The following is a 240,377-nucleotide window of genomic DNA, read 5'->3' on the forward strand; positions in this document are numbered from 1 at the left end:
GAGGTCAACCATAATAGAGCACCACTCCTAGAAGCACATTCAATCCTCGACGAGGGAAGCTCGGTCTTTTCCTTTGGCTTCCGAACTTGGGTAGGAAAAATCGAGCACGAGCTCAGCTATGCCGCGAAGTAGGACCCAACAGCAGCTCAAAACTCTGTCAATGCACATTCAAGATAAGCCAGCTGGCCACCACACCCAGATATCACCTTGGACCCTCCCGAGCATAACGCCTCGAATCTCAAAACCACACGCGTCACGCGTACCACAAATCAAAGCATAAAAAGAAATGCTTTACCGTAGAAAGCCAAGCGAGTTCCAGATGCCTTGAGAACCAACATCTGCTAAAACAAAACCATGCGTCAACTCGGCCATCCATCAGGTCCTAATGACAATCCAACTCTCCAAAACTAGTGTATGCAGCAAATTACCCGAACTTCCCTTTTCTAACTTGAACTGTTAACCTAGATCTCACCCTTATATATGATCACTCAATCACTCAAACTCACCCAACCAACTCTCTCTGATTTGCAATGAATAGAAATCATAATATAATCAAGAAACCAATCAAGAACCACACACAACACACAAGATTTATCCTAGTTCGGTCTGAATGAAAAACCTACATCCAGCTTGGCTTTCGCCCCTACTTTCTTCACTATCTTGAATATCAATGCAAGATTACAAGTGCACCTAAACTCAACTCTCACCTAGCTCATAAACCTGAAAGCTATATAGAGTTGTTACAAGAAAGATATTCACTCTTCCTCACGGTACAATCTCACCCCAAGACAGCTTGCTAACCCACAAAAGAAAGCATACCTACAAGCCTTCCTCTCGGCCTCTACTTATAAGCAATAGAGGTGGGAGACTTACCCGACCGACTACCCAAACCAGCAGTTACAACAAACTCTGTCAGCCCTAGAAAAAATAATAAAACTCTTTCTAGAAACATAACAGCAGAAATATAACATAAAATTTCCCTCACATTACAAGCCCTAATCTAGAACAAATGCTTTAACAAATTCTCCACCCATTTGACTTGATTAGGCTTCTCCTAATTCCTGCAATCTTCAGTTTTCTGCTTGCCCCAGCTGAAGAATCTTCAAACAATGATGAAGCTTGGCTACTGGAACTGGTTTTGTGAACATATTTGCTGCATTATTTTCACCTGCCACTTTGGATAAGAAAACAGATTTATTTTCAATCATTTCTCTTATAAAATGAAATCTTACATCTATGTGTTTTGTCCTTTCATGGTGTGCCTGATTTTTAGATAAATGTATGGCACTTTGACTATCACATAACAAGGTTGCTTTAACATCTAAACCTTGGAGTTCACTAACTAAACCCTTAAGCCATATAGCCTCTTTAAAAGGTTCTGAAAGAGCTATATATTCTGTCTCGGTTGTAGACAATGCTACTACATGTTGGAGACTTGATTTCTAACTAATTGTAGAGTTCCATAATCTAAATACCCAACCAGATGTGGACCTCCTCTTATCTATATCAACAGCATAATCTGCATCTGAATAACCTAGAATATTAGGTTGAACTCCTATTTTATTACCACCATATGTAAGGACATGACTCAGGGTTCCAGCTAGATATTTAAGCATTCATTTCACTGCATTCCAGTGAACTTTCCCTGGATTGGCCATAAAACGGCTCACAACACTCATAGGATGAGCTAAATCTAGCTAAGTGCATACCATACTATACATTAAGCTTCCTACCGCACTAGAGTATGGGATATGACTCATTTCCTTTCTATCTTCCTCACTTTTAGGGGACTAGACTGAAGACAACTTAAAATGAGGTGCAAAAGGCACACCAACTGCCTTTGCATTTAACATTTTAAACTTGGATAAAACCTTGGCTAAATAGGACTTTTGGGATAGGTATATCTTCCTATGTTGAGTGTCTTGAGAAATTTCTATTCCTAGAATTTTCCTAGCTTCACCTAGCTCTTTCATTTCAAATTCAGCTTTTAACCTTTGTTTTAAAAGCTGGATTTCTTGATGGGATTGACTTGCAATGAGCATGTCATCCACATATAGGAGTAAATACACTGAAATGTTAGGGATAACATGCTTATAGTACACACAACTATCATAGGAACTTCTCAAATACCCTTGGCTAATCATAACCGTGTCAAATTTACGGTACCATTGCCTTGGAGACTGCTTAAGTCCATATAAGGACTTCTTAAGCAAACATACCTTCTCCACCTCTCCTTTAGATTCAAAACCCTTAGGTTGATCTATTAGAATCTTCTCTTCTAAGTCCCCATGGAGGAAAGCAGTGGTAACATCCATCAACTCTAATTTTAAATTTAAGTGGGTTGTTACGGCTAAGAGAACTCTTATAGATGTATGTCTCACAACAGGGGAGAATACTTCATTAAAATCAATGCCTTGAACTTGGGTAAACCCCCTAGCAACCAGCCTAGCCTTATACCTAGGCTTAGGGTTAACTCCTACCCCTTCCTTGATTTTAAACAGCCACTTGCACCCTACTATGCACTGCCCCTTTGGTTTTTCAACCAATTCCCAAGTCTGATTCTTATTTAAAGAATCTATTTCTGACTTCATGGCTTCTTGCCATTTTCCAGCATCCTTAGAAGACATTGCCTCTTCATAAGTAAGAGGTTCTTCCCCTCCTATTTCGGTTGCACTAGTAAATGCATAAGCTACCAGATTAAAATAACCGAATCTCTTGGGAGGTTTTCGGACCCTAGGTTGCCTATCCCTAGCAACACTATATCTGTCTGAATTAGGTTTATCACCTAAGCTAGAATCTACATCATTGTCTTCCTCATCTTCTTCATGATGGGAAGGTTCTTGGGCTTGATCAATAGACTGATCATTTTCAAGGTTACTTTTTTGAAACTCATATGCAGTTTCAGATTATTCTGGGGTATCTGCTGGGTCAAATCCTAAGATTTCAACTTGGACAGCTTCTTTACCCTCTCCTAGACTATGCTGGGTTTGAAGGTTGCCAACCTTAATGGTAAATGACTCATCAAATGTCACATCTCTTGTGACTATAGTCCTAGGACCATCTGATTCTAGATTCCAAAGCTTATAACCCTTACACCTGAGGGATAGCCTATAAATAGGCATTTTTTTGCTCTAGGCTCTACTTTCCCTCGTTTCACATGGGCGTATGCTAAACATCCAAATATTTTAAGGTGTGATAGGCTCAGTTTGTGTCCTGTCCACCTTTCATATGGAGTTTGGAAGTTAATGGCTGTAGAGGGTGATCTATTAATGATATGGGCTGCTGTAGACACAGTCTCACCCCAAAATGATTTTGGCAAATTTGCATGAAAGAGCATGCATCTTATTCTCTCTACCAAGGTGTGGTTCATTCTCTCAGCCAACCCGTTTTGCTTAGGGTTTCTGGGGGCTGTTAAATGTCTAACTATGCCTCCCTCCTTACACATTTGATCGAAATCCCTATTGCAAAACTCTAGCCCATTATTATCAATCCTAATAACCTTTACTTTTCTGCCTACTTGATTTTCTACCATTTTCCTCCAAGTCTTAAAGGATTCAAAGGTATTATCCTTAGACTTTAGAACATATACCCAAAGCATTCTTGAGAAATCATTTATTATGGATAAGAAGTATTGGGAGCCCCCATATAGATCAAAATGAATGTAATCTAGGGGAGCCTTTGATGTGTGGATGGCTGTTTTGTTAAATTTAATCTTGGTTGCCTTCCCATAAATGCAGGATTCACATTTACCGAGGTCTAGGGACTGACCTATCTCCAATATCCCTTGTTTAGCAAGTTCCTTGAGCCCTTGCTCACTAATATGTGACATCCTTAGATGCCACAACTTTGCTTTATCATGGGAATTAAAACTTACACTGGCAGCTTCACCACTTAGAGTGGTTGCTTGTAGCAAATAAATTCCATTTCTTAAAGCAGCCTTCATGCATATTAGGGAGCCTTTGTGTATTTTAATTACTCCACCCTCACCTTTATATTTATATCCACATCTGTCCAATTCCCCAAGAGAAACCAAGTTTCTCTTAAGTTCTGGGACATATCTCATTGTAGTGAGGGTCTTAAATGTACCATCATGCATCTTTAATTTCACATCTCCTACCCCTTGGACCTTACATTCAAAATCATTCCCTAACAGAACCTTTCCCCCATTAATTTCTTTGAAATTTTGGATCCATTGCTTCGTAGGAGTCAAGTGGAAAGAGCAGCCCGAGTCCAAGACCCAATCTTAGCTATCATAATTGTCACTCACAGTTAGTGCATCAGCACTATCATAACCGGTATCACATACATTTACCTCACCATCGGATTTTTCCTTCTCGGCATAGTCCTTCTTCCTCTTAGGACAATGCCTCTTGATGTGACCCTCTTGTTGATAATAATAGCACTTAATCGGCCCTTTTCCATTCTTAGATTTAGATCTTGATTTACCTTTGTTCTTAGAGTCTTTCTTAGGATTTCTAGACCTTGCAATTAATGCATCTACTGAAGATGATTTACTATCCATCTTTATCCTCAAATCATTAAAATTTAAAGCCCATATAACATCTTCTAAAGATAGTTTATCCCTACCATGCTAGAGAATATCTACAAAATTCTCGTAGAACTTTAGTAAAGAATATAGGAGAACTAAGGCTTTGTCTTCTTCTTCATGCTTAACATCTATGTTCTCTAGGTCTAAACATAGCTTGTTAAAATCATCTAAATGATCCTGAAGTTTCTGGTTTTCATGAATCTTAAAATTAAAAAACCTGGCTTTGAGAAATAACCGGCTGGAGAGGGTCTTCTTGAGGTATAGATCCTCCAATTTCTTCCAAAATTCTACCACAGACTTCAACCTTGATACTTCCCTGAGCACTTCATCTCCAAGACTCAGTATAAGAAGGCTGTAGGCCTTCTTCTTGATCTGCACCCGCGCCTCACTCTGTTCAGCGATTAGGGCTTGAAGTTCTTTCCCGGTTGATTCTCCCTGTTCTAGTTCTTCTTGTTCCAGCGCCTCTTCCAGACCGAGACTGCAGAGTAATGCTTCCATCTTGATCCTCCATAGGCTGAAATCATTGCTCCCATCAAACTTGTTGATATCTGACCGCAAAGCAATCGGCGTCATTCTTGATTTTCCTAAGATCGCCTTCTTCGACTTGAGTTTCTTGAGGCGTTGATCAAATCCAAAGGTGACCAGCTCTGATACCAAGTTGTTAACCTAGATCTCACCCTTATTTATGATCACTCAATCACTCAAACTCACCCAATCAACTCTCTCTGATTTGCAATGAATAGAAATCAGAATATAATCAAGAACCACACACAACACAAAAGATTTATCCTGGTTCGGTCTCAATGAAAGACCTACATCCAGCTTGGCTTTCGCCCCTACTTTCTTCACTATCTTGAATATCAATGCAAGATTACAAATGCAACCAAACTCAACTCTCACCTAGCTCATAAACCTGAAAGCTATATAGAGTTGTTACAAGAAAGATATTCACTCTTCCTCGCTGCACAATCTCACCCCAAGACAGCTTGCTAACCCACAAAAGAAAGCATACATACAAGCCTTCCTCTTGGCCTCTACTTATAAGCAATAGAGGCGGGAGACATACCTGACCGACTGCCCAAACCGACAGTTACAACTAACTCGGTCAGCCCTAGAAAAAATAATACAACTCTTTCTACAAACATAAGAGCAGAAATATAACATAAAATTTTCCTCACATTAGAAGCCCTAATCTAGAACCAATGCTTTAACATGAACGTTCGCTTCTCGAGCATCCGACCTGGGGGGCTGTGGATCGTCCGGGCCCAATCTGACCCTTCCCTCTCGGCCCAATCTGGCCCATCCCTCATGGCCCAATCTCGACCCATCCCTTGTGGCCCAATCTCAACCCATCCCTCACGGCCCAATCTCGGTTACATCCTGGCCCTACACCAGCCTGCAAAAACATAATTATAGCCTCTATTGGTATCCATGCGCCCACTTAAATCCCATCCTCATTAATGGTGGATCTCATCCACATTAATGAGGGTCCCGTCGACATCGTGTTGCCACATGGGAACCCCTATTGGCGTCGGATACTCAGTCCCATCACCTGCAAACGCATGACGCATGCATGGAAGAGGATATCTTCTCCTCCTATATCAACTAGCTCTTTTTAGAGCCAAAGTATGTTCTTACCTCTAACCTACTAATACACTGTCATTTCTTTACTCTCTCACTCACTCGAATGTTGGAGTGCTTGCAAGTGTCAGCCACCCCCGAACGGACCTGTCGTCAGAGCCCACGCCCTGCCTTTGCTATCCCGTCTCTAATCGTTCCCTTTGGTCAAGAAGGAACATGCACCAACACTAACAATCTCCCAATTGAATTAATGCTGATTTAACAGTCCACAAGTCTTCATTACATCGTCGCCTGGTATCCAATATCCATCTTCCAAAGAAGGCAATCAAGATGACATTGTGATAGAACTTTAATTAGTTGGTATTAGATAACTTATTTTAGTAACGATCAAGATAACACTGTGATAGTGCTTTAATCAGTGGCGATCAAGATGACACTATGATAGTTCTTCTTCTTCTTCTTCTTTTTGCTCTAATCTCTACAATTATTATAACTTATTTTAGTGATTAAAAATAACGATTATTTGTGTATTCACTACAAAAAAAAAATCATATTTAGCAATTAATTTTAGAGAATGCATAGACAAAATTTGAGACAATTTTTTTCTACCTTCCTGCTAAATTATAAATATTTAATTCATCTCTAATTTCATTTTTATGGCTAAAAATAATTAAACACGCCAAATTTTCCTCATTAAGGGCAAAAAGTTCTATCCATATTAAAAAATACAAAATTCACCTCTAATTTGGTTGCTAAATTTTTTTGAAAAGTATAAGTTTTTATTATTTTAATATTATTTTTTCAATAAAACGCACTTTTATCCACCATTACCTAAAATATTGGTTGCATTCTCTTTATTGTTTTTAACTCGTTTTGAGTTTTCAATTTTTTCAAAACACTGAAAACACATTATGTTTTCTGTTTTCAAAAATGAATTTTCAAAAATAAAAAAAATTATAAAAAAACCCAAAAAAATATTTTGTTGTTTTGGGTGTTTTCAACCCAAACTAACTGAAAACACCCAAAATGTTGAAAACATGGAAAACACCAGCACCCCTTCCTCACCCCACCCCAATCTTGCACAGGCCCATATCTCTCCTCTGTAACATCCCCGAAATTTGGAGTTAAATAATAATTATTAATACAGGTGTTAAGGTCATTATTGAATATTTCACGATTTAAGAGAAAGTATTTATTTATATTATTTTGAGAAAATAGGAAATTAAGGCAAGCAATTATTTTATTTGAGGTTATTTATGGAAATAAGAAAAGATTAAAATAAATTGATTTGGGTGAATTTCTAAAAAAAAATTGGGTGTAAGTGGAATAAGGAATAAAAGAAGTGTGGGGGCATGAGTGGTGATTTGGGAAATTTTGGGGGCTATAGATTATTTTTAAGAAGGGTCGTGAAGTCCCTTTAAATTTAATGAAATGCATTATATGTATGAAGGAAGCAACCAGCCCAGTTGATCGCATGCGCGTGTGCAAGGAAGGCGGATGTGGGTTCGAGCCTAAAAGAGAGCATGTGCGCGCGAGGGAAAGAATTGATGATTTTATCAGCAAGGCTAGCCCTAAACGACGTTGTTTCGGGCTGGGGCAGTGGCAGCCATGCGCAAATGCAAGCGCGCCACATGGCACGGTCTCAGTCGTCCATTTTTCTTGCCCGAGAAGCTTCCATTTTGCTTTATTTTTAAGGTTGATTTCGACCATTCTAAGCAAAAAATGAAGAAGAAATATGAGGAAGGAGCAGGGGTGGCGAGCAGTTGAAGCAAGAAGGAAAAAAGGGAAAATGGAAGAAAAATTAGGAGATTTTGGGATTATTCGATCCTATAGATAGGTGAGTGGGTAAAATTACTAGAGATATTGTATGTTTAAGTTATACATTTTTCACGACTGGATTTGATTATTTTAGACCATAATCTCATTAATTTTTGTAAACCATATTACTTCGCAGTGGGAGTGCGAAAAGGTCAAGAATCGGCCAAATGAAGGTGAGCTCCTAACCCTCTGCTCATGTTCTTAATTTTCTGTGAAAGTCTATGATTTCTCGTATTTTATTTCCTCCCTCACCACGACTCGACTCCACTCATTAAGAATGATAATCCGCATGGCAACCATTTCATAACTTATATGTTAATAATGGGTCTATGGGTGATTAAATAAGTTAAGTAAATGATATTTTGGTGTCGTTCATTTCGTTCGTCACGAGACTTCGTATTGCTCCGCTTTCCTTGGGAATGATGTCGAACCCGATGGGTTAGGTTCTTAGAAAAGTTGGTATGATTTATGGGGTTATGTTAAAAGGTTTAATAGGAAAAGTGAATGGTTCATTAACATGATAAGAGATGAGAAGAAGAATGGTATATTGATGATTGTGTCGCAAGTGCATGATGAGTTATGAGGGGAGTTTATGAAATGCTGAGTTTAATAATCATTATGTGTGTCTTTAAGGGTATGAGAAACAAAGCCACTGACTGTCGACCATGGGTCGTGGCAGTTGATGGTTTGATGTATGGGCGCCAGTCATCGACTGTTGCGATAAGTGCTAGACGAGCTAGAAGAGCTGATATCGCCTTGATTTTGTGCATATCATGATGCATATGCTGCAAGGGGGTTGGGTTGCATTTATTTGGGGGACATGCTTTGCGTGTGAAGGGATGTGTAAGCATTTGCATGACCCAGTTGCTCTAAGAGCCAACTTGGGTACTCTAAGTGAGCCAATGCATTTAGAGCATATCACTGAAGGATCATGAACGAGGATACAAAAGCATGCAACGGAAGAGTTTTAATCAAAACCGTTCCTCATATTGATTAGAATCTAGAAGACTTACTTTTTTGGCGGATTACCGGACGAAAATGGGCAATAGGAGCAGGATGAGCGGGAGCTTCTTCGCGTGGTGGAGACGACGGCTGTCCTGCTATCCTACGGCTCCTTCGCATCAGAACTTTGAGGCTCTCTTTCGATCTTCCGAAGTATGACTCAAACTCGCGGCCTCTCTTTCGGTGAAGAAGAGCAAAAACGACCTTTGATGAAAAAACAACCAAAGAGAGATATATAAAGGGAGAACCCTAGGGTTAAAACCCTAGTGGGTCAAACCCTAATGGGCCAAGTCCATTTAATTAATTTTCTAATTGGGTTAGCCCAATTTAATTAATTAAACTAATGACCTATTATTTTATTCTAGCCCAATTAATTATGAACCATCCTGAATAAAATAATTCTCTCTCAATGTAATTCACCCAACAAGCCAAATGTATTAAAAAATACATGACTTACATCGAGCTACCCCGGGGACCAAAAGACAAATTATTCACGGCTACTAAAATGACCAAAATATCCCTGCTACCTAGTAGCTATATTTTGTCATTCTAAGTGTTCCAACTATCACCATATGGTAACACTGACCCCACGAATAATTTTGCATATGCCATGTCTTTGACCTACAGTGTAATGACGAAAATACCCCTCTGTGTAACACCCATCATTTAGAAAGGAATAATGTACTAACACATCTCTAAATGATTTCTACCATCCTTAGATCACTAGTCCAATAATCCGTGACTACTCGAATGTACTTGATTATCACTGGGAGCTACCCAGAAGCACACACTCTTAAGTCACGTTCCCAGGGCCCTGGATTATTTGATTATTCTTGGACAATCACAAGGGGGTGAATCACAGAAACTATCTTGTATTAGTCTGTCTTAGCTAATTAGAAACCATACTCCCAACTCAAAAGGATATTGATCTTTGATAGACCTCACCTACAATGAATCTAAGAATATAGCTCTAGGTTCACTAGACCACCAACTAATACTCAAGTATTAGAGGTACTCGTCCACGTAGTAGCAGTGATAGACTAGCTCCATGATAATTAGTACTTTGTCATTAGCTTCTATCACAGGTCCACTCTACGCATTCCAAATGCGCTTGTACAATTAGAGTAAACGGACTGTTTACTGGTTAAGGCAAGCCATCCTCCATTAGGATCTATTGCACAATGATCTTATCATGATAGAATGCCCAGTTCTATCAAAAGATCAAGAGTAATATTTTTCTTGCTTATTAAGTACCCATGATTCATGCCTAACTGTGAAGAACGACCCATCACATGAATCACTTACTTAATAGCATGGACACTTTTCCAACAATTAAATGCAAATAATATATGTGCCATGAACTGAATAAAAGAAACATCATTGCCATAAATTAAACAAAACATGTCTTTAGGGCATACATTTCCAACAATCACATGTGTGAATTCCTATGTGGGTGTAGTATGGTCGGATGCTTGGTTTATGGGGGTCTTGTCATCACGCTTATGCTGCAAAAGTCATTGCATTTCCTATTTGTCGCATTGTATGGTGAGAACGTGCGGTTTTAAGTGATGAATATGGATGATGGGTGGCGCCCACCACGGAGCGTAAGCTGTGGAAATGGCCTATGGGTTGGTGTGGCCCACCACGAAACGTATATCATGGAAGTAGCCCACAACCGCAGCAGGTTATGATGTTATGTCATGATGAGAAAGAGGAAAAGTGCATGATATGACGTTACGTTATGATGAGTGACAGGAAAAGGCATGGTATGATAGGAAAAGCCAATGGATGAATAACAGGGTAATAACATGTTATGATTGATGTTATGGCAGCCTATAGTGGGCTACTAACAGGTTTGTATGTTGGACTTCGGCGCCAGTGTATGTTTGATGTAGGCCCCAATGACCGTTTATGTGAATTTTACTATATGCATCAAGAAATAAGGCAGGTATTGAACATGGTATGATATGACGTTGCATGACATGAATTACATGGGGTGTTATGGGCAGAGTTTTGTCCTCAACCTACAGCCTCTCTTTCTAGAGTTTGTTGAGTCTTGCGACTCACTTTACTTTCCATCATTCCGGGTAAGAGAATCGTCTGAGACATCAGGTACGTTCAACGGGGTTGGGATCAGATTATCAAGCCATGATAACAAGTGCAGAGCTCTCCTGAGTCTAGGTCTTGGGTGTCATATGTTGGGCCAGTGTAATGCTTTTATGTTCATGAGTTGAGTGTATATTATTTAAGTCCAGGTTGGCTCATGTTATGAATGATTATGTAAAGACAGTTATGGAATGTTATGTAATGTAAAAAGTTATGGTTTCTAAAAGGGTTGTGGTGTGTGGGTTCTAATTTATGTTATTGTTCGATATCATTCAAATAATGACCTTCTCACGAATCCTCTATGCACGGTAGGGGCTCAAGGAGGCGAGTTGTTACATCCTCTCTCTCATATCTTCTCTCATTTCTCCTCTCTTCTTTTCTAGCCATCGACTACCACCGCCACCGCCACCGCCACCGCCACCGCCATCGCCGTAGTCAACTGTGCCCCCCACCGCCGTCAACCACGACCGCCCCCCTGCTAGTTGCTAGTTTTGTTTACTCTATCCTCTCTTGTCTTTTCTCTTGCTAGTTTTTGGGTATGTTGCTTTATAGGCCATTAGGTGTCGGGTGGTTGCCTCTGATGGCAAGAAAACAACAATCACGGTGGCCAATGGCGACTAACAATGCGTACATAGATGGGTGGGTCAAACGTTTAAGCTTAGAATTAAGAAGATTTGGTTTTTGAATTTTACTAGTTTTGGGGTATGTTGGTCGATGAGCTCTTAAGTGTTGAGTGGTTACCTCTGATCGCCGGAAACCATCAACCACGGTGGTCGGTGGCAACTAGCAGTGTCGTTTTGAGTTTGTGGCCAAAAATTAAATATTAGATCTATGCAAATCTAACCATTAAATCTGGCTCATTTTTATGTATATTAACCCCCTTGACTTGAAGATTCTAATGGTAGGCTCTTATTGTGCGAGTTGAAGAAGATGCAAGGCTCCAGAGAAGAATAAAAGAAAGAAAAGGAAAAAAAAAAAAAAAAAGATAAGAGAAAAAAAATTAAAAATTTTATTATTAAATTTTAAAAATAAAATTATATATTTATTTAAAATTTAAAAAATGTAGTATATCTATATTGTAATTAAAAATATAAGATAACATATATTATAATTAAAAATATAAGATAACATATATTATATTATTAAGTGTATAATTTAATATAAGTTATTGTTAAGATGTATGTTAGTAATTTATTAATCAAATTTATTATTTTATTTTAATAGTAAAATTTCATTAAAAAGAGTTACTTTTATTATTTAATAATTAAATTCATTGAATAAAATATCATAATAACAAAAAAGAAATCATTTTTCAAAATTTCAAAACAAACACGTTTTCTAATTTTCTATTTTAAAAAATAATTTTTCAAAATAACAAAAAGAATGCATTTTCAAAAATCTCAAAACAGACACTCAAAACACAAAACTCAAAAATGAATTCAAAAGTTAAAACTCAAAATTGAAATACAAAGAGAACACTACCTAAAATTTTATTTTTCAACAAGAATCAACGGTTGAAATAATAGATAAAAAGATTTCATAATTGAGAATGGATCACCCCATTTCTAATAACACGCTATATTGTAGACACTAAATGCACGGCATATACCTTTGGATTTGAGGCTTTGAACTTTGAAGGTGAAATGGTGAACAAATGAAGTCACAACAGAGTAGTAGAGTAGAGCACACAGATAGTAATCGGAAGCAGCTTCGGCACCGATCAAGCATGTCACACGCAGCAGGTGGGAACATGAATGTCGATCACTTATTCTTAGCTGTTTAGAGTTTGCATAGAATGACCAAAATGGGAAAACAAGCATATATACATATACATATATATATATATACATGTTGGTTAGAGACGAAACCTGGAAACCAAGCATGAGAGTGAACTTGGTAAACTCGATACGATTTTACCGAGTTCATAAGTTTGACTAATGATCTTAGGCTGATTCTATCAAAACTCGATCATACAAGTAAGTTGACTCGTTTTATGCTTCATGACTCGTAAACACGTAAAATCATGAGTCAACTCGCGATTTTAACAACAATGACTACAGCAAGTTGTCCATCGCCAAGCATTTTGCACTCAGAGTTTCAACTATGGGACAAGTTGAACAAGAACAATAGCTCTCTTGTGTTGCGCTCTACCACCTCATGTCCTCTCCCGACACTGTGTAAATAGTATCAAAAGACTAAACACGTAGTCTTCAATGGCCAAAAACAACCAGAAGAGAGAGATTCTGAGTACTTTGTGCAAGTAGTTAGGTGGTCGGAGCATGGAGGGCTCATAGAAAGGGATTTCAAGGAGAAGTTTCTCACTTGGTTCAGCATGAAAGCCAAACCAAGAGAGAGAAAGGTGGTTAGTGTGTTTGTTGATACTCTGAGCGAAAACCCTCCAAGCTTAGCAGCCTAACTCATTGTTACATTAGCATGAGATTTACACTGAAACGAAAGCTTGTTTATATGGCTCAATATCGCGTTAAACTGTTGCATTTGATGTGAGTAGGGACGTAACTTTCTCCGTCTTTGTTCAAAATATTTTTTTATAAAGATGGATATAGAGACGGACGAAACCCATCTCTAATTAGAATTCGGTGTCTAAGACAAATTTATGGGGTGTTTGGCTTAATGGTTTGATCGCTTATAGCTGCTCCTTCAACTTAAACTCTATATAACTTATTTAGTTACATGTTTGTTAAAAATTAAAGACTTTAAACGCTGTCGAGCTTAAATGCTACTTTGACAACGTTTTAGAAAAACTTCTCCCCAACTTTTCTCAAAATGTTTTTACAAGATTATTTCATTAACCAATATTTTACCATTTTGCCCCTCAAACAACTATCATACTTCCAACCTTATCCCTTTCTTTCATCCCTATGTTTTCTCTCTGTCGTCGCCTCCATCTCCTCCATGGCACCTGCCACTTCTAGCTCCATCCCCATCGTCATCGCTTCCATCACCACCTCCTCCATCTCTGTCCGTCGTAGTCGTCTCCATCTCCGTCTATTGTCATCGCCTATATCTCCTCCGTCCATTGCCTCATCCATCTCTCTCTATATATATAATTTTTTTTATTGATGTCTATTATATTAATATATTTAATATTTTTATGAATTAAATATTGATTTAAGCATAAAACATTATATTAATTTTTTTATCTCTTAAGATATGGCCACTAAAAGAGGGGGTAAATTAAGTGTTTAATTTTTATTTTTTTTGTCAATTTACTTAATTAAAATTCTTAATTAAATTTTTGTAACTATGTATATTTGAATTTGAGATTAATAAATTGCAACCCACATAATATAGAAAAAATAAATAAATGAGGCACAAGACAATTTATAGTGGTTCGATATGTCCACACACACCTGTGTTGAGTCAAGTTATTCCAATCAACCTATTGTATATTTTGATATTTAACAAAACATAATTTTAGTAAAACTATTTTTTGGTATATTTAAATCCTCTAATGAATTTTTTATGTCTTATGGTGGATAACATATTTTAAGTATTATAATATTTTGTATATTAAAATAAACCAAGAAATGTTATTTGTTCTAAATAGAAAATTGGTGCATTATAAGGAAACATATAAGAAAATATTTTATTTTTTTTTTAAAAAACTATCTTCTAATATTTTGATAGTTAATATTCATTGTTGTTAAAATAATTTTTAATAAATTTTTTAAAAAATATAAGGTATGTATTTTGATGGTGGCAAAATCGTTAAATCCTGAATTTGTACTAAATCCAAAATTATATTTTCTTATTGATTTTGATTTTGATCTTTTAGATATTTTTATTGAATCCAAATATGGGTTCTTTCTTATTTACATTTATATTAAAGTAAATGAAAGGTAAAATATAAATTAAAGAAAATGTGGACATTTACTTGTAATGAATACATACCATATATTTTATCATCAAACAAATCTTTATTTTTCTAAAAAGCTGAACTGAAAGTTGACTCCTGGTGAAGGACAGTCGATTGTGTTATGCAGAGTCGAGGTAGCTGAGAGCAAGTTTTGGTCAGTGGACTGGGAGGCGACTATAGGCCAATGAGAGTCGACTATCGTCTTTGAAAGTCGACTATGGGTGTCGCGGAGTCGACTGTCGGTTAGAATAGTCGACTGCCAAACTCCAACGGTCGAATTTTTCTAATCATTATAGGTCGTTTTGGAGCTCCATTATAAATATCAAGAAGGGATTTTTGGAGAAGGCTAATGCTTTATCAAGTTCTATCACTCTAAAGCACACCCAAGCTCTCAAGCACTCAAGAAAAGCAATCCAAGACCTAAAGCTTTAAAGATTACATTATTTGGAGCCCAAGGCAAAGGAGAAGAAGTTTTTCTTCTTATTGGTAACTCTTATATTATTTATATTTGCCTTGTAATATCATTGTGTTTAAATCCATATTGGTGTAAGGTTGTTTTGGACATAAGATTGTTTATTTGTATTAATTATGGATTGTGAGTGACTTCCTAGAGCCCAAGTAATCTAGGTGTTTTATATTGTAATAGTTTTCGGGGTGATCTAAGGGAAAAACCTCGGTGTTTGTGTAAAAGTTTCCTAGGTAAACTTGTTGAAAAACCTAGATGTAGTTTTAGTGGAACCTCATGTGTCAGGTTGACCATGAGAGAGTAGAGTAGGTGTTGGAGACACCGAACCACTATATATTCTTGTGTTATTATTATTTGCATGTTCATATTGCTATCACACCAAACAACGTATATATATTTATATCAAGTATTTTCTTTGTATAAGAAAAGCTCAAGAGTTTTTAAAAGGGAAGAATTCGGTAAAAAAGTTTTTATCACTCAATTCACCCCCCTCTTGAGTGGTCATTGTGTGTCAAGAGACCAACTGTTGGTATCAAAGCGGGTCCCAAAATATTTGTGTTTCAAATCTCAAATCTTAGGAAAAAATCATAAAATGGCCTCATATGTATCTCATGGTATAGGTGAGGGAACTTCTCCCTCCCGTCCCCTATTCTTTGATGGAACCAATTATAATTATTGAAAAATAAGGATGAAATCCTACATCTTTTCAATTAGCTATATCTTGTGAAAAATGAGGATGGAATCCTAAATCCTAGGATGGTTTTACATTATCTAAGGAAGAAGAAAAAGATTGGAGTGAAGAGGATATAAATAATTTTGAAATGAACCATAGGGTCAAATATATCTTGTTTTATTCTATATTGCCTAGTGAGTATGAACAAATCTCTTCGTGCTCCACATCTCATGAAATATGGAAAAAATTAAAAGTTATGTATGAAATGACCAATCAAGTTAAGGATACTAGGATAAATCTTTTGATGTCCCAATATGAAGGGTTTAAATTGTTAGCCAATGAGACCATTAGTGATATGAATGCTAGGTTTCAAAAATTGGTTAACTCTCTAAAGATGCTTGGCAAGGTTATCCCCGAAAATGGTTTTGTAGTAAGTGTAGCTAGTCAATTTATGAACAATCTCACTGAAGAGCATATGAACTGATTGTATCACATTTTGAGATACCTAAAGAAAACTCCTGGAGAAGGTCTATACTTTAAAAAGGCTAAGAAGAGGAATATTGAGGTATTTACTGATGCAGATTAGGTTGGTTCTATTACTGATCACGTGTTAATTTCTAGATATTGTACTTATGTATCGAAAAACTTGGTAATTTGGTGCAGCAAGAAGTAAATAGTTGTGGCTCATAGTAGTGCAAAAGTAGAATTTAGAGCAATGTCTCATAGAATTTGCGAAGGAATGTGGTTAAAACGATTGTTCCTTGAACTTAAAGTTGCATCAAGTGATCAAATTAATATATTGTGTGATAATCAAGCTGCTATAAGCATAGCTAAAAATCTAGTTCATCATGATCGAACTAAGCATGTGGAGATAGATGACACTTTATAAAAGAAAAAGTTGAAGATGGACTATCAATATTTCCTATATACCTATTGCTCTTCATATTGCAAACATTCTAACCAAAGCTCTACTTAAGATCAAGTTTGAGGATATGACATCCAAGCTAAGTTTACTTAACATTTACAACCTAGCTTGAGAAGGAATGCAAAAAATATGTAATTATTCAGTTTTGAATATTCCATTTTGAGTATATAATTTGTTACAACTTTATTTTTAGGATATTTATTTTCTTTGTTCAGCAGTTTCTAAGTTATAATTGACTCTTATAGAATAATTATATTTGTACCATATATATAGCTCTATAAATTTCAAATGAAGTAATGTTGATTTTCTGTCAAATTCTACACACCCTAATAAGGTAAAAAGGTCGTTAGTCCTTATCATAAATACATGTTGATACCCAGATCATGAGAAATCGCAGGTTTCCAGTCACGCAAGATATAGAGATCAACGAATGAATGGTATCAGAGTAATGGCTGAGAAGAAATTTAAAGAACATTTCTACCCCGCATCTAACTAAAGATGGATTAACTGGATAATTATCTACAGACGAATCTAATATTCAAGGAAGCATTGCATGATGGTATTAACAGAATCAATGCATAACCAAGGGAAATGAATAATCTACTGGAAACAAAACTCATATACACTACATTTAAACAGGAAAAAAAAAAAAAACAATCTCAACTCCACAACATCACAATTCCTAAAACATAAAAAAGAACACCACTCATTGATCTTCAAGCAGAAAGACTCTTATGGATTTCTCAATTCTCCTTGGTGAATAGAGTTATATTAGAATATATTTGCATAGCCATATCTTGTATGCCACACCTCTTAAGGGAAACTCTTTCTGTCTATATATAGTTTTTTAATCCCCAATTGATATTCTAGGCATTATGCTAGTAGATTGTCCAACAACAAGGGGAAGGTGTGAATACAATCTTTCCCCCAACCTTAGCAAAGCAAGAAGACTTGCGTTCTAGGGATGCCTTTTAATTAAAAAGTAAGGATAACACTGCATACAAAAAAACCTATAAGAAAGTGGGGAGCCTCGTGTACTACAAAGTACAAACAACCTTTATATTATGTTGTGTCATTTGTATTAGATTAGATTAGATGTAATCAATATCAATGTATTACTGCATGTATTTTTCTGTTGATAGGTTAGAATTAATCTCACTTCTAGAAGGTATGTTTCTAGAAGGGGCAGCTGACCAATTTAATTAGTTTCGGTCAATTGGACAATTAGTTAAGTCTTGTAACCCATGCCCTTATATCTTATAAATAGGGATCATGGGATAGAGATAAGTAAGAGCTTAGTGCGCCTACTTCCGGGAAGGTTAGTTTTCGATTTTTGTCTTGTATTTGGGATTGAGTGTGAGAGGTAGAGAGTGGCTGGGGATAGCTTGTATTCTCTAGGATCCTGTTAGCTTTCAGTGCATATGGGCGAGGTGGGATTCCATTTCTCATTGTAATCATCCTATGGATGTTTCAAGATAGTGGATTTATAGGTGCTAAGCAGTCTGGATGTAGGTCTTATTTCCAAGACCGAACTAGGATAAATCGGTGTGTTTTCTTGCTATGTTTGTTATCTGTGTATGTGTTTCAAATATCGGTGTGTTCTTGAATACAGTAGTGAGCTATTTGAGTTGAGAAAATCAAAATGAGTGCTACAAAATACTCTAACAACGTGGTATCAGAGCCAAGAAGTCTACTTCGGCGATCAAGATTTTCAACTAACTCAAGGAATTTGACTCAATCACCAGAAAGTATCATGGCGCCAACAGCCTCAAGATTTGACATCAATAAATTCGATGGATCAAATGATTTTGGCTTATGGAGGATAAAGATGGAAACTCTTCTCTGCAGTCAAGGACTTGAGGAAGCTCTGGAACAAGAAGTCAAGACAACAGATGAATCTACCGAGAAAAAAGCACCGATGATGATTGAAGAAAAACAAAAGGCCCAAAAAGAAATCAATAAAAAGGCTTACAGTATTCTAATCTTAAGCCTTGGAGATAAGGTACTTCGAGAGGTCTCGAAGGGGAAGACAGCGGCAGAAATTTGGAAGAAACTTGAAGATCTCTACATCCAAAGGACATTGTTTAGTCGTCTCTTCTTAAAGGTCAGGTTTTTTAATTTCAAAATGCAAGAATCCCAAAAATTGCATGATCATATAAATGATTTTAATAAGCTATGCCTAGATTTAGAAAACATAGGAGTGAAATATGAAGATGAGGATAAAGCCTTAGTCTTGTTATACTCTCTGCCTAAGTAGTATGAAAATTTTGTAGACATCCTTCAACGTGGCAGAGATAAGCTCACATTAGAAGATGTCATAGGTGCTTTAAATTCAAAAGAACTTAGGTTCAAAATGAATGATAAAACCTCTCCTAGGGACGCCTTATCAGTTAGGTCAAGAAGCACCAAGAAAGAACAGAAAAATAGGGGTAAATCAAGGTTAAGTCTAGAAATAGGAAAGGCTCGATAAAATGTTACTATTGCCAACAAGAAGGCCATATTAAACGGCTATGTCCAGAGAGAAAGAAGGACTTAGCGGATAAAGAAAATTCAAGAGGATGAGCAATCTATTGTGACTCTGGTTATGATAGTTCGAAAGCCCTAATTGTAAGTGAATGCTCAGACAGCCTAGAGTGGGTCCTTGACTCAGGCTGCTCATTTCACATGACCCCAAGAAAACAGTGGTTGCAAAACTTTAGGGAAATTAATGGTGGAAAGGTCCTGCTCGATAATAACCATGAATGTAAGGTTCAAGGGGTAGGAGATATTAGATTAAGGCTTCATGATGGCTCCTTAAGAACCATCATATTAGTAAGGTATGTCCCTGAATTAAAGAGAAACCTAATTTCTCTTGGTGAATTGGATAGGAATGGTCATAAGTTTAAAGGGAATGGTGGAACTGTCCAGATCTCAAAGGGGTCCTTAATCTGTATGAGGGTTGTTTTAAAGAATGGAATCTACCTATTGCAGACCACTACTTTATATGGTGAAGCTGCAGCTGCTAGCATTAATTCTAGATCCAAAGCAAGTCTATGGCATTTAAGAATGTCACATATAAGTGAGCAAGGCCTCGAGGAACTTGCAAATCAGGGTATACTGGATTTAGGGCAGTCTCTAGAATTAAATAAATGTGAATCTTGCATTTTAGGTAAGGCAGCCAAAGTAAAATTTAGCAAAACAGCAATCCATTCATCTAAAGTACCCCTAGATTACATACATTCAGATTTATGGGGTCCAACCCAAACAGAAACCCATGGAGGTTCCCGATACTTCCTATCAATCATAGATGATTTCTCAAGAATGTTGTGGGTATATGTTCTAAAATCAAAAGATAACACTTTTAAAACATTTAAAACATGGAAGAGTATGGTAGAGAACCAAAATGGCAGGTTGGTTAAGGTAATAAGAACTGATAATGGGTTGGAATTTTGTAATAGAGAGTTTGACCAAATGTGTAAAGATGGTGGCATTATTAGACACCTTACAGCTCCCAGGAATCCCAAACAAAATGGGGTTGCCAAGAGGATGAATAGGACCCTCTTGGAAAGGGTAAGATGCATGTTGTTTCATGCTCAATTATCCAAGACTTTTTAGGGGGAAGCAGTTGTTGTTGCAACCCATGTCCTCAACAAAACTCCCTCAAAAGCTATCAGCCTCCAAACCCCTTATGAAAAATGAACCGGACATAAACCAAGCTTAGCCCATCTTAGAGTATTCGGTTGCCTAGCTTATGCTCATGTAAAGCAAGGTAAACTAGAACCTAGGACTAAGAAATGCCTTTTTATCGGTTACCCATCAGGTGTTAAAGGTTACGAGCTATGGAACTTAGAATCAGATGGACCAAGGATCATAGTTACTAGAGATGTAACATTTGATGAAGATTCTACCATAAAATTAAGAAGTAATGAACCTCAACCTAACCAGGAAGAACCTAAAGAATCAGTTCAGGTGGAGATTCCTAATATAACCCCAAATCTGACTCAAGATGTCTTAGATTTTGAGCATCCTGATCCTGAACCTTTACGTAACCATGACCAAGACCAAAGATCTTCCCAAGTGGAACAGGAAGAAGGTGACAGTGACGCAGACTCAAGGCTGAAGAAACCCCCTAATCCTGATGATATAATGTGGCAAGAGATAGGCAGCCTAGATCCCAAGGCCTCCCAAAGGTATGGTTTCTCAGACCTGATAGCTTATACTTTTAATAGTGCAGTAGAATTCATAGGAGAGGAGCCCCTTACCTATGAAGAGGCAATAGCCTCAAAGGATGTAAATAAGTGGCGGGAAGCCAATCTAAAATTGCATCCCTTAAGAAGAATCACACCTGGAAATTGGTTGAAAAACCAAGAGGACAACATGTGGTAGGATGCAAATGGCTATATAAAATTAAAGAGAGAACAGGAAAGAATGCTAAGCCTAGGTTTAAGGCTAGGTTGGTGGTGCTCAATTAGACTTATATCTTGAGCAAATGGATGTTACAACCGCTTTCCTCCATGGAGACTTAGAGGAGAGGATTTTGATGGAACAACCGAAGGCTTTGAAGCTAAAGGAGAGGTGGAGAAGGTATGCTTACTTAGAAAGTCCTTGTATGGACTTAAGCAGTCCCCAAGGCAATGGTACCGAAAATTTGATTTGGTTATGTTAGGCCAAGGGTATTTTAGAAGCTCATATGATTGTTGTATCTATTTTAAACATATCCCTTCTAATATTTTCATATATTTACTACTCTATGTAGATGATATGCTTATAGCAAGTCATTTTTCTCAAGAAATCCAGCTCCTCAAAGAAAATTAGAGGGCTAAATTCGAAATGAAGGAGCTAGGGGAAGCTAGAAAAATTCTAGGAATGGAAATCTTAAGAGATTAGCATCGTAGTAAGATATATCTTTCTCAGAAATCCTACTTAGCAAAACTGCTAGTTAGATTCGGAATAACTGAGGCAAAGGCAGTCAACCTGCCATTCGCTACCCATTTCAAGTTATCTTATGACCAATCCCCAAAAGATGAAGAAGAGAAGAGGGAAATGGATCATATCCCTTATTCGAGTGCAGTAGGTAGCATCATGTATAGCATGGTGTGTACTCAACCCGACTTGGCACATGGGATGAGTGTCATCAATCGATTTATGGAAAATCCAGGGAAACTACACTAGATGGTAGTGAAATGGATGTTCAGATACATTAAAGGGCCTATAAACAATGCTTTAACCTATGGTGGAGCTAAATTAGGAGAGGAAGCTAGCATCCTAGGATACTCGGATGCCGACTATGCTGCTGACATAGACAAAAGGAGATTCACAACTGGCTATGTCTTTAGGCTGTGGAACTCTACAATTAGTTGGAAGTCAGGCTTGCAAAATGTGGTAGCATTGTCCACTACTGAGGCAGAATACATAGTTGTTTCTGATGCAATTAAGGAAGCTATATGGCTTAAGGGTCTAGTTAGTGAGCTCTTAGGGGTAAAAGTCAAGGCAACTTTGATGTGTGATAGCCAAAATGCCATTCATTTGTCCAAAAACCAAGCTCATCGTGAAATGACTAAGCATATAAATGTAAGACATCATTTTATAAGAAAAATTGTTGAAGATAAAACTATTTTACTAACCAAGATTGCAGGGGAAGATAATGCAGCGGATATGTTTACAAAACTAATGCCATCATCAAAGCTAAAGCACTGCATGAGGATTCTGCAGATTGATCTAGGAGGAAATTGAAGAATGTAGGGCCAAGATGAAGCTTAATCAAAATATAAATGGGTGGAGAATTTGTTGTGTCATTTGTATTAGATTAGATTAGATGTAATCAATATCAATGTATTGCTGCATGTATTTTTCTGTTGATGGGTTAGAATTAATCTCATTTCTAGAAGGTATGTTTCTAGAAGGGGCAACTGGCCAATTTAACTAGTTTCGGTCAGTTGGGCGGTCAGTTAAGTCTTGTAACCCACACCCCTATATCTTATAAATAGGGATCGTGGGATAGAGATAAGTAAGAGCTTAGTGCGCCTATTTCCGGGCAGGTTAGTTTCCAGTTTCTATCTTATATTCAGGATTGAGTGTGAGTGGTAGAGAGTGGCTGGGGATAGCTTGTATTCTCTAGGATCTTGTTAGCTTTCAGTGCATATGGGCGAGGTGGGATTCCAATTCTCATTGTAATCATCCTATGGATGTTTCAAGATAGTGGATTTATAGGTGCTAAGCAGTCTGCATTTATGTTTTATTTCCAAGACCAAACCAAGACAAATTGGTGTGTTTTCTTGTTGTGTTTGTTATCTATGTATGTGTTTCAAATATCGGTGTATTCTTGAATACGATAGTGAGCTATTTGAGTTGAGAGAATCAAAGGGAGTGCTACGAAATACTCTAACATATTATTTTATATTATTATGGTAATATCCTTTTTAATATTGTATGTATACAGTAATGCATATCTAATCAATATCATATTATGCATATAATAACTTAGATAGTACATATGAGTGTGTCTGAGGGTGTTTGTTCAATAAGAATTATGATTATGGGGATAATATGGTATATTTTTATCTCCTTCACAAAGTCTTTATATGTGAAATAATATTCCAAACCTCTAGTGGAATATATGCATCTCATGTGTGTGGGATATGAGGGTAGGTTGAGAAATGGTATCTAGTCTCCTAAAGTCTAATCAATGGTTCAAAACAGTCACTTTGGGGTAAATTATCCTCATCTCCTATTACCGCAAGAAACAAACCCTCAAAATTCTATCACAGGCACCAAAACAGAATTCCATGAACAACAATCAAGCTATGAATACTGTAGATTGTTTCAGATATTTCAAAGTGGCTGATAATACAAGGAACATGACACGTATTTTTTGGAACCTGTGTAGCTATGCCTTAATACTGCCTGTAAAGAATATGATTCTGTAAGTATTAAGTACAAAATCCCAGTTATTTCAGAAATCATGTATGGTAAAATGAACTTATGACCTTCTAATCACAAAAAAGCAACTTTACCTCTGCTATCAAAGACCCTCATGAAAGAGTGATAAGTAATAATTAAAGAAAAAAGTTGAAGAACCTCCACAAGTCAGACATAGGGAAGCAAGTTTTAGGTTAATAATTCAAAGAACCTTCAAAAACATAAAACAGTATTAAGGTGTGCTTGGGATCTTCCAATTCATTGATAGAGAGTGACTTCATACCTTGTTCGCTCAGTTGTTCATCTACCACCTTCCCAATCTGGTCCACAAAGTTGCAGTCAAATATCAAGTACTTGGAAAAAAGGAGGGGAAGGGAGTAATGCAAATACCTATAAACTTACCTTGTTGAAATGTTCATATTGACGGTTACCTAGACCGAAGATACCATAAGTGAGATGTTGAAGCCAGGCTTCCCTTTCATTTCCCTGAAGCCATGTCCAATACCATTCATGAAACTTCTCAGAGAAATGTCCTACCAAACTTAAATATACTGTAAAAGAACTTCCCACACCTCAGTCAACCATTTGTAAAATCTTGCAGCATTGTCAGTTGGCTCTCCATCTCCATAACTACAATGACCAGCTCAAATGTAGATTAAATAGGTGCCTTGGATCCAAATAAGTTTAGAAACATTAAGAAATGATGAGCAGATGACAGAAGAAAGTGTATAAATTTATCTTACGTTGCCAACATGAAAAATGTCAAAAGTTTCTTTCTTCAGTTTCTGCTAATACTGATCATCCATAGCAGCATAATCATCCTAAGTCAAATCATAGGAAAGTGATGATGAATAGTTAATTCTAGAAAAAGTAACTTCCCATAAAAAATTGCATTTACCATACCAAGTCCACAACTCTCACAAGTCCACAACTCTCACATTTGCCTTCTCATATATAGCTTTGATCTCTTCTGCTAAAGACCGTAAAAAGAAATTGTCAAGGGAGAACAATTGTCAAAAATTAATGCATCCAATATTAACTGTTGGACAAACAAAAGAAAAAGAAAAGGAAAAGAAAAACCTATTATAAAATTTTCTTTTTGTGTTATTAATTAAAATTACCCAGAAAACTCAAATTGAGGGTTTAAATTGTTTCACAACACAAGGGGGCAAACCATAATTTTATGATAAGACATGAGTCATCAGCAATCTGCCTCACCACTCTTTCTTTTGTGTTTCAATTTGGTTTTATGAGTGCCTCCATAAGTGAATGTGAAGCACATGAAGAAAGATGGACGTGTGTAGGTAAAGCATTCCAGCTACAAAGATACCCATGTACCATCCACTATAAAGTACAGAAAACAGAACCATGGCTTGACTTAAATCTTAACAAATGAAAATTCTAACATTCAAGAAGCTTTCCAATCATCCCACTTCTGGGACTTGAGCCAAAGTTTTGTATTGTAGTTCAAATATACACACGTAAAGAAACAATAAAAATGAAAATCTTAGCTGATTTGACTAATTTATTTCAACCACGTGGCAGGCTGGGATTTCCTATACAGTTTGACATCATTGCATCCAACAGAAAACTTTCTTTGTGTGTCCATTTACCTAGACGGTGTTCTTTCTTTTTGGTGGAAGATCAGCAAGGGTTTTTTTCCCTTTTGACTCTAGCCAAGATTCTGATTGACAATCAGCAAAAAAAAAATATGAAATAACATAAAGGGTTCTGTTAAAACTGGGAGAGGATTGTTATGTTGCTTCCATCCTTATTTGAAATACTTATCCCATATGTGGCAATGGGTCGCCCATTTACCATTTACAAACCCATTTAGTAAATATTCAAAATATTTGCTATGTCTATATCCTTCAAATATGAAATTTTCAGACTTATTTCAATTTTAAGTGGATAATTAGGACTTATTTTAGTAAATGTTCAAATAAATTTTATCTACATGACTTAAAATATAAATTTTTTATAATCATTTTAACTTTAAATGGGACTTCAAGTTGTCACTGAAATAGATCCTACCTTCTAGTTGTTGCTAATTCGTCAAATCAGTCTTATACATGAACTCCAAACATTCAATGCCACAAAGAAAACAGATAATTTCATAGAAAGAAAATTCGACCATAACAGTAAGTATATATTCCATTACTGCCAGACAGTAACAGATTTGAAACTATAATCATTTGCCCTAAATGTAGCCTCCACAGAACTAATCCTCCATCCACCCTCCCTCTCTTCCTCCTGCTTCCTGCTCTCTTTAAATATGCATGCCATCTGTAATATTTCCATACACGACGTTGAAAATTTGAGACGCGGAAAGCAAGATAATTAAGACTCCAAGAATACCGTCAGATGGCTGTTTGTAGCTTTAAGGGGTGATGGCATCAGTAAGTTGCATGAGCTTCCTTCTCACAGCTCCAAGACATGATAGAAACCGGCAGCCAGTTTTTGCTCAAATTACGTGAAGCAGGGTGTCAACTTTCCCAAAACCTCATAAACTTGGTTTATCATTAGTCGCTTCATTCTCAGAAGCTTCCCTAAATGCAGCTGCCAGGTATTCTGCAAGGCTTGGCTGAGAACTGGACTCATTTGAGGTTTCTGTAATTCTAGCTTTTTTTCCACACTCAGATTTTGAAAGCGATGATTTTGAAGAATACTTGGCAAATAAACTCTTGGCAGGATCTTTTTTCCAAATAACAGGTTCCAAAAGCTTCCATGGATCTTCAACCATTGATCTGTGATAATAAAAATCTGGTCTAAGCTCCGCTGAGACACTGTCATGAGAGCCGAAACCTCTCCTGCCACCCCGTCCTAAACCAGGGCGCAAGTTATTGCCTGACCCACGGCCAGAACCTCCTCCCAAATTAGAAGTAGAGCTGCCTCCATGCCCTGAGATGGAGCTGGGACTGTTGCTGAACCGCTGAGATCTGCCCCAACCTGTATTTAATCTGGGGCTACCTCCAAAATGAGGACTGGAGAAATTACCTCCTGGTGAATTAGATGGAAGGTTATAGCTTCCTGCACCAACAGGACTGTTCCAACCACGAGGAGTTCCTTGATGCGAGCCAAAACAGTTGACTGTCCCTATTGGGCTTCCACTTGGAACCGACCTCTGATAAGGATCCCATACTTGGTGCATTGTTTGATCCGGGGAATGATTACTTTGGAACTGATGAGCTGGAGAGGGGTTCCTTGGGCCCGGGCTGTAATATGGGGCTCGTGCTTGGTACTGTCTTTGATCAGGGGAATAATTTGGTTGGAACTGATGAGCTGGGGATGAAGTTGCCCTTGGTCCTGTTAAATAAATAGATAAATCAAGATTCAGAATAGAGAGCAAAAGAAAAGGCAAGAACTGGGCGATTGCGATCTTAATACATGGAAGAGAGAGGTTTTTAGACCCTAATTAGGACCACACATTATCCAGGCATGAATGATGTGCTAATGTAGCTCAAGACATGAGCGAGACACAAATCAATTATTATTACATAAACATGTAGACTCAAACAACAAACGATTTCAGTAAGTTAACAGCTTAAAAGGTTCAATATACTATAAGAAAAGGGCATTATTACTTGCAGGTGTGAAATAGTCCTGTGAATTCTCATCGTTGAGCATGCTCCTCCTCTTGTTAGTAGAGAAGGCAGACATAGGATCTGTATAATAGTCAAACCTCGGAGGTTGGTTTGTATTTGCATGCAGAGGTAGAGTTGTGGAGGTTTCGATTAATGGATTTGAGAGCTGCTGAGGCTCCCCAAAGTTCCCAACTTCATTGTTAACTCCACCCTGCAATGCTTCCATGCGCATTGCTTTCAACCTCTCCCTTCTTTTCTCTGATTCTTCCATTTATTCTGATATTCAAAACAACACTCAAAATCAAATTTAATTTGCAGGAAAACTAAAAGTAAAAGAAAGAAAAGAAAAAGATGCACTGACAAACAAAGAATTTTTTTGCAATCTTGACTATGCTTCAAATTTTGATATAGGATGGCCCCGGGTTTGAATAAAACAAGGGTTCTTGCAACAATAATAATCAAACCTTGCTCTCATATTACAACAACAATAAATAGAATGTTGCTCTTGGGTTACAGCAAAGCAGAGAGCAAGCAAGTCAACGCAACTTCTCACACTTGCATAACAACACAGCTTGTTGCTAAGCTGAACAACAACAGACATCAAGAAGCCCTTGAAAAATAAATAAGAGCTTGGAAATCTGAAACACTTATATTCTGCACGCACTACCAAAAGAAATCTAAAACCAAAAATCAACAAAAAAGAAAATCTATAACGAAAAATCAACCAAGACAGGGTTGTACTGAATAGGAGAGAACAAAAACCTTCTAGGGCCCGCAGTTGTGACAAAACTGATAGCAAGTTTTTTACCTCAAGCTCCAATCATACAACAGAAAAAGAAATATAGCAAGAGAGCAGGGGACAAAAATGTGCAAGAATCCAATAATGGAAACACCATTAAACACAAGCAATAATCGCAAATACGAGATTAGAGGACAAACAAAAAGCCCTAATGAGTTTTTAAATTTGAGCCTTAGATGATTTTTGGCCAGCTTTGATTCATATAAGTGTCACGACCCCAAGGATAAAGTAGTCATAATATTATATGTAATTCTTTTGGTTGTATTCTTCTACTGTAGCTATTAGCACCTTTAGCTGTAAAACCTATAAATAGGCTAGACTAGGTAGAGAATGGAATATAGATGAATGATAATTGAAATCTTGTCTCTCTCTCATTTCTCTCCGATTCTCTCTCTTGGTTCTGTTCTGACTGCATTTCTCCCCCTATTCTTGCTTTTATTTCCCTCCCCTTCAGTCTCTTTCTCCCTCCATTTCTGTTCTATATCCGTCGGTTCCTTCCAGATTTCCCGTTCAAACCCTAGCTAAACCTTAGGATCTTGACAATAAGCAAGAATCCCTAAATCAACATTGCGCCCTAAAGCACCGAAAAAGCCTATTGACACAGGTGAGAGAATTCAATTGACTTGAGAATACCTCTAGTGAAATGTGGGTGGGCTTCTATTCTTAGGACACAGGCTATTGGTTAGGGCTAACTAAAATTTTCGCCTATCCTTCACTTAATCAAAAGTGCTTACAACAAAAGCTTTTCTTCCAAATTCAAAGTTTGAACTGAAATGCCCAAAACAAAACCCAGGTTTGATTCATTTCAGCAACCTAAACAAACGAAATCAATCCCATGGCTTAAACCTGCCAAATACAAACAAACGAAATGAAGCAAAACCCAAACCAAAGAAACAATAGTAATCTCAACTACTTGAAACTAATAATTATATTCAATATTATTCATCAAAGTCATGTCATGTACCTACTATTACGGGGGGTAATACTTTGTATTGGTAGTTATGGTTCTGACTGATTGTACCTACAGGGGCAGATCCAGGAATTTAGGTTTTTTTTTTGGGGGGGGGGGGGGGGCAGAAGTTTTAAAAAGTTAATGTAATAAAATACTTATGTAATCAAAAAGTCGGTACAAGAAATTTTCATTAAACTTGAGCTTGACGATTGATTTTGCACATTATGAGTTGAAGTACTTTCACTAGTATAATGATCTCTCTTTCTGAAAAAAGATAACAATGTTTTTCCTTTCTTCGCAAAAGGTTGTTATTCCATTCTAAATTCTAAGATATATAAACAAAAAATAACACAATTCAATAATCGAACAATTAAAATATTTAACTCAAGATTTGAGGCAAATGCAAGGCCAGTACAACAACTGTATTTCTAGAGTTCAAACAAGAGAAGGCAAAAGTATGGTCGATTCAAATATTCAATCACAGATTCACAATAACAAATTTCAGGCTTCCAGCCACAACAATTCCTAAGTTCCTAACTGAATGCAATAGTCAAATAGCCAAGCAGACACAAAATTAGCAGGAAAATCACTTACTTAAAACTTGCTCAAAAAAGACAGCAACTTTAAGAACAAATCAAGCATAAACAAGTAAAAAAAATATGGCCGAAAAATAGAAAAACTACCTAGATTTAGCTGTCAATCGAGAGAATCAAAGAACTGAAAGAAGAAAAACCATACCAGTTATACGGATCGAGCTCGAATGAAGCAGATCTGGAAGTTTTTTTTGGGCGGGGGGGGTGTAAAACGAAAACCTGAGACAGAGGCAGCGAGCAAGGGCGAGGCCGACTGGCCGAGCCGCCGAGCGAGCGTGGGGGAGAAGGCGAGAGCCGAGAGGCGGAGAGGGCCGGCGAGAGCGAGAGCAAGAGAAACGGCAGCGAGGGCCCGAGGGCAAGCGAGGGCGAGAGAGAGCAAGAGAGGCAGAGAGCGAGGGCGAGCGAGAGCAAGAGACAGCCAGCGAGGGCGAGCGAGAGCAAGAGAGAGTCGCTGGGCGAGCGAGAGCAAGAGAGAGTTAGAGAGCGAGGGCGAGCGCGAGCGGACGAGGCACAGCGAGGCTGAGAGAGAGCGAGGTCGAGAGAGGAAGGAGAAGAGAATGGGTTTGCAGGCAAGTGGGCTGGGGTGGGGTGGGCTGAACTGGATTTGGGCTCGTCTTTTATCTTATAAATTTAATTTTTGCTGATCCGCCCCCGCCGAGATATTAACGCGGGCAACTCTCACCCAATCAGCATAAGATATTGTTATTTGATTGTAACTTTTGTCATTTATGGATTGGGTTAGGAAAACGGAACCCGAAAAATATGTAACGGGTAAAAGGATTTCCACCCATCAAAGGCACCAAACTCACGCATCTAATATTGGGCAACGGGGGAAGGGAAACCCACCTCACAAGTGAAAACAACAAACCAACACCACTAATCAATATGGCTAAATCCACCAAACTATTATAGAAGACAGAGAGAGAGAAATTTATAGTTAGAAAAAGTAAATGGACTTCACACATAGATTAAAGACTTTAAGAGTGTAACTTACAAAAGAAGTGCTATGTCTAGCGATCCCATTCAGATAATTATAAGAAGTGCTATGATCGCGATACAAAATTTATAAGGAGATGTTCCATAGACCTAACTGTATTTTCATAATGACAAATTTTGAATTTAAGCCACAAGTTACCTTTCAAAATATATGAAGTTCAAAAATTAACTTTGGTCCAAGAAGAATGCAGCATGATCTAGAAAAACTCATATACTAAATAGATAATAATGTTGCATGAATGACTGGCAAAAGAAAATAAGAACACAAGTTCTTTTGAGCAGTTCAATATTATGCTTGTTTTTTGCTTGAAGTCCATCGTGATCATGATCCCTCTTTTTGATTTTGTGGATAAAAATCCAAAACACAAAAGATAAAAAACGATCATATGTTTGGATCTTCAATTGTGGATTGACACTAATGCCCAGATTTTGTTCCATGAAAATGACATCAGCAAACAAAAGATGACGTAGTTTCATATTAGAAATAAGGAAATAATATTAGCAAATAAAAAGAAAGAAATACGGAAACAGTTCACTAGACTGTTTACTTGGAATAACAGTGTGTGTCTGGAAAGTAGACAGTAAATTGAAAAACAACTACTTGGCCACATAAACTCTACCAGGAAGTGGATTCTTCTACAGTACTGGTTTAGCAAAAATTACAACTTTACCTAAAAGATACAGATAGACAGCCCATAATTATTTAAGTTGTGCGCGCGCGCGAGAGAGAGAGAGAGATTCACACCTGCTCTTCAACAATGGCATGCAGCGCGCGATGGACATCTCTGGCCATACCCTTCGCATCACCACAAACATAAAGATATCCACCTGGGAGACAATACTCCATACTTGGGCTGCCTGCACATCATCAACAAAATTGATGAACATAATCTTGTACTTTTCATCTAATGAGCTTAAATCAAGGTTGAGTTTCATTTCTCACTTTTTCCTTCATCTTATGTTGAACATACACCTTTTCTGGCCCCTATCTTGAGAAAGCAACAAGCAGCTCAGATATTACCCCTTGATCCACAAAATTATTGAGCTCATCCTGATAAATGAAGTCCTACGAACAAATTGAATTAGAATAACAAGCATAAGGCCCCAGGTTTGCTCTCAAGACCACATATCACACATTATCTTACCATTCTGCGATTTCTACATCTGAAGAACAGTAGAGCAGTACCGAGCTGCACGCCCTCCTCCTTCAGGGTCACCCTTTCCTGGAAAACTCATCTTTAAGTTGAGAGCTTCTTCTATGAATAAAAGAAACCCAAAAAAGAATAGTCAATCCAAACATGTAGAAATCCTCTGAAAGGTGCCAGGCCAGTATCAGGTCCCACCATGACAATTGGAATTAAAGGGTTTGCTGGTAACTTAAAATTAGATGTCCTGATAAAAATTGGAGCTGAGCTACAGTCACGGCTTTTCTCTGCATTCTGATTTAGTTTAATACAGCCAGATTATCTTAGATAGTCATAAATTCAAACCAGTTGAGAGACTGAAAAGAAAGGACATTGCAAGAACAAAGCATGATCGAAGCATAATATAACCAATTGTGCACAAAAACTAAGACGGCTTGCTTCATACCTTCATCCAGGTTGAACACACCCCTTTATGAATCCTGCCTGTGGGACTTTGACCATTAACTAATGCACAGGTCACATGAGCTCTATTGGGAGCGAATATGCCATGAACCCAGGAATTTAAGTGGTCCAAGATCTATATGCTAGGAAAAACTATGTCAACAATCACAGGTGGAACAAAAAATATACCTAGGGGATGATGAGATAGAGTAGTAACGTGGCTGCAAGCGAGGGGCTACCGCAGCAAAAAATACACCAATGGGAACTTTTGCTCAAGGAAACTCAGCCAAGACCTCAAGAAGACTTCTTTGACTTGCAACAACCCACTGTGAGTAATCATCCTGCAGAACAAGAAAGAATCCTAAATATAAACGGAAATATGAAAGAGCGAAGGATAAAATGTTGAACTTTGACCCCAGAACCAGATCAGTTAGCAATTAGTCAAAAATAAACACGCATGACATTTTCTTTTTGAATACAAATTAAATTCTAAAGAAAATAGTAAAGACAAGAAAAAAATATAATGTAGGTGAAGAGAAACCTCCCTACTTTCCCCTCTGACGATGACAAGGATTTAAGCCTTTCCACTTCGCTAGGTTCAACCGCATGAGCAGCCAAAGCAATTAAAGCAGCCTGAAAATGCAAAAGAACATAAGACATCATTATTGAGTCACAGGTCTTAGAAAGGAAGGGGGAAAATGTCAAAATCTGGAAAATTGAGAATAAACTACCTTCCGAGTCCGAGGAGGATTCAGTAAGCCTGCATAATGTGCTAGTGCAGTGCGAAGGCTGCAAGGGCCAGGGAAAGGGGGTGGTAATGAGCCTCCAAGAGATGTACCATCATCTTTGTCAGTGTGATTAGAGAATAGCAAATCTAGAGGTTGGCCCAACAACTTTGCTGCTTCTTCAACAGTTTCATCACTATTCTCAGCATAAACATCCACATAATCTCCAGTTTCATATCTGTAAAAGAGCGGTCAAAAGAGAAAACAATTACTGTATTCATTTACTTATTCCCAATGATTCAAATGTGAGGGACTAAGTAACAAGATTGCCTTCTATCTAGTTGGTGCTAACAACACTTGCTATGTGATCAGCCACAGAGCTATTGATATACAAGTCAAAATAGTGTTAATACCTAACCAAAAAAATAGTGTGAATATTTTTTTCACATCCTTTTCTAAAAGAAAAAAGAAAGAAAGAAAGAAAGAAAGAAGTTGCACAATGCAGTACTACAAGATTTTAGCAGAGCGATACAGGATTTGCTGACAGAAAAATATGCAAGAAAACAGCGCATATTCTCCCGGTTTACATATAGCCAAAACTATATTAGGGGGGTAAAGCATGGCAGAGCCTCACAGTCAGTTAATACTTGACATGCACACCTTTAATAAGGAAATTTGTCTACTAGAGGAACATAGATAGGAAAGTGATGGTAAGCTGGACAGCCTATACCAAGACCTGGTTCTAACAGGACAGAGCACAAACAGTATTTTTCTAACTTTCCTGCGTGAAGTAAATTGGAAGATCACTGACACAACACTCGCTCTTCCTTTTCTTTTGTGTAAACAGCACTGAAATTTGAAAGATCAACTGGGGCCAAACCATGCATGCATACTACAATAGAAAGATTGAAAAGAAAATGCTTTTGACAGCCTATTGTTGGATGGCTTTGAGGCTCACCCCATTCAGAAGAATAATTAATTTTTCAGTCCATCAGAAGCAACCAAACTAATAAAGCGGCAACAAGCACCTTATTACATATTTTCCAGCTGATGAAAACCTTCACAAGTATCTCAGCTGCTGGTATATATAAATATAAACACAAACATGTAAAAAGGAGTTATGACTGTAAAATGTCAGTCCCAATATGTTATTTTATTTAGAGAAGAGTCTGAGTCAAAGATCAAGCATCTAAAATATTTGAACACGAGCCTTTAAAGCATTGTATTCAAGGATAGGTGATAAATAACGGGGATAATCAAATGAGGAAGTCCAAGTACAAAGAAATCAACACTGAAAGGTCTGTAAAAACTAATGCTTAGAAATGTGGAAGCCTTGACAAAATAGTAAAGACCGGAGAAAATATAAGGTTTGGATAAGTGGTTATAGTTAGCAGATACAACTGGATCAGCAATAAGTCCCAATAAAAAACGGTATCCCGTATCCATCAGGCTCCCTACATTGGAGGGTTGGTGGAGGGTTGTTTTTGTATGCATGCTACGCTTACCTTGCAAAGAAGCTGTTTCCAAAACTCAAACCCATGACCTGCTAATCATAAAGGAACAACCTTACAATTACTACCAACACTCGCCCTCACAAGGATTAGAACCCAAGGTTGTTTGAAAATATTTTTCTAGCATAATGACATTTCTTGACCGCATGCCAAAATAGTGAATGAAGTGAAAGAATAATGGATGCAGTCAAACAGGTCTGTTCAAACCACTCAAGATCTGAAGGTTGAAAATTAGGTTCTAACTCAATTAAATTACAAATTAAAATCTGGATTGAGCTTCCTTGTTTGCTTGAGATTTGGTTACTTTTCAATATCTATTCATTTACAGTGCTACATCTATAAATACAAAGCTACAGGTATTGTGCTAAAATTCCTCTATAACTATAAGCCATGTAGGTTCCTCTATTGCTCTTCATACGTGCGTGCATGGTTGTTCAAACTCTTTGGTGGGTGCAAAAGGAAAAGATCAAAAAACCATCCTTAGTCTTTGGTAAGCTATATCATGCAAGAATACAAAACAATTCAGTAACCAATCAAAGAAGATTATGGGGCTTGGCTTTAGATTCCAAGGGAGTCTCCCAGTTTTCATCATGGGCTTTGAATTTTCACGTAAATCTCCATGCCTCATTTTATTTTGTCTTCTCCTTATCACAATATCTCTAGAGTCGATAATTTTATATGAGAAACTACTGAATCCAGTGTCTTTTTGCAATTTCTCCAGTTTTCTGTTCAAGTCCATCCTGTAGAGGCACTCAAATTGTGTAAGTGATTGATCATAGCATACACTGAATTTTCCGTATCTATCTAACATCACTATGAGAATTAATTCCTCTTAACTCACAGACAGAGAAGGATGGATCAAACTGAGCTTTTAGCAAGTTATAATTCAATTTTAAATTTTAGGGTAGAGGAGTATTGAGATGAATAAAATCGATACCTTGATTCAAAGATAGGAACTCTACTTATACAAGTTTCTATGCTATATATTCCTACTATTTAAGAGATAATATACAACAGATTTTAGGATATACATGAGTAAAGATAACAACTATCACTACTCCTATCTACTCCTATTATTTATCCTGATTTTAGGGAACTTATCTTCATTGTCTGTGATGTTTATCATCATCCGATCGAACTGCATGTCTTCTTATCAGCAACAACTTCTTCTCTCTTGTGAACTCCTTAGTAACTAAGACTCTCCAACACCCCCCTCGCTTTAAGGTAAGGAATAGATATCTCTCATTCCTATCTTGTTAATGAGAGTCTCAAAACCTGGTCTAGACATGGATTTAGTGAGTATATCTGCTACTTGATCTGCTGTAGGATGTATATCCGCCTTATATCTCCCTTTTCAATTTCTCATTGGATGAAACTTCGATCAATCCGGACACATTTCATTCTATCATGTTGCACTGGGTTGCTGACAATACTTATGCCTGACTTGCTATCACTGTATAGCCTTATTGGTTTGGTTAGAGGCATTTGTAAATCCTCCATTAGTCTTACCACCCAAAATAGTTCACAATGCATTCTTGATATCGAATTGAAACAACTCCCAATCTAAATTCACAGCAATAGATAAAAGCACCCTAATGGAGTTTAGTTTTGCCACTAGAGCAAAAGTCTCCTTATAATCTATCCCATGGATTTGAGTGTACCCTTGGGCAACCAACCTTGCTTTAGAACGATCTATACTCCCATCCGATTTATATTTGATGGTAAAAACCCATTTGCAACCTATAATCTTCTTGGTTTTTGGTAGATCAACTAATTCCCATGTTTGATTGCTCTCCAATGCCTTCATCTCCTCCATCACAGCCTTTTTCTAATTTGGATCTCCTAAAGCTTCCTGTATATTGTTGGGAATAGACACTCCATCCATGCATGGTTGTAGTGAATGCCTTAAACTGAGGAGATAACTTGGAATAGGTTAGGTAATTTGATATTGGATATTTAACACAAGATCTTACCCCTTTCCGAATGGCAATTGGCATATTCAAATCACTGTTTGCTATATTATTATCCTCACTTGTTAGACCGGTCTTTGGTTCTAACAATTGGCTGATTTAAGGATCCAGTTGCTTTGGTCTCCTTGAGTACACCTTAACTGGTTTTTCAAGACTCAAGTCTTCCTTTGTATCAATCTCCCTTAGTTCGGCTAATGGGTGAATTGGTTTAGGGCTTGAAGAAGATAATAATTCAAGGTTGCTTGGGTTAGAGGTGGCTGGCTGAGAACAATCAGCTGCATCTATTTGAATAGGGTCTTCATTTGGAATAGAGGAAGAGATAGGTAATGTGACAGGCATTGAAACAATGGGATCACGATGGTTTTCCCCTATTTTTGACAGGTTACTTGAGTGGTAGAATTTAGTTTCATCAAATGTTACATCACAAGAAACAAATAATTTTTGTGATGTAGGACAATAACATTTGTATCCCTTTTGTGTGAGTGAGTAACCAATGAATATGCATTTGAATGCCCTAGGTTCTAGTTTATGGCGATTGGGGTTGTTTTGATAGATGTATACCACACATCCAAATACCATTGGAGGAAGAGTGTTGAGAATCCTAACATGAGGGTGTCACGAGACCAGGAACCGACTGTTTGTTGCTGTTAAATTTTATGCTAGAATCGGATATTACCTATATGTATTTCCTTAGTATTTTTTATTCTCTTGCATGCATTTATTTTCCAGCTAGGTAGTTTGTTATGGCAGAATCTGCCAGGTGTCCAAATGCTAGAGTAGGACGAAATAGTTGGTTAAAGGTGGGTGCGATCTGCTGTGGCAGCACCCACATGCCAAGCTATATAAGCTTATTCTCTCTTCTGTAAAAGGATTCAAGAATTCAATCAAAGATTTTGTTATTATGTCTCTTATTTCTCTTTCTCCCTTTATTTCTCTTCTATACTTCCCTCTCCTTTCTTCTTCCCTATTATTCTACCTCGATTCACGCTGAATCAGGGAAGTGCTGAGTGTCACAGCACCATCGTGACATTTGGTATCAGAGCACGATTCCAGCAAAGAGGCACAACGGGTGCAAGAGATGGCCGAAGGAACACGCATAAAGAACATGGAGTCACAGCTTCAGCAACTCAGCTCGGTAGTGGGAGAATTTCAGGATCGGGTGGACCGATTAGAAGTCAGCAACTAAAAAAACCATGATACGATCATGATAGTTGATCGCAAGATGGAAGGAGGACTTAACCGAATAAGAGAAGATATCAACCAGATGAGGGAGGAGATGGCTAATCAATTACAACAGTTTATGTTGATGTTCACCCGTCAAAATCAAGTAAGGTTGTCTCCCGATTTTCCTCATAGAGATAGGAATGATCCCATTTTACAGAATGAGAGGGTGAATCAAGAAAATAGAGCCCATGAGATTGTTGTCGAGCAAGGTGATGACACTGAGACATTGTTACGTAGGGGACGGGAGGACTAGACTATTCCTCCACAACAGGGGTTCCCCATGCCCCATATGGAAATACCGGTGTTTGAAAGGACTAATCCTAGGTGGTGGGTTAGAAAGTGTGAGAGGTTGTTCGAATGGTACAATGTACCAATGGAAAGAAAGGTTGCTTTAACGGCAGCCTACTTTGATGATAAGGTGGACGCATGGTTTCAAGGTTGGACTCGAGTGCAAAAGAATTATACCTGGAGAGAGTTCTCTAAAAGTTGTGAGAGGTTCTGGGAGAGGAGCATGTCGGACACCATTGAGGGGTTTAATAAACTGAAACATGTGGGTGATGTGGGGACCTACCTAAGAAGGTTTGAGGAGCTAAGATCCTTGATGAGTAGCCATGATCCTCACCTAACGAAGGCATATTTTGTCTCTAGCTTCCTCAGTGGCCTGGGCGAAGACTTAAGGCCTATGGTGAAGATGATCAGGCCAAGAAAGGTGGAGCAAGTAGCTGAAAGCACCAAGTTACAAGAGTTGGTGGTGAAGGCCCTGTTAAAGAAGTAGAGGGTGCAACAACAAAGGACTATCCACTCGGGGAATTGGCAATAAGGAGGAAGCAACAAAGGGTTCAACAAGGAGATGGTGAGAGGTAATGTAGGGGGAAGAAATTTTATTAATTCCAACTTTGGTGGGAGACCTAATGATCTTAAGAGGCAACTAGGAGCATGTTACAGATATGGGGATAGGTACTTTCCGAGATACGAATGCAAGCGCCAACTACGGCTATTAGAAGGTAGAGGAGAAGAAGAAGCAGAAGATGAAGGAGGAGAGGAGGTGGACGAAACCGATGAAGATGGAGTAGAGGACAATAGAGAGATATCCTTCCATGCACTCAAGGGAGTCACTAATAACAAGATATTTAAGGTTGAGGGGAAGGTGAAGGAAGGTAGTTTGTCCATCCTAATTGACAGTGGAAGCACACACAGCTCCCTTGATGATAGCACTGCCAAAAAGCTCAAGTGTCAACTCACAGGTACACTACCTTTGAGTGTGACGGTTGCGAATGGGAATAGAGTAGTGAGTAACTTGGCCTGCTTGGGGTTTATATGGGAAATGCAAGAAGAGAAATTTGAGGCAGATCTCAGGTTGCTACAACTAGGAGGTTGTGATGTAGTCTTGGGGGTGGATTGAATGAAAGGGGTGAGTCCCACATGCTTTGATTTCAACAGGATGGAAGTGTCATTTGGAAAAAGAGGGAAAAATGATGACTCTCACTAGTGGGAAGGAGGTTGTTGCCTACAAAATGATCACCGAGAAGAGGCTTAGGAGGGTCCTATAGAGCAAATGGAGTAAACTTTCGCAGTTGTTCTCAATCATAGAAGTGCAAGAGCGACAAGAAGGGGAAGATTATGGAGAGTTGCAACTCTTGGCTAGTCTCCAATCATGGAATCCTTATCAGGTAAGCACTCTGCCCCTTATTGATGAATTATTGATGGAATTTAGGGATTTATTCGAAGAACCAAACACCCTACCTCCTAATCGCACCCTAGACTATGCAATTAACCTCAAATCCAATGCCGAACCAATCAACATGAGACCCTACTATTATGCACCTGCCCAAAAGACTGAAATTGAAAAAATAGTGAGAGAAATGTTGAACCAGTCCTTCATAAGACCTAGCCAAAGTCCATTTGCCTCACCAATCCTCTTGGTAAAGAAAAAAGATGGTCCTTGGTGTTTTTATGTGGACTACCATCAACTAAACACCCTGACCATCAAGGATAAATTTCCCATACCCCTTGTAGAAGACCTAATGGACGAATTACACCAAGCTGAATTCTTTTCAAAGCTTGATCTAAGGTCGAGCTACCATCAAATCAGTGGAAATCCTAGTTATTTAGCTATTTAGTGTTTTAGGTTCGATCATTTGCTTCCGTTGGTAAGGATTTCCAAAACACCCATAAGTGATATTAGCATGTATTTAGCAATGTTATGTACATGAAAATTGAGGTGTTATAACCACATGGTAAGTATATGAGTGTTTAGGCCTTGGGTTGAGCTAATCTTAAATGGGCCCCAAGGATTGTGTTGGTCTTGGGTAGAGTTAAAAGTAGAATGGACCCCAAGTACCATGAGGAGTTTTGTAGAGTATTTAGGCCTTGGGTGGAGCTAAGTTTAAATGAGCCTCAAGGACCGTATGGTTTGTGTGCACCTATGTATGTGTTAATATTTGTTGATGTTCAAAAATGTTATTGTACGCACATAATTGCATGTATGTGCTGCAATATGAAAGGGTAAGGCATGATATAGTTTATGAAACATTATATGTGGTTACTCCCTACTTTTTTCTTATTATTCATGTCTTGGTTCATAATTTTTGTCAATTGCTTTATGATATACTTGGTGAGCCTTGTGGCTCACCCCCTTACTTTTGGATCATTCTAGATAAAGGCAAGGTCGTAGTTGAGGGCGAAGCAAATGGTGCCTAAGTCAGTGGTCTAGTATGTGTACAGAGACATCCCAACCAAAAGATCCTTGGGATTCATTTTGAGGGCATAAGAAAAAAAGATTTATTTTGTGATTAGAATTTTTTGTTGCCCTTTCATTTTGAAATATATGGGCGATTAAGCTCTTAAGAGATTATTAAATGCAAGATGATGTATTTATTTTTTTGGCTCCTGTTGTTAGTGAGCAAGATTCGAATTATAATCGTTTTGAGTCATATCTGTATCAATTTTGTGGGGACTTTCTTTTAGATTCCTATGTTAACGGGACATCCGGGAATGGGCCCTTACAGAGGTAGAGTACCTATGTATAGGACAACCACCCCAATCTACATCAGAATATCTAACAACGTGTTGGTGTCATTTGTACTCAACCAACAAGCCTCTACTAGGAACACTCTTAATGTACCTCAAGATATGCACTAAAGCAAGCTAGTGGCTATCACGTGAGGTGTCCAAGAATTAACTCATCACACTAATAGGAAAAGAGATGTCAAGTCATTTAATTGTGAGGTAATTATGTTATAATTGTATAGCAATGGCACCACAAGCCAAGAAGGGGGAGAATTGGGTTATTTAAAAGTTTGATTGAACTTGAAATCTTTTTTGGTGAAAAATGAGATTCTAACGCAAGTAAGGAATTTCTTTGTGCAATAAATAAAACAAGAACAAAAGCAAGAGAGAGGCATAAACAATTTATCGTGGTTCGGTTTAAACCAAGCCTAATCCACTCCCTTAGCTCCTCATTAAGGATTTTTCAACCAATCCACTATAATCCTCATATCTCTCCAGATAGGCCCTTTAGTAACAAGTTAAAGTAACAAGTTAGGAATTTACAATCTCTTACTTAAACAAACAAACCTTCTAGCAACAAACTATAAATCACAATCCTCTTACAGAGAATGTAGGCCTTCTAGTAAACTAACTAAACAATACAACTTCCTACAATCAATGTAGGTCATCCAGCTATACAAGGTAGGTAAATACAAGAGATTATACAGAAAAATATAAATTCTAAGAGATAAATCTCTTGCATACAAAATCTCTCAAAATAATTAAAAGACTTGATAACAATTTAATGCAATATTAATGTAAAGCCTTTGTGAGAGAGAAATAAATAGAACAATTAAGTATAAATATTTAAGGCAATGAAATATAAATATACAAATTTGTGACCTTTAATGGAAAAAATTTATAATAGACTTGAAATGTCTTTCTCCTCTTGTCTTGTGACTCTTTGATGGATTGACGATGAAGTTTCAAGAGCTTTGGAATATTTGAAAATTAGTTTGAGAGTGTCTGAGTGCTTGTGGTGCTTTGGATGTGAAATTCAATAATCTCTAAAATGAGTTTGGAGCTATTTATAAACATTCAAAAAACACTATCTATTCACAACGATCGGATTTACTATTCACATTGGTCGAATATACTGTTTACGGGTATTGTAGCATTAATTTTTTTTAATAAATCTTTATGTATTTTAAAATTACTTGAAAAATAATTTTAGTGAAAATAATATTTTTGGAAATACATACAAAAATATTTTATAAATTAATCTTAAAATAATTCGGTATTACAATTTGTATATTTTTTCAAAATATTATTTTAATTTTTAAAAATTAATTACTAATTAAATGGAGGGAGTTAGCTCAACATTTTGGAATTATATTTTCTTAATAAAATTAATTTTCATTTTGGTACTTAATAAAATATATAAAAGTAATTTGAAACATAACTATTAATAAAATAATTTCATCATCAAAATACAATTGTTTTTCATCATCAAAACCATATCAAAGTCACCCAAATATCTCTCCATTTTTTTCATAAATCAAAAAAGATAAATTTGAATGAATTACCACAAAGCAATGTGGGAAATTTGGCAAAACAACAATTTTGGGTAAAATAATTTTAATACTCCCCCTTAATAAAATATTTATGGTCTTCTTTCAAAAATACTAATAGCATATATAATAAATTATTTTGTCAAAAAAGATATTTATGTACCATTGAACTTAGACGCCCTAACTCTCAAATATGCAGCCTTGCTCTTAAACATACAATCTTGCTTTCATATGTAGAGTCTTACTACATGAAATCTCTTATTACATTAAAGATGTAAACAAAATAAAATATGAAAGAAATTTATCGAGCATAATTATATTTATCATAACACCCCACTTTCTTAGAGTGTGTTATATTTTATGAAATTTGGGACTTATTTTTTTAAAAAAAATCATTTTCACACGTGCTAAATTTAATTATTCCCGAAATTCCCTTAGACCTATCTAATGCAAGACCTAGCAATTCATACTCTAGGTTTAAGCAGAATCATATAAAGTGGAAGCTGAAATCGAACCTAATCATAATGTCTCATACATTGATAACTGAACATAGTTCCTAATACCGAATTCTCAGTACAATACATAAGCTTTTAAAACATACATTCTGGCTATATATACATAATACTTGAAATATTCATGCTACAACAAAACATGGTACAACTTGATCATTCCTCGACAACTCGTGCCATTACACATCTTCGATTTTCGTACCATCACTGCAAGTCCCAACTAGAACGTTTGAATATTCTAGGGGCAGAAACCCAAATTAGATGATGAACCATCTAAGTAAGGGTACAAAATATTTTATCATGTGTGTATGTAATGTCTTACTCATCGTAGGGGTCAACTGCACCCTTCATGCTATCTATCATTTTTACGGCCACCTCTTTCGAAGTCGGGGTGTATGGGGGCACCCTTGGTAAAGCAACGGTGCCAGTTCGTACTCCCTACGGCCACAATGCGCGTGATTAATGATATCAACGTGTATATATGCATTTCATAACATGTCATGTATGCAGTCTACGTGATGGATACATGTCAGAGCATGTCAATATGATGAAAGCATTCTCGAAGATCGGGGTTTAAACATAAACATTTATAACCTTACCAAACTTGTAACAGTACACTTACTTTTCACAAATTAAGCTGCCTCGATAAGTGTGTCGACCTCGAAAGACATGCCAGACGAGCTATTTCCAAATCCTCGAGCCTCAAGGGTTCCTAAAAACATTAAATTTATTCCCGAATATCAATTTCCTATTTTCCTCATAATTCTCATAATTTTTCATAATTTCTTCTTATTTTCTAAGTCTTATATCCTCAAAATTCACAATAAATATCTAAATCCTCATTTAACCCAATCTTTCTTCACTAATATTCCTAAAATAGCATTTCTAGACTTATGAAATTTCCTTATAATTTTTCAAATTAAATTCATATTTTTTCTCTATTTTCCATAATAACAAAATCACAAAATAAATAATTATTTTAACATTTTCCAGGAAATTTTTCTCAAACTAAAACATAAATTAAATTCTAGATTTTTTGGAATTTTTTTAGATTTTTTTTTCAAAATTCTTCCTATTTATTTATTTATTTTTTCTTTTCTTTTCTTTCTACCTGGCGCGCTCGTGCAGCCCACGCGCTGCCTCTCCACGCACTGGCGTTTGCCGCCACCCGCTCGACCCAGCTAGGTCGTCTTCTCCGGCTACTGCTTTGCTGCCAGCGACCCTCTCGCTCTTCCAAGCTTCGAAACAGCTTTCCCTCCCCCCTAAATCCAACATCCAGATCTCGAATATAGCTTTAGAATTTAGAAAAAAATAACAAAAAAATACCTCATTTTGGTGATTGAAGGTCAGCTCCGGCAAACACGTAACTTTCTGGCGAGCTTCGATTCTCTGCTTCCTTTACTCCGTTGGCCACCAAACTCTCCAGATTTCTTGCCCGCGACTCAAGGATCAAAACCCCACTCACCAATCTCTCAAAACGTTGCTCTAACCCCCAATTTTCGAAGTAAAAGTTTGGATGAAATGTGCTTCTTGAACTCGGCTATTTATAGCCCAAATAGGCCATGACTTATCCCATCAAGGGCACCCATGCGTCCTAAGGGCCATTCCGATGGCCATTGCGGCATTAATGCCCTCTTCTCCCTCTGATTTCTTGTTGCAGGTACGGCCAGAGCATGGCCATTGCGCCTACTCTGATTTGATTTTTTTAATATATATACGAATTTATATACTATTTTTTGCAAGAAAATTCTAATTTTTAATACATAATCTTTATCTCATTTCTGGTATTTTTTATAATAACTATGTTTAAACTATATATTTTATACAATATAAATAAATTTATACATACCTAACTCTATTAAATCTACTGATAAACACTAAAATTCTAATAATTTTATCATGGCTCGAAATACCAAATTTACGCTTATTATTCATGATGTCCCAAGGTATTACATTTATCATCCATATATATGAGAACGTATTTAGATATTTTGGAATAAGCAAATAAGGCAACATAGTCAAAACTGTTGTCTTTTTGTTTTCTTGGATTTTGAAAAAATATAATAAAAAATTCCTCAAACAAACATATTATTGCAATTAGTCACATTCAAGCATACAAATGTCAAGGTATAATCATTCTTAGTTCACTTCTAAAATATTCAAATTTATCCTTATCCAAGGGTTTTGTGAATATGTCAGGTATTTGATGATTTTTGTCTACAAATTCCAATTTTGTTTCATTTTTGTACATGATCCCTAATGAAATGGTGTTTAACCTCAATGTGTTTTGTACGTGCATGTAATACTGGATTTTTGGTTAAAACTATTGCACTTATGTTATCACATTTTATTCGAATATTTTAAAGTTTTATGCCATAGTCTTCTAACTGATGTTTCATCCTTAGGATTTGAGCACAACTTCCAGCTGCTACATATTTAGCCTCAATGGAAGATACTGCAACGGTATTTTGCTTTCTACTAAACCATGACACTAAAGAATTTCCTAAAAATTGACACGAGCTAGCCACTTGTGCATTTTCTATCTATCTTGCATTCATCACAGTTAGCATCAGTATAAGCTTCAAGATTAAATTTATTTGATTTATGATAGAATAATTCTAAGTTTAACGATCATTTTAGATATCTAAAAATTCTTTCAATGGCCTTTAGATGAGATTCTTTAGGATTGGATTGAAATATAGCACATATGCAAACATTGAACATAATATATGACATACTAGTTGTCAAATATAATAATGATCTAATTATACTTCTATATAACTTATTATTCACTGCTTGGCCTATCTCATCCTTGTCTAAGTATGATGAACTACTCATAGAAGTGGCTAATGGTTTGGTTTCTTGAATATTGAATTTCTTAAGAAATTCTTTTATATATTTTTGCTGAGATATATAAATTCCTTCATCTTCTTACCTAATTTGTAATCCTAGAAAATATTTCAATTCTCCCATCATACTCATTTCAAACTCTCCTTGCATGAGATTTGCAAATTCATCACAATAGGGATTTACTTATAGATCCAAAAATAATATTATCCACATAAATTTGAACTAATACAATGTTTTTGTCATAATACTTAATAAACAATGTTGTATCTATTTGACCTCTTTTAAATCATTTTTCTAGAAGAAATTTACTAAGTCTTTCATATTATGCCCTAGGGCTTGTTGTTATATTTTTCTGTGAAACATCAAATGTGGCCCATAGGATTGGGGGGCCATTTGGCAACCGTGGGCTGCCCTTTTGGGTGCCCACTGGAGGGCCAACTTGCAGCCACATTTGGGCCAGCCCAAGCCCTATGGCTTTTGGCTTTTGTCGCATAGCCTGCAACCGTCCCTTTTGCACGATCTTATCTAGGCCGTTGTTGCTTCTTTATTGTGTGCAATCCTAGCCATTCAGTCACATTATTTATTGTGTCTCAAGATTGATGATTCAGTATGCGGAAGATGAAAGAAAAGAGGGGTGCTGAGAGAGTTGTCATTTTAAGGTTTTTTCTTCTCTCTCTCTCTCTCTCTCTGTGTGTGTGTGTGTGTGTAAATGCTGTACAGTCCATCTTCCCTTTTGTGTTCTTTGGTTTTTGTTTTTTGATCGAAGGTAAGCTCTTAATTTGTTAGTGATTCTGAGCCTTATTGTATAGAAAACCAGGGTTGTTTTGGTTTCGATTTCATTGTAATCAAATTGAATATATTTAGTGGAGTGAGATTTTCTCACCAGAGCTCAACTGGACGTAACCCCTATTTGGGGTGAACCACTATAAATCTTTTGCCTCCTATTTCGTTTATAATTTCATCAGTGCTGATTTTGACTGTTTGTGTGTATGTGTGGAGATTTGCTATCTCTGTTTGATTGTAACAGTGGTATCAGAGCCTCTGGTTTACGTATCAAAAGTTTGGGTCAAAATCGTGTTCAATTCTTTTTCCTTCGAAATCTAGGGTTTCATTTCTTTTCTCTATGTCGGTGTTGTTTTAAAAATCCTAAGGTTTTTTTAAGAGACCCTGTCAGCGGGAGTTTGCTGTACAAGTCTCAGTCAGTAATCTAGGGTTTATTTTTGGGCATTTTTCGTGCATCATGAAAATGACAACAACCCGATTTGAAATCGGTACATTTGATGGAAAAGGGGATTTCGGAAGTTGGAAAAAGAAGATGAGGGTATTTCTCTCTCATCACAAAGTGCTTATAGCACTCGAGCCAGATGACCGAAAATGGTCACCTGAGCAACTGGCTCGAATTGATGAAATCAGAGAAGAGACGTTTAATCTGATATTTCTTCATCTCGATGATTCTGTAATCCGTAAGGTTGACGGTATATCTCTACCCCTTGATCTTTGGAATAGATTAGAATCTCTATATTCTGTTATGTCTGCTCCAAATTTGGTTTATTTAAAAGGCATGTTGTTTAACTTTAAGATGAATACCTCTAAATCTATGGATGAAAACATAGATGTATTTACTAAACTCACTTTGTTACTAAGAGATACTGATCAGGCTTTAGGTGATACTAGTGAAGTCATGATTTTGTTAAACTCTCTACCTGATGATTATGATGTAGTGAAGCATGCTTTACGTTATACTGGTATAGTCCCTAGTATGGAACTTGTTATTTCTGGTATAAAGGCTACAGAACTAGAACTTAGCACATCTAAGAAAATGGGCAAAAATTTGTTTATAAAAGGAAATGCTGATAAAAGAAATTACACTGTGAATACTGAACAACTTAATGGGTCAGGGCAGAAGGGAAAACAAAAACAAAAATGGAAGTGTTACCACTGTGGGAAAGAGAGACATATAAAGAAATACTATTATGATTTTTTGAAAAAACAAAAGCAAGGGGGCAATGTAACAGTAGCAGCTAGTAGTTCTAATTGTCTAGCTGAGGTGCTTAATGTATTTGTTAATTCTGTTAAAAATGAATGGATTATGGACTCTGGCTGTTCTTTTCATATGTGCCCTAATATTAACTGGTTTCATAATTTTAATAACAGAGAAAGTGGAATAGTATATATGAGAAACAACCATTCATGTAGTGTTCAGGGTCAAGGTGACATAACTCTTAAGTTGCATGACAACAAAGTAAGAACACTCACTGATGTACGATATGTACCAGGCCTTAAAAGAAATTTAATTTCTCTCGGTACTCTTGATAAGTTAGGATTCTCATACATAGCTGAAAATGGTTCTATGAATGTTTTTAAAGGAGAAGAGTTAATCATAGTCGGTTTAAAGAGAAATGGCTTATATGTTTTAAATGGTTGCTTTCATTCCTCTGTTATATCAAACTCTGAATGCTATGTTAACACTGATAAGACAGAATTATGGCACTTGAGGCTTGGTCATATGAGCCTGAAAGGTTTACAGGCACTGTCAAACCAAGGATACCTTGGTCCAGTGTCTGCTGAGACCCTCAGTTTTTGTGAACCATGTGTGCTAGGCAAGTAACACAAGATGAGTTTCCATAAGGGAACTCACCTGGCGAAGGCATGCCTTGAGTACTTACATGCTGATCTCTGGGGACCTTCCCAGGTTCCCACCTATGGCGGCAACAGGTATTTTCTCTCTATCATTGATGATTTTACTAGGAAGGTGTGGGTTTTTCTGTTAAAAACTAAAGATCAAACTTTAGAGAAGTTCAAAACATGGAAGATCTTAATAGAAAACCAAGCTGATAGGAAAATCAAAACTCTTAGAACAAATAATGGGTTAGAATTCTGTAATAAAGAGTTTACTGAATATTGTAACTCCCAAGGAATAAATAGGCATAAGACTATTAGGAACACACCCCAACAAAATGGGGTGGCTGAAAGGATGAACCGAACCCTCCTTGAAAAAGTGAGGTGCCTTTTGTTCACATCTGGTTTGCCTAAATCCTTTTGGGGAGAGGCCTTAGCAACAGCTTCACATCTAGTAAATAGAAGTCCTTCAACTGCCCTTAATTTTAAATGCCTTGAAGAAAAGTGCACTGGAAGGAAATTAAACTTCAACTACTTAAGAACTTTTGGCTGTGAAGCCTATGCTCATCAGTCAGAAGGTAAACTGGAACCTAGATCCACTAAGTGTGTTTTTGTTGGGTTTCAAGTAGGAACTAAGGGATATAGGCTATGGGAAAGACAATCTAAGGGTGTAAAAATTATCATCAGCCGAGATGTTATATTTAATGAATCGGTCTTCCCTTGCAAATTATCTAAAACTGATGAATCCAATCAACATAGTGACACAGATAATTCTATCAGCTTAGGAGGAACCCAAATAGAGTTGGAGCACCAAGTTATACATGATAACCCTCCTAATGCTCCAGTTATACCAAAACCTCAACATGAAGGTCATCCTTCACCTATATCAAACTTAGACCAGACCTCTGATCATGAATCTGATCATGAGGAACAAAATGGTGAAACTGAGATTGAGGTGGAGCATCATGACTCACCTCAACAAGATCTTGGTAACTATCAACTTACCCGAGATAGAAGCAGGAGGTCTATAAGACCACCTACTAGGTATGCTTTCTCAGATCTAGTGTTTTGTGCCCTAGTGGCAGGTATTGAAATGAGGAGCAGTAAGCCTTCCTCATATGAGGAGGCTGTCAGCTCAAAGGAAAGTAAAAAATGGCAGCAAGCCATGGACGAAGAAATGGCCTCTCTGATGGCCAACAGAACTTGGGTTCTTGTCCCTCATCCAGAAAATCAGAAACTAATCCAATGTAAGTGGCTGTTCAAATTGAAGGAAGGTATGTCTTCTAATGACCCTATTAGATATAAAGCAAGACTAGTAGCTAAGGGGTTTACACAAAGGGAAGGGATAGATTATACTAAAACTTTCTCTCCTATGGTTAAATTTAAGACAATCCACATGATGCTTGCAATTGTAGTTCAATTTGATTTAGAACTTGAACAATTAGATGTTAAAACTACATTTTTACATGGAGACCTTGATGAACACATTTACATGGTTCAGCCTAATGGTTATGTTGTGTCTGAAAAATCTGATCATGTCTGTTTGTTGAAAAAATCTTTGTATGGCTTAAAACAGGCCCCAAGACAATGGTACAAAAAATTTGATAATTTTGTTCTAGGGGCTGGTTTTGTTAGAAGTCAATATGACAATTGCTTTTATTTTATGCTCACTGATATCCCTGTTTATCTACTGCTGTATGTAGATGATATCCTACTTATTAGCAAGTCTAAGTCAAAGATTAAGGAGTTAAAATCTATGTTAAATACAGCCTTTGATATGAAAGACTTAGGTCGTGCTAAGAAAATATTAGGAATGAAAATTGAGAGAAATAGAAGCAACAATAGCCTTAAAATACATCATCATGATTATTTGGTAAAAGCTGTTCATAAATTTGGAATGCAAAACTGTAAAACTGTTATAGTTCCATTGGCTGGACACTTTATTCTATCTAAATTACAGTGTCCCACATCCAATTCTGAAATAATAGAAATGGAAAATGTCCCTTATGCAAATGTAATTGGAACAATTATGTATTCAATGATAAGTACTAGGCCAAACCTTGCATATTCAATTTCATTACTTAGTCGATATATGTCTAACCTTGGGAAATTCATTGGGATGCCTTAAAACATTTGCTTAGGTACATAAATGGTACTGTATGCATTGGTTTAAATTTTAAAAAAATATTTGATACACTTGATCTTATTGGGTATGTTGACTCTGACTTTGCAGGGGATAGAAACTCCAGAAAATCCACCACTGCCTACTATTTTACCTTGGGTGAAAACTGCATCAGCTGGAAGTCTCAGTTACAGCCACTTGTAGCTCTGTCCTCTACTGAGGCAAAGTATGTGACTGTAACAGATGCCTTCGAGGAAGCCATATGGCTCCAAGGTATTCTCAAGGAAATCCACTTGCTTCAAAGCAAAGTGATGGTTTTCTCAGATAGCCAAAGTGCCATCCACCTGTCCAAAAATACAGTGTATCATGATCGGACCAAACATGTGGATGTAAAGTATCATTATGTAAGGGAAATGATAGCCAACGGAACTGTGGGCATCTAGAAAGTTTCTTCAGCCAACAATCCCGCTGACATGGGCACCAAGGTATTGACTGCAACTAAATTCAAGCATTGCTTGAAATTATTGCATATTGATGATGGCTAAATTATTTTAGACATCTAGAGCAGTAAAGGTGAGAATTGTAGCATGCTGCACTTATATTTTTTTTTCTGATTACTTAGTTATTTGATGTTTCAAGATGGAGTTTGTAATATTTTTCTGTGAAACATCAAATGTGGCCCATAGGATTGGGGGGCCATTTGGCAATAGTGGGCTGCCTTTTTGGGCGCCCACTGGAGGGCCAACTTGCAGCCACCTTTGGGCCAGCCCAAGCCCTATGGCTTTTGGCTTTTGGCTTTTGTCGCATAGCCTGCAACCATCCCTTTTGCACGATCTTATCCAGGTCGTTGCTGCTTCTTTATTGTGTGCAATCCCAGCCATTCAGTCGCATTATTTATCGTGCCTCGAGATTGATGATTTGGTGTGCGAAAGATGAAAGAAAAAAGGAGTGCCAAGAGAGTTGTCATTTTAGGGTTTTTTCTTTTCTCTCTCTCTCTCTGTAAATGCTGTACAATTCATCTTCCCTTTTGTGTTCTCTGGTTTTTGTTTTTTATTGAAGGTAAGCTCTTAATCTATTAGTGATTCTGAGCCTTATTGTATAAAAAACCAGGGTTGTTTTGGTTTCGATTTCATTGTAATTAGATTGAATATATTTAGTGGAGTGAGCTCTTCTCACCAGAGCTCAAGTGGACGTAGCCCTTGTTTGGGGTGAACCACTATAAATCTTTTGCCTCCTATTTCGTTTATAATTTCATCAGTGCTGATTTTGACTGTTTGTGTGTATGTGTGGAGATTTGCTATCTCTGTTTGATTGTAACACTTGTTTTAGACCATATAATGCCTTGATAAGTTTGAATACATGATCCCCATATTGAGGATTCTCAAAACCGAGAGGTTGTTCTACATACACTTCCTCATTTATATAACTATTTAAAAATGCACTCTTAACATCCATTTGATATAGCCTAAAATTTTTGTCATATGCAAATGCCAACAACATTCTTATGGCTTATAGTCTTGCTACAAGGGCATAGGTTTCATCATAATCTATTCCTTCTTCTTGACTATATCCTTGAGCCACTAATCTAACTTTGTTTCTAATAATAATTCCACTTTCATCCATTTTGTTCCTAAACATTCGTTTGGTTTCTATGGTTGGGTGATCTTTAGATCTCGGAACCAATTGTCACACTTCGTTTCTTTTAAATTGATTTAATTCCTCTTGCATAAAAATGATCCAATTTTTATCATTCAAGACTTCCTCAATATTTTTAGACTCTACTTGAGATATAAAGACAACATATTAACATTCATTTCTAATGGATGCTCTAGTCTTAATTACTTTAGAAGGATCTCCTATAATTTCATTATCTTTTACATATTTTCTTTCTCCTGGGAATGATGGTTCTTTTTCTTCATCAGATACATTTTCTACATTTGGAATGTTATCATTTAATGAATGTGTTTTATGATTTAATGATAATTTTTCAAAGTTTTGACTTCATCCATTTTCACAATCTTCTTGAATTTTGGAAATGCTATTATTTGTATCATCAACTATTACTTGAATAAACTTTTCTACGGCTGGAGTCCTTTTATTAAACACTCTATATGTTTTACTTTGGGCAGAATAACTTAAGAAAATTCCTTTTACACTCTTAGAATCAAATTTACCTTGTCTTTATGGTTCAAAATGAAACATCTACTACCAAAGATGAGAAAATATGAAATATTTGGTCTTCTTCCTTTATATAATTCATAGGGGATTTTCTTTAGAATGTGTCTTATAGAAACTCTATTTAAGATATAACATGTTTTGTTTATGGCATCTGCCCAAAGGTTATTAAAAAGATTTTTATCACATAACATGGTCCTAACCATCTCTTGTAATGAGTTATTCTTCCTCTCAACTACCCCATTTTGTTGAGGTGTTCTAGCATAAGAAAAATTATGTTCAATGCCATTATCTTCACAAAAGAGTTTGAATTGTTCATTTTCAAATTCTCCCCCATTATCACTTCTAATTTTTTAAATACATATACCTTTATCTTTTTGTACTCTTTTACAAAATATTTCAAATTGTCTAAACGTTTCACTCTTAAAAGCAAGAAATACTACCCAAGTAAATCTAGAATAGTCATCTACAATGACGAGAATACAATGTTTTCCTCCTAGACTTTGGGTTCTCATAAGTCCAAAAAGATATATAAAAAAAAATGATAAATTATATGAAACCCCCTACACTTAGGGTCATGTGCAACTTACCCCTCTATGCTTTCAATTACATAAAAAAAAAACCCTTGCACTTTCAAAATATTGCAATCAGCCATAATTTGTTGTTATTTTACATAATTTTATGCAATCTATTGGTTGATTAATGCAAAATTTTATATTTTTTTGATATATTAAAATTATATATGTAGAATTATGTATTTTGTATGTAGATTATTGCATAAAATTATGTAAAATAACAATAAATTATGGCTGATTGCAATATTTTAAAAGTGCAAGGGGATTTTTTGATGCAATCGAAAGCATAGGGGGGTAAATTGCACATAACCCTAAGTGCATGGGAGTTTCATATAATTTACCCAAAAAAAAAAAGTAAGGTTAGAGGCCTAGAGGTTGAAACTTCATATGTAGATTTAAAAGATATATTCATTTATTTGCCTTTCATACATACCTCACAAATGTGATCTTTTTCATATTTTAGTTTAGACAATCATTTAACAAGATCATGCTTGGATAGTTTGTTAACAACATTAATTCATGCTTACATGGCTAAGTCTATTATGCCATAACCATGTATTTTGAGAAATGGTTGATGTTAGAACGGGAGATGCTATGGCACACACCAAGAGGGGGGGTGAATTGGATATTTAAAAAAATCTTAATAAAACTTGAAAAACTTTTTAACCCAATTGAGGTTTTAGTGATTTAAAATATAGAACATATGAAATGACAAATGTAAAGCAAGAAGAATAAAAGACACAAAGGATTTATAGTGGTTCGGCTTAAACCAAGCCTAATCCACTACCTTAGCTCCCACTAAGGATTTTAAACCAATTCACTAAAACCTCCTACTTACACAAGTAGGCCCTCTAGTTACACAAGCTAGGAAATACAACCTCCCAATTTAATGGGCCCTCTAGCTACACAAGCTAGGAAAATAGAAACGATACAAATGAAAGAGATAAGCTAAGAGTTAACACTCTTAGTTACAAGTTCTCTCACAATGAAAAACAAGGCTTAACAATAAATTTACAATGATAGAACAGCCAAGCCTTGGAGAGAAAAATAAAACAATGAAAGCCCAAACACTGTAAGCTCGAATAAAATTATTTGCAATTGCTAGATCATCTCGTTTCAGTCCATTAGCCTCTCCTTGATCATCCATGAGTTGTATATATAAGCATCCATAAAGATTGAAGAAGAAACTAGCCGTTTTTGTGACCGTTGGAGTTGAAAAACTAGCCGTTATAAAATCTGTGAAACATAATAATCGACAGAAGAAAAGATTAGTCAACTATTTTTACAAGTAAAACTAAGAATAGTCGACAGACATATACTGATAGTCGACTATTTTTAATACAAAAATCTAATAGTCGACAGACATACTTGAATAGTCGACAGTTGCTGAAATGTGAAGAAATTTTTGAATTTCATGAACAAAAATAGTCGACAGATCAGAATGCATAGTCGACTATTTTTACTCGATAGTCGACAGTTGCTTAAATAGTCGACAGATGCTTAAATAGTCGACAGAACATTAAAAATAGTCGACTATTTTGAAGCATAGTCAACAGAATGATCCTGATAGTCGACTATTCTATAGAAAAACTTGAATTATCAATACATCCTTAATTGATTCTGTTAGAAACTCATTTTGATTATCTTTAAAGCAAGTTGAGATTATCAAAAGTATGATTTTGAAACAAATCACACTCAACCATACTCAATATTTCTTCTATAGGTTTTCATACCTTGCTTCAAAACTCATATATTAAAAATTCATTTTCTCATTCACAAAATCCATATAGATTGATTTTCATATATTGATTTTCATATAGTCATTATCAAAACCATTTTAATACTCAAGAGTAAAATATCAATATACTAGGCATTTTTCTATACTAGATAAAGATAAGTCTAAGTAAATGATATACACATTTTCTATTCTATTTCCAATTATCTTTATTTAATTTGTTTTGAGACAAGATACTTCACATGATTTAGAATTAAGGCATACTCTATGTCCCTTGTCACATAATTGACTTATGCTAATCAAATTATGTTTAACACCTTCTACTAAGACAACATTCTCTAACACAAAATTTGGGAAATAAATTGAGCCAATGCCAAGAATCTTACCTTTTGAGTTGTCACCATAGACAACATTGCCTCCTTGCTTGTAGGTGATGTTGTTGAAGATTCGCTCATCCCTGATCATGTGTTTGGAGCATCTAAGAAACCACTTGCTTCTCACAACATTGGCGACAAGAGCAACCTATCATAAAAGCAATCAAGTTGTTTTCTTTGGTACCCAATGCAACGACCCGTCAGTGGGTCCAGGTGATATATTTTAGAATGGATCATTTATTTTGTTAGAGTAATAATTTTTGAAAAATTACTTGTGGTATTTTAGGTGATTGACAAGGAAGTGGAGAAAGTCAAAGGGTTGACTTAAAGGGTAGTGGGACCCTCAATGGCTTAAGGTATGTGTGGAAATGTTGCATGGTGTTTAATTAATGCTTAAGCTATCATAAAAAGTTTTCAATTAAGTGTTTTGACACTAAGGGCATTTAAGTAATTGTGTGGAAATGTGTGTGTGTGTTTGTATATATATATATATATACATATATACACGAGAAAGGCTTAAATTGCATGAGAATAAGAGACTAGAAGGCAAAGGAAAGAAGATGAGGAGGAGTGGTCATCAGGAGAGAGAGAGCAAGAATGTAGGGTTTCCTTCTCTTCTTTCTTTCATGCTTGCTTATGATCCAAGAGGGGTGTGAAGCTAAAGATTTCTTCATCTTCTTCTTCCCTTTCATCTCTTTTTTCTAGTTACTCTTGTTGAGTGTAAGAAGTAAGGAGATCTTGGGAGCTTATCATCTCAAGTAAGCCATCAAGCAAAGGTTATAAGGCAAGTTCTGCTCCTCTATTACTCCCCCCTAAATTTCTGGACTTTGGAGTATTGGAAGTGTGAGTCTAAAAACCAAGTTTTCCAAATGATTGTTCTTGTTTGATGCTTATGTATAAATGATTGTAAATCTCCCTAGTCTTTCTCTTGATCATGTTGGTCTCTTTTGAGTTTCAAAATAGGGTTATAAGTAGTAGATTGTGCAAGTAATTTGGTGAGCCTTGCATGTTTCAGGTCCCCTATTTTGAGCCAAAGCCTTTTGTTGGTGGAGAGATGGCTTAGCATCTGTCGATCAATGGCCCCAAAGGGGCAGCTGCTTGTTAACTGACCCAAAGTGTAACGCCATGCTTTTCCTGAGCGTTAAATGATGTGCTAATATTTTTTACATATTTTCTATACCATTCTTACTTGATTTTATGCTTAATTCTTATGTTTATATATGTTTTCTATATTAATTTTAGGTAATTTATCATGTTGACAGAATTTGAAGGAAAAGTGAGAAAAAAGAGAAAGTTATGAATTTTCGCTACTCAAGGGTCCAATTAAAAATAAAAACTATATCAATTAGAATGTTAAAAAATTCTAAACAAAATATATATGATAGCTCTATATGTCTACTTTTTTATGCTTCAAATGGTGCGTAAATCCGAATTTTATACATAAAATTATGGTTGTTGGAGTGACAAAAGGTCAAAGTTGTAAAAAATTCAGCATTACCTATAAATTTTTCATTCCATTTTCTACAACTTGGGCTGATTTGTAGATGAATTAAGAGGTCTTTTAAGGGTTATTTGGGCTGCCTATTTCATGAAGAATTAGGCCCAATTGGATCTAAGAAGGCTAGCCCAAAAGTCTAATCAAATTAAGTCCATGTCTTACAAAAATTCCTAAATTGTAATTCTTGATATTTTGAGGGATTATTTTGTATTGAATATGGGACCTAAACTTTTGAGTGCACATGGGTAGCATGAAACATGGAGAGAAAAACATGGAGGAGGAAATTATGGAGGTAGGGTATCCCATGTTTTAAGGAGAAAATTAAGGAAAATAAGAAATGAATGAGTATAAATAGAGAAGAAAGGTTGAAAAATTGGAAGAGTTGGATATGAGAGAGTTTGAAGGATTGGAGAATTGGAGCACTCTTGGTGGAAGATTTCTTTAAGAATTGGTGACAACATTTTTGGATAAGGAAATTCTACACATCAAAAGAGTTTTATTCTTTTCTTTCATTTCCTTTAAAGTTTATATTTTTTATGGAATGAACTTATAAATGGATTTGAAAGGTTAGATCATTTGAACCTTAGGCTTATTTGAATGTGAGAGGGAAATGGTATATTCACTAAAAACCTATTGTAAGAGATAAATAAGTTTTAGGAGAAACCTTACCGTGTGGTTGGGTTTCACTAGAAACCCAATAGTTGTGATAGATGGGCTTCTGTTGAAACCCTAGTATGGATGAAATTTCTAGAGAAAAAATGTGAGAGACCTAAACATTTTTAAAGAATGAGAGTGGTGGTTTTATTGGTTAAAAACTAGTAGAGCCAGAGCAGAAAAAGAGAGTATGAATGAATTAAAAGAGAGCATAGATGAAATTGAGGATAATTTGGGTTAATTTTGATGTTTTGTTACCAGTAAAAGAAGTTAGGGTATGTTTGATTGCAAGGGTGAAATTTGAGTAGAAAGAAAATGAATTCTAAGGAATTAAATTATCTAGAATTAAATTCTAGGAAAAATATAAATTGAAGGCATTTAATTAGCTTAATTTTCTACTTAGAAATTATCTAAAAATAAATCAAATATACTATACAAAATATTCAAAAAACCAAATATATATATACAAATATTCAAAACCAAATATACTATACAAAATATTCAAAAAATCAAATATATATACACAAATATATACACACACACCTATACATACACACATCCAACTTTGTGTGTGTGTGTGTATATACACAAATATACATACATACATAAGAGGAGAGCCGTGAAGAAGGAAGAAGCGATGATGGGAGTGTCGTCTTTAACCGAGCAAGTTCCAGCGGAGTAGCGCGAGGCCGAGAGTTTGGCGGTGTCGATCATAACACTTCTGATGCTTCAGAATGCTTTCACCGTTCTCGCCCTTTCTCTCTCAGTTCGTCACTGCTATCACTGGTCGTGGCTGCCATGCCCGACCACCGATCGTGCTTCCTCTCTTCCTCGTGATTGCCGGCCACGCTTCCCCTTCTCATCAAGATCGCCAGCCACGTTTCCCCTCTTCCTCTCTTTTGTGCTTCTGCTCCTCTGCTGTTACTTCTTCTTCTTCTCCAAATGCTTGAGATTTTTTTTTCAACCTCCTCTGCCTAAGAATTGATTTTCCAACAAAAGTTAAAATTGGACGTCACGTGAACAAAAGTAAAAATTTGAATTACCTAGAAAATATGCCCAATCGTCCTTAGTGTAATTTTTAAAATCACGCGTTGGAGTGGCCAAATTGGGCTACCCTCAATTTGATATGTGAAATTAAACCTAAAAATATCGTTAAATATAAATCGTGCCGTGAGCGTGTCACGGGTTGTGTTATCGTACCCGAGAGGGAGAGAGGGGTAACCTCCGGCGAATCCATGGCCTTCGAGGACGACGATCTCATCTTCCTTCGACGACGACGACGACGAACCCTTCCCCTTATCGTCCATCATCTCCAGCTGCTTTGGTACAAACCCTTGTTGACACTTGATCGTCCGACTCCAGTACTCGGACAACGAGGTCCCTCCGACTCTGAGGATCCCCCAATTCCGGTGACTCTCCTATCGCTCCTTGCTTGCGTTTATGATTTACTTAATGTGGACGAGAAAGTCCAATTGTTTCTAGAATCTGATGCCACCATGGTTCAGATTCGTTCAATAATTCAGTAAAATGGAAATGCAGTAGAAAGATTTCACCTTCAGTTGAAATCTTATGCTGGCCACAGAGCAGAAGAGATGTATGCATACAGGTCGTTGCTTCTTGGCCATGTTCGTAGACGGAATGAACTTAATATGGACGATCTGCACGTCCAAGCCGTTTATGATTTATTTAATATGGACTGTCCTCAATGGAGATTCTTGGGTTCCAAAATTACAACTCAGATGTCTTCCTTACAGCACTGGAACCATACAACCTATGGCTAATCCTTCACGAGGACTCTCTTTACAAAGGACTAAAGTGTTGGCTTCTGCGGCATTACGTGGAATACTTCCATAGACTCGGTGGTTTGCCAAAGAGGAAAGGTCTTCACAAAAGGCAAGTTTTGATTCAGATCAAGCAAAAGGCCTTGGCTAACGTCAAGGGAAGGAATTTGCTTGGCAATTTCTGCTCTTTTTCTCAATTTCCTTCGGGCATTTCTGGATGGACAAATTAAGCAGTCCCTGATGAGGAGAAGGTTCTGGATATAGATGCCCAGGAAATTAAATTGTCCGTGCTGTTGGTTTGGAACGTGTGTTTTCTCCTGTTTGCCAACCTGATGAGGATTTAATGGAACCAAAGTCAACAGACGACTGTCATAAATCATCTTTGTCTATGCTAGTTTGTTAAAGTTAATGATAAGGCTAGATCACTCAAGTCCTTGATGTGAAGTGGGGGATCCCCAGCTCGCCATGTGAAGGTTCTAGATGATAATTCTCATAAATCATCTACACGTCCCTCCACTACTCCCCAACTCCGGCAGCTTCCCTCCCTATTTTTCCATTCGTTGTTGACCTGACTGAAGAACACCAAGGAAATGTGGAAAAATTGACTGCTGAAAGGATTATTAACCCACTGTTACAAGCATTGCAAGGGACAGAATATAGCCAGACGAGAATAGCATTGCTTGCTCAGCTTGGGTCAGCTTACTTCTTGATTGCTTGCTAAATTGGGAGGCCTGGCTCTTTCTTATTCATCACTATCAAGCATTGATTGTTAGCTTTTCTCTGTCATTCGGTTTTTGTCTTTATAGTCCGAATATAGTTTTATGCCAGGACAACTGTAGTTTGTCTATATGAAAAATAAAGTGACAGCTTCACCTATGAATGAAAAAGAAAGAATAGATTGATAGTTTAATTGGTGTGTGAATGTTCCACATTTCTGTTTTGCCTTATTCTGCATCTTCTTGCCATTTCTAATGGATGTCCTATACACTGGGGAAAAAAAAAAAGAATCTGTGTGTTGGCGGCAGGGTTTCTAGGATGAGGACTGTTACTCTGGGATAGGATACCGGATCAACATAACAGGATATAGATAACTAAACAGTCATATATATTGCAAACGTAACTAACTACTCATGAACTAGTCCAATTTTTGCAAAACCTTGAACGCATGAAGAAAATCTTTTATTTGTAAATGAAATTAATCCAAGTTTCAAATATGTCGCTTCAGAGCTAGTTGGAGAATTGCCACTATATATGTTAGTGTTTTGTGCCTTTTTATCCCAAATCCCTCTTCTTTTTGTTTCCTATTTTGTTAAAATTTGCTTTCTTATCTTTTTTTTTTCCAATGAATTTGTACTTTCCTAATTAGTTTATCATTTCACAGTATCTATTTGTTCAACCTCCAGGCAAAATTAGGTCTTATAATTTATGAATAAACAAAGTACTTAAATGATGTAGTTGCGTGTGCAATTGCATGCCACTCCTTTTTAGTAGTTTTTTAAAATATTTCTTCTTCTAAATCTTTATTGTACCGTTTTTTTTAATTTTTCCTTCCAAGATAATTCAGGTTATTGTAATTTAATTTGACCACAATTGGCTTTTGAGTCCAATGTCAATACAGCTATTTATCAGTACAGTCTAATTTATTAGCACAGGCCATTGGTGTGGTGTGGGGTTCATCATATGTTTTCTTTTTGTTTCCTTGTTTACCATTTTTAACAGTGTGATGAACATATTGTCATTTGGGTTGTTAGTTTACAAATGCATACCCTAAACCTATATTTTCATGGATAAGTAGGGACCTCGTGTGCTGGGAACATCTTTTTTTATTTGGGTGGGGGAGGTGGAGTAGGAAGGTAGCCACCTTCCTTCCCACTTGACTCCAACCATAAAGCGGCCAAGATGGTAAAAACTCTTAAAAGGAATTACCTGATATGGGCAATTTTTGCAAATATTCAGGAAGCAAATACATGGACTAGAGTGTAGTTACCTGTTGTGATTATAATGCATTCAATTTAAAGGGGCAATAAACATCAAATTCACACCCAAGCTGAATTAACTTGCATGCATTGTACATACACGTGAGTCTTTTCTCTAATGCTAACCTCCGACAGTAGAGAGTGATCACCGCAGTAGGCTTATCTAAGATCCAACCTTTGGGATAATTGAGTAAACTATCTGCTATTTGTCTTGAACAGACATCATGCTTGAAAGTCTAATCCTTCACCATTGCACCAATTAATGGGTCCTTCATATTTGGTTTATATTTATATTTATGGTTTAGAGTTTTTGTATTTAAGTCTATGATTTAGATGTTAAATAAGAAAAAGAAAATCATGTAGAGATGTAGATTTGAGAGCACTGTACTTATTCATAGTACTTAAGTGGTAGAGTCTTTCACACAAACTGAACAATTGAAGTTCGAATTTCTTGTCTACTTTCCTACATAATCCTAGGTTGACTATGGAAATGTATCTTATTATCATTTATATTACTTGATATTGGCTTGTGTTAATGTCGGGTGTTGCAAGATGAAAGTGGATTCCATTAAAGTCGAACAAGCATTGTTTCACCTTGTGACCTTCTTATCTTTGCACAAGCATCTGTAAAATCTAGATGTTGGGAGTCATTCTCATAGGCCATGTCACAGTCACTACTAACATAATGCTATAACATTAGGAGTAATTTCCCATTCTTGCCTGCTTGCCTCAAACATATCAATCCTTCATTGGTCACATTGAGAATTGCTGTTTGCATTGTCAAGGACCTGATATGGGGTTCAAGATTTTGTAGTTAAATACATACTTGAACCCTGTTATATAGATGTAAAAGACTAACTACAAGATGTTCTTTGATTGTTGTGAAATTGTTACCTACTATATATTTCATCATGAGTAATATAGTACTGTATTTTTTACTTCACCTTTTTAATGTCCTTGAGTGAACATTCTTGATGTATTTGCTATCAATTTGTTTCTGTTGAATAATTTCTATTAAGAGGTAATGTGTTTATTGTCTTCAATTTTCTCTTGACAACAAGTTAATGTTGTTCTTAATGCATTTTCTAGTGATGTATTTTGTGAAGGGTAATTCTTTTAAGAGGTAATGCCTTATATATATGCAGCATATGAATTATGACTTTGCTGTTGTTGTAGGTCCTTTCTTGTCAAGTGGATCACGTTATGGGATAGCATTGCACATATAAAACTAAACACAAAAAGTATTGTATTGTATTGGTACATATTTTACCGAAACTGATATATGAGTTACCATATCGAAGTGTTATATATGGCTTGGCGGTGCAAGGTGGCTACTGTCAGTCTTGAATCAACTTTTATCACTATTGGAAACCCCAACAGTAACATTGCACGGAATTGGAAGATTTTACCATTGACCTTTATCCAATGTTGTATTATCCAATCCTTCTCACTAAGATTTTGCTAGGATTTGTGAATTTGTCATGAGATATGTGCCTGCGTTACTGTATTGATTGGAAATATAGAGCAGTTTCCCTTACCTTGAGTTAGTGAAAGTTTTTGGTGTGAAGTTAGTGTATTGAGAAGCAAGAAACTAAATGGGGAAATAAATAAAACTTGACATAAATGGACGTTGGACAAGCATTTTTAATAATGATATTAGACTTCAATATTGGTAGGTGAGCAAAGATGTCAATGTATACCAGCAATTAGTTGAAATTATAGCAAATTCCAAGGTTGTATTTATGTTCATATTTAGATTTTTTGTAGTTTTCATAGACTGTGATTAATGGGTCCTAGTGATTCAAACAGATGTGTACTAGGAATTGCAAGGTGGAGAAGCAGTCATTTTGCCACAGTTGACCCATATTATTTACACTCAGACGACACACTTAGGGTATCAGGACAGTAAGATTTGAGTTAATTATGGTACCTCTAGGATAGAAGGGTTTTAGCTAGAAAGACAATTTAATGCATCTTTTTTTAGCAAAATTAACATAGAAAATGAAATTTTCTGATTTTGTTTTGGATCTATGGTTTATTACAGAGGAAAGGTTAGAATCAATAAAAAATTTGAAAGAAATGTAAAAACATTCTTGTGTTTTACGACTTAGTTATTTCTGAACTTGCTAGTCTGCAGCAAAACTTTATGTATTAAACAGGATTGAGTTTACTTATAACACCTAAGATAGAGAAGACAATTATTGATTATTTAGCTGGTGGGCCTACAAATTTGGTTTCATGTATGTAAAACACTTCTCTCAGCAAATAGGATATTTAGTTTCATGCATTTCAAATAGTATATTATTCTGATGGTTTTCATTTTTGAATTTATTTAATGGCATTTACTATTAGATTGGTTGGTTCTTTTCTTCTTCTTCTTTTTTTTTCAATTTAATACATTTACCATCAGCAGCGTAGCCTCTGGCTTTATAAAAATCGGGGCCCATGGTGCTGCAAACCAATAGAGCTATCAACAGAAAAATCAACAAAAGTCAGGCTTCTGAGTAAAAGGTTTAGTTGTTGGTTTATGTGGCATGTTGAGTCCTGATGTTCTAGAGGCATGATTTCTGGACTACTGGGGGCTGGGGTCTGCAATAGGTCAATTTTGAAGTAATCTCCGTAGTAGCTGATGGGTAGAGGGAGTCTATTTTGGCCTATTTGTCGTCTCATGTGCAGGGGTTGTCTTTGGCAGCTGTATTTTCTCCTTTGCTCTGGATGGTTTATTCTCTCTGTCCTATCGTCGGTATCAGATTTAGCTTGTGTTTATGGATCTCTATTCGTAAGGCCTTCTTGCTGAAGTCCCTTGTTATTTCTACTGTATCGTAGAGTGTGTTCTCTGTGCCTTGGCATTGGGTTTCATTTCTGCTGGTTGGATGCTTAATCAGTGTTTTCTGGCTTTTGCTTTTCTTTGATGGCATTCCCTTTTCTAATGCTTGGTTGTGGTTTCTTCATAGGTTACCATCTTAATCAGGAACGAACACATGCCGGTTTCTAATCGCTTTGTTTGAGTGGAGTGTATATTAGTATCCAAGTTGGTCTTCTTTTTGCTGCTTGTTAACAGGTTGGCTTGATTTAAGTGGGAATCTATTTGCCTGGGTTTGGTATATTTAAGTCAATGTCGTTTTTGTTGGGAGCTGTAATCTTGCTGAATGTTCAATTCCAAGCAGCTGGGTTTTTATTATTGTGGTTTGAATTTTTTGGGATCATTATTTGGATTTTTCTTGCTTGATTTGCTTTGGTGGATCAAGAATTCTACTGGGTGGTTTTATAAAATTGACGTTAGGAGGTTTCATCTTTTCTTGGAGCTGTTTCCCTTTAGTATCGGAAGTTCCTTGTGTTGGCTGATTTGTGAGTGGGCTTACTCAAGAACTCCCTAGAGTATGTGGAATGCAAGACCTAAGCTAAGAATAATTTAGAACATACAATACTCAAGAATAATCTAGAATAATTAGAAGACTCCAGAGTAGTCCAGGGAACCTAGAATACCCTTGATACTTCCAGAACCTAGAACGCCCTAAATCATTTCAGAACAACTTATAGAAGCCTTCAGATTTCCAAGTTACACCTTGAATACTCTCAAATGATGCTAGGGAAGCCTAGAATATTCTAAGTAAGCTCCCCATCTAGGCTCCTGCACGGCATCCATAATTGGTGGGGTGTGACACATTGCTTATCCTAGCCATATCAATGTACGATTGGCATGATGTGGGTGGCCTTCTTTTCTGCACTTGGTTCTTTACATAAAAACCTGATTGATCTTTGTCCAATTGTTTTGCAGGGATTATTTTGAATTCTCTCATTATCAGATCATTCACACTCTTGTATTGTTGAGACCTCAAGATTCAACTGGGCAGGTTGCTTGAATGTGCATTTTAGAAAGTACAGATGCTTGTGTGATTCGGAGAATACTTGCAGGACCACTAGTTGCTGGTGGTCCTTTACAGGTGACCTCCTTTCTTTATAGGGTGGGAAAGGATGGCCCTTGCAACCACCGTTTCATCTCACTTTTCCTTATTTTCTTACTTTTTCATATCTGATTTTCCTTATAGCCACGTGAGGGAAGGGGAAGGGAAAGAAATTGTTGGCTATTTACAAAATGAACCTGTCTTCTTGTCCTCAATTCATAAATTAGTAAAGTATCTATACTGGGATTTGCCATTTGGCAGACAAATTGTGATTTGATATTTTGCTGACCGTTTTATTTATATTAGGGTAATATTAGAACTAATATTGTCTTTTGAGTGAAGATGTAAGTTTATACTCAGGAACTAGTTGGAATTATAGCAAATTCCAAGTTTACGTTTAGATTTTTTTGTAGTTTTTGTGCAAACTTTATGATTAGATGAGTCCTACTGACACAAACAGATGTTTACTAGGGATTGTAAGGTGGAGAAGTTATGATCATTCATATTTACACTGATGAATGATGACACAAAGAGGATATCTAGACAGTAAAGTTTGAGTTAATATGATTTTTAAGGAGGTGAGGGTTTTAGGTAGGAAGACAATTTAATGCACCTTTTCTACCAAAATTAACACAAAGTATTTACTATGTTATGAATAGCCATATTTAAACTTGCCAGTCTGCAGCAAAACATGACATGGTGTGTAGAGGCACTTACTAATAGATGTTTTTTCTTATCTGGTGGGGATAGAATGGAATAATGTGCTGCTACAAAAGAGCAAAGTTTCCTTCTAACAATTGAGAGAGAGGAGGCAATTTTTTTGATTATTTAGCCTTTTTTTTAGCTTGTGGGCCTACAAGTTTAGTTTCATGCATTTAAAACAGTGCCCTTCTATATATAAATACGATATTATAACAATATGCCAATAAATGATTAGGCAGCAACGTGTTTCCTTCTGAAGTCAGTTCTTTTGAATTGTTTCTATTTCTTCCTACTTAACATTTATAACTAAACCAAATTTCTCTGATGTTTTGACTATATTAATTAGGATATTACGAGGACGATTGTCCCCTTTACCATGCCAGGGCTTCAAGCTGTTTGCAACATTCCTGCTACAGGTTTAATTTCAAGTGCTACACTTAGCCTGATTCTTCTAGGGGTGCATTGACCTATGAGGTGTGGCTCCTTATGTATCCTAAAATTTTCATTTCTTATGTTACTTGATTTAACTTCAGTGATTGTTGCTTTTGAATGTTGAGCAAGATACTTTGAGACCTGTGCTAGAAACTTTACTCCTGTTCTTTCATGGTAGTTTGAGATATGTTTACTTACCATTGATGAAATTTATGTGTAGTTAGCTAAATATCAATTCTTTGGCTAACAAACGTGAGATGCAACAATGTTATGAGTGGTATTTGTGCAGTTTCTTTCCTTAATATCTGAGAGCCAGCAAGCCTTATGTAGCAAAATTTTCACCATCCAAGTTTTGAAGCAGAATGTACATTGTGTGTGAGCTTTTGGTTTTTGTCAAATCAGGTTACATCCTTTCAGCTCACAAGGACACTGAAATAGGTGTGTGACTGCTGGGGTGAGATTCTTAAGACCTTTATTTGTAGCTCACAAGGACACTGAAATTGCTGGATGTCCAATTTTCCTTAACTTTTATACTTGGAGATTAATTTAAAAAGCCTAGACAAGAAGCAGGCTGCCTGACATGATTGCTTTATAGGGTGCCATATAACATTGATAGCGATCAGGAAACCAAGATGTATTTTCCTTCATTGGCAGGTGCGCCTGAAATAATGTTCTATGTGTGCCTATTTAGTTTGAAATTTGACGCAGGCAAGGTACAACTTTGAGTGTGAAAGTCATGCAACTGGTCCTTTCACTCATAATTTACATCTACCTAGTCCATTTGTGATTGAAAATCTGTAAGATGGCATTTGGTTTCATCATAATCAAATCGAATGGCATAAAACTTGGAAGAAACTAGTTGAGTTGGAATCAAACTGGCTGGGATTTTCGTTCATTTGTGTGATTGCATTAGATAGAAACTTGTTGGAAATAGATTAATCTTACCTAATAGAAAAAGATTCATTCAATGTGGAGAAGAATTAAGTCCAAATAATTGTTTTCTTGTAAGAGAAAATAGTTTATTACTATTATTTATTGCTTTTAATATATTTTCTTTATGTTTTTTATTTGTTAGTTGTTAATATTCTTTTATATCACAATAGTTGTCATTATAAGTAGGGATATCAAAATAGGTAAACAGGTTGGGTCACTATCAGGTTGCAATCAGTGTTATTAAAGGTACGTCTAGAAACAAACCAGGCGGGCGAAATCTGCCCAGGCACACCTAGGCCCTCAGCCGTAGCCTTGGGCTCATAGATGTTAAAGATGCGCCTCATGAAATTAGTTGTCAAGCAGCCCACTACCCACTGAAACCAGCTGCCATTCTTGGTTTCAGCTTCCCCTCTTCTCAGTTCTAGCATGTATACATTACAACATATTTACATTTTTTTAGTTTAAGTAATTGTCCACATTTTCTTTAATTTATATTTTACCTTTCATTTACTTTAATACATAAATGTAAATAAGAAAGTACTCCCTATTTGGATTTAATAAAAATATCTAAAAAATTAAAATCTATAACAATAAGAAAATAGAATTTTGATTTAGTACAAACTCGGGATTTCACAATTTTATTATTCTAAAATATATACCTACTATTTTTTGAAATAAAAATCATTTTAACAACAATGAATATTAGTTATCAAAATATTAGGATATAATTTTTAAAAATGAAAACATTTTCTTATATGTTTTCTTATAATGCACTAACCTTCCAGACTTAGAAAAATAGTATTTTTCAAAATAAAAATATTTTCTTGATTGTGGACTTGTAGTGTTTATGTATTTGTTTAGAACTTTGCATGATATCATTAGTACTTGTTTGAGTTTGAGTATTATTTCTTTGTTTTTCTTAAGATGGTCTTTAGAGTGGTATTGTTGTTGACATGTTGTGAATCTTGTAGGAATTAAAAATTTAAAATGTTATCCAACACTATTGATCATAATTTTGATAATAGCTCTGCTGGTAGAAGAAAAAATCCAGTATGAAAATATCATAGTTAGCATATGTTGAATTTTTTACTTTTTTTTTATAACATATTTGTTAAAATATTATTAGAAGTTAAAAACTATTTTATGTATTTTTCTTCAACTAGGACATATATATATATATTTTTTTTTATTAACTTGCGCCTAGTTCCACTAGGCTCGCGCCTCGCCTTACACCTAACCTTGAGCCTTTAATAACACTGGTTGCAATATGTTAAGACTCAATCCTAAATTAATCTGATAGCTTATTAGATCAAGAAACATTAGCCTTAATCTGGATATATTAACTAAATAGATAAACAAGTTAACTTATTAAAGACTTATTCAAGTTAATATATATCGATCAGGTTGACTCATTAACTTGTTTAGAGTTGAGGTTAAGATGATGGAGATGGTTGGCTAGAGAAAATGAAAGAATCGAAAAGTTATTAGAAGCTTCTAACCTTACGGTTTCAATTTTTTATCTCAAAAATACTCTTAAGAGTTGAATTAGGACTTTAGAATGTTAAATGCTTGAGGGGTATTTTGGAAAATAGATATTTAAATTAATGGGTTATATCAAGTCAACTTTTTTTTGGTTTCATCTTGATCCACTTAAATCTACTTTGTTATCAAATCAATTTTAAGTTTTTTTCGATTTGTTCTGTTATCAAATTGAATCCAATAAACTCTTATCAAGTTAACCCAATAATGACTCAAACTTATTAAGGGTCGACCCAAATTCATTAATTTCATGTTGAGTTCAGGTTGGATCGTTAGTTGAGGTGATCTATTGACAACTTTAATTACAACTACGTTCAATGTTTATGAATACATAAAGTATACTTGTATGTTAATATTATGTATTAAGTAGGGAATAATGTCTCAGTACTTTTTCTACTCGACATATATGTTTCTTTACTTTTTATTTGTTATTATTCTCATGAAAATTGATTGGATTTCTATTTATAGTTAGACTATATTAAATGTTATATAAACCAATAACTATCACATCCATGAAGTTATCTTGGTAATGGAGCTACATCTCGCATTTGTGCTTGAAGTAAGATCTACTTTGTTCTGATAGAGTTATTTTAGACTTGCATTCCACCAATTTTATTTTTCTAGTAATTTATTACATTCTACTAATGTTAACTAGACTGGTAAAGACCAAATACGGTTTTGCCCAATATAGTATCCCATTTGAATCAAATGTGGCCCAAGTTTGATATATTTTAGTTGTTTAATTTATAGGGTTTAGTTTGGAGTCCCCTACATGCAAAACCCAAATCAAAGAAACAAAAGTAATTTCGATTACCTAAATTAAATATCAATATTCAATATTATTCATAAAAATCTTATCTTCAATGCATTATTAAAGGATTATTTATAGATAATTAATAGATAAAAACTAATTCTAACTATGTTTCTTTGATCCAATCTAATTAAAATTATATAGATAAAACCAATTCAATTAAGATTTTAGAAAATAAAAAAATTAAAAGAAACTAGAAACAAATTAAAATAAAGAAGTTAAAAAAATATATTAATTTCTATTTTTATGCCTAAAATATTGTTTCTCAAATATTTATTTCTATGATTTTTATCACTCTTCCTTTCTTTACTTAATTAAATAAGTTAAAATGTAGTTTTCCCCCTCAAGTGATGCTTCCTTCATTTCTTTAGTTTACTATTCACCCCATCCTATATTTGATTTATTCCAAAGTGGTTTGTACCATTTAGTTTCAGTCAGACTAGTTGGAACATCTTGAATTTTTGTTGAAACTAGAATGAAATTCCTTAAAATTTGTATTGGCAAACTTTTGACGATCTTAGAGGTTTTCGACCAAAACTAGTCGAAAGGATGATTTCGACTAAAATTGAAATTTCGACCAAAATAGTGAGATGAGTCGGGATTTGGGATGGGGGAGAGAGGTCGACACTATGTACAGTGCAAAAGTAATCAGAAAACAAAAACCATCTCTTCCAGTCTTCCTTTTCTTCTTCCTTTATCCTCTCGCTTACGACAACGACTTACGAGCATGGCAGTTGTGGTCATTTCGACAACGGCTCACGGCCACGGTGATTGACACAGCACAACAATTCCTTTTTCCCCTTCTTTTCATGTTCTCCTTCTCCTTTCATCTTCTTTTTCCAAGGGTCATCTGTCCTTGCATCTTTTTTTTTTTTTCCCAAAGGCTATCTTTTCCTCTTTTTTTTTGATAGTGTCACTATGTCGATCGATCAGTCTCAGCCTTCCTTTCTCTTCTCTCATTTTAGTCATTCTTTCTACGGTGTTGGCTCCATTGGTCGACGATCAACATGCCTTCTCCTTTTCCTTTTTGGTAGGCCTTCTCCATTCCTTTTCTTTTAGTCGTGGACAGGCAGCGACAAACTTAGCATCGAATGGTTGGACCTTCTGCAAAATTTCAATTAATGGTTAGGTGAGTGTTATATATATATATATATAATTCTAAAACAGAATGCTGAAATGCTCTGTTACTAACCAAAATATCTCATTCCAGCGAAAAATCTGAAAGGATAGCCAACATAATTGACAACCTTGATTTATTCCCTCCAAAATTTGTTTGGATCATTTATTTTTGGAGAGTCAAGATAGAAAAGTCTTTTGTAAGAATCCAAGAAAGATGGGTATGAATGGAACATAAATATCACAAAGAAAATTCAATATGGTATGTCCTAAATAAAACCATTGTAGATACTTATGGGACATAGAAGATGAATGTCAATTCTTGTATTGATTTGTAAAAACACTAATAATTACACCCTTTTATGTGATTTTATTTCCATATAGTGCCTTATTGAGATTTTATTCTCATTCCAAACCATGTAAAGGGTATAGAGGATGCCCAATAGGGGGTTGATGAGAGATGAATATTCTGTTTTCACCATGTATGTATTTTTTTTTTTTTTTTTTACAGACACGTTTTGCTAAAGAGTTCCTTTGAGAGTTTAGACTTTCCATAAGCCTTTGTTAGAAGAATTTTCTAATATCATGCCTAATGAGCTCCCTAGCAACCTACCACCTATGATATGGGCAACATCCATAGGAAAACATGACAAAATTTAATCTTTATAATCACCTAATTGAATAAGAACAAGGCATCTCTCGATGATTAGTAATGTTATGTTATTCACCAAATGCAACTTTGAATGGTTTTGGATATGGCTCTACCTTAAGATTAAGTCTAGTAATTGTAAACTTAGAAACCACATTCACGGTACTACCCCCATCAATAACTAACATGCAATTTTTTTTACCAATCCTAATGCATGTTTGAAAAATACTAGTGCATTTTCAATCATTGTCATGGACACTCTCAGTTAGTACACACTTCATAGTGTTAACCTGTTCTACTAAATCTAATTCATCATCAATCTTCCCCTCCCCTAGAAAAATCTAGTGGATTAACCATTCCATCTTCATCCTCAAGTTAATTAGTAAATTCTTACCCTTACTCTAGAGTTAAGGCACATTTAGGACAATGAGCAGTTATGTGACCCTTCTTTTGATAATGGTGACATTGAATGTAAGGGTTATAAGGATAGGAAGTACTAAGTTGGGAATTTTAGGAGGCAAAAAATCTCTATAATTACTAGCAATGTTATCCCTAGAAACTAAATAAGAGACTATCTTATTGACATTAGTATTTCTAAGGGAAAGTAGAGAAAATAACCTTAATGGACAGGAGTTAGATTATTGTGTGGACACCTAACGAATAAGAAGGGCTTTAAGGTATTTTCCTATCTATAAGGTTTTATGATAGGCTTTTTCTATCCATTTATAAACCTTTTCTTTGTAAAGAAAGAATTCTCATTTCAATCACATCGAATTGGAAGATTTTAAAATTGGGTAAGTATTCAGTTATACTTAAATTTGACTGTTTTAGGTTTAGTAGTTGTTGTTGCGACTAACCCTTGTGGAAGGAGGGTAGGTGTTTCTCTTTTAACTTTGTCAGGTTCCTACGATTTTAGTACGTTGTAGCCATTTAATTTGATGTCACCTGTAGAATATTAATTCTTTAGAGAACAATTACAACTTGTAACTGAAATTGTAATAGTTGATTGATTAGCTATGTATAAAGCTAATCAATTTGTTTTGTATTCATTCAATAACACCAACATATCCAGCCTTTATCCCACTATATGGGGTCGGCCACATGAATTCTAGACTTTCATGTATTTTTGTCTTTTGTTATATTTTCATTTAGGCCCATACAGTTCATATCAAACTTTAATGTCTCTCTCAAAGTCTTCTTGGGTCTACTTCTACCTCTTTTTTTGACTAATTATTTCATTTCATCAACTCTTCTCACAGAAGCGTCTCTTAGTCTTCTTCTCACATGACCAAACCATCTTAGTCTAGTCTTTCTCATCGATTGACACTACTCCTACCTTATTACGAATAACCTCATTTCTAATTTTATCTTTTCTTGTATGGTTGCACATCCATCTTAACATCCTCATCTTCGCTACGCTCGTCTTTTACTCATGCTGGTATTTGACTGCCCAACATTTTGAGTTATACAACAAAATTGGTCTTATAGCTGTCCTATAGAATTTTCCATTTAGTTTTAACGGGATTTTACTATCACATAACACCCCCGATACATTTCTCCATTTTAGCCGACCTGCCTTAATTCTATGCGTGACATCCTCGTGAATTTCTTCATTTTTTTGAATCACTGATTCCAAATATCGAAAATGGTCTTTTCTTTGGATGATTTCGTCTTCCAATATTATTATAACATCCTCAACTCTTGCATTCTTGTTAAATTTACATTCCATATATTCTGTTTTCCTTCTACTTAATTTAGAATCTAATCCCTTAGATTCTAAATTGTTTCTCCACAACTCAAGTTTAGTGTTCATTCTCTCTTTTGTTTCATCCACCAATACTATATTATCTACAAATAGCATACACCATGGCATATCTATCTGAATGTGTTTAGTGAGTTCATCCACTCCATTTAAATGTGTTTAGTGAGTTTATCCATTACTAAAACAAATAAGTATGGACTTAGTGCAGAACTTTGATGCAGTCCCATTGTAATTTTAAACGATTCAGTATCCCCTCCACATGTTCTGACCTTTGTCTCTACACCACGATACATGTCCTAAAGGGCTTGTATATAAGCTATTTGGACTCATTTCTTCTCTAAAACCCTTTTATAATACTTCTCTAGGGACCCTATCATAGGCATTTTCTAGAACTATAAACACCATATGCAGGTCCTTCTGATGATTCCGATACCTTTCCATTAGACACCTCAGTAGATATATAGCTTCCATTATTAACCTACCAGGCATGAAATCAAACTGATTTTTCGATATGTCTATTTCTTTTCTGAGCCTTTGCTCTATTACTTTCTCCTAGAGTTTCATGGTATGGCTCATTAACTTAATTCCTCTGTAATTTTTATAGTTTTGAACATCTCATTTGTTCTTGTATATAGAAACCAAAGTACTATTCCTCCAATCATCTAGCATTTTTTTTTTTATTGAAGGATCATGTTAAATAATTTCGTTAGCCAGGAGATGTTCTCTTCTCCCATGCATTTTCATGCTTCTATTGGTATATTATCCGATCCCAACGTCTTATGATTTTTCATCTTTTTTAATACTTGTCTTATTTCTTTTGAACTTATGCGTCAATAAAATGTATAGCTCACGTTCCCTTCAGAGTTGCTAAGATGTCCCAACCTAACTCTTGTGTCCCCACCATCATTGAATAATTTTGTGAAATACTCCTTCCATCTCTCCTTAATCGCTCCCTCATTCACTAATACATTTTGGTTTTCATTTTTTATGCATTTCACTTGGTTTAGATCCCTTGTTTTTTTTTTTTCTCTTGCTTTAGTTAATTTATATATATCAATTTCTCTATCTTTTGTATCAAGTCGTTTATATAGATTCTCATATTCTTTTAACCCTGCTTCACTAACAGCTCTTTTTGCTGTATTTTTTGCTTCTTTATAATTTTTTAGGTTTTCTTCATTGTTGCACTGACATACAGCCTTATAGTAAGTTTTCTTTTTTTTAATTTTCAATTGTACCTCTTCATTCCACCACCAAGACTCCTTAAGGTTTGGGGCTCTACCATTTGTCTCTCTAAGAACTACATTTGTCGTGTTTCTCAGGGTAGTACCCATTTCCCTCCACATTTGGTTTGTTTGTCCTTCTCCATTCCATTCCCTTCTACCCCTTAATTTTTCTTTGAAGATTAATTGTTTCTCCACTTTTAAATCCCACCACCTAATTCTTGGATTTTGTTTTATGTGATTTTTTCTCTTCCAATTTCTTATTTGGACGTCAAGTACCAAAAGTTTATGTTGGGTAGTCAAACACTCTCCCGGTATCACCTTACAATCCCTACAACCTAACCGATTCTCTTGTCTCATGATGAAGTAATCTATTTGGGTGCTTGATGTAATATTTTTATATGTGATTAAGTGTTCGTCCCATTTTTTGAACCTAATATTGGTTATGATGAGCCCATATGTCATAACAAAATCTAGAATAGACTTACCCTTATTATTAATTTCCCCGAATCCATACACTCCATGCACTTTTCTATAGCCGCTTCCGTCTCTACTCACGTGACCATCTAAGTCACCTCCTATAATCACTTTCTCTCCTCTTGTATGAGTCCCTCTATCATTTGTGAGTCCCTCTGGGTCTTCCTAGAATTTTGCTTTTATCTCCTCACCTAATCCCGCTTGTGATGTATATGTACTAAAGATATTCATAGTTATTCTTCCTAGACCAACCTTCACCATAATAATCTTCTCATTTATTCTCTTTACGTCCACAACCTCATCTACTAAGATTTTATCCATAATAATCCCCACTCCATTTTTTGCTCGATCATTTCCTGTGTACCATATTTTATATCCAATTTCTGATAAAAGTTTTATTTTTTTTTCCTACCCATCTCATCTCTTAAAGGCACATAATATTCATCTTTCTCCTAATCATCACATGTACCACTTCCATAGCTTTGTTTGTTAATGTTCCTATATTTCATGACCCAATCCTTAATCTATGATTTTGATTTTGGGTTTGACTTTGAATTTGATTTTATTTTTGATTTTGGACTAGTTTCTTTACCCACATTTGTTCAAGCAAATGCGAGGACCTTTGCTCATTTGTTACTACATCCGAGCGTCGATGCTGACCCTAGCTCACTTGACACTACACGCGGGCAGTGTAGTGCGTCGCTATGAAAGGTGATGCACACTCGAAGCTCTTTTATCAACTGATGCGCACCTGAAGCTCTGATACCAACTGATGTGAACCCGCGATGGAATGAAGCCAAAGGAACCCACAAAATATTGAAACAAACCCCAAAAAGCCAAAATCAAATATAAGGTAAAGAATTCTTGACCCATTGATTCACGAACCAAAAACCTAGATTATATTAAAATCTAGACCCGTTGATATGCGGAAACAAGAACCAAGAATTGTGTTGTTGAATGTCACAAAGATTGCCCAGATCTTTGATAAGTTCAGGTCTTGAACGCCACAAAAAAAATCAATCATTTGATAAGTTCGAAGTTTTGTTCATTGAAGAACAAGATATAAAAAAGAGAAATCTCTCAAATTCAATTCATAATCTTCTTTTTTTCTCTTTTACAATGGAAAAGCCTTTAAATAGGCAAAAATAATTAAATCCTAATTCTACTTGAAAACTAATAAAAATCCTAAACCTAGTCATAAACTAAATCCTAAATCTGATGGGTTTTAGTTAGTCCAATCCAAATAGAAGTAGAAATAACAAAAGTAACCCGATCCAACTACAAGTTAGAATAATAAAACTAACCTAATCCAACTACAGGTTGGAATAATAAAACTCACTCAATCCTAAATTACATAGGAAATAAGTAAATAACTTGCTAAACAAGAATCTTAGTAAAAAAAGGAATTAGTATTCATCCAATTCCGACACGGTTGACTGGATTGACTGATCTGATTGTGTCATTATTAGTTAATCATCCATGATTCTCATCAAAGGGTTACGCCCTAATGGTTTTTCATAGTTTGTTTAGAGTTCGTGTTTTGGATCCGACTAGGTTTTATGTTAGATGTTGGCTACCTAACACAACCCTCCTTCTTTATCCGGGGTTGAGATCGACAGTGGATAACATCCCCAGCCGGAGTTTTTTGTATTCATTCAATGACATTACAAATTTAATTTTCTGTATTTCTCTCTCCAATTTTCTCTCCCGATCTTATCTCTCAGAATTATCAGTTTCTCTCTCAATTTCTCTCTCTCCCAAACATTTTCTCTCTCTCTCTCATTCTTCTCTCTCTTTATTCTCCTCTTAAATTTATCTTATTTTCTACCTTATCTCTCCCCACTTCTTGCCTTAATTCTCGCCATTGGCTAAGAATTTATTCTGTCAAGTCCAGGTTCATGACAAACTTTTCCTTCATGACGGCCCATTGGGTGATTATAGGCTCACCTAATCTCTCAAAATTATGTTGATGAACATTTTTCCAATATTTCTTTGTAGAACCAATCAATTTCATTTTAGCGAAACGAACTCTCTTAATATTAGTCATGTTATACCAAGTGAAATAATTATCAATGTCATCCAACCAATCTAAAAACACATTAGGGTCTAACCCATTGTCATACTCCTGAACATCCACTTTCATATTCCCATTGTTTTCTTTATTGTCTTCTCGTCTATTCCTATGGGGAAAATGTGGTTTCCTATATTCTTTCTCTAGATTTCTTTCATGATGTGCATTGATTCTAGGATTGCTAGCTATAGGTTCTTCAAAGTTTAGATGACTGCAATCATACTTAGGTGCTTCATAACATGTGTTTTTATCATGAGGTTGCCTAGATTTGAAATGAGATAATGTCCCATATAAGTGAGGAATCTTATTGGGAGCAATGTATATCACCGGAGTCTTGAGTATGCTATATACAAACTCATTAGAATGGGGGTGACTCTACAAAATCATCTCCTATCTTTTGCTTACCTAGTATGTTGAGGACTTGTGGCATCTATTTAGTAAGCATTCCTATTGTATTCAACAAACTCTTGAGATTGTTTATTCTAGTTTCAATAGATTTTATGGAATTGTGTAATGATTGAACATCAATTGTAGTGAAAGAAGGTTGTCTGTGTTTGTTGGGTTGAGGGTGGCAGTTCATGCTTGCAATTGAATTATTTTTAGGAAAATATTTAATGAATATGAATCTTGCTAAAAAGGCATGGATTATAAAGCACAAGCACTTTCTAAGGGCTACCTTTCCAATGTTGTCAATGTGTCATACACTAATATGCATGCATACCCATGATACATGTCAAACATAGAAATGTGGCATATTCGATACTTTCTTAAAAATTTTAAGAAAGATACAAGTGAGGACATGTATGTCACCTATGCAAACACTTTAATGACTAAAAATATTTTTTTTCTTTTTTACTCTTCATTTTTTTTCAAGTTGGCAATTCCTTGATTCTTATGTTTTTCCATGTTTTGGTTGCCTCATTGTTTAATTATCCTTCATGTTTCTATTCTCTAGATCTTTACACATCAACTAGATTGTGAAGATCACAGCTATTATGCAAAGATAAGCCTCGACCAAAAACTCAAAGCAGCAAACACAGAATATTCAATACTGTAAGCATGCAATAATCAAAATAAATCAAACATAAAAACGCCAGAAGATTTACCATGGTTCACCCGTTAATGAGGGTTACATCCACGTTGAGCTCCGGCAAAGAGAGCTCACTCCACTATTGGGACAAAAACGATTACAACCTCAATATACACAGATTCACTCTCAACCCTCACTATACAAAACAATTCTCACCTTTAAATCAGCCCCATAACCACAGAACTAAAGGTCAGAGGCCAAACCCTAGAGAGAAAATAAACATTCGTAAACTATACAGAGAGAGAAAGGAATATCAAAGAATGATCAGATCAAACCAAACAAGAGGAAGGTAATTGGAGGCTGAGTGTGCTGCTGATCTCGAGGCCACTGTAGAGGATATAAAGAAGGCACCAGCGGTGGAGATTGGGTCGAATAAAGGCATAGCAGAACATCGACGATCGGGAAAGCAGTAGGCAAAACGATAAGGTAAGTACGCTAAGCAAAACGGCACAGGGGGTTGCCATTTCGGCCATCTACTCAGGGGCCCAAAACGCTGCCATTTTGGGTGGTCCTAAGGGTTGCCAAAATGACCCTCCAGCCCCTCCGTTAAACGCAGCGTTTTGAAGCTTCATAAGAATACAACAATCTCCACCTTGAAGCTTCAACATTTTAGGGACAAGTCCACAACAATGGAGCATGCTACAACCTTTGCCTTCATTGCTCATGTTGGTTGTTCCTTCAACCAACCGTGACATGCAGCAAGCCCAGACAGTGTCTGAACTTGGCTGCAGTCACAATTTTTGTACCCATATCAGCTGGGTTGTTTTTTGTAGGGACCTTTTGGATAATTACCTTTCCCTTGGCCACTTGGTCCCTTACAAAATGGTATTTTACATCTACATGTTTTGTCCTTTCATGGTAAACATGATTCTTACATAAATGTATAGCACTTTGGCTATCAGAATAGACCACCACCTTACCTTGTAACATCTGGATTTCTGTTAGGATACCTTGAAGACAAATGGCTTCCTTAAAAGCGTCAGTTACAGCAACATACTCAGCCTCAGTAGAGGACAGAGCCACCAGGGGCTATAACTGAGACTTCCAACTTATACAATTACCACTTAGGGTAAAGTAATAAGCTATAGTAGACTTCCTTGAATCTCGATCACCTGCAAAATCAGAGTCTACAAACCCTACCAAATCAAGTGTATAAGTTCTTTTCATGTAATTCAAACCAACATTTAAAGAGCCGTTAATATACCTCAGTAAAAATTTTAGGGCTTCCCAATGATGTTTCCCAGGATTAGACATATATCTACTAAGTAAAGAGATTGAAAATGAAAGGTCTGGTCTGGTACTAATCATGGAGTACATGATGGTTCCAATTACATTAGCATAAGGAATGGATTCCATTTTTAATCTTTCAGAATCTGATGTTGGACATTGGGCTTTAGACAAAATAAAGTGACCTCCTAAAGGTGTATTTACTGGTTTGCAATTTAACATTCCAAATTTCTGTACAGCCTTTAATAAATAATCATGTTGGTGAATCTTTAGACAATTTTTACTTTTGTTTCTCTCAATTACCATCCCTAAAACTTTCCTAGCAGATCCTAAATCTTTCATATCAAAGTTTGTGTTCAACATTGATTTTAGATCATTAATCTTAGACTTAGATTTGCTAATCAATAAAATGTCATCAACATACAGCAACAAATATACAGGGATATCAGAGAGAATGTAGTAAATACAATTATCATATTCACTCCTCACAAAACCAATCCCAATTACAAAATTATCGAATTTCTTATACCATTGACGTGGGGATTGTTTTAGACCATACAGTGACTTTTTCAACAAACAAACAAAATCTGGATGTTCCATATAGATAAGCTCTTCTAAATCTCCATGTAAGAAGGCAGTTTTAACATCAAGCTGTTCTAATTCTAGATCATACTGGACTACTATTGCAAACATCATACGAATGGTTTTAAACTTAACAATAGGTGAAAATATTTCAGTGTAATCAATGCTTTCCCTCTGTGTAAAACCTTTAGCAACTAATCTAGCTTTAAATCTAAGGGGATCAGAGGGTAACATACCTTCTTTGATTTTGAACAGCCACTTACACTTCACCAGCTTTTGTTTGTGAGGTCTTGGGACCAATTCCCAAGTGTTGTTGGTTATCAAGGATGCTATTTCTTTATCCATAGCACACTGCCACTTTGGGCTGTCTTGAGAGCTGGCAGCCTCCTCATAAGAGGTAGGCTCACTGTCTCTCAATTCGATGCCTGCCACCAAGGCACAATAAACAAGGTCTAAATAGGCATACCTAGCAGGGGGTCTAATTGACCTCCTACTCCTATGTCGGGTTAACTAATAGTCCCTTAAGTTTTGCTGGGGGGAGTCATGATGCTCCACCTCAACCTCAAGGACTTCAGTTGATTTCTCCTGATCACTTTCATGATCAGAGGATGAGTCACTTCTAGGGTTAGGACTGACAGAGGTTGGGGCAGCTGGCACATCAGGCATTCCTGATGGCTGCTCCACTTGAAAGTGGGTATTACTTCCTATCACAAAGTCTTTTGGGATACTAGGTTTAGGATCTATTTCTGTATTTTCTAGTTTGCAAGGGAAAACACTTTCATTAAATATAACATCCCTACTTATAATTATTTTTACTCCTCCAGAACTCTTATCCCATAACCTATAGCCTTTAGTTCCTTCTTGATATCCTACAAAGACACACTTTGAGGACCGAGGGTCTAGCTGTAACACCCGGTGTAACCGGTGTTAAGAGAACATGAAATGAAGTAAGAAAAATTCCAAAAATGCCCTTGAGAAGGTGTTGAATCCTTGAGATTGAGGGTGCCCTATGAGAGGGACATTTTGGTAATTTGGATAGCAAAGTCCAATAAAAGGGTAATTTGGTACATTGGAGATAATTCCAAGGTGGAATTGAATATGGAAGTGAATTAGTTCCCATTTTGCATTATGTGGAAATAAATGGGATTGAAAATTCACAAAGGGTGTTTTGGTAATTTTGGAGAGAAATTTCATAAATGAATTAATTATGAGAAAATGAGGAAATTAATTATGGGAGTGGAAATAATTAATTGGTAAATTATGTTTATAATTAATGGATGGGTGAGATGGAAGACTTGGAAGCCAAGTTTGTGTCTTAGAGTGACACTTGGCATGGTCTTATTCAAGCAAAATTAAAGGATTTAAATAAACCAAAAAGAATGAAAAAGATGAGCCATTTAGCCCATGTGAGTGTAATGATTTTGTTGCAATAAAAAGAAATTGCAAATGAAAAGAAAATGGTCAAGCATTAATGGGGGAAAATGGGAGATTAAAATAAATGGGAAAGAAAAGCATTTATGTCTCTCCAAGTTGTCTTTCATATTTAATGTGGTGAAATTAGTCCCAATTAAATAAATGAGAAATGGGATATTTATGGGATTTGAAGACTTGATCCAATGGTGGAAAATTAGTCTTGAAATTGGAATTTATCTAATGGTAGAGATTTAAGGCCTTATGTTGGCATGGATTGCCAAATGGGATGCAAGGATCCAATAGAAGAATGAGATGGATGGTGGAGATTGGATCTCCAAAGAAGTCCATGGCTAGGATTCATTCTTGAGAAACACATGGATTGTGTTAATTTGGATGGTGGGGATTTAATCTTCCAAAATGCATCAAGGGTTGAGATTAAAGAAGACTAAGGGCTATGGACTGTGCTTCTTCCAATGGTCAAGATTTATTCTCAAAAGTAAAGGAGAAATGAAAGGCTAGGATCAAGTCTTGCAATTGGGAATATCAAGGCTAGGAAAATAAATCAAAAAGAAAAGAGAAATGAAAGTGTATAAAAAGGGAAGTGGACCTTCAAGCTCAAGTTTTTCCATTTGAAGAGTCTTGAGAAAGAAAAGAAAGGAAGATGGAGGAAGTCTTCCCTTTAGCCATTTGAAGGAAATAAAGAGGAAGGAAGAAGAGAGAAAGAAGAAGAAAAAGGAGAAGAAGAAATCCAAGAAGCCTAGAGGTAAATGTTACATAATTTTCTTGTATTTCTCATTTTAAAGGATCTCTTTATAATCCTAGGCTTGTTTTTCATGTAAGGAGTTTGAGGAAATTAAAGGAAGTGATTTTGGAGGCTTGAAGTTATTGGAAACTTGAAGATCCATGGAGTATTGAGGTAAGGGGAAAGCCCCAAGTGGATGGGGGCTAGCATGACTCTTGTATGCATTTTAACATTTTTGTGCTTGCTTTGCATATGCTTGTGTGCATGAGACTCATGGCCATGAAATTGTGTGTTGGATGGGTATGTTGAAGCCTTTAACCTTGAGGGTTGAGATATTGGAACCCTAGGCACTTGCATATGGCATTGGCATCTATATTGTTAATTTCCATACTTTATGTCATTGCACCCTTATTGAGCTCTTGGAGCTCATGAGGTTTATTTGACCTCTTGTAGGTATTGAAGCATGCTATGGAAGGGTTTGGCAAGAGAAAGAGGCTTGAGCATGAAGACATTGAATATTTTTTTTTAAATGGTGTAATTTATGCTTAAATTGTATATGCTTTGTGTAAGGGTTTCTTTAAGCCCAAAGGGTATATTTTGATGTGTATGTATGGAAAGGAAAATCTGGAGAATTTGGCGTTTTTGGGGTGTTGGAAAGTTGGAAATTCAAAAAAAATAGGTTGTTGGAAAATTTTGGGGAGCAGCAGGTCGGCAGGCAGCAGGGGGCGCGCGGGCGTGCGCGGGCGCGCGCGCGGCAGGCGCACGGCCGCGCGGCCAGCCCGCGCAGTCGGCCCGTGCGGCCGCTGCTGGCCTTGGGGCCTAGCCGGCCTTGGGGCCCGCGCGCGAAAAAAAAAAAGGAAAAAAATTTCAAAAATTAGGGGAATAAAAGGGGAAATAATAGGGCCCAATTTTGGGAGATTTTGGGCTATAGAAGAAATTATAAAATCCCCGAAGGAGTCCCCGAGCGATGAAGTGTTGGAAAAATTGGAGGATTTTTCTGAGTATGAGTTTTCCCCTTAGTCTAGCCCGGTGTTAAGAAGCATCTTGAAGCCCTTGGGCGGCGTAGCGAGTTATTTCTTCATTCATAAGAAACTCGCGAGGCCCTAGGGTGTTTATGGATCCTGGGTAAGCGAAGGGCCAGACGAAGCCTAGTTCCCACCTAGGGCGTTTCTTCTTGAAACATAGTCCGCCCTTCATCTCAGACCGGGCAGGTGAACAGTTCGGGTAATTGTTCACGAGTAACTCCCGTAAGTGGGAGCGGGGCGTTACACTAGCTTTCCTATAGATTGATGAACATAGGCTTGACACCCAAAGACCTTTAAATGATTCAAATTCAATTTTCTGCCTAACCATTTTTCTTCAGGGCATATGAAATTTAAAACAGTTGAAGGGTTTCTATTAATCAGGTAGGCAATAGTGGATAGGGTTTCCCCCCAAAGGGTTTTAGGCATACCAATTGTAAACATTAGACACCTAACCTTTTCTAGGAGAATCATATTCATTCTTTCAGCTACCCCATTTTGTTGGGGTGTGTTCCTAACAGTCTTATGCCTAGTGATGCCTTGTAAATTACAGAATTCATCGAAATCTCTATTACATAATTCTAACCCATTGTTTATTCTTAAAAATTTAACCCTCTTATCTGTCTGATTTTCGACTAAGGCCTTCCATACCTTAAATTTTTCTAATGTTTGGTCTTTAGTCCTAAGAGGGAATACCCACACTTTTCTAGTAAAGTCATCAACAATGGATAAGAAATACCTGTTGCCACTAAGAGTTGGTGTTTGAGAGGGACCCCATAGGTCTGTATGCAAGTACTCTAGGCATACCTTCGCTAGGTGAGTTCCTCTATGGAAACTCAACCTGTGTTGCTTGCCAAGAGTACAAGGCTCACAAAAGTTTAGGGACTCTGCAGTCACTAAATCAAGATAACCTTGAGAAGACAATGCCTGCAGACCTTTCTGGCTCATGTGACCAAGTCTCAAATACCAGAGATCTGTCTTATTAGTTTTAACAGTACATGCAGAAGAAACAGGGTAAAGAGAACAACCATCTAACTCATATAAGCCATGCCTTTTGGTACTAGTTAGGATTAAGTTACTATTTTTAAACACATGCATGAAACCATTTTCAGCAGTATAAGAATAGCTTAATTCATCCAGTGTACCAAGTGAAATTAAATTTCGTTTTAGACCAGGCACATATCTGACCTTAGTGAGCATCCTGACTTTGTTATCATGCATTTTAAGGGTTATGTCACCTATTCCTTTTATACTACATGATTGTTATTGCCCATATAAATAGTGCCAGATTCTTTGTCACTAAAGTTTTGAAACCATGCAATATTAGGACACATATGGAAAGAACACCCAGAGTCCATAATCCACTCATTGGTTACAGTTTCATCAGACACAGTCAGAACTTCAGCTAAAGTATTAGAATTACTAGCAGCTATGGTTGCATTACCTCCTTGTTTCTGTTTTCGTAAAAGGTCATAACAATATTTTTTAATATGTCACTCTTTTCCACAATGATAGCATTTCCACTTAGGTTTTTGTTTGCCCTTCTTTTCTTTGTTTTTACCCTTATTCCCAAGTCCCACAGATTGATCTCCATTACCCGTGTTGTTTTTCTTTTCAAATTTGCCTTTCACAAACAAGTTATTAGCCGGCTTCTTTGATGCATTTAATTCAAGCTCCCTAGCTTTAATTCCAGATATGACTCAATCTAGACTACGTACAATTCCAATATATTGAAGAGCATGCTTGACTACATTATATTCTTCAGGTAATGAGTTTAAAAGAATCATAGCCTCACTAGTATCACCCAGGGTTTGATCTGTTCCTCTTAATAATAAAGCAAGCTTGGTGAATTCATCTATGTTTTCATCCATAGATTTAGAAACATTCATTTTGAAGTTGAATAACATTCCCTTTAAATAAACTAAATTAGGAGCAGACAATACAGAATATAATGATTCCAGTTTGTTCCGCAGTTCAATAGGGGAATTCATGCCATCAACTTTACAAATAACACTATCACCAAGGTGTAAGAAAATAAGATTAAATGCTTCTTTTCTTACCTCATCAGTTCTAGATAACTGATCAGCCGACCATTTTCTGTCGTAGGGCTCAAGTGGTATAAGCACTTTGTGATGAGAGAGCAAGACTCTCATCTTCTTTTTCCAACTACCGAAGTCACTTTTCCCGTCAAATGTACCGATATCAAATCGGGTTGATGTCATCTTCGCTTTGCACGAAGGAACCCTAAAACCCTAGACGCCGACAAAGACTCACACAGCAAACCCTAGAGCCTTAGACCAACACAAGTAAAAGAAAAATATGACTCGAAAGATGAAATAGCACAGGCTCCGAAAACCCTAACGGTGAATGCTAGAGAAATGGCTTTGATACCACTGTTATGCAAAGATAAGCCTTGACCAAAAACTCAAAGCAACAAACACAAAATATTCAATACTGTAAGCATGCAATAATCAAAATAAATCAAACACAAAAACACCAGAAGATTTACCGTGGTTCACCCGTTAATGAGGGCTACATCCACGTTGAGCACCGACAAAGAGAGCTCACTCCACTATTGGGACAAAAACGATTACAACCTCAGTATACATAGATTCACTCTCAACCCTCACTGTACAAAACAATTCTCACCTTTAAATCGGCCCCATAACCATAGAACTAAAGGTTAGAGGCCAAACCCTAGAGAGAAAATAAACATTCATAAACTATACAGAGGGAGAAAGGAATTTCAGAGAATGATCAGATCAAACCAAACAAGAGGAAGGTAATCGGAGGCTGTGCGCGCTGCTAATCTCGAGGCCACTGTAGAGGATATAAAGAAAGCACCAGTGGTGGAGATCGGGTCGAATAAAGGCATAGCAAAACATCGACGATCGGGCAAGCAGCAGACAAAACGACAAGGTAAGTACACCAAGCAAAACGGCACAGAGGGTTACCGTTTCGGCCATCCACTCAGGAGCCCAAAATGCTGTCGTTTTGGGTGGTCCTGAGGGTTGCCAAAATGACCCTCCAACCCCTCCGTTAAACGCAACGTTTTGAAGCTTCATAAGAATACAACAACAGCAAATTGGACTATTCCTTGCTAACGTAAAAGCCATGCCTTCTAATACATATAAAAAGCATAGATGTAGAAATGTGTCAACATTAAGTAGCAAAAGGACAAAAAAAAAAAGAGGAAGAAAGAAAGTTGTGTATGTGGGATATGATCATTTACCTTGCTCACTTAAAATAGTATTACAATATTGAGATTTTTTTTTGCATTTTACACAATGTTTTCACTAATCACTTAAGTCGCTATGAATCTCTTAGAGAGGATCATTTTTTATTTAGAGAGCTTACATTTTCTCTTGATTTCTATGTGTATGTATATTTACATCTCTTGAGTTTGTTTCCCGATCATTACCTGTCTCTTCTCGTTATACATTGTTCAAGAAAGAAAGCACTAGTCATGGGAGTGGAAAAAAAAAGAAGCTAGATTAAACCATTAATCAACTAAGAAGGTCCATGGTAGGCTTATAACCCTTTTCTAGCTTTTTCAAGCCATTATAAAAGATAGTTGTGTTTCTTTGTAAAGATCACTATTTTTCAACTTGTCTAAAAAGTGTTAGTTGGAGTTCATGATACTAAGTAATACACCCAAGACCTTCACAGTAGGCAATTGATGTGGAATTGAGTTGTGACGTGATAGCATGATATGGTTATTAATGATGAGCGACCAATTCAAACTTTTGCCTACCTCTCCTATATATTCATATAATCTAAGATGTCAACAAGCAAAGGGATGAGTTAGGCAAGCTCAATTGTAACATGACTTTGTTAGGTAAGTGTCCCTAAATGGTAACAAAACATATTTATGTGAGCTAAGTATTTTATTGTTCATGACCTATTGTAATCAACCATTGAAAAACCCATTCAACAATGTAAAACTATTACAATATTACAATAAAAAAACAATAACATTAAATACAAGAATACACATGCAAATGTACTAGTCAAATATAAGAATTAGTAGTACTTAATAATCAGTCTAATTAGTCAATTGATCACGATAATATCCTAGTGTATGGGTCGAGATTTGTACTATCTATGAATTTTAGATATTAATTTTTTTTTTAAAGTTATTGAAATCGTACCCAAAGGGTACTTAAGAGTGGTTTGGCAAATTGTTAGGCCTTTTAGGGGACCTCAAAGAAGTAAGACGTGAATTTGTGAAAAAAATAAGTTCTAAATGTAATTTGTCAAAATTGTATATGTAGGTCAATTTCTTTAAGTTATGAAGCTAACATTGACCAAAAAATTCAACTAAATAGAATTAAATTGGGTCAAACCCAATACCAAACATCATAGACGAGATTCAAATAAATCCTTTGGACCCAATTTTTGTCAAATATCGAGAAGCAGTTTGATTATATTACGCCTGAAGTTGTTAAAATGCATAATCGATTAATTACATAGTCTATTTTGGACTCAAATAAAATTTAAAAGAGCTTGGGTTAAGACAAATCAAAAGATAGGTGTTGAAGAGGGCATGATCAAGAACACAAAGGTACTTCCAATTTGCATTATCAACCATCGAATTAAAAGTAATCAAGTTTATAAGTTTGTGAAAAATTTGCTCAGCGACAAGACAAACAGTTCGAGTAAGCCTTTTTGAACTTAAATTCTAATCAAGTGATTTTGAATTGGGTTGAAAGGACTTACAAGGCTTATAGACGGTAGGAGATCAAAATCAACATTACCAATATGGATTATCGATCAATGACGAGGAAGATATTTTGAGCTGAAAAATTGAACAATATCACCAAGACTTTCTAATCTCATTGATACGAGTAAGCAAGAAAAAATCAAATTGACTTAAACTATAAAATTGTCAAACCATAAAAGAAATGGTCAGTTATGGTTTAGTAAGTTTAAAAACTACTTAAAACGGCTTTTTTGGACATAAATTCTAATCAAATCATTTTGAATTGAGTTGAAACCAAACAAACTCAAACTGAAAAATCATCGAACCACAAAAGAAGTGGTCAGTTATGGTTTTGTAAGTTTAAAAAATGCTTAAAGTGGTTTTTTTTGGAATTTGATTTCTAAGTAGACCACCAAACTAATCATTCACAATAACTAAGTTTTTTGTAAGATTAAATTTTGGGTAAATTTAATAAGAAACCCTTACAATTTGACTAAATTACACTGACTACCCCTGTATTTCTAGAATCAACACTACCTCCCTTGCAATTAATAGATTATGCAAATTGAATATTTTGTCTTTATATATAAATTATCACATTTTTCTCTCTCCCCTCGGCTTTATTCACATTTCTGTCATTCTCTTTCTTTCACTTGGAACATACCATTATTAGCCACCCTTGCAGTCCAGCAAAAACCTTTTGATGCCCACTCGAATCCTTCTTTTTTTTTTCCTTCTATGATAGTCATCTTACTGCATGGATAGGTAATCTCTCTCTCTCTCTCTCTATATATATATATATATCTTCAATTTATAGAGGAATTCAAAATCAAACCTTGATGGGGGGTTTTATAGAAACCCAAATAGGTTTCTTTCTCTCTCTCTCTCTCTCTCTCTCTCTCTTGCAACCCATCAACAATGAGTGTAGAGTAGAATGATCATAAACAAGCCCAAATATGGGCTATTTGAACCCAAACCAATTTCTCTCATCTTCTTACTCATTATCCTTCTTCGATCTCTCTTTATCCTTTTCTAATCTAGGTTGAAGTAGCAACGACAAAGGTTTATTAGTGATAAGTCTATATGTGCCTATAAGCGCCAATAGTATGTTACATCTACGTAGATAGTATTATTCTAGGAATTTCTTATTATGTAAAAATAACTTGGAGAATTATTTTGGTATGTGCAAGATGGCTTAAAAGACCAAGGAATGATTAAGAAAGTCAAGGGAGTGGGTTTGACAAGTCAAAGAAAAGCAAGCAAAATGGGAGGAATATTCAAAGTCAAATGGAAAAGGCAACAAGTCAAAATATGAGGGTTTTGAAGAAGTGGATGAAATGCAAGGTAAATGGCCATCAAATTCATTGAAATTAAATGTAAATGTGGGATTTAAATATGCTAAAGTGGGGGATTAAATTAAATCAAAATGTTAAGTATAAATAGAACAAAGGTTTAAAGAATAAGCAGTTTGAGGCATTGGAAGATTATGAGAGGCTTCTCTAGCTACTAGGGTTCTTCTCTCCACCATTTCTTTTCTTATTGTGGTTGTTAGGGATCTCAAGGAAGTGATTAAAATGGTAGGAATTCATCTTCTAGCCTCCCTTAGTTTAGAATTCTATTTTTTTCTCTATTTTGTGGCTAAAAAAAGATATGTAAATCTCCATGTGTGACAGCCTATAAGTCAGGTTAAAGGTGAGGAAGGACTAGGAATTGTTAAAGAGAGAAGCTAAGGCAAGTTCTCAACATTTTTAGTGATTGGAAGTCTAAAATTTCAGCATTAAAATGGTTTTTACAAAACTCTCTATTTTAAGAGCAAAACAACTACATGGTTGTAATTTACTTTCTTCCTTTTGTTTAATTTCCTTGTTGATGCTTCCAACGGAACTTGTTCTCCCTACTTTTCTTGGAAATGATGCCTCTTTTGATAGGGTGAAGATTTGGAAAGGTTTTGATCCATTTTTCCATGGTTTCAGGTGTGATAAGCAGAGGATCAAGGTGATTTTTGCCTCTGTCTATCAACAGATTGCCTTCCAAAGGGCAATTTGTTAACAGATGCCAATGCATCTGTCGACCAATTTCCCCTGTTTGTGGCCCAAATGCCTCCTACATGCTTAATGACATCTTCTTCCCTTCTTAAATCATGTTTTCTTATTCTTGAGTGTATCCCATGCATTTCAAACATGGTTATATGGATATGGTTGGCATTGTGCATGTTTTGTATAAGTGGTCCTATGCATGGTTTCTGTGAAACATGATGATTATGTTTATGCATGGCATAGTTTTGGGAAAGCATATGATTCTTAATGCACTATGCGGACGGGATCCGCTAGGATATATCCTGCACGGCGTTAAGCCGAAAGCTTGGGTGAGTTGTAATGCTGGACTCGTGTAATACCCGAGAATCTCTTGAGGCTATAAATGGTATTTAATGAAGGGTATAAAAGGAATTATTAAAAGAATGAGGCTATAGGATACACTATTGCAGTCTTAAGTGACCGAAATGACCAGAAAAAGTACCCCAGACCTTAGATAGCCAAGGAAAATGTAATGGTATCGACAAGTAATATGAGTTATGATTTTAGGTGATGAAAGAAGTTGGATCGAGAACAGTTTTCAATACAGCTGTCGACCGGGCTGAGAAAATTGAATCGACGTAGGAAACTTCCGAAGAGTCAACAGAAGGTGTTGAGGACCAATATTTTACATATAGAACAACCCTTGCGCGATTTCGGGTTGAAACGAAGGGAATTAGGGTCAAAACGATCAACCGGGCCTAAGTGCAATTTTCCAATTTTGCCCAAGGGAGGTCAAAACGATAGTTTTTCGGTGAAATTTGAGAATGAAATGAAAAGTACTAATCATGTTGGCCTTAGTGGTATTGTTAGAAAGATCAGGGGTGTTATGGAAATTGCAGAAATGTCAATTGAAGAATCAATGGGGTGAAAGTGCAATAAATCAAAGTTGGCAGTGTGAACGCACCAAGAAATCGGCCGCCGAAAATCCACCGCATGTGGAGCTGTCTCCGGCAATGGGATGGTCGCGGTAGGACTTAGGGGAGGTTGTGTACGGCGTGGGGTTTCTTGTAGGCCAATCCTTGGCCGGTGATTGGCCAAATGGTGGCCAGATTTTGGCTATAAAATGGGCAAGGGTTCGGCCAAAATTAAGCAAGAAAATCAACCACATTTTGGTGCGATTTTGAGAGATTTAGTAAGGGGCTTTTGATTCTTGGGTTTTAGATCAATTCTGGAAAATTTGGGAAGCAAAGGAGTACGTTTGAAGCTGGTTTAAAGCTCGCCAGAAAACTCGAGGTGGTTTGCCTCGTCATGCCTGTAACTAACCTTTTGGAGGCTTTTCCGATGGTGTTTCGGCCTGAAATTAGTGCCAACAAGATCGACTTTTCAAGGGCTTCAAGGGGGTACCCTCAGATTAGCCATTGGAGATGTCGGTGACGGCCGAAAAATTAAGGAAAAAGGTGGCGCGTGGCTGCACGCGCCATACTCCAAGCGCAGCCACGCGCTAGGCGCGTGAGGGCGTGTGAGAAGGTGTATTTCTGGTATTTTTATTCCAGCATTTTTCTTGAAATATTTTAGAATTTATTGTGTGAAAAAATTGAGAAAAATGTTTGTGGAAATAATTATTTTGGAATTATCGAGATGAAGATTTGGAGAAAAATAGAGGAAATTATGAAAAATTGAGGAAAAATGGATTTTGATGCTCTTTAATTAAATATGGTGTTTAGGGAGTGTTGTGGCTCGAGGTAGAAGCACGAGTGTTTGTGACTTGGCACGCAAATCAAGGTCGTGCACGAGGATCAAGGCAGTCCGAATACGTTCAGATGAGTGGTTCAATTCCAATCTTACCTTTGTCTTGAAAATGGGTTGGTGTGTGTATAATGGGTTCAGGTGAGCAGTTCTACCTTCTCGAGCTTAGGTTACATGTGATTGAACCAATTTCGGTGAGCGGTTATACCCTCCAAAACTTGGGATATTATGCGTAGGTGTTTTATTTATGTAATTGTGGCATCGTGTGCATATTGAACATGTGGTATATTGCATCAACTATTTTTACTTGTAAAAGAGTCGGTGCATGGCGTATGATTTTTATATCATCGGAGTGTTGATTTCATGTCATGTTATGTCTATGTGAGACCAGAAGGGGTCTTCTTGAGAATGGGACAAGGTTAATCTAGGTGATCGGGTGACACAGTAGGGCACTCGCATATTAGGTATGTCGCGGTAAGGTCAACCCCAAAGATGTGTGGAATGGATTTTCCACGAGAGGTTGAGTGAGATTTCTCAAGTTAAACGTGTTGCATATCGTTGTTGCCTGTGTATGTCATGCTCGTATGTCTTTCATGCATTCAATAAACTGTTTCATGCCATCAGTTAGATGTTTTATTATCTAACTTGGGTTATGCCCCTGGAACATTCAACATTCCAGTTAAGGACTGCTGCGAGGGCGAGGACGTGGCTAGTTGAGGGCCAATGGTGTTTATTTTGATAGCCGTTGTATCATTTTTTTGAAGCGACAATATTTAATTTGGTATATGTATCATTGGTTGTATGATAATGTTGTTATCATTTAGTAGTTTGTAATCCATATTTCGATGTGGGAACATTTTGTATGAACTCGTGATAAGCCATGAAATTTTGATGTTATTTAATTCGCTGCGTTGTACTATGTCTCATTTAGTAAAGATTATTGATCTTGTTAGTTAAACGGGTCAAATGAGGTTCTCAGGATTTTATCTACATGTGATGATTGTCCTTGAAATCACCACGGATGCCGACCATAGTATGTGTCAGGTATGTTTCTGCATGTGAAGATTGTTCTTGATACACCATGCGATGGATTTGGAAAAAAAAAAAATTCCCGAGTATTGCCTTATAGTGACGCGCCCATGTAAAGCGGGGTGTTACAACTTGTGTCAAGCTTAAGTGGGCTATAGTGTCAAACTCATGTGGGACCTAGATCCCTTAATATGATTATGGTTATGGCAGAGTTTTGGGAGCATGCACATTTTCCTTTACACATATTCATTTGTGGCTTGATTCTAACATCTCATGGGTGCATGTCATTACATGATCATGGTGCATATGACTTGGTTACTCTTTTCCGTAAATACATGAGTGGGGATTATTTGTTGTTATCTATGATTCACTCATTGGTACTCTTATTACCTGTTATTTTATTGTGCTTGTTAGGCTTTATAACTCACTTGTGCTTACATCATTCCAAGTAAAAACAAGTCTAAGGAAGATGGAAAGCCTAGCAATATGGGGTCCAGTGTCTAGACATGTACAAAGTTGCTCCAACTAAAAGGTCCTTAAGGGATTTTGGCATGGTGCCTATCAGTGGATGTTTGTTTTGTGGGCCATGTATTACTTTGTTTTACGGTGTTACAAGTGTATAATCTTGTTGTATATGATAGTGTTTGATGTTCAGTTTTGTATATATATATATATATATTTGTAACACCCCGTCTTCTCAGGGTGTGCCACTATACTGGGGCTCAACATATAAGTACACATTCTCTTTATAAATTACATTTCTTAAACCTCAAATACTATATTATAGAGAAAATCCCCCAACATATTATTCACAAATGCAGAAGCTAAAATCGAAACCTGATATGGTACGTAACAGAAATCACTTTATTCATAACATAAAAAAATCGTACCCAAATATAAAAAAATACATGGAGACTCATTCCTCAAAGGCAACAATGAATTACCTCAACATAATTAAATGATACCTCAATGGAACATAAGTTTCTCAACATGATTGAAAATATCTATCCAAATCTTCATTAAGAAGTAATATACTAGAACAACCTATCAAACTTATTAGACACGCTATCTCGTGCCGTCACATCTCAACCATTTCCGTGCCTTAGCTGCAAGTCCCAACTGGAACGTTTGAATATTCCAGGAACATAGTCCAATTAGAAGATGAGTCTTCTAGTGAGTGGCATAAAAGCAATTTCCATGAAATGCATGAGTGATCATGTGCATGGCATAAATCAAACTCAACATGTCAACCTTGGGACATCACCTTGGCGTACTTAATCCCTGGAAAGTAATTTGGCCACCGCCTGTGGGAACCACCATTCCCACGCTTTACGTAGGAATGAACATCGCCTCGTCCACAAGGAGACCCCAAATCTTGACCCACTGGTCATAATAATGACATGAGTCGAATATGACAATAACATATAAATTATGTGCCATGCATATCAAAATATCATGTCCAGTTACATAATGATCAATATGCATAAAATAATATGAATTTGGAAACAATTAAGCCTCTCACAAGTTAAAGCATTTGAAATGGAAGTACCATGAATATAAACAGGTCAATCACTAGACAAGGTAGTACCACTCACCTTAATTTAGCATCTTAGGCTTCCTTGATATGCGTGTCATGACCTCAAAATGTGTGCCCAAATAATTTACTTGCCTTGGCATGCTCCTCTAACCCCAAATAAATTCCAAGAATTTTTTGGGATTTTTCTCCATTTTTCATATCTTTTCTTCCTTTTCCTTTTTCTTTTCTTTTTTTTTTCTTCTTTTCTTTTCTTTTCTTTTCTTTCTTCTTCTTCTCCTTTCTTTCTTCTTCCTACCCTACTCTTCCTATGAATAGCCATGTCGGGTGCACAACCGACGCCTGACCTCGTCGCTGCTACACCCAGCAGCATCGCCAGCCACTATTGTTACTGTTGTCGGCTGCTATTGCCATGCCTGCTCCTCCACCGCTCGCGGCTGCTGCGAGCTGGCTGCTTGTGGCCATGGCCACCCCAGCTCTCCCTCTCGATCTTCTTTTCTCTCTCAGCCATGCTCAGCCCAAGCTCTCTCTCTCTCTCTCAATCTCTCTTCCCTAAATTTTCTTTGTTACCTCTCAATCGGCCAAAGTCACTGCCAATTTATAGCCCCATTGCCTTGGCCACCACTTTATTCGTATACATATATATATTATTACACATCATATTTAATATCCAATCTCTTTCCTACCTGTTCCAAATCTCTTACAGATTTGTTTCCTCAATTCATACTGCCAAAATCTCTCCAATTTGTAGCCAAAATCTTGGTCATTAAAGCTTCACATAAGCTAGCCATTCACGCACACACATATATCTATATATATAACTATATATTACACTATAATATAAAGAAATTTACATATTTAAATCTCAAATTTCATCTATATTTCACTTGAGCAATTCCTTAATTGCAATTACATACTCAAACACCAAATTAATTTGCATTATAATATCTAAAATCTAAAATTAATAACTTAAATCTTACTCGATATGGACGATTTCGTCTTTGCACCTGCACCGGACCTTTGTTTCATCCCGAAAGCACTTTAGGGTTGATCCTTATGAAAATCGGAGACCCCTAAAAGTTTCATTGATTTCCCAGAGATCCCCTATAATAATTCGATTTTTCAACCTAAATCATAGTTGTATTTTAATTGTATCGAAAATTGTCCCAGTTTCGATTTCTTTTAATACCATAAATCCTATCTTGGGATGCTCATCAATATCATACCATTTTCCTTTGATATCTCGGCTCCAGGGCATTTCCTACAGTCGATTCAGTACTCTTAACTATAAGAAATTATACTTAAGTCTCAAATCTTTTGAAAATTTCACTTACGGACCAAGTTAAAATTACTCGAGTCATTTGAAAATTCTCAGGTATTACAATATCCTTGATGTCGGACTCAAGGTGATTGTGGTGTTTTTTCCTTCTATAACTTAGCAAGTACCTTTTTTCCCGACACTTTTCCCCTAGCTCCCTTAGTCGAGGTTTCCAAGGGCGGGGTCATCATAGTGCTCACACATTTTGGGTTTTCTATGATCCCAATCTATGAGTTCATCCAAACCTAAAATGATTTACGTTTAAAGATAAATCCTAGCTCTCACTCTCTCTCTCTAACAATTAGAGAATCTCATTGACAAAGCCTATTGGTAATAGTTAGCAATAGATAATTACTGGAGATGATCCTATTGCGTAATTTCTTTTTATTTTTGTTTTCTTTTTGTGTAATTCAGGAAAAAAATAGAGAAGGGAAGGAATTTTGAGAATTTTTACAAAATTAACTATCAGTAATTAACAATGGGTATGCATACACAATACTTAATCTGAGGGGAGCTCAGTATTATTTGAAAATACAAAGTTGGTCAATACAATTTAGGCAAACCTCAAGGGAAGTAAGTGGAATTTATCCTTAAATTTTTATTTAGTCACAAAACTTTGAATTTCACTTGATTGTTAAGTAAAATAACAAGTTTACAATTTTTTATTTAATGAGTTGGAATAAAATCTTCGAAGTAATCAAATTTTCATCAACTTTTTTACCTCATTGTCAACTAAAAGAATAACAAATCATTATTGTTGGTATGTTTTTTACTTTTTTTATTAGTTGTTGCTAACTGTTATAGTTAAAATCACCTAAACCACCCAAACGGCTAAGCAATAGTTTGGGTGGTTTCAAGCATATAGTGGTTTAGTTATGGTTTGAAAAATAGACAAGCAACGATTGGGAGTTTTCTTTGAACAACACATTTCAAACCATCCAAACCAACCATTACACTCCCTTATCCTCCGTGAGCCTCTAAATTGAGACTCAAAATCAATCAAGAACAATGTTCCTTCCTAACCAAAAGAGGACGATCGGAGGCGGGTCGCAACGGTAGGGCATGAGCTCCGGCGACGAATTCGTCTGGGGGTGGCTGACACCTACAAGCACTTCAACGCTCGAATGAATAAGAGAGTAAGAAGAAGGCAGTGTATCAGTAGGTTAGAGGTAAGAACATATCTTGGCTCTGAGAAGAGTTAGCTGATATATGAGGAGGAGACGTCCTTGATTGATGCTCAAAAATGTCAAAATTTTATTATATTTATACCCCTAGTTTAATCTTAAAATTAGTTTTAATTGAATATTTATATGCAATTTGTGGTTACATGTAGGTTTAAAAAATTAATATAAATATATATATATAATAAATAATAATAATAATAATAAAATAAATATAATATAATATATCATAATATATATAAATGTAATACCTATATAAATATAAAACATATATATATCATATAAGTGCATGCGTGAAGCATATATATAATATAATAAATAAGCATATAATATATCATATAATATATATAATATTATAACATATTATAATGTCTTGGTAGCCATGTGTGAAGCTCAATCTGATAAAGCCAACATTCATTTGGATGCTTCACAACCCATTCGGATGGATGAAGTCCAAGTACTGTTGAAGATCAAACTCATTCGAATGACTCGTCCCTCATCCGGATCTGCCCTCTCCAAACCGTTCAACGCTGTTTCAAGCACCATCATCGAAATCCCTTTTTGAAGATTTTGTCAGAGCACGCGCAAATGACCGTGGTGGCATGCAACGTAATTTCTTCTTTAACCAGGGCCATTTGCAGAATATATACATATATATATCCATCGTCGACTTCAGCAAAAGAGAGCCCCCATCCGCCATTTTAACCAGAATAAGGGGAAAAGCACACTGTTCTATTCCTTTCTTTTTGTTCTTAAATTCCAGTAGTTTTTTGTTTCTTCATGTTGCTCTAGTGTTCTTCATTTCAGTTACTTACATTCTGCAGTTTTCCTTTCTGTTCTTTTCATTCTGTAACTTTAATTCATTGTTCATCTACATTTCTCTAATTTCAATTTCAGTATTTACATTCCAGAACTTTAATTCCTGTCTCTTTAATTTTTTCTTTGGAGATGTGTGGCTAAGCTTAAACTTGGGCCAAGGCGAGGACAATGTCCAATGCCATAGATTTCTCAAGATAGCCGAACTTCAAATGCATTACCAGAAACCTGATTTAATTTGAGTATTGTGCGTTCATTGAATCTTTGAATTTGGAGTGGAGCATAAGCCAAACTTAGAGTCTCCATGCCATGTATAGAGGTTACTTAAACTGGAGATGCTATCATACTCGAATCCAAATGGGTTATCTGATTACTGCATATTAACTGTATTTTAATTTATGGTAGTTGTTTAACGTAGAATCTCTCATGCCATGTATGGAGATTGCTAGACCAAGAACTATCATCATCTTGAGATGCATTTTAATAGCGAAACCTCAAATTAATTCAGACATATGTTTCTGGTACATATCTATCTGTTGGGAAGTTATGGGATTGGCACTGAACATTGCCTTGACTCAAGACTTCTTACAGTTACAGTACTTCATTTTTGTTCACTTAAAATCAAATGAATTGGCCTGACAACTCAATTTATATCGCAGCTCTATTTTCATTTTATTAACGATCTCCTAGTGAATCGACCTGGACTTTCCCAAAAAATTAAATTGTGCTACAGCGCACACTCGTACACTGGCGAGTATAAACGCCTTGTGATTGCATGCTTGTTTCTTCTTTGTTTATTTTGTATGTGTTGTTTGAAATAAATGCACAAGGTTAAGCGCAGCCAATTTTGGCGCCGTTGCCGGGGAGATTGGTGATGGAATTAGTGCTGCGAAAAAAAAATACAGTAATTTAGTTTCTGTTAATTCTGTTATTGTGTTATTAATACATGAGACATAGGTTAGGTAAGATTCATTATTAGAATTCTTATCTACATTTTCATGTTCAAATTCCATCATGTCTCAATATTTTGATTACATGTCTATGTTTGGAAATTCTTTTGGTTATCATGATCCCATTGAGAAAATTGTTTCTAGACCCTTTGAGGATTACCCAAACCTTCCTAGGCAACCAACTCCATCCTACACCACACTTCCTATTGTTCCCCATGATTTTAATGACCCTAGTGTGACATTGGGATTATTTAACTCGGAAGGTGGAGTGGTTGGAGTATCAAAATTTTCAAAATGTAAGTGAGGTGAGATGCTCAGTGTGCAAGTCTTTAAATCATCAAACAGATAATTGTCCTACCATACCTATTCTTAAAAGATTTATGAAGGGGCAACCATCTGATTTTCAATCACACCACAATGAGGGTAGGTTTTCTTTTAACCAGATTCAGAGTCAGGGGGAGGATTCTTTTGTGTCGAGTTACAACCCAAGTCTTTTCCCTTACCTAAAGGTGTCAAAAGGGCCGGGCGGCCCGCGGGCCGCCCGGCCCAACCCGTGACGGGCCTGGCTTTGGCCTGGCCCGTTACTGTTCTTACGGGCCGGGCCGGGCTGGGCCAAAGAAATTGGGCCCACGGCCCGGCCCAGCCCGGCTCATGGCCCGTTGGGCTCTTATGGGCTGGGCCCATGAGGCCCTTATGGGCCAGTAAGGCCCTTACTCATTTTTTTTTTAATTTTGTTATTATTTAGTAATTATTGATATTGGATATTAAAAAATTTAATTTCACAATATATATAAATAATAACCATCAATTAATTTATTTAAAATTTTTAAGTTAATTTTCTTATATATTTAAATTATAAATAAACATTCTCCTTTTTATATGTACATTATTTTTCATATCAATTCACAAGAAAAATTATAAGGCATATAAAATAATGAAATAATATTTAAAACTTAAGAATTAAGATAGAAAATATTTTAAAAAGAAACAAATTAATTTTTATATATGTATATATTATATGTATTATTTTTAAAAAAATATTTAAAAAAAAAAAGAAAAAAAAAAGGGTCGGGCCCACCAGGCCCGGCCCGTTAGGCCCTGTGGGCTAAGGGCCTGGCCCGGCCCTGTGGGCTACGGGCTGGCCCGGCCCGGCCCATTTAAAAAGCCCGTGGGCCGACTCGGGCCGGACCGGGTCGGCCCTTTTGACACCTATACCCTTACCCCAGCTCATATGATAATCAGAATTCGTTTTGGAGCAATGATTCTGTTTCTCAACTTCATGAACCCTTCCATTCACCACCTCACCAATTTGAGTTAGAATAAGGGTTTACATTCAATGAGTACCACCCTCAAGATGAGCAATCTTTAGAGGATACCCTTCAGAAATTCATGGAAGGTCAAATGAGATTTAATGCACAGGTGGCCGAATTTGCTGAATTTCAAGACCAAACCACTAGAGCCATAGGTGACATTCTTGATCAGTTGACCTTGTTAACAGAGACCTTGAGCATGAGTGAGCCTGGTGAGTTTCCAACCCAACCCAATCAAAATTCCATAGGTCAATGTGTTGAGGAGGAATTTTCGTCCAGTGATACCATTGTAGAAGAAGAAATTCGGGAGGAGGATGAGGATAAGATCCAAAAGTTGAAATGTCAAGATGACATAAGTTTATCCACATTTGAGCCTAACTTTATGTCCTTTAGGTTGGTCTATGTAGGGGATCAAATTAAACCAGACATGTGTGAGGTGTTTGTGCAAATTAATATGCCACATTCTGATGTAATAGATCCAACACCTCTGAATGAAACATTTTCAAAAGATGGTCATGCTTTTATAAGAAAAATCCAATTGCATCATTTTGAAAATAATGTTATAAGTGGTTTAAAGCATGTAATCATTGTTGTGATTCGAGGTACAACCACTTATTTGATCCTTAACTGGAAGAAGAGGAAAAAGTAATAGAAAAAAAAAAGAATAAAAGGCTATTAGTTCTGCCTTCATGTAGTTGTTTTTGATTTTGAATGTGTGTTTTTTGTTAGAGAGTTCTTTTGTAAGTTTGGCATTCCTCTTTAACATACACTAGTTTATGCTTCCTTTTTTAGTTCAGTTTTTGAATCCACAATGAGCATATGAATCTTTTCTGCATTGAAGACACCAGATACTCCTAATCTCAACTTTTTATTATGTCTAAGGATATTTCACCATCCAGGTATTCTTAATTTTTATGTGTTATTGTGTTTAAGAACAATACACAATTCAAGTTGGGGGGTGAGGTATAATTGATTCATGCTTAATTGTGGTTGTTTGTTTGATTTATTTTTGATAAAAGAAAATATTTGTTGGTATTTGATGTGTTTATTTTTCTTAGTATTATGTGACTTTGTTAATTAGGCTTCACTAGTTCTAATTCTTTTGAAAAAAACAAAAAATTGAGTTTTGTTGCATTCAAATGACCTGTACAAATCCTTCACAAATTGAGTTACTGTTTAAAATTCATCCGAATGAATTTTGTTCTCATTCGAATGATCTTAATAAAAAAATAATAAATAAATAAATTAAAATTAAAAAAATACAAATTAAAAAAAATCTTTTTAATCAAATGCATCACTTAAAAGTAAAAATATTAAAAATAATAATAATAAAAAAAGTAAAAAAAAGCAAAAATCAATCCAAATGTTATTCCTCTAGCAAATAAATTACTTAAAAAATAAATAAATAAATAAATAATATTTATAAAAAAATAATTAAAAAAATTAATAAATTCATTCAAACGTTATTCATGTAACATTCGAATGAAATCTTTAAAAAATTAAAAAAATCAAATAATTTTTTTTAAAAAAAATTAAAAAAGAGAAAAAAAATGAATAATCAATTCGGATGAGCTTTTTGTAGCATCCGAATACATCAATTAAAAATAAAAAAATAATAAAAATAAAAAATTAATTAAAAAATTAAAAAATAATAAAAAGAAAAAAAAATTGGGATTCTTTTGTTCTTTTTTACTCCTACAATTATCCTGCATACGTATATATTTTTTCTATTTGAGAATTAATATACTTTCATTGATGCTTATTCTATTGCATTAGATTTTTATGTTGTTAGCCAATTTGAGTTTGCAATTGAGGCATGGGTGTGATGATTTCTTATTTGAACACATGAATGTAAAGGATTTAGAATGAGTGATCTGTATGCATAGATTGTTCTTTAATTGGAAATTTGTCTCGAATATGAAATCTATTGAAATAGTAATTAATTGGTTAATGCACTGTATGATTCCTCAACTTAAGTGGAGACTGTTTACCTAGTGTGAGAAATTGAGCCTATTAAATGTTCTTTCTGAGTGAATAAATGCTTACTCTAGTTGCAGTTTTCCTCACCTCTCATGTTTTTCAATAGCTTTATTACACTACTTTGCTTTGAATGCCAAAAATGTCAATGAAAGAATTAAACTGGTTTCAAATTCTAAATTTGATGATTGAGTGAAAGTGTGTCATAGGAGGTGATAGTGGAATTCTTTTGTTGAAAATTTGAGCCTGTTAACCTAATTTTTTTTTCTATTATTTTCCCTTATTAGTCCTATTGAGCCAATTAAATTATTTCTTTTCTTATTACCCTTATTTTATCCTAAACCGTGTAAATACTTGCCCTACCTAATGTGTTTGGGAAATAGTCTATCTTAGTACTGAAAAAAAAAATGATGAAAAAAAAAAACTCCCAGCTATTCAATAAAAAGCTGATGAGAAGATGTATGCTTTCATTGTGTTGACTCATTTTTTTTTTTTGTCAAATTCAAATTCAAAAAAAAAAAATAGAGAGAAAAAAAAATGAAAATGAGAATCTGCTTAAATATAATTATTTCCCGAGATACATTCCTTCGAATCCTTTATCCTTTCTTTGTTAACCCATTTACCTTTAAACCCCGTTACAACCCGATATGCAATCACTCTAGATCCTATGACACATGGAAGCTTGAGATTTGAATTTTAGAATTGAAATTTTGTTTAATATCTGAAGTTGTGCATTGGTGCATTATTCTGATCATGAAGTTATGTCAAAATCCCTCTTCTTTCATTAAAGTCCATTTTTCATTTTAGGATGACACCGATTTGAATTTGTTTTGCATTTGCTCTTATTACGGTGCATCCCAAAGAGTAGCCATGAGGGATCATTTTTTTCTTGGAGTGTACACCTGAGAGGGTTTGAAGTCAAAGCTTAGAGGTTGTAATGCGGGTGTGCTAATTTATTTTATTGCTTTTTCTATGATTGAGTGTCCCATGACGAAAATCTGACAAAGAATGGTCAATTGCGTGTTAGAGTAGCTTATTCTTATTTTATAAATTTTGGTTTCAAATTTGAAATTTAAACATTAATGTTGATGTTGTGAATAAAAATTGGCCAGTATAAAATCCGACTATCAATCTAAGCACCATTGACCTTCAACCGGCCATGTTCTTGCCCTCGCAGCAATCCCTGGCTGGAACATTGAACGTTCCAGGGGCATAACCCATGTTAGATGACAAAACATCTAAGTGACGGCATGAAACAACTTAGATAATGCATGAAAACATACGAGCATGGCATATACAGACAAAACGACACCATGCAAACACGTCTAACTTGAGAAATCTCCCTGACATACTCAACCTCTCGTGGAAAATCCATTCCACACACCGTTGGTGTTGATCTTGCCGTGACATACTTAATCTCTTGAGTGCCCTACCGTGTCACTCGATCACCAGGATTAACCTTGTTCCATTCTCAAGAAAACCCCATCCTGTCCCATACAGACCCAACAACGACACAAAAAACCAATGCCCTGATGATATGAAAATCACACGCCATGCACCGACTCTTTTATAAGTAAAAATAGTTGATGCAATATACCACATGATCAATATGCAAATGATGTCACAAGTACATAAGTAAAACACATATGCATAACATCCCAAGTTCTGGAGGGTAAAATCGCTCACTAGAACTGGTCCAATTGCGTGTATCCTAAGTTCGGGAGGGTAAAACCGCTCACCTGAACCCACTACACACACTCCAACATGTTTCAAACAAGGTAAGACTAGAGTCAAACCACTCACCTTGAACATATTCGGATCGCCTTAATCCTCGTACACTACCTCGATTTGCATGCCAAATCACAAACCTTTGAACTTATACTCAACCTCAAGCCACAATATTCCCTAAACACCATATTCAATTAAGGAAACATTAAAATCTATTTTCCTTAATTTTTCCACAATTTCCCCTATTTTCTCCCAATTTTTACCTTGATAATTCTAAAATAATTATCTATTCAACCATTTTCCAAATATTCCAACACAATAAATCCTAAAATAATTAAATAAAAATATTGGAAGAAAAATATCAAAAATGCCCCTATCCACGCGTCCTGCGTGTGGTTGTGCGTGAAGCTAGCGCGTGCAACCACGCGCCACCGTCTTCTCCAACTCTCCAGCTAACGACGGGTGCTTCGACGACCAAAATGAAGACACCCTCTTGAAGCCCACTTGAAGTCGATCACAACCCCACCGATTTCAGGCCGAAAGGCCACCGAAAAACACCCGAAAAGGCGAGTTACAGGTCTGGCAAGGCGGACTGCCTCCCTTTTTCTGATTGGCTTCGAATAGCCTCCAAACGCGCACCAAACTTCACCAAACACTCAAGATCCTCTCTCCCTGATGCGAGGGTCAAAAGCCCCCTAACCATGCTCTTCGATTCTACCTCTAACCCATCCGATTTGAAGCTCCAAATTTTCAAAACCCTCGGCCACTTTGCTCCTATTTATACCCGTTTTCTTGGCCGAAAATCTCCAATTCTTGGTTGATCTTATCCCTTAAGCACCAGATCTAGCCTTTAACACCCTCGAACAACCCTAAATCATGAGGATAATCCTTCAAAAATCTCGGCCAGATTTTCGATCGCTTTCTCCATTAATTTTGGTCACATCTTGACCAATTCCGGCCAATGGACACCACCCAATGCCTCCCCAGGCTGTATACCACCTTCCCCAGCTACCCTTCAGCCGTCCCATCATCGGAAACGACGGCCACGTGCTGTGGAAGGCAGCGGCCGACTTCTCTGTTGTGTTCACACTGTGTAATTTTTGCTAAATTACACTTCAGCCCCCTGATTTCTTAAAATAACTTTTATGCCCTTTTCATGACATCCCTGACCTATCTAACACCATCACTAAGGCCCACAAGTTTATCATTCTTCATTTGATCCTCAAAACTTTCAAAAAATTACCATTTCGACCTTTCTTGGGCAAATTTAGAAAATTACACTTAGGTCCGATCGATCGTTTTGACCTTAAATCCATTCGTTTCAACCCGAAATCACTTAAGGGTTGTTCTGTACATAAAATATAGGTCCTTGATCTAATTTCTCAGCCCGGTCGATAGCTGTACCGAAAACTGTTCCCGATCTAATTTCTTTCATCACTAAAAATCATAATTCGTATCACTTGTTAATACTATTACCATTTTCCTTGGCTATCTAGGGTCCGAGGTACTCCCTCGGGCCATTTCAGTCACTTAAGACTGCGACAATGTACCCTATAACCTTATTATTTTGATAATTCCACTTATATCCTTTATCAAATACCATCTATAGCCTTAAATCATTCCTAGGTATTACAGGCTTCATCCGCGACTTTGAGGTACTGGCTGAGTTCCATGGCCACAAACCTAACAAGGTAGTCTTCTTCCACTGCTATCACTAGAAAGGATCCTACCAAGGTGGTTGGATTTCTCTGACCAGCCGTACGGGGAAATCAGTGTGGAAGGCCTTTACTACGTCCTTTAAGCATTTTAAGGATGGCTTCTTCAAGGTGAGCTCGAGTGAGGAAGAGCTCATCTTTTTCCCAGACGAGAAAGGTAAGGAGAAATACCCTTTGTTCTAGTAGTCGAAACCGAATCCTCCTTTGGAGGTGGAGTATGGAAGTCTCGATCTGAAGGATCAAGCCTTGGCGGATGCCTTCATGTTTTCCCCCTAGCTCGAATCTGCAAAGCTTGTGGAATTAGGAGAGGATCCTGGGGCTTTGGTCGAGTATATGGGTACGTTGTCGCTGTGTGTATGGGTTTTGATTTATTTCGATGATAGCTCTTATGGGGACTTTATGTTTCAGGGTAAAGGGCACCAGATTTTATGGTGAAAGAAGTGGCGAGGCGCACGATAGAAAAAAGTATCGGTGTGTCATCTGGGGCGCTTGTAAGGCGAAAGCCACTGCTGCGAAGCCAAGGAGCCCCGTCCATACCCGACCAATTACCATAGCTGTCGTTGGCACCCCCTACCTGCCAGAGGTTGAGGAGGTGCCCCTCCAACCAAAGAGATGCCGAGTAGTTGTTGAACCGAGGTCTTCCAATCAACCAATCCTAAAGCGCCAGGCTCTCTGAGCCAAGTTGTCGATGCTCTAAGCTCTTCTGGTCCTGGGCTGACTATCAATGCTACAAGCCCTTCGGGTTCAAGTCCATTCACTAGTGCCTCAAGCTCGGCTTGCTCAGATCAGGCTGACAGCGACTCAGCACCTCCCCGATTGATGCGTGATCCGCAGCTAGGCTTGTAGGGTTGCAACGATGCCGAAAATGATCCGTAGAGTCTCTGGAGTGATGTCTTTTGACCGGGGAAATTTGTCCAGGACCAGCTTCTTATGGAGGTCGACCGAAAGAAGCTGGCCTCTCTTGGGGATGAGGGGTTGTTTCGATGAGTGGAGATGTTACAACTACGCACTGTCAGTGCCACTCACCTGCTATTCATGGAGTCAAAGCTGAGGAAAGTTGAGGCTAAGGCTAACTCTGACAGCCTTTATGGGCGGGCTGCTTCAGCTGATAAGGAGGTGGAGAAGTTAACGTCTAGGTATCTGAAAGTGGCCGGCCAGAAGGACGAGGCTCAGTAGGAATTGGTCTAACTGGGTAAGAGGGTCAAGGAGTTGGAGGCAGAATGAGATGCCTCTTGCCAGGAAGTTACCCGCTTAGAGGCTTGTGCAAAGAGGGAAGCCCTTCTGCAATACCTTGGGGGTTTTGGCACGGCGTTAACGCAAGTCTTGCTATTCTACCTGGGGGTGATATTTATCAAGTGTGACCCTTCCAAGGAGGTAATGGGTGGACGGCTAGTGGATCTAGGCTCGACGGATCAAGTCGTCGAGGGTGAAGCTTCAGAGGAGGTTCGGGGGGTGGTTGATCGAGCAGAGAGAGGTGCTGAGCAACAAGGTGAGGTTCTTGATTCCACTCAGTCAGATCAGCCCATCGTCGGTCCTTAGGGCAGCTCTTACTTTATTTACTTTCGTTCTATGTAACTAGCCGACATTGTGACTCTGGCTTTATTTAAGTAAACGAGATATTTCTAAATATGGCTCGGCCTACTCTTCTTTCTTTTCGTCTTCCTTTTCTTTGTTGTCGCTATAGGTCCAAGATCGGGACATTGGGGTTGATCAGTACCTGCGGGTTAACGGGATGTGGGTTGCTTCGTCCTATCCCTGATTTTCTTTAGGATGCCCCGATTGCATTTATTTGGGAGCCATATTGCGAGAATGTGTGGCAGAAAGTCGGGGGCGCATGGCTGTAAGGGAGAAATAAAGCTCAGTGGCGCAAAACATGCCACCTTCCTGGGGGGGCACTTTCAACGGAGAAATGGGGGCTTCCCCAGGAGGTACGCCAGTTCTCGGGTAGGGCATTAACTGCTTGGGTACGTGGCTCTATTTTGATGGCGGCTCTTCTATTGGTTAATGCAGGGCATTAATGTTGAAGTGAGTGGCGTTATCATAGGCGAGGTGGATAACGCTCGGTATTCCTTATTATGTCTATAAAAAATGGGTTGTTTCTGCTTTCTTCTGCATATCCTTTACTCAGTGACTAAGCGTCTTTCTTTTAGCTAGATATCTTGGGGTCTAATGGTTGGTGATGTCAAGTCGAGTCGAGGTTTTGTCAATCCGCGGTACTATCTCTAGCGATGACGTGGTCGATTCAGGCGATGCGCTTACGACTGCAGTTAGTAGTGATTTGTGGTTCGGGGTGTTCGCGATATGCAGGTTGGTAGTTCCCGGTGATCACGATACGAGAGTTGATTTACTCCTTAGCCTTGAGGGGTTCGCCCTTTGTCACCTTCGCCTTCGCCTCGGCCTTTCTACCTTCCCTAGAGTTTTGGGTTCTCTGGGGCCCGCGAACATCACGCTAGTGTTGTCACATTTCTTGGACCTCACTATGGAGTTCTTGCTCATGCCTTCACTTGTGTGGGTCTGCCTCACTAAGGTGTGGCTTGTGAGGGTGTCATTTAGCCAAAGTACGGTCGAGGGGGCCTCTAACCGATTTCTACCCCAGGTTATCAACTCTAGTGCCGGTCATGATGTTAGCGTCGATTTTCTGGTAGTTCATGCTGAGAAGTTGCAAGGGGCTCTATGGAGGATGGGCGTTTGACAACTGGGCTGGCCTTACTGTGCTAAGGCTTGATTAGCTGAGTTGGTCTTGTTGTGTTAAGACTTGATTAGGATAAAATATTGAGCTAGCTTTGGTTGTAATTTATTATAAGTGGACCACCAAAAGCATAATAAAAGATCTTGTATTGTGGACATGTTTCGTAATGGAATGGAGTAATGAAATGAAAATTTTCTGTGTATGAGTACCTTGCACTTTCCCTTTGTTTTTGTTTGTTGCAATGCTTGACCGCCTAATCGTTGTGAGTATTTGATTGGCCTTTATTTAGATAGGCTTTGTGTTGTTTGTAAGTAATAAAAAAGGGAAATATTGAAGTGACTCGCAGGGTGGATCAAGGAAACTCGTGGGGCTTGTTTATTACAAAGTTTTGTAAGAGATAGGCCGAGGTAACTTGAGGCCAAAGGAAGCAGACTGAGGTAACTCGAGGTTCGTCGGGGCTTGTTTGTTACAAATTTTTGTTGGAGATAGGCCGAGGTAACTCGAGACCAAAGGCAGCAAACCAAGGTAACTCGAGGTTCGCCGAGGTTTGTTTGTTACAAAGCTTTATTAGAGATAGGTTGAGCTAACTCGAGGCCTGGGATAAGAAAAGAAACGTTGGGTATGGACCCGCATGAGGATTTGACAAGTAATAGAAAGAAGTATATTTATCTGAATGATATAAGAAAATAGCCGCTAAGCTATAATGCTTCCACAGGCTGGCTACATTCCATGATCTGGTCAAGGGTCTTCTTGAGAGTTCAGCCAAGTGGTAGGCTCTTATGCCGAGATTGTTAATGACTTGGTAAGGGCCCTCCCAGTTGGCACCAGGTTTTCCTTGTGATGGTTGTTTTCTTGGGCCTTCAATCTTCCTTAAGACCAAGTCTCCTTCCTGAAATCGTCTAGGATGAACTCCGTTGTTGTATTTCTAAGCTACTTTTTGTTTAGCAGCTTGTTCACAAATTTGGGCCTAGTCTTGGATTTCCTGGACAAGGTCGAGGTCGGCTCGCTGTTCTTCATTGTTGATGTCTTCCCGAAAGTACTACCTCTTGGGGCTATGTTCCTCAATCTCAACTGGGATCGTAGCTTCTGACCCATAAGTGAGTCGAAAAGGCATTTCCCTAGTCGAGGTCTGAGCGGTGGTGTGGTATGACCACAATACCATGGGGAGTTCGTCTAGACAGGCTCATTTTACGCTGTCGAGTGGCTTCTTTAGCCCTACCAATATGACCTTGTTGGTGGCTTTAGCTTAGCCGTTGGTCTGGGGATGCTTGACTGAGGTAAATGATGAGAATCATGGAGGGCCGACTAATAATGATGCAATCGGACAAGTCAACCTCGTCAACCATGTCGAAATTGGATGATTGACAAGATTTGCGCATAAAAAGGAATGGTTATTGATTGATTGGTTGATTGCAAGATTTGGGCGCATGATTGATTGATTGATTAGTTAATTGATTGACAAGATTTGAGAACATAAAAAGGAATGGATGATTGATTGATTACCTGATTGATTGATTGAAAAGATCTGGGAATATAAAAGGAATGATTGATTGATTGACCAGATCTAGTTATTTATTTATTTTCTATGTAATTTAGGATTTTTATTAATTTTCATGTAGAATTAGGATTTAATTATTTGCCTATTTAAAGGCTTTTCCATTGTAAACATTAGACAGAAATTATTATGAATTTTTGAATTTGAGAGATTTATCTCTTTTATCTTGTTCTTCAATGAACAAAACTTCGAACTTATCAATGGAGTGATTCCTTTGTGGCGTTCAAAACCCGAACTTATCAAAGATCTGGACAGTCTTTGTGGCGTTCAACAATTCTTGGTTCTTGCTTCCGTATAATCAACGAGTCTAGATTTTAATATAGTCTAGGTTCTTGGTTCGTGAATCAACGGGTCGAGAATTCTTTGCCTTCTACCCGATTTTGGCTTTTCTGGGGTTCTTTTCAATCTTTTATGGGTTCCTTTGGTCTTTTCCCATCGCGGGTTCACATCAGTAAAGACCTGGTAGATACTAAGCTCTTGGCAGAAGTCCCGGAGCTTGACGTTAGTGAATTGAGTGTTGTTGTCCGAGCTTAGCACTCCAGGGAGGCATACGCGGCAAACAATGTTCTTCCAAATGAAATTTTGGATTCTTTTGGTGGTGATTGTATCCAGGGGCTAGGCCTCGATCCATTTCATGAAGTGGTAAATTGCTATTACCATAAACTTAAGTTGTCCTGCTACGGTTGGAAAGGGCTCGAGGATGTCTATGCCTCATTTGTAAACAACCAAGGGCTATTGAGGTTGTGAAGCTCTTTTGGCGGGGAATGATGCGCATTTCGAGCCCCCGTCACCAGTGCTAACACTAGCTTTTTGATCTTTTGGTAGCGTATTTCGGCTTCTTGAAAGGTTTTGCTGATGAAGTATGCCGGCCACTGCATTTTGCTTTCCTCCCTGACTAGTACTGCGTTGAGGGCATTAGTGGTGATAGAGAGGTAGAGCGAAAGTTCCTCACCAAGTTCTAGTCTCGAAAGGATGGAGGGGTTGCTAGGAAGGCTTTTAGCTCCTAAAAGACAGTTTCGCACTCTTTCATCCACTAGAACTCGACTGATTTCTTTAGGCATTAGAAGAATGGTTTCTCTCGGTCGGCCAATTTTGGGAGGAAGCAGGATAAAGCAGTTATTCGGCCTATTAGCTACTGGACCTCCTTTAGGTTGGTAAGGCCTACATTTTTTAGCCCGAATGGAATGACCCGATAACAGAAGTTGGCATTGTAACGCCCCGCTTTCTCGGGCGTGTTATAAACTTGGGACAATTCCGGGGACAATAAAATTTTTTCTTACTAACACTAAAGCTAAATCGCATCATTCCTCGAATTTGTCCCAGAATTCCCATGCATTAATCTCGAAAGAGAATCATTATATACATCAAATGCAGAAGCAAAGATCGAAACCTGATACTTAACATTAGTCATAAATAAATTCGTACATCTTCAACATTCTTCAAAACGTTCAGAATCTGAAGTAGCAGAACTTAAATACAAGGGCTACATTACATATATTTCATTTATCATGCACTCTGCTAAGTGCCATTTCATGCCTCATTCATCCTTGTATCTGCTACAATCTCCACTTGGAACGTTTGAATATTCTAGGGGTAAAACCCAAGTTAGATGATGAATCATCTAAGTAAGGGTACATAATGCTATGTCATGTGTGTATGCAATGTCTTACCTCGTAGGTGTCAACTGCACCCCTCATGCTACCTACCATTTTAGCAGCCCCCTCTATCGAAGTTGAGGTATATGGGTGCACCCTTGGTAAAGTAGCGGTGCCAGTTCGTACTCCCTACGGCCTCAAATGCGAGTGATCAATGATATCAACGTGTATTTATGCATTTCATAGTCATATCATATATGCAGTTTACGTGATGGGTACATATCAGAGTATGTCAATATGATGAAAACATTTTTGAGGAACATAAACCAAGCATTTTCCATAAACTAACTTTAATTGGGAAGTACCACTTACCTTTTAGAGCTTATCGGGACACCTCGATATCCGTGCCTTGCCTCAAAATTAGTGCATCGCCTAGATTTGCGTGCCAACCTCAAAATTTGCACGATTCTCTTCAGCTTATGTCTCAAAACATCCTAATCACCATAATTATTTAAATAAACATTAAAACCTATTTTTCCATAATTTCTAGCATTTTCTATAATTTTCTCTCTATTTCTTCCTATTTTTCCTTAATAATTCCAAACTAAATATTTCTAAAATATTTTCTCAAATATTTCACTACGACAATTCATAAAATAATATTCTTGAATTTTTGGAATTTTCTAGGAAATTTTACTCACATTGATTTAGCATCTCTGACTTCCTTGGTATACGTGTCATATTCTCAAAATGCGTGCCCGAACCATTCTCTCTTCCAAAATCTCTAAAATATTAGTAAATATTAAAATCCTAATTTTTGAGATTTTTCTGGGATTTAAGACATTTATTTTTCATTTTCTTCCCATTTTTCTTTTCTTTTTCCTTTCTTTTCTTTTTCTTTTCTTTTCTTTTCTTTTTCTTTTTCTTTTTTCTTCCCTTCTCCTTCCTCCCTTCTCCTTCCTCCGCGCGACCTGCACTTCCTGTGCCCAGCGCCTGCGGCCGCCACCACCTCGCCCTTCGTCGGCCTCCACCCGGCCCTCCACCGGTCGCCTCGGCCTCGCCGAACCACCGCCGCCCGCTTGCTGCCCAGCCACTGCGAGCTCGCGGCCCCTTTGGTTGCCTGTCGGCCTTGTCGCCGCTTGCCTGCGCCACCGCGCACCTCCGCTCGCACAGCCCAGTGTCGTTGCTATCCCCGCCACCGTTGCCCAGCTCCGTCGCGCGACCTGCTACGCGCGACCATGGCCGCCGCATGCTTACGGCTGCTGCCCGCTTCCGGCTCTCTCTCACGATCTCTCAATTTAGCTCTATCCCTCTCTATCTCTCTCTCTCTCTCTCGATTCCTCACTGCCTCTCATTCAACCGAACCAACTCCCATGGCTCTTGCCCACTTCCTTCTTCATTTCCATCTTACAGCCTCCCCTTTTTATAGCCAAATTTCATCGCCTCACCTCACGTTTTGCCCATGCTTTCTTTCGTAAAGGCCACTCCAATTCGGCTATCAATATTGCAGGGCATGGAGATAGATTTGCATAGGCGTGGGACAATTGGCAGAGGTATGGATTGCATTTATTGAGGCATGGCCTCTGCTGTACCCCTGCACACACACATATATATAATTATATATTATACTAATATATTACATATTAATCCCTAAATTTATTTTAATATCACTTGAGAATTTTTCCTTATTGCAACCATATCCTCAAACATCAATTAAATTTGCATTTTAATACTGAAAGTGTAAAATTAATAATCCAATTCTTAGTTGAAAAGGATGATTTTGCCCCAGTGTCCTTACCGGGCTGTCATTTCATCCTAAAACCACTGAAGGGTTGCTCGTTACGCAAAACTGGAGCCCCCTAGGGTTCCGTTGATTTTTTGGGAGTCTCATACAATGATTCGATTTTACAGCCTAAATGGCAGCTGTATTTTAGCTGTACCAAAAACTGTTCCCGATTCAATTTCTTTTGATAGCATAAATCCTATCTCGATACGCTCGTCGAGTCCAAATAATTTTCCTTATACAATTTCACTCTGAGGCATTCCTTGCAGTCGATTTGATACTAATAACTGCTATCAAACCAATTTTTCGGTATTCTAAACTCATCAAAATTACGTGGCAACCTTAAACAAAAATGGGGTATTACAGGCATTCTCCGTTATGAATGTTGTTTTTTCTTCATCTTCGGGGTGCATTTGGATCTGATTATAACTAGAGTAAGTGTCCATAAAACTTAGGTACCTGTATCTAAAGGCCGCATCTACAAGTTGATCGATGTTGGGCAGCGGGTATGAATCCTTTGGGCAGGCTTTGTTTAGGTCGGTACATTCTCCACTTTCCTGAGAATTTGTTTACCATGACTACGTTGGCAAGCCACATGGTGTATGGAACCTCCTTGATGAATCCGACCTTCGGGAGTTGGTTATTTCTTTTGCAGTTGCACATTGTCTTTTTTCTCCCAGTCTTCTTTTTCTTTGGGCAATAGGTCTGGCCTCTGGATCTAGCGCCAGCCTATGGCAGATGACAAATAGGTCTATCACGGGCATGTCATCGGGGGTCCAAGTGAAAATGTCAGCGTTTTATTGGAGTAAGCTGATGAGTCTTTCTCTCAGCTCACTTGGTAACGTAGAGCCAATGCGGACAACCTATTTGGGGCGAGGGCCCAAGCTTACAAGATGGAGCTCCTCTGTGGGTTGAGGACGTATGTCCGAAAGTTCACTTCGTGGATCTAGCTCGACCATATGCACATGGTGCTGTGGGCCCTGATTGTCGACGCTCGATGCTTGGTTGTTATTGGAGGCTTCACTTCTCTTTTTGCCCTTACTAGGCTTGGGGCTTCAGGTTTTGAGGTTATCGCGATAACACTACCGGGACTTCTTTTGGTAGGCGTGGACAACCCCGACCTTGGTGTTTGATATCAGGAATTTCATGGTCAGATGGGGGGTGGATACTATTGCGCCCAAAGCGTTGAGGGATGGTCAGCCGAGGAGCGCGTTGTATGGTGCCCGATAATCCACAACCAGGTACCAGATAATGGTGGTCTTGACTAGCGGAGCTACCTCGAGCGAGGTCGACAGGTCGATGTAACCCCTAATGCCTACCTACTCTCCTGAGAAGCCAATCAAGTTTCCGTGATATAGTCATAGCTTTCTTTCGAGGATACCCATCCTTTTTAGGGTTGGTAGGTATAACAAATCAACCAAGCTGCCTTGGTTTACCAGGACCTTTTTTACCAAAAAGCCCGTGATGACGACCGAGACTACCATGTGATGACGACTGAGACTGCCTTCGAAGTCTTTGTCTGTGAAATAGATCGTAGGGTATTGGGTTATTCATCTTGGTTTCTTCTTGGTATTATCTATTGACATGATTGCGTGGGAGCATTACTCTTGTGTCGAGTTTGGCACTCCGTTGGAAAAACCCCCGAAGATGGTGTCAATGACTCCGGTTATACGATCAACTGGGGATGGGTTAATGTGGGTATGGATGTGGGTAGTTAGGTGGTGGCAGGTGTCGCTCGATCTTTAAGCATAAGTGTTTCCAATTTGTGCCATGGTGTAGTAACAGGGAAGTTCGTTTGAAAGGCTCTTGTGAAATTATGGGGTAGGTAAGTTTTATCGGGCCCTCACGGTAGGCACCAGATATTCCTTCCTAACCAAAAGAGGACGATTGGAGGCGGGTCGCAACGGCAAGGCACGGGGTCCTGCAATGAATCTGTCTGAGGGGCGGCTGGCACCTGCAAGCACTCCGACGCTCGAATGAGTAAGAGAGTAAAGAAAAGACAGTGTATCAGTAGGTCAGATGCCAGAACATACCTTGGTTTTGAGAAAAGCTGGTTGATATAGGAGGAGGAGACATCCTCCTGCATGCATGCGACGTGCGTTTGCAGGTGATGGGACTGACTATTCGGCTTCGGTGAAGGTTTCCAGGTGATAGCATGGTGGCGACGAGACCCTTATTAATGTTGATGGAATCTGCCATTAATGAGGATGAGATCTGTGACGGCCACGTGGATACCCAGTGGGGGTTACAATGATGTCGTAATAGGTTGGCACTGGGCCGAGGCTGGGTCTAGAGGGAAGACCAAGATTGGGCCGAGATTGGGTCTAAGGAGGAAGGAGAAGGCCAAGATTAGGCCCGGACGGTCCAGGTTCATTCTAGTCCTCTTTTATATAAAACTCTAATTAGTTATTTGAATTATTAGTAAAAGGGTAAAAAGGGAATTTATGAAAATTTATGAGTGTAAGTAGAAGTTAAAAAGAAAAAATGTTTTCTAAATTCCCGGTGATAAAGCATTACAAAAAAAAAAAGGGATCATAAGATTATATTGCATGCACAAGTAATCTCTATGTCTCCCTCATTCTCTTTGTCTCTTTCTTCGATTTATAGAGGAATTCAAAATCAAACCTTGATGAGGGGTTTCTATAAAAACCCAAATGGGTCTCTCTCTCTCTCTCTCTCTCTCTCTCTCTCTCTCTCTCTTTCTCTCTCTCTCGCAACCCATCAACAATGAGTGTAGAGTAGAACAATCATGGATGAGCCCAAATATGAGCTATTTGAACCTAGATTGATTTCTCTCATCTTCTTCTTCATTCTCCTTCTTCGATCTCTCTTTGTCCTTCTTTAATCTAGGTTAAAGTAGCAATGACAAAGGTATATAAGTGATAAGTCTATATATGCCTACACATTTTGGGTTTTTTATGAACCCAAATCTATGAGTTCATCCAAACCTTAAACAATCTAGGTTCAAAGATGAATCCTAACTCTTTCTCTCTCTCTCCAACAATTAGAGAATCTCATTGACAAAGCTTATCGTTAATAGTTAGCAATAGATGACTATTGGAAATGATCCTATTGTGTAATATCTTTTTAATTATTTTATTTTTGTGTAATTTTAGGGAAAAAGTAGAGAGGGGAAGGTATTTTGGGGATTTTTACAAATTTAACTACCATTAATTAACAACAATAGGTATGCATTACATAATAATTAATCTCAAGGGAGGTCAGTGCTATTTGAAAACACAAAGTTGGTTGATGCAATGATACTTGATGTGCGCTGCAGACGGGATCTGCTGGGATATATCCTTCACGGCTTTAAGCCAAATGCTCAGGTGGGCTATAATGCCGAACTCGTGTCAAGCTCGAGTAGGCTATAGTGCGGGACTCATGTGGGACCTAGATCTCTTAATATGATTATGGTTATGGCAGAGTTGTGGGAGCATGCACATTTTCCTTACACATATTCATTTGTGGCTTGATTCTAACGTCTCATGGTTGTATGTCGTTACATGATCATGGTGCATATGACTTTGTTACTCTCTTTTGTAAGTACATAAGTGGGGAATACTCATTGTTACCTATGATTCACTCATTGGTACTCTTGTTACTTGTTATTTTATTGTGTTTGCTAGGCTTTATAACTCACGTGTGCTTACATCATTCCAGGTAAAAGCAAGTCTATGGAAGATGGAGAGCCTAGTAATGTGGGGTTCAGTGGATGTTTGTTTTGTGGGCCATGTATTACTTTGTTTTACGGTGTTCAAGTGTATAATCTTGTTGTATATGATAGTGTTTGATGTTCAGTTTTGTATATATATATATATCCTTGATGTTGGACTCAAGGTGATTGTGGTGTTTTTTTCTTTTATAACTTGATTGGTACCTTTCTTCCTAACACTTCTCCCTTGTCTTCTCAAGGGCGGGGTCATCATAGTGCCTTCACATTTTGAGTTTTTTATGAACCCAAAACTATGAGTTCATCCAAACTTAATGTGATCTAGGTTCAAAGATAAATCTTAGCTCTCTATTTCTATCTCTCTCCAACAATTAGAGAATCTCATTGACAAAGCCTATCATTAATAGTTAGCAATAGATGATTGTTGAAAATGATCATATTGTGTAATTTCTTTTTAATTATTTTATTTTTGTGTAATTTTAGAAGAAAAAGTAAAGATGGAAAGGTTTTTTGGAGATTTTTACAAAATTAAGTATCATTAATTAACAACAATGGGTGTGTGTTGCATAGTAATTAATCTAAAGAACCGTTAGTGCTATTTGAAAACACAAAGTTGGTCGATGTAATTTAGGCAAACCTCAAGAGAGGTATGTGAAATTTATCTTTAAATTTTTATTTAGTCACGGAACTTTGAATTTTACTTGATTATTAAGTAAAATAATAAGTTCACAATTTTTGATTTAATGATTTTGAATAAAGCATTTGAAATTGTCAAATTTTCATCAACTTTTTTACCTTACTCACTATCAACTAAAATAATAAAATATCATTATTGTTGGTATGTTTCCTTTTTTTTTTTTTATTAGTTGTTGCTAACTGTTATAGTTAAAATCACCTAAACCACCCAAATTGTTAAGCATATAGTGATTTAGTTTTGGTTTGAAAAATAGGCAAGTTGACAATCAAAGGAGGAGAGGGGTTGCTTTAAACAACACATTTCAAACCATCCAAACTAACCATTACACTCTCATATCCTCTCTAAATCAAGGCTCAAAATCAATAAAGGACCAATTTTGATTATAGAGATTGAAGGTTTGGATGAAATTTGGTAAGAAATTAACCAATGATCGTATATATGTATGTATTTGTGGTAAGAATAGAAACAAAATGGAAGTTTTTTCGTTATAAACAATAAACAACAAACCAAATGATGTTGGCTAAATTGATAAAGAATAAACGATAGTTACTATTTTATTTTGTCATATTAATATGTTTAACTATATTACGTATGAAAATTATTAGAAAATGTTACTAAGTGTTTTATCAGCATATTCAAACATGTGAATTAATACAAATAATTCAAAGGGAAGGGAGAAGATAGTCAATTAAAAGACAATTTTTCTAATTATGTTTTCATATTTTAGAATACTTTTGTTGTTGTAATGTTTAGTTTTCTTATTTGTTCGAATATGATATGTGAAAATGTAATAAATTGGAATTTATTTCTAAATCGAACGCTTTATTTTTTTGTTACTACATCTTGATTAGGTTCATTCTAGTCCTTTGTATAAAATCTTAATTAGTTATTTTAATTATTAGTAAGAGGGTAAAAAAGGAATTTATGAAAATTTATGAGGATAAATAGAAGTTAAAAAAAATAAAACAGGGGATCATAAGATTATAGTGGCTAGATAATAAACACTATATATATGTTTGCCCTAATGCAGGTTATTGGCTTTCATTCTGAAAGAAAATAAATATACCTTCAAATCGCGCCGTGAGCGTGTCAAGGGTTGTGTTATCGTCGTACCCGAGAGGGAGGGAGAGGGCGAGGGAGAGAGGAGAGAGAGAGAGGGTAACCTCCGGCGAATCCATGGCCTTAGAGGACGACGATCTCATCTTCCTTCGACGACGGCGACCCCTTCCCCTCGTCATCCATCATCTCCAGCTGCTTTGGTACAAACCCTTGTTGGCACTTGATCGGCCGACTCCAGTACTCGGACAACGAGGTCCCTCCGACTCTGAGGATCCCTCAATTCCGGTGACTCTCCTATCGCTCCTTGCTTGCGTTTATGATTTACTTAATGTGGACGAGAAAGTCCAATTGTTTCTAGAATCTGATGCCACTACGGTTCAGATTCGTGATTTGAAGTGGGGCATAAGGCTGTTCTAGTCTGTTAAAGTTAACGATAAGGCTAGATCACTCAAGTCCTTGATGTGAAATGGGGAGGGGATCACCAGCTCGTGATGAGGAAAAGGTTCTAGATGATAATTCTCCTAAATCATCTGCACTATAAGTCCCTCCACTACTCCCCAACTCCGGCAGCTCCTCTACCTATTTTTGCTGTTGACCTGACTAAAGAACTCCAAGGAAATGTGAGAAGATTGCCTGCTGGAAGGATTATTAACCCACTGTTACAAGCATTGCAAGGGACAGAATATAGCCAGACGAGGAATAGCATTGCTTGCTCAGCTTGGGTCAGCTTACTTCTAGATTGCTTGCTAAATATGGAGGCCTGGCTCTTTCTTATTCATTGCTATCAAGCATTGATTGTTAGCTTTTGTCTGTCATTCTGTTTTTGGCTTTGTAGTCTGAATATAGTTTTATGCCACGACAACTGTAGTTTGTCTCTATGAAAAATAAAGTGACAGCTTCACCTATGAATGAAAAATAAAGAATAGATTGATAGTTAAATTGGTGTGTGAATGTTCCACATTTCTGTTTTTCCTTATTCTGCATCTTCTTGCCATTTCTAACGGATGGCCTTTACTCCCGAAAAAAAAAAAAAGAATCTGTGTGTTGGGGGCAGGGTTTCTAGGATGAGGACTATTACACTGGATAGAGTATTGGATCAACATAACAGTATACAACAACAACAACAACATATCCAGCCTTATCCCACTATGTGGGGTCGGCTACATGAATTCTAGACTTCTATGTATTTCTGTATTTTGTCATATTTTCATTTAGAGCCATACACTTCATATTAAACTTTAATGTCTCTCTCAAAGTCTTCTTGTATTTGTCTCTATCTCTTTTTTTTGACTAATTGTTCCATTTCATCAACTCTCCTCATAGGGGTGTCTCTTGGTCTCCTCACATGACCAAACCATCTTAGTCTAGTCTCTCTTATCTTCTCCTCGATTGGCACTACTCCTACCTTATTATGAATAACCTCATTTCTAATTTTATCTTTTCTTGTATGGCTGCACATCTATCTTAATATCCTTATCTTCGCTACGCTCGTCTTTTGCTCATGCTAGTATTTGACTACCCAACATTCTGAGCCACATAACAAGACTGGTCTTATAGAATTTTTCTTTCAATTTTAATGGGATTTTACCATCACATAACACCCTCGATGCATTTCTCCATTTTAGCTAACCTGCCTTAATTCTATACGTGACATCCTCTTGAATTTCTCCATCTTTTTGAATCACTACTCCCAAATATCGAAAATGATATTTTCTTTGTAAGATTCACTCTTGCATTCTTACTAAATTTACATTCCATATATTATGTTTTCCTTTTACTTAATTTAAATCTCTTAAATTCTAAATTATTTCTTCACAACTCAAGCTTAGTGTTCACTCCCTCTTGTTTCATTCACCAACACTATATCATTTGCAAATATCATACACCATGACACCTATGTCTGAATGTGTTTAGTGAGTTCATCCATTACTAAAGCAAATAAGTATGGACTTAGTGTAGAACCTTGATGCAGTCCCATTGTAATTTTAAATGGTTCAGTATCCCCTCCACATGTTCTGACACTTGTCTCTGTACCGTGATACATGTCCTTAAGAGCTTGTATATAGGCTATCAGACTCCTTTCTTCTTTAAAACCCTCCATAATACTTCTCTAGGGACCCTATTATAGGTCTTGTCCCTATCATAGGCCTTTTCTAGATCTATAAACAACATATGCAAGTCTTTCTGATGATCCCGATACCTTTCCATTAGGTGCCTCAGTAGATATATAGCTTTCATTGTTGACTTGTCAGGCATGAAACCAAACTGATTTTCCGAGACATCTGTTTCTTTTCTGATCCTCTTCTCTATTACTCTCTCCCAGAGTTTCATGGTATGGCTCATTAACTTAATTCCTCTGTAATTTTCACAGTTTTGAATATATCCTTTGTTCTTGTATATAGGAATCAAAGTACTCTTCCTCCACTCATCTAGCATCTTTTTTGATTTAAAGATCACGTTAAATAATTTCGTTAGCCAGGAGATGCCCTCTTCTCCCATGCATTTCCATGCTTCTATTGGCATATTATCCAGTCCCACCGCCTTATGATTTTTCATCTTTTTTAATGCTTGTCTTATTTCATTTGAACTTATGCGTCGATAAAATGTATAGCTCACGTTCCCTTCAGAATTACTAAGATGTCCCAACCTAGCTCTTGTGTCCCCACTATCATTGAATAATTTTGTGAAATACTCCTTCCATCTCTCTTTAATCGCTCCCTCATTCACTAATATATTTTGGTTTTCATCTTTTATGCATTTCACTTGGTTTAGATCCCTTTCTTTTTCTTTCTCTTGCTTTAGCTAATTTATATATATCCCTTTCTCCATCTTGGATCAACATAACAGTATATAGATAACTAAACAAGCATATATATTGCAAACGTAACTGACTTTGTTGTAACAATTCTCGCCAACACACACTCAAATCTCCCTCAAGAAAAATACAATCACTCACACACAGATAAGATAGAAACAGGAATACAAGAAGAAAACATAAAATCAAACCACTCACACACAAGACGAGATTTATCCTGGTTCAAAACTCCTAGTTGGAGAACCTACATCTAGATTGAGATGGTCTCATTCTTCACTATCTTGAAACCAAAAACAAAGATTACTTGCACTGATTTCTCTCACAGCCCTATTACCAAGCTACCCTACCTGGAGATTACAAAGCAATACCACTTTTCTCTCACGCACCTACACAGCACATACTCTTTTTGCAAAACAGAACGAAAAACTGATTTAGAGGAAATAAGACTCCCGAACCCTCTATTTATAAACAATAAAGGGCGGGATTTACAAGGACTCCAGTAACCGCATGGCAATTAGAGTTATAACCCTAACCACTAGACTTCTAGAAGTTTTAGTCTAATACTTTCTCTTTGACCTTCCGCTCCCGTGACCATATGTCTAATCCTCAGGAAAATATTTCAACCGACTTCTCTCGAACTTGTCCAATTTTTCAAAAACCTTGAATGTGCAAAGAAAATCTTTTATTTGTAAATTAAATTAAACTGAGTTTCAAATATGTTGCTTCAGAACTAGTTGGAGAATTGCCACTATATATGCTAGTGTTTTGTGCCTTTTTATCCCAAATCCCTCTTCTTTTTGTTGCCTATTTTGTTAAAATTTGCTTTCTTATCTTTCTTTTTTTTTTTTTCCAACGAATTTGTACTTTTCTAATTAGTTTGTCATTTCACAGGATCTATCCGTTCAACCTCTAGGCAAAATTAGGTCTTTTAGTTTACTAATAAACAAAGTACTTAAATGATGTTGTTGCATGTGCAATTGCATGCCACTCCTTTTTAGTAGTTTTTTAAAATATTTCTTCTTCTTAATCTTTGTTATATTTTTTTATTTTTCTTTCCAAGATAATGCAGATTATTGTCATTTAATTTGACCACAATTGGCTTTTGAATCTAATGGCAATATGGCTATTTGTCAATACAGTCTAATTTATTAGCACAAGCCATTGGTGTGGGGTTCATCATATGTTTTCTTCTTGTTTCCTTGTTTACCATTTTTAACAGTGTGATGAACATGTTGTCATTTGGGTTGTTAATTTACAAATGCATACCCTAAACCTATATTTTCATGGATAAGTAGGGAACCTTGTATGCTGTGAACGCCCTTTTTTATTTGGGTGGGCGAGGTGGAGTAGGAAGGTAGCCACCTTCCTTCCCACTTGACTCCAACCATAAAGCGGCCAAGATGGTAAAAACTCTTAAAAGGAATTACGCGATATGGGCAATTTTTGCAAATATTCAGGAAGCAAATACATGGACTAGAGTGTAGTTACCTGTTGTGATTATAATGCATTCAATTTAAAGGGGCAATAAACATCAAACTCACACCCAAGCTGAATTACCGTGCATGCATGATACACATGAGTCTTTCCCTAATGCTAACCTCCTACAGTACAGAGTGATCACTGCAGTAGGCTTGTCTAAGATCCAACCTTTGGGATAATTGAGTAAACTATCTGCTATTTGACTCAAACAGACATCATGCTTGAAAGTCTAATCCTTCGCCATTGCACCAATTAATGGGTCCTTCATATTTGGTTTATATTTATATTTATGGTTTAGAGTTTTCATTTTTAAGTCTATGATTTAGATGTTAAATAAGAAAAAGAAAATCATGTAGAGATGTAGATTTGAGAGCACTGTACTTATTCATAGTACTTTAGTGGTAGATTCTTTCACACAAACTGAACAATTGAAGAAGGCATACTAGGAATTTCTTGTCTACTTTCCTAGATAATCCTAGGTTGACTATGGAAATGTTTCTTATTATCATTTATATTACTTGATATTGGTTTGTGTTAATGTCAGGTGTTGCAAGTTGAAAGTGGATTCCATTAAAGTCGAACAAGCATTGTTCACCTTGTGACCTGCTTACCTTTGCACAAGGATCTGTAAAATCTAGATATTGGGAGTCATTCTTATAGGCCATGTCACAGTCACTATTAACATAATGCTATAACATTAGGAGTAATTTCCCATTCTTGCCTGCTTGCCTCAAACATATCAATCTTCATTGGTCACATTGAGAATTACTGTTTGCATTGTCAAGGACCCGATATGGGGTTCAAGATGTTGTAGTTAAATATATACTTGAACCCTGTTATATAGATGTAAAAGATTAACTACGAGATGTTCTTTGATTGTTGTGAAATTGTTACCTACTATATGTTTCATCATGAGTAATATGGTACTGTATTTTTTACTTCACTTTTTTAATGACCTTGAGTTAACATTCTTGATGTATTTGCTATCAATGTGTTTCTGTTGAATAATTTCTATTAAAAGGTAATGTGTTTATTGTCTTCAATTTTCTCTTGACAATAAGTTAATGTTGTTCTTTATGCATTTTCTAGTGATGTGTTTTGTGAAAGGTGATTCTTTTAAGAGGTAATGCCTCATATATATGCAGCATATGAATTGTGACTTTGCTGTTGTTGTAGGTCATTTCTTGTCAAGTGGATCACGTTACGGGATAGCATTGCACATATAAAACTAACACAAAAGGTGTTGTATTGGTACTTATTTTACCAAAACTGAAACATGAGTTACCATATCGAAGTGATATATATGGCTTGGCAGTGCAAGGTGGCTACTGTCAGTCTTGAATCAATTTTTATCACCATTGGAAACCCCAACAGTAACATTTCACGGCATTGGAAGATTTTACCATTGACCTTTATCCAATGTTGTATTATCCAATCCTTCTCACTAAGATTTTGCTAGGATTTGTGAATTTGTCATGAGATATGTGCTTGCGTTACTGTATTGGTTGGAAATATAGAGCAGTTGCCCTTACCTCAAGTTAGTGAAAGTTTTTGGTGTGAAGTTAGTGTATTGAGAAGCAAGAAACTAAATGGGAAAATAAATAAAACTTGACATAAATGGACATTTGACAAGCATTTTCAATATGATATTAGACTTCAATATTGGTAGGTGAGCAAAGATGTCAATGTATACCAGCAATTAGTTGGAATTATAGCAAACTCCAAGGTTGCATTTATGTTCATATTTGGATTTTTTGTTGTTTTCATACAGACTGTGATTAGTTGGGTCCTACTGATACAAACAGATGTGTACTAGGAATTGCAAGGTGGAGAAACAGTCATTTTGCCACAGTTGACCCATATTATTTACACTCTGACAACACACTGAAGGTACCAGGACAGTAAAATTTGAGTTAATTATGGCACCTCTAGGATGGAAGGGTTTTAGTTCGGACAACAATTTAATGCATCTTTTTTCTACCAAAGTCAACATAGAAAATGAAATTTTGTGATTATGTTTTGGACCTAGGGTTGGTTATCGAGGAAAGGTTAGAATCAATAAAAATTCAGAAAGAAATGTAAAACATTCTTATTCCAGACATGTTGAAAATAATAGGTTATGCTTTGGAAGTCACTAGTCAACTTAGTATTTACTATTTCACGAGTTAGTTATTTCTGAACTTGCTAATCTACAGCAAAACTTTACGTAGTAAACAAGATTGAGTTTACTTATAACACCTAAGGTAGAGAAGACAATTATTGATTATTTATCTGGTGGGCCTACAAATTTGGTTTCATGTATTCAAAACACTTTTCTCAGCAAATAGGATATTTAGTTTCATGCATTTCAAATAGTCTATTATTCTGATGTTTTTCATTTTTGAACTTTTTGAATGGCATTTACCGTTAGATTGGTTGGTTTTTTACTTTTTTTTTTGTGGCTATTTAATGCATTTACCATCTGCAGTGTTGGTGCTACAATCCAATAGCTATCAACAGAAAAATCAACAAAAGTCAGGCTTCTGGGTAAAAGGTTTAGGTGGTGGTTTATGTGGCATGTTGAGTCCTGATGTTCTAGAGGCAGGATTTCTGGAGGGCTGGGGGCTGGGGTCTGCAATAGGTCAATTTTGAAGTAATCTCTGTAGTAGCTGATGGGTAGAGGGAGTCTATTTTGGCCTATTTATCATCTCATGTGCAGGGGTTGTCTTTGGCAGCTGTATTTTCTCCTTTGCTCTGGATGGTTTATTCTCTCTGTCCTATCATCAGTATTGGATTTAGCTTGTGCTTATGGATCTCTATTGGGAAGGTCTTCTTACTGAAGTCCCTTGTTATTTCTACTGTATCATAAAGTGTGTTCTCTGTGCCTTGGCTTTGGGTTTCATTTGTGCTGGTTGGATGCTTAATCAGTGTTTTCTGGCTGTTGCTTTTCTTTGATGGCATTCCCTTTTCATATGCTTGGTTGTGATTTCTTCAAAGGTTGCCATCTTAATCAGGAACGAAGACATGCTGGTTTCTAATGGCTTTGTTCAGATTGGAGTGTATGTATATTAGTATCCAAGTTGGTCTTCTTCTTGCTGCTTGTTTCCACAAGTTGGCTTGCTTTAAGTGGGAATCTTTTTGCCTGGGTTTGGTATATTTAAGTTAATGTCGTTTTTGTTGGGAGTTATAATCTTTCTGAATGTTCAATTCCAAGCAGCTGGGTTTTTATTGTTGTGGTTTGAATTTTTTGGGATCATTATTTGGATTTTCCTTGCTTGATTTGCTTTGGAGGATCAAGAATTCTTCTCTGGGGTTTTATAAAAGTGACGTTAGGAGGTTTCTTCTTTTCTTGGAGCTCTTTCCCTTTAGTATCGGAGGTTCCTTCTTGTGTTGGCTGATTTGTGAGTGGGCTTATTGAAGAACTCCCTAGAGTATGTGGAATGCAAGACCTAACCTAAGAATAATTCGGAACATACAATACCCAGGAATAATCTAGAATAATTAGAAGACTCACAGAATAGTCCAGGGAACCTAGAACGCCTTAAATCATTTCAGAACAATTTATAGTTGAGTTCTATTGACACAAACCGATGTTTACTAGAGATTGTAAAGCGGAGAAGTTATGGTCATTTATATTTACACTGATGAATGATGACACAGAGGATATCTAGACAATAAAGTTTGAGGTAATATGATTTTTAAGGAGATGAGAGTTTTAGCTAGGAAGACAGTTTAATGTACCTTTTCTACCAAAATTAACACAAAGCATGAATTTTTGGGATTTTGTTTTGAATCTAGGGTTTGTTACCAAGGGAAGGTGAGAATCAGTAAGTATTTGGAAAGAAACATGACATTCCTATTCCAAACATTTTGAAACTAATTAAGTTATGCTGTGCATGTCATTAATCTATAAAGTATTTACTATAATATAAATAGTCATATTTAAACTTGTCAGTCTGCAGCAAAACATGATGTCGTGTGTAGAGGCACTTACTAGTAAATCTCTTTTCTTATCTGGTGGGGATTGAACGGAATAATGTGCTACTACAATAAGTCAAAAGAGTAAAGTTTCCTTGTAACACCCGAGAGAGAGAAGGCAATTTTTTTTTATTATTTAGCTTTTTTTTTAGCTTGTGGGCCTACAAGTCTAGTTTCACTCCTTAAAACAGTGCCCTTCTATGGATAAATACGATATTATAACAATATGCCAATAAATGATTTGGCAACAACGTGTTTCCTTTTGAAGTCAGTTCTTTTGAATTGTTTCTATTTGTGCCCATTTAACATTTATAACAAAACCAAACTTATCTTATGTTTTGTCAATATTAATTAGGATATTAGTAGGAAGATTGTCCCCTTTACCATGCCATTGCCAGGTCCTTAACTGTTTGCATCATTCCTGCTATAGGTTTAATTTTAAGTGCTACTGTAACGGCCAGAGCACCCTGCTAAAGGATGGAATAGAACAATTTAACTAGAAGATCCACAGACATTCACACAAGTACAAAGTTCACAAATCAACATAATCTTTCAACTTCATACAAAAGCACTCGCTAACCTCTTACTTTTATACAACACAAAATCAACGCAAAAGTAGACAAAATACAAAAGACTTTCACGCTCTTTCTTCCCCAAAACATCCTCCCAGGATCCTTAGCATAGGATGACTCTGTACACATGCTATATTGACTGAAACTCCACTATATTTGCCCTTTTCCTTAGCTTTATCTTTGTTTTTTTCCTGAAATGACATAAGAAAATAATATGAGCTACAAGACTTAATAAACATATACAACGATAATAAAAGGTAAAGGGGAAAGGCACAATGAGAGAACACGATTATGAAGCCCACTTACCAAAACGGCTCAATATCTTACCATGAATAGAGACAACCATAACATCCAATCATGACAAGTTATCAATAACTTCGTGTTAACCATGCTATTTATCAAGAATCTTAATAAACGATGATGCATTATATGCGTATGGTATGTATATAGAAATTTGGTGGACCTTTATCCACCCCCCACACCTAGACCATGCTATGTTGCATTGCGAGCTGTTGCTCCCACGATTAGGCATAAGCCTGTCGATTTGGTAGGATATCATTTCTATCACATGGACTTATCGCCACACATTCAATGTAGGCTGCACACATATGCCAATGCAGGTACCATGTATATCTCTACTCAATCTCATCATGCACTTTATGCATCATACCCATTTATCACAATAACGTGTTTTAAGTAGTTTTATGAAGATACTCCCCTCCCCATTTAGCCTCTTCCATTATGATATTTAAAAATCTCATTATAAAAACAAACCCATTAAGAGTATCCACACAAGAACAACCCTCCAAGGATGATAATCAAGGCTAATGTTGGTGGAGGGCTTGCTAAGAGTTTAAGTGAGGGTCTATAACATATTAGAGGCACCAAAAGACAATTCAAGACAGTCTGGAATCAAATCGATCAACAGGTGGAAGGGGATCTGTCAACCGATCAAAGCTCAAACCCGTATCTATCAACAGGTGAAAGGGTATCTATCGACTGTCAGAATCCTAAAACCCAATCTATCAACAGATTAAACCCCATCTATCGACCGATCCTATTCAAATGCCCAATTTGTTGACAGATGACAATCATCTGTCGACCAACAGAATGTTGGAAGGTCATCGATTGACAACCCGACTCCTTCTATTGATAGACAAAGGCTTCAACTCGACTCCAACATACCCAACCCTTAGAAATACATGCAAATAACGGCAAAAACTTGCATGTAGTTATACCCTAACAACAAATACGTCATTTCTTTCAAAGAATTGAGAAAGAACAATTCCCCAACAAGATGATACGCACGATTATTCGAAAAATATAAGAAAAACGACACAAAACGCAACCAACCAGAAATAGAAACCCTCTTACAAAAGAAGGAATTTCTCCAAAGTTTGGCCTTCAAAAATAGCCATTCAAGACACCACAACTAAGGGAGCAAATCAGCTATTACTTCCAAGCGGGAAACGAGAAAAAAATCGACTCCAAGAAAATCCCATATTCAAAGGAAATTTCATCAAGAGAAAAAAAAAAAGATGGAAGAACTTGCCTTTATAAGACCTCTCAATGATTGAAATGAAGCACAAAACCACCAAAGCCACTAGCTTCCTGGTCCAAGATCTTCAATTCTCAAGGAAAGATTGAGAAAGCAAAAGGAGAAAGAGAATAGAAAGAGAGAAGAACGGGAGATGAGAAGAGAGAAAATGAGGGACTTCTCCCCTTATTTCCATATATATATATATTTATATTTCTTTCCTATTTTATTCTCCCTTTTTATTTTCCTCTCCTTTTTCATTTCCCAAATTGCCCCTTATCAAAGTTATAAAACCCACACACATAATCGGAAATCACATTCCAATTTAGCCCACATATTTTGACTTTTCAACTCATTTTACTTTGAATTTTCCACTAAGCTAAATCTACACCATTTGACTTTTCAGCCTTTAAGGGTTTGGCCACTCTCCACTTAAGTCATTTTTTACTTATACCTTTCCACTCATTTAACCTATCTTGCAAAAACATTAACATTAAACAATTCCAACCTTTAAGCCAACTATGCCAACTACAACACATACGATTAAATATCAAACTTAACCCGAACCTATTAACGGGTCACTATAGCTACACTTAGACAGCCTGATTCTTCTAGGGGTACATTGACCTTTGAGGTGTGGCTCCTTATGCATCCTAAAATTTTCATTTCTTATGTTACTTGATTTAACTTCAGTTATTGTTGCTTTTGAATGTTAAACAAGATACTTTGAGACCTCTGTTAGAAACTTTGCTCCTGTTCTTTCATGGCAGTTTGAGATATGTTTACTTACCATTGATGAAATTTATGTGTAGTTAGCTAAATATCAATTGTTTGGCTAATAAACGTGAGGATTCAACAATGTTATGAGTGGTATCTATGCAGTTTCTTTCCTTAATATCTGAGAGCCAGCAAGCCCTATGTAGCAAAATTTTCACCATCTAAGTTTCGAAGCAGAATGTACATTGTGTGTAAGCTTTTGGTTTTTGTCAAATCAGGTTACATCCTTTTAGCTATAGCATCTGAAATAGGTGTGTGACTGCTGGGGTGAGATTTTTAAGACCTTTATTTGTAGCTCACAAGGACACTGAAATTGCTGGATATCCAATTTTCCTTAACTTTTATACTTGGAGATTAATTTAAAATCCTAGACAAGAAGCAGGCCGCCTGACATTATTGCTTTATACGGTGCCATGTAACATTGATAGCGATCAGGTAACCAAGATGTATTTTCCTTCATTGGCAGGTGCACCTGAAACTGTGTCCTGTGTGGTGCCTATTTAGTTTGAAATTTGACACAAGCAATGTACAGCTTTGAGTGTGAAAGTCAGGCAACTGGTCCTCTCACTCATAATTTACATCCACCTAGCCCATTTGAGATTGAAAATCTGTAAGATGGCATTTGGTGTCATCAGAATCAAACCGAATGGCATAAAACCTGGAAGGAACTAGTTGAGTTGCAATCAAACTGGCTGGGATTTTCGTTCATTTGTGTGGTTGCATTAGATAGAAACTTGTTGGAAATAGATTAATCTTACCTAATAGAAAAAGATTCATTCAATGTGGAGAAGAATTAAGTCCAAATAATTGTTTTCTTGTAAGAGAAAATAGTTTATTACTATTATTTATTGCTTTTAATATATTTTCTTTATGTTTTTTACTTGTTAGTTGTTAATATTCTTTAATATAACCAAGGTTATTAAAATCGGGATTTTAAGTGGGATCGACAAAGGGTCCATAAAATCGTATCGTAAAATCGAATCGTAAAATCGTAAGATTTTAGAGATAATTAAAAATACCCTTTAATTTTTGTAAATATATATTTATAATAACATAATTTTGTAGAAAATGAATTAATATTATTTAATAACCTAATTATTCCTTATTATAATTCAAAAGATGATATTTCCAAAATATAGCTCAAAAACTAGCATGTTGGTATAGGCAATTTAAAGGCAAAATATAGGTAATTTAGAGATAAAATATAGCTTAAAATTCTTTAGAGGATGTTTCCAACGTCTTCCATTAGATTTAGATTGTAATTTTTTCTTGATTTAACATTAATTAAATCATGTAATATCCCAATTTGGAGTTGGGTGGTCCATTAATTAATTACTTGTTTGTCTTGATTTACTTATGCAATCAATGTTAAATCAAGTAAATTGGAACTTATGCAATTAATATTAGATGCTATGTGACATTGGAACTTATGCAATCAATGTTAAATCAAGTTCCAATTTAGAGACAAAGTATAACAATTCATTGCATAAGTTCCAATGTCAGATGCTATGTGACATTGAGACGTTGGAAGCATCCTCTAAATTACAACTTAAATCAATGGAGGTCTTTGAATCGTAAAATCGTTTGGGGATCTCTGAAGCGTAAAATCGTAAAATCGTACATGTAAAATCGAGATTTTATAGGATTTTATCCCAAATTAGATTTTACATGGGATTTGAATCATTTGGGGGTCTTCGAATCGTAAAATCGTATGCATAAAATCGGGATTTTAACAACAATGAATATAACCCAATAGTTGTCATTGTACGCAATCTGTTAAGGCTTAACCCTAACTTTATCTGATAGCTTATTAGATCAAGAATTCTTAGGTCTAACCTGAATATATGCTAATAAAACAGATAAACAGTTTAACCTATTCAATATCTATTCAAATTAATATATATCTATCAAATTGACCCATTAACTTATTTAGACTTGAGGTTAAGAGGATGGAGATGGTTGGCTTAGAGAAAATGAAAGAATGGAAAAGTTGTTGGATGTTTCTAACCCTAGGTCTTTAATTTTTTTTTATCTCAAAAATACCCTTAAAAGTTGAATTAGGAAGTTAGGATGTTAAATGTTCGAGGGGTATTTTGGAAAATAGATATTTAAATTAATAGGTCATAACGGGTCAATTTCAGTTTTTGATTTTATCTTGACCCACTTAAACCTACTTTGTTATCAGAATAATTTTAGATTTTTTCGATTTGTTCTGTTATTAAATTGAACCCAATAAACTTTTATTATGTCAATTCAATAATGATCTAAACTTATTAAGATTCAATCCAAATTCATTAATTTTGTGTCAAGTTCAGATTGGATTGTTAGGTCAATTGATCTATTGACAACTTTAATTATAACTATGTTCAATGCTTTTGAATATATAGAGTATACATGCATATGAATATTATGGATTAAGTAAAGAATAATATCTCAAGTACCTTTTCTACTCATCATGTATGTTTCTTTAGATATTTGTTATTATTCTCGTGAAAATTAATTAGGTTTCTATTGATAGTTAAGCTATATTAAATGTTATCTAGACCAATAACTATCGCATTCACAAAGTCATCTTGATAATGGAGCTACATCCGGCATTTAAGATCTACTTTGTTATGAGGTTAGTTATTATATATATATATATATATATATTTAATATATATTATTTAATTATAAAATAATATATTTATAAAATTATATTTGTAAATATATTATATACATATATTTTGTACATGAATTAAAATATATATTTATTACATTATTTATATATAACATGTCAAATTTTTATTACTGAATTTATCCAACTAAAATGTATTAAATATGAATTAATTTTGTCCCGGTTATTTTTTATATGGTGAATGCTTGATTGTATTTAAAATATGTCGAGCTGAATAATAATTATATTTTTACTGTTCCAAATTTTTGTCGCAGGCCAAATTGCTTACAAGGTGCTTAACAACTTTTTCTTCAAACACAATTTCCTCAAGAAGCTTTACAAAAAATTAACATACAGGTATGTTATATATCCGACTTGAGGACTTGCAAACTCCTGATTAAATAGTTATAATTTATTAAATAATTAAATTTATTATATTAAATATCATTAAAAATTGGATTCTCAAAATTTCAAACAGAACCTATTTTTTATTTTTTTGTTTTGAGAAACAATTTTTTAAAATGATAAATAGAACGTGTTTTTAATTTTTTGAAAATAGATTATCAAAATAAAAAATTAAAAATAAATTTAAAATCCAAAATTAAAAATTGAAACACAATAAGAATGCGGTTTAAGTTTTTTGTAAGATAAAATTTTAAGTAAATTTCACAACATACTATTAAAATTTTGACTAAATTACACTAACTATCCTTGTATTTCTAGAATCAATACTGCCTCCTTTGTTATTAATAGATTATACAAATTGAATATTTTATTTTTATATATAAATTATCACATCTTTCTCTCCTCCTTTCACTTTTATTCTCATTCCTTTCATTCTATTTATTTCACTTGGAGCATATCACTATTGTCCACCCTTGTAGTCTAGCAAAAACCTTCCGATGCCCGCTTCAATCATTTTTTTTTCTTTTTGTCCTATGATAGTTATCTTACTGCATGTAGAGATAATTTCTCTATCTCTCTATCTAATTTATAAATGAATTTAAAATCAAATCTTGACGAAGGTTTCTATAGAAACCCAAATGGGTCTCTCTCTCACAACCTATTGATAATCAGTGTAGAGTAGAATGATCATGGATGAGCCCAAATATGGGTTGTTTGAACCTAGATTGATTTTTTTCATCTTTGTCGTCTTTCTCCTTCTTTGGTCTCTCTTTGTTCTTCTTTAATCTAATTTGAAGTAGCAACGACAAAGATTTTTTAGTAATAAGTCTATATGTGCATGGGCATTTTTTATTTTTTATGAACTCAAATCTATGAGTTCATCCAAACTTATAATGATTTGGGTTCAAAGATGAATCCTATCTTTTTCCAACAATTAGAGAATCTCATTAACGAAGCCTATTGGTAATAGTTAGCAATAGATGACTGCTAGAAATAATTATATTGCGTAATTTCTTTTTAATTTTTTAATTTTTGTGTATTTTAGGAACAAAATATAAAAGGGAAGATATTTTGGAGATTTTTACAAAATTAACTATAAGTAATTAACAACAATGGGTATGCATTGCACAATACTTAATCTCAAGCAAGGTCAGTGTTATTTGAAAACACAAAGTTGATCGATGCAAGGCAAACCTCAAGGGAGGTAAGTGGAATTTATCCTTAAATTTTTATTTAATCACAAAATTTTGAATTTGTTGACACATATTTTTGTAACACCCCGCATCGAACGATAGGAAGGTCCGAGACAACTTACCCTGATGGGCCTATGCAAACTTCCTAAGGGGTTTACCCATCCTTGGATTACCCCAGTTCAAGCACGCTTAACTTGGGAGTTCTTTGTCTGCATTCAACCCAAAAGGTATCTAGCTGGTGTTGTTTTTCTCCTTACTTACTCTCAATATATACTACCATTCTCTGGGCTCTTGGCGTATTATACACATCTTGTCATCATGGACCCACAACCACGGGTTAGCTCAAGCTATTGCCCTTCGACGACCAGGCGCCCCGCCGCACTTGTGAGCCTCTTAGTTACCCTCTGGGCAGTCGCCCTTTGGGCGACCGAGGTAGGACGAACTCGGTGCTAACGCACCACCACCAAAGCCTCCCCCTAAATGCGGTGGCGGTCATGGGCGCGGACCGTCTCAGGGGTGAAAAAGGATAGTTCGGCTAAGGGGGTTCCCACAGACGGTGCCAAATGTTGTCATACATTTTTGTAACACCTCGCATCAAGCGATAGAAAGGTCCGGGACAACTTACCCTGATGTGTAATACCCAAGAAATTCTAAAGAACTCAAGGGTAAATTATCTTGAGGATAAAAATGGAATTTAAGGATAAATGCAGGGTATAACAGTAATTTATTACTATATAGATGATCGAATCGACTACCGGGAGTGCCCTGGAGCCGAGATGTCAAAAGAAAATGATGTGGCATTAACGAGCACCCCAAGATATGATTTATAACATCGAAAGAAATAAGATCGGGAACAGTTTTTGATACAGCTAAAATGTAGCTGCTAATTAGGCTGCAACACTGAATTGTTATAAACGACTTCCTAGAAGCCAGCAGAAGTTTGAGGGGGCTTCGATTTTTCATAAGGAACAACCCTTAAGTGGTTTCAGGAAGAAACGAAGAGGTTTAAGGCTAAAACGAAGATTCGGGCCTAAGTATAGTTTTCTGGAATTGCTAGAGGGAGGTCAAAACGCTGATTTCTTAGAATCTTAGGGGGTCAAATGAAAGTTTTAGGACTTGAGGAACCTAAATGCAATTGTGCAAAGTTGAGGGGTTAAGTGAAAATGGGCCAAAATGAGAAAGACCAAAAGTTGAGGGGCCAAAATGTAATTTTTCAAAGTTGGCCAATGACCAGCACATGGCTGGTCGGCGATGGCCGATTTTGGCCACAGGGATAGCACGAGGGATGATCAGGGAGCGTCTTTTGTAAAAGATTGAGTCAACAACAGCCTATGGATTGCTAGAAAAAGCAAGAAAATTGACCAAAAATTATATCAAGTTATCGCGAGCCTACAAATCACTTTTGTGGTCGGCTTGGGTCGATTCCAGGGGCAAGTAAAGCTCTAAGAGGCGTGGGTAGGTCGGCCAAGGGCATTTGGACGCTCAAAAATGCCTATAAATAAGCGTTCATAAGTGGCCGAAAGTTAAGGTTTTTAAGCTTCAAATCGACCCACTTATTGAATGAATTGGCCGTCCATTTTAAGGGGCTTTTGAAGCCCATGAGGTGTAGAGCATTTCTGGTAAGTTTGAAGCATTTTAGAGCAAGTTTGATGGCAATTTGAGCTTCGCCGGAAAGAGGGAGGCGGGCGACTGGCTGAGATTTCAAACGCCCAATTGGACGCCTTCCGGTACTCCTTTGAGACTCAAACTTGGCCATGAGGATCGACTAGAAGAGTGTTTCAAGATGGCATGGATATCTCAGATCGTCGGCATGGCCGGCATCGGAGAGGATTACCGACGCGTGGGCCACACGCGCTAGTCAGCACGCGCAGCCCACACGCCAGCGCGTGAGGGCCGGTGGGGCTTGGAAAAAATCTTGTAAAAATCAGGAAAAACATTTTACGGGGGTCCGTACAAAAAGTTTTGAAGTTGAGATTCCCGATGTCTCGGTTTTAGCATCAAAGAACCTCGTTTTGCGTGAAAACACAACATCCGGATAAGTCCAGTATTTTTCCCTTGAAGTTCATAGCCTATAATGAATTGTTGTGAAATTAGATTTGAGAAAATAGTCCCGAGGTATTTATTGGGATTTTTGGAAAGGAAAAATGAGAGAAAATGAAGGAAAAATGAAATAAATGGAATATTGAGGATATTTAGTGATGAAATATTATTTTTATGATTGAGGTGATCGAGATGATGTGATTGGTGCAAGTTTTGAGAGTTGGCATGAGAATCGAGGTTGGGCACGCATATCGAGGGTATGCACGCTTTTCGAGGTATCTTGGTCTTTTGGGCAAAGGTGAGTTTTCCTATCCTAACTATGGTTTTGTGAGTGGTTTTCTCACAAGAACTTATATTCATGACATGTTTGTTATATATCCATGTTATTCTGAATGCAATATTCATTTTGTCATATTGCATGGAAAGTCGTGATAATTGCATGGCACGATATTATTGTCACATTGATATTTGTGCATGGGAATGGGATGTCGCCCCTAGAGTGTAGCCGTAATTCCCCTAGGGCAATGATGGAATAACGTTAGGCTTATCCTGCAGAAGTTCGAGATTTGCCTAGGATTCCGTGCTGGGCTAGTGGGTCTGGGAAGTTACGTTAAAGACAAATGTTGTTCATGTTATTGTATCATGTATTCGTATATATATGCTTTTGGACCCTCACTAGAAGTTTCATCTTCTAATGGGTTATGCTCCTGGAACATTCAACGTTCTAGTTTAGACTTGCAGCTCAGGCAAGGAGCAGGTTGAGATACGACGGCACGTGATGGCGTGGTCGATGGATTCAGCGAGTTGATTCGGATATATTTTAGCTAATGCTTTATTAATTATTAGTCTTATTAGAATATTATGGAATCTCCATGTATTTATGTATTTCAATATTGAGGATATGATGTTAACTATGATACGGATTCTTATGTTATAAATAAAGTGAATTGATTATGTACCATATCATGTTTCGATTATCATTTCTGTGTATTGTGAATTATTTGCTAGGGGTTTTATTTGGCATTCGGTACTTGAGGTTTAAGTTATGTACCGAGAAAGAAAAAAAATAAAAAAAATAATTTATGTATATTTTGGGCCCCAACATAGTGACACGCTCAGTAAGAGAAAAAGCGGGGTGTTACATGATGGGCCTATGCGAACTTCCCAGTAGGGTCACCCATCATTGAATTACCCCAGGTCAAGCACGCTTAACTTGAGAGTTCTTTGCTTGCATTCAGTTCAAAATGTATCCAGCTGGTGTTGTTTTCTTCCTTACTTATCCTCGATATATACTACATTCCTCTGGACTCTTGGAGTATTACACACATCGTGTTATCATCATAGGGGCCACAACTGCGGGTTAGCTCTCAGCTATCGCTCTTCAACGACCAGGAGGCCTACCGCACTTATGAGCCCCTTAATGGTTGCCCTCTAGGCAACCTGATGTGGGATAGAGAACCGATGCTTACAGCACCACATCCCAACCCCCCCCCCCCCACCACCTCCTAGAGATGCCTCCTACCTATCAGGTCGCGCGTTTCGCAACAGGGTATGACTCAAAAGGAAAAAGGGTTTAGGATTATGCTACATGTCCTGAAACTCCTATAGGGAGTTTTATAGGGAAATTTTTTTATTTCTTTTTTCATTGAAAATTTCAACCCCCCTCTCTCTCTCTCGCAACCCCTTTCCTCCCATATTCGTCGTTGGCCGGAACCGCAGCTCTGCCCAGCCCCAACGTTGCCATTGTCGCCTCTTCCCCTCTCCGGTGTTCGCCCCCCTCAGCCCAACCCGGCGGTTGAAGCCCTTCCCTCCCCCATGACCCGCCACCCCCTTCTCGGTCCAGCCCCACTGTCAACGCCCCATTTCGCTATCGCCGCCATCTCCTCGATGTCCGGCTGTCGACGCCCCCCTCCGTTTCCAAGTTTTGCTTGCATTTCCAAGTTTCCAACCACTTGGTCACATTTGCAACCATTCGTTGGAAATGCCAGCAAAAACCATATATATAGAAAAACAAAACAATGTGGAACAATGGAAGTGGGCAAAGGAAACAAACGGCCATGTCTGCCTTACCTTTTGGCTTCATCTTCTTGTATCAATTGCAAATTTGAAAATCAAACTCCATAAGGCTGGCTATATAGTACACAACATGCCAATGACTAACAAATCCTCCCCATCCCCCACCCACCCACATTTCCTCTTGTCATGTGCCAAAAGTGCAATGTTTCTTCTGCAAACAGATCCCCCCACCAGCCCCCATGCCATATACGCTTAGCCCTCTCTGCATCACATATCGGATGAACCCTCATTAATTAATGTAGTGGGATCGACATCCACTCTTCTATCTCCTTTAAACTTACGAATCAATTTTAATAAAACTCACTTGAATAATTACAAACTGTCATAAGACTTTAATTTCGTCTGTGCATTATTGGCAATATTAGTAATGGAGCTACCACCTTCACCTTGTTTTATGTTGCAGTGGACATTTGTTTCACCTACTTGATTCCATTCCGTAAAATTTAAATTGTTTTGAAAAGATCCAAACAGGGTTCGTTAGCACCAGAAACAACAAATAAGGGTGGCGACAACAGCGGATGGGGGGTGGGCCAAGAAGGGGGTGGCGGGTCACGGGGGAGGGAGGGGCGTCGACGGCGGGGTTGAGCCAAGCGAGGAGGGGGCGAACGGCGAAGAGGGGAGGGGGCGACGATGGCGACTTTGGGACTGGGCAGAGGTGCAGTTTCGGCGAACGGTGAAAATGAGAGGAAATGGGGAAGGAGAGAGAGAGGGAAGGGGGTTGGAATTTTCAATGAGTGGGGGGAGAAATTGGGGGGGTGGTTTAGCGTAAAAAAGAAAAAAAATCAAAAAGAAATTAAAAAAATTCCTTGTAAAACTCCCTGTAGGAGTTCTGGGACATGTAACATAATCCTTAGGTTTTCTAAGCTTATTAAACCTCCAGAAATAAACAAAAGTTGATCCTGTAAGGCACGCGGCCATCGTCAAAAGATGGGACGCGGGGACGAAATCGACGGGAAGACTAGGAGCAGAGTCAAGATAGATTAAAAGAGTGTGAGAAACTTACTGTTCTTGAGTCAGTTGCTACAACAATCAAGAACGGGAACCAGTTGAGAAGCAAGGGCAAAGAAACGTCGGGACCGACGACAATAGAGTCTTGGAGTCGAGAGGAAGGAAGTTGTGAGGGCAAGGAAAATTTTTGGAATAATACGGTAAAGAGGGAGCAAGTGGCTGCACTCCCACCCTGCAATTAAAACACAAAACAAAACACAATAAAAATTTTATATTTTTTTTCTTTATTTAGGTGAGAGGTTTATACTCGTCAGTGTACGAGTGCAGTTGTAGTCCAAACTTAAATTTATATTTTCTGAATGAGTCCAGGTCGTCCACTGAGAGATTTATTTATGGCAAAATAAAAAGAATCTCACACAAGCACACACGCATTTGGACAAATTGGCAACAAGATTTTTTATGGTTTTTTAAACAACAGATACTAGGAAATAAATTAAGGCAGTAATTGAAATAAATACTTTAAGTGAGAATATAAAATTGGATAGTACTTGAGTTAAGACAATTTCAGTGCCAACCCGTTGATTCCCAAATTTTAACAGATAAGGTTAGTAACATTAATTTAATTTCAGATATGAGGGTTTGTTATTAAATACAATTAGAGATTATGATAGTTCTAGTTTAAGCAATCCCCATACATAATATGTGAGATTCTAATTTAAGCAACTACCATAAATCCAATTACAATTAATATACAAGACAACTAAATTAATCATCCGGGTTTGGGTATGATAGCGTTTCCAGTTCTAGTAACTCTCATGCGTGACATGAAAGCTCTAAGTTAGGCTTACGCTCCAATCCAAACCTAGTGATTTCTCAATAATTAAGATACACTCATACTGAAATTTAAATTAATGTTACTTATTTAAAGCGCAGCTTTCTTTGGGAATCATTGGCGTTGGACACTGTCCTTGCCTTAACCCAAGATTAGATTTAGCTACTCATTTCCATTTAAAAGTTAATTAACATGAATTTAAACGACGTAATTTAAATAACAGAATTTAAATGATAAGAATTAAAATAGCAGAAACTAACCGACCATTTAGGCGGTGGATAATTAAAAGACAAGAATTAAAATTGAAGAAATTTAAAGGCATAAACTAACCGGCCATTTAGGCGGTGGATAATTAAATGACAAGAATTAAAATTACAGAAATTTAAAGGCATAAACTAACCGGCCATTTAGGCGGTGAATAATAAATGACATAAGAATTTAAAAGAAGAAAGGAAGAAATAAGATCACAAGAGAAAAAACTAAAGAAAATGAGAGAGAACAAAAGCAATTCTCAAAAAGAGAATTATAAGGAAATAACTAAACTTTGATTCAAGAATAATAATCACACTTACAAATGCAATCAAGTGAGCTATTTATAGGCCACAAGATGCAATACAAACCACACAATTTCAATTATTCAATTAGACATAATTATATCTAATGGGCACTCACACACTTAAAGTTAAATGGATTTTAGCTATAATACACACCTAATATTAAATGGATTTTAGCTAAAATACATACCTAATAAAGTACTCATAAAGTTAAATGGATTTTAGCTATAATATCCACCTAATAGTTAAATGGATTTTAGCTAAAAAACACACCTAATAAAGCTCTCACATAAAAAATAAAAATAGATTTCTATAAATTGATTTTTTAATCTTCATTAGGATTAAAAATAATCATTGGGCTTTCTCTAAATAATATCTTCCATGGGTTGCTCAAATTGGGCTTTAATTCTTCATGGGCTTGAATTCTTCATGGACTTTAATTTTTCATGGGCTTGATTTCTTCATGAGTTTGATTTCTTCATGGGTTTGATTTCTTCATGGACTTGAATTCTTCATGGACTTGAATTCTTCATGGACTTTAAGTCTTCATGGGCTTGAATTCTTCATGCCTAAAAATAATTTAATATTATTAATAAATTATATATTATATATATGTATTACACATGGCATATATATATATTATATTATATTATATATATATATATATTACATGCATGCATATAATGATGTATATGTATTATATATAATTTTATATATTATTATTATTTATTTTAGAACTTCATTTCATTCATCTTTCAATTTAAAGTTGCATATAACCATAAAATATATATTAATATCTAATTTAAGCCATTTTTAAGATCAAAAGAAGGGTATAATTATAATAAAATTTTTACAAAATTAACCACTAATCAACAAGGTAATCCCCTCCCCCTTTTTATAGCTCAGGACACCCATCGTTGGATAAAGAGATTGACGAACTTCCCCATATCCAATGGTGATACGTAAAAGCGTAGGGACTACGAACATGATGATTGGGCAATTATGGGAAATGTGCGCATTAAATGCGACGCAGACAAGATGTGTTGCATGAAACAGCGTGATATGAAACGATTGGGTGGGAAGCTGAAAAGATGTACTGACAGCTAGAGTGGCTAATGTGTGTCAGCTCCCAATTTGAAGATCTCACTATGAGTTGGGGGGCTTAATGTTATGAGTATTTCTTGCTCTACTCCATGTGGGCTAGACTTAATTCAGTGGGTTGGCCCAACCGCTTAAGATCTAGTAGACATCAAGTTGAGCTCGTTAAAGCAAGCTTGCACGGTGCTAGGGCCTAGGTTCAAACGGTGGGGATCGAGCGAGCTCCCAGCAGTGCCCCTAACTTATCAACGTATTCAGGCGAGCTCTCTACTACGTTTTGAGTGAGCTCCCAGCGATCCTTGTAGCTCGTCGATTCAGCTGATCAGCTCACATAACAGAAGGGACGTATGCCGCAGTATATCAGCAGGCCGAGGGCCGCCCCAACTGGACCATTCAGGTCCATTTCCTCGACCCATTTCATCGGCCCATGCTAGTCCCATCCTGGCCCCTTCGCCACAACATCATTATAGCCGCGTCTGGGTTTCCACACGTTCACCTCAAATCTGATCCTCATTAATGACAGATCCTATCTACATTAATGAGGGTCTCGTCGATGCCTTGCTGCTGCATGAATATCCCCGCCGACGCCGGCTATTCTATCACATTGTCTGTATACATATAGCGCATACAGGAGAGCATGCCTTCTTATAAATATATCAGCCAGCTCTTTTGAGAGCCATGGTATATTTTTTCTTTAGTCCACAAACGAATACCTTGCACGCTTACTTGCTCGCTCACTGACTTGGGCATCGAAGTACTTTGCAGGGAAGGGCCGGTGGGTCAAAGCGTTGAACCAAGCATCTTGTTTTTTCTTCCTCGAATCCACCGCACCAAAACGGGCCAACGGATCACCGTCAACCAATTCTGAACGTTGACAAAGTTTTATTTGATTGTTAAGTAAAATAACAAGTTCACAATTTTTTATTTAATGATTTGGAATAAAACCTTTGAAATAATCAAATTTTCACCAACTTTTTTACCTCATCATCAATTAAAACAATAACAAATCATTATTGTTGGTATTTTTTTACTTTTTTTTTATTAGTTATTGCTAATTGTTATAATTGAAATCACCTAAACCACCCAAACTGCTAAGCAATAATTTGGATGGTTTCAAGTATATAGTGGTTTAGTTATAGATTGAAAAATAGGCGAGTTGATAATGAAGAGTTTGCTTTGAACAACACATTTCAAATCATTTAAACCAAGCATTACACTTTTTTATCCTTCACGAGCTTCTAAATTAAGACTAAAAAATCAATCAAATACCAATTTTGATAACAGAAATTGAAGGTTGGGATGAAAATTGACAATAAATTAACCAATGATTGTATATATGTATGTATTTGTGGTAAGAATATAAACAAAATGGAAGCTTTTTCATTATGAACAATAAACATCACACCAAATGATGTGGGTTAAATTGATAAAGAATAAATGGTGATTATTTTTTTTTTTGTCATAAAAATGTAAAATATTTGTTATATTAATATATTTAACTATGTTATGCATGAAAATCACTAGAGAGTGTTACTAAGCGTTTTATCAGCATATTCAAATATGTGAGTTAATCCAAATAGTTCAAAGAAAAGGAAGAAAATAGTCAATTAGAAGATATTTTTTTTAATTATGTTCTCATACTTTAGAATTTTTGTTATTATAATGTTTAGTTTTTTTATTTGTTTGAATATGATATGTGGGAATGTAATAAATTGGAGTTTATTTTTAAATGTTCTATTTTTTGTTACTACATTTTGATTAGTTTCATTTTAGTTTTGTTACTACATTTTGATTAGTTTGCTAATTGTTATAGACAATTTTGATTAGTTATTTTAATTATTGTCAGGAGGCTAAGAAGGAAATTTATGAAAATTTATGGGTGTAAGTACAAGTTAAAAAAAAGTTTCCTCAATTCCCGATGCGATAACGTATTGGAAAAGTTTCCTATATATGTTTGCCCTAATGCAGGTCAAGGGTTGTGTTATTGTACCCGAGAGGGAGAGGGACGGAGGGAGGGAGAGAGGGAGAGAGAGGGGGTAACCTCCGGCGAATCCATGGCCTTCGAGGACGACGATCTCATCTTCCTTCGACGCCGCCGGCGACCCCTTCCCCTTATCATCCATCATCTCCAGCTGCTTCGGTACAAACCCTTGTTGGCACTTGATTGGCCGACTCCAGTACTCGGACAACGAGGTCCTTCCGACTCTGAGGATCCCCCAATTCCGGTGACTCTCCTATCGCTCCTTGCTTGCGTTTATGATTTACTTAATGTGGACGAGAAAGTCCAATTGTTTCTAGAATCTGATGCCACCATGGTTCATATGAAAGATTTCACCTACAATTGAAATCTTATGCTGGCCACAGAGCAGAAGAGATGTATGTATACAGGTCGTTGCCTCTTGGCCATGATCGTAGACGCAATCGACTTAATATCGACGATCTGCACGTCCAGGCCCTTTATGATGTATTTAATATGGACTGTCCTCAATGGAGATTCTTGGGTTCCAAAATTGAAACTCTACTGGAGAAGGTAACCATACAACCTATGGCTAATCCTTCACGAGGACTCTCTTTACAACGGACTCGAGTGTAGGCTTCTGCGGCATTACGTGGAATACTTCCATAGACTCTGTGGTTTGCCAATGTGGGAAGGTCTTCACAAAAGGTAAGTTTTGATTCAGATCAAGCAAAAGGCCTTGGCTAACGTCAAGGGAAGGAATTTGCTTGGCAATTTCTGCTCTTTTTCTCAATTTCCTTCGGGCATTTCTGGATGGATAAATTCAGCAGTCCCTGATGAGGAGAAGGTTCTGGATATAGATGCCCAGGAAATTAAATTGTCCCTGCTGTTGGTTTGGAACGTGTGCTTTCTCCTGTTTGCCAACCTGATGAGGATTAATGGAACCAAAGTTATCAGACGACTGCCATATATCATCTTTGTGTATTCTAGTTTATTAGAGTTAACGATAAGGCTAGATCACTCAAGTCCTTGATGTGAAGTGGGGGGATCACCATCTCGTGATGAGGAAAATGTTGTAGATGATAATTCTCATAAATCATCTGCACCACAAGTCCCTCCACTACTCCCCAACTCCGGCAGCTCCTCTACCTATTTTTGCTGTTGACCTGACTGAAGAACACCAAAGAAATGTGAGAAAATGGCCTTCTGGATGGATTATTAACCCACTGTTACAAGCATTGCAAGGGACAGAATATAGCCAGACAAGGAATAGCATTGCTTGCTCAGCTTGGATCAACTTACTTCTAGATTGCTTGCTAAATATGGAGTCCTGGCTCTTTCTTATTCATTGATATCAAGCATTGATTGTTAGCTTTTCTCTGTCATTCTCCTTTTGGCTTTGTAGTCTGAATATAGTTTTATGCCACGACAACTGTAGTTTGTCTCTATGAAAAATAAAGTGACAGCTTCACCTATGAATGAAAAATAAAGAATAGATTGATAGTTTAATTGGTGAGTGAATGTTTCACATTTCTTTTTTGCCTTATTCTGCATCTTCTTGCCATTTCTAATGGGTGGCCTTTACTCCGGAAAAAAAAAAAAAAAGAATCTGTGTCGTGGGCAGGATTTCTAGGATGAGGACTGTTACACTGGGATAGAATGGTGGATCAACATAACAGTACATAGATAACTAAACAGGCATATATATTGCAAACGTACCTGACTTCTCTTGAGCTTGTCCAATTTTGCAAAACCTGGATTGTACGAAGAAAATTTTTATTTGTAAATGAAATTAAACGAAGTTTCAAATATGTTGGTTCAGAACTAGTTGGAGAATTGCCACTATATATGATAGCGTTTTGTGCCTTTTTATCCTAAAAACCTCTTCTTTTTGTTGCCTATTTTTGTTTACAAATGCATACCCTAAACCTTTAACTTACAAAGAAAATCTTGTCATTTGGGTTGTTAGTTTACAAATGCATACCCTAAACCTATATTTTAATGGATAAGTAGGGAACCTTGTGTGCTGAGAACACCCTTTTTTATTTGGGTGGGGGAGGTGGAGTGAGAAGGTAGCCATCTTCCTTCCCACTTGACTTCAAAGTCCAACCATAAAGCCACCAAGGTAGTAAAAACTTTTAAAAGGAATTACACTATTTGTGCAATTTTTTGCAAATATTCAGGAAGCAAATACATGGACTAGAGTGTAGTTACCTGTTGTGACTATAATGCTTTCAATTTAAAGGAGCAATAAACATCAAATTCATACCCAAGCTGAATTACCTTGCATGCATGGTACATACACGTGAGTCTTTCCCTAATGCTAACCTCTGACAGTAGAGAGTGATCACTGTAGTAGGCTTGTCTAAGATCCAACCTTTGGCATAATTGAGTAAACTATCTGCTATTTCACTCGAACAGACATCATGCTAGAAAGTCTAATCCTTCATCATTGCACCAATTAATGGGTCCTTCATATTTGGTTTATATTTATATTTATGGTTTAGAGTTTTGATTTTTAAGTCTATGATTTAGATGTTAAATAAGTAAATGAAAATCATGTAGAGATCTAGATTTGAGAGCATTGCACTTTTATACTTAGTACTTAAGTGGTAGATTCTTTCACACAAATTGAACAATTGAAGAAGGCATACTTGGAATTTCAAGTCTACTTTCCTAGATAATCCTAGGTCGACTATGGAAATGTATCTTATTATCATTTATTTTACTTGATATTGGTTTGTGTTAATGTGGGGTGCTGCAAGATGAAAGTGGATTCTATTAAAGTCGAACAAGCATTGTTTCACCTGGTGACCTTCTTACCTTTGCACAAGCATCTGTAAAATCTAGATGTTGGGAGTCATTCTTACAGACCATGTCACAGTCACTACTAACATAATAATGCTATAACATTAGGAGTAATTTCCCATTCTTCCCTGCTTGCCTCAAACATATCAATCCTTCATTGGTCACGTTGAGAATTACTGTTTGCATTGTCAAGGACCCGATATGGGGTTCAAGAAGCTGTAGTTAAATACATACCTGAACCTTGTTATATAGATGTAAAAGACTAACTATGAGATGTTCTTTGATTGTTGTGAAATTGTTACCTACTATATGTTTCATCATGAGTAATATAGTGCTGTATTTTTTACTCCACTTTTTTAATGACCTTGAGTTAAAATTCTTGATGTATTTGCTATCAATGTGTTTCTGTTTAATAATTTCTATTAAGAGGTAATTTGTTTATTGTCTTCAATGTTCTCTTGACAATAAGTTAATGTTGTTCTTAATGCATTTTCTAGTGATGTATTTTGTGAAGGGTAATTCTTTTAAGAGGTAATGCCTTATATATATGCAGCATATGAATTATGACTTTGCTGTTGTTGTAGGTCATTTCTTGTCAAGTGGATCACGTTATGGGATAGCTTTGCACATATAAAACTAAATGCAAAAAGTATTGTATTGTATTATATTGGTACATATTTTACCGAAACTGATATATGAGTAACCATATCAAAGAGATAGATATGGCTTGGCAGTGCAGGGTGGCTACTGTCAGTCTTGAATCAACTTTTATCACTATTGGAAAGCCCAACAGTAACATTGCACGGTTGGAAGATTTTACCATTGACCTTTATCCAATGTTGTATTATCCAATCCTTCTCACTTGTTTTGCTAGGATTTGTGAATTTGTCATGAGATATGTGCTTGCGTTACTGTACTGCTTGGAATTATAGAGCACTTGCCCTTACCTTGAGTTAGTTAAAGTTTTTGGTGTGAAGTTAGTGTATTGAGAAGCAAGAAACTAAATGGGAAAATGCATAAAACTTAACATAAATGGATGTTTCACAAGCATTTTTAATATGATATTAGAGTTCAATATTCGTAGGCAAGCAAAGATGTCAATTTATACCAGCGATTAGTTGGAATTATAGCAAATTCCAAGGTTGTATTTATGTTCATATTTGGATTTTTTGTAGTTTTCATACAGACTCTGAGTAGTTGGGTCCTATTGATACAAACAGGTGTGTACTAGGAATTGCAAGGTGGAGAAGCAGTCATTTTGCCACAGTTAACCCATATTATTTACCCACTGAGGACACGGTGAGTGTCAGGACAGTAAAATTTGAGTTAATTATGGCACCTCTAGGATAGAAGGGTTTTAGCTAGAAAGACAATTTAATGCATCTGTTTTTTACCAAAATTAACGTAGAAAATGAAATTTTGTGATTATGTTTTGGATCTAGGGTTGGTTACAGAGGAAATGTTAGAATCAATAAAAATTCGGAAAGAAATGTAAAAACATTCTTAGGCCAAACATGTTGAAAATAATAGATTATGCTTTGGAAGTCATTAGTCAACTTAGTATTTACTATTTTACGAGTTAGTTATTTCTGAACTTGCTAGTCTGCAACAAAACTTTATGTAGTAAACAGGACTGAGTTTACTTATAACACCTAAGATAGAGAAGACAATTATTGATTATTTTGCTGGTGGGCCTACAAATTTGGTTTCATGCAAGCAAAACACTTCTCTCAGCAAATAGGATATTTAGTTTCATGCATTTCAAATAGTATATTATTCTGTTTTTTTTTTCATTTTTGAACTTATTGAATGGCATTTACTATTAGATTGGTTGGTTTTTTTCTTTTTTCTTTTTTTCTATTTAGTACATTTACCATCAGCAGTGTAGCCTCCGGCTTTATAAAAATCGGGCCCCATGGTGCTGCAAACCAATAGAGCTATCAACAGAAAAATCAACCAAAGTCAGGCTTCTGAGTAAAAGGTTTAGCTGTTGGTTTATGTGGCATGTTGAGTCCTGATGTTCTAGAGGCAGGATTTCTGGAGGGCTGGGGGCTGGGGTCTGCAATAAGTTAATTTTGAAGTAATCTCCGTAGTAGCTGATAGGTAGAGGGAGTCTACTTTGGCCTATTTATCGTCTCATGTGCAGGGGTTGTCTTTGGCAGCTGTATTTTTCTCCTTTGCTCTGGATGGTTTATTCACTCTGTCCTATCATCGGTATCGGATTTAGCTTTTGTTTATGGATCTCTATTGGGAAGGTCTTCTTGCTGAAGTCCCTTGTTATTTCTACTGTATCGTAAACTGTGTTCTCTGTGCCTTGGCTTTGGGTTTCATTTGTGCTGGTTGGACGCTTAATCAGTGTTTTCTGGCTTTTACTTTTCTTTGATGGCATTCCCTTTTCATATGCTTGGTTGTGGTTTCTTCAAAGCTTACCATCTTAATCAGGAACGAAGACATGCCGGTTTCTAATTGCTTTGTGTGGATTGGAGTGTATATCAAGTTGGTCTTCTTTATGCTGCTTGTTTCCACAGGTTGGCTTGCTTTAAGTGGGAATCTATTTGCCTGGGTTTGGTATATTTAAGTTAATGTCATTTTTGTTGGGAGTTGTAATCTTGTGGAATGTTCAATTCCAAGGTGCTGGGTTTTTTTTTGTTGTGGTTTGAATTTTTTGGGATCATTATTTGGATTTTTCTTGCTTGATTTGCTTTGGTGGACCAAGAATTCTACTTGGTGGTTTTATATAAGTGACGTTAGTAGGCTTCATCTTTTCTTGGAGCTGTCTCCCTTTAGTATCGGAAGTTCCTTCTTGTGTTGGCTGATTTGTGCATGGTGTTACTTAAGAACTACCTAGAGTATGTGGAATGCAAGACCTAACCTAAGAATAATTTAGAACATACAATACTCAAGAATAATCTAGAATAACTATAAGACTCCAGAATAGTCCGGGGAACCTAGAATACCCTTGATCCTTCCAGAACCTAGAATGCCCCAAATCATTTCAGAACAAATTATAGGACCCTTCAGATTTCCAAGTTAAACCCTGAATACTGTCGAAGACGCTAGGGAAGTATAGAATATTCTAAGAAAGCTCTCAGTCTAGGCTCCTGCACGGCATCCATAATTGGTAGGGTGTGACACATTGCTTATCCCAGCCATATTGATGTACGATTGGCATGATGTGTGTAGTGTTTATTTACTTATCAGTTTTGATTTGTGCAAATAAAATCACTTATATACTTGCACTTACCTAACCAAAACACGCATGCGCACGCACACACACTTGTAGGTTGCATTGGTTTTGCATATTTTGGCTGTTGACATGTGTAACCTTCTTGGCTGTTCCATGTGTGTGGCCTTCTTTTCTGCACTTGGTTCTTTACATAAAAACCTGATTGCCCTTTGTCCAATTGTTTTGCACGGATTGTTTTGAATTTTCTCATTATCAGATCATTCACACTCTTGTATTGTTGAGACCTCAAGGTTCAACCGGGCAGGTTGCTCGAATGTGCTTTTTAGAAAGTCCAGATGCTTGTGTGATTCGGAGAATACTTGTAGGACCACTAGTTGCTGGTGGTCCTTTACAGGTGGCCTCCTTTCTTTATAGGGCGGGAAAGGATTGCCCTTGCAACCACAGTTTCATCTCACTTTTCCTTATTTTCTTACTTTTTCATATCTAATTTTCCTTATGGCCACGTGAGGGAAGAGGAAGGGAAATGAATTGTTGGCTATTTACAAAATGAACCTGTCTTGTTATCCTCATTCATAAATTAGTAAAGTATCTGTACTGGGATGTGCCATTTGGCAGACAAATTGTGATTTGATATTTTGCTGACCGTTTTATTTATATTAGGGTAATATTAGAACTAAATATTGGCCGTTTAGTGAAGATGTAAGTTTATAGTCATGAACTAGTTGGAATTATAGCAAATTCCAAGGTTGTGTTTAGATTTTTTGTAGTTTTCGTGCAGACTGTTTGATCATTTGATTCCTATTGACACAAACAGATGTTTTCTAGGGATTGTAAGGCAGAGAAGTTGTGGTCATTCATATTTACACTGATGAATGATGACACAAAGAGGATATCTAGACAGTAAAGTTTGAGCTAATATGATTTTTAAGGAGATGAGGGTTTTAGCGAGGAAGACAATTTAATGCACTTTTTCTATCAAAATTAACACAGCATGAAATTTTGGGATTTTGTTTTGAGTCTAGGTTTGTTAGCAAGGGAAGGTGAGAATCAGTAAGTGTTTGGAAAGAAACAGGACATTCTATTCCAAACATTTTGAAACTAATTAAGTTATGCTTTGCATGTCATTAATCTATGAAGTATTTACCATGTTATGAATAGCCATATTTAAACTTGCCAATCTGCTGCAAAACTCACTCACTAATAAATCTCTTTTCTTATCTGGTGGGGATAGAATGGAATAGTGTGCTGCTACGGTAAGTCAAAAGAGGAAAGTTTCCTTGTAACACCTGAGATAGAGAAGGCAATTTTTTTTTTTTTATTATTTAGCCCTTTTTTTTTTAGCTTGTGGGCCTACAAGTCTAGTTTCATGCTTTTAAAACAGTGCCCTTCTATATGTAAATACGATATTATAACAATATGCCAATAAATGATTAGGCAACAACGTGTTTCCTTCTGAAGTCAGTTCTTTTGAATTGTCTATATTTTTGTCTATTTAAAACTTATAACTAAACCAAACTTCTCTGATGTTTTGTCTATATTAATTAGGATATTACGGGGAAGATTGTCCTCTTTACCATGCCAGGGCCTCAAGCTGTTTGCATCATTCCTGCTACAGGTTTAATTTCAAATGCTACACTACAGCTTGATTCTTCTAGGGGTACATTGACCTATGACGTGTGGCTCCTTATGTATCCTAAAAATTTCATTTCTTATGTTACTTGATTTAACTTTAGTGATTGTTGCTTTTGAATGCTGAACATATTTTGAGACCTTTGCTAGAAACTTTAGTCCTGTTCTTTCGTGGCAGTTTGAGATATGTTTACTTACCATTGATGAAATTTATGTGTGGTATCTATGCAGTTTCTTTCCTTAATATCTGAGAGCCAGCAAGCCCCATGTAGCAAAATTTTCACCGGAAGTTTTGAAGCAGAATGTACATTGTGTGTAAGCTTTTGGTTTTTGTCCAATCAGGTTACATCCTTTTAGCTATAGCATCTGAAATAGGTGTGTGACTGCTGGGGTGAGATTTTTAAGACCTTTATTTGTAGCTCACAAGGACACTGAAATTGCTGGATATCTAATTTTCCTTAACTTTTATACTTGGAGATTAATTTAAAGGCCTAGACAAGAAGCGGACCGAATGACATGATTACTTTATCCGGAATGAACCAGTTGAGTTGGAATCAAATAGGCTGGGATTTTCATTCATTTGTGTGGTTGCATTAGCAAGAAACATGTTGGAAATATGTTAATCTTACCTTACAGAAAATGATTCATTCAATGTGGAGGAGAAGAATGAAGTCCAAATAATTGTTTTCTTGTAAGAAAAAATAGTTTATTACTATTATTTATTGCTTTTAATATCTTTTCTTTATTTTTTTTATTTGCTAGTTGTTAATATTTTTTTTATGCATCCCAATAGTTGTTATTATAAGCAATGATATCAAAACAGAGAAACATGTCGAGTTCAAGTTGGGTCACTATTGGGTTGCAATTTGTTAAGCGTCGATCTTAACTTGATCTAATAGCTTATTATATAAAAAATTCTTAGCCTAATCTTCCTGTTTATGTTAACTAAATAGATAAACAGGTTAACTTATTAAATATCTATTCAAATTAATATATATTTGACCCATTAACTAATTCAAAGTTGAGATTAAGAGCATGGAGATGGTTGGCTAGAGAAAATGAAAGAATGGAAAAGTTGCTAGATGTTTCTAACTATAGGGTTTCAATTTTTTTTTTATCTAAAAAGTACCCTTAAAAGTTGAATTAGCAATTTAGGATGTTAAATGCTTGAGGGGTAGTTTGAAAAATAGATATTTAGATTAATGGGTTATAACGGGTCAACTTCAGTTTTTGCTTTTATCTTAACCCACTTGAACCAACTTTGTTATCAGATCAATTTTAGGTTTTTTTTATTTGTTCTGCTATCAAATTGAACTTAGTAAACTCTTATCAAGTCAACCCAATAACGAATTAAACCTATTAAGAGTTGATCCAAATTCACTAATTTTGTGTCGAGTTTAGGTTAGATCTCCAGGTCATGTGATATATTGATAACTTTAATTATAACTACGTTAAATGTTTATGAATACATAGAGTATACTTGTATATGAAAATTATGTGTTGAGTAAGGTAATGTCTCAGTACCTTTTCTCCTCATCATGAATGTTTCTTTACGTCTTATTTGTTATTATTCTCATAAAAATTGATCGAGTTTCTATTTATAGTTAGATTGTATTAAATGTTATCTAGATCAATAACTCACATTCATAAAGTTATCTTGGTAATAGAGCTACATCCTGCATTTGTGCTTGTAGGAAGATTTGCTTTTTTTGGTAGTGTTATTTTAGATTTGCATTCCACCAATTTTATTTTTTTAATAATTTATTACATTCTACTAATGTTAACTAGACTTGTAAAGACCAAATTCAAATTTGGTCTAATATAGTATCCCATTTGAATCAAATGTGGTCCAAGTTTGATATTTTTTTTAGTTTAATTTATAGAGATTAGTTTGGAGTCTCCTTGATACAAAATCCGAATCAAAGAAACAAAAGTATATCCAATTACTCAAAATAAATATTAGTATTCAATATTGTTCGTAAAAGTCTGATATTCAATACATTACTAAAAGATTATTTATAGATTAATTAATAGATAAAAATTAATTCTAATTATATTTTTTTATCCAAATTAATTAAGATTATAAAGATAATACTAGTTCAATTAAGATTTTAGGAAATAAAAAAATTAAAGAAATTAGAAATAAATTAAAATAAAAAGCTAATAAAATAATATTAATTTTTAATTTTATACTTAAAATATCGTTTCTTGAATATTTATTTCTATTATTTTCATCACTCCTCCTTTCTTCACTTAATTGAGTTAAAATATAGTTTTCTCCATCAAGTGATGCTTTCTTTCTTCCTTCCTTTAGTCTAGTATTCACCCCATCTTGAATTCGATTTATTCCAAAGTGCTTAGTATCGTTTAGTTTAGGCCAGAATGGCTAGAACATCTCGAATTTTTGTTGAAACTAGAACGAAATTCCCTAAGATTTGTATTGGTAAATTCCTAATGATCTCAGAGGTTTTCAACCAAAACTAATTGAAATGATAATTTTGACCAAAATTGAAATTTCAACTAAAATGGTGGGATGGGTTAGGATTTGGGATGGGGGGTCAATATTGTGTACAGTGCAAAAGTAATCGAAAAATAGAAACCTTCCCTTTCAGTCTTCCCTTTCTTCTTCATTTATCTTCTTGGTTTTGACGATGACTTACGAGCGTGGCAGTTTTTGTCATTTCAACAACAGCTTGTGGGTCACGACGGTTGTGACACAACACAACAATTCTCCTTTCCCTTTCTTTTCATGTTCTCCTTCTTCGTTCATTTTTTTTTCCCAAGGGTCTTCTGCCCTTTTATCTTCTTTTTCAGAGGTTGTCTTTTCTTCTTCTTTTCTGCCAATGTCGGTGTGTCGGTCAATTAGTCTCAATTTTTCTTTCTCTTCTTTCTTTTTAGTATTCCTTTCTCCGGTGTCGACTGTATCGGTTGTGACTGACAAGCCTTCTCCTTCTCATTCTCTCTCTCTCTCTCTCTCTCTCTCTCTTTTTTACGGGCCTTCTCCATTCATTTTCTTTCAATCATGGATAACCGGTGGCAAATTTAGCATCGACTGGTTAGTCCTTGCTTTAGATTTCTATCAATGGTTAGGTGAGTGATATATATATATATATATGCATATATGTAATATTATATATATAATTCTGACATAGAACGCGGAAATGCTATGTTACCAAAATATTCCCTCCAAAATTTGTTTTGTTTGGATTATTTATTTTTAGAGAGTCAAGATAGAAGAGTCTTTTGTAAGAATCTAAGAAAGATGGGTATGAATGGGACATAAATATCACAAAGAAAATTCAACATGGTATATCCTAAATAAAATCATCATAGATACTAATGGGACACAACAGATGAATGTCAATTCTTGTATTGATTTGTAAAAACACTAATAATTACTCCTTTTTTTGTAAGTCTCGCTTTCGAATATTTTCGCAATCATAGGATATTCGAAAGAAGATCACAATGATGATATTGAACAACCCATATTAAATCAAACCACTCGTTTCATTAATAGCAATGGAAACTAAATTGAGGTTTGGTTACATTTCCAACATCTCATGACTCTAGGCTCGATGGCCATACAAAAATAATGAGAGGCTCAAGTGCCAATAATAAACATAATAAATTCTCATCAACTATAAGTCTCACCATATCACTAACTAGGATTTTCAAAGTTAGGATGCGTCTTCGTACACCACTATCCTTGAGCTGTAGTCCTATTAGACTCACCTCTAATAACAGTATTTCCTTTACCTAGAATAACAAAGAAGATCAAGTGAGCCACAAGGCTTAGCAAGTTCGAGAAACAATGAACAATACATAAGATCTAAGAACATGATGACACCAAGAAGAATAATCAAGGATTCCACAATTATATACAACATTCATAATTCGTGAATTTATCAATTCAACTTAATATATCATGTCACAATGTATCACTATGCAAATGTACATAAAATTTCAATGTCATTATCAAATCTCACAAGCTCGTAAGCCATCAATCAACATATGCAAAAGTGCATCATTTCATTATCAATATCAATCTCCCTAGCTCTCAAGCCATCAATCAACGCATACAAAAATGCATAATTTCAATAAAACCTCACAAATAAATATGGAGCCAACCTGCCAGGCTACGGCCACCTCATCCCGCTCCAGGTACTCTAGGGTACCATTTTTCCCTCCGTGCAAAATAATAGGTGCACAAAATATATTTATATATATATATAACATGTACATGTATACATTTTCCAACCACATGCACTTAAATCCTTGTTTCCTCAATATTCATACTTTCAACACCACTTATTCATAACCGGGTATTTTACCATCATCAGATAAATTCAACATATCTTACTTCATAACATTTACCACATTTAAGATGTAATTCATGACACAGAAATGATTGATGTAATTTACAACACATGAATAATTTTTTAGAGATGCTATTTAAGGTTAAATCTGAATTCACCAGCTGAGGAGTATTATAGGTTTAATAACCATTTTTTCCATCATATGATTTTTGTGAATTCATTTAACCAGTGTCAGTATGCATTTACTTGCATTCATGCTCATAGCTTAAATTCATGATTAGTTCCCATGCAATCAAAATGACCACACCACGCGTGTTTGTTCATTGACAAGCTAATATTGTTCTTTTACACGAACAGTGGATGTTTAATTTAATGACCATATTCTGAGGAATATTTAGAAGGAATTTCACTGAGGCATCTCATAATTTGGACATATTTGAGATCATTTAAAATAGATAAATCTTGCATTCAATACACTTACAATGGTTACACTTGTGTATTCTTATTTACTATCAGAATCGACTTTGATTTGTTAAAGGAGAGTATTGTTCAAGGCAATTTGATTTCCAAAAGATGACTGAGGTGGGGGCCTACGACAAGGTTGGAGCTTGCGACCAAGGATTCGAGACATGAGCTTGCGGTAAGGGCTTGTAGCAGGAGCTCGCGACCATAAGTCTTACGGCAAAAGGACATATATGGAAGAGCTCGTGAAAAAGGATCACGATAAAAGCTCGTGGAAAGAGTTCGAGGCAAGAGCTCGTTACAATGAGGCATATAAGTATGAGCTCGCGGCAAAGGGCTCGTTACAAGGAGGCATATAAGTATGAGCTCGCGACAAAGGATTGCGGTAAGAGCTCACGGAAACAGCTCGCGGTAAAGGGCTTGGGGGTAAGAGTTCGCAGAAAGAACTCATGGAAAGGTCTGAAGCCAGAGCTCGTAGAAGAGATCACAAAGAGAGCTTGAGGAAAGAGCTAGCAGAAGGCTTGAAGCAGAGCTTGCAATAATTGATCACGGGCAAGAGCTCGTAGGGAAGGGCTTGCAGAAAGAGCTTAAAGCTAGAGCTCGCAGAAAGGCTTGAGGCTAGAGCTCGTGGAAAAGCTTAAGGCTAGAGCTCGAGGAAAGAGCTTGCAGAAAAAGCTCTAGGTTTGCTGGGGTGGATTTCTCTCATTTTTGGATATATCTGGTATATATATATATACATATCAAGGTATAATAACAAGGGCTATTCAAATCAAGGTATATATGTATTAGGGGCTATTCGAATAGGCTTCTTTATTTACATATATACATACAGCCGTTTGCTCGATACAGAGATGAACAAAATCTCTATATCTATACTGAAACCAACAATATGCCATTTGCAGAAAATAAATTTGGGGTAAAGCAAACCCCATACGAAATATCAAAGGGACCTTAATATACTTAGCAAGGAGATTCACAAGAAAATGATGCTATAACATGAGAAAAAGAAGTTACATGCAGAAACAAAGAGATATATATATATATATATTCACAGTCATCACAGTAAGCCAAAATGAATACAGAGCTCGCATCAGTAGAGAGAAGGAATCGACTAGCAATGTATAAGAGAACTTGCACTGCAATTACAAGGGGAGTGCAAGAAGAAACTTGCATTGAAAAACAGAATGTATAAGAGAGCTCGCACTGAAAATAAAGTGGCAATGCAAGAAGAACTTGCCTGATGACTTAGCAATGTAGAAGAATCCCCTCTTCTCTTGAACTCCTATCAGCTAAGACGAAGACACCAGGATGCGAAGTCTGAGGGAAGGAAAAATATATGGAAGAAAGTTGAAGAATGAGAGGATCAAATGTAGCAAGAGTACAGGAGGGCGCAGTTGTAGATGGAGCAAGAAGAAGGAAAGATGCATAGTTTGCAACTGTGAATTGGTAGGAAGACTTGACTGCCATTCTATTCCAACAATGGACAACGGAAGACCAAGGGTAAAATCGACATTTGTTAGCCAATTTAATTTTTATTATGATTTTCTTTTAAAAATTTTAAATCTCATTTCTCAATTAGGCTCAACCCATGCCGTGGGCCATTCCATGACCCAACTCACTGATCCAAATAATTCTCCACATTTAAGCCCATTCTTAATATAATTAAAATTTTAAACACATCTCAATAGCCCAATTCACTTAGACTTTCCCCAAAAATTCTGGATTCTATTTAAATGGGCTACCAAATTCTCATTTCCACTTACTCTTCATTCCATAAGCAAAGAAAAATATTTTCAACCCTTAATTAATTAAAGCAAAAAAATTTTAGCCTAATATAAAGTATCCGAAAACACCTAGACCCCTTAACGGGTCGTTACACTTTTATTGATTGTATTTCCATATAATGCCTTATTGAGATTTTATTCTCATTCCAAAACATGAAAGGGGTTTAGGGGATGCCCAACTTAGGGGTTGATGAGAGATGGATATTTTGTTCTCACCATATATGTACTTTCTTTTTTTAGAGGCACGCTTTGCTAAAGAGTTCCTTTGAGAGTTTGGACTTTCCATAAGCCCTTGTTAGAATAATTTTCTAATATCATGCCCAATGAACTCCCTAGTGACCTACCACCTATGATATGGGCAACATCCATAGGTAAAACATGACAAAAAAAATTTGATCTTTGTAATCACCTAATTGAATAGGAACAAGGCATCTTTCGGTGATTGGCAAAGTTGTATTATTCACCCAATGCAACTTTAAATGATTTTGGATTTGGTTCTACCTTAAGATTAAGTCTAGTAATTGTAGACTTAGAAACCACATTCATGGTGTGATAGGAATTTGTTTGTGAAGTAAGAAGAAAGGAAGAAGAAGTTGAGAGAGACAAGTATTTGTGCATAAAATCTCATTATCTTATTAACAACTATTAGATTAATAAGCCTCTGTTATAACGTGAAAGCTGAAAACAAGGAGCAAAAATGAGTGTTTACTGCCAATAAAACCATGAATGAAAAAATACTGAAAACTAGTAGAAGTGCCAAAATTCTAGCAACCAACACTTTTATGATATTTATTGAAATTCAACTTACTCCTAATAACCAGGTCCATGTCCAACAGATCCTAAAGATTTGTATCTATGCATGCCTGCATGAGATGGGCCATATCATGGTGCTACCCCATCAATAATTAACATGCAATGTTTTTTACCAATCCAAATGCATATATGAAAAATGCTAGTGCATTTTCATTCATTATCATGGACACTCTCAATTAGTACACACCTCACAGTATTAACCTGTTCTACTAAATCTAGTTCGTCATCAACCTCTTCCCCTTCCTTAGAAAAATCTAGAGAATTAGGGCCTGTTTTCTTTGTTGTTTTCAATCTGTTTTAAGTATTCAGTTTTTCAAAACACTAAAAACGCGTTCTCTTTTTTGTTTTCAAAAACACATTTTCGAAAATAAGAAAAAAATTTGTAAAGAAATCCCTAAACAACATTTTGTTGTTTTGGGTGTTTTCTGTGAAAACACACACAAAAATTGAAAACACAGAAAACGCACGCACAACACCCCCCACCCCCGACCTTTCAATCTCACATCTCTTCTCCCTCTCCCTGTCGCTCTCCTCTCTTCTCTCTCTCTCAAGCCTCAGCCAAACACCACGCCTGCCATCTCCGTCACTGCTGAGCCGTCGTCGATCTCGCCCGCCACCGCAGAAAGCCGCTGTCGATTGCTCCTTTCCCCTCGCCATTCAATCTCTCAACTGCTGTCGACTGCTCCTCTCATGTCTCCTCATTTCTTTTGACTGCCCCCCACCATCTCCATCACCACCGCAAGTCACTATCGATTGTGCTCGCCATCTCCGCCACCGCACGAGCAGCCGTCATCCTTGCCCGTCGTCGTCGACCGCCCCCTGCCATTAGATCTTGCTTGTTCTATCCTCTCCCATCGCTCCTCTCTCATCTCTTCTCTCAACCACCCTCTACCATTAGATCTAAGGAGATTTGGCCGTTGGGTCTTGCTGGTTTTTGGGTATGTTGGTCGATGGGACTTTGGGTGTCGGGTGGCTACCTCTGATCGTTTGAAACCATTAGCCACGGTGACCGGTGGCGATTGGTAGTGTCGAAGATGTAGGGTAATAGAGGAAAAAAAGAACAGAGAATAAAGGGAAAGAAGAAAAAAAAAAAAGAAAAGGAAAAAAAATCAAAGAAGAGAAAAATAGAATTAAAAAAATTTATTATTAAATTTTAAGAATAAAATTATATATTTATTTAAAATTTTAAAAATATAATATATCTATATTATAATTAAAAATAGAAGATAGGATATATTATATTATTAAGTGTATAATTTAATATAAATTATTGTTAAGATGTATGTTAATAATTTATTAATTAAATTTATTATTTTATTTTAATAATAAAATTTTATTCAAAAGAGTTAATTTTATTATTTAATAATTAAATACATTGAATAAAATATTACAATAACAAAAAGGAAACAATTTTTCAAAATTTCAAAACAAACGCGTTTTCTAGTTTTCTATTTTGTGAAACAGTTTTTGAAAATGACAAAAAGAACAAGTTTTCAAAAATCTCAAAACAGACACTTAAAACACAAAACTAAAAATGAATTGAAAACTCAAAACTCAAAACTGAAACACAAACAGAACACTGCCTTAGCCATTCGATCTTCATCCTCGAGTTGTCAGAAAATTCTTTCCCTTACTCAAGAGTTAAGGCACATTTAGGACAACTAGTAGTTATTTGACCCTTCTTATGATAATGGTAGCATTGAATGGAAGGGTTATAAGGACAAGGTACTAATTAAGTTGGGAATTTTTAAAGGGAAAAGATCTCTATAATTACTAGCAATGTTATACCTAGAGGCTAAATAAGAGACTGCCTAATTGACATCAGTATTTATAAGGGAAAGTGGAGAAAATAACCTTAATGAATTGGAGTTAGATAATTGTGTGAACACTCAACAAATAGGAAGGGCTTTAAGGTATTTTTCTATCTATAAGAGTTTATGATACGCTTTCTCTATAGTCTCGGGTGAGTGTAACGTAATCCCTTTAAGCTTTTTCATCCTCAATCCATTTATAAACCTTTGCATTATATAGAAAGAATTCGCATTTCAATCACATTGAATTAGATGATTTTAAAATTGGGTCAAGTATTCAGGTACACTTAAATTTGTATGTTTTAGCTTTAGTAGTTGTTGTTGCGACTAACCCTTATGGAAGGAGGGCTGGTACTTCTCTTTTAACTTTGTCAGGTTTCTAGGATTTCAGGAGGTTGTAGCTATTTAATTTTATGTCAGTTGTAGAATATTAATTCTCTAGAGAACAGTTACAACTGGTAATTGAAATTGTAGCAATTGATTGATTAGTGTTGAGCCAATTTGTTCATATTAATTAAGTTTTGATGATTAATAAAAATATTTTTATGATATAAATATTTTCTCTTATTCATGCAAAAAATAAATTTATTTTGAATTAAAAGAGAATTATTTTTATACATGTTTTCTTGTTTTAATCATTTATATCTCAAAAGTTTATATTTGAATTTTCAAATTTTGAATTAAAGGAGAATTATTTTTAAAGATGTTTTCTCTTACTCATACAAAAAGTAAATTTATTTTGAATTAAAAAAGATTGTTTTTAGACATGTTTTCTTATTTTAATCATTTATGTCTCAAAAAATTATATTTAAATTTTTAAATCTTAATCTCTCATGCAAAAAGTAAATTTATTTTGAATTAAAGATGATACATGTTTTCTTATTATTTGAAAAAGTCTAAACATTTTTTGAATTTCAAATTTCATGTTATCCCTTTCTTTAGTGGCTAAAATACTTATAAATACCCCCCAAACTCAGTTTTTGAATATCCAAATACTTCTATTGCATATTCAAAGCACCCGAAAGCTCTCAAACGCTCTCAAGCAAAGCATCCAAGCAATCCGAGACTCTCAAAATATTATTGCACATCCACCGAAGAGCCACAAGGTAAGAGGAGAAATGTTCTTCAATTCTTCTACGACAAATCTGAACTTTTTCATTTGAGGTTACAAAATTATTTAAATATTTAAATATTATTGTCTTGTATAATTTGTTTTTAATTGCTTATTTTGTTCAAGTGTGGACAAATTATTTGTAAACATTTAAATTATTATTGAAGATTGTATAGGTTTCCTAGATCCGTTAAAATCTAGGTGAATCTAGTTTCCAAGGTAAGTTAGGGAGAAAAACTTAGTGTGGTGGTTGCCTACAATCCATTGTAATCTAAGTGAATCTAGTTTCCAAGGTAAGTTGGGGGGAAAACCTTGGTGTTGGTGATTTTCTTAGAACCCATTGTAATCTAGGAGTGTATCTAGTTTCCAAGGTGAGTTAGTGTGAAAACCTTCGTGAGATTAGTGGAACCACAAGGGTAGTTGAGATCTTGGGAGAGTGGAGTAAGTGTGTGTGGAGATACCGAATCACTACAAATTGTTGATGATGTAGGGGCCGATCACCTTTTCCAGCCTCCGATAGAGTACCTGCAATGAAGGCAGGGACTTGTTCCCCCGATTGTCCTCCGACGTTTAAGTCAGATTACCAGATCAAGAAATCAAGCTCAAGATGCGTAATTTGCAATACTTTAGAAAGAAAGAGTTCGATCCCCTTACCCGTTGCCGATCCTCTTCCTTTTATCCTCGTACTAAGGTAAGGATCCCCTTTCAAACCATCGGGATCCTTATCCCATTCTTCACGGAGCTGAGATCTTACCGATATGGATTCCATAACCGCTTCCGAGGAGTTCGAGGTTGTTCCCATCTCTATGATCTTTGGTGAGATGGCTGATCCCGAGGAATCCAGGGAATCCTTGCTGAGCAGGAGGCTAGCTGGCGTGGTGATACGTATCTGCCACATGTCTCCTTTAGGTTCAGGTAGGATGACGCCAGCAGAGTATCCCATCGGTGGGTACGTGGCGCTACTACCAATGCCTATATCTCCGGGGCATTGGAGTAATTATGGACCTGAGGGTGCTTTTCCCTTATCACTTCCCCCCCCCCCCCCCCACTCCTCGAGTCCCTTAGCTTATGTGGCTCTAGGTGTAACGCCCCACTTTTCTTTTCGAGGGTACACATACAAAGATGCATGATGATGCTAGCAACCACATGGTAATCAAATGGCGTTTATGGAAGCCTTTGCCAACGGAAGCAAATGATCAAACCTGAAAGCTTTATAAAAACCATAAGCTAGGTATTTAAGGCTTCCACTATATACAAAAACCACCTGAAAAGCCATAATACAACTTGGGAATCTAGGTATCATTTAGGCTCCATTTTTACAACAATTTCACTCACACTAAAGCCACAATACAATGCTTTTACAATTAAAACGTAAGGAAGCTAGCTATCCGAGAACCACTTCCTTTCCTTTCCTTCGGCTTGATTCTGGGGCACCTGTCACGACTAACCCACCTGGAACGTTGAATGTTCCAGGGGTATGAGACACCTAAGTTAGATAGTTATATCTAAGTGAGTGCAACAAGAAGAGATAGCATGCATGTAAATGAGATATGCAAAATGATATGAAACTGCCTGTGTGGTAGTGATGCCGAGGTGTTGTAATCACCCCGCTGATCTATCATGTTTTCACATCTACATGACTTTTCACCAGTCTAACATGAGATCTTGACTTCAGCTAGCCACACACACCAAGTGATGCATGACAAAGAAAGAGAAAATGTTTGGTATAAAGGAAAGTCATGCTTATGCAAGTAATCACCATTACCTGTGTGAAGACAAAATGTTTGGTATGTAACATAAGGATGCAAGAAGCACTCACTTTGCTGGTTCGGAAGCACTAAGATACTGTTCACAGGGTTAGGGAAAGTTTTTTTGCAAAAATAACATAACTTCGAAACTTAAACCTAAAATATTTTTATATGGGGTCCTAGGAAAAAATTTAAGGATCATGTCTACAAAATTTGGGGCCAAGAGGGCCCCTCACGCGCCCTCACATGCTGGGGGAAAGATCCCCACGCGCTGCACTCGCAGCAACCAGGTGGCGCGTGAACTGCATGTGTCGCCCCTCCCATTTTGACACCTTGTGATTTTTTTGGCCCGTTCTCCCTCGTCAGGACTCCGATTTGACTTCCATTTGAACTCACGCGACCCTTATTCAATTATCTATCGAACTACTAAAAGAAATTAGAATTACCTTGCTGTTTTGAACCTATTTAACTCCTTTTACGGTGGCGGTCCAACTTTTCCGACGAAGTGTTTTACCCCTCTATTTTTGGGCAAAGTTTCTCCTCTCAACTCACCTCCTTTTTTCCTCTTGATTAATGGTGAGATTTTCCCTTCCAAGGCCTTGGTATTTATAAGCATTTATGGCCAATCCAAGAGTGCCATGTGTCACTTGCCATGTGTTACTTAGATAAGGTTGTAATCATTGCTTTTTGTAGGATCGCGCCACGTGTCCCTTGTGATTCGTGCCATTTCTCCCGCTTGCGACATGTGTCCTTTGAAACATGTGCCACCACATGTTAATTAGGTTTTTTCAAGATTCATCATGATTATGTCTCCTAACTAAGTTAGATTATTTGGTTCCTTTAACTAACTAGTCACAAGATATTTTTAACTTCTTACAAATAACTCTTTAACCCAAAACTTCTTTGCACTTATATCCCTTGAGCCCTATAACTCCTTAAAATTCTCCAAAATACCTTAAGATGATGCCCCCTTGCAGTAGTTTCCATGATTTTTTGGAAAACCCTTCATTCGTTCCTCGGCGATTACCTCGGAACTCCACATGCATCCTTCGCTTTCCAAGGAAACGTTTTATTTCTTAAACAACAACGCCTAAAAAAAACTTCGGGTATTACATCCTCCCCCCTTAAAAAAAAATTTCGTCCTCGAAATACACCCCTAGGTCTCCATATGGTTGAAGAGGTGTGAAAACCTCTGCTGCATTTCTTCTTCTCTCTCCCAAGTGGCTTCCTCAATGTTTTGGTGTTTCCACAATACTTTCACCGGTGGTATCACCTTGTTTCTCAATACTTTCTCCTTCCGGTCCAAGATCTCAATGGGTTTTTCGGGATAGGTCAAATTCTCTTGTATCTCAATCGTTTCTTATGGAATCTTCTGGGAAGGATTGGGTTCGCACTTTCGTAGACGAGAAACATGGAACATATCGTGTACTCTAGACATTGATGGGGCTAGTGCTAACAGATATGCTACTGGCCCAATACGTTCCAAAACCTCATATGGCCCAACATAGCACAAGTTTAACTTTCCTCGTTTCTTCCCTTGGTGCAAGATCTTCAAGTATACCTTGTCTCCAGTTTGAAATTCCAAACCCCTCATTCAATTATCGGCTTCCCCCCCGAGGGAGGGTCATGTCGCTTCTCCAACATCTCACCATCGTCCCAGCCCAACTATCTCCCTTCGGATGGAGGTATCTGATGGGCTTCATCGTCATCTGTCGTACTGTCCTAGTAGAGCCTACAGAAGAGCTCTTTGATTATTTTTTCACCACCAACCGCGATCTAGGCGGTTGGATCTCTATCTCGCCCAAAATTGTGAAGGAATGATGCCTCCTCAGGTTTAAGAAGCGTCCTGATCCCGATATCCTCACCACCTCGCTCATGTTCTCCAGAGGGTCCAAGGATTTGGACGACTGGAAAGAGTGCTTTGTCTTCGTCTGCCCCAAAATGCCCAGTTCAGCGCAAGAGATTTGGACGGCGTGCAATGGGTGGACCTTGGATACCAAACACAAATGCCCGAATCTCGAGGCTATTGAGGGGCCAACCACCCGAATCATGGGCCCCAGCCGGGACTGGAAAGAAGATTAGCTCCCCAACCCAATGCTTAGCAAGATGGGCCTGGATGGTGACAATTATGAGCTCTAGACTTTGCCCTTCTTTTTTTTTTTTTACTTCTTCGCCCCCTTCATTTTTTCCAACACTGATCTTCTTTATCCTCTAGTGCAGTTGAGAATCTCTGGGAGACAACTTATTCTCCTATTACTGAGGGGATGGTCTTGAATTTCCCCGAGAGCAAGGGTCCCTCAGCTCCCTCCAATAACAACAAAACAACTAGAAGGCTTCCAAATCTTCTCAAGGCCAAGGGCTCTCAACACCGCCCGAGAGAGCTCCGAGGAACACTAGGAATAAGAAATCCACAGCCTCTTCTAGGTTTAAGAAAAACGACAGAGGGGGATCCTCAGGCCTTCTAAGAGGCTTCTAAGGACAGCACCGAGGCATGCTTGCAGAGCCCTTCCACGGGATCCCAAGCCCCTAAGAATAAGAAAAACTCCCAACCTGCTCAATAACCCGCTGCAACAACGGCCGATCCTATGCCGAATCCATTCGAAGGTGATACTGAGACCATCGCCCAGGCCTTGGAGGCAGCTAGGGCGAAGGCCTCGAGAGGTCATCAGCCTGCAAGTACGGAGCCCCTTATAATGCCTCCTAGCATTCATGTCCCTTCTGTTTTCAAGCAGATATTAACATCTTTGGCACCAGAGGGGTGCCCAGGATTAACAAGGGAAGCTTCGCTGGAGAAGGCCTCCGCGTTATCCACGAAAGAGATATTAGCCCTGAGATCGAAACGACGAAGAGTAGAGCCTGCTTCTTCCCTACCTTCGGCCGAAGCGACTTCCACTCCCGAGGTGGCCGAGGTCCCTGTTAAAGCTTTAACTGTTTTCAGCGCTTCGCCAACTGTGGGCGAACCATATTACTACGTCGATATCCTTAAGGTAACTCATTTCCATATGTTTTCTTCCTTTAAATTCTTTTCATGCTAACAGGCCTTGACCCTTACTTTGTCTCCATTTTCCATAACCTCTCGAGTTTTCAAGATTCAATCGCCCGACGAGAATCAAAGTTCCAAACTTGGATTACCTCTTTGGAGTCCGAGATTGAGAGGCTTCGAGGGCTTGAGTCCCTCTCTTCAAAATTGGCAGACCTTGAGCACAGCGTACATATTCTCACCAAGTCTGTCGAGTTGGCGCAAGAAGAAGTGAAACTCGCCAATGAAGCCGAAGCTCAGGCCCCTGAGGATCTGGAGTTGGCCTAGAGGAATATGCTAGAAGCTAATCAAGCTAACTCCAGACTCGGGGAGGAACTGGATGTCGCGAAGGGCACAAACGACCTGCTCCGAGAGAATATAAAGAAACGCATCTTAGAGTTGAAGGAGGCCAAGAAGGGGCAGGTCTAGGCGATGGAGTCTTATTCTCGGTGCAAAGAAGACCTTCGCACTGCTCTTACCCAACTTCAATCCGCCCTTAACAATGCCCATGTGGCCTTTCAAAACGGTCGCGAGGATTTCTAAAGCTCTGAGGCTTATGCTGTAGAGTTGGAAGGAGTCATTCGGGGTGGGTTTGAACATATGAAGAAACTTACGAAGGAACACTTTCCGAATCTGGACGTGGACTCCATCCCTTTTGATGTCTCAGTGGCTTTATCTTCCTTAGAATAGATGTTCTTGTACTCGAGCTTGTTGCTTTAATAAAATTTAAAATTCTTTTTGTTTGACTTCGAAAAAAAATTGTTTACTTGAATGTTACCTTCCTTAGTTAATTTCCCTTGCTCTCTATCAAAGGAGACTAGAAACCTCCTGGGGATCATATTTGATTCCTTGCTTTTTCTGCTTTTTGGGAGGTTGGGGCCCCCTGAGGATCACATTTGATCCCTTCGTCTTTTTGTCTAGACTTCGAGCGATCCTTAATTTCATTTTTTGCCGAGGCTTCGAGCCCTCAGAGGATCACATTTGATCCTTTCATTTTGTGTCAAGGGTTCGAGCCCCCCGAGGGTCACATCTGACCCTTTCTTTTTGTTGTCAAGGGTTCGAGCCCCCCGAGGATCACAACTGACCCATTCGTTTTGTGTCGAGGGTTCGAGCCCCCCAAGGGTTACATCTGACCCCTTCTTTGTGTTGTTGAGGGTTTGAGCCCCCTGAGGGTCACATCTGACCCCATCTTTTTGTTGTCAAGGGTTCGAGCCCCCCGAGGATCACTTCTGATCCTTTGTTTTTGGTTAGGGGTGGTCCCCTATGTCTTTTACGGCAAAGAGCTTTTACAGACGGGAGAGGAAAACAAATTTATTTCAAAAATCATAGTCAACAAAGAACATTATTGATAAAACTTCTTTAAATTCTAGACGTTCCGAGTGTTTTTAACTGGTGTACCCTCGGGGGTTTGGAGTTTGTAAGCGCCAGGACTGAGGGCTTCCCCTATCTTAAAGGGACCTTCCCAATTTGGTGTTAACATGTTCGCTTCTCAGGCACCTCAAATATCTGCTTGGCGTAAGACCCAATCCCCATGAAGGAAACTTTGAGCTCTTACCCTTCGGTTATAGTATCTTTCGATACGCCGATTGTAAGCAGCTTGCCGAATCTTTGCTTGCTCATGAAGTTCATCCAGGAGATCTAAGTTGTCTCTTAGATTTTGCTCGTTGGGCTTGGGGTTGAAGAGCTCCACCCTTAGGGTATGCACTCCTATGTCGACTGGGATTAAGGCTTTCGAACCATAACATAGGTTGAAGGGAGTCTCGCCCGTAGATACCTTCATGGTGGTTCGATAAGACCATAGAATACTTGGTAATTCTTCCGTCCAGCTACCATCCGCCTTATCTACGAGTGCCTTTAGACCATGCAACAAAGTTCTGTTCACGAGCTCGATTTATCTGTTGGCCAGCGGATGGGTCACCGAAGTGAAATACTGCCTTATTCCTAACTCTTGACACCATTCTTGGACAGATCGGTCAGTAAACTGAGTGCCATTATCAGAAATTAGAACCCAAGGAATCCTGAAGCGACGTACCACATTCTTCCATAAAAATTGCTTTACTCGTCGAGTAGTAATGGAGGCTACCGGTTCGGCTTCAACCCACTTCGTGAAATAATCTATGGCCACAATGATATATCTAACCTGCCCAGCCGCCGGGGGGAAAGGACCCAAGATGTCTATGCCCCATTGTGCAAAGGGGCAAGGTGTAGCTAGATGAGTCAACGTGACCGTCAGCACATGAACCAGGCTAGAGGTTCGTTGGCATCTTTCATAGGTCCTGACAAGCTGCTCTGAGTCCTTCACCATCGTCGGCCAATAGTACCCCTGCCAAAGAGCCTTCTGGCTGAGGGTTCGAGCCTCGATGTGGCTTCCACATATACTTTCATGAATCTCTCTTAGGATATAGTTTGCTTCGCGAGGCCTGATGCACTTGAGCAACGATTGCGAGAATGACCTCTTGTAAAGTTCCCCGTTGATTAGCACAAAGCTTCGGGCCTTCCTTCTGACTTCTCGAGCTTCCGAGTCATCCTCGAGAAGTTTTTCCTCATTCAGGTACAATAATAGAGGATCCACCCAACTAGGCTCGTCCTCCACACATAACTGATCAGCGAACTCTTTGATGCTCTTTTGCGGTAAAGATTCGATTCGGATTTCCCGAGAGTTCATAGGAAAAGATGAAGAAGCAATTCAGGACAACAGATCTGCTTCCGTGTTCATGGCCCGATGGACATACTCCTCCTTTACTGACTGAAAACGCACGATCAATTCCCTGACCATGGTCAAGTATCTTACCATGTGACCTTCTTGAGCCTCATACTCCCCGTTCACTTCCTACACTACCAGGTTGGAGTCCGAACTCACCTCGATTCGCTGCACTCCCAACTGTTTAGCTAATCTCAATCCTGCTAGCAAAGCCTCATATTCAGCCTCATTGTTAGATGCTTGGAACTCAAAATGTAAGGCATAGGGTTATGTTTGCCTGTCAAGACTTCTGATTATTAGCCTTGCTCCGCCGTCACCTGAAGTCGAGCTCCCATCTACGGCTAACAACCATGGCCCCTGATCTTTTTCCGAAGCTTCTAGGGATAGCCCTTCGGCGATGAAGTCTGCCAACGCCTGGGCTTTGATAGCCGATCTGGGCTTGTACTCAATATCAAAAGCTATGAGCTCCATTTCCCATTTCAGCATCCTTCTTGAGAGTTCTGGCTTTCTAAGAACCTGCCTCAAAGGTTGGTTAGTAAGCATAATAATGGTATGAGCTTGTAAATAGGGCCGAAGTTTTCGTGCCGAGACTATCAAGGCAAAGGCTAGCTTTTCCATGGGAGGATACCGAACCTCCGCTCTTGTCAATCGCTTACTGGAATAATAAACGGGACTCTGCCTTTTATCTTCTTCTCGGACCAGCACCAAACTCACAACTTCTTCAGCTACCGTCAAATCGAGATATAATGATTCTCCTTGTTGTGGCTTAGTGAGGATTGGAGGCGAGGCCAAATGTTCCTTCAGCTTGTTAAAAGCTTCCTGACATTCGGCGTCCCAAACAAAATTCTTCGCCCTTGATAGGACCTTATAGAAGGGAAGACCCTTCTTCGCTAACCGAGAGAGGAATCTCCCTAAGGCCGTCATTCTTCCTGTAAGGCTTTGCACTTCCTTGATATTCCTCGGAGCTGGCATATCCATAATGGCTTTAACCTTTGCTAGGTTTACCTCAATCCCTCGGTGATGAACTTATAACCCAAAAACTTTCCTGCAGAAACGCCAAAAGCACATTTGACAGGATTAAGCTTTACATGAAACTTACGAAGGATTTGGAAACACTCCTCCAAATCTAGGGGATGATGTTCAGCAACGAGGCTCTTCACTAGCATGTCATCCACATAAACTTCCATATTCCGACCGAGCTAGTGTTGAAACAACTTATTCACAGGGGCTAGTACGTGGCTCCCACATTCTTCAAGCCGAACGACATTACTATGTAACAATAGGTTGCATTATTAGTGATGAATGCCATCTTCTCCTGATCTTCAGGGTGCAATGGGATCTAGTGGTACCCCTGAAAGGCATCCAGAAAATTCATGATCAAACAACCAACCGTCCTATCAATCAAGGCATCTATCCAAGGAAGAGGATAGCTATCATTCAGGCAAGCTTTGTTAAGATCAGTGAAATCAATGCAAAGTCTCCACTTGCTCTCTCATTTGGGCACCAACACCACATTCACTAACCATTTCGGATAATCAATCTCCCGAATGTATTGCGCCTCCGTTAACTTCGTGACTTCTGCATCGATTGCTTGGGCTCTTTCCGGGACAAAGCTTCGCTTCTTCTGCTTAATAGGTTAGAACCCTGGACGTATTCCCAACCTGTGTGTCATGACATCCGGATCCACCCCCGGCATGTCTTGAGTAGTCCATGCGAAGATGTCCGCATACTGCCTAATGAGGGCTAAGATCTGACCCCTTAACGGATCTTTTAACTCAACACTTATCCTTACGCAATGGTCTGGGCAATCTTCCCTTAAAGGGTATCTCCTCCAGTTTATCCACTAGTTCTGTTGTTTTTGGATCTTTTGACCCCTCCAATAGAAAACTGACCTCCTGTGGGGGATTTTCCTCTTTCTCTTCTCAGGAGTTCCTTCGCTGAGTAGGAGCTCCGCTTCGCGGCGCTGTTTCTTTCACCTCTGCACTCCTTGCTACGCCTATGGAGGCCATATAACATTCACGAGTCAAACGCAAATCTCCTCGCACCTCGCCTATCCCACTGGCTATAGGGAACTTCATCATCATATGATATGTGTTAGGAATTGTAATATCCTCAAATTTTGGAAATAATAATAAAAGAATAAACTAAATTAATTTAAATTAATTAAAATGAGTGGCGGTGCGTGTGTGCTAAGCATAAAAAAAATTGATATTTTTGTCTCTCATGGAAGCTTTTGGCCGAGATGGAGAAGCAGAGGAGAGGGAGAGCTCAGGGGCGAGCCGAGAGCTCGGCCAAGTGAGGAGGGAAGGGAGAGGTCGCGAGGGAGAGATTGAGATTGAGAGAGGAGAGACCGAGAGAGGGAGAGAGTGACGAGGTGTAGGGCGGCCATGGCAGCCGAGCACCCAGCTGCGGCCATGGGCAACACGGAGCGGCGGCGGCGGCGACGCGAGGCAGTAGCAGCAGCGGCGGCGCGAGCAGCCGTGGGAGGCAGAGCTGGAGGCGACGGCAGCTGGTGGAGGAAGGCCGTGAAAAGAAGAAGAACAAGAACAAGAACAAGAAGAAAGAAAAAGATGAGGAAGAAGAAAGGAGAAGAGGGAGTGCAGGCGCGGACGTTACAGGGAGGAAGAAGAAGAGAAGAAGAAGAAGAAAGAAAAAGGAAAGAAAAGGAAAATAAGGAAAAATATAAGAATTTTGGGATTTTTCGACATAGGAAGTGATTAGGTATGTGGGTAAAAATTAGTAGAAGCGTGATATGTTTAAATTATAAATTTTGCGCGATTAGAAATAATTAATTTGAGTCCCAGTTGTGTTATTTGCTAGGAAATGATTTAATTTGCATCGAGAGCACAAGAGAGGCTGAAAGCAGCTATTTTCAGGCAAGCTCCTAACCCACTCTTCATGATCTTTAATTCTCATGAAAGACCCTGTGATTCCCTGTATTTTATCATTTCCCTTACTCTAATTCAGCACTTAGAATTAATTATTGAATTATTATTCATTTGTTTTAATTTAAATTAAATTCGAGACTTCCGGAGTTTTATTTATTGTGTGCCTACGGGGGTTTGTACTGCCCCCATTCCTTTTGAAATGATGCTGAACCCAGCTTGGGGACTAGGTTTCTAGACGTGCGGGTTTATTAACGATTTTTCTCGAATTTATTTATGGTTCGGTTAGAGCTATCGAGCAGTGGGGCGGGGGTCGGTTGTTTGGTGACGTTGGGGTAGACTATTGTACGGCCCTGATGTGGACCGTCGGGTGGACACTCCTAGTCACTGGCCGTTAACCGTTGCCGGTGCCGAGCACTGCTGACTAGCTCTACCAGTTTGTGATTTACTGCACGTTTAGATTCATTATATTACTGTTCATGATTTGATATGCACATGGGTACGGGTTGTATGTTGGGATATTCATTTGTTGAGTATGCTTGGACACGGACATTCTAGCTTGATTAGGTTGCATCCGGCACGGGCATATGCATCACGTGTGGTTTACTATGTGGGTGGAGCATGGCCTGATGTCTGGATGTATGGGCGCCAGTGTATCACGTTGATGCTCACTACGCCATTGCATTTTTATGTGTATTGCATGGCTACTAGTAGTATATAGTTCTCAGACGGGAGTACCGTTCCGAGGGAGCCTATGGCTCAGGTATCGGGAGTACCGACATGGACGGGTGACGGGAGTACTGACCCGAGACAGCATGCGCAGGTTTGTTGGAGATACGTGTTGCCTTTCAAAGCAGCGGCATGTTGGTATGGGACTTGGGTGTCGTGTGTCTTGCGTGGGCTCCAAGGACTGGTATATGCTTTTATTATGCTATGCTATTGTGTTGTAGCGTCTCATGGCTTGTGTGTATTTGGAGGTTGGTGTTCTGGGAGAAGTTTATTGGCTTTGTGCAGCGTTCAGCCTTTCTTTTCTTATGCTTGCTGAGTCTCTCGACTCACCTTGTTTTTTCATCATTCCAGGTAGTGGCAACGTGGACCATGACAAGGGAGTCAGCTTTAGCGGCAGAGTCGGTGTGGTGTACAGGCAGTCCCGTCAATCCCTTTCAACTCTGATGTCTAAGTAGGATTTACTCTATTATTTTGTACTGTGCCAGGTCTTTCCTCGAGTCTCGAGTAGGTTGGCACAGGAGTCTGTGTTTATCTATTTCTCATGTGACCGCTGTGTTAGCGGGGTACCTGTAGTGCATGCATGTGTTTTGCTTTGCTTCCGCTGTCCTTATTTTCGTATATGCATGCCAGGGTGGTTTTTGTCTCATGTTTCATTCTTTTCTCCTTCCGTAGGCGCTCCCGTTCGGGTAGTCCGGGTGGTTGGGGATATCCAGGTGGGGGTCCTTATAGGAATAGCCCGAAGAGTGTTGAGGCCCGATCTTCCCAGAGTCATGTTATAAGCTGTAGGAACATCTGCTACCAGGATATCCAGCATGACCCGAGAGGTTCAAGAGCCTTTTCTTAAGGTTAATGGAAGCTAAATGACCCCCTCTGAATACACGGCTTCGCCATCAAATCCTAGAAAGGGGACCCTAGCCACCTTTAACTGCTCCATCCTATACCCCATGATCAGGAAGGTTTGTCGATACAAAATTTTCGAAGAACTACCCGAATCCACGAGTATCCGCCGAAGCTCCCACCGTCCGAGCTTGGCTGTTATTACCAGCGGATCATTTCGGTTCGGGTACCCAGGGAGGTCGCTGTCTGAAAAAGAGATCGTCTCCCCACACCTCGACCTCTTCAGCCCCGAGCCCCAGCTGCTTGCATCTTCTTTGCCCTTCACTCCCGGGACCTCCCCTGCAGCAAGCGTATGAAATATTGGGGGCTGAGGATGATTTCTTTTCACTCGCGATGGTCTCTCCATTCGGGGCGAATGCCGAGCATGATCTCGGTCCCTCCTGGGGGGATTTCTTGACCGTGAACGCGACGTCTTTCCTCCTTCGGGAATCCGCTTCCCTAGCTACATAATTCCTCAAGAAACCTCGGTTGATAAGTTCCTGAATCTCTTCTTTTAATTGGTGACACTCTTCCATATCGCGACCACGATCTCAATGGAAGCAGGAATACTTATTTCAGTTCCTTTTGTCAGATGGTGCCTTCATCGGTCGGGGCTTCTTCAGATAGTCCTTGTCCTCAATCGTGGAAAGGATCTTTGCTCTTGGGGCATTCAGAGGGGTAAAACCAGTCGAATCCCACCAAGGACGATGCTTCTCCTTTCACTCTTCCCTTCGGTCCTCGTTCTTCCGCTCTTCGAGGTGTTTCTTTTTTTCCTTTTTCTCAGTGTGCTTTGCTCTCTTCGCCTACATAACCTCCTCAGCATTTATGTACTTCGTGGCCTGGCTTAAGATATCCGTGAATGTAATTTGGGGCGTTTTAGCCAGCGACTAAGCAAAAGGACTAGGCCTTAGGGCATTCTAGAATGCCACCATAGCAACACCATGATTGAAGTTCTCAATACTCAAAGCTTCCATATTGAAACGCTAAACAAAGTCTTTTAAAGATTCTCCTTAGTTTTGCTTCAGACTAACGAGAGCCATAGTAGACCTTCGATGCCTCCAAAGCGGAGCGAAGTGAGCCAGGAAACTACCCCAAAGTTGGTGCAAAATTGGCTATTGAGTGGTGGGTCAGGTTTGAATACCAGGTACGCCCGTGCCTCTCTAGTGTTTCCAAGAAAACTCTACACCACATTGCGTCAGAGGCATCTTGCACCATCATATGGGAGGTAAAAAGATCGAGGTGGTCCATCGGGTCGGTTGTCCTCGCATAGGGCTTGATGGCCGGAATACAAAGGCGCTCAGGCAATATGGTGGCCATGATCTTAGGACTAAGAGGCTTATTCACCATCGTCCCCTGAGACTTGCCCAACTTTGACTTTAGGGCCCAATCTTTTCTTCGAACTGACGCAATCTCCTCTCCTGATACTAGTGCGCATACGACATGTCGGAAGACTCTACGGCCTCCCCATGCTCGTCATCCCAGCCATGTCTCCAAGGGTCCGCCTCACGCGGGCAAGATTGATCCTCCCTCGGGGGTTCTTGCCTCCCTTCCGCCTGAGACTGCTGTGCTTGCTGTTGCTGGTGATCCAGGAAGCCAGTGAGCAACTTCGTCAAGCGCTGAACCTGATTCTCCAAAAGTGTAATTCGATCAGGTAGGGGAGGAGGGCCATCCGAACTAGGGTCCCTTCCCTGTGAGCTCCTTGGAGGGTTATGCTGGCTCGGCTCTGGAGCGGGGTTACCACTGGCAGCCCAAGACTGTTGCCTTCTTGTCACCATCGAAACTGAGACGGTAACTCAAACGTCATAGCAGGTTGTGCTAAAGAGACAGAAAAGAAAATGCCTCGGCCCCACGGTGGGCGCCAAATGATGATGCAAGGGCCAATCACCTTCTTCAGCCTCTGATAGAGTACCTGCAATGGAGGCGGGGACTTGTTCCCCCGGTTGTCCTCCGACGTTCAAGTCAGATTACCATATCAAGAAATCAAGCTTAAGATGCGTAATTTCCAATACTTCAGAAAGAAAGAGTTCGATCCCCTTACCCATTGCCGATCATCTTTCTTTTATCCTCCTACTAAGGTAAGGATCCTCTTTCAAACTGTCGGGATCCTTATCCCATTCTTGGCGGAGCTGAGATCTTACCGATATGGATTCCATAATCGCTTCCGAGGAGTTCGAGGTTGTTCCCATCTCCATGATCTTTGGTGAGATCGTTGATCCCGAGGAATCAGGGGAATCTTAGCTGAGCAGGAGGCTAGCTGGCGTGGTGATACGTATTTGCCACGTGTCTCCTCCGGGTTCAGGTAGGATGATGCCAGCAGAGTATCCCATCGATAGGTACATGGTGCTACTACCAATGGCTATATCTCCGGGGCATTAGAGTAATTATGGACCTGAGGGTGCTTTTCCCTTATCAATTGTCTTGTGCCTCATTTATTTATTCTTGCTATATCTTGTGGTTTGCAATTTATTAATCTCAAACTTACATATACATAGTTATAAAATCTTAATTTGTTTAAAATTAAATAACAAAAATTTAATTAAAAGAAAATAATTTATATATATTCTTAGAGAAAATAATTAATCAATATTATTTATTAAAATGGAGAAAAATTTTAAACACTCAATTCACTCTCCCTCTTGAGTGGCCATATCTTAAGGGACTAACAATTAGTTATATGTAAATCTAATCAATCCATTTTATATTCATTCAATGACATTACTAAATTTCAGTTTTGTATTTCTCTCTCTAATTTTCTCTCCCAATCTTCTCTCTCAGAATTATCAGTTCCTCTCTCAATTTCTCTCTCTCATCTTTTTGTTCTTCTCTATCTTTATTCTCCTCTTAAATTTCTTTTATTTCTACCTCATCTCTCGCCACTTCTTGCCTTAATTCTCACCATTGGCTGAGAATTTATTCTGTCAGGTCTAGGTTCATGACAAACTTTTTCTTCATGATGGCCCATGGGGTGATTATAGGCTCACCTAATCTCTCAAAGTTATGTTGAACATTTTGTCAATATTTCTTTGTAGTACCAATCAATTTCATTCTGGCGAAGTGAACTCTCTTAATATTAGTCATGTTATACCAAGTGAAATAATCTTCCATGTCATCCAACCAATCTAAAAACACATTAGGGTCTAACCTATTGTCATACTCCTAGACATTCACTTTCACATTCCCATTGTTTTCTCTATTGTCTTCTCATCTATTCTTATGAGGCGAAGGTGGTTGCCTATATCTCTTTTGATATGCATGGATTCTAGGATTTCTAGCTATAGGTTCTTCAAAGTTTAGATGCTCGATGTCATACTTAGGTGCTTCATAATGTGTGTTTCTATCATGGGGTTGCCTTGGTTTGAAAGGAGGTAGTGTCCCATATGTGTGAGGAATCTTATTAGAAGCAATGTGTATCACCAGAGTCCTGAGTACATTATATACAAACTTGTTAGAATGGAGGGTCTTTACAAAATCATCTAATATCTTTTGCTTAGTATGTTGAGAACTTGTGCCATATATTTAGTAAGCATTCCTACTATTTTCGACAAACTCTTGAGATTGTTTATTCTAGTTTTAATAGATTTTATGGCATTGTGTAATGATTGAAGATCAATTGTAGTGGAAGAAGATTGTCCGTGTTTGTTGGGTCAAGGGAGGCATTTCATGCTTATAATTGAATTTTTTTAGACAAATATTTAATGAAGATGAATCTTGCTAAAAAGGCAAGAATTATAAAGCACGAACACTTTCTAAGGGCTAGTTTACCAATGTTATCAATGTGTCATACACTAATATGCAGACACACCCATGATACTTGTCAAACATAAAAATGTAGCATGTTCAACATTTTCTTAAAATTTTTGCTCTTTTTTTTTTTTTTTTTAAGTTGGCAATTGTTTGATTCTTTTGTTTTTCAATGTTTTAGTTACATCATTGTTTAATTATCCTTCATGTTTCGATCCTCTAGATCTTTAAATATCAACTAGATTGTGAAGAACAAAGCAAATAGGATTATTACATTCTAATTTGATTGGAGTTATTCCCTTGCAATTTGGACTTATGAATTTTAAATGGATATTTAGAATGTTTTGAATATAGTTTGATACATGATTTTTTTATTAAAAATATAAAATAATATTTTATTAACAAACAAATCTCGACTGTGTCGTAATCTACTTTCTTGAAAAATGTCATGTCCCCTAACTATCTACTCTTGCTCAATTCTTATAGTAGGCATTATTTTATTTTTTTATGTTTGCTTGTTTTTAAACAAGATTGTATACTTATGGCATTTTGGAAAAGCCATGCCTTTTAATACATATAAAAAGCATAGATGTAGAAATTTGTGGGACATGGATTATCGATCAATGACGAGGAATATGTTTTGAACTGAAAAATTGAACCATCATATCACCAAGACCTTCTAATCTTTTCGATAGGGGTAAGCAAGAAAAAACCAAACGGATTCAAACTAAAAAATCATTAAATCACAAATGAAATGGTCTATTATGATTTAATAAGTTTAAAAACTGTTTAAAGTGGTTTTGTTTGGAATTTGATTTCTAGTAAACCACCAAACCAATCATGCACCATAACTAAGTTTTTGTAAGATTAAATTTCATAAGATACCCTTAAAATTTGACTAAATTGCACTAACTACTCCTGTATTTCTAGAATCAACACTACTTCCCTTGCAATTAATAGATTATGCAAATTGAATATTTTATCTTTTTATATAAATTATCACGTCTTTTCCTCCCATTGCTTCTACTCTCATTCTCTTTCTTTCACTTGGAGGATACCACTATTGCCCATATTTGCAGTCCAACAAAAACCTTTTAATGCCCATTCCAATCATTTTTTTTTCTTTTCTATGATAGACATCTTACTGCATGCACGTGTAATCTCTCTTTCTCTTTCTCTCTCCAATTTATAGAGGAATTCAAAATCAAATCTTAATGGGGAAACCAAAATGAGTATCTCTCACTCTCTCTTGCAACCCATCAGCAATGAGTGTAAAGTAGAACGATTATGGACGAGCCCAAATATGTGTTATTTGAACCTAGATCGACTTCTCTCATCTTTTTCCTTCTCTTTCTTTGATCTCTCTTTGTTCTTCTTTAATCTAAGTTGAAGTAGCAACGATAAAAGTTTATTAGTGATAAGTCTATATGTGCATGCGCATTTTGGGTTTTTTACGAACCCAAATTTATGAGTTCATCCAAACCTAGAACGATCTAGGTTCAAAGATGAATCCTATATCTTTCTCCAATAATCGGAGAATCTCATTAACAAAACCTATTGCTAATAGTTAGGAATAGATGAGTGTTGGAAATGATCTTATTGTGCAATTTCTTTTTAATTTTTTTATGTTTGTGTAATTTTAGGGAAAAAATAGAGAAGGGGAAGTATTTTGGGGATTTTTACAAAATTAACTAATGACAATAGATATGTGTTACACAATAATTAATCTCAAGAGAGGTCAGTTGTATTGGAAAACACAAAATTAGTTGATGCAATTTAGGCAAACCTTAAGAGAGGTATGTGAAATTTATCATTAAATTTTTATTTAGTCACAAAACATTGAATTTTACTTCATTGTTAGGTAAAATAACAAGTTCACAATTTTTTGTTTAATGATTTGGAATAAAACCTTTGAAATAATCAAATTTTCATCAACTTTTTTACCTCACTATCAACTAAAAGAATAACATATCATTATTGTTGGTATGTTTCCTACTTTTTTTTGTTAGTTGTTGCTAACTGTTATAGTTGAAATCACCTAAACTGCTAAGTGATAGTTTGGGTGGTTTCAAGCATATAGTGGTTTAGATAAGGCTTGAAAAATAGGCAAGCTAACAATGGTAGGGAAAGAAAGGAATTTGCTTTTAACAACACATTTCAAACCATTCAAACCAACCATTACACTCCCTTATGCTCCGCGTGTTTTTAAATCGAGGCTTAAAATCAATCAAGGACCAATTTTGATTATAGAGATTGACGGTTGGGATGGAAATTAGCAAGAAATTAACCAATAATTGTATGTATGTATGTATTTGCAGTAAGAATAGAATAAAATGAAAGTTTTTTCGTTATAAACAATAAACAACAAACCAAATGATAAAGAATAAACAATAGTTACTACCTTATTTTTTCATAAGAGTGTACAAAGTTTGTCATATTAATATGCTTAATTAGTTATGCACGAAAACCACTAGGGAGTGTTACTAAGTGTTTCATCAGCATATTCAAACATGTGAATTAATCCAAATAATTCAAAAGGAATGGAGAAGATAGTCAATTAGAAGACAAATTTTCTACTTATGTTTCTGTACTTTAGAATAGGTTTTTTTTTTTTTTTTTTTGTAATGTTTAGTTTTCTTATTTGTTCGAATATGATGAATGAAATGTAATAAATTGGAGTTTATTTCTAAGTTATATGTTCTATTTTTTGTTACTACATCTCGATTAGGTTCATTCTAATTATGTTATAAGTAAAACCCTAATTAGTTGTTTTAATTATTATTAGGAGGCTAAAAATAGAACTTATGAAATTTTATAAGTGTAAATACAAGTTAAAATAAAAGTTTCCCGAATTCCCTATGCGATAACCCATTGGAAAAAGCATAGGATTGTAATAGGAAGATAAGAAACCCTATAAATGTTTGCCCTAATGGAGTAGCGAGGGTAAGTGGGCTCAAATTTCATTGACTCTTTCATTATTATTAGGATGTGATATCTAAGTTTGGTAGGTTTTTTGACATGTAGTTTGTGAAGATCTGGAAAATAATAATAATTTAATTTAAAAAAATTAAAAAAAGAAATATAAATAAATAAAATAATATATATATAAAATATATATAAAAAGAAAAGGGGAGGCACACGAGCAGCGCCCCCCACAGAAATCATTTATCTCTTTCTTTCTCTTTCGTTCTTTCTCGGATTCTTGTTGATTTCTTATGATCTAGTCGTTTGATCTTCCATCTGAATTCATTTTCACTGTTAAAGCGCCATCGATCTATAAGGAGGTAAGTGTTTTGGTATGGTTTTTGTTGGTTTTGTCGTTATTTCGAATAACGTGTGTATGTAGGCGCAGTTGGGTTTTTGGGCGGTTGTTTAAACTCAGATCTACGGAGATCTAACTGTTAGATTTGCTTGGTTTTGGGATATGTTGTAACATGTTGAAATTTGGGAGAAAAATAATTATTATTAATTTCGCTATTTGAAATCATTATGGAATATTTGAGGAATTATAAGAGAAAATATTTATTTATATTATTTTGAGGAAATGGGTAATTAAAGTAATTAATTATTTTATTTGGAAGTATTTATAGATAAGAGTTATTAGTCTCGATATTTGAGATAATTATGGAGTATTTGGGAATTTAAGAAAATATTAAATATATTATATCTTGATTGAGAATGTGTAAAGTTAATAAAAGATACTCAATGGGGGTATATTAGGTACTTAGCTAATCAATGAAATCTATTATTTATTATATTATATATACAAATATAGAGGTTAGATAAGTTGTTGGAAGATTCCAGCATACCTTGCTACGTTCAAAAGGATTTTTGAGAGGATTTGGAGCAGCAGCCTTGGGCTGCGACGTGGCTGCCTCTCGGCCCTTTCTTTTTGTGGCTTCCAAGCCACTTAAATTCTACTATATATATGGAGTGTCGTGGGCTACAAGCAAAAAGGATTGAGGTTGAAAATTAAAGGTTATTTCAAGAGAAGAAGCGGGCGGGCAGTGGAGAATTTGAGGGGCAAGAAGATGCACATAGTAGTTAGAAGAAGGGAGAAATTGAGAAAAGTTGGGAAAAAGACAAGAGATTTTAGGATTATCTCGTGATTAAATTACCAAGTAAGTGGTTAAAATTATTAGAAGTATTATACGTTTAAATTACAAATTTTATACGATTAAATTTGATTAATATAGCCGTAAACTTATTATTTTTTGTTAAACGTTTTACTTTACAGCGGGAGCGCAGAAAAGGCTAGAAATGGTCATTTAGAGGCAAGCTCCTAACCCTTCTCTCATGTTCTTTATTTCTTGTAAAAGTCTTCGTGGTTTCTTGTATTTTAAACCCTTCCTCACCATGACTCTGTACCACGCATTAATAATGATAATCTACGTGGTAACCATTCCATGACTTATATGTTAATAATGAGCTTATTGGAGATAAAATAAATTATGTGAATGATGTCTTGGTGTTGTTCATTTTATCCATCACGAAGCTTCGTATCGCTCCGCTTTTCTTGGGAATGATGCTGAACCCGTTGGAGCTAGGTTCTTAGAAAAGTGGTTATGGTCAAGATTATAGGAATATGTTAAGAGTCTATTATGTATGTTGAGATGGTTTTCTGTGAATGAGAATGGTATCATGATGTCATGTGGTTACATACACGAAAAGTTATGGAGAAATGTTAAGTGATGCCAAGTCTAAAAGATATAAACGTAATGTTGTTTATGTGTGTCTTAAGGGTATGGGGTACAAAGCCACTGACTGTCGACCATGGGTCGTGGCAGTTGATGGCTGGATGTATGGGCATCAGTCATCGGCTGTTGCGATAAGCTCTAGACGAGATAGAAGAGCTGGTATTGTCAGATTCTCGCCTTGGTTTGTGTATATCATGATGTGTGCTGCATAGGGATTGGGTTGCATTCACTTAGGGACATGCCTTGTGTGTAATGGGATGTGTGAGCATTTGTATGACCTAGTTGGTCTAAGAGCCAACTTGGGTACTCTAGGTGAGCCGGTGTATTTTAGCATATGGCATGTGTGTATTCTTATGTGGGCGTAGCATGGCCTGATGCTTGGTTTATGAGGGCCTTGTCATCACGTTTATGCTACAGAAGTCATTGCATTTCCTATTTGTTGCATTTCCTATTTGTTGCATTACATGGGGAGGAAGTGTGACTATTAGTGATGAGGATAGGTGGTGCCCACCACGAAACGTAGCTGTGGATGTGGACCACGATCGCGGAAGGATATGATGATGTGATGGATGACAGGAAGAGCATATGATGGTATGATGGGTATCAGGAAGAGCGTGTTATGAATGTCAGGAAAAGCCGACCAAGGTTAGGAAAAGGTAGGTCTTTAAGGATATGGATATGGTAGCCTATTGAAGGCTGCAACAGGTTTGTATGTGGGACTTAGGCACCAATGTGTGTCTTATGTGGGCCCCGAGGACCGTTTATTTGCAAAGTTACTTTATATTATGCATTCAAGGTAGAAGCATGTATGGTTTATGGCATGGTATGTTGTTGCATTGGCATGAATTGCATGGGGCGTTATGGGAAGAGTTATGTGTTTGACCTACAACCTTTCTTTCTAGAGTTTGCTGAGTCTTGTGACTCACGTTTGCTTTCCATCATTCCAGGTAGAGAAGATGCCTGCATTGGCAAGTACGTTTGATGAGGTTGAGTCATGATAGCAAGTGTAGAGTCCTCCCGAGACTAGATCATCGGTGTCATTGTGCTTGGGTTAAAGTAATATTTATAATTTTGTGATGGATATATGTTATGTTAGCTAGATGGGCTCACGGTATGAATGTTTATGTATGAATGTCTATGAAATGCTATATGATTAAAAATGTTTGGTTTTCATAGGGGTGGTGTTTGAGTTTCCAGTTTGTGTTTTTGTTCTATATCACTCAAGTAATGACCTTCTCACGAATCCTCTATGCTAGCGAGGGTTTCGGGAGGTGGGCCGTTACATATATTGTCGTAATACTTGAGGGTGTCGGATGGCGGTCTCAGATCGCCGGAACCGTGGCCGGCGATGACTGGCAATGAGTTTTATTTTTTACCAAAAATTTAACCTTAGATCTACAAAAATCTAGCCGTTCGATCTTTGTCATTTTTGGATATATTAGTCGCATAGGTGCTGCGCACCTCGTGGTAGTCTCTAATCCTTGGAAAAACGGCCGTTGGTCGGGAATGGCCAAAATTTGTTCCTATGTTGGCCGAAAATTAAATTCTAGATCTGCTAAGATCTAACCGTCTGATGGCTCTCATTTTGAGATATGTTGATGTTTGTGGCGAGGGATTTGATTCGATATGCTGGTCAGCTATGTTTCGCCGGCCGATGGCGACAAAATGTCGGGAAGAAGAAAAAGAAAAGAAAAAGAAAAGAAAAGAAAAAAAGGTTTTTGGGGTTTGGGCAGGTCGAGTAAGGTTTTACCCTAGGATAGCGGGGCCCGATTGGGTTATAGAATGGCCCAATGTGTTAGGCATGGTTTGACCAAGTTGTGGCAGCCCTTGGGCTAGCCCACTCGACTTGTTTTTCCTTTTTATCGCTTGTTCATAAACCTAGGATGACTTGGTTAGGTTGGTCCTACTCAGGATATTGATGCCGGTCTAACTTGAGTTCTCCTTAGGTCTCTTGGAATTGGCGATGTGACTGGTGAGTCACTTTATTGATCGAAATTCTAAGGACGAAACCCTATTAGATGACTCGAGACCGAGCAAGACTGACCCGAAGTGTGTTCGAGGTTAGCCTATGATGATGACTTGGGTTTATCCCGAATCCTGATTTCTGATGGATTCATTTTATTCTAAGGCTAGCACATTGTAAATCATTTCTTTTAAGCCATCTATTAAATCACTAATTAATTAATTATTATATTTCTAAAAATTTATCAATTGAGTTATAAATATATATGTATTTTGAAAAAAAGAAACTTTAAAAATATTATCTTTATTAAAATAAATTAGTTTATGGGTGAATATAGAAATATATATATATATTATTCTTATTGCAGCTTATAAGTGGGTGTGTAATTTCATTATACACTTACGTATAACATTCAAGGCGAGGCATGATGACGTAGTTGATGGCTAAGCTGGACGAATTCCATGGTGCCAAATTCAAATGTTGTGCGGGCCAAGATATAAAATAACTGATTCAGGGTGTTAGGCAATAATTAGGATTTTTAGTAATTTTTACTACGTCGCTACTTTTATTACCCAAATGTGACCACCCCATTCTATTTATTATAGGTTTGGATTCTTAGGATTTTGCTCGATCTTCCCCCCAAACTCGGACTTGAGTCATCTTTTCCCAAGCGAGTAGACAGGATATATTATGTTTACCTTATTTTGTGCACGTATATACTATTCCATGCATAACTTGTATATGATTTTTATATGCGAATCACAGAAAAACACTTTTAAATATTTTTAAAATGCATGAAATATATTCATCCTACTGGGAGAGACATAAGTAGAAAGATACCCTAACTAATTCTTGTTTTTGATTATGTGAAATATTGAATGATATGGTACATTTTGGGCACCACATGAAATGAGAAATGGTTATGACTTGTGCATTAAGTAGGGTATCATTTGCATTATTATTAGAGGACTAATTAGTAGATTTCCTTGTGACTCATAGTAGGAAAAGATCATGGTATTGTGAGGCTTGACATGCCAAGGCCATGAGAGACACGGATAGTATGTTTCAGCACTGCTATCACGTAAGCTATTATGGTATTATAATGTAACAATGATGTATGTGCCAGTATATGTACTTGTGTGCATATGTGTATAGGCGCTAGGCATGTTTCTACTAGTGTGTGCTCAGATTCGGTGCATGCATCACATATAAAAAGTATAGGAGACTTAGGTGATTAGGTGAGCAACTTATGGGGTTGTCTCTAGGAACTTATTTTTCCTATACTATGTTATCCTTTGAACCTCAAATTATTTAAACTTATGGTGTATATTCTCGTTGTTCATATTACTATTATATTATTGTATTCACGATATTCATCCTAGCATTTTTATTGCATACTCTCTTAGTGGACATGGCATACCTTATACTCACGAGTCCACATGACTAACCCCTTTTTTTAAAAAATATTTTTAGAAGATTCTTCTTTTGAATACTGGTCCAGCAGATCTTATGGTATGATGTTAGATTTCTTTTGATTACTGATTTGATATAAGATGCTCTGTAGAGACGCAAATGTACTGTCGAGTCTATTATTTTGTACTTTATTTTTGTGGTACACAATTGTGCTAAAAGCCCGAGATATGGGACTGTATATGTATTTATGACAACAGGATGATGGAAATTCATTTTTTTTGTGTAGCTGTTGTATATGAGATATTGAAATATTTTTGTGAAAAGTTGATATAGTATTTTATTTCGCGCCTCTATATTTTGTCAGTAGTACTGATGCTTTAGTAAATCGAGCTAGAAAAGAGGTTTACTAATCCATGGTGGGGCCGCTGAGCTTAGGGATTAGTGCCGGTCATGACTTATTAGAAATCGGGTCATGACATAATCATTCTTACAGCCAATAGCGGAGCCGAGAAAGATTTTTAGTTCGGGCCAAAAAATAAATTTATTAAATTATTGAAATATTTACTTGTAAATATACTAATTTATTAAAAAAATTATCATGAATTTTAACATACTTACCTAAATTATTTACTAACTAATATCATATAACAATAGAAATTTAAATGAACAATAACCAATAAAAGTACTAACCTTTTCAGTAAGCATCTCAAACAAAAGAATTCCACTTTCTACTAGTAGCCTAACGAATAATAAACCAAACATCATTCTTAAGACACTTGACATAGATAAACATAATAATTATATGTACGATAAAATTTAAGAATGATAATGTAAAATAAAATAAAGAAGAAGTGCATACCTAAAATTGTACACGACACTCTTTAAATTGACAAAATCTTTAAGGATAGAATCTATAGTAAAAGTTTCAGCAATCTCTCTTTCAATATACACAACCAAATTATTTGCAAGAAAGTCATCCTCCATCTTGTTTTGAAGCCTTGTTTTCACAATTTTCATTGCTCAGAATGCACGTTCACTGCTTGCTATTGAAACTGGAAGTGTTAAAACAAGACGAATTAGCCTATCAACCAAATGATAGGAATTTGCCTTTCCTGTCTTTGCTAATCCTTGACACAATTCAGAAATTGAAGACAAATTTTGTAGCTTTGGATGCCTTGGAATGTCCTTATGGAAATGCTTCAATTGACAATTCAAATTAATTCTTTCTTGCTTAGAAAAATCAAGAAGATAGTACTTCTTTGCAAGACTACAAATATCATCAATATTAAATGCTTTGTAACCATCATTCGAATCTAATAAAGAGCTAAGTGACAAAAGTTTCATTGTTTTCTCATTAAACCTACTATCTAACTCTTGTAGTTGGAAGTTAATGGTTGAATTAAAGATATCAAAATGATAATGATGCTCGATAGTTATTTGATTATGTTGTCGACAACCATGGCCTTGAATATATTGAGCATCAAAATCTGGAACATCTATTTCATGAAGCCTAGAGAAATCAACAACATTTTCAAGCATTTTTTTCCAACCATCATCTCGCAATTCTTGAATAAGTTCCTTTGTACTTGAAACCAACTGCATAACATTCAAAATATCTTGAGACTTTTGTTGTAATGCTTGACAAAGAATTTTAGTTATGCCCATGATCTCCTTTATCAAATGTAAATTAAAAGTAAACTCAAAATAAGTCATCATCTTATAAGCTCCAATAGCATCTCATCTTTGTGAGTAATTTGAGCCCTCACTACAAATTTTTTCAAGCACTAAACAAGATTCATTATACCGTCGTAGAAGACTGCATATAGAATAAAAATGAGAACCCCATTTAGTATCACTAGCTCGCTTTAGTATGCCTACTTGGTTAGAACCTCTATCAGTTTCAAGCTCACCAATAGCTTGCAAGTATTCAAATTCAAATATTTGGGGAGCTTGGAATTGATCATGATGCTTAGAAGAAACAATGATAATATTAATAATGAAATTCAAATTCTGAAAGAATTGATAAATAGAAGGAACTTCCTTAGAGGCAACAACCAAGGCTAATTGTTACTGATAAGCAAAACAATGCACATAATAAGCACAAGGACATTCATTACGAAATAATGCTTGCAATCCATTACATTTACCATGCATGTTACTAGCACCATCATATCCTTGGTCACGGATATTTTGAATAACAAGTTAATGATGAGAGAGTATTTCACTAATAGCATCTTTAAGTGTCATAGATGATGTGTCTTGAACATGATAAAGATAAAAAAATCTCACTTTTATGAAACCATCTTTGTCAACAAATCTCAAGACAAGAGCCATTTGTTCATTTTTGAACTTATCACGTGCTTCATCAACAATAATACAAAACTTAGAGTTCCCAATATCTTTGCAAATATGATTTCACACTTTGTTTGTCAGAACATGTAAAATCTTATTTTGTATTTGAGGTGAAATATACTTGGTTGTCAATGGAGCATTTCTTAAAACAACATCTCCAACTTTTTCATTGTAAGACGCCAAAAGTTTAATCATCTCAAGAAAATTACCACTATTTCTTGAATCAAAGTTTCATCATGCCCTCTAAAAGCACATCCTTGAAAAGCAATCTAATGAGCAACATCAATGGAAGTCTTAACACGTACCCTATGTTTTTCAATTTGTCGGGAGCTTTGTGCATGCATAACTGTATCAATACGACAAGACTAGTTCATTAAGTCTGCACATGATTTTACTACACTAGTATGTTGTGAACAAGGATCATCTCCCATGTGACTTAAAAAAACACAATCCCTTCCATTATGAACTCTCTTCCAACTATTAAAACCTTTGATTGTGAATGCATACCATGTCACCCACCCGAATTTGTAGTGCAAAGATAACATGGTAAAAGCAACATCTATATGAGGTGAATACTCAAGCCATAAAGAAAATTCTTTGAACCAAGAAGATTGAAAACGTCGGGGATGCTTTTCCTTTGAAAATGGATAACTAGATTTAGAGAGATAAGGTTGATATGGCCAAGCTATTAAATAAGCTCTTCGTATTTCATTAACTTCATTAGCTAAATATTCCTACATTGGCTTACGCTTTCTTGGATCAGGTTCAAAAGTTTTATTGTTGACCAAAATAATGTCATAAGTATGTTCAATTCTACAACACTTGGAAGGAGGCTCGTTAGAAGGTTCATCACTTTCAGAAATTAAAGTATCACTTTCAGAAGCTACTTTCTTCTTAAAGAACACATCTATGCTTTTCTGTTTATCCCTGCCCATTTTTTTCAACCTTCAATAAATTTATTAGCATTAGAACAAATTAGATAAGAGCCATCCAACATGTAAATAATGCAAATCATAAGTAAATTAAATTCACAATTTCACAAACAACATACAGCCTAGCTATAGAATTAATAAGATTTGTATTGGATTCTATAGTACCAATCACACAAGATAAAATTAATAATACTTTGAATTCAATAGCATATTATATGGGATGCATGTACCTTATGTTAGCAAAAGGCAATTTGGTAAAGGAAAAAGTGATAGGGGCTGGAGGTAATAATAATATATCTAGTTTGACATAAAATTTTGCAATGATAATTGCTCCTACAAGCAAATTTTTTTTTATTATTCTGTTACATAATTAAAATCAATGGACCATCAAGGCAAAGGGCCAAAGACATTAAATAATAAGATCAATCTCATGTTTATTAAATAGATTGGATCTATTGGACCTTTTAGAACTTGCAACATAAACATACAAAAATCCAACCATAATATGGGTGAGCCATTTTTTATAACTGATAAATAAAATACTTAGTGTAACAAAAAAAAAAAAAAAACTAAAGGAAGTGATTCATATCTCGCTAGTGAATTAGTGTCTAGTGAGTAGTGATCCTCAAGCAATAACTTTTGTTTAAGAGAGAGATTGAACAACTGCTGTGTTGTGTTGTGAATAAATGAAATAGAGGAATCAGAAATGGAGAAATAGAATTCATGGAAGCGACGAAACAGAGAAGAGGGAAGACAAAAAAAACAAAGGCGAGAACTTGAACTTGAAGGGGAAGGGACATTTTGCTTCTCCTTTTTTAATTTATATTAAATATTAATATATATTATATAACATATTATATATGAGTTCCATATATATCTCGATATCTGGAGAAGAAATTTTTTCCCCTAATTGATTTTTCCTATTTTTTCTTGCAGGTACATCATTGCGACTGCAATCTGCCAATCTCAGAGAGTGCGATTTTGTTCACCTCCTTTAACGGGGGTGATCATCACCCTCACTGTTTTTGTGAGGGTAAAAAGTAACGGAACGACATGGGATAATTTTTAATTGACGTTCCATTACTTTTCACCCTCACAAAAATCATGAGGGTGATGGTCACCCCCGTTAAAGGGGTGAACAAAATCGCTCTCAATCTCAGAGTCTCCTTTGTCTTCTCAAGTCTCTTCAAACTTTTTTAATTTTTCCCAATTTTGACTTTTCTAACAATTGGCTTTATATATATATATAATAAAACATGATGGTTTTTGAAAATGTCTCACTTTTGAGACATTTCAATGGCTAGGATCCTTTTTTATGCATTTGATGGCTGAGATTAAATATTTTCCCGCCCACAGCCGCGCAGCATCTCACTATCTCTTTCCCTCTCCCTCTGTCTTTGTCTCTCTCCCTCCCTCCCACCCACCCATCCCCATTTTCAGCACCTCTCATACACACAAGCAGATACATATATACACACACATCCTGTCTTATTATATAGAAACAGAGAGCAATGGAAGCAGCGAGCGAGGTGGGCTTGCGGTAGAGAGCCGATGCAGTGGCCGATGGCGATCGGATGCGACAAAGCTTGACGGCCAAAAGTAGCAGGGTCAAACGACGATACCAGTCCGTGTGTTGCAGGAAGAAGAATGGGAAACGGCATTAGCCACGACGGAGGCCAGGCCACTCACGCTATTGGTAAGTGCGACGAAGGTCGAGAAGGGGGGGTCGATGGTTGGTGGGGGGCCAGCGGGTGTGATGGCGGTGAAAGGAGGTGGGAGGGACGACGACAGATAGGGGGTCGGCAGGTGCAGCGACCACTCTTTCACTCACTCACTCTCTCTCCCCCTCTGTTTCTTTCTCTCACAGACCCATCTACCCACTCCATTGGCGGGTGTGACAACGTGAGGGAGGGAAGGGAGGGTCAACGACAGGTGGGGGAGTCCGCCGATGAGATGATGATGAGGAGGGGTGAGAGGGGCGACAGAGAATAGGGGCGAAGCGTTGCGAGGGCTGGTAAGGGGGCGATGGCGATCTGAGATGACTCGCGGGCCCCTGACCAACTGCTATCGGGGGCCCTTAAAGCCCTCAACCAGTGATGGTCGGGGGCTCCAAGGGTCTCCGGCGATGGCTGGTATGTATTGTTTGATATTTAATTTTTAATTTAATTTATTCAAATTGTAGAACACTTACTAATGTGCTTTATTATATAGATTTAATAATTTTTTTATTATAAAACGTTAACAAGTATATAATAACTTTAATTTATATTTTTTGTTCAATTTTTATAATTTTTTTTATAATATTAGTGAACATTATTATATTTTAATCTTAATATTATTTACATCGTGTCTTTAGGCACGGGTATACGCTAATATATATATATATATATTATTCCAGCTAAATGTAAAAAGTGAGTAATAGAAACAAAGAAAGATAAAGTCAAAGATAACAAATAAATAAAAAAAGTGAGAAAATAAAAATACAAAGAAATTTATCTATATTTATAAATTGAATTTTATTATTTTTATATTTATTTAATTTTTAAAATACATAATTTAAATTATTAAATTTGACAATTACATTTATTTAATTGGGTCAAATTATAATTTTAGGTCTGATCAAATTATAATTCTTTATAATAATATATATAAAAAATTAGAAAAACAGAAAAATCAGCTGGGGCCTTGACTCCGCCACTGACTTACACCCACACTGTAGCAATGTAATTAAGCAATTTTTATGTCTTATGAAAGGCATAAATGAATATGAGAGAGAAATAAAAAGAAAATAAGTTAAAGCAAGTTTGAGAGTCAACTTGATGGCCGATTGTGTAAACTCCACTGCTACACATAAATTTTGGCAATCAACGAAAAAGTTTACAGTTATGTGATGCTATTATAAGTATTCCATCCACCAAAAAATTAACCTAATCTTAATCATATTTGCCTATATTTTTATCTTATTTATATATAAAATTTCAAAATCAACTGCATTTTTCGTAATGAAATTAAATCAAATAAACAATAAATTATGGTTTGATTTGGTTTGAACAGTATAAATATTATATTAGTCAATAAAATAAGTGAAAACAACTAAAAAATTCTCAGTACTTAAAATAAAAAAAATATTGGTATAATTTATTTGAAATTTTGTATACAAAATGCTAAAAATTCTATCATTAAAGTGTTTTTTTTGTACAATATATAATTTTAGGTAAATAGTATATATTATATAATATTATATATTTAGTAAATTTAGGGTTTGGGTTTCGATTTCCAAAATAATAATAATATCATAACAAAAATGAAAGAATGAAAATTAAAAAAAAAAAAAAAAGGTTCAATTGCATCCATACTCCTGTAGTTTGAACATTTTGCCCAAATACCCCAAGTCTCTAGAAGCCCCATGTTTACACTTTTTACTTAAACATCCCATTTTGTTACGTTTTGAAACTATTGATGTTGATTAAAATTAGGTTAATTAATATTTTCTATTGTCTTCCTAATTCAAAATAAAAACAAAAGATAAACTTGTACGAATTAAGGCTACCATTGTCTTATCAAAAAAGAAAGAGGGTATGAGTGGAAAGGGAAATGTTTTGTTTAAATTCTGCTACCAAAAACAAAAAAATATAGTGACAAACGCTACCATTGCCATTTCATGCATTGACCATCAATAATGAAAATGACACTTGTTTAAAATCTCGAACTATTTGATGAAAACTCATTGTTTAGCGTCATTAGATTATAAAGAAAATGTGAAGAGTGTCCACTGGTATTGCTAACAAACAGATGTTATTTCTTTTTAAAAATTTAAAATGTTCTCATTTTCTCTTTTAATGTAATTATTATAGAAAAATAAATATATATATATATAGATAGTAGCCAGCTTCTAGGTTGAATTCTAAAAAGGTACTCCAAGACATCGGTTCAAATCTTGATATAGAATTAAATCTAGAAAAATATTAAAAATTGAACTAAATTTTAGGTACGAACCTAGAAAAGTTTAATCCCTAAAATCGAATCTAGACATGTATAAAAGAACAAACCTGTAAATAGATTTGAAAGGTTTGATCGTTCGAACCTTAGGTTCATTCGGAATGTGAGAAAAAAATGATATTTCAATAGAAATATAATGTTAAAATAAATAGGTTTGAGAAGAAAACTTATTCTATCCGTAATGGCATTTAGATTTTTATTTAATTAAAATTTTAATATGAATAAAATTTTTAGTACAGAAAAAAAGTGTGAGAGATCTAAACATATTTAGAGAGTGAGACTTTTTATTAATCGAAAATTGTCAAAGATGAAAAGAAATGAAAAGAAAATGTTAATGAATTTAAAAACAAAAAAGAACATGTATGAAATTGAGATTGGTTTGGTTAATTTCTATGTTTGTTTTGTTACCTATAAAAGAAGTTAGTGTAATTTTAAAAATCACACCTTCTATGGCCAATTCAGGCTGACCTCAATTTGATATACCGTGAGCGTGTCAGGGGTTGTGTTATCGTACCCGAGAGGGAGAGAGAGAGAGAGAGAGGGGGTAACCTCCGGCGAATCCATGGCCTTCGAGGACGATAATCTCATCTTCCTTCGACGACGACGACGACGGCGACCCCTTCCCCTTATCATCCATCATCTCCAGCTGCTTTGGTGCAAACCCTTGTTGGCACTTAATCGGCCGACTCCAGTGCTCGGACAACGAGGTGCCTCCGACTCTGAGGTTCCCCCAATTCCGGTGACTCTCCTATCGCTTCTTGCTTGCGTTTATGATTTACTTAATGTGGACGAGAAAGTCCAATTGTTTCTAGAATCTGATGCCACCATGGTTCAGATTCGTTCAATAACTCAGTAAAATGGAAATGCAGCAGAAAGATTTCACCTACAGTTGAAATCTTATGCTGGCCAAAGAGCAGAAGAGATGTATGTATACAGGTCGTTGCCTCTTGGCCATGATCGTAGAGGCAATCGACTTAATATCGACGGTCTGCACGTCCAAGCCCTTTATGATGTATTTGACATGGACTGTCCTCATTGGAGATTCTTGGGTTCCAAAATTGCAACTCTACTGGAGAAGGTGGTTCCATACAACCTATACCTATGGCTAATCCTTCACGAGGACTCTCTTTACAAAGGACTCAAGTGTTGGCTTCTGCGGCATTACGTGGAATACTTCCATAGACTCTGTGGTTTGCCAATGTGGAAAGGTCTTCACAAAAGGTAAGTTTTGATTCAGATCAAGCAAAAGGCCTTGGCTAACGTCAAGGGAAGGAATTTGCTTGGCAATTTCTGCTCTTTTTCTCAATTTCCTTCTGGCACTTCTGGATGGATAAATTAAGCAGTCCCTGATGAGGAGAAGGTTCTGGATATAGATGGTCAAGAAATTAAATTGTCCCTGCTGTTGGTTTGGAACGTGTGCCTTCTCCTGTTTGACAACCTGATGAGGATTTAATGGAACCAAAGTCATCAGACGACTGCCATATATCATCTTTGTCTATTCTAGTTTGTTAAAGTTAATGATAAGGCTAGATCACTCAAGTCCTTGATGTGACATGGGGGGATCACCAGCTCGTGATGAGGAAAAGGTTGTAGATGATAATTCTCATAAACCATCTGCAGTACAAGTCCATCCACTACTCCCCAACTCCGGCAGCTCCTCTACCTATTTTTGCTATTGACCTGACTGAAGAACACCAAGGAAATGTGAGAAAATTGGCATATGGAAGGATTATTAACCCACTGTTGCAAGCATTGCAAGGGACAGAATATAGCCAGACAAGGAATAGCATTGCTTGCTGAGCTTGGGTCAGCTTACTTTTAGATTGCTTGCTAATTATGGAGGCCTGGCTCTTTCTTATTCATTGCTATCAAGCATTGATTGTTAGCTTTTGTCTGTCATTCAGTTTTTGGCTTTGTAGTCTGAATATAGTTTTATGCCACGACAACTGTAGTTTGTCTCTATGTAAAATAAAGTGACAGCTTCACCTATGAATGAAAAATAAAGAATAGATTGATAGTTTAATTGGTGTGTGAATGTTCCGCGTTTCTGTTTTTCCTTACTCTGCATCTTCTTGCCATTTCTAATGGATGGCCCCTTTACTCTGGAAGAAAAAAGAAAAAGAATCTGTGTGTTGGGGGAGGGGTTTCTAGGATGAGGACTGTTACATTGGGATAGAATACTGGATCAACATAACATTATATAGATAACTAAACAGGCATATATATTGCAAACGTAATTGACTTCTCTTGAACTTGTCCAATTTTTGCAAAACCTGGAATGTACGAAGAAAATCTTTTATTTGTAAATGAAATTAAACCAAGTTTCAAATATCTTGCCTCAGAACTAGTTGTAGAATTGCCACTATATGTGTTAAGTGTTTTGTGCCTTTTTATCCCAAATTCCTCTTCTTTTTGTTGCGGATTTTTGCTTACAAATGCATACCTTAAACCTTGAACGTACGAAGAAAATCTTGTTATTTGGGTTTTTAGTTTACAAATGCATACCCTAAACCTTTATTTTCATGGATAAGTAGGGAACCTTGTGTGCTGGGAACCCCCTTTTTTATTTGGGTGGGGGAGGTGGAGTAGGAAGGTAGCCACCTTCCTTCTCACTTGACTCCAAAGTCCAACCATAAAGCCACCAAGATAGTAAAAACTCTTAAAAGGAATTACGTGATATGGGCAATTTTTGCAAATATTCAGGAAGCAAATACGTGGACTAGAGTGTAGTTACCTGTTGTGATTATAATGCATTCAATTTAAAGGGGCAATAAACATCAAATTCACACCCAAGCGGAATTACCTTGCATGCATGGTACATACACGTGAGTCTTTCCCTAATGCTAACCTCCGACAGTAGAGAGTGATCGCAGGCTTGTCTAAGTTCCAACCTTTGGGATAATTGAGTAAACTATCTGCTGTTTGACTCGAACAGGCATCATGCTTGGAAGTCTAATCCTTCGTCGTTGCGCCAATTAATGCGTCCTTCATATTTGGTTTATATTTATATTTATGGTTTAGAGTTTTCATTTTTAAGTCTATGATTTAGATGTTAAATAAGAAAAAGAAAATCATGTAGAGATGTAGATTTGAGAGCATTGTACTTATACGCAGTACTTAAGTGGTAGATTCTTTCTCACAAATTGAACAATTGAAGAAGGCATACTTTGAATTTCCTGTGTACTTTCCTAGATAATCCTAGGTTGACTATGGAAATGTATCTTATTATCATTTATTTTACTTGATATTGGTTTGTGTTAATGTCAGGTGTTGCATGATGAAAGTGGACTCCATTAAAGTCGAACAAGCATCGTTTCACCTTGTGACCTTCTTACCTTTGCACAAGCATCTGTAAAATCTAGATGTTGGGAGTCATTCTTACAGTCCATGTCACAGTCACTACTAACATAATGCTATAACGTTAGGAGTAATTTCCCATTCTTCCCTGCTTGCCTCAAACATATCAATCCTTCATTGGTCACATTGAGAATTACTGTTTGCGTTGTCAAGGACCCGATATGGGGGATCAGGGATGTTGTAGTTGAATACATACTTGAACCCTGTTATAGAGATGTAAAAGACTAACTATGAGATGTTCTTTGATTGTTGTGAAATTGTTACCTACTATATGTTTCATCATGAGTAATATAGTGCTGCATTTTTTACTTCACTTTTTTAATGACCTCAATTTAAAATTCTTGATGTATTTGCTATCAATGTGTTTCTGTCGAATAATTTCTATTAAGAGGTAATGTGTTTATTGTCTTCAATTTTCTCTTGACAATAAGTTAACGTTGTTCTTAATGCATTTTCTAATGATGTATTTTGTGAAGGGTAATTCTTTTAAGAGGTAATGCCTTATATATATGCAACATATGAATTCTGACTTTGCTGTTGTTGTATGTCATTTCTTGTCAAGTGGATCACGTTACGGGATAGCTTTGCACATATAAAATTAAAATGCAAAAAGTATTGTATTGTATCGGTACATATTTTACCGAAACTGATATCTGAGTTACCATATCGAAGTGATATATATGGCTTGGCGGTGCAAGGTGGCTACTGTCAGTCTTGAATCAACTTTTATCACTATTGGAAAGCCCAACAGTAACATTGCGTGGCGTTGGAAGATTTTACCATCGACCTTCATCCATTATTGTATTATCCAATCCTTCTCACTCAGGTTTTGCTAGGATTTATGAATTTGTCATGAGATGTGTGCTTGCGTTACTGTACTGCTTGGAAATATAGAGCAGTTTCCCTTACTTTGAGTTAGTGAAAGTTTTTGGTGTGAAGTAAGTGTATTGAGAAGCAAGACACTAAATGGGAAAATAAATAAAAGTTGACATAAATGGATGTTTGACAAGCATTTTTAATATGATATTAGACTTCAATATTGGTAGGCGAGCAAAGATGTCAATGTATACCATCAATTAGTTGGAATTATAGCAAATTCCAGGGTTGTATTTATGTTCATATTTCGATTTTTTGTAGTTTTCATACAGACTCTGATTAGTTGGGTCCTACTGATACAAACAGATGTGTACTAGGAATTTCAAGGTGGAGAAGTGGTCATTTTGCCACAGGTGACCCGTATTATTTACACTCTGACAACACACTGAGGGTACTAGGACAGAAAAATTTGAGTTAATTATGGCACCTCTAGGATAGTAGTGTTTTAGCTAGGAAGACAATTTAATGCATATTTTTTTTTTTTTACCAAAATTAACATAGAAAATGAATTTTTGTGATTATGTTTTGGATCTAGGGTTGGTTACAGAGGAATGGTTAGAATCAATAAAAATTCAGAAAGAAATGTAAAACATTCTTATGCCAAATATGTTGAAAATAATAGGTTATACTTTGGAAGTCATTAGTCAACTTAGTATTTACTATTTCACGAGTTAGTTATTTTTGAACTCGCTAGTCTGCAGCAAAACTTTATGTAGTAAACAGGATTGAGTTTACTTATAACACCTAAGATAGAGAAGACAATTATTGATTATTTAGCTGGTGGGCCTACGAATTTGGTTTCATGTATGTAAAACACTTCTCTCAGCAAATCGGATATTTAGTTTCTTGCATTTCAAATAGTATATTATTCTGATGTTTTTCATTTTTGAACTTATTGATTGGCATTTACTATTATATTGGTTGGTTTTTACTTTTTTTTTTCTATTTAATACATGGAAAATGCTATTTGTACAGAAGCTTTTGTACAGAATGTTTACAGAAATGATATATCGCGATATATTGACATCAAAATATAGCGATATTTTGATCTTGTTCATCCCCTTCTCCCTCTCCCCCCTTCCCTTGCCGCTGCAACTTCGCCTCCGCCTGCTCTAGCCGCCGCCTCGCCTCACCTCGCCGCTGCAATCTTCGCCGCCTCGCCCGTCGCCTCTACCGCCTCATCGTGTCGCCTCGGCTACCTTGCCGCCGCGTCTCGCCTCGTCGCTGCCGCTGCGCCTCGCCTCGCTTCTGCCGCTGCCACCGCCGCTGGGGCCGACGGTGTGAGAGGGAGAGAGAGAGAGAGAAAGAGAGAGGGAGAGAGAGATGCTGCATTTGGGGCATTTGGGTCATTAATTGTAAGGGCAAAATGGATATTTTGATTGCCCTGTAAATGTTCTGTAACATTTGTTCTGTACAAATAGCATGACCCTTAATACATTTACCACCTGCAGCATTGGTGCTGCAAACCAATAGCTATCAACAGAAAAATCAACAGAAAAAACCTTCTGAGTAAAAGGTTTAGGTGTTGGTTTATGTGGCATGTTGAGTCCTGATGTTCTAGAGGCAGGATTTCTAGAGGGCTGGGGTCTGCATTAGGTCAATTTTGAAGTAATCTCCATAGTAGCTGATGGGTAGAAGGAGTCTATTTTGGCCTGTTTATCGTCTCATGTGCAGGGGTTGTCTTTGGCAGCTGTATTTTCTCCTTTGCTCTGGATGGTTTATACATTCTGTCCTATCATCGGTATCGGATTTAACTTGTGTTTATGGATCTCTATTGGGAAGGTCTTCTTGCTGAAGTCCCTTGTTATTTCTACTGTATCGTAAACTGTGTTCTCTGTGCCTTGGCTTTGGGTTTCATTTGTGCTGGTTGGATGCTTAATCAGTGTTTTCTGGCTTTTGCTTTTCTTTGATGGCATTCCCTTTTCATATACTTGGTTGTGGTTTCTTCAGAGGTTACCATCTTAATCAGGAATGAAGACATGCCGGTTTCTGTCACTTTGTTCGGGTTGGAGTGTATATTAGTATCCATGTTGGTCTTCTTTTTGCTGCTTGTTTCCACAGGTTGGCTTGCTTTAAGTGGGAATCTATTTGCCTGGGTTTGGTATATTTAAGTTAAAGTCGTTTTTGTTGGGAGTTGTAATCTTGCCGAATGTTCAATTCCAAGCAGCTGGGTTTTTATTGTTGTGGTTTGAATTTTTTGGGATCATTATTTGGATTTTCGTTGCTTGATTTGCTTTGGTGGATCAAGAATTCTACCGGGAGGTTTTATAAAAGTGACGTGAGGAGGTTTCTTCTTTTCTTGGAACTGTTTCCCTTCAGTATCAGAAGTTCCTTCTGTGTTGGCTCATTTGTGAGTGGGCTTACTCAAGACCTAACCTAAGAATAATTTAGAACATTCAATACCCAAGAATAATCTAGAATAATTAGAAGACTCCAGTATTGTCCAGGGAACCTAGAATACCCTTGATCTTTCCAGAACATAGAACACCCTATATCATTTCAGAACAACTTATAGTTGAGTCCTACTAACACAAACAGATTTTTACTAGAGATTGTAAAGCGGAGAAGTTACGGTCATTCATATTTGCACTGATGAATGATGACACACAGAGGATATCTAGACAGTAAAGTTTGAGCTAATATGATTTTTAAGGAGGTGAGGGTTTTAGCTAGGAAGACAATTTAATGCACCTTTTCTGCGAAAATTAACACAAAGCATGAAATTTTGGGATTTTGTTTTGAATCTAGGGTTTATTACCAAGGGAAGGTGAGAATCAGTAAGTGTTTGGGAGGAAACAGGACATTCCTATTCCAAACATTTTGAAACTAATTAAGTTATGCTTTGCATGTCATTAATCTATAAAGTATTTATCATGTTATGAATGGCCATATTTAAACTTGCCAGTCTGCAGCAAAACATGATGTTGTGTGTAGAGTCACTTACTAATAAATCTCTTTTCTTATCTGGTGGGGATAGAATGGAATAATGTGCTGCTACAGTTAGTCAAAAAAGTAAAGTTTCCTCGCAACACCTGAGAAAGAGAAGGCATTTTTTTTTATTATTTAGCCTTTTTTTTATAGCTTGTGGGCCTACAAGTGTAGTCTCATGCATTTAAAACAGTGCCCTTCTATATGTGAATACGATATTATAACAATATGCTAATAAATGATTAGGCAACAATGTGTTTCTTTCTGAAGTCAGTTCTTTTTAATTGTTTGTATTTCTGCCCATGTAACATTTTTAACTAAACCGCACGTCTCTTATGTTTTGTCTATATTAATTAGGATATTACGGGGAAGATTGTCCCCTTTACCATGCCCGGGCCTCAAGCTGTTTTGCATCATTCCTGCTGCAGGTTTAATTTCAAGTGCTAAACTTAGACAGCCTGATTCTTCTAGAGGTACATCGACCTATGAGGTGTGGCTCCTTATGTATCCTAAAATTTTCATTTCTTATGTTACTTGATTTAACTTCAGTTATTGTTGCTTTTGAATGTTGAGCAAGATATGTTGAGACCTCTGCCAGAAACTTTACTCCTGTTTTTTCGTGGAAGTTTGAGATATGTATACTTACCATTGATGAAATTTATGTGTAGTTACCTAAATTTCAATTGTTTGGCTAACAAACATGAGATGCAACAATGTTATGAGTGGTATCTATGCAGTTTCTTTCCTTAATATCTGAGGGCCAGCAAGCCCTATGTAGCACAATTTTCACCATCAAAGTTTTGAAGCAGAATGTACATTATGTGTAAGCTTTTGGTTTTTGTCAAATCAGGTTACATCCTTTTAGCTATGGCATCTGAAATAGGTGTGTGACTGCTGGGGTGAGACTTTTAAGACCTTTATTTGTAGCTCACAAGGACATTGAAATTGCTGGGTATCCAATTTTCCTTAAACTTTTGTACTTGGAGATTAATTTAAAATCCTAGACAAGAAGCAGGCCGCCTGACATGATTGCTTTATACGGTGCCATATAACATTGATAATGATCAGGAAACCAAGATGTATTTTCCTTCAATGGGAGGTGAGCCTGAAACTGTGTTCTGTGCCTATTTAGTTTGAAATTTGACCCAAGCAAGGTACAGCTTTGAGTGTGAAAGTCATGCAACTGGTCCTCTAACTCATAATTTACATCCACCTAGCCCATTTGTGATTGAAAATCTGTAAGATGGCATTTGGTTTCATCACAATCAAACCGAATGGCCTAAAACCTGGAAGGAACCAGTTGAGTTGGAATCAAATAGGCTGGGATTTTCATTCATTTGTGTGGTTGCATTAATAAGAAACTTGTTGGAAATAGATTAATCTTACCTTATAGAAAAATGATTCATTCAATGTGGAGAAGAATTAAGTCCAAATAATTGTTTTCTTGTAAGAAAAAATAGTTTATTATTATTAGTTATTGCTTTTAATATATTTTCTTTATGTTTTTTATTTGTTAGTTGCTAATATTCTTTTATGTATCCCAATAGTTGTCATTATAAGCAATGATATCAAAACTGGGAAACGGGTCGGGTTCAAGTTGGGTCTCTATTTGGTTGCAATCTGTTAAGCCTCAACCTTAACTTGATCTAATAGCTTATTGGATCAAAAATCCTTAGCCTAATCTGCCTGCTTATGGTAACTAAATAGATAAATAGGTTAACTTATTAAATATCTATTCAAATTAATATATATCGATCAGGTTGACCCATTAACCTATTCAGAGTTGAGATTAAGAGCATGGAGATGGTTGGCTAGAGAAAATGAAAGAATGGAAAAGTTGCTAGATGTTTCTAACCCTAGGGTTTCAATTTTTTTATCTAAAAAATACCCTTAAAAGTTGAATTAGGAATTTAGGATGTTAAATGCTTGAGGGGTATTTTGGAAAATAGATATTTACCCATTAACCAATTCAGTTTTTGGTTTTATCTTGACCCACTTAAACCTACTTTGTTATCAAATCAATTCTAGATTTTTTCGATTTGTTCTACTATCAAATTGAACCTAATAAACTCTTATCAAGTCGACCCAATAACGAACCAAATCTATTAAGGGTCGACCCAAATCTGCTAATTTCGTGTCGAGTTTAGGTTGGATCGTCAGGTCAGGTTATTGACAACTCTAATTATAACTACATTCAATGTTTATGAATACATAGAGCATACTTGTACATGAATATTATGTGTTAAGTAGGGAATAATGTCTTAGTACCTTTTCTACTCATCATGTATGTTTCTTTACTTCTTATGTGTTATTATTCTCAAAAAAATTGATTGGGTTTCTATTTATAGTTACACTATATTACACTGTAGTTTGTCTCAATGAAAAATAAAGTGACAGCTTCACCTATGAATGAAAAATAAAGAATAGATTGATAGTTTAATTGGTGTGTTAATGTTCCACATTTCTGTTTTGCCTTATTCTGCATCTTGTTGCCATTTCTAATGGATGGCCTTTAGTTCAGAAAAAAAATAAAAATAATGTGTGTTGGGGGCGGGGTTTCTAGGATGAGGACTGTTACACAGGGATAGAATACTGGATCAACATAACATTATATAGATAACTAAACAGGCATATATATTGCAAACTTAACTGACTTCTCTTGAACTTGTCCAATTTTTGCAAAACCTGGAATGTACGAAGAAAATCTTTTATTTGTAAATGAAATTAAACCATGTTTCAAATATGTCACTTCAGAACTAGTTGGAGAATTGCCACTATATATGATAGTGTTTTTGTGCCTTTTTATCCCCAATACCTCTTCTTTTTGTTGCCTATTTTTGTTTACAAATGCATACCCTAACCCTTGAACGTATGAAGAAAATCTTGTCATTTGGGTTGTTAGTTTACAATGCATACCCTAAACCTTTATTTTCATGGATAAGTAGGGAACCTTGTGTGCTGGGAACCCCTTTTTTATTTGGGTGGGGGAGGTGGAGTAGGAAGGTAGCCACCTTCCTTCCCACTTGACTCCAAAGTCCAACCATAAAGCCACCAAGATAGTAAAAACTCTTAAAAGGAATTACGCGATATGGGCAATTTTTGCAAATATTCAGGAAGCAAATACGTGGACTAGAGTGTAGTTACCTGTTGTGATTATAATGCATTCAATTTAAAGGGGCAATAAACATCAAATTCACACCCAAGCTGAATTACCTTGCATGCATGGTACATACACATGAGTCTTTCCCTAATGCTAACCTCCGACAGTAGAGAGTGATCGCAGGCTTGTCTAAGTTCCAACCTTTGGGATAATTGAGTAAACTATCTGCTGTTTGACTCGAACAGACATCATGCTTGGAAGTCTAATCCTTCGTTGTTGCGCCAATTAATGGGTCCTTCATATTTGGTTTATATTTATATTTATGGTTTAGAGTTTTCATTTTTAAGTCTATGATTTAGATGTTAAATAAGAAAAAGAAAATCATGTAGAGATGTAGATTTGAGAGCATTGTACTTATACGCAGTACTTAAGTGGTAGATTCTTTCACACAAATTGAACAATTGAAGAAGGCATACTTTGAATTTCCTGTGTACTTTCCTAGATAATCCTAGGTTGACTATGAAAATGTATCTTATTATCATTTATTTTACTTGATATTGGTTTGTGTTAATGTCGGTTGTTGCAAGATGAAAGTGGATTCCATTAAAGTCGAGCAAGCATTGTTTCACCTTTTGACCTTCTTACCTTTGCACAAGCATCTCTAAAATCTATGAAACAAGCCAGAAATAATCTAAAGGCTTGATCAATTTCTATGAAATCTGTGAAAAAACATATACAAGTTGTTTCCTAAATGTTCTCCTATAATTTAGGAGAAGATTAGGATTATCAAACTCCTAGAAAATAGATAATCTATCTCTAAAACTTAGGAGATAAATATAAACTCTACAACAAACTTTACAACTTAAAATTACAAACTTTAAATATCAACATTATCAGATTCTTCTTATTATCTGCATCCATTGACTTGATCTTTTCCTTTGAATTTTAAATCTCTTTTGGAACTCCTTATCCAACACTCCCCCTCAAGCTGGAGAATAGATAGACATCATTCCCAGCTTGCCAATCAATGCTTCAAATATTGGTCTTGTAACAGCTTTTGTGAACACATCAACTACTTGATCAGTGGTAGGTACATAGGATAAGTCAATCTCTCCTTCTTCAATCTCTCTTTTTATGAAGCTCCTATCTATCTTCACATGTTTCATTTGGTCATGCTGGACCAAATTTTTCATAATGTTGATAGCGAATTTGCTATCACTAAATACCTTTGTTTTATGAGAAAAAGGTATCTCAAAGTTTTCCATCATCCTTTCCAACCATATGACCTCACATATTCCTTGAGTTATGGCTCGGAATTCGGTTTCAGCACTTCTTCGTGCTACAATCGATTGCTTCTTGCTTCTCCATGTAACAATGTTACCCCATAGCTTCGTGCAATAACTAGAGGTGGACCTGTTATCTTCTCTAGAACCAGCCCAATCTGCATCCACCACATAGCCTTCAATTCCACTTTCATCTATTTTCTGAAACAACATCCCTTTTCTAGGTGTACCTTTTAGATATATAAGAACATGAATCACTGCATTCATATGCTTTTGAGTAAGAGAATGCATGTATTGACTGATTATACTCATTGAATAGGCTATGTCTGGTCTTGTTAGTGACAATAAATTAATTTTCCAACCTACCTTTGGTACCTTTTCTTTTCCACTGGAGTATCATCTTTTCTTCAACATTCCACCCTTTTTCTAAAGGAGTTGCAGCTGGCCTGCAGGCTAGCATTTCAGTTTCCTCTAGCAGATCAAGTGTATACTTTCGTTGAGAGATAAATAGGCTTCCTTTGCTTCTTGCCACCTCCATTCCAAGGAAGTATCTCATACTCCCTAGGTCTTTGACTTGAAATTCTGCCCTCAATTTATTCTTCAAGTTTATAATCTCTTGAAAATCATCTCCTATCACAATAATATCATCAATATAAACTATTAGTATTGCTTTCTTTCCACCTGTTGAGGATTTTATGAACAATGTATGGTCATCCTGTCCTTGTTTATATCCCAACTGATTTAGGGTCATGCTGAATTTCTTGAACCAAGCCCTTGGTGATTGCTTTAATCCATATAGAGATTTTTTTAATTTGCATACATTTCCACTGCCAATTTTTTCCTCCAAAACTTGGGGAAATTCTCATATATATTTCTTCATCCAAATCACCATTAAGAAAAGTATGTTTAATGTCAAATTGAAGTAAAGGCCAATCTAAATTTACAGCAATAGACAACAATACTCTTATAGAATTCAGCTTAGCAACTGGAGTAAATGTCTCCTCGTAATCAATTCCATAGGTTATTGTAAAACCTTGGGCTACTAACCTTGCTTTATACCTTTCAATACTCCTATCTGCCTTATGTTTAATAGTGAAGATCCACCGACAGCCAACTATCTTCTTGTTTGGTGGAAGTTTCACTATCTCCCAAGTTTGATTTTCATTTAAGGCACCCATTTCTTCCATAACAGCCTCCTTCCACTTAGGATCACTCATGGCACTATGAATATTTGTTGGAATTGCAATGCTGTCAAGCTTGGCAACAAAATCCTTAAACTGAGAAGACAACTTTGTATTGGTTAGGTGGTTAGAAATTGGGTATTTCACACATGATCTTACCCCTTTATGTAGGGCTATAGGAATAGCCCAATCTAAACCATCTTCCTTGCTATCAGTACTGTCTCCCCTTGCTTTTGTGTCACTGATGTTGCCAACAACCACATCTGGTTCATCCTCCATTGGACCATCATTTAAGGGCAATGGTAGGCCGACATTAGGTTTAGGATGGCCTTTGGGTCTTCTGGAGTAGACAAACAAAGGGTCGTTAGCTTCTGAATTAGGGCTGGAGGTTGTTTTCTCATGCCCAGATTTAGTAGGAGAACACTTTGAGGAAGAGCCAGAGGTGTGCGAGATAGGAGAAACATGAGCTGTAGGAACTGTTGCCAGTGTATTATTAGTGGCTCCTTGAGATGCTCCCCCTTGAGAATACACTGGCAGGTTAGGAGCAAGCGGAGGCAAGGAAGGAATAGGGTCATGGTGAGTGCTGGGTGTTGTTGGAAGAGAATTGAGAGAGGGATAAAATGGTAGATGCTCATAGAATGTGACATCAGTGGAAATATAGAATCTGTGGGTGGTTGGACAGTAGCACTTGTAGCCTTTTGGGGATGGAGAGTACCCAATAAAGATACATTTGTGTGCTTTGGGATCTAATTTGGAACGAGATGGATTATGGTTATGAACATACACAAGGCACCCGAACACCTTAGGATCAAGAGAAGAAAGATAGGGTATATCCAGATATGAGTCAAAGAATGCTAAGGGGAGTTTTGAACTTCAAAGGTTTAGATGGAAGCCGATTTATTAAGTATGCAGTTGTGAGGATAGCTTCACCCTAATAAAAATGAGGAACATTGGTGGCAAACATTATGGCTCTAGCCACTTCTAGAAGGTGGCGGTTTTTTCTCTTAGCAACCCCATTTTGTTGGGGTGTGTAAGGATATGAGCTTTGGTGAAGGATACCATGCTCGGCCAACGTAGTTGGTGAATTCATTAGAAAAATACTCTCGGCCGTTATCAGTTCGAAGGATATGTGTAGAAGTTTGAAACATATTCAAAATGAATGTATGAAATCTTTTGAAAATGTTACTTGCTTATGATTTTTCCTTCATTAAGTACACCCAACAAGCTCTAGAGTGATCATCAATAAAAGTTATAAACCATCTAAAACTATTGACATTACATTTAGAGGGGCTCCAAATGTCACTATGCATCAAATGAAATGGTTTAGAGGGTTTATAAGATTGAATGGAATGGTGAGATCTAGGTTGTTTTGCAATAGTGCACTGTTGGCATGAGAAAACTTGATCTTTATTGATGAAAATTTCTAATGATTTAAGATAAGGGAAACTAGGGTGCCCTAGATGTTGATGCCATAACAAGACTTTGTCACTGGCAGTTACGTTTAGGGCAACTTTATTTTGAGAAGAATTTGGGATATCACCAACCAAGTAGTAAAGACCATCCATCACTCTAGCATTGCCAATCATCTTCCCCGATGCTTGGTCCTGAAAAACACAATGAGAGGGAAAAAATGTTACACTATAGCCCATGTCATTTGTCAACTTACTGACTAATAATAGATTGTATGTTATTCCTGGGACATGTAGTACTGACTGCAGCCTTAGTTTTGACACACGAATCATGCCAATTCCTAAGGCAGGAGAAGTGGTACCATCAGCCATTGAAATATTAATCGAGGAATGGCATGGTGCATAATCAGTCATTAGGTTGTCAGCACTTGACATATGATTAGAGCCCCATATCAACTATCCAAACATTCTTAGGCAGTCTCTTTGTAATTAGGGAGTAGGACTTAGATGTACCTTACATGGCTATGGATGCTGAGGATTGAGGATTAGAAGAACCTGACTGATTTGCACCTTGATTTAGTAGCCTGTATAAAGCTTGGATTTGCTCCTCGAATAGATTCAAACTTGGTCTGGTTTTGATTTCAGTAGAAACTTCGGTAGCATAGGCAAATCTGGGATTTTCTTTCTTCATTCTTGGCTTCCAGTTGGGTGGTTTGCTGTGGATTTTCCAGCATGTTTCCTTCGCGTGGTATGGTTTCTTGCAATGATCACACCACAATTTTTCCCTTCCTAGATTCCGTGAAAAAGATTCCCCTTGTTTGGTTATGGCTAGTGCTGAATTTTGATGGTTTAGAACCGGTTTTGCTTGTCGCAGCATTACCCTATGTCTATTTTCTTCTCTTTTGACCTCTGCGATTGCAAAGACCTCTCTTAGGGCCGGTAAGGGTTTTGAACCCAAAATCATTCCTCTAACTTCATCAAGATCAGAGTTAAGCCCATACAAGAAATCAAAAATCCGGTCTTTTTCAACTATCTTACTGTATTTAATACTATCAGCAAGAGATTCCCAACTAATAATATGAATTAAGTCCATTTCATGCCACAATCCTACCAAAGTATTAAAGTATTTTGTAACACCTAGGGTACCTTGTTTAGTAGATCTTATAGCTGACCAAATTTCAAAGCACTGAGACGAGTTTTCCAAGTCTGAATACATCTCCTGTACCGAATCCCAGATTCTTTTTGCTGTTTTGTAGAAAAGATAAGTCCTACCTATTCTCAGCTCCATTGAGTTGATCAACCATGTCATAATGGTTGAATTTTCTGCCTCCCATACTCCATAGGTTGCTGCAGTTGCAGGAGGAATAGGAATAGATCCTGTTAGATAACCAGCTTTTCCCTTTCCTTTAATCACCAACATAACTGATTGGAACCACTCTCTGAAATTACTCCCATTTAGCTTATGTTGAGTAATTTGTAAAGAGTGATTATCAATGGAAATTATGGGATTGTTTTGCTAAGATGAAGAGGACGAAGAAGGAAGAGGACTCGAAGAACTGGTAGCTGATACCTCGGTTAGGGTAGGATTAGGTTGAATGTCAGCCATTGATGTAGGCACAAACTTGGATTAAAAAACGGGCAGATGCTGATTTAAGATCGAAGAGCAGGCTCTAATACCATGAAACAAGCTGGAAATAATCTAAAGGCTTGATCAATTTCCATGAAATCTGTGAAAAAAATATACAAATTATTTCCTAAATGTTCTCCTATAATTTAGGAGAAGATTAGGATTATCAAACTCCTAGAAAATAGATAATCTATCGCTAAAACTTAGGAGATAAATATAAACTCTACAACAAACTTTACAAATTAAAATTACAAACTTTAAATATCAACATTATTAGATTCTTCTTATTATCCGCATCCATTGACTTGATCTTTTCCTTTGAATTTTAAATCTCCTTCGGAACTCCTCATCCAACAATCTAGATGTTGGGAGTCATTCTTATAGGCCATGTCATAGTCACTACTAACATAATGCTATAACATTAGGAGTAATTTCCAATTCTTCCCTGCTTGCCTCAAACATATCGATCCTTCATTGGTCACATTGAGAATTACTGTTTGCATTTTCAAGGACCCAATACGGGGTTCAAGATGTTGTAGTTTGTCAGAAGGAATTTTGAAGAGAATAGAATTCATTAATCTTCCATTCTGTGTGTAAGCTAATATATACAAGAAATCTCCTAATAATTCTCCTAAAAACTAGGAACAAATTATAATCCTAATTAGTAGGACTAGATAGCTTCATAATTTACAAATTTACATAAGAGATTAAAAAACTTAAAACAAATAAGGCTTTATCTTCTTGGCTCCTTATCCTCTTCTATTTGATAGCTAATCATTCAACTTTAAACTTCAATCGTTGACACTCCCCTTCAAGATAGAAAATGGATATCATCCATTCCAAGCTTGCTAGTCATCTTCTGATAAATGGCTGCGAGTAACCCTTTAGTTAGAATATCTGCAAACTGTTCACAAGATGATATATATGGATTACAAATCAAGCCACTATCCAATTTTTCTTTGATAAAATGTCGGTCCACTTCAACATGCTTAGTTCTGTCATGTTGGACTGGATTGTGAGCAATATTTATTGCTGATTTGTTGTCACAATAGTCTCATAAGTGCTACCAAAGTGATTTTCAAGTCATCTAGTAATATTTTCAACCAAAGCAACTTACAAACTCCTAGAGCCATGGATCTGAATTCTGCCTCCGCACTGGACCGAGCCACATCTGGGTATTGTACCTTCCTAGGGGGTAACCTTGTGACTTGGAGAAGTAAGAAACAAGGTGTAGTGGCTTGCGGGTAACCCTTTAGTTAGAATATCTACAATATGTTCACAAGATAATATATATGGGGTACAAATCAAGCCACTATCCAATTTTTATTTGATAAAATGTCTATCTACTTCAACATGCTTAGTTTTGTTATGTTGGACTGGATTGTGAGCAATATTTATTGCTGATTTGTTGTCACAATAGAGTCTCATAGGTGTTACCAAAGTGATTTTCAAGTCATCTAGTAATATTTTCAACCAAAGCAACTCACACTTAAGAGCTATGGATCTAAATTCTGTCTCTGCACTTGACCGAGCCACTACACCTTGTTTCTTATTTCTCCAAGTCACAAGATTACCCCCTAAGAAGGTACGATACCCAGATGTAAATCTCTTGTCCACCACTAACCCTGCATAATCTGCATCAGTGTAGGCTTCAAGTGTTATGCATTCTCCCCTTTTGAACATAATGCCTTTTCCCTGTGTTCCTTTCAAATAATGCAATATTCTGTAAACAGCCTTTTGGTGAGTTTCTTTCGGATTATGCATGAATTGGCTAACCACCCCTACTGCATATGCAATATCCGACTGAGTATGAGCTAGGTAAATTAGTCTTCCCACTAGCCTTTGGTAGGACCCCTTATCAACTTCATTATCCTCTGGAACTTCCCCCAATTTATGATTGGGTTCAATTGGAGTTTTAGCTACCTTACAACCTGGTAATTCAGTTTCTGTTAGCAAATCCACAATATATTTCTGTTGTGAAATAAAGATGCCTTCTTTTGAGTGGGCAACTTCTATGCCTAAGAAGTATTTCAATCTTCCCAATTCTTTAATTTCAAACTCCTTGATTAGGTATTCCCTGAGTTTATTCCTACCTTTTTCATCATTTTCGGTCACAATAATATCATCCACATACACAAGTAAAGCTGTCACTCCCCCTATGGCCAAGTAATGTATGAAGAGGGTATGGTCTCCTTGACTTTGTTTATACCCTAGAGTAAGCATTACTTTCGTAAAATGGCCAAACCAAGCCCTGGGGGATTGTTTAAGGCCGTATAAAGCCTTCTTCAATTTGCACACTACATGATCTTGGGTAGTTGGACTATATCCAGGTGGCAAATCCATGTAAACTTCCTCTTCTAGGTCTCCATGCAAGAAGGCATTTTTTTTACATCATATTGCAGCAGTGGCCAGCCTAGGTTAGCAGATAGAGATAGGAGTACTTGAACTATGTTTAGCTTTGCAATAGGGGCAAATGGGTCTAGGTAATCTATGCCATATACTTGAGTGTATCCCTTGGCCACTAGCCTTGCCTTATATCTATCTAATATTCCATCATAATTATATTTGATTGTGTAAACCCATTTACATTCCACCGGGTGTTTTCCTTTAGGTAATTGAACTAGCTCCCGAGTTTGGTTTTTTTCAAGGGTTGCCATCTCGACTTCCATGGCATTCCTCCAATTCTCATCCCCTATGGCTTTGGTAAAGTGCTTGGGAATAGGTATGGTATGCAGGCTGGTCATGAAGGTTTTATGTGGGTGAGATAATTTGAAATAGGACAGAAACAGATGCAATGGATGCTTGGTATAGGTCCTAGTGCCTTTTCTAAGGGAAATAGGCCATTCAAGATCACTTTGAGGGATTTCAGGCTCACTCACATGTTCAATAGGTTCGGTTATAGATGCAGAGGGATTAATAGGAGATTTACTTGATGAGATTTCAAGGAGATTGTCAGTGCTCTTAGCAGCAGGTTCAATAGATGAATTGGATTCTTGAACATGCATAGGGCTAGAAACCAACCGCTTTCATTTTGAATATACCTGTAGAGGAGGAGTACTTGGAGTAAGGTCCTCCTGAGTCATTTTTGATGAATCCTTAGAATTAACCGGACCAGAATAAGACAAAGAATAAGAAAAATCCAGATCGAGCAAAGATGAAATTTGGTCTCTATCTGTGACTGTTTAGCTGTTATGAAAATGGTCAAAATAAGGCATGTTTTCCACAAAAGTCACATTAGCTGACACACAATTTTTTTAAAGGGGGATGGTAACATTTATAGCCTTTTTGGGTAGATGAGTATCTAATGAAGATGCATTTTAGAGCTTGAGGGTCTAACTTGCCTCTATGAGGATTATGAATATGGACAAATGATATACACCCAAAAATTTTTGGTTTCTAGCAACTAGGGATATGAATGTCTGGGAAGTGTTTGGTTAGGAGCTGCATGGGGCTGACAGAGTCAAGAGTTTGGGAAGGCAACCAATTGATGAGGGATGTGACAGTTAGAACTGCGTCTCCCTGATAGTGTCTAGGAACATTGTGGTGAAAAATGAGTGCTCTAGTAACAACCAATAGATGCCTATTTTTCCTCTCGGTTACCCCATTTTGTTGAGGAGTATAGGGACAAGAGGACTTATGGATAATCCCTTTTTGTTGGAAAAGATTTGATAGGGATTGGTTAAAGAAATCTTTGGCATTATCAGATCTTAGTCTCTTGATTTTCACTCCAAATTGAGTACTAATCATGTTATAGAAGTTAGGAAAAATAGTGCTCACTTCAAATTTATTTTTCATAAGAAATAACTACATCACTCAGGTGCAATCATCCACAAACACTATAAACCACCGTGCCCCAGAAATATTGGGAACGGTTGCATGACCCCAAACATCACTATGAATGAGAGAGAATGGAACATAAGTTCTTTTATTCAATGAAGGATAAGTCACCCTCTTATGTTTAGCAAATTCACAAACTGAATACTGAAAATTTTTAACATCAAGACCCCTAAATAAAGCTGGAAATATGACCCTAAGAGTAAAACATGAGGGGTGACCAAGGCGATAGTGATGTAACCAAATCTGATCTCTATTAGATTGCACCAAATATGACACAGAATTCACCTTCTCTTTTTTTTTTTCCTGCTCATTTGGTCCCTTAAGATAGCATAGGCCAGCCCTAGACTTACAACCCCAATCATCTTCTTCGATCCCTGAATTTCATGGAAAGTAGGATAAAAGTTATCACTGCAATTGTTGTCTAATTCTAGTTTTTGAATGGAAATAAGGTTAGTGAATAATTTAGGGACATGGAGAACATTCTTGAATGTAAGATATTCATTGAGAATGATATCTCCTTGGCTGACAACGATGGTTAAAGGCCCATCTGCCATGGTTATTTTCTTGGAACTTAAACAAGGGTTGTAGGTATGCCTAGGTTTTTTACAGAAGGTACATGTAATACCCCATGTTCATGTAAAGTTGCCATGTAATTTCGATGAGTTTAGGATATCGAAAAAATTGATTTTATAGCAATTGCAGGTACCAAATTATCTGCAGGGAATGTCTCGGAGTGAAATTATCTAAAGAAAATCATACGACATTGATGAGCATCCCAAGATATGATTTATGGTGTGGAGAGAAATCGGATCGGGTACAGTTTTCGGTATAGCTAAAATACAGCTGCCATTTAGGCTGAAAAATCGAATCGTTGTAGGAGGCTCCCGAAAAATCAACGGACCCCTAGGGGGGCTTCGGTTTTGCGTAGTGAGCAACCCTTCAGTGGTTTTAGGATGAAACAATAGCCCGGTGAGGATGCAAAGGCAAAATCATCTATATCGAGTAAAATTTAAGTTATTAATTATGGATTTTTAGTATTGTAATGCAAATTTATTTGAGGTTTAAGGGCATAATTGTAATAAAAGAATTTCCCTAGTGATATTATGAGAAAATTAAGGATTAAAAAGCAATTTTCTATATATATGTAGTATATAATTATAGTTGTACATATAAGTGGCATAGCAGTACGCGTGATGGCCAGCTTCAGTGAAGCTTTAATGGCCGCGATTTTGGGCTGCAAATTGGAAGATAATGGCAGCCGAATTTGCGGAAGATAGTTGTAGCTAGATTCAAGGGATATGACAGCCGAATTTATGAGATTGTGCAATTAATGTGATGTATATATATATATATATATATACATACACGCCATTGGAGAGCAAGCAATGGCTGCCTATAAATAGGCAGGGGATTTGGCTGATTGAGAAGCACCAAGAGGAGAGTCGAGAGAGAAGGCGAGAGAGAGAGAGCTTGAGAGCATTGGTGCAAGGAAAGAGAAGGCCGAATTCGGCCATGGCAGTGAGCTGAAACAGCCATGGCCACGACCTGCAAGACGCGCAAAAGAAGGCGAGCCAGTGAGCAGGGGCGGAGCAGCAACGTGAAGGCGGCCGGAGGCTCGGGAGGCTACAGCGAAGACTGTCGGAGGCGGCCGGGATGGCTGGTTTCAGCCATGGCAGCCGCGAAGCTGTGTTGTAGTAGCTGGGCCGCAACGCAGCCGGTGTCGACGGGGCTGTATGGCGGCCTCCGGATGGGCCGAGGGAGGCCGGCGTGGGCGGCCGCGGTGGGAGGAGGCAGCGGCAGGGCCGACAATGAGGCGATGCGGCGGTTGGGCGAAGCTCGACATGCGTCCATGGCGGAAGAAAAAGAAACAGAGGAGGGAAGACGAAGAAGAAGAAAAGAAGAAAGAAAGAAAGAAGAAGAAAGGAAGGAAGGAAGGAGAAGAAGAAAAGAAGAAAGAAAGAAAGAAGAAGAAGAAAAGAAGAAAGAGGAAAGAGGGAGCAGTGGTTTATTAATATTCCGGAGCTTTTGGCGAGAAAAGCGGCCCGGCCACACGTTTCGGGTATATGGCACGCATACCGAGGAAGTCGGAGATGCTAAGTTAAGGTGAGTAAAAATTCTTAGAAAATTTCAGAAATTCAAGAATATTATTTTATGAATTTTCGTAGAAGAATATTTGAGAAAATATTTTAGAAATATTTAGTTTGGATTTATTGAGGAAAAATAGGGAGAAATAGAGAAAAAAATGACAGAAAATGCCATAAATTATGGAAAAATAGGTTTTAATGTTTATTTAAATAATTATGGTGATTAGGATGCTTTGAGAAATAAGTTGAAGTGACTTGTCGAATTTTGAGGTTGACACGCAAATCGAGGCGATGCACGAGACAAGGCACGGATATCGAGGTAGCCCGATAAGCTTGAGAAGGTAAGTGGTACTTCCCTAGTTTTATGGAAAATGCCTTCATCATATTGACATACTCTGATATGTACTCATCACGTAGACTGCATACATGACATGACTATGAATGCATAAATACAGTTGATATCATTGATCACTCGCATTTGAGGTCGTAGGGAGTATGAACTGGCACCGCTACTTTACCAAGGGTGCACCTATACACCTCGGCTTTGATAGAGGGAGCCGCAAAAATGGTAGGTAGCATGAGGGGTGCAGTTGACACCTATGAGGTAAGACATTGCATTCATACACGAAATATGTTTTTTGTACCCTTACTTAGATGATTCATCATCTAACTTGGGTTTTGCCCCTAGAATATTCAAACGTTCCAGATGGAGATTGTAGCAGATACGAGGATGAATAAGGCATGAAATGGCATTTAGCAGAGTGCATGATAAATGAAATGTACGTAACGTAGCCCCTGTATTTAAGTTCTGCTACTTTAGATTCTGAACGTTTTGAGAAATGTTAAAGATATAAGAATTTATTTATGATTAATGTTAAGATATCAGATTTCGATCATTGCTTCCGCATTTGATGTGTATAGTGATTCTCTTTCGAGATTAATAGTTGGGAATTTCGGGACGGATTCGAGGAATGATGTGGTTTAGCCTTAGTGTTTGAAAGAAAAAAATTTTATTGTCCCGGAATTGTCCCATTTTATAACGCGCCTGAGAAAGCGGGGCGTTACAGTACACCATAGAGAGTCTTTATCCCCAGCCTTCATATCCTCTTTAGGACCCTTTTTAGGAGCCTTTAGTGATACTAGTGTCAATCTCTCTATTGGAGAGTCGTCTAGCATCACTCCCCTTCTCCCTTCTTTAGCTCGGATTATAGAGATTACTTAATTTAAAGAAGGTAAATTCTCCTTACCAAGAACTTGAACTTTTACTGCATCAAACTCTATATTAAGTCCAACTAAGAAATCGTAGGTTCTTTCTTTCTCCACAAACCTTTTCTGTAATGCTACATCTTCACTACATTTCATCTTTAGGCATTGGTAATGATCCAATTCTTTCCATAAAGTTTGCAGTGTATTTGCATACTCAGTGATAGACCTTACCCCTTGTTTGGTGGCAACAATCTTGGTCCTTATTTTGTAGATCTGTGCAACATCTTTCACCTTAGAATAGGTGAGCTTGACTACCTCCCATATGTCTTTCATAGTTGTTAAGAACATCACCATATCACTTATCTCTGGTACCATTGAATTCCATAGCCATGAAATTACTAAGGAATCCTCCTCATCCCATGCTGCAAACATAGGATCTTCCTCCTTAGAACCAGTCCCCAAGAGATGACTTAGTTTCCCTCTTCCCTTGAGAAAAGTATAGATCAACTGGGACCACTTCAAATAATTTTCCCCATTCAACCAGTAGGTCGCCTGGAGATTTTGCAACTCTCCTCCTTTGCTTGTATTGCCCATTCCAGCAAACAGAATCTCCGTCGTGCTGTTGATTTCCATCGTCTCTGGTGTAGGATTCGTGTTACAGGCAGTAGACATCCTATCCTATTGGGTGAAGGAATAAATTATCAAGAATCGGGTGAAGAAAAGAGGCAAAGGAGGCCTTGATTATCCCACTAAGGTGGTGATAATGAATGCCTGAGAAAGGCACTGGAGGCCAGAAAAAAGGAGCCCCTTAGAAGGCCAGCTCTGATACCATGTCAAAAGGAATTTTGAAGAGAATAGAATTCCTTAATCTTTCATTCCATGTGTAAGCTAATACATACAAGAAATCTCCTAATAATTCTCCTAAAAACTAGGAACAAATTACAATCCTAATTAGTAGGACTAGATAGCTTCATAATTTACAGATTTACATAAGAGATTAAAAAACTTAAAACAAACAAGGGGCTTTATCCTCTTGGCTCCTTATCTTCTTCTATTTGATAGCCAATCATTCAACTTTAAATTTCAATCGTTGACATAGTAAAATACATACTTGAACCCTGTTATATAGATGTAAAAGACTAACCACGAGATGTTCTTTGATTGTTGTGAAATTGTTACCTACTATATGTTTCATCATGAGTAATATAGTACTGTATTTTTTACTTCACTTTTTTAATGACCTTGAGTTAAAATTCTTGATGTATTTGCTATCAATTTGTTTATGTTGAATAATTTCTATTAAGAGGTAATGTGTTTATTGTCTTCAATTTTCTCTTGACAATAAGTTAATGTTGTTCTTAATGCATTTCCTAGTGATGTATTTTGTGAAGGGTAATTCTTTTAAGAGGTAATGCCTTATATATATGCAGCATATGAATTATGACTTTGGTGTTGTTGTATGTCATTTCTTGTCAAGTGGATCACGTTACGGGATAGCTTTGCACATATAAAACTAAAATGCAAAAAGTATTGTATTGTATCGGTACATATTTTACCAAAACTGATATCTGAGTGACCATATCGAAGTGATATATATGGCTTGGCGGTGCAAGGTGGCTACTGTCAGTCTTGAATCAACTTTTATCACTATTGGAAACCCCAACAGTAGCATTACACGGTGTTGGAAGATTTTACCATTGACCTTTATCCAATTTTGTATTATCCAATCCTTCTCACTCAGGTTTTGCTAGGAATTGTGAATTTGTCATGAGATACGTGCTTGCGTTACTGTATTGTTACTGTATTGCTTGGAAATATAGAGCAGTTGCCCTTACCTTGAGTTAGTGAAAGTTTTTGGTGTGAAGTTAAGTGTATTGAGAAGCAAGAAACTAAATGGGAAAATAAATAAAACTTGACATAAATGGGCGTTTGACTAGCATTTTTAATATGATATTAGACTTCAATATTGGTAGGTGAGCAAAGATTTCAATGTATAACAGCAATTAGTTGGAATTATAGCAAATTCCAAGGTTGTTTTTTTGTTCATATTTAGATTTTTTTGTGGTTTTCATACAGACTTTGAGTAGTTGGGTCCTACTGATACAAACAGATGTGTACTAGGAATTGCAAGGTGGAGAAGTAGTCATTTTGCCACAGTTGACCTATATTATTTACACTCTGACGACACGGTGAGTGTCAGGACAGTAAAATTTTAGTTAATTTTGGCACCTCTAAGGTAGAAGGGTTTTAGCTAGAAAGACAATTTAATGCATATTTTTTTACCAAAATTAACATAGAAAATGAAAATTTGTGATTATGTTTTGGATCTAGGGTTGGTTACAGAGGAAATGTTAGAATCAATAAAAATTCGGAAAGAAATGTAAAAACATTCTTATGCCAAACATGTTGAAAATAATAGGTTATGCTTTGGAAGTCTGTAATCAACTTAGTATTTACTATTTTACGGGTTAGTTATTTTTGAACTTGGTAGTCTGCAGCAAAACTTTATGTAGTAAACAGGATTGAGTTTACTTATAACACCTAAGATAGAGAAGACAATTATTGATTATTTGGCTGGTGGGCCTACAAATTTGGTTTCATGTATGCAAAACACTTCTCTCAGCAAATAGGATATTTAGTTTCATTGCATTTCAAATAGTATATTATTCTGATGTTTTTCATTTTTGAACTTATTGAATGGCATTTACCATTAGATTGATTGGTTTTTTTCTTTTTTTTTTATTTTGCTATTTAATACATTTACCATCAGCAGCGTAGCCTCCGGCTTTATAAAAATCGAGCCCCATGGTGCTGCAAACCAATGGAGCTATCAACAGAAAAATCAACAAAAGTCAGGCTTCTGAGTAAAAGGTTTAGGTGTTGGTTTATGTGGCATGTTGAGTCCTGATGTTCTAGAGGCAGGATTTCTGGAGGGCTGGGGTCTGCAATAGGTCAATTTTGAAGTAATGTCCGTAGTAGCTGATGGGTAGAGGGAGTCTGTTTTGGCCTATTTATCATCCATTGTGCAGGGGTTGTCTTTGGCAGCTGTATTTTCTCCTTTGCTCTCAATGGTTTATTCTCTCTGTCCTTTCATCGGTATCGGATTTAGGTTGTGTTTATGGATCTCTATTGGGAAGGTCTTCTTGCTGAAGTCCCTTGTTATTTCTACTGTATCATAAAGGGTGTTCTCTGTGCTTCTGTGCCTTGGCTTTGGGTTTCCAAATTGTACTGGTTGGATGCTTAATCTGTGTTTTCTGCCTTTTTCTTTTCTTTGATGGCATTCCCTTTTCATATGCTTGGTTGTGGTTTCTTCAAAGCTTACCATCTTAATCAGGAAGGAAGACATGCCGGTTTCTAATTGCTTTGTTCTGATTGGAGTGTATATTAGTATCCCAGTTGGTCTTCTTTTTGCTGCTTGTTTCCACAGGTTGGTTAGCTTTAAGTGGGAATCTATTTGCCTGGGTTTGGTATATTTAAGTTAATGTCATTTTTGTTGGGAGTTGTAATCTTGCCGAATGTTCAATTCCAAGCAGCTGGGTTTTTATTGTTGTGGTTTGAATTTTTTGGGATCATTATTTTGATTTTTCTTGCCTTATTTGCTTTGGTGGATCAAGAATTCTACTGGGTTGTTTTATAAAAGTGACGTTAGGAGGTTTCATCTTTTGTTGGAGTTGTTTCCCTTTAATATCGGAAGTTCCTTCTTTTGTTGGCTGATTTGTGCGTGGGCTTACTCAAGAACTCCCTAGAGTATGTGGAATGCAAGACCTAACCTAAGAATAATTTAGAACATACAATACTCAAGAATAACTTATAGGACCCTTGATCCTTCCAGAACCTAGAACTCCCCAAATCATTTCAGAACAACTTATAGGACCCTTCAGATTTCCAAATTAAACCTGGAATACTCTCATAGATGTTAGGGAAGTCTAGAATATTCTAAGAAAGATCCCACTCTAGGCTCCTGCACGGCATCCATAATTGGTGGGGTGACACATTGCTTATCTTAGCCGTATCAATGTACAATTGGCATGATGTGCGTAGTGTTTATTTACTTATCAGTTTTGATTTGTTCAAATAAAATCACTTATAAACTTGCACATACCTAATCCAAATCACACACACACAATTGTAGGTTGCCTTGGTTGTGCATATTTTGGCTGTTGACATGTGTAACCTTCTTGGCTGTTCCATGTGTGTGGCCTTCTTTTCTGCACTTGGTTCTTTACATAAAAACCTGATTGCCCTTTGTCCAATTGTTTTGCTGGGATTGTTTTGAATCCTCTCATTATCAGATCATTCACACTCTTGTATTGTTGAGACCTCAAGGTTCAACCGGGCAGGTTGCTCGAATGTGCTTTTTAGAAAGTCCAGATGCTTTTTAGAAAGTGACGTTAGGAGGTTTCTTCTTTTCTTGGAGCTGTTTCCCTTTAGTATCGGAAGTTCCTTCTTGTGTTGTCTGATTTGTGCGTGGGCTTACTCAAGAACTCCCTAGATTATGTGGAATGCAAGACCTAACCTAAGAATAATTTGGAACATACAATACCCAAGAATAATCTATAATAATTAGAATACTCCAGGGAACCTAGAATATCCTTGATCCTTCCAAAACCTAGAACGCCCTAAATCATTTCAGAACAACTTATAGTTGAGTCCTATTGACACAAACAGATGTTTACTAGAGATTGTAAGGCGGAGAAGTTATGGTCATTAATATTTACACTGATGAATGATGACACAATGAGGATATCTAGATAGTAAAATTTGAGCTACTATGATTTTTAAGGAGGTGAGTGTTTTAGCTAGGAAGACAATTTAATGCACATTTTCTTCCAAAATTAACACAAAGCATGAATTTTTGGGATTTTGTTTTGAATCTAGGGTTTGTTACCAAGGGAAGGTGAGAATCAGTAAGTGTTTGGAAAGAAACATGACATTCCTATTCCAAACATCTTGAAACTAATTAAATTATCCTTTGCATATCATTAATCTATGAAGTATTTACTATGTTATGAATAGTCATATTTAAACTTGCCAGTTTGCAACAAAACATGATGTCGTGTGTAGAGGCACTTACTAATAAATCTCTTTTCTTATCTGGTGGGGATAAAATGGAATAATGTGCTGTTACAGTAAGTCAAAAGAGTAAAGTTTCCTTCTATCACCTGATAGAGAGAAGGCATTTTTTTGGATTATTTAGCTCTTTTTTTTTTTTTTCAGCTTGTGGGCCTACAAGTCTAGTTTCATGCATTTAAAACAGTGCCATTCTATATATAAATACGATATTATAACAATATGCCAATAAATGATTAGGCAACAACATGTTTGCTTCTAAAGTTAGTTCTTTTGAATTGTTTCTATTTCTTCCCATTTAACATTTATAACTAAATCGAACTTCTCTTATGTTTTGTCCATATTAATTAGGATACTACTAGGATGATTGTCCCCTTTACCATGCCAGGGCCTCAAGCTGTTTGCATCATTCCTACTACAAGTTTAATTTTGTTGGGAGTTGATGGGAGGCCGAGCTGCTGAGTTGATGGAAGGCCGAGTTGCTGAGCTACTAAGCTCATTATCGACTAATTTATCTTGATGCAGTCACCAATCAAGACTCGGCCCAAAGCTAACCTGACCAAATCGGAACAGTATCACCATAATAGTAGCGCCAAAATAATATTTTAATACTTCTTAAGTTTTAAAATTCTATTTGATTTAGGATTCTACTTCATATTTCTATTTGATTTAGGATTCTACTTCATGTTTGATTAGAGTTTTATTTTTATTAGGATTTTAGTTAAATTTTATGTAGAATTTATTTCTATTAGGATTCTAGTTGATTTTTACTTAGGATTTATTTTTATTAGGATTCTAATTGAATTTTATTTACAAATATTAGATAGATTTAGATTAGCCAAATACTATAAATATACCTAGAAGTTAGGGGTTGCAATCAAGTTTTTCTTAATCAATTTTTAGCAATTTATTTGGGTTTTCTTAGCAAAACAGTCTTGTTTTTGCATCTTCTTGAAAGTCAAGGTTCGACCATTGAAGTTTGTTCTTTTAAGGGTTTATTTTGGTGTATTTTTTACACACGCGCTACACGTTGCGTCAGGTGGTATCAGAGCGGTTCATCAACCAATCAGATGGCTAATCTTGAAGGTAACGGTAACAACTAGTCTCGTGACGGTGATCGAGGGCTGCCCACGGTTTGGAGAGCAATCGAAGAACAACGGGAAATACCTCGTACAATGGAGCAGCAATTAGAGTGAATTCGCAACCAATTGGGCGTTTTACAACGAGTTAAGGATAATCGAAACCGGACTAATGGCGTAAGCAAGCCGGTTATGTTAAATCGAGAAGACCAGCCATTAATCCTATCCTCATTAATCCTAGAAGACCAATGATGGATGATAGGGATGATGAGGATGATCTTGATCATATGATAGCCAACCCTAGTGGTAAAGGGGTTAGGAGGAATGCGCATCAACACAACTGTTGGGGAAACGATGAGTATAAACTAAAGAATGGTTTTTTGTTGAGTTTGGAGCTTGATCTCGAACATTATGTTGTCCCAGCAATCTCAACGTTTCAAACTCAGGTATGATTTATGTTGTTAGCATGACAAAAACTCCAAGGTTATTGACTCATACTGGGGTATTTTCTAGTCTCGAGGGCTCAAGCATTGCTTCGCAATCCAAGGATGGCGGTGTTTCTTCTTATTGGCTTGCGACTGTAAAGGAGATGGAGGCCATGGTAACAAATCATTCTATAGTTTATTTAGGGTCTAGCATGACTGAATCGAAGGCTATAGGAATATATTCACCCTTGCGATTGCAAAAGCAAAATGGTTAAATAGGTTTCTTTGTGGATAGGGGTGTTGGATCTCCCAGACTAACTAATTTGGGTATTGCAACTGCTTTCGATATTAATCTGAAATTAGATTCTAAAACTAAGAATGATGTAACTGTTGTTGCTATAGCTGATCAAGTGCTTGGATCAAAGGAAGATTCAAGCATCAATAATTTAAGTGATGGAGAGACTGCTGCTAGTCATGGAATAAACCAATATTCGAAACAATTTCACAAGAATGCTTCTCCAGGCAAGAAAAATCTACGGATGAATTCAGAAGTTGTTAAGGAGTCAAAATCAAGAAAGCTGATGAGAGGAGAATAACTTATGATAAGATCTACTAGATTAGAGAAGCGCTCAAAATGGAAGGTTCAACGTCCTCAATCTAACAGTAATAATACAATAGAGGCAGAGGGCAACAAACATGGTGATGGTTGGACCCATGCCAATGAAGATAGAGCTAAGAGGGGAATGAATATCTTTGCTTATGTTCCCTTGTAGAAAAGTTCAAGTAGTTTAAGAAGATGTCAAGGAAAAGTTGCACAAATAAGAAGTACAAGGTGACAACTGACAAGCATAAGAAGTACAAGATATTTGAGATTGGAGAAGAAGTTATGATATTTTTGAAAAATGAACGGATTCCCACAGGAAAGAAGAACAAGCTCAACCTAAAGAAATATGGACCTTACAAGATTCCAAAAAAGACTAATGATAATGCTTATGTTGTGGATTTGTCTAATCATATGGGTATTTCTAAACATTCAATGTGGCTAATCTCTCTTTGTACTTGCCGAACGTGGATTGTCCTACCCAGATTAAAATTCGAGGTTAAATTTTATCTCAAGTGGAGGTAAATGATGCAATCACCAATCAAGACCCAGCCCAAGGCTGACCTGACCAAATCGGAACAGTATCACTGGAATAGTAGTGTCAGAACAATATTTTAATACTTCTTAAGTTTTAGAATTCTACTTGATTTAGGATTCTAGTTCATGTTTGATTAGAGTTTTATTTTTATTAGGATTCTAGTTAAATTTTATTTAGAATTTATTTTTATTAGGATTTTAGTTGACTTTTACTTAGGATTTATTTCTATTAGGATTCTAGTTGACTTTTACTTAGAATTTATTTCTATTAGGATTCTAGTTGAATTTTATTTACAAATATTAGATGGATTTGGATTAACCAAATACTATAAATATACTTAGAAGTTAAGGGTTGTAATCAAGTTTTTCTCAATCAAATTTTAGCAATCTTATTATGCCAGGAAAAAATGAAGGGAAAAAAGTGAGAATTTTTTCTAAAAAATAAAAAAGTTTTGTCGCGAGGGTTGCGAACTAGCCATAAGTGCCAGCCTCGCGACAGCCTGCCCGCAAGGGCTAGCCTCACGGTAAGACTGGCCTCGAGGGCCAGCCTTGCGGCAGCTTGCCACGAGGGAATGCTAGCTGTGAGGCCAGCCTCGCTGCAATTTGCCGCGAGGCAGAGCTGACCGCAAGGGCCAGCCCCACGGCAGCCTGTCGCGAGCTCCCTCGCGGCATTTTCGTGGCAATCTCCCATTTTTTTTGTTGAATTTGACCCCATTCAGTAATCAACACATGTCAGCACTAGCTATCCTTGAGAATCGTGCCCTATAAATACCCAGTTACAGGACATTAATGAGGACTTCTAATTTCGGTAAAATTTAGACTTTTGAATGCATCTTTACTGTTTTGAGGAATAGTCATTGGGATCCGAGACTGATTTTGGCATCGGAGGGTCTTCACGGGGGAAGATTCCCGCGAGCCTTCTAACCAATTTTCTGAACATCAACAGGGCCAAATCCTTGTGGCGAGACCTAGCGACGAAGGCAAAACCTTGCGGTAAAGGCAAAACCTTGTGGCGAAAGAGCTAGTGGCGAAGCCTTGTAGCAAAACCTTATGGCGAAAGAGCTAGTGGCGAAGCCTTGTTACAAAACCTTGTGGCGAAAGAGCTAGTGGCGAAGGCTTGTGGCAAAATCTTGTGGCGAAAGAGCTAGTGATGAAACCTTGTGGCGAAAGATCTAGTGGCGAAGTCTTGTGACGAAAGAGCTAGTGGCGAAGCCTTGTGGGAAAACCTTATGGCGCAAGAGCTAGTGGCGAAGCCTTGTTGGAAAACCTTATAGCGAAAGAGCTAGTGACGAAGGCTTGTGGCAAAACCTTGTGGCGAAAGAGTTAGTGGCGAAAGAGCTAGTGGCGAAGCTTTGTGGCAAAAGAGCTTGTGGCGAAATCCTTGCGGCAAGCATCCTAGCGGCAAACTCCCTTAAGGCAGCTTCTCTTACGACAACCTAACTTCATCCGACACCAAGATCGAGTGGACTTCACATCATAAATTTTAATTGTTATATTTTTTGCAGCAACAAAGCTATTTGGGTTTTCTTAGCAAAACAGTCTTATTTTTATATCTTCTTGAAAGCCAAGGTTCGGCCATTGAAGTTTATTCCTTCAAGGGTTTATTTTGGTGTGTTTTTTTACACATGCGTTACACGCTGCATTATATCCTTTGTGAGTTATCTTGATTTATATTACTGTTATATCTTATCTTTTCTTTTTATTAGATTTGTTTGTATTTAAGATTGTAATCTAGTTCTACAAAGTAGGAATCTAATCTGTAAAATCTAAGAAGAATTCTTAGGATCCATTGTGTATATATTTATGGCATTCATAAGGGAATAAAATAAGGTGGATTATTCTTCCAAAAAGAGGATTTCTGCATAGTATTAGAGCCTGCTCTTCGATCCTAAAGCAGCCTCTATTCTTCCGTCCACACCTTGCTTCATTAATTAGTTTTATTTGTTTCTTTCGTCTACACCTTGTTTCATTAATAGCAGATACTCAGCCTAATCCCACTCTAACCGAGGCTTCTGCCACAAGTTCTCTAATCAATCTGCCTGTTTCGCCTTTGAGTTATGCGACAAATTTTTCCAGCAACTCAATTGTAAGTTGAATGAGAGTAACTTTAGGGAATGGTTCCCGTCAATTATGCTGGTTATTAAGGGAAAATGCAAGGTTGGTTACTTAATAAGCTCTACTTCTTCTCCACCGAGCACAATAGCCACATGTGGTACTTGGGAAGTCGAGAATTCCACCATAATGGCCTGGCTGATCAATTCGATGGAGCTTAGAATAGGAAGAACTTACCTATTTTATAAACCGTAAATGAGATATGGGATTTGGTCCAAGACATGTACTCAGATTTTGAGAACTCATCTCAATGCTTTGAGATCAAATCTGCCATTAGGACCACACGACAAGATAATCTAAATATTACTAATTACTTTAATGTTTTGGTTGAACTTTAGCATGAGATGGATCTATTTTACACCAATAATTGGGAATGTTTTGTGGATAGTACAAAATATAGTAAGATGAGTGAGAATGATCTGATGTTTGATTTCCTACATGGCCTTAACCATGATTTGGATGAAGTAAGAGGCAGAATCTTGGGTACAAAACCTTTGCCTTCACTTCAAGAAGTTTTTGCTGAGGTTCGGATGGAGTAAAGCCAAAGAAAGGTAATGCTAAATCAGCAAAGTGAGTCCCCTTTAACTCACCAAAATTCTACTTTAGCAAGTTTTAAACAAAAAGAGAGTCAACCAAGGAATCTAGGACGGGATAAGCAGTGGTGTGACCACTATAAAATGCCATATCATACCAAATAAACATGTTGAAAAATTCATGGGAAACCGGCTAACTAGAAGCCAAGAGGAAAAAATGAGAGTGGAATGACTGCCTACATAGTTGATGCACCAAAGCAAGCAGGAAGTAGTACCAGCCTTAACCTATTAGAGGAGCAGATTCAGACTTTGTATAAGCTGTTGAATCAAGGTATATCCTTTCTAAGTTCTCATATGGCAGCTACTACTTTACAAGGTAATCCCCATTACTCTTTAAATTCTAGCAAACTCTCTAAGAATACATGGATAGTAGATACGGGTGCTTCCAACCATATGGCATGTTCAGCTTGTTCAATGACAGAATACACCCCTTGTGACAACTCTATAAACATTTCAATGGCTGATGGTACCACCTCTCCAGCCAAAGGACATGGAACAATTTGTATTTCTGATTTAAAACTTAAATCAGTTTTACATGTTCCTGGTTTAGGATGTAGTTTATTGTCAGTCCATAAGATTACTTAAGATATGAATTGCTGTGTGACCTTTTATTCATATTGCTTATTTCAGGACCAAGTATCGGGGAGAACGATTGGCAATGCTAAAGCTAAGGATGGGTTTTATTATATGACAAAGGATAGGATTTTTTCTTCTACAAATAAGGCTGTTTTAATAGCCACAATTGATGCCAAGATTTTGTTGTGGTATAATCGTTTAGGTCATCCAAGTTTTTCTTATCTTAAATTCTTGTATCCACATTTTTTCATCAATAAAAATCAAACTTCTCATGTGAACAGTGTACCATTGCCAAACAGTCTCGTTCTTCTCATCCAATTCAATCCTATAAGCCATCTAAATCATTCCATTTAGTTCATAGTGATATTTGGGGACCATCTAAAACTCCTAATATTTTTGGTTCTAAATGGTTTATAACCTTTATTGATGATCATTCTAGGGCATGTTAGGTGTACCTTATGAGGGAAAAATTTGAACCTTGTAACATTTTAAAGAAATTTCACAAACTCATCTTAAATATGTTTCAAACTTCCATCTAAATTCTTCGTACTGATAATGCTCGAGAATATTTCTCTCATAACTTTACCAATTATCTATTCGAACATGGCATTCTACATCAATGCTCTTGTCCATACGCACCACAGTAAAATGGTGTGGCAGAAAGAAAAAATCGCCATATTCTATAAATGGCTCGCGTTATGATGTTCACCACCCATGTCCCACATTTCTATTAGGGGGACGCAGTCCTTACAGCTACATATTTGATCAATAGACTTCTCTCAAAGACCCTAAAATTTCAGACCCCTCTTGCTGTCCTTTGTTTTCTCTACCCAATTGGTAGCCACTTAGATTCTCTTCCTCCAAAAATTTTTGGTTACACTGTGTATGTTCACAATAATCAGCTTAACCATACAAAGTTGGACCCTAAGACCCTTAAATGAATCTTTATTGGGTACTCTCCCTCTCAAAAAGGTTACAAATGCTATAACCCTCTCAAAAGACAAGTCTTGGTCTCCATAGATTTCACATTATATGAAAACCAATCATTTTACCCTTCACCAGTTTCTCCATCCCTCTCGGATCCTACTCCTATTTCCTTTCCTTGATGCTCATCTGCCCTTATGCTCTCAAGGGGGATAATTTATAGCCTCTTTACCTGTTAGGCCTTCAAGTTCTGATAGCATAAAGGCAGATCCTTCAAGCTCTTCTCCTATTTCTCCTAATCCATCTTCTCAGCCAAAAACTACAGTTGAACCTCATGTTCCAACTCCATATTTAGTTGCTAAAAATCCTATACATTGTGTTCTAGATGTTCAAAGGTCCATCCTGAGGGACAACAAAATCAATCATCACTTCTAGATGCTGGTGTATTAGAAAACAACACTAAGAATGAGTCTATCAGCAGTGATAATTTGGATTGGGCTATGCCTATTGCTCTAAGGAAAGGGGTAAGATCTTGTGTCAAGTATCCTCTATCTAATCACTTGACTTATGCTAAGTTATCCCTGCAGTACAAGGGATTTGTTGCAAGTATTGACAACATTGTCGGTCTAAGGAATATTCAAGAGGCTATGAGTGATCCTAAGTGGAAAGTTGCAGCTATGGAGGAGATGAGTGCCTTGGTGAAAAATAACACATGCGAGATTGTTAAACTACCTTCAAACAAAAGGGTGGTTGGTTATAGATGCGTTTTCAAAATAAAGCATAATGCAGATGAAAGTGTTGAAAGATACAAGGCAAGATTGGTTGCACAAGGGTATACTCAAACATATGTGATTAACTATGAGGAGACTTTTGCTCCTGTGGTCAAACTCAACTCAATTCGGGTATTAATTTCTCTTTATGTTAATCTTGATTGGCCTTTACTTCAATTTGATATTAAAAATGCTTTTTTGAATGGTTACTTGGATGAGGAGATATATATGAGAATATCCCTAGGATTTGAATAGGAAATTGACAGTGGAAATGTGTGCAAATTAAAGAAATCACTATATTGATTAAAGTAGTCTCCAAGGGTTTGGTTCAAGGAATTTAGCATGACTCTCAATTGTTTGGGATATAAGCAAGAGCAAGCTGACCATACCTTGTTTATAAAGTCTACAGTAGAAGGTAAAATTGTTATATTAATTGTTTATATTGATGACATTATTGTGACAGGTGATAACTTACAGGAAATTAAAAATTTGAAGAAGCAATTAAGAACTGAATTTGAAGTGAAAGACCTAGGAGTCATGAGATACTTCCTGTGAATGGAGGTGGCTCGGAGTAAAGAAGGGCTATTCATCTCTCAAAGAAAGCACACACTTGATTTGTTAAAGGAAACTGGGATGTTAGTATGCAGACTGGTTAGTACTTCTCTAGAAAAGGGTTGAAATGTCAAAGAAAAAGAAGACACTCCTCTTGAAAAAAGAAAGGTACCAAAGGTTGGTTGGTAGACTAATATATTTATCACTTACAAGGCCAGATATAGCCTATGCAGTAAGTGTCATAAGTCAATACATGCATTCCCCTACTCAAAAACATATGAATGCAATGTTCTATGTTTTAAGATACCTCAAGGCAACAACTGGGAAAGGGCTGATGTTCAGGAAAACTAATGAAAGAAGAATTGAATATTTTGTGGATGCGGATTGGGCTGCTTCACGTGAGGATAACATGTCAACTTTAGGTTATTGTACCAAGTTATGGGGCAATGTGGTTACGAGCAAAAAGCAATCCATAGTGGCTCGAAGCAGTGCTGAGGCAGAATTTCGTGCTATTGCTCAAGAGATATGTGAAGTTATTTGGCTCAAAAGGATGATGGAAGACTTGGGGATATCCTTGTCTCAACCAACCAGTGTTCTAAAAGGCGGTAGGCACTAGTCGGACGCCTGACCGGGGCTTAGCGCCTAAGCGGAACCTAGAAAAATTGTTATTTTCAACACATAAACCTGCATTATTTTATAACATTTGTTATTTTCTTACATTATTTTGTATTTTTATCTAATAATAAATCACACACAAATTAAATTATATATTAATAATAATTTAACTCATAAAATATACTTTCTAAATTTTTTTTCCCACAAATTTCCTAATTTTTTTACCATTGCTTTGGTTTATTTGGTGTTTGGTCTCTCTCTCTCTCTCTCTCTCTCTCCCCCCCTCCTAAATCTCTCGTCTCCCAAACGAGTTCCATTTTCTCTGCTCCTTCTGTTCAATAACTACTACTACAAGAGGTAAAGAGCCGTCGCCTCCTCTTCCGCTTCTAGGAGCAGCGAAGCGACAGTTATGGCGTGTTCAGTTCTTGAGCTTCAGAGACGAGGGCACTTCATCCACCATCTCTACACGCATGGCTCTTATAAATCACAGCGGCCAGGCCGCGCACAACCCAGGTAGGTAGGCACATTTGTCCACCATCTCTACACGAACGACTTACAAATTGCAGCGGCCAGGCTACGTGTGACCCAGGTAGGTCGATGGCCCATGTCGCGCCCGACCCAGGGGACTAGGGGCCGCCTAGGCGCTGATCGGGCTGGATTAATCGGCCCAGCGCCTAGGGTGCCGGTTAGGCCTTATTCGCGGCGGCCATGAGCTGTCTAGCGCCTAGGCAGCCGCCTTGGCAGCATTTTAGAGCACTGCAACCAACAGAAGTTTATAGTGATAGCAAGTCTACTATCAGTATTGTAAAAAATTCGGTTCAACATGACCCAATGAAACATGTAAGAATTTACAGGAATTTTATAAAGAGGGAAATTGAAGAAGGAGCAATCAACTTATCCTGCATTCCAACTACTAATCAAATGATTGATATTTTCACAAAAACTGTTGCAAGGCCAAGGTTCGAGTTACTAATTGGCAAGCTGGGTACTTGTATCTATTTCTCAGGTTGAGGGGGAGTCTTGGGAGCTAATGGGAGGCCGAGTTATTGAGCTGATGGAGGGCCGAGCTGCTGAGATGATGGGGGGCCGAGCTGCTGAGTTAATGGCCGATCTGATGGAGGGCTGAGTTGTCGAGCTATTAAGCTCGTTATCGGGTGATTTATTATATGTGATTTATCTTGATCTATATTGCTATTATATCTTATTTTTCTTTTTTATTAGATTTGTTTGTATATAAGATTGTTGTAATCTAGTCCTACAAAGTAGGAATCTAATCTCTAAATTCTAGTAAAATTCTTAGGAGAATTCTTAGGATCCATTGTGTATATATTTGTAGCATTCTCAAGAGAATAAAATACGATAGATTATTCTTCCAAAAAGAGGATTTCTGCACATTTCAAGTGCTACACTTGGCCTGATTCTTCTATGGGTACATTGACATATGAGGTGTGGCTCCTTATGTATCCTAAAATTTTTATTTCTTATGTTACTTGATTTAACTTCAGTGATTGTTGCTTTTGAATGTTGAACAAGATACTTTGAGACCTCTGCTAGAAACTTTACTCCTGTTCTTTCTTGACTGTTTGAGATATGTTTACGTTCCATTGATGAAATTTATGTGTAGTTAGCTAAATATCAATTGTTTGGCTAACAAACGTGAGATGCAACAATGTTATGAGTGGTATCGATGCAGTTTCTTTCCTTAATATCTGAGAGCCAGCAAGCCCTATGGAGCAAAATTTTCACCATGGAAGTTTTGAAATAGAATTTACATTGTGTAAGCTTTTGGTTTTTGTCAAATCAGGTTGCATCCTTTTAGCTATAGCATCTGAAATAGGTGTGTGATTGATGGGGTTGAGATTTTTAAAACCTTTATTTATAGCTCACAAGGACACTGAAATTGCTGGATATCCAATTTTCCTTAACTTTTGTACTTGGAGATTAATTTAAAAGCCTAGACAAGAAGCAAGCCGCCTGACATGATTGCTTTATACGGTGCCATATAACATTGATTGCGATCAGGAAACCAAGATGCATTTTCCTTCATTGGCAGGTGCTCCTGAACCTGTGTTCTGTGTGACACGAGCAAGGTACAACTTTGAGTGTGAAAGTCATGCAACTGGTCCTCTTACTCATAATTTACCCATTTGTGATTGAAAATCTGTAAGATGGCATTTGGTTTCATCAGAATCAAATGAACGGCATAAAACCTGGAAGGAACTAGTTGAGTTGGAATCAAATAGGCTGGGATTTTCATTCACTTGTGTGGTTGCATTAGAAAGAAACATGTTGGAAATAGATTAATCTTACCTTACAGAAAAGTGATTCATTCAATGTGGAGAAGAATTAAGTTCAAATAATTGTTTTCTTGTAAGAAAAAATAGTTTATTTCTATTATTTATTGCTTTTAACATCTTTTCTTTATGTTTTTTATTGGTTAGTTGTTAATATTCTTTTATTTATTCCAATAGTTGTCATTATAAGCAGAGATATCAAACAGATAAACAGGTCGGGTTTAGGTTGAGTCACTATTGAGTTGCAATATGTGAAGGCTCACCTTTTCACTTGATAAAGCTTATTGGATCAAGAATCCTTAACCCTAATCTAAATATGCTAATTAAACAATTAAACATGCTAACATATTAAATACCTATATTCAAGTTAATATATATCGATCAGATTGACCCATTAACCTATTTAGAGTTGAGGTCAAGAGGATGGAGATTGTTGGTTAGAGAAAATGAAAGAATGGAAAAGTTGCTGGATGTTTCTAACTCTAGGGTTTTAATTTTTTTTTTTTTCTCAAAAATATGCTTAGAAGTTGAATTAGGAATTTAGAATGTTAAATGCTTGAGTGGTATTTTGGAAATAGATATATAAATTAATGGGTAGGGGTTAACGGGTCAACTTCAATTTTTGGTTTCATCTTGACCCACTTGAACATACTTTGTTATTAAATCAATTTTAATTTTTTTTATTTGTTCTACTATCAAATTGAATCTTATAAACTCTTATCAAGTCAGCCCAATAATGATCCAAACTTATTAAGGGTCAACTCAAATTCATTATTTTCGTGTCGAGTTCAAATTGGATCATTAGGTTAAGTGATCTATTGACAACTCTAATTACAACTAAGTTAAATATTTATGAAAATATAGAGTATTCTTCTTGTATATGGATATTATGTGTTACGTAAGAAATAATGTCTCAGTACCTTTTTTATTCGTCATATATGTTTCTTTACTTCTTATTTGTTTTTATGCTCATGAATATTAATTGGGTTTCTATTTAATAGTTAGAATATATTAAATATTATCTAGACCAATAACTATCACATTCATGAAGTTATTTTGGTAATAGAGCTACATCCTGCATTTGTGCTTGTAATAAGATCTGCTTTGTTCTGGTAATGTTATTTTAGACTTGCATTCCACCAATTTTATTTTTCTAGTAATTTATCACATTCTACTAATGTTAACTAGACTAGTAAAGACCAAATACGATTTCACCCAATACAGTATCCCATTTTAATCAAATACGATCCAAGTTTGATATTTTATTTATTGTTTAATTTATAGGGTTTAGTTTGGAGTCTCCTTGATGCAAACCTTGAATCAAAGAAACAAAAGTAATTTCGATTATCCAAAATAAATATCAGTATTCAATAATATTCATAACTGTTTAAATTTTAATATATCACTAAAAATTATTAATAGATAAAAACTAATTTTAGCTATGTTTCTTTGATCCAATCTAATTTAGATTATAAAGATAATACCGATTTGATTAAGATTTTAGGGAATAAAAAAAATTAAAAGAAACTAGAAACAAATTAAAATAAAGAAGCTACAAAAACAATATTAATTTCTATTTTTATTCCTAAAACATTATTTCTCAAATATTTATTTCTACGATTTCCGTCCCTCTTCCTTTCTTTACTTAATTAAATGAGTTAGAATGTAGTTTTCCCCATCAAGTGATGCTTTCTTCCTTCCTTTAGTGTAGTATTCACCCTAGCCTATATTTGATTTATTCCAAAGTGGTTATTACCATTCAGTTTCGGCCGAAATGGTGGGAACATCTCTGATTTTTGTTGAAACTAGAACAAAATTACTTAAGATTTGTATTGACAAACTTCTAACGATCTTAGAGGTTTTTTACTCGAAATGACAATTTAGACGAAAATTGAAACTTTGGCTGAAATGATGGGATGGGTCGAGATTTCTGATGGCGGGAGGGGGTCGACACTATGTACAGTGCAAAAGTAATCAAAAAACAAAAACCCTTTTTTTCAGTTTTCCCTTCCTCTTCTTTTATCCTCTCAGTTCCAATGACGACTTACGACCATGGAAGTTGTGGTCATCTCAACAATGGCTTGCGAGTCACAACAATTGTTACATAGCACAACAATTCTCCTTTTCCCTATTTTCATGTTCTCCTTCTCCTTTCATCTTCTTTTCTCGAGGGTCGTCTGTTCTTTCATCTTCTTTTTCAGAAACTGTCTTCTTTTTTTTTTTTTTTTTTTTTTCTGGTAGTGTCACTGTGTCGGTCGGTCAATCTCAGTCAGTCTTCCTTTCTCGTCTCTTCTTTTAGTCTTCCTTTCTACGATGTCAGCTGTATCAGTCGGCGATCAACACGCCTTATCCTTCTTCTTCTTCTTCTTCTTTTTTTTTGGCAGGCCTTTTCCATTCATTTTCTTTTAGTCGCCAATAGTTGATGGCAAACTTAGCATTGAATGGTTGAGCCTCACTTCTGATTTCAGTCAATGGTTAGACGAGTGTTATATATATATATATATATGCATATATGTTATTGTATATATAATTCTAAAACAAAACACCGAAATTCTCTATTATTGAAATATCTCATTCTAGTAAAAAATTCAAAAGGATAGCCAACAAAATTGACAACGTTGATTTATTTCCTCCAAATTTTGTTTGGATCATTTATTTTTGGAGAGCCAAGACAGAAGAGTCTTTGTATTATAAAGGAAGAATTCTCATTTCAATCACATTGAATTAAAAGATTTTAAAATTGGGTCGAGTATTCAATTACACTTAAATTTGACTATTTTAGGTTTAGTAGTTATTATTGCAACTGACCCTTGTGGAAGGAGGGCATGTACTTCTCCTTTAACTTTGTCAGTAGGTTATAGCCATTTAATTTGATGTCAGTTGTAGAATAATAATTCTCTAGGGGACAGTTACAATAGTTGATTGATTAGCTATATATAAAGCTAATCAATCTGTTTTGTATTCATTCAATGACATTACTAAATTTCAGTTTCTGTATTTCTCTCTCTCTCTCTCACCTTTCTATTCTTCTATCTCTTTATTCTCTTAAATTTCTTTTATTTCTTGCCTTATCTCTCTCCACTTCTTGCCTTAATTCTTGCTTTTGGATGAGAGTTTATTCTGTCAGGTCCAAGTTCATGGCAAAGTTTTGCTTCATGATGGCCCATTAGGTGATTATAGGCTCACTTAATCTCTCAAAATTATGTTGAACATTTTGTCAATATTTCTTTGTAGAACCAATCAATTTCATTTTGGCAAAATAAACTCTCTTAATATTAGTCATGTTATACCAAGTAAAATAATCTTCCATGTCATCCAGCCAATCTAAAAACTCATTAGGGTCTAACCATTATCATACTCTTGAACATCCATTTTCACATTCCTATTGTTTTCTCTATTGTCTTTTCGTATATTCCTATGGGGCGAAGGTGGTTACTTATATTCTCTCTCTATATTTCATTCGTGATGTGCTTTGATTGTAGGATTGCTAGCTATAGAAAATGAGTGAAAATAATTTTGTATTTTCTAAATGTTATGTAAGATTTACAAAGCTAATATATATAGATGTTTGATATAATTGACATATACATTTGAATTTAAATTTGAAATGAATTAGTTGAATTAGCTCCTACAATTCATCAGCTAACGCCTAAGACTTTGAATTTAAATCTGAATTTGAATTGTTCTTTGTGGACTGAGTTGTTGCCTTGACACACCTCCACAAGAGTGGTATGCCATCGAAGACACCAATCTTGTTTGTGAGATAGTGATGATGTTGCCTGAATAGGGGCTTTGTGAGGCAATCAACAAGTTGATATGTGGTGGAGACATATTGCACTCGGAGAATACCTTGTTGGACAAGATCACGAACAAAATGTATATTGATTTCTATGTGCTTCTTTATACTATGCATTACCAGATTAAGTGAAAGATAGGTGGCACTAAGATTGTCACACTAGATGGTTGGGACATGTTGAACTTGGATGCAAAGTTCAAAGAGTAAAGATCGAATCCACACGAGTTCATCTAAGGTTGTTGCTAAGGATCGATATTTGGCCTCAATGGAATAAGCCATTGCACGTTGTTTGGAAGATATCCAAGAGATGAGGTTCCCACCATAGAAAACAAGATGAGCGAATGTTAAAGTGTAATCTTCCTTGTTGCCGACACAATCAACGTCGCTAAAGGGATAGAGAAAAGATAAACGCCCTTTGTGGAGATGAATGCCATGAAAGATGGTAGCTTTGAGGTATCAGATGAGGTAAGAGATGCCATGTGCATAGTAGTGGGTTTGTGCATGAATTAGGCTGGGCAATTTACTAGGAAGGCAATGTTCGGCCTTGTCATGGATAAATATTGGAGAGTACTACCAATAATACTTCTATATTCAGAGTAGTCCACAACTACAATACCATCATGCAATGTGAGAAAGGTGCTAGTTGAAAGTGGAGTTTCAACCTCTTTTGCTTATGCCATTTTTATCCATTCAAAAAGGTCACAGTTGTATTTATTGATTAAGAAAAAGACATGTCTTGGTAGGAATAGCCTCTATGCCTAGAAAATAATGAAGAGATCCCAAATCTTTGATGGAGAATTACGTGGCCAAAGAAAAGATGCAATGATTGATGGTAGAAATGGAGGAGCCAAGAAGTAAAATGTCATCCACATATACAAGAGCATAAAGTATCATGTTACCTCGATTGAGAATGAAAAGAGAAGAATTTGATTTTGAGGTGTGAAAACCATGAGCACAGAAAAGAATCTAAAGCAGGGAACCAGGCCTAGGGGGCTTGCTTGAACCCATAAATTGATTTTTTTAAACGACAAATATGGTTGGAAAATTCAGGAGTGACGAATATAAGTGGTTGAGCCATGAACACTTATTCATTTAGGTGACCATGAAGAAACGCATTATTCACATCCAATTGTCTAATGACCCATTGGTGTTGGAGAGTAATAGAGAGTACTAAGCAAATTGTGGTATGTTTAATTACTGGACTGAAGGTTTTAGTGTAGTCAAGGCCTGGTCTTTGATGGAATCTCTTGGCCACTAGTCTCGCTTTATACCTAGAAATTAAACCATCTGGGTTTCTTTTGATATGGAAGACCCATTTGCATCCAGTAACATTTTGTGACTGGTTTTGTGAAACTAGATCCCAAGTACCTTGGGTAAGTAGGGCATTCAATTCATTGCCCAAAGCCTATCGTCATTCAAGAGACTTCATTACCTCAATGACACATGTTGGTTCAACAGTGGATGGAAGAGGATGTTTGGTGGTTAGTAGGAATTTTTCGATGGGCTTACGGATATTGTGCCTGGATCGAGTAACTGGCCTTGAGAGACTTTGCTGCCTTAATCCAGACAAGAAACCGTCCATTCTCTTTTGAAGAACTCCATAGTCATTTGGTTTCTCATGAGTATTTGAAATGTGAAGATTCTCCCTCTGAAGTCTCAGTTCCCACTTTCAATTTTCATAAAAAAAAAATGCCACCTTCAACAAGCAATTTTGATCTAATAACTCAAACCAACATGGCTATAATAATTTTGTATTTCCTGAAATGTTGTACAAGATTTACAAAGCTAATATATATATAAATGCTTGATATAACTGACATATACATTTGAATTTAAATTTGAAATGAATGAGTTAAATTAGCTCCTACAATTCAACAACTAGCGCCTAAGACTTTGAATTTGAATTGTTCTCTATGGGCTAAGTTATCGCCCTGACATTAGCTATAGGTTTTTCAAAGTTTAAATGCTTGCAGTCATACTTAGGTGCTTCATGATGTGTATTTCTATCATGGGGATGCCTAGGTTTGAAAGAAGGTAGTGTCCCATATGAGTGAGGAATCTTAATGGAAGCAATGTGTATCATCGAAGTCTCAAGTATGCTATATACAAACTCATTAGAATGGGGGGACTCTACAAAATCATCTCTTATCTTTTGCTTATCTAGTATGTTAAGAACTTGTGCCATCTATTTAGTAAGCATTTCTACTATATTCGATAGACTCTTGAGATTGTTTATTCTAGTTTCAATAGTGTTATTGCCAAGATATAACAATGAATTTAGTTATCGAAAAATGTTATTGTAAAGCTGCTTGAGTCTACAAAAGAGAAAACTATCATAAGGTGCGAAAGGGTCCCTGTGCAAACACTTCGATACTAAGTTAGATACTGAAAGTGATAAAAACTGTAGAGTAGTATTTACACCAGTATTAGACACGTACCTTTTTTGGAATAAGTGTCAAACTATTTATAAAAAAATATGGAGTGATCCAAAGTGTCCCAGGATTAAGATTCTTATAGATAACGTTTATTTTGATTAATTCTCATTCAATTGGAATTAGAATTGTTGTGGATAATATCTATCTTTTATAGATGGTATTTATCTTACCCTTTTTGGGAATGAAATTCCTTGTGGATGATTGTCTATCCTTTTGCTGAAAGGATTTTCAACTATTGGAGTTATCATGTTTACATGTTGTGTGGGAGCCCTAGCGTTTTTGAGAGATTACTTTGGCTTCAATGTAGCCATTGCACACCTCACAGTCGTGGCATGCCTCATGGCCCACGGTCGTTGTGCAGCTCTAGCCTATGACTGTCGCATTCCTTGCGGCTCACGACCATCTTGCCTTTCCTTACTTGAGGCCGTCTTGCATCTTGTGGCCCATGACCGTCTTTTCCTTGAGTCGCCTTTGTCTATAATTGTCGCATTTCACAGCCATTCGGTATCGCCTTCTTCAACCGTTGTCTTCTGCAGCCATCTAGTGTCGCCTTCCTCAATCGCCCATTTTCGCGGCTGTCCGGCATTGCCTTCCTCAACTATTGTCTTCCTCAGCCATCTGGTGTCGCCTTCCTTAGCCGTCGTCTTCCGCAGCCGTCCAGTGTCGCCTTCTGCAGCCGTCGTATTCCGTAGCCGTCCGACGTCACCTTCCTCAATCGTCGTCTTTCATGTTTGTTGGGTCAAAGGTGGCACTTTATGCTTACAATTGAATTTTTTTAGGCAAATATTTAATGAAAATGAATCTTGCTAAAAAAGCAAGGATTATAAAGCACAAACACTTTCTAGGGGCTACCTTACCAATGTTATCAATGTGTCATATGCTAATAAAGAAATGTGGTATGTTCGACACTTTCTTAAAATTTTTTAGAAGGATACAGGCGGGCACATGCATGTCACCTATGTAAACACTTCGATGGCTAAAAAGTAATCAAGTTAAAAGTAAAATTAAAGCCAATTTACATTATCAACCATAGAATTAAAAGTAATCGACCTTATAAGTTTATGAAAAATTTTCTTAGCAACAAAACAAACAGTTCAGGTCAACCTTATGGACTCAAATTCTAATCAATTGATTTTGAATTGGGTTGAAACAACTTACAAGGCTTATGACAGGTCAAAACCAATGTTTTCGATATGGATTATCGATCAATGATGAGGAAGATATTTTGAGCTGAAAAATTGAACAATATCGCCAAGACTTTCTAATCTCATTGATAGGGGTAAGTAAGAAAATTCCAACTTGACTCAAATTGCAAAATCGTCAAACCATAAAAGAAGTGGTTAGTTATGGTTTAGTAGATTTAAAAACTACTTAAATGGCCTTTTTCCACTTAAATTCTATTCAAATGATTTTGAACTAGGTTTGAACGACTTACAAGGCCTACAGATGATAAGAGAGCAAAACCAACATTTTTTATATGGATTGCTGATTAATGACAAGGAAAATGTTTTGAGCTGAAAAATTGAACCATTGTATCACCAAGACTTTCTAATCTATTTGATAGGGGTAAGCAAGAAAAAATCAAACTGACACAAATTGAAAAATCATCGAACTACAAAAGAAGTGGTCAGTTATGATTTAGTAAGTTTAAAAACTACTTAAAGTGGTTTTGTTTGAAATTTGATTTCTAGTAAACCACCAAGTCAATGACTCACAATAACTAAGTTTTTTGTAAGATTAAATTTTGAATAAATTTCATAATATACTCTTAAAATTTGACTAAATTGCACTGACAAGGCTGGTATTTCTAGAATCAACACTATCTCCCTTGTGATTAATAGATTATATGCAAATTGAATATTTGTCTTTATATATAAATTATCACATATTTCTCTTTCCCCTCGTCTCTATTCTTATTCCTCTAATTCTCTTTCTTTCACTTGGAGCATACCACTGTTGGCCACCTTTATAGTCCAACAAAAACCTTTGGATGCTCACTCTAATCTTTTTTTTTTTTGTTCTATAATAGTCATCTTACTCATGCATAAGTTATCTTTCTCAATCTCTCTCTCTTCGATTTATAGAAGAATTCAAAATCAAACCTTGATGGGGTTTCTATAGAAACCCATATGGCTCTCTCTCTCTCTCCCTCTCCCTCTTGCAACCCATCGACAAAGAGTTTAGAATATAACGATCATGGACAAGCCCAAATATGAGTTATTTGAACCTAGACTGATTTCTCTCATCTTCTTCCCCTTTCTTTTTCTTCGGTCTTTCTTTGTTCTTCTCTAATCTAGGTTGAAGTAGCAACGACAAAGGTTTATTAATGATAAGTCTATATGTGCATGTACATTTTGGGTTTAATCTATGAGTTATCCAAACCTAGAATGATCTAGGTTCAAAGATGAATTCTAGCTCACTCTCTCTCTCTTCCTCTCTCTAACAATCAAAGAATCTCATTGACAAACCCTATCGCTAATAGTTAGTAGTAGATGACTGTTGGAAATGATTCTATTGTGTAATTTTTTTTTAATTTTTTATTTTTTGTGTAATTTTAGGAAAAAGTAGAGAGATGGAGGTATTTTAGGGATTTTTATAAAATTAACTACTATTAATTAACAATAATGGATATGCCTTGCACAATAATTAATCTCAAGGGAGGTTAGTGCTATTTGAAAACACGAAGTTGGTCGATGTAATTTAAGCAAACTTCAAGGGAGGTTTGTGAAATTTTTCTTAAATTTTTATGTAGTCAGTAAACTTTAAATTTTACTTGATTGTTAAGTAAAATAACAAGTTTATAATTTTTTATTTAATGATTTGAAATAAAGCCTTTGAAATAATCAAATTTTCATCAACTTTTTTACTTAATTATCAACTAAAAGAATAACATATCATTATTGTTAGTATGTTTTTCACTTTTTTTTCTTAATTGTTATTAATGGTTATAATTGAAATCACCTAAATTATCCAAATTATTACGGTCCCGACCATCGGGCTATATCCGTGGAGACAAATCATCCAAATTACTAAGTGATAGTTTGGATAGTTTTAAGCATATAGTGGTTTACTTTGATTAATTTCAATGTTTTGTGACCTATAAAAGAAGTTAGTGTAATTTTAAAAATCACACCTTCGATTGCCAATTTAGGCTAACCTCAATTTGATAAGTAAAATTAACTTTAATTCTTGGCTTTCATTCTGAAAGAAAA

At 36.8% G+C, this 240,377-nt stretch overlaps 3 protein-coding genes and 1 pseudogene across 24 annotated transcripts; 1 reads left to right on the forward strand and 3 right to left on the reverse strand.

Moving 5' to 3' along the window:
- Positions 1–23,803: 23,803 nt before the first annotated feature.
- On the reverse strand, positions 23,804–24,716 carry LOC127800745 (NADPH--cytochrome P450 reductase-like). The gene is made up of 4 exons (XM_052335536.1): positions 24,638–24,716; positions 24,467–24,524; positions 24,297–24,380; positions 23,804–24,214 (listed from the first exon to the last, which is right to left on the reverse strand). The coding sequence occupies exons 1-4, from the start codon at positions 24,646–24,648 to the stop codon at positions 24,089–24,091; spliced, it is 279 nt and encodes a 92-aa protein (XP_052191496.1). The 5' UTR covers positions 24,649–24,716; the 3' UTR covers positions 23,804–24,088.
- Positions 24,717–25,985: 1,269 nt separating this feature from the next.
- LOC127800595 (protein SICKLE-like) lies at positions 25,986–30,415 on the reverse strand. Its single transcript, XM_052335300.1, has 3 exons — positions 29,968–30,415; positions 27,479–27,754; positions 25,986–27,200 (listed from the first exon to the last, which is right to left on the reverse strand). The coding sequence occupies exons 2-3, from the start codon at positions 27,747–27,749 to the stop codon at positions 26,398–26,400; spliced, it is 1,074 nt and encodes a 357-aa protein (XP_052191260.1). The 5' UTR covers positions 27,750–27,754; positions 29,968–30,415; the 3' UTR covers positions 25,986–26,397.
- A 1,142-nt stretch (positions 30,416–31,557) lies between these two features.
- Positions 31,558–34,669, reverse strand: LOC127799720 (NADPH--cytochrome P450 reductase-like; annotated as a pseudogene).
- A 23,995-nt stretch (positions 34,670–58,664) lies between these two features.
- Positions 58,665–230,367, forward strand: LOC127798737 (uncharacterized). 22 transcript variants are annotated; one of them, XR_008022471.1, is made up of 4 exons: positions 118,020–118,748; positions 146,315–148,258; positions 150,463–150,532; positions 230,334–230,366. XR_008022471.1 is itself a non-coding variant. In XM_052332303.1 (3 exons), the coding sequence occupies exons 1-3, from the start codon at positions 58,740–58,742 to the stop codon at positions 150,795–150,797; spliced, it is 264 nt and encodes an 87-aa protein (XP_052188263.1). In that variant the 5' UTR covers positions 58,665–58,739; the 3' UTR covers positions 150,798–151,074. The 22 variants fall into 22 exon arrangements, 4 of the variants coding, with proteins under 4 accessions (XP_052188263.1, XP_052188262.1, XP_052188265.1 ...); XR_008022472.1 differs by lacking the exon at positions 230,334–230,366 and adding an exon at positions 199,797–199,817; XR_008022468.1 differs by lacking the exon at positions 230,334–230,366 and adding an exon at positions 150,778–151,074.
- Positions 230,368–240,377: the final 10,010 nt, after the last annotated feature.

The sequence above is a fragment of the Diospyros lotus genome, chromosome 4 (assembly GCF_014633365.1).
Source record: "Diospyros lotus cultivar Yz01 chromosome 4, ASM1463336v1, whole genome shotgun sequence".
NCBI lineage: Eukaryota > Viridiplantae > Streptophyta > Magnoliopsida > Ericales > Ebenaceae > Diospyros > Diospyros lotus.

What these genes read in the sequence shown, in the direction of transcription:
- LOC127800595 (XM_052335300.1), bottom strand. Translation starts at nt 27,749, where the DNA reads ATGGAAGAATCAGAGAAAAGAAGGGAGAGGTTGAAAGCAATGCGCATG. An exon ending in GGACTATTTCACACCTGCAA is followed by an intron (nt 27,201 to 27,478) that starts GTAATAATGCCC and finishes TTTATTTAACAG; the next exon opens with GACCAAGGGCAACTTCATCC.
- LOC127798737 (XM_052332302.1), top strand. Translation starts at nt 143,020, where the DNA reads ATGGCCTTCGAGGACGACGATCTCATCTTCCTTCGACGCCGCCGGCGA. An exon ending in CTGAGGATCCCCCAATTCCG is followed by an intron (nt 143,191 to 150,462) that starts GTGACTCTCCTA and finishes TATATTAATTAG; the next exon opens with GATATTACGGGGAAGATTGT. An exon ending in ACAGCTTGATTCTTCTAGGG is followed by an intron (nt 150,575 to 150,777) that starts GTACATTGACCT and finishes GTATCTATGCAG; the next exon opens with TTTCTTTCCTTAATATCTGA.
- LOC127800745 (XM_052335536.1), bottom strand. An exon ending in TTTACAAATGGTTGACTGAG is followed by an intron (nt 24,381 to 24,466) that starts GTGTGGGAAGTT and finishes ACATGGCTTCAG; the next exon opens with GGAAATGAAAGGGAAGCCTG. An exon ending in AATATGAACATTTCAACAAG is followed by an intron (nt 24,215 to 24,296) that starts GTAAGTTTATAG and finishes TTTGTGGACCAG; the next exon opens with ATTGGGAAGGTGGTAGATGA.